Genomic DNA, 288,358 nt, shown 5'->3' with positions numbered 1-288,358 from the left:
CGCTCAATTCACTGTCTTTAGGATCCTCAGCTGCAAGTGAAATACCTGGGTCAGAGTTTAGGGACATTACTCCCTGCCCCCTGTCCCCACGGCGCTTCTCCTGCCGCCTGATGGTGGATGGCGGCAGCTTGCTCCTCACCGGTTCCCTGCCTCCCCCGCCCCTACTGGTCCCTTCACCGGCAAGATTAGTTCCAGCTTTCGCCTGTCCCGCACTCGCCGCTTTCAGGACCGCATTGGCGAAGGAACGCGGACAACGACTGAACGGGTGACCGAGGTCACCACACAAGTTACACCTAATCCTGCGACAGGCAGCAGCAAGATGACCAAGGTCCCCACACAGTGCGCATTTCTGGGTGGTACACTGCGCACTGAAGTGTGTGGGGCTACCGCACCTGTGACAGACCTTAGGCTGCCCCCGGTAGAAAATCAAGATCCTATCCCTCCCCAAAAAGGTTGAGGAGGGGATATGGGTAACAGTGTTTCGCGAAACCTTCAATCTCACCATGAAGGTCCAGGCCCCTGACCAGATACCATGGTCATCCAGATTCTTTTCGGGAATATTGGTGACCTCTCCGTATCTACTCACCCAGGTGGTAATGTCCATACAGGAAAGCGACTCGTTACTAGTCAGAACGGTCACTTTCCTGACTGAATCTTGGCGAGTTATTGCCAGGGGAAAGAGACCATGCCATTCGGGGCGACTCCGAGCCAGCTCATGGCGAGACCAGAAAAGCTCAAGGCCCTCCGGTCTCACGAAGCTGACATCGAAGTAGGAGGTCCCGTAGGGATGGATCAAGGCAAAGATGTCATATGCCGCAAAGCCCATCCCCAGCAGGAGCTCAACCACCTTCGACCTATCAGGACAGGCATCCTTGCTTACCCACTGGAGACGGACCACGTTCCTACGGTTACTCCTCTGCCCCGTTGTCGGCAGAGACCAGACAGTCTCTGCCCCTCTATTTCGGAAGGCTGAAAGACCATGTCTCTCTATCCAGAAAGACAGATTAACCTCCCTCCCCTCTACAGTGATGGAGCTCTCCCCTCTCCTCAGGGCGTCCAGGAGTTGCTGTTGCAAGTCACCATCCCCAGGGCCACCAGACGAGGGCGCACTACTACCCCCAGCACTGACAGCTCCTGAATAGCTTTGGGCTGAAGCCCCCGACAATGCTGGGGGGGCAGCGGGACCAGCGCCTACTTCCCCCCCACCAACACCAGTGCTGCTCCCACCATTCACTCCAGTACTATTCACACCATTCGCAGGACCATTACTCCCATCGTTCACTCCACTACTACTCACACCATTCGCAGGACCATTACTCCCACCATTCATTACACCACTACCCCCAACATTTGCTACACCACAACTCCCACCATTCCCACAACTCCCAGCATTCATTCCACCACTACCCCCAACATTTTCTACACCACTACTCCCAGCATTCATTCCACCACTACCCCCACCATTTGCTGCATCATCATTCACTGTACCACTACTTCCACCATTCCTACTACTCTCACCATCGGCTCCACCATTACTCCCACCATCAGATCCACCATTACTCCCATCATTCACTGCACCACTACTTCCATTCCCTTTACTTGTCACCCCATTACCTCTGCTGTTCTCTGCACCTTCCACAGTCACCTCCATTCCTTCCTCCCTTGTGTCTGGTGTCTCTGCACTCACACCTGCTGGGCCGGGGGAGGGGAGCACTCCCAGAGACTCCTTTCCCTGCAGCACCACACCCGTTTCCCTTTGGTTGCTGCTGGCTTTCTGCAGGTCGTCTGCTGGAGCGCCCTGCCCCCGTACTGCAGCATTTTGGTCCTTGTTCTGGCCAGACTGTTTTCTCGGCACCTCTGCCCGCCCTGCACCCACAGACTTTGGGGTCTTAGTGTCCTTTTTGGGCGCTGGGGCACACTGCCCCCCTGTCGCAGCAGTGTGCCCAGTGTTCTTTGCAGATGTGCTTTTCACATCCTTCCCTGCCCCCCCAGCCCCGGTGATAACCGGCTTAGCCGCAGAGGGCAGGGTGGGAAACTCCACAGAACTTCCTATGTCCGGCGCTGTGAGTACCTCCACAGCCTCGCCCCCTGTACTGTTCCCCGCACAGATGACAGCATCGCCGGACGTCCTTCTCCTCTCCCCACCTTGCCTCTGCCTCGAGCCCACTGCAGAGCCCGTGCCTTTAGGTTTGGTGGGGTTTAAACAGAAGGTGGCAGGCGCAACATCAGTCATTGGTACATACTTGTAACTCACCACCTCCTGCGCGGCTCCTCCGGTCTTCCTCTTCTTCCTCTTGGTCTCCTCCACTGGTTTGTCCTCACCGAAGGAAAACCCCGTCAGGTCCACTGGAGACTCCAGCAGTCGGATCTCCCTCAGCAGTCCTCCTTCCTCCTCCTCCCCCGACACTCCAGCCTCTGCTGTCGGAGTCCTCTGCCTTGCAGGGAGTCCACTTGAGCTCCAGCTCTGCCCCTCACTGGCTCCAGCAACTGAGACTCCAGTCACCTCTTCATCCTCCTCCTCCTCTTCACTAAGGACGCCGGCTGGCAGTTCTCCTGGGGTGTTTAACCCCTTCATTTCTGAGAACCGCCGCTGGTTCTAAAACCTCTCCAGGAAGGGACCTGCGCTTTTCTCAATACCCTCCCGGAGGAGCACTAACCTGACCACCTCGTCTCTGAGGGCTTTAAACCTCTGGGAGGTCGCGGGTCTTTCCTTGTTGGACGCCCGGGTGTTCAGGACCCGGGCCTCCCTCAGCTCCTCTTTCAGCAGGGTTAGTGCTTTGCTGGCGTCCTCGTACTCTCGCAACGTGGCGACCACTCAGGAGGAGAAGGAACTTGTGGACTTGCTGGAGCTCATCTCCCCCCAGGATCTTGCTGGGCTCTTGTTCCTGGGGCCTGGGGTGCCCCGGTCTCCCTCTCTGGGCTGGCGGTGAACAGTCTCGGGGTTGGAGCAGGTGGATGTATTCTTCCTCACCCTTCCCGATCTCCTCACTCCCTCCTGGGCCGGTTGTTGAGGCTCCTTCTCCCCCGCCGGCATAGACCGGGGGATAGGAGGCTGGGAAGCCATGCCGGCCTCCCAGTAAGCCTGCCTCTCCCTGGGGAGAAGAGAGGCAGACGCCGACCCTCCTCCTGGAAGTGCTTGAGCTCAGGAGGCAGGTGCTACTCTCAGCGCCACTCCTCCTGTCCTGTGTGTATACACTGCACAGTACCACTCCTCCTGTCCTGTATATATACACTGCACAGTACCACTCCTCCTGTCCTGTATATATACACTGCACGGTACCCCTCCTCCTGTCCTGTATATATACACTGCACAGTACCACTCCTCCTGTCCTGTATATATACACTGCACAGTACCACTCCTCCTGTCCTGTATATATACACTGCACAGTACCACTCCTCCTGTCCTGTATATATACACTGCACAGTACCACTCCTCCTGTCCTGTATATATACACTGCACAGTACCCCTCCTCCTGTCCTGTATATATACACTGCACAGTACCCCTCCTCCTGTATATATACACTGCACAGTACCACTTCTCCAGTATATATACACTGCACACTACCACTCCTCCTGTCCTGTATATATTGTAGGCTTTTACTCACTCATCTGCGGTTGAGGTAGGCACAGGAACCGTTTAGCATAAGCAAATAAAACAAAACAGCCTTTTCCGGCACAAGTGAAAAACGTAAAATAAATAGTCCATACCGTAGTGCGGGTTCGCTCACTCAGGTGAATGTCCTTTAGCAAACACACTGGAGATCTACAGTCCAAACAATTAGCCTCCATTTTATTTGCCATACCATGATCCCTGACGGGGGTTATGTGAGCAGCCAGTCCCACCCATCTCTTTGAATAGGTGGGACTGGCTGGGACTGGCTGGGACTGGAATTATATACTTATCAAAAAAGTGTGAAACAACTGAAAATATGTCTTATATTCTAGGTTCTTCACAGTAGCCACCTTTTGCTTTGATGACTGCTTTGCACACTCTTGGCATTCTCTTGATGAGCTTCAAGAGGTAGTCACCGGAAATGGTCTTCCAACAATCTTGAAGGAGTTCCCAGAGATGCTTAGCACTTGTTGGCCCTTTTACCTTCACTCTGAGGTCCAGCTCACCCCAAACCATCTCGATTGGGTTCAGGTCTGGTGACTGTGGAGGCCAGGTCATCTGGCGTAGCACCCAATCACTTTCATTCTTGGTCAAATAGCCCTTACACAGCCTGGAGGTGTTTGGGGTCATTGTCCTGTTGAAAAATTATTGATGGTCCAACTAAATGCAAACCGGATGGAATAGCATGCCGCTGCAAGATGCTGTGGTAGCCATGCTGGTTCAGTATGCCTTCAATTTTGAATAAATCCCCAACAGTGTCACCAGCAAAGCCCCCCCACACCATCACACCTCCTCCTCCATGCTTCACGGTGGGAACCAGGCATGTAGAGTCCATCCGTTCACCTTTTCTGCGTCGCACAAAGACACGGTGGTTGGAATCAAATATCTCAAATTTGGACTCATCAGACCAAAGCACAGATTTCCACTGGTCTAATGTCCATTCCTTGTGTTCTTTAGCCCAAACAAGTCTCTTCTGCTTGTTGTCTGTCCTTAGCAGTGGTTTCCTAGCAGCTATTTTACCATGAAGGCCTGCTGCACAAAGTCTCCTCTTAACAGTTGTTGTAGAGATGTGTCTGCTGCTAGAACTCTGTGTGGCATTGACCTGGTCTCTAATATGAGCTGCTGTTAACCTGCGATTTCTGAGGCTGGTGACTCGGATAAACTTATCCTCAGAAGCAGAGGTGACTCTTGGTCTTCCTTTCCTGGGGCGGTCCTCATGTGAGCCAGTTTCTTTGTAGCGCTTGATGGTTTTTGCAACTGCACTTGGGGACACTTTCAAAGTTTGCCCAATTTTTCGCACTGACTGACCTTCATTTTTTAAAGTGATGATGGACACTCGTTTTTCTTTACTTAGCTGCTTTTTTCTTGCCATAATACAAATTCTAACAGTCTATTCAGTAGGACTATCAGCTGTGTATCCACCAGACTTCTGCACAGGCAAGAAATCCCACTTATTAAACCTGACAGGGCACACCTGTGAAGTGAAGACCATTTCCAGTGACTACCTCTTGAAGCTCATCAAGAGAATGCCAAGAGTGTGCAAAGCAGTCATCAAAGCAAAAGGTGGCTACTTTGAAGAACCTAAAATATAAGACATATCCTCAGTTGTTTCACACTTTTTTGTTAAGTATATAATTCCACATGTGGTAATTCATAGTTTTGATGCCTTCAGTGTGAATGTACAATTTTCAAAGTCATGAAAATACAGAAAAATCTTTAAATGAGAAGGTGTGTCCAAACTTTTGGTCTGTACTGTATTTGGGGCTTTATTTTGTCCCTGCCTACAACATAGCCAAAGTATTTAGCTTCCTCCATGCCCATGACACATTTGTTCGGGTTTATGAAAAACTCCGCCTTCCCTAGAGCATCAAGCATCGCCTGGACTTTGCTCAAATTGCTCTCCCCAATCCTGGATGTAGATCACAATGTCATCCAGGTAGGCGGCTGCGTACCTCTTGTGGGGAGCTAGAATCTGGTCCATAGCTCTCTGGAAGGTGGCCGGAGATCCTTGCCACCCAAACGCCATCTTTGTTTACTGAAAACAACCATCTGGCATTCAGAAGGCTGTCTTCACCTTGGCATCTTGGGACATGTGAATTTGCCAATACCCTTTCCTGAGGTCAAGGGTGGTAATGTACCTGGCCGTTCATAGCCTTTCAATCAGTTCATCATCACGGAACATTGGATACATATCGAACTTAGAGACCTCATTCAGCTTTGTATAGTCATTACAAAGCTGCCATTCTCCTTCTGGTTTTGGCACCAAGACTATGGGACTAGACCAGCCACTCTTGGATTCTTCATTGACTCCCAGACTTAGCATCCGCTTCACCACTTTCGAGATCACCTCTCAGCAGGCTTCAGGAATCCAATACAGCTTCAAGTTCAACCGAACATGAGGTTCCGTGAGAACCTCATACTCTATGACTGGAGAACAACCAGTAATTCTGAGAACAGGTCCCTGTTCCGATGTAGCAACTGATTTAATGAGCCATTCGCAGTTTCACTGTACCGTCCGTGTGTACTTACACGTGCATGGCTTAATCTTTGAGACAAGCATATGCTACTGGCAGGATCAACCAGGTACTGCTGCTTTTGGGGATGTGATAGCGGCTCTTCCACCTTGATCTATTTTACATCGGCTTCAAACTTAGCCACCGAACACAGAGTTTTCATGGGCTCCCTGTCTCGCCACCGCTAAATCAGCTTGACATGGTACACTTGGTTGGGTTTCCTTTGACGCGCCCCCTGGGCCATATTCTTTAAGGGAATACCCGGAGCCGGATCAGATGGGGGTTGTAGTCTCCGAGTGGCTGTGACCCGGTCCGTGCCCAGGGTGTCAAGCTCAGTGTGTGGCAGTCCTTACTGATGTTACTAAAGTTCTTTTATGTCGACTACGCCACCCGTTGAATTGCGGTCACTACGGCCGCCGCTGCAGCAGGGTCCGCTGAGGCTGATGGTGTTGGTGCAGCTTAGGTAGTATAACCCCCAACGGGAGGGGTATAGCCTCAGGGGGGTCAGGTGCAGAGGATGGTGGTTGTGGAGGTGCAGGGATGATGGTAATGAGAGTCAGAGTCGGGTTGTGCAGTTCAGGGTTCTTTACTTACTGCAGATGTTCCGGTCACTCCGGCCTTGAGTGACCACCCGAGCCGTGCTGCGTCCACCAGGTCCTGGACTCGGCCAACCCCCAAGTAGTTCTGGAGCGTGGTTCTGAGCTCCCGTTCTGTCCTGTCCTCGTCTCTGGCCTTCCCCACCAGGGATCCACCTATGTCCGGCTCCCTCGGGCCTCTTGTTGGCGAACCCTTTGCCTCTGGGTTCCCTGACCCTATGCGTGGTCTGCCTTCCGGGTGGATATGGTGGGTGGCCGTGGCAGATGCTGCCCACGGCCTCCGGTCTCTGGCTGAGGTATGCTGTAGCCCCCACCAGTTTGGGATCCGGTACCCTGTTGCCAACTCTTCACCCTGTGGTTGTATTTGGGGTCTCAGAGTTCCTTCTTTCTCCCCCTCTGGGTCTTTCTTGCTCTCCTCTCTCACTCTTGGGCTGGGGCTGCTCTGCTCTTCTGCTCTCTTCCACTGCTCTGCAAAGACTTACTTCTCACAGACTGACTGACTGACTGTGGCTGACTGACTGACTGACCCTGATCTTAGATGGTGCCCACCTTATATACTCCCTCTATGTGTGAGCTCAGGTGACCAGCACCCAATGAGCTCCTAGCTTTACCCAGACTGCTCCCCCTATCTGCCCCTACACTACTGGGATATTCCACCCCCCTCCCACTCCAGCCAAGGACAGACTCGGTCGTACCTGCACATTATTAAGTGGGAGTACCATTGGTCCGTCCTCCGGAAATGGGATGTGTGTAGTGTATGCAGCTAACTGAGCTCAGTTCCACACTCCATCCTTACCCGGGAGTGGAATATCACACCTCTGGGTTGAGGTGCAATACCCCTGTAGCAGCCGAATCCTCAGGGTGCTACACCTTCTTCCTGGTTGGTGGACTTTATAGTTGACGTCGCCAATCTTTTCAACTACTTGATAGGGGCCCTGCCACTTGGCCAGAAACTTGCTCTCCACTGTATGTACCAGCACCAGTATCTGATTCCCAGGATTGAAGTGTCTCACCGTCGCCGACCTATTGTACACAGTCGACTGTGCCTCTTGTGCTTTGAGGAGATCTTCTCACAATGGGCATCACCTCAGTAATTTTCTATTGCATCTGGGCCACATATTCGATTACACTCCTGTAGGGTGTAGACTCCGCCTTCCAGGTCTCCTTTTCTACATCTAGGAGTCCACGGGGGTGTTAGCCATATAACAGTTCAAAAGAGGAGAGACCAGTAGAGGCCTGTGGGACTTCTCTGATGGAGAATAAAAGGTATGGCAGTAGACAGTCTTCTTTAACATGGCCTTCAAGATTTTACTAAACCTTTCCACCAAACCGTTCATTTGTGGATAGTAGACTGAGGTCCTGAGTTGTGTGATTTGCAGGGTTTTGCACAACTCTCTCAGTGTCTTTGACATAAATAGAGTCCCTTGATCTGTTAGGATCTCCTTTGGCAACCCCGTTCTTGCAAAGATATGAACAAACTCCCGAGCTATACACTTGGCGGAGGAGTTTTGTAGTGGTACGGCCACCGGATACCGTGTAGCATAGTCCAAGATCGCCAGGATATACTGATGCCCTCAAGAGCACTAGATCCATGGCTATGCGATCAAACGGAACCTCAATGATCGGCAACGGCGCTAAGGGACTACAGAAGTGAGCCACCAGAGAAATCAGCTGGCAAGTGGGACAGGACCTACAATAGTTCAAGATTTCTCGGTGACAACCGGGCCAGTAGAACCTCTGGAGGATCCTTTCCTGGGTTTTCTCTACCCCCAGATGACCACCTAACACGTGAGTATGGGCCATGTCTAAAACCCTACGTCTGTACGGCCCAGGCACCAGTAACTGTTCGATTACCTCCACTCTCTGCTTGGTGACCCGATATAGTAACTCCCCATTTACAGCAAAATACGGATATCGGGTGTCGGCTCCTGGCTCTTGAGCAACACCATTAAGTATAGACACATTATCAAACACCCCTTTTAGAGTTAAGTCCCTGAGTTGAGCGGTTACAAAATTTTCTCCGGACACCTCCAGCTCAGGTATGTTGGCCTCTGGGGATGCTGCCTTATCCTCATCGCCAACAAGAACACAAAAGGGAAACCGGTAATCTACAGCCTTCGACAAGGTTTATTTAGGAGCAACCTGCCTGTCATCCGGACAACCAGGCGTCCTCCCTTTCCCCCACAAGTCCCAAAGCAATACAAAGTCCCGCCCTATTATGACAGGGTGTAATGGGTCTTTGACTATGCCCACCTCATGGGATTCGGTGCCACAGTTTGTGTCTATGACCACTCGGGTCACAGGGTAGTCTTTAGCATCCCCATGGATACAGCAGATGCCCACCATCTTCCCAGGAATAAGCTGATCAGGTATTGTGGCCCTTACTAAGGTTACCAATCTACTCGAGTACAACAGACCAGTTCACTGATACAGGACATGCCTACGGCCCCTGGTTGAGGGACAGTACTGTAGGCAGGATATGCAAAATACGAGCAGCATCATCCTATCCTGCAGTCCTTTGGCTCGGTGGTCATCGGGCAATTGGGACTTTGTGACCTGGGGTGTGATACCAACAAAAAATCATGTTATTAGATGGGCACTTTGGCAACAACTCAGATGCCTCCTGGGCTCTTGGACGCTCCCCAGATGTGGCTCTAGTTCACCTCTTTTGAATGTCAGCTATCCTTTGGGAACCCCAGTACGGAGATGCTAAAACCCCTTGCTTCCCCAAGGAACTGTTGACTGCCTGGTATCTTTTCACCAAGCCCACCTGGTCATCGGCAATCCGGGGCTCTCCCTGGGCAACCCAGAATTGCACCGGTCTCGGAAGGTAGTGTATGAACCTGACCATGACAACTTTCTCCACCATCTGTGCTGGGATTCAGGTTGCAACCACTTTTGGATCAGGTGTAGAAGGTCGAACGTTTGGGACTGGGGATGTTTGTCACTGCAATAGGCCCAGTGGTGCACCCGACTCAAAAACGCGCCAAGATCTTAGTTGTCAACTTCGCGTACTCTTTTGCATACTGGAAACCCAGGTCATAATAGGCCTTCTACGGTTCCCCTGTTAGATATAGCGCCAGAACCTCCGCCCACTCCTCCGGAGGCAATTTCTCCCTTTCCACCAGACTTTCAAAAACCGCCAGGAACACCTCAACATCATCACCTGGGGTCATCTTTTGCAAAGCTCTTCTTACCATCTTCCTCACATGTTAATCATCACCTTAACTTTGGGATAATGCGGTTGTCCTGCCACATATCGCCTTGGCAAGGAGTTCCATTTGCTGCCTGTGCTGATGCTGCATCTGCTTCTGCTATTGCCTCTGCTGCTGTTACTGCTGCCATAACTGTTGCTGCTGGAGATTAGCCGGCATCAGTAGATTTATCAACTCCTCCATGATGTCGGCTTTTGCTCCTGCAGTCGCTCTTACCCAGTACATGCAGTATCTCTGTGGCAGTCACACTGCCCCTTGAGATTCGTGCCCGTATTCTCCACCAATTGTAGGGTTTCTACTCACTCAGATGCGGTTGAGGTAGGCACAGGAAGCGGTTACATCGAAAGGTCCAGGCTGGTTTCTTAAAAAACTTCATAAACCGCTCAGCATAAGCAAATAAAACAAAACAGCCTTTTTGGGCACAGAGTGAAAAACAAAAAATAAATAGTCCATACCATAGTGCGGGTTCACCCTCCAGAAACACACACTGAATGAGACAACTTTTATTTGCCATACCACGCTCCTGGGGTGGGGATATGTGAGCAGCCAGTCCCACTCGTCTCTTTGACTGCTCGTAAAACTAGGCCCTGATACACCCTATCAACACTCTGTCAGCACTACACGTGCTGGAGTATGCTTTACTGGGCTTACATCACCGAGGCTACCAACCTCAATGATACATATCTCCCTTCAAGGACCTGTCTGGCGGTCATTTTACAATATACACTGCACAGTATCTACACAGTCTTGTATATACATTGCACAGTACCACTTCTCCCGTCCTGTATACTGGGTGGGCCATGAATAATGCATGCTCTGGTGATTACAGCGGGTGGGGGGGCTTAGTGTACCAGCTATGACTGAGGCAGGTAACGCACTTAATGACAACTCCCTGATTCATTTTTGATGAACGCTTGTCTTTCTTAAACCTTCAGCTCTGCATCACATCATTTATTGCAATGAACTCCTCTCCGGCGGCTCCGCCATCCCACTCGCGCGGCTCTTTGTTCACCTCCTTTGTCTTTCCGCAGAGTAGCCTCCATTACATTACACGCAGCACATCGCACACGTGGTTCTCCGCTCATCGCCTGAATACATGTCTATAATTTGTAAGCCTTGTTCTGCCCAGGATTGATTCATTAGTGCCGCGGCGGAGTGGACGGCGTCAGCCGGGATAAATAGACGAGGGCTGCTTTGATTTGTGATGGTTAATAGGATTTAATAACACATTACGCCGCACCATCTTCTTATGACTCATCGGCGCATCGCTCCGATGTGGATTGTGCCCTCTGTCGCCGCCATCTCCGTGCGTTCATACATCACAGGGATAATCGCCACTTAGCTTAAAGGCTTTTGACAAGTTGAAAGAAAAGGTGTTTTATGGTAAGGAGTTTTGCTGGAGATAATAAAATGATAAAAATAGAAACGAGACCTCCGAGAACCCAGCGTCAGATACCACTACAAGGTTATGACTGATGCGGGCGGTTGGGGGGGCACAAACTATATTTTCCTGTTTGCATAAATGACGCAGAAGCAGTCAGTCGATCTCGACATAGATACTCGATGAAAACAAAACCCTGCTAAGTTGAAATACCTATACATAGCAGTGAGGGAAGCAGAGCGTGCGCTTCATATGCAAACGTGGCTTTACTGGCGGGCTCAATACAGGTTTATTTGGAGAGGAGGAGAGATTAGTTCAAGGGACTTATTCCCAGAAGCTTTGTTGAGGGAGGGCACCAACGTCCCTTCACGGTTGACCAAGTGAGTGTCAAATTATTATGTTGATTGCACAATCCAACAGAAAACCAAACGGAGGCAGTGCTCTGTATGGGAGGATTCAGAGAATCTCTAACCCCGTTTATTTCTACTGAGCATTTTGTATTGTTTTGAGTGTATCAATGGCCAATCACCTACAGCCATACTACAGGCTTGAACCAATGTTAGTACAATTATTACGGAAATACACATATGGTCATATTATCGTTAGTTTGGTACATGGTGGAAAGTTACAAGGTCGTACATCCCGGTTCAGACTAGCTAGATAACAGGAGCAGTGTGTCTCACAAAATGTTCTTGTAAGAAAAGGTTAGTGTGGGAAAGTTGCATGAGAAAAGAAGGAAAGAATGTATGTTATGCAAGGCGTATAATAACATGATTTTAAAGCAAGCAGACAAAATGGAGTTGCTATACCATGAATATCAAAATGTCCTTTACACTTGGATAGCATGAATATTAATATGTCCTTTACAGCTTCAAATACTAAGACAGGGATCCAGGTCTTACTGGAACCCACTGACCCGAGGTGTATGATGAAAAACAGGAGTCTTCACATCAATGAAACGTGCTGGAACAAATGTACCGATCTGAAGACCAGGCAGTAACATGTGCTGCAAAGATTAAATGGTGGCACCCAGGTCATCCACCTTGGCACTTTGCAAAAGAAGTGGGATTCGAGGATGGTAATTGTAAGAGCATAAGACATATCAGTCATATTTTTCCCAAATACTTTCTGAAGTTTACAGAAATTAGAGATGAAGTCATAAATGAAGCAAAAAGAAGGTCATAGCAAAGTCTCACAGTCTGGGCTCACCTGGCGAGGTGGGTTCTGTAAGCTGTAGGTTAGAGTGAGCAGTGCTGTCCGGAGGTGATGGTGCAGTGGAGTGGGCTCTGATGGTTGGCACATAGATAAGCAAAGATCAGGACAGCAGGAGACAGACAGATAAGTGGACCAGGTAACAGCAGATGAAGCAGAGCCAGGATACGCACAGGAATAGTAGATATCTAGATGATCTGGGACTTGCAGCAAAAAATAGTTAACAGCAGAGGTGTATGCAATTGAGAAATAGCAGCAGGTAAATGATTAATAGCAGAGACATATGCAATAAGGAACTTGCAGCGTGAAAATTTTTAACCAAGATAGCAGTGATGAAAAGACAAACTGGTTACTTGCTTGCAGAGATGATTACACAGATAAATAGTAGTGACGAATAATAAACAGTTACCTAGCCTGCAAATACATTGATGAGAACTGCACTAGTGTTTGCTTAGATGAGTCCATTAACAGATCCTTGTAGTAGCAGAGTTGAGAGTGCAAGAGATCCATGATTCACAGTCATGAGCTAAGAAGTAGTTACAGATTGTTGAGCAGCAGAAGGGAGTTTTCGGAAAAGATGACTCGACAACTCAGTGAAGAGAATGATGAGGCAAACTCATGGTAAGTGAAGATTATCCTTCCTAAGTATTAAGACACTGCCCGAGCTATCCTTAAAAGGCCTTGGGTGATGAGGTCAGGCTTTCTAGACTACCACAGTAACCTGGCGCAGACTAGTACAAAAAGAGACGGCTACAGGGGAAGGAAGCAATGCCTGGCGCCTGAGCTGGGACACGAGAATAGTGCTCAACTGTCAGCCACAATGACCTCAAAACAGTGAGAGCACATTGCCCTTAATGTTATCTGTTAGCAGAACTGTTGCAGAATCTTTGGTGAGTGTCCTATTCATCAGTTTGAGGCTTGCAGAATGACTGTATTCTGGATGGAGACGTGTGCACTATCAGTAAGCTTCGTGCATGTGATGTAAGTTCCAAAAGAAATGTACATGAAATGTACATGTACAGAAATGTACTGACGTACATTTTCCCAGGTGGAACACGGCACTTGAGAGATGCACCAAATTCACCGGAGGCCTCTTAATGAATTTGGTAAGTCTTCCACCAGTGGACACGTCATCCAGCCTCATTGTTTCCTGTAATAGAAGGGATTCACTCTTATTTTAATCTTTAGTGCGATCCGGATAATGTATCCAGGAGAATCCCTCTTTCGCAGCATTTTAGGAGGTCTAATTAATCAATATCCAGCAGGTCAATGAAGCAAGGCTGCACCCTGCACATTTCCCAGCATATCCTCTTGCTGACTGACAGTATCAGCGAGGGGCCAGTAAATGGTATTAATAGACGCGCCTTCTGTGTTTCGCTGGGTTCAGCACGTTTGATTGTTATTTTCCTAGCAGTGTAATCTACCCGTATCTGCTCCCAGTAAACATTATGAGTCCCAGTTTACCCTTTATATTCTGAAATTCGATGTGACGAGCCCTGGTGCCGGCGAGCAGACATCTTGAAAATGGTAAGAAATTAACACACAAAAAAATCAAGACACTGGAGTGAAGTGTGACAAAGAGCCACTGGCCTCTTACATACCTCCAATGTTTTTAAGAATTGAAAGAGGGATAAATTATGCGGTGTGCGTATTGTGCCGGGGCAAATTTTGGCCACACCCCAATCCACACCCATTTACCATTTCTTTCTACCCTGGCAGGAGGAGTTGTCAGATGGGCGGTGGCAGTGAGGAACATTCAGCAGATGCCTGAGACTGCAGGGTGTAGACCCAAATCTGGGACTGTCTGCTGTATTCGGGATGGTTGGGACTAGAAATGAGTGTATCGATTCATGGGACTTCCAGATCAGTGGTACCTGGTGGTTTTAGCTCCTGCCTGCAATTATAGAGGTTGTCGGTTTGAGCCCCAGGGAAACTCACAAAAAAGAAAAAAAATACCTTTTTGTAATTAATTTTCATTATTTTAGTATTATCGTAACAAAAAAATAAGATTTTTTCTTCACTTGTAGAATACAGGCACATAGAAATACACTGCTGTATACAATGTATCTCTATGGACATGTATAATCTACTTCCGAGTTCACTGCCTGCAATACAGCTCAAGATTACCAAATTCTGCTATCGGCATCATTATGGGCTGTGGCTCATCGCTAGAGCTGCTCTCTGTGAACCTGAGATCATCAGTTTGAGTCCCGGGGAGAGTGGATCACAAGACAAGAAGGGAATAGTTTAATTTAATTTATGCACTGAGCAGAGAGATACGGCCCCGCACCCAAGGAGGAGCCACGGAGCAATGAAGATATCGGAGAGAGGTGAATAGAAGCCGGGACAAAGCCCTGCCATGCCGGGATGGCGGGACAGTCCTGCTGAATCCGGGACAGTTGGGAGCTATGCTCTTATACATTTTTGGCATCTTTTACCTGTTCGTGTGCCAGAAAGTTAAATCTACACCCACCACAGGCATAAATGCTGAGTGTAGAGGGCTGGGCCGCTAGCACCAAAGTCAAAGTCAATCTTCAGGAAAGTAGTTGTCTCGCCAAAAGAGAAAAAAGTTGCAATGTTTTTGCAACATTTGCACATTTTATCATCCAGAAAACCGGCACAATCCTTTTTATTAAATTTTCCCCCAAAGAAAATAATAAAGTATAACCTCTCTCCTTTCCTATTTGCAAAACCTAAAATATAACCAATCGGCCCGTGGACAACAACCGATGTCTCCAGGAATTCTGACCCATATTTTAGGGTCTCAATATGGGATAATGTGTAGTAGGAGCCGTTGCTTGCAACATCCCAATGACCTCTCCAAAGTCGTCCTCGTGACCTTCCAGCCCCCCTCGCTGCTTATCTGTGCAGCTCTTTCATTTCAGTCGATACTTTCCAGGGTAGATACATTAAACTTTTATAGGACTTAAGTGAAGGAGACAAATTTAGCCGACATAAAAATAACAGCGTTCTAAAAAAAGCCTTATAAAAATCCCCGACGGACGACACATAATATCGGCATCTCCTCCGGTTAGTCTATTCCCGAGCACTGGGATTTCTCCCTCATTAAGTAGGTAGAAATGCGTCATGACCTTTTCCTGCTGCAAACGCGGATTCTCCTCTGTACAGATATCCCATGTACGTATCATATATCCCCCTGTATATAGAAAGAATCACTTCCAGTAATCGAGCCGTCTAATGGTTGCCGTGTATTGATCCGGAAAGTCTTCTTATTACCTATATCAGTCGGCTGAAAATGCTCCGGGATTGGTTTTCTGCTGCGCTGTTAAGAATAATGACACCTACAAGTGCATGGAAAAAGGGTTTTCTCAAAAATCAAGGTCAAAATATCCATTTACGATTGTTTCTTTTTTTTTTCGTCTTGTGGTATTTGTTGACTTTTTTTTTGCACAAAATTCCTCAAAATGGCGACAAAAAAAAAATAAAAAATGCTCAAGCTGTTTTGCAACTTTTTATTGCAAAAAAAAACAAAACAAAAACGCATATTTCGCTAAAATGTTGCAAAATTTGCTCAAAATTTTACTGTCGTAAATTTGCAACAAACTTCGCAACTTTTTAACGGGAATTTAATCAGACAAAAAATATCTGGAAACACCAAACCCCTGATCACAATGGTGAACTAGAATAAACTGGTGAAAACATTAAAAAAAAAAGACTACAGTGACGCCCAATGAAAAGTCTGTGATAGATCGCTCGCTGCGCCATTGTTCTCGGCACTGGCAGACACAGACAGAACAACATATGGGCCCCTTCCAATCATAATGCAAAATTCCTTCTGTTTTGAAGGTTAAAATGAGCCCCCCTTACCTCTTGGACCCCTGTGCGACAGGTTGCACCAATGATATATCAGCCCCTTGTTCTCGGCAGCGCAGGTGCTGCTTACGCAGGTCAATGTGCCGCCGAGAACAATGCTCTTTCATGCTGAGCAAAAGATCATATTATCGGGTGATCGGCAGCCTGTTTACATGGAAAGATTATGGTGAAGCGAGTGTTCTTAACACATGACTTATTGCTTCCAAGGACCTTGCAAAATACCAGGCGACATGCACTCTGTGTGGAGGAAAGATGATTCCAGCAGCTAAACAGGAAAGGGTTCTTTACAGTCAGAGCAGTCAGACTGTGGAACGATGGCCGACACTATATCAGCATTTATACAGTAGAAGGGATGGTTCAGGATGTCGCGCATATTCGTCTCTTACCAGCAGGTGGCGCTATAATCATATATCCCGTCTCCTTTTTTGCATTGCCCAGTGCAGATGTTAACATGTCTAAGAGCTCCAGCAACGCTGACCCTCCTGTCCTCACCTGCATTATCATTCAGAGACCCCCAGAGGCAGCGATATGTGCACAGGATAGCCATACAGTGGGGTTCCCCAGTTCCCGGAGAATCCTGCACTTATATGGCCATTGCCGGAGAACGACGTCATCAGATCGGAGGAGGTTCATTGTTATAATGTACAGAGAGAGCTTCCCGACTAAATGGAGAGAGCGGTGTTAACCCTTTCACTGCAGCGCAGAACAGGATTCAGGATTGATAATTTAATGACGTAATATCGGCTGCGGCAAATTCTGCTAAATTATGAATAGACTTATTGGGTCACTTCACACAGCAGCAATCACCCTCATTAAAGGGGTCACTCTCATTCACTTCACACAGCAGCAATCACCCTCATCAAAGGGGTTGTCCAGGACTCTGATATTGATGGACTATTAAAGTGAATGATCGGAGCTGCAGTACCTTGGAACGGCCACTGGACAGTGAGTGGCGCTGTCGGGATCACAGGGGAAACAGCTGATCTGCGGGGGGTCGCCGTGTGTTGGGGACCCTCACTGACTCCAGATATTGATGACACAAGCAAAATAGGATGAAATGACTGCATCAATCTGCTTATATTACGTATTACTGATTTTATGGATAGGAGAATAAAAAAGTCAGAGGCGTTAGTGAAGAATTAGAATTAATTAATTAGAATTAATGCAATCATCTGCTTAAATGAATTGCTGCTCTTCCTCCTAATTTTTCTTTTTTTTAGGCATGGATGGTTGTAAAATAATTAGACGGAGGCATAGTCACCTTCCATCCAGCGCCCCCGCGGATCCAGCGCAGGCTGCTCCACAAGCGATGTCTGCTCTGTTCAGAAGTCACGGGACCACTGCAGCCAATCAGGTGACCAGAAGAACAAGTCGACAGAGAACTATCCGATGATGCACTCTGCTGCAGCCAATCAAAGTCTGCAGTGGTCCTGTGACCTCCAATCAGAGCAAACATCGCCTGCGCTGGATTCCGCGGGGGGCCACTGGAAAGTGACTATGCCTCCTTTTATTAAAACCATTCATACCTAAAAAAAATAAATCAATAAATATTTTAACTTTGGACGACCCCTTTAAATCAATGCAAAAAAATGTCAGACAGGACTTAGAAGTTCAGCCCCAAACTGACAAAATATGGTATCAGTCCGAAGCCATCACATAGCACCAGTCCCAATCTCATCCTATAGTAATAGGAGAAGGTGCTTAAAATATTAAGGGGAAGAAGTTTTCAAAAGTGAATTAGTCTTCAAATAGGTCAGAAACATGCAGATTAAGCAGAGACGCTGGGCAGAAACACAGGAGAAAGAGTCTGCGGCACAGATGGCTATTAAGTGGGTGGCAGTTACACATAGTAACAGTCCCAATCTCATCCTATAGTAATAGGAGAAAGTGCTTAAAATATTAAGGGGAAGAAGTTTTCAAAAGTGAATTAGTCTTCAAATAGGTCAGAAACATGCAGATTAAGCCGAGACGTTGGGCAGAAACACACGGGAAAGAGCCTGCGGCACAGATGGCTATTAAGTGGGTGGCAGTTACACATTGTGCACTACCCCAGAGCTTAGGGAGGGGCACACAGGAGCTAAATAGAAGCTTCATCCTGGACCATCGCCATTATAGACTGTCCCCAGGGGCGAAGAGGTGCTGATACCGGTGTATTAAGAATTCTGTAGAGACTGTGCTGGAGGAAACATTCCCAACCAGCTAATATACAGTGTTACAACGGAAAGCCCCCCATTGTGCTGAATGCCAACCGTCTACTTCTGTGGAAGCCACAGCCTCTTGTGAGGTTACTGAAACTGTCAAGTTCACTGCTTTTTGTAAGACTCAAACTACCAAGCGTGTTGCCTCTTTGTAATTAATTATTTCTGTCTTTCCTGTCTGGGAAAACCTCAATGTTAAAATTTGCTCTGCCTTGTCCCAAATACACAGCAGTGCCATACAGAGATTGCACCATTAACCTTATCTCAACCACCTACGGACAAATTTCATAGGTATCGTCTATATGTGTAAGACTATGTGCACACTGCATCTGTACGCCTAGCCTACAGTATACGTCGGGCACTTTTCCCGACATATTCAATAACATTGCAACCTGGCGACCATTCACCAGAAGGAGGCCAGATGTGTGTCCTTTTGTCCTCCATATGGAATACTGCACTTTCCTATACAGAGGGCTACTGAAAAGAAACGTAGCAGTATGTTTTGTTTACAGTGGGTCCAACTGGTGGATGGATGCCTCAGAATACGTCCAGAGTGTATCTAGGTGAAAATAGAGCCGAATTCATGTACTGAAGGAATTTCTGGCACTGCATTCATGTTCTGATGGTGGTTCTTGCTCTGCATTCATGTACTGATGGTGGTTCTGGCACTGCATTCATGTAGTGATGGTGGTTTTGGTATTACATTCATGTACTGACAGTGGTTCTGGCACTACATTAATGTACTAATGGTGGTTCTGGCACTGCATTCATGTACTAATTGTGGTACTGGTGCTGCATTCATGTACTGATGGTGGTTATGGCACTACACTGATGTACTGACCGTGGTTCTGGTACCGCATTCATGTACTAACAGTGGCTCTGGCGCTACATTCATGTACTGATGGTAGTTCTGGTGCTGCATTCATGTACTGATGATGGTTCTGATTCTGCATACACGTACTGATGGTGATTCTGGTTCTGCATTCATGTACTGATAGTGGTTCTGGTGCTGCATTCATGTACTGATGGTGGTTTTGATCTTTTACACATGTACCAATCCATAATGCGCTTTATGTCTATATGAAAACTCAAATCTCTAAGTTTTTAGTATTTTTATGAGGAGGATTTGGCGTGTTCACACTGATTTTTGGAGCTAAGACTGAGCAGAAACTCTCTAAATCTTCCTGAAATACTTAAAACTTGGTTCAGTGATGTATTAATGTACTAATGGAGGTTCTGGTGATGTACTTACTGTATGTACGCACCCCTTTCAATTATTTTGCAACCTTTGGTATTGGTTCAGTATGGCAATGTGGCCCTTGAATCAAAAAATATTGGGCACCCCTGATCTAAACCGAGGACTCCAGTGCTTCAATAAAGCAATGTCATCCCGGAGCTACAGTGTGTTTTTATCCAATAATAATTTGTGCCACAATATGGTAACCTCACACCCCACTGTCATCAGTGTCCAAAGGAACTGGATAAGATTAGGTTACCTCTAAGTCATAATATATTAGTAACAATTGCCTGTGGAAACAGGTTACATGAAACCAAATCCTGAGCTGTGACAAGGATGACTTCTTTAAGAGATAATGATGTGTGATGATCAGTTCACCTTGACTCTATCAGAGAGCGCATAACAATATAAAAAAGAATATAACTACTATAATACTGCTCCTATGTACCAGAATATAACTACTATAATACTGCCCCCTATGTACAAAAATATAACTACTATAATACTGTCCCCTATGTACAAGAATATAACTACTATAATACTGCTCCTATGTACCAGAATATAACTACTATAATACTGCCTCCTATGTACAAGAATATAACTACTATAATACTGCTCCTATGTACAAGAATATAACTACTATAATACTGCTCCCTATGTACCAGAATATTACTACTATAATACTGCCTCCTATGTACAAGAATATAACTACTATAATACTGCCCCCTATGTACAAGAATATAACTACTATAATACTGCCCCCTATGTACAAGAATATAACTACTATAATACTGCTCCTATGTACAACAATATTACTACTATAATACTGCTCCTATGTACAAGAATATAACTACTATAATACTGCTCCCTATGTACCAGAATATAACTACTATAATACTGCCTCCTATGTACAAGAATATAACTACTATAATACTGCCCCCTATGTACAAGAATATAACTACTATAATACTGCCCCCTATGTACAAGAATATAACTACTATAATACTGCTCCTATGTACAAGAATATAACTACTATAATAGTGCCCCCTATGTACAAGAGTATAATTACTATAATACTGCTCCTATATACAAAAATATAACTACTATAATACTGCCCCCTATGTACAAGAATATAACTACTATAATACTGCCCCCTATGTACAAGAATATAACTACTATAATACTGCTCCTATGTACAAAAATATAACTACTATAATACTGCCCCCTATGTACAAGAATATAACTACTATAATACTGCTCCTATGTACAAGAATATAACTACTATAATACTGCCCCTATGTACAAGAATATAACTACTATAATACTGCTCCTATGTACAAGAATATTACTACTATAATACTACTCCTATGTTCAAGAATATAACTACTATAATACTGCTCCTATGTACAAGAATATAACTACTATAATAGTGCCCCCTATGTACAAGAGTATAATTACTATAATACTGCTCCTATATGCAAGAATATAACTACTATAATACTGCCCCCTATGTACAAGAATATAACTACTATAATACTGCCCCCTATGTACAAGAATATAACTACTATAATACTGCTCCTATGTACAAGAATATAACTGCTATAATACTGCTCCTATGTACAAGAATATAACTACTATAATACTGCTCCTATGTACAAGAGTATAACTACTATAATACTGCCCCTATGTACAAAAATATAACTACTATAAGACTGCCCCCATGTACAAGAATATAACTGCTATAATACTGCTCCTATGTACAAAAATATAACTACTATAATACTGCCCCCTATGTACAAGAATATAAGTACTATAATACTGCAACCTATGTACAAGAATATAACTACTATAATACTGCCCCCTATGTACAAGAATATAACTACTATAATACTGCCCCCTATGTACAAGAATATAACAACTATAATACTGCTCCCTATGTACAAGAATATAACTACTATAATACTGCTCCTATGTACAATAATATAACTACTATAATACTGCCACTATGTACAAGAATATAACTACTATAATACTGCTCCTATGTACAAGAATATAACTACTATAATACTGCCCCTATGTACAAGAATATAACTACTATAATACTGCCCCTATTTAAAAGAATATAACTACTATAATACTGCTCCTATGTACAAGAATATAACTACTATAATACTGCCCCTATGTACAAGAATATAACTACTATAATACTGGTCCTATGTACAAGAATATAACTACTATAATACTGCCTCCTATGTACAAGAATATAACTACTATAATACTGCCCCTATGTACAAGAATATTACTACTATAATACTGCTCCTATGTACAAGAATATAACTACTATAATACAGCCCCTATGTACAAGAATATTACTACTATAATACTGCTCCTATGTACAAGAATATAACTACTATAATACTGCTCCTATGTACAAGAATATAACTACTATAATACTGCTCCTTTGTACAAGAATATAACTACTATAATACTGCTCCTATGTACAAGAATATAACTACTATAATACTGCTCCCTATGTACAAGAATATAACTACTATAATACTGCTCCTATGTACAATAATATAACTACTATAATACTGCCCCTATGTACAAGAATATAACTACTATAATACTGCTCCTATGTACAAGAATATAACTACTATAATACTGCCCCCTATTTAAAAGAATATAACTACTATAATACTGCTCCTATGTACAAGAATATAACTACTATAATACTGCCCCTATGTACAAGAATATAACTACTATAATACTGCTCCTATGTACAAGAATATAACTACTATAATACTGCCCCTATATACAAGAATATAACTACTATAATACTGCCCCCTATGTACAAGAATATAACTACTACAATACTGCCCCCTATGTACAAGAATATAACTACTATAATACTGCTCCTATGTACAAGAATATAACTACTATAATACTGCCCCCTATGTACAAGAATATAACTACTATAATACTGCCCCTATGTACAAGAATATTACTACTATAATACTGCTCCTATGTACAAGAATATAACTACTATAATACTGCTCCTATGTACAAAAATATAACTACTATAATACTGCTCCTTTGTACAAGAATATAACTACTATAATACTGCTCCTATGTACAAGAATATAACTACTATAATACTGCCCCTATGTACAAGAATATAACTACTATAATACTGCTCCTATGTACAAGAATATAACTACTATAATACTGCTCCCTATGTACAAGAATATAACTACTATAATACTGCTCCTATGTACAAGAATATTACTACTATAATACTGCTCCTATGTACAAGAATATAACTACTATAATACTGCTCCCTATGTACAAGAATATAACTGATATAATACTGCTCCCTATGTAAAAGAATATAACTACTATAATACTGCTCCTATGTACAAGAATATAACTACTATAATACTGCTCCTATGTACAAGAATATAACTACTATAATACTGCTCCTATGTACAAGAATATTACTACTATAATACTGCTCCTACGTACAAGAATATAACTACTATAATACTGCCCCTATGTACAAGAATATAAATACTATAATACTGCTCCTATGTACAAGAATATAACTACTACAATACTGCTCCTATGTACAAGAATATAACTACTATAATACTGCTCCTATGTACAAGAATATAACTACTATAATACTGCTCCTATGTACAAGAATATAAATACTATAATACTGCTCCTATGTACAAGAATATAACTACTACAATACTGCTCCTATGTACAAGAATATAACTACTATAATACTGCTCCTATGTACAAGAATATAACTACTATAATACTGCTCCTATGTACAAGAATATAACTACTATAATACTGCTCCCTATGTAAAAGAATATAACTACTATAATACTGCTCCTATGTACAAGAATATAACTACTATAATACTGCTCCTATGTACAAGAATATAACTACTATAATACTGCTCCTTTGTACAAGAATATAACTACTATAATACTGCCCCTATGTACAAGAATATAACTATTATAATACTGCTCCTATGTACAAGAATATAACTACTATAATACTGCCCCTATATACAAGAATATAACCACTATAATACTGCTCCTATGTACAAGAATATAACTACTATAATACTGCTCCTATGTACAAGAATATAACTACTATAATACTGCTCCTATGTACAAGAATATAACTACTATAATACTGCCCCTATGTACAAGAATATTACTACTATAATACTGCTCCTATGTACAGGAATATAACTACTATAATAGTGCCCCCTATGTGCAAGAGTATAATTACTATAATACTGCTCCTATATACAAGAATATAACTACTATAATACTGCTCCTATGTACAAGAATATAACTACTATAATACTGCTCCTATGTACAAGAATATAACTACTATAATACTGCCCCCTATGTACAAGAATATATCTACTATAATACTGCCCCCTATGTACAAGAATATAACTACTATAATACTGCTCCTATATACAAGAATATAACTACTATAATACTGCCCCCTATGTACAAGAATATAACTACTATAATACTGCCGCTATGTACAAGAATATAACTACTATAATACTGCTCCTATGTACAAGAATATAAGTACTATAATACTGCCCCCTATGTACAAGAATATAATTACTATAATACTGCCCCTATGTACAAGAATATAACTACTATAATACTGCCCCCTATGTACAAGAATATAACTACTATAATACTGTTCCTATGTACAAGAATATAACTACTATAATACTGCTCCCTATGTACAAGAATATAACTACTATAATACTGCCCCCTATGTACAAGAATATAACTACTATAATACTGCTCCCTATGTACAAGAATATAACTACTATAATACTGCCCCCTATGTACAAGAATATAACTACTATAATACTGCTCCCTATGTACAAGAATATAACTACTATAATACTGCCCCCTATGTACAAGAATATAACTACTATAATACTGCTCCTATGTACAAGAATATAACTACTATAATACTGCCCCCTATGTACAAGAATATAACTGCAATACTGCCCCCTATGTACAAGAATATAACTACCATAATACTGCTCCTATATACAAGAATATAACTACTATAATACTGCCCCCTATGTACAAGAATATAACTACTATAATACTGCTCCTATGTACAAGAATATAACTACTATAATACTGCTCCTATGTACAAGAATATAACTACTATAATACTGCTCCTATGTACAAGAATATAACTACTATAATACTGCCCCCTATGTACAAGAATATAATTACTATAATACTGCCCCTATGTACAAGAATATAACTACTATAATACTGCCCCCTATGTACAAGAATATAACTACTATAATACTGCTCCTATGTACAAGAATATAACTACTATAATACTGCTCCTATGTACAAGAATATAACTACTATAATACTGCCCCCTATGTACAAGAATATAATTACTATAATACTGCCCCTATGTACAAGAATATAACTACTATAATACTGCTCCTATGTACAAGACTATAACTACTATAATACTGCCCCTATGTACAAGAATATAACTACTATAATACTGCCCCTATGTACAAGAATATAACTACTATAATACTGCCCCTATGTACAAGAATATAGCTACTATAATACTGCCCCCTATGTACAAGAATATAACTACTATAATACTGCTCCTATGTACAAGAATATAACTACTATAATACTGCCCCTATGTACAAGAATATAACTACTATAATACTGCCCCCTATGTACAAGAGTTTTACTACTATAATACTGCCCCTATGTACAAGAATATAACTACTATAATACTGCTCCCTATGTACAAGAATATAACTACTATAATACTGCCCCTATGTACAAGAATATAACTACTATAATACTGCTCCCATGTACAAGAATATAACTACTATAATACTGCCCCCTATGTTCAAGAATATAACGACTATAATACTGCCCCCTATGTACAAGAATATAACTCCTATAATACTGCTCCTATGTACAATAATATAACTCCTATAATACTGCCCCTATGTACAAGAATATAACTACTATAATACTGCCCCTATGTACAAGAATATAACTACTATAATACTGCCCCCTATGTGCAAGAATATAACTACTATAATACTGCCCTCTATGTACAAGAATATAACTACTATAATACTGCCCCTATATACAAGAATATAACTACTATAATACTGCCCTCTATGTACAAGAATATAACTACTGTAATACTGCCCCCTATATACAAGAATATAACTACTATAATACTGCCCCCTATGTGCAAGAATATAACTACTATAATACTGCCCCCTATATACAAGAATATAACTACTATAATACTGCCCCCTATGTGCAAGAATATAACTACTATAATACTGCCCCCTATATACAAGAATATAACTACTATAATACTGCCCCCTATGGACAAGAATATAACTACTATAATACTGCCCCCTATGTACAAGAGTATAACTACTATAATACTGCCTCCTATGTACAATAATATAACTACTGTAATACTGCCCCTGTATACAAGAATATAACTACTATAATACTGCTCTTATGTATAAGAATATAACTACTATAATACTGCCCTCTATGTACAAGAATATAACTACTATAATACTGCCTCTATGTACAAGAATATAACTACTATAATACTGCCCCTATGTACAAGAATATAACTACTATAATACTGCCCCTATGTACAAGAATATAACTGCTATAATACTGCCCCCTATGTACAAGAATATAACTACTATAATACTGCCCCTATATACAAGAATATAACTACTATAATACTGCCCCTATGTACAAGAATATAACTACTATAATACTGCTCCCTATGTACAAGAATATAACTACTATAATACTGCCCCTATGTACAAGAATATAACTACTATAATACTGCCCCTATGTACAAGAATATAACTGCTATAATACTGCCCCCTATGTACAAGAATATAACTACTATAATACTGCCCCTATATACAAGAATACAACTACTATAATACTGCAACCTATGTACAAGAATATAACTACTATAATACTGCTCCTATGTACAAGAATATAACTACTATAATACTGCTCCTATGTACAAGAATATAACTACTATAATACTGCTCCCTATGTACAAGAATATAACTACTATAATACTGCCCCTATGTACAAGAATATAACTACTATAATACTGCCCCCATGTACAAGAATATAGCTACTATAATACTGCCCCCTATGTACAAGAATATAACTACTATAATACTGCTCCTATGTACAAGAATATAACTACTATAATACTGCCCCTATGTACAAGAATATAACTACTATAATACTGCCCCCTATGTACAAGAGTTTTACTACTATAATACTGCCCCTATGCACAAGAATATAATTACTGTAATACTGCTCCCTATGTACAAGAATATAACTACTATAATACTGCCCCCTATGTACAAGAATATAACTACTATAATACTGCCCCTATGTACAAGAATATAACTACTATAATACTGCTCCCATGTATAAGAATATAACTACTATAATACTGCCCTCTATGTTCAAGAATATAACTACTATAATACTGCCCCCTATGTACAAGAATATAACTCCTATAATACTGCTCCTATGTACAATAATATAACTCCTATAATACTGCCCCTATGTACAAGAATATAACTACTATAATACTGCCCCTATGTACAAGAATATAACTACTATAATACTGCCCCCTATGTGCAAGAATATAACTACTATAATACTGCCCTCTATGTACAAGAATATAACTACTATAATACTGCCCCTATGTACAAGAATATAACTACTATAATACTGCCCTCTATGTACAAGAATATAACTACTGTAATACTGCCCCCTATATACAAGAATATAACTACTATAATACTGCCCCCTATGTGCAAGAATATAACTACTATAATACTGCCCCCTATATACAAGAATATAACTACTATAATACTGCCCCCTATGTGCAAGAATATAACTACTATAATACTGCCCCCTATATACAAGAATATAACTACTATAATACTGCCCCCTATGGACAAGAATATAACTACTATAATACTGCCCCCTATGGACAAGAATATAACTACTATAATACTGCCCTCTATGTACAAGAATATAACTACTGTAATACTGCCCCCTATATACAAGAATATAACTACTATAATACTGCCCCCTATGTGCAAGAATATAACTACTATAATACTGCCCCCTATATACAAGAATATAACTACTATAATACTGCCTCCTATGTACAATAATATAACTACTATAATACTGCCCCTGTATACAAGAATATAACTACTATAATACTGCCCCTATGTACAAGAATATAACTGCTATAATACTGCCCCCTATGTACAAGAATATAACTACTATAATACTGCCCCTATATACAAGAATACAACTACTATAATACTGCAACCTATGTACAAGAATATAACTACTATAATACTGCTCCTATGTACAAGAATATAACTACTATAATACTGCTCCTATGTACAAGAATATAACTACTATAATACTGCTCCTATGTACAAGAATATAACTACTATAATACTGCCCCTATGTACAAGAATATAACTACTATAATACTGCCCCCATGTACAAGAATATAGCTACTATAATACTGCCCCCTATGTACAAGAATATAACTACTATAATACTGCTCCTATGTACAAGAATATAACTACTATAATACTGCCCCTATGTACAAGAATATAACTACTATAATACTGCCCCCTATGTACAAGAGTTTTACTACTATAATACTGCCCCTATGCACAAGAATATAACTACTATAATAATGCTCCCTATGTACAAGAATATAACTGCTATAATACTGCCCCTATGTACAAGAATATAACTACTATAATACTGCTCCCATGTATAAGAATATAACTACTATAATACTGCCCCCTATGTTCAAGAATATAACTACTATAATACTGCCCCCTATGTACAAGAATATAACTCCTATAATACTGCTCCTATGTACAATAATATAACTCCTATAATACTGCCCCTATGTACAAGAATATAACTACTATAATACTGCCCCTATGTACAAGAATATAACTACTATAATACTGCCACCTATGTGCAAGAATATAACTACTATAATACTGCCCTCTATGTACAAGAATATAACTACTATAATACTGCCCCTATGTACAAGAATATAACTACTATAATACTGCCCTCTATGTACAAGAATATAACTACTGTAATACTGCCCCCTATATACAAGAATATAACTACTATAATACTGCCCCCTATGTGCAAGAATATAACTACTATAATACTGCCCCCTATATACAAGAATATAACTACTATAATACTGCCCCCTATGTGCAAGAATATAACTACTATAATACTGCCCCCTATATACAAGAATATAACTACTATAATACTGCCCCCTATGGACAAGAATATAACTACTATAATACTGCCCCCTATGTACAAGAGTATAACTACTATAATACTGCCTCCTATGTACAATAATATAACTACTATAATACTGCCCCTGTATACAAGAATATAACTACTATAATACTGCTCCTATGTATAAGAATATAACTACTATAATACTGCCCTCTATGTACAAGAATATAACTACTATAATACTGCCCTCTATGTACAAGAATATAACTATTATAATACTGCCCCCTATGTACAAGAATATAACTACTATAATACTGCCCCTATATACAAGAATATAACTACTATAATACTGCTCCTATGTACAAGAATATAACTACTATAATACTGCTCCCTATGTACAAGAATATAACTACTATAATACTGCCCCCTATGTACAAGAATATAACTACTATAATACTGCCCCTATGTACAAGAATATAACTGCTATAATACTGCCCCCTATGTACAAGAATATAACTACTATAATACTGCCCCTATATACAAGAATACAACTACTATAATACTGCAACCTATGTACAAGAATATAACTACTATAATACTGCTCCTATGTACAAGAATATAACTACTATAATACTGCTCCTATGTACAAGAATATAACTACTATAATACTGCTCCTATGTACAAGAATATAACTACTATAATACTGCCCCTATGTACAAGAATATAACTACTATAATACTGCCCCTATGTACAAGAATATAGCTACTATAATACTGCCCCCTATGTACAAGAATATAACTACTATAATACTGCCCCTATGTACAAGAATATAGCTACTATAATACTGCCCCCTATGTACAAGAATATAACTACTATAATACTGCTCCTATGTACAAGAATATAACTACTATAATACTGCCCCTATGTACAAGAATATAACTACTATAATACTGCCCCCTATGTACAAGAGTTTTACTACTATAATACTGCCCCTATGTACAAGAATATAACTACTATAATACTGCTCCCTATGTACAAGAATATAACTACTATAATACTGCCCCTATGTACAAGAATATAACTACTATAATACTGCTCCCATGTATAAGAATATAACTACTATAATACTGCCCCCTATGTTCAAGAATATAACTACTATAATACTGCCCCTATGTACAAGAATATAACTCCTATAATACTGCTCCTATGTACAATAATATAACTCCTATAATACTGCCCCTATGTACAAGAATATAACTACTATAATACTGCCCCTATGTACAAGAATATAACTACTATAATACTGCCCCCTATGTGCAAGAATATAACTACTATAATACTGCCCTCTATGTACAAGAATATAACTACTATAATACTGCCCCTATGTACAAGAATATAACTACTATAATACTGCCCCCTATGTACAAGAGTTTTACTACTATAATACTGCCCCTATGTACAAGAATATAACTACTATAATACTGCTCCCTATGTACAAGAATATAACTACTATAATACTGCCCCTATGTACAAGAATATAACTACTATAATACTGCTCCCATGTACAAGAATATAACTACTATAATACTGCCCCCTATGTTCAAGAATATAACGACTATAATACTGCCCCCTATGTACAAGAATATAACTCCTATAATACTGCTCCTATGTACAATAATATAACTCCTATAATACTGCCCCTATGTACAAGAATATAACTACTATAATACTGCCCCTATGTACAAGAATATAACTACTATAATACTGCCCCCTATGTGCAAGAATATAACTACTATAATACTGCCCTCTATGTACAAGAATATAACTACTATAATACTGCCCCTATATACAAGAATATAACTACTATAATACTGCCCTCTATGTACAAGAATATAACTACTGTAATACTGCCCCCTATATACAAGAATATAACTACTATAATACTGCCCCCTATGTGCAAGAATATAACTACTATAATACTGCCCCCTATATACAAGAATATAACTACTATAATACTGCCCCCTATGTGCAAGAATATAACTACTATAATACTGCCCCCTATATACAAGAATATAACTACTATAATACTGCCCCCTATGGACAAGAATATAACTACTATAATACTGCCCCCTATGTACAAGAGTATAACTACTATAATACTGCCTCCTATGTACAATAATATAACTACTGTAATACTGCCCCTGTATACAAGAATATAACTACTATAATACTGCTCTTATGTATAAGAATATAACTACTATAATACTGCCCTCTATGTACAAGAATATAACTACTATAATACTGCCTCTATGTACAAGAATATAACTACTATAATACTGCCCCTATGTACAAGAATATAACTACTATAATACTGCCCCTATGTACAAGAATATAACTGCTATAATACTGCCCCCTATGTACAAGAATATAACTACTATAATACTGCCCCTATATACAAGAATATAACTACTATAATACTGCCCCTATGTACAAGAATATAACTACTATAATACTGCTCCCTATGTACAAGAATATAACTACTATAATACTGCCCCTATGTACAAGAATATAACTACTATAATACTGCCCCTATGTACAAGAATATAACTGCTATAATACTGCCCCCTATGTACAAGAATATAACTACTATAATACTGCCCCTATATACAAGAATACAACTACTATAATACTGCAACCTATGTACAAGAATATAACTACTATAATACTGCTCCTATGTACAAGAATATAACTACTATAATACTGCTCCTATGTACAAGAATATAACTACTATAATACTGCTCCTATGTACAAGAATATAACTACTATAATACTGCCCCTATGTACAAGAATATAACTACTATAATACTGCCCCCATGTACAAGAATATAGCTACTATAATACTGCCCCCTATGTACAAGAATATAACTACTATAATACTGCTCCTATGTACAAGAATATAACTACTATAATACTGCCCCTATGTACAAGAATATAACTACTATAATACTGCCCCCTATGTACAAGAGTTTTACTACTATAATACTGCCCCTATGCACAAGAATATAATTACTATAATACTGCTCCCTATGTACAAGAATATAACTACTATAATACTGCCCCCTATGTACAAGAATATAACTACTATAATACTGCCCCTATGTACAAGAATATAACTACTATAATACTGCTCCCATGTATAAGAATATAACTACTATAATACTGCCCTCTATGTTCAAGAATATAACTACTATAATACTGCCCCCTATGTACAAGAATATAACTCCTATAATACTGCTCCTATGTACAATAATATAACTCCTATAATACTGCCCCTATGTACAAGAATATAACTACTATAATACTGCCCCTATGTACAAGAATATAACTACTATAATACTGCCCCCTATGTGCAAGAATATAACTACTATAATACTGCCCTCTATGTACAAGAATATAACTACTATAATACTGCCCCTATGTACAAGAATATAACTACTATAATACTGCCCTCTATGTACAAGAATATAACTACTGTAATACTGCCCCCTATATACAAGAATATAACTACTATAATACTGCCCCCTATGTGCAAGAATATAACTACTATAATACTGCCCCCTATATACAAGAATATAACTACTATAATACTGCCTCCTATGTACAATAATATAACTACTATAATACTGCCCCTGTATACAAGAATATAACTACTATAATACTGCCCCTATGTACAAGAATATAACTGCTATAATACTGCCCCCTATGTACAAGAATATAACTACTATAATACTGCCCCTATATACAAGAATACAACTACTATAATACTGCAACCTATGTACAAGAATATAACTACTATAATACTGCTCCTATGTACAAGAATATAACTACTATAATACTGCTCCTATGTACAAGAATATAACTACTATAATACTGCTCCTATGTACAAGAATATAACTACTATAATACTGCCCCTATGTACAAGAATATAACTACTATAATACTGCCCCCATGTACAAGAATATAGCTACTATAATACTGCCCCCTATGTACAAGAATATAACTACTATAATACTGCTCCTATGTACAAGAATATAACTACTATAATACTGCCCCTATGTACAAGAATATAACTACTATAATACTGCCCCCTATGTACAAGAGTTTTACTACTATAATACTGCCCCTATGCACAAGAATATAACTACTATAATAATGCTCCCTATGTACAAGAATATAACTGCTATAATACTGCCCCTATGTACAAGAATATAACTACTATAATACTGCTCCCATGTATAAGAATATAACTACTATAATACTGCCCCCTATGTTCAAGAATATAACTACTATAATACTGCCCCCTATGTACAAGAATATAACTCCTATAATACTGCTCCTATGTACAATAATATAACTCCTATAATACTGCCCCTATGTACAAGAATATAACTACTATAATACTGCCCCTATGTACAAGAATATAACTACTATAATACTGCCACCTATGTGCAAGAATATAACTACTATAATACTGCCCTCTATGTACAAGAATATAACTACTATAATACTGCCCCTATGTACAAGAATATAACTACTATAATACTGCCCTCTATGTACAAGAATATAACTACTGTAATACTGCCCCCTATATACAAGAATATAACTACTATAATACTGCCCCCTATGTGCAAGAATATAACTACTATAATACTGCCCCCTATATACAAGAATATAACTACTATAATACTGCCCCCTATGTGCAAGAATATAACTACTATAATACTGCCCCCTATATACAAGAATATAACTACTATAATACTGCCCCCTATGGACAAGAATATAACTACTATAATACTGCCCCCTATGTACAAGAGTATAACTACTATAATACTGCCTCCTATGTACAATAATATAACTACTATAATACTGCCCCTGTATACAAGAATATAACTACTATAATACTGCTCCTATGTATAAGAATATAACTACTATAATACTGCCCTCTATGTACAAGAATATAACTACTATAATACTGCCCCTATGTACAAGAATATAACTACTATAATACTGCCCCTATGTACAAGAATATAACTGCTATAATACTGCCCCCTATGTACAAGAATATAACTACTATAATACTGCCCCTATATACAAGAATATAACTACTATAATACTGCTCCTATGTACAAGAATATAACTACTATAATACTGCTCCCTATGTACAAGAATATAACTACTATAATACTGCCCCCTATGTACAAGAATATAACTACTATAATACTGCCCCTATGTACAAGAATATAACTGCTATAATACTGCCCCCTATGTACAAGAATATAACTACTATAATACTGCCCCTATATACAAGAATACAACTACTATAATACTGCAACCTATGTACAAGAATATAACTACTATAATACTGCTCCTATGTACAAGAATATAACTACTATAATACTGCTCCTATGTACAAGAATATAACTACTATAATACTGCTCCTATGTACAAGAATATAACTACTATAATACTGCCCCTATGTACAAGAATATAACTACTATAATACTGCCCCTATGTACAAGAATATAGCTACTATAATACTGCCCCCTATGTACAAGAATATAACTACTATAATACTGCCCCTATGTACAAGAATATAGCTACTATAATACTGCCCCCTATGTACAAGAATATAACTACTATAATACTGCTCCTATGTACAAGAATATAACTACTATAATACTGCCCCTATGTACAAGAATATAACTACTATAATACTGCCCCCTATGTACAAGAGTTTTACTACTATAATACTGCCCCTATGTACAAGAATATAACTACTATAATACTGCTCCCTATGTACAAGAATATAACTACTATAATACTGCCCCTATGTACAAGAATATAACTACTATAATACTGCTCCCATGTATAAGAATATAACTACTATAATACTGCCCCCTATGTTCAAGAATATAACTACTATAATACTGCCCCTATGTACAAGAATATAACTCCTATAATACTGCTCCTATGTACAATAATATAACTCCTATAATACTGCCCCTATGTACAAGAATATAACTACTATAATACTGCCCCTATGTACAAGAATATAACTACTATAATACTGCCCCCTATGTGCAAGAATATAACTACTATAATACTGCCCTCTATGTACAAGAATATAACTACTATAATACTGCCCCTATGTACAAGAATATAACTACTATAATACTGCCCTCTATGTACAAGAATATAACTACTGTAATACTGCCCCCTATATACAAGGATATAACTACTATAATACTGCCCCCTATGTGCAAGAATATAACTACTATAATACTGCCCCCTATATACAAGAATATAACTACTATAATACTGCCCCCTATGTGCAAGAATATAACTACTATAATACTGCCCCCTATATACAAGAATATAACTACTATAATACTGCCCCCTATGTACAAGAATATAACTACTATAATACTGCCCCTATATACAAGAATATAACTACTATAATACTGCCCCTATGTACAAGAATATAACTACTATAATACTGCTCCCTATGTACAAGAATATAACTACTATAATACTGCCCCCTATGTACAAGAATATAACTACTATAATACTGCCCCTATGTACAAGAATAAAACTGCTATAATACTGCCCCCTATGTACAAGAATATAACTACTATAATACTGCCCCTATATACAAGAATACAACTACTATAATACTGCAACCTATGTACAAGAATATAACTACTATAATACTGCTCCTATGTACAAGAATATAACTACTATAATACTGCTCCTATGTACAAGAATATAACTACTATAATACTGCCCTTCTGTACAAGAATATAACTACTATAATACTGCCCCCTATGTACAAGAATATAACTACTATAATACTGCTCCTATGTACAAGAATATAACTACTATAATACTGCCCCTATATACAAGAATACAACTACTATAATACTGCTCCCTATGTACAAGAATATAACTACTATAATACTGCCCCTATGTACAAGAATATAGCTACTATAATACTGCCCCCTATGTACAAGAATATAACTACTATAATACTGCTCCTATGTACAAGAATATAACTACTATAATACTGCTCCTATGTACAAGAATATAACTACTATAATACTACCCCTATGTACAGGATATAACTACTATAATACTGCTCCCTATGTACAAGAATATAACTACTATAATACTGCCCCTATGTACAAGAATATAACTACTATAATACTGCTCCCATGTATAAGAATATAACTACTATAATACTGCCCCCTATGTTCAAGAATATAACTACTATAATACTGCCCCCTATGTACAAGAATATAACTCCTATAATACTGCTCCTATGTACAATAATATAACTCCTATAATACTGCCCCTATGTACAAGAATATAACTACTATAATACTGCCCCTATGTACAAGAATATAACTACTATAATACTGCCCTCTATGTGCAAGAATATAACTACTATAATACTGCCCTCTATGTACAAGAATATAACTACTATAATACTGCCCCTATGTACAAGAATATAACTACTATAATACTGCCCTCTATGTACAAGAATATAACTACTGTAATACTGCCCCCTATATACAAGAATATAACTACTATAATACTGCCCCCTATGTGCAAGAATATAACTACTATAATACTGCCCCCTATATACAAGAATATAACTACTATAATACTGCCCCCTATGTGCAAGAATATAACTACTATAATACTGCCCCTTATATACAAGAATATAACTACTATAATACTGCCCCCTATGGACAAGAATATAACTACTATAATACTGCCCCCTATGTACAAGAGTATAACTACTATAATACTGCCTCCTATGGACAATAATATAACTACTATAATACTGCCCCTGTATACAAGAATATAACTACTATAATACTGCTCCTATGTATAAGAATATAACTACTATAATACTGCCCTCTATGTACAAGAATATAACTACTATAATACTGCCCCTATGTACAAGAATATAACTACTATAATACTGCCCCTATGTACAAGAATATAACTGCTATAATACTGCCCCCTATGTACAAGAATATAACTACTATAATACTGCCCCTATATACAAGAATACAACTACTATAATACTGCAACCTATGTACAAGAATATAACTACTATAATACTGCTCCTATGTACAAGAATATAACTACTATAATACTGCTCCTATGTACAAGAATATAACTACTATAATACTGCCCCTCTGTACAAGAATATAACTACTATAATACTGCCCCCTATGTACAAGAATATAACTACTATAATACTGCTCCCTATGTACAAGAATATAACTACTATAATACTGCCCCTATGTACAAGAATATAGCTACTATAATACTGCCCCCTATGTACAAGAATATAACTACTATAATACTGCTCCTATGTACAAGAATATAACTACTATAATACTGCTCCTATGTACAAGAATATAACTACTATAATACTGCTCCCATGTATAAGAATATAACTACTATAATACTGCCCCCTATGTTCAAGAATATAACTACTATAATACTGCCCCCTATGTACAAGAATATAACTCCTATAATACTGCTCCTATGTACAATAATATAACTCCTATAATACTGCCCCTATGTACAAGAATATAACTACTATAATACTGCCCCTATGTACAAGAATATAACTACTATAATACTGCCCTCTATGTGCAAGAATATAACTACTATAATACTGCCCTCTATGTACAAGAATATAACTACTATAATACTGCCCCTATGTACAAGAATATAACTACTATAATACTGCCCTCTATGTACAAGAATATAACTACTGTAATACTGCCCCCTATATACAAGAATATAACTACTATAATACTGCCCCCTATGTGCAAGAATATAACTACTATAATACTGCCCCCTATATACAAGAATATAACTACTATAATACTGCCCCCTATGTGCAAGAATATAACTACTATAATACTGCCCCTTATATACAAGAATATAACTACTATAATACTGCCCCCTATGGACAAGAATATAACTACTATAATACTGCCCCCTATGTACAAGAGTATAACTACTATAATACTGCCTCCTATGGACAATAATATAACTACTATAATACTGCCCCTGTATACAAGAATATAACTACTATAATACTGCTCCTATGTATAAGAATATAACTACTATAATACTGCCCGCTATGTACAAGAATATAACTACTATAATACTGCCCCTATGTACAAGAATATAACTACTATAATACTGCCCCTATGTACAAGAATATAACTGCTATAATACTGCCCCCTATGTACAAGAATATAACTACTATAATACTGCCCCTATATACAAGAATATAACTACTATAATACTGCCCCTATGTACAAGAATATAACTACTATAATACTGCTCCCTATGTACAAGAATATAACTACTATAATACTGCCCCCTATGTACAAGAATATAACTACTATAATACTGCCCCTATGTACAAGATTATAACTGCTATAATACTGCCCCCTATGTACAAGAATATAACTACTATAATACTGCCCCTATATACAAGAATACAACTACTATAATACTGCAACCTATGTACAAGAATATAACTACTATAATACTGCTCCTATGTACAAGAATATAACTACTATAATACTGCCCCCTATGTACAAGAATATAACTACTATAATACTGCTCCTATGTACAAGAATATAACTATTATAATACTGCTCCTATGTACAAGAATACAACTACTATAATACTGCAACCTATGTACAAGAATATAACTACTATAATACTGCTCCTATGTACAAGAATATAACTACTATAATACTGCCCCCTATGTACAAGAATATAACTACTATAATACTGCTCCTATGTACAAGAATATAACTACTATAATACTGCTCCTATGTACAAGAATATAACTACTATAATACTGCTCCTATGTACAAGAATATAATTACTATAATACTGCCCCTATGTACAAGAATATAACTACTATAATACTGCCCCTATGTACAAGAATATAACTACTATAATACTGCCCCTATGTACAAGAATATAATTACTATAATACTGCCCCCTATGTACAAGAATAAAACTACTATAATACTGCCCCTATGTACAAGAATATAACTACTATAATACTGCCCCTATATACAATAGGACACAGAAAAAATGCAATAGATGAGTCAAGCGACGTAAAGCAGAGCTTTGAATTTAGAAGAGGGGGTAAACAGTTGTGGCCGTAAATATTGGAGCAGTTCATAGATAAGGACTGTGAAAGTTTTATTGTTCGATGATTGAGGTCTGGTCGAGTTTTGTGATGACCCCACAGGTCTGAAGTGCACATTCCTGAGTTGATGTAGAATGACATAAATCCATGCGACACATTCATGCCAGCATTGAGTGTGTTAAAGGATGTAATAAGTTTACAGGAAGATCAGTATTTATTTTACCCGGAGAGGTGACGAGGATTGTGTAGAGCGATTTACTGGAATGACGATTATCCAGAAAATAAGAATGATAAGAGCAAGCTCCCGCTATGTTCTGTTCAGATAAACATATTCATTTACATGTATAGATTAATTTATACATTGATTATATTGTGACTTATAACGTAAAGTTGGTTGTGAACAGAGGAACTCGCGACTACACAATATTCTTTCTACACAACAGATCACTATTTCTTGCTGATCGTCTAATCCCATATATTGATGGGTCAGCATAAATATACAGCAAATTCCAAGTAGATGTCAATGGCCGCCCGGCATCTCCACAAGAACTTAGTTTTGTAGTCTGTTAGGATGGCGACATTTAGCGCAGTAGCCGAGTACATAGGATGAGAATAGTTTTTTTAATCGATAAGTTGCTTCATTTTTAATTTTGGATGCATTTGAGACATAAAGTCATGAATCATTATTTCGTCGTGTGCCCGCATTCTCCACCACCTGCTGGGACTTGAACTTGCAGATGGTAATGATCCTGAGCTACAACCTCTGGGGTCCCTGATTCATGGAGCGGTGTTCACACACCCCAGGCACCCTGTGAATTCATGACATTGACATGCTTTGCAGTCAGTGGATGAATCTTCCCGGTGATCACAGTTTGTTTTGGAGACAGAGGCTTGTGGGGTGATACAGTATCACTTCCTGAGCTGCAGCTGTCATGGGGGGGGGGGACGGGGGACACGTCACCGGGGCAGCTGTGGGGATACCGCATCCAACTTATAGGCACTGCCTGGTCACCTTCCATGACTCCCAGCCTCTACATTTGGCTCAGCTGTAACCCAATCCGGGCCAACGTCACTGTCTGTGTTACTGATGGAGTCAAGTTCTCCTCCCTGCGCTACACAGACGAGGCATCAGTAAAGCTCCCTGGTCTAAAAATGTAGTCATTTAATATGTGCATACGGCAAAATCACAAAAGAAGTCATTGTGACTCAAATGACAACTCATTACTGCACCCCCCAATTAATCAAGAACGCAAAAATGTACGACCGGGTGTTACAAAGGGTTAATCTGATTGCAGGTGGTCTGTGCACGAATCCGGACAAATGCATTGTCTTGTGCTCTTCATGCATGGACTATTACATTTATATTATTGCCTTTTAATATGGCAGAATCTGCATGCCAATTTACGGAGGGTAGCAGATGTTCGGGGTCTTGGCACGCCAATCCTCCTGTGCCTCAAGGCTGGACCGGTAACGCTGTAAATGCACGAGAGCCTGAGTAAGCATGGGGGCCGGTGATGTCACACGGTGGACTAATATGGAAGTAGGGAGGGTACAGGGCTCTCATATGCTGGGCTGGCGGTGACGTCATGGAGGCTGCTAGCCCCTCAGGCATACATAAGAGCACAGCTACCAGCATGATCAGCACAGAGGAGCGACTCCTGAGACACAGGCGCAGCTCAGCCCAACCGCTAGGATTACTGCCGGGACTCAGCGCATCCTTGAACCCAGCGCAGAAAGTAAGTAAGCCACTTAGTGCAATATATTTGCCTATCACTTTACATGAAGATAATTTACTGATAAAGTTGTGCAGAACCGTGCACATCCTCTAGAACCGTGCACATCCCCCAGAACCGTGCACATCCCCCAGAACTGAGCACATCTCCCAGAACCGTGTACATCCTCCAGAACTGTGCACATCCACCGAAACCGTGCACATCCCTTGAAACCGTGCACATCCTCCAGAACCGTGCACATCCACCGAAACCGTGCACATTCTCCAGAACCGTGCACATTCTCCAGAACCGTGTATATCCCCCAGAACCGTGCACATCCTCTAGAACCGTGCACATCCCCAGAACCGTGCACATCCCCCAGAACTGAGCACATCTCCCAGAACCGCGTACATCCTCCAGAACCGTGCACAACCTCCAGAACCATGCACATCCCCCAGAACTGAGCACATCTCCCAGAACCGTGTACATTCTCCAGAACCATGCACTTCCCCCAGAACCGTGCACATCCCCCAGAACCGTGCACATCCTCCAGAACCGTGCACATCCTCCAGAACCGTGCACATCCTCCAGAACCGTGCACATCCTCCAGAACCGTGCACATCCCCCAGAACCGTGCACATCTTCCAGAACCGTGCACATCCCCCAGAACCGTGCACATTCTCCAGATGCGTGCACGGTGCTCATAGACGGGCACAATATTAGGGCTTCAAATTAATACAAACCGCTCCCGTTTTGGATATATGCATTTGTTTTGTAGGAGAAGGGTTAATAATGTAACGGCAGGAGACTCGTTCACTTATGATCCTCCACTAGATGATGGGTGAAGGAGGTGGAAGGAAAAGGAGCAGGGTTATATTATAAAATGCATCCATGAAGGGGTTAATACGGAATTATCCGACTGCCCATAACATTCAAAACCGTCTTCTTCTTTCTCTTTAAGACATGACCCTGAACCGCAGCGACCGGATCAAGAGCCTGGAGAAGCGACGAGGGAGCATGCCGTTCGCGGTGCACCAGCAGCTCCACCGGAGGAGCATGCCGGCAGACGATAAGGAGTTACATGGAGGGTCTAGAGCCAGCGAGCTGGCCAAACTGGTGCGCTGCCCCTCCTACAACCCCGGAAATGAGCAACGAGAGAGCTGGACCTCCGATTCCTCGGACTCTGTCATCTCCTCTGGAAGCGACTCTGAAGATCAGCTCTTTAAAGTCATCCTGCTTGGGGAGCACGGGGTGGGAAAGTCCAGCTTGGCTAGGATTTTCGGTGGAGTGGAGGATCTCCAGGACGTAGAGGAGGCAGGTAAGAGATCAAAAACAAGTTCTTACTACAAAACTTCCTAAACTAAAATGTGCAAACAAAAAGTTTCTAAGGGTGCGAGCTTTTGTTCTCTGGGATCATCCTGGTCAATTGTCTATGTGGGGTGAAAAGTCTCTGGGAGCGGGGTCTGATGTAGGTGTCCTTCGCGGTGCCACCTCTGCTGAATCTTGGATGCTCCTTGCTCTCGGGGTGGGGGTCCTATACATAGAGCCCAAGTGTCCTTTCATCCTGTCCGCAGGATTTGGCATTAGATTCGCAATGCCCTCGAAGCTGGACATCTGCCCAGTGTCAGAATACTGGCTGTATCTCGCGCTCGCTGAGTGTTGCAGTGAGCTCCCCGACGTGCATAATATTCATTTAGTAGAATTAGTCCTCCCTTCTTGACGAGATGACACAATCCTTCCTGATTCCGGTTATATTTAGCTACAATTGATCGGAACGTTCAGCTGTTCCGCGCGATAGTTTAACCTCCCGCACTCCAGAAAGAACTACAACCCTCATTATGGACAGATGAATTTTTTTTTTTTTCACGTTTCGCTGATCAAATCAATTCCATTTTTTTTTTCTCTAGGAAACACATATGACCGATCGATTGTGGTAGACGGGGAGGAAGCGAGTCTTTTAGTCTTCGATATTTGGGAGCAGGTATGTTACCTCTATTTGCTTCACATCTCTGGTGACTCCTACAGAATGCACTTAGTAAATTGCATTACAGCACATTATTATACTCCGGAGCTGCACTCACAGTGCTGCAGCTTCAGAGCTGAAATCTTCCAGCATCCCCTGCACAGAGCTTGCATTCTGGAAACACCAAGCGCTGAACCTCCAATGCAAGAACTAAGCTGTTAGGGGGGGGGGGGTTTGCTTTTAATAAAAGCCAGCAGAATTGTAAATTCAGCTCTGGAGTACAATGCAAACTATAGCTGCATTTTATATAGGATATTGATAAGTGCACTTAGGCTTATATTCCTTACTAGTGAATTGCAACATTTTATCATTCCTTTATTCATAACAATGCCCCATTTTTTTCTTATTGTCATTTCTACTTTTGACCACCAGGGGTCACATATTTTTCTTACATAGACATCAATGACACCCTGCAATATAATATCCGTTTAGATCAGATGTTGCTTTAGATGCAAGAAAAAAAAAAAAAAAAGTGACAATGTGCTTGCAAGGCACGCAGCTAATTTGCATAAATAATTACCCCCTAAGTGACTGATGTGTGATAATCGCTGCAGATTTAGCGGCAATTAACCTTTCACATTTGCGCTTCTAGGATGACAACCACTGGCTGCACAATCAGTGCATGAAAATGGGAGACGCTTATGTCATCGTCTACTCGGTGACAGACAAAGCCAGCTTCGAGAAAGCGTCCGAGCTCAGAATCCAGCTGCGCCGAGCTCGGCAGTCCGAGGACATCCCCATCATTCTGGTGGGAAATAAGAGCGACCTGGTGCGGTCGCGGGAGGTCTCTGTAGAAGGTGAGCAGAGATGGCCATTATTATCAATGACTTCTTAGAACCCGTCCAGTTCATACCTAGGACCATAACCCGTCCAGTTCATACCTAGGACCATAACCCGTCCAGTTCATACCTAGGACCATAACCCGTCCAGTTCATACCTAGGACCATAACCCGTCCAGTTCATACCTAGGACCATATCCCGTCCAGTTCATACCTAGGACCATAACCCGTCCAGTTCATACCTAGGACCATAACCCGTCCAGTTCATACCTAGGACCATAACCCGTCCAGTTCATACCTAGGACCATAACCCGTCCAGTTCATACCTAGGACCATAACCCATCCAGTTCATACCTAGGACCATAACCCGTCCAGTTCATACCTAGGACCATATCCCGTCCAGTTCATACCTAGGACCATAACCCGTCCAGTTCATACCTAGGACCATAACCCGTCCAGTTCATACCTAGGACCATAACCCGTCCAGTTCATACCTAGGACCATATCCCGTCCAGTTCATACCTAGGACCATAACCCGTCCAGTTCATACCTAGGACCATAACCCGTCCAGTTCATACCTAGGACCATATCCCGTCCAGTTCATACCTAGGACCATAACCCGTCCAGTTCATACCTAGGACCATAACCCGTCCAGTTCATACCTAGGACCATAACCCGTCCAGTTCATACCTAGTACCATAACCCGTCCAGTTCATACCTAGGACCATAACCCGTCCAGTTCATACCTAGGACCATGGCCGCGTCTTTCCCCATCTTTTACCGTTCTTCTCATTTCCTCCCGCAGAGGGTCGAGCGTGCGCGGTGGTGTTTGACTGCAAGTTTATCGAAACCTCGGCCTCCCTCCACCACAACGTCAAGGACCTTTTCGAGGGCATCGTGCGCCAGATCAGACTCCGCAAAGACAGCAAAGAAGACAACGCGAGGAGACAGGCCAGCAGCAAAAGGAGGGAGAGCATAGGGAAGAAAGCCAAGAGATTGCTGGGGAAGATTGTAGCCAAAAATAACAAGAAGATGGCGTTCAAGCAGAAATCCAAATCCTGCCACGACTTATCCGTCCTCTGAAGAGCTGAGAAGAGCCGGCCCGGACCCCCTGGAGGAAATACTTGACTTTCTATGAAATGGAGACGTAGATTTAAACCGATCTTAGAACTGAGATTTTCATTTCTAATTTATGCCTTAATAAAGCTGGACCGGAACGTGGCATTAGGACACTGGAACGTTTCGCGCAAGGATTTATCGGCAGTCAGCGACTTCGTGCCTCCTCCGTGTCCGATTTGGTTTTTGGAGTTGGAGAGAGAAAAAGTCTCATTATTCTACTTTTTGTGTTAAAACTTGAATTTTTGTACGCGGGCTCGTACACCCCCACAACTGTTTTTACCTTGCAGGTTCATGTGATCACATCGGCACAGAGACCTCCGCAGTGATGATGATGACGCGTAGGCTACGACATTTTATGAACTGTAATTGCACTTCGGATGAATTGTTATCAATTTATTATTATTTGTTTACAGGAAATATTTTATAATAAACTATTTACCGTTATAAACCCCCAGATTCCGGCTTCTTACCCGACGAGACAGAGACGTAAGAGTTAACACTAGGTCTACATCAGCTTGGTAACCTGGTTCGGTGCCGTCATAAGTCCCCTGACATATAGTGGGAGTTGTAGTTTCAATACGGTAGAAGACTCATAGGATACAGAAAATAAATGTATAAAAAGGAGTTCGAAATATGTAAAAGGGGTCGCAATGTACTAAAATGGCCACTGTTCGATGGCAGCCCGTCTTGAGGAGCCGTATCGTGTGCATACATGACGAAAGTACCGGGACAGGTGAAGAAATCTATAAAAATAAAAGGGGCCCGAACATCTTATTAAATTATTATTCATGTGCACATACATAAAATGTGACAGGATACGAAATAAATCTCCTCTATGGCTGAGGCTGGAGAAAAATCTTTTCTGCTCATTCAGCTGAGAAGATTTATTTCATCTCCTGTCATGTTGTCTGTATATTGGTTGTATCGTTTTTGTGCACATGCAAATTAATGTAATGCTACAGGTGGTGTGGCCCCTTTTTTAGTACTTTGTATTGGAGGGGGGTGGCCCGCTCCCGCGCTGTGCCTTGTCATCCACCTATCTTTGCCAGAAAGGCTTTGTTAATTCCTATCTCGTCCCTGTCTGGGCCATGGAGGTATGAGTCACTTGAACTATTGGACCTTTTACGTTTTTTGCTAAAAAAAAAAAATGTTCCCCAAGTATAGCAATTTATGTGTTTGTGCGTTGGCCACCAAGTATTTATCCACCTCCATTTTTATTCAATACTAAAGACGTGCGGACCCTGTTTTAGTTTTTTTTCCTTGTATATTTCTTCTCATGTCCTGTTCTCTCTGGCAGTTCTGGCATGTTTGCTTGCGATACAACTCCTCTGACAGTTGAGACACAGGTGTCTCCAGACTGCAACCTGACCTGACACGTGATTAGAGCGGGCTGTTGTTTGAATAATGTGATGGGATCATTTTATTACAATCTTGAAGAATCCCTTTAAGTCTTAGGTGTGTTCAGACATACTGTAACAGTTGACCTATGCAAGTATGCAGAGTAATTACATTTGGATTCTGATTCATCGGATGACAATACAGAGCTTAAACACCTTGTGCAATACAAATCCCCAGCCCAAACTGTGTGCAGATAATGAACAAGCAGGGGATGTTAGGAGATGTCTTCTCTGGAAGCCTGCAAACCAGTGAATGCAGCTCATAACATGATGTAACTCAGGATCAGTACAGGATCAGAAATGTAATGTATGTACACAGTGACTACACCAGCAGAATAGTGAGTGCAGCTCTGGAGTATAATACAGGATGTAACTCAGGATCAGTAATGTAATATATGTACACAGAGACTGCACCAGCAGAATATTGAGTGCAGCTCTGGAGTATAATACAGGAGGTAACTCAGGATCAGTGATGTAATATATGTACACAGAGACTGCACCAGCAGAATAGTGAGTGCAGCTCTGGAGTATAATACAGGAAGTAACTCAGGATCAGTAATGTAATATATGTACACAGAGACTGCACCAGCAGAATATTGAGTGCAGCTCTGGAGTATAATACAGGAGGTAACTCAGGATCAATAATGTAATGTATGTACACAGTGACTGCACCAGCAGAATAGTGAGTGTAGCTCTGGAGTATAATACAGGATCTAACTCAGGATCAGCAATATAATGTACGTAAACAGTGACTGCACCAGCAGAATAGTGAGTGCAGCTCTGGAGTATAATACCGGATCTAACTCAGGATCAGTAATGTAATGTATGTACACAGTGACTACACCAGCAGAATAGTGAGTGCAGCTCTGGAGTATAATACAGGAAGTAACTCAGGATCAGTAATGTAATATATGTACACAGAGACTGCACCAGCAGAATATTGAGTGCAGCTCTGGAGTATAATACAGGAGGTAACTCAGGATCAATAATGTAATGTATGTACACAGTGACTGCACCAGCAGAATAGTGAGTGTAGCTCTGGAGTATAATACAGGATCTAACTCAGGATCAGCAATATAATGTATGTAAACAGTGACTGCACCAGCAGAATAGTGAGTGCAGCTCTGGAGTATAATACCGGATCTAACTCAGGATCAGTAATGTAATGTATGTACACAGTGACTGCACCAGCAGAATAGTGAGTGTAGCTCTGGAGTATAATACAGGATGTAACTCAGGATCAGTAATGTAATGTATGTACACAGTGATTGCACCAGCAGAATAGTGAGTGCAGCTCTGGAGTATAATACAGGAGGTAACTCAGGATCAATAATGTAATGTATGTACACAGTGACTACACCAGCAGAATAGTGAGTGCAGCTCTGGAGAATAATACAGGATGTAACTCAGGATCACTAATGTAATGTATGTACACAGTGACTGCACCAGCAGAATAGTGAGTGCAGCTCTGGAGTATAATACAGGATGTAACTCAGGATCAGTAATGTAATGTATGTACACAGTGACTGCACCAGCAGAATAGTGAGTGCAGCTCTGGAGTATAATACAGGAGGTAACTCAGGATCAGTAATGTAATGTATGTACACAGTGACTGCACCTGCAGAATAGTGAGTGCAGCTCTGGAGTATAATACAGGAGGTAACTCAGGATCAGTAATGTAATGTATGTGCACAGTGACTGCACCAGCAGAATAGTGAGTCCAGCTCTATAGTATAATACAGGATGTAACTCAGGATCAGTAATGTAATGTATGTACACAGTAACTGCACCAGCAGAATAGTGAGTGCAGCTCTGGAGTATAATACAGGATGTAACTCAGGATCAGTGATGTAATGTATGTACACAGTGACTGCACCAGCAGAATAGTGAGTGCAGCTCTATAGTATAATACAGGAGGTAACTCAGGATCAGTGATGTAATGTATGTACACAGTGACTGCACCAGCAGAATAGTGAGTGCAGCTCTGGAGTATAATACAGGATGTAACTCAGGATCAGTAATGTAATGTATGTACACAGTGACTGCACCAGCAGAATAGTGAGTGCAGCTCTGGAGTATAATACAGGATGTAACTCAGGATCAGTAATGTATGTACACAGTGACTGCACCAGCAGAATAGTGAGTGCAGCTCTGGAGTATAATACAGGATGTAACTCAGGATCAGTAATGTAATGTATGTACACAGTGACTGCACCAGCAGAATAGTGAGTGCAGCTCTGGAGTATAATGCAGGAGGTAACTCAGGATCAGTAATGTAATGTATGTACACAGTGACTGCACCAGCAGAACAGTGAGTGCAGCTCTGCAGTATAATACAGGATGCAACTCAGGATCAGTAATGTAATGTATGTACAGAGTGACTGCACCAGCAGAATAGTGAGTGCAGCTCTGGAGTATAATACCGGATCTAACTCAGGATAAGTAATGTAATGTATGTACACAGTGACTGCACCAGCAGAATAGTGAGTGCAGCTCTGGAGTATAATACAGGATGTAACTCAGGATCAGTAATGTAATGTATGTATGACGCGCCCCCTGGGACATATTCCTTTTTGAGGGGAATACCCGGCACCGGATCAGATGGGGGGTTGTAGTCTCCGAGCGGCTGTGACCCGGTCCCGTGCCCAGGGCGTCAAGCTAAGTGTTATGTGGCAGCTTTACAGATGTTACTAAAGTTCTTTTGTGTCGACTACGCCACCCGTTGTGATGCGGTCACTGTGGCCGCCGCTGCAGCAGGGTCCGCTGAGGCTGATGGTGGGTGTGCAGCTTGGTGAGATAACCCCCAACGGGAGGGGTATAGCCTCAGAGGGGACAGGCGCAGAGGATGGGGGTTGTGGTGGTGCGGTGCAGCCGGCAATGAAGACAGACTCGGGTTGTGCAGTTAAGGGTGTTTACTTACTGCTGATGTTCCGGTCACTCCAGCTGCTAGTGACCACCCGAGCCGTGCTGCGTCCACCAGGTCCTGGATCCAGCCAACCCCCAAACAAGTCCAGAGCGTGGCCCTGAGCTCTCCCTCTGTCCTTTCTTCAGCCGTCCCCACCAGTGATTCACCTAGGTCCAGCTCCCTCGGGCCTTCTTTTGGGACACCCTTGGCCCTGGGTTCCCTGACCCTTCATGTGGTGTGCCTTCGGGGTGAATGTGGTGGGTGACCGTGACAGACACTGCCCACAGCCTCCGGTCTCTGGCTAGGGATGTTTTTGCCCCCACCAGCTTGGGTTCCGGTACCCTCTTGCTGACTCCTCACCCGGTGCTCTAATTTGGGTTCTTGGGTCCCTTCAGTCTTCCCCCTCTGGGTCTTTCTCTGCTCCACTCTCTCTCTCTCCAGGGCTGCTGTTTCCTTCTCTCTCCTCTCCCACTGACTTGTTCTCAGCGTCTGACCCTGATCTAAGTTGGTGCCCTCCTTATATATCCCTCTATGTGTGAGCTCAGGTGACCAGCACCCAATGAGCTCCTATCACTACCCAGACTGCTCCCCCTATCTGCCCCTACACTACATGGGATGTACCACCCCCCTCCCACTCCAGCCAGGAACAGGCTCGGTTGTACCTGCACATTTCTAAGTGGGAGTACCGTCGGTCTGCTCCTCTGGAATGGGATGTATGTAGTGCATGCAGTCTATCTGAGCTCAGTTCCACACTCCTTCCTTACCCGGGAGTGGAATATCACACCTCTGGGTTGAGGTGCAATACCCCTGTAGCAGCCGAATCCTCAGGGTGCTACATTCCCCCCTGGTAAATCACAGCACGTCCTCGGGCTGTAAGACATAAAACACCAAAACATACAAAATTTTTATATGAACATATAAAACATATAAACATTATATATATATAAAACTTTTTATATAAACATTCTCGTAGACTTCTCTTGTCTCTGGTTCCTCCTCCGGACACTGTGCAACGTGTGTCCGGGAAAAGTGCGACAGTCTCTTAGAAAAATCTGGTTTTCTTATAAAACCGGTAGGGGGCGCTTTAGGACGCGCAACTATATACAGGGGAAGTTGGCCGCTCTCAGTCCTCGGCCAGGTAGAGGGTAGGGAATGGCTGCTCACAGTCCTCAGCCTGTAGGATGAAGGGGTTAACGGGTAAACAGTTCCCTGGTCCCAACGGGGACTATTTTAGCAGCAACAGTTTCAGTTTCTATATACCCCGATTGGGTAACTATTTACAGCTCCTGCTCTGCCGCACTCAACGGCGTCTTCCTCCTGCTCTTTCTTGATATGATGTTTCTTCAGACCCGTCCGGGTCCTCTGGCTCCTCCTCTCCGTACCGCAACTCCTCCTCCGTCAAGCGGTGTACGTGGAGGGCGTAAGGTCCTTTGGCACACTTGTGCCGGGTGAAAGTGACCTCGTCTCCGACGTAGAGGTCACGGCCTTTGTGACCTTCCGGCAGGTGGGACTCGACGTCTCTGCGGGTCACAAAAACGTCACCGCGGTTGTTACGGTCCCGAATAAAGCCCCACCCATGCTGCGGGTTGAACTTTATCACTGTCCCGATGGTGCGGGGACAATGCGCTGCACGGGGGTTCCTCCTAGTCCGGCTCTTCTGCTCCGCGCTCTGGATTTGGGCCTGTTGTTCTCTGACCCGCCTCTCCTCCCGTTCTCTCTTAAACTCTGCCAGCTGTTGACGGCAACACTCTGTACGTTCAGCTGCGGCTGCCCGAGTTTCTCCGGTGAACCCCATCAAATCTTCTCCCGTGGGGTCCCACACGAATTGGGCTTCTGCTAGAGGAGGCGAGACCCGAGCCACGGGCTTCGGAGCCGGGATTAGGGGCTCACACAAGGGCCCTAGTCTTTGCTGCCGCTCCAGCTCAGGGTACCCTTCGGGCCAGATGAAGGGTCGCCCGTCCGGCCATGTGAGCTGGCCGAAGAGGTCCTCCCCCAGGTGTGGCACCCTAGGTATTGCGGGCGCGGGCGCGGTGGTGGTGGCGCCCGGGTTGCCCAGGCCTTGCGGCCAGGCCTGGGGCACCTGGAAGGTGAAGGGCACCGTTAGGACGGCGGCGCCCTGGGCTACCTGGCCTTGCGGCCAGGCCGGAGGCTCCGCGGAGGTAGGGGGCGCTGTTGGTGGTGCGGCGCCCGGGGGTACTAGGCCTTGCGACCAGGCTGGTGGTAATTCCTGCTTTGTCACGCTCCGGGTCGGGGCGCGTGACGTCACAGGGGTCGCTGCGGCGGCTTCCGGTCGGGGCCTAGTCCATGGCGGTGACATGGCGGCTACGGGCACAGCAGGGGGACTTTCGGGCTCTGCGACGGGGAGCTGGGGCAGGTAAGCGGTGTCACGGCTTGGGGTATAGGCGTCCCCTTTACCTGCCTCCATGCGCTCGGCTCCCTCCTCGGCGCCGTCTCCGGCCTTGGGTCCTCCTGCGCCATCCTCAGAGGCGGTCTGCTTCCTCTTCCAGGGTAGCGTGCTCCGTTGACTGGTCTCAGCTTGCTGGGTCATCTCCCGGCCCCACTCCGCCAGTATCTCGCGCTGTACCCAGGCCATCCTCCTTGCGAGGCCCTCCAGGGCAGTTTGTGCACACTCCCGGTCTCGGGGGAGCTGCGCTAGGATCTCCGCTAGACCTAGCGGGGTTGTGGACTCTAGCAGGCTCCTGACCATCGGGTCGGTGCTGCTCTGCTCGGCTTCCGGCAGGCTCCTGGCCAGCGGGCCGGTGCTGCTCTGCCCTCCTTCCTCGGTCTCTAGCAGACTCCTGGCCAGCGGGCCGGTGCTGTTCTGCTTTCTTTCCATCTCCGGGTGAGCTCCTCCGCTACTCCTTGTTAGACCTCTTGCCTCCGGGTGCGCTCGCTCCAGACTGCTCCAAGCGACACCCATCTTTTCTCTTCTCTTTCGTCTCCTCCCACTTAGAGGGCGGTCCCGGGGCAACTCGGTGACTGTCAGCTCCAGGGGCAGTTCTTTCACGCTGACAGACACCTCCAGCATCACAGTCTCTGTTGGTGGGGGCGGTTTCCACTTTTGGCGCCATTTTCTGTCCTGGCCCACGATGGGAGGTGGCCTCTTGCCCTCCTTTGGCACGCCCATAATGGCGTCCGCTGCTCTTCCAAGGCGGGAAATCTGCGGTTTTGGCGGGAAGCGTCGCCCAGTGGCGGGAAACTCTGCAGATGGCGGGAACAAGCTGGAAATGGCGGACAATCGGCGGGAAACGACTGGTGATGGAGTCCGATGGTGTGGACCCTCCGGAACCGGCAGGAGTCTTCTTTCTGAGGTAAACTTGCACTTTTCTTCAGGCACGCAGTACCCGGGTGTTGCGGGCACGTAATCCTGCCGACTACGCCAAAGTTGACGCGCCCCCTGGGACATATTCCTTTTTGAGGGGAATACCCGGCACCGGATCAGATGGGGGGTTGTAGTCTCCGAGCGGCTGTGACCCGGTCCCGTGCCCAGGGCGTCAAGCTAAGTGTTATGTGGCAGCTTTACAGATGTTACTAAAGTTCTTTTGTGTCGACTACGCCACCCGTTGTGATGCGGTCACTGTGGCCGCCGCTGCAGCAGGGTCCGCTGAGGCTGATGGTGGGTGTGCAGCTTGGTGAGATAACCCCCAACGGGAGGGGTATAGCCTCAGAGGGGACAGGCGCAGAGGATGGGGGTTGTGGTGGTGCGGTGCAGCCGGCAATGAAGACAGACTCGGGTTGTGCAGTTAAGGGTGTTTACTTACTGCTGATGTTCCGGTCACTCCAGCTGCTAGTGACCACCCGAGCCGTGCTGCGTCCACCAGGTCCTGGATCCAGCCAACCCCCAAACAAGTCCAGAGCGTGGCCCTGAGCTCTCCCTCTGTCCTTTCTTCAGCCGTCCCCACCAGTGATTCACCTAGGTCCAGCTCCCTCGGGCCTTCTTTTGGGACACCCTTGGCCCTGGGTTCCCTGACCCTTCATGTGGTGTGCCTTCGGGGTGAATGTGGTGGGTGACCGTGACAGACACTGCCCACGGTCTCCGGTCTCTGGCTGGGGAATGTCTTTGCCCCCACCAGCTTGGGTTCCGGTACCCTCTTGCTGACTCCTCACCCGGTGCTCTAATTTGGGTTCTTGGGTCCCTTCAGTCTTCCCCCTCTGGGTCTTTCTCTGATCCACTCTCTCTCTCTCCAGGGCTGCTGTTTCCTTCTCTCTCCTCTCCCACTGACTTGTTCTCAGCGTCTGACCCTGATCTAAGTTGGTGCCCTCCTTATATATCCCTCTATGTGTGAGCTCAGGTGACCAGCACCCAATGAGCTCCTATCACTACCCAGACTGCTCCCCCTATCTGCCCCTACACTACATGGGATGTACCACCCCCCTCCCACTCCAGCCAGGAACAGGCTCGGTTGTACCTGCACATTTCTAAGTGGGAGTACCGTCGGCCTGCTCCTCTGGAATGGGATGTATGTAGTGCATGCAGTCTATCTGAGCTCAGTTCCACACTCCTTCCTTACCCGGGAGTGGAATATCACACCTCTGGGTTGAGGTGCAATACCCCTGTAGCAGCCGAATCCTCAGGGTGCTACATGTACACAGTGACTGCACCAGCAGAATAGTGAGTGCAGCTCTGGAGTATAATACAGGAGGTAACTCAGGATCAGTAATGTAATGTATGTACACAGTGACTGCACCAGCAGAATAGTGAGTCCAGCTCTGGAGTATAATACAGGAGGTAACTCAGGATCAGTAATGTAATGTATGTACACAGTGACTGCACCAGCAGAATAGTGAGTGCAGCTCTGGAGTATAATACAGGAGGTAACTCAGGATCAGTAATGTAATGTATGTACACAGTGACTGCACCAGCAGAATAGTGAGTACAGCTCTGGAGTATAATACAGGAGGTAACTCAGGATCAGTACTGTAATGTATGTACACAGTGACTGCACCAGCAGAATAGTGAGTCCAGCTCTGGAGTATAATACAGGAGGTAACTCAGGATCAGTAATGTAATGTATGTACACAGTGACTACACCAGCAGAATAGTGAGTGCAGCTCTGGAGTATAATACAGGAGGTAACTCAGGATCAGTAATGTAATGTATGTACACAGTGACTACACCAGCAGAATAGTGAGTGCAGCTCTGGAGTATAATACAGGAGGTAACTCAGGATCAGTAATGTAATGTATGTACACAGTGACTGCACCAGCAGAATAGTGAGTGCAGCTCTGTAGTATAATACAGGAGGTAACTCAGGATCAGTAATGTAATGTATGTACACAGTGACTACACCAGCAGAATAGTGAGTGCAGCTCTGGAGTATAATACAGGAGGTAACTCAGGATCAGTAATGTAATGTATGTACACAGTGACTGCACCAGCAGAATAGTGAGTGCAGCTCTGTAGTATAATACAGGAGGTAACTCAGGATCAGTAGTGTAATGTATGTACACAGTGACTCCACCAGCAGAATAGTGAGTGTAGCTCTGGAGTATAATACAGGATGTAACTCAGGATCAGTAATGTAATATATATACAAAGTGACTCCACCAGCAGAATAGTGAGTGCAGCTCTGGAGTATAATACAGGATGTAACTCAGGATCAGTAATGTAATGTATGTACACAGTGACTGCACCAGCAGAATAGTGAGTGCAGCTCTGGAGTATAATACAGGATGTAACTCAGGATCAGTAATGTATGTACACAGTGACTGCACCAGTAGAATAGTGAGTGCAGCTCTGGAGTATAATACAGGATGTAACTCAGGATCAGTAATGTAATGTATGTACACAGTGACTGCACCAGCAGAATAGTGAGTGCAGCTCTGGAGTATAATGCAGGAGGTAACTCAGGATCAGTAATGTAATGTATGTACACAGTGACTGCACCAGCAGAATAGTGAGTGCAGCTCTGGAGTATAATACCGGATCTAACTCAGGATCAGTAATGTAATGTATGTACACAGTGACTGCACCAGCAGAATAGTGAGTGCAGCTCTGGAGTATAATACAGGAGGTAACTCAGGATCAGTAGTGTAATGTATGTACACAGTGACTCCACCAGCAGAATAGTGAGTGCAGCTCTGGAGTATAATACAGGAGGTAACTCAGGATCAGTAGTGTAATGTATGTACACAGTGACTGCACCAGCAGAATAGTGAGTGCAGCTCTGTAGTATAATACAGGAGGTAACTCAGGATCAGTAATGTAATGTATGTACACAGTGACTGTACCAGCAGAATAGTGAGTGCAGCTCTGGAGTATAATACCGGATCTAACTCAGGATCAGTAATGTAATGTATGTACACAGTGACTGCACCAGCAGAATAGTGAGTCCAGCTCTGTAGTATAATACAGGAGGTAACTCAGGATCAGTAATGTAATATATGTACACAGTGACTGCACCAGCAGAATAGTGAGTGCAGCTCTGGAGTATAATACAGGAGGTAACTCAGGATCAGTAATGTAATGTATGTACACAGTGACTGCACCAGCAGAATAGTTAGTGCAGCTCTGGAGAATAATACAGGATGTAACTCAGGATCAGTAATGTAATGTATGTACACAGTGACTGCACCAGCAGAATAGTGAGTGCAGCTCTGGAGTATAATACAGGATGTAACTCAGGATCAGTAATGTAATGTATGTACACAGTGACTGCACCAGCAGAATAGTGAGTGCAGCTCTGGAGTATAATACAGGAGGTAACACAGGATCAGTAATGTAATGTATGTATACAGTGACTGCACCAGCAGAATAGTGAGTCCAGCTCTGTAGTATAATACAGGATGTAACTCAGGATCAGTAATGTAATGTATGTACACAGTGACTGCACCAGCAGAATAGTGAGTGCAGCTCTGAAGTATAATACAGGATGTAACTCAGGATCAGTACTGTAATGTATGTACACAGTGACTGCACAAGCAGAATAGTGAGTGCAGCTCTGGAGTATAATACAGGAGGTAACTCAGGATCAGTAATGTAATGTATGTACACAGTGACTGCACCAGCAGAATAGTGAGTGCAGCTCTGGAGTATAATACAGGAGGTAACTCAGGATCAGTAATGTAATGTATGTACACAGTGACTGCACCAGCAGAATAGTGAGTGCAGCTCTGGAGTATAATACAGGATGTAACTCAGGATCAGTAATGTAATGTATGTACACAGCGACTGCACCAGCAGAATACTGAGTGCAGCTCTGGAGTATAATACAGGATGTAACTCCGGATCAGTAATGTATTGTATGTACAGAGTGACTGCACCTGCAGAATAGTGAGTGCAGCTCTGTAGTATAATACAGGAGGTAACTCAGGATCAGTAATGTAATGTATGTATACAGTGACTGCACCAGCAGAATAGTGAGTCCAGCTCTGTAGTATAATACATGATGTAACTCAGGATCAGTAATGTAATGTATGTACACAGTGACTGCACCAGCAGAATAGTGAGTGCAGCTCTGGAGTATAATACAGGATGTAACTCAGGATCAGTAATGTAATGTATGTACACAGTGACTGCACCAGCAGAATAGTGAGTGAAGCTCTGGAGTATAATACAGGATGTAACTCAGGATCAGTAATGTAATGTATCTACGCAGTGACTGCACCAGCAGAATAGTGAGTGCAGCTCTGGGGTATAATACAGGATGTAACACAGGATCAGTAATGCAATGTATGTGCACACTGACTGCACCAGCAGAATAGTGAGTGCAGCTCTGGAGTATAATAAAGGAGGTAACTCAGGATCAGTAATGTAATGTATGTACACAGTGACTGCACCAGCAGAATAATGAGTCCAGCTCTGGAGTATAATACAGGAGGTAACTCAGGATCAGTAATGTAATGTATGTACACAGTGACTGCACCAGCAGAATAGTGAGTGCAGCTCTGGAGTATAATACAGGATGTAACTCAGGATCAGTAATGTAATGTATGTACACAGTGATTGCACAAGCAGAATAGTGAGTGCAGCTCTGGAGTATAATACAGGAGGTAACTCAGGATCAGTAATGTAATGTATGTACACAGTGACTGCACCAGCAGAATAGTGAGTGCAGCTCTGGAGTATAATACAGGATGTAACTCAGGATCAGTAATGTAATGTATGTACACAGCGACTGCACCAGCAAAATAGTGAGTGCAGCTCTGGAGTATAATACAGGAGGTAACTCAGGATCAGTAATGTAATGTATGCACACAGTGACTGCACCAGCAGAATAGTGAGTGCAGCTCTGGAGTATAATACAGGATATAACTCAGGATCAGTAATGTAATGTGTGTACACAGCGACTGCACCAGCAGAATAGTGAGTGCAGCTCTGGAGTATAATACAGGATGTAACTCAGGATCAGTAATGTAATGTACGTACACAGCGACTGCACCAGCAGAATAGTGAGTGCAGCTCTGGAGTATAATACAGGATGTAACTCAGGATCAGTAATGTATGTACACAGTGACTGCATCAGCAGAATAGTGACTGCGGCTCTGGAGTATAATACAGGATGTAACTCAGGATCAGTAATGTAATGTATGTACACAGTGACTGCACCAGCAGAATAGTGAGTGCAGCTCTGGAGTATAATACAGGATGTAACTCAGGATCAGTAATGTAATGTATGTACACAGTGACTGCACCAGCAGAATAGTGAGTGCAGGTCTGGAGTATAATATAGGATGTAACTCAGGAACAGTAATGTAATGTATGTACACAGTGACTGCACCAGCAGAATAGTGAGTGCAGCTCTGGAGTATAATACAGGATGTAACACAGGATCAGTAATGTAATGTATGTACACAGTGACTGCACCAGCAGAATAGTGAGTGCAGCTCTGGAGTATAATACAGGATGTAACTCAGGATAAGTAATGTAATGTATGTACACAGTGACTGCACCAGCAGAATAGTGAGTGGAGCTCTGGAGGATAATACAGGATGTATCTCAGGATCAGTAATGTAATGTATGTACACAGTGACTGCACCAGCAGAATAGTGAGCACAGCTCTGGAGTATAATACAGGATGTAACTCAGGATCAGTAATGTAATGTATGTACACAGTGACTGCAGCAGCAGAATATTGAGTGCGGCTCTGAAGTATAATACAGGAGGTAACTCAGGATCAGTAATGTAATGTATGTACATAGTGACGGCACCAGCAGAACAGTGAGTGCAGCTCTGGAGTATAATACAGGATGTAACTCAGGATCAGTAATGTAATGTATGTACACAGTGACTGCACCAGCAGAATAGTGAGTGCAGCTCTGGAGTATAATACAGGATGTAACTCAGGATCAGTAATGTTATGAATGTACACAGTGACTGCACCAGCAGAATAGTGAGTGCAGCTCTGGAGTATAATACAGGAGGTAACACAGGATCAGTAATGTAATGTATGTACACAGTGACTGCACCAGCAGAATAGTGAGTGCAGCTCTGGAGTATAATACAGGATGTAACTCAGGATCAGTAATGTAATGAATGTACACAGTGACTGCACCAGCAGAATAGTGAGTGCAGCTCTGGAGTATAATACAGGATGTAACTCAGGATCAGTAATGTAATGTATGTACACAGTGACTGCACCAGCAGAAAAGTCTGTGCAGCTCTGGAGTATAATACAGGATGTAACTCAGGATCAGTAATGTAATATATGTACACAGTGACTGCACCAGCAGTATAGTGAGTGCAGCTCTGGGGTATAATACAGGATGTAACTCATGATCAATAATGTAATGTATGTACATAGTGACGGCACCAGCAGAACAGTGAGTGCAGCTCTGGAGTATAATACAGGATGTAACTCAGGATCAGTAATGTAATGTATGTACACAGCGACTGCACCAGCAGAATAGTGAGTGCAGCTCTGGAGTATAATACAGGATGTAACTCAGGATAAGTAATGTAATGTACGTACACAGCGACTGCACCAGCAGAATAGTGAGTGCAGCTCTGGAGCATAATACAGGATGTAACTCAGGATCAGTAATGTATGTACACAGTGACTGCACCAGCAGAATAGTGAGTGCAGCTCTGGAGTATAATACAGGAGGTAACTCAGGATCAGTAATGTATGTACACAGTGACTGCACCAGCAGAATAGTGAGTGCAGCTCTGGAGTATAATACAGGATGTAACTCAGGATCAGTAATGTAATGTATGTACACAGTGACTGCACCAGCAGAATAGTGAGTGCAGCTTTGGAGTATAATACAGGATGTAACTCAGGATCAGTAATGTAATGTATGTACACAGTGACTGCACCAGCAGAATAGTGAGTGCAGCTCTGTAGTATAATACAGGATGTAACTCAGGATCAGTAATGTATGTACACAGTGACTGCACCAGCAGAATAGTGAGTGCAGCTCTGGAGTATAATACAGGATGTAACTCAGGATCAGTAATGTAATGTATGTACACAGTGACTGCACCAGCAGAATAGTGAGTGCAGCTCTGTAGTATAATACAGGATGTAACTCAGGATCAGTAATGTATGTACACAGTGACTGCACCAGCAGAATAGTGAGTGCAGCTCTGGAGTATAATACAGGATGTAACTCAGGATCAGTAATGTAATGTATGTACACAGTGACTGCACCAGCAGAATAGTGAGTGCAGCTCTGGAGTATAATACAGGAGGTAACTCAGGATCAGTAATGTAATGTATGTACACAGTGACTGCACCAGCAGAACAGTGAGTGCAGCTCTGCAGTATAATACAGGATGTAACTCAGGATCAGTAATGTAATGTATGTACAGAGTGACTGCACCAGCAGAATAGTGAGTGCAGCTCTGGAGTATAATACAGGATGTAACTCAGGATCAGTAATGTAATGTATGTACACAGTGACTGCACCAGCAGAATAGTGAGTGCAGCTCTGGAGTATAATACAGGAGGTAACTCAGGATCAGTAATGTAATGTATGTACACAGTGACTGCACCAGCAGAATAGTGAGTCCAGCTCTGTAGTATAATACAGGAGGTAACTCAAGATCAGTAATGTAATGTATGTACACAGTGACTGCACCAGCAGAATAGTGAGTGCAGCTCTGGAGTATAATACAGGATGTAACTCAGGATCAGTAATGTAATGTATGTACACAGTGACTGCACCAGCAGAATAGTGAGTGCAGCTCTGGAGTATAATATAGGAGGTAACTCAGGATCAGTAATGTAATGTATGTACACAGTGACTGCACCAGCAGAATAGTGAGTGCAGCTCTGTAGTATAATACAGGAGGTAACTCAAGATCAGTAATGTAATGTATGTACACAGTGACTGCACCAGCAGAATAGTGAGTGGAGCTCTGGAGGATAATACAGGATGTATCTCAGGATCAGTAATGTAATGTATGTACACAGTGACTGCACCAGCAGAATAGTGAGCACAGCTCTGGAGTATAATACAGGATGTAACTCAGGATCAGTAATGTAATGTATGCACACAGTGACTGCAGCAGCAGAATATTGAGTGCAGCTCTGAAGTATAATACAGGAGGTAACTCAGGATCAGTAATGTAATGTATGTACATAGTGACGGCAACAGCAGAACAGTGAGTGCAGCTCTGGAGTATAATACAGGATGTAACTCAGGATAAGTAATGTAATGTATGTACACAGTGACTGCACCAGCAGAATAGTGAGTGCAGCTCTGGAGGAGAATACAGGATGTAACTCAGGATCAGTAATGTAATGTATGTACACAGTGACTGCACCAGCAGAATAGTGAGTGCAGCTCTGGAGTATAATACAGGATGTAACTCAGGATCAGTAATGTTATGAATGTATACAGTGACTGCACCAGCAGAATAGTGAGTGCAGCTCTGGAGTATAATACAGGAGGTAACACAGGATCAGTAATGTAATGTATGTACACAGTGACTGCACCAGCAGAAAAGTCTGTGCAGTCTGGAGTATAATACAGGAAGTAACTCAGGATCAGTAATGTAATGTATGTACACAGTGACTGCACCAGCAGAATAGTGAGTGCAGCTCTGGAGTATAATACAGGATGTAACTCAGGATCAGTAATGTAATGTATGTACATAGTGACGGCACCAGCAGAACAGTGAGTGCAGCTCTGGAGTATAATACAGGATGTAACTCAGGATCAGTAATGTAATGTATGTACAGAGTGACTGCACCAGCAGAATAGTGAGTGCAGCTCTGGAGTATAATACAGGATGTAACTCAGGATCAGTAATGTAATGTATGTACACAGTGACTGCACCAGCAGAATAGTGAGTGCAGCTCTGGAGTATAATACAGGATGTAACTCAGGATCAGTAATGTAATATATGTACACAGTGACTGCACCAGCAGTATAGTGAGTGCAGCTCTGGGGTATAATACAGGATGTAACTCAGGATCAGTAATGTAATGTATGTACATAGTGACGGCACCAGCAGAACAGTGAGTGCAGCTCTGGAGTATAATACAGGATGTAACTCAGGATCAGTAATGTAATGTATGTACAGAGTGACTGCACCAGCAGAATAGTGAGTGCAGCTCTGGAGTATAATACAGGATGTAACTCAGGATCAGTAATGTAATGTATGTACACAGTGACTGCACCAGCAGAATAGTGAGTGCAGCTCTGGAGTATAATACAGGAGGTAACTCAGGATCAGTAATGTAATGTATGTACACAGTGACTGCACCAGCAGAATAGTGAGTCCAGCTCTGTAGTATAATACAGGAGGTAACTCAAGATCAGTAATGTAATGTATGTACACAGTGACTGCACCAGCAGAATAGTGAGTGCAGCTCTGGAGTATAATACAGGATGTAACTCAGGATCAGTAATGTAATGTATGTACACAGTGACTGCACCAGCAGAATAGTGAGTGCAGCTCTGGAGTATAATATAGGAGGTAACTCAGGATCAGTAATGTAATGTATGTACACAGTGACTGCACCAGCAGAATAGTGAGTGCAGCTCTGTAGTATAATACAGGAGGTAACTCAAGATCAGTAATGTAATGTATGTACACAGTGACTGCACCAGCAGAATAGTGAGTGGAGCTCTGGAGGATAATACAGGATGTATCTCAGGATCAGTAATGTAATGTATGTACACAGTGACTGCACCAGCAGAATAGTGAGCACAGCTCTGGAGTATAATACAGGATGTAACTCAGGATCAGTAATGTAATGTATGTACACAGTGACTGCAGCAGCAGAATATTGAGTGCAGCTCTGAAGTATAATACAGGAGGTAACTCAGGATCAGTAATGTAATGTATGTACATAGTGACGGCACCAGCAGAACAGTGAGTGCAGCTCTGGAGTATAATACAGGATGTAACTCAGGATCAGTAATGTAATGTATGTACACAGTGACTGCACCAGCAGAATAGTGAGTGCAGCTCTGGAGGAGAATACAGGATGTAACTCAGGATCAGTAATGTAATGTATGTACACAGTGACTGCACCAGCAGAATAGTGAGTGCAGCTCTGGAGTATAATACAGGATGTAACTCAGGATCAGTAATGTTATGAATGTACACAGTGACTGCACCAGCAGAATAGTGAGTGCAGCTCTGGAGTATAATACAGGAGGTAACACAGGATCAGTAATGTAATGTATGTACACAGTGACTGCACCAGCAGAATAGTGAGCGCAGCTCTGGAGTATAATACAGGAAGTAACTCAGGATCAGTAATGTAATGTATGTACACAGAGACTGCACCAGCAGAATAGTGAGTGCAGCTCTGGAGTATAATACAGGATGTAACTCAGGATCAGTAATGTAATATATGTACACAGTGACTGCACCAGCAGTATAGTGAGTGCAGCTCTGCGGTATAATACAGGATGTAACTCAGGATCAGTAATGTAATGTATGTACATAGTGACGGCACCAGCAGAACAGTGAGTGCAGCTCTGGAGTATAATACAGGATGTAACTCAGGATCAGTAATGTAATGTATGTACACAGCGACTGCACCAGCAGAATAGTGAGTGCAGCTCTGGAGTATAATACAGGATGTAACTCAGGATAAGTAATGTAATGTACGTACACAGCGACTGCACCAGCAGAATAGTGAGTGCAGCTCTGGAGCATAATACAGGATGTAACTCAGGATCAGTAATGTATGTACACAGTGACTGCACCAGCAGAATAGTGAGTGTGGCTCTGGAGTATAATACAGGATGTAACTCAGGATCAGTAATGTAATGTATGTGCACAGCGACTGCACCAGCAAAATAGTGAGTGCAGCTCTGGAGTATAATACAGGAGGTAACTCAGGATCAGTAATGTAATGTATGCACACAGTGACTGCACCAGCAGAATAGTGAGTGCAGCTCTGGAGTATAATACAGGATATAACTCAGGATCAGTAATGTAATGTGTGTACACAGCGACTGCACCAGCAGAATAGTGAGTGCAGCTCTGGAGTGTAATACAGGATGTAACTCAGGATCAGTAATGTAATGTACGTACACAGCGACTGCACCAGCACAATAGTGAGTGCAGCTCTGGAGTATAATACAGGATGTAACTCAGGATCAGTAATGTATGTACACAGTGACTGCATCAGCAGAATAGTGACTGCGGCTCTGGAGTATAATACAGGAGGTAACTCAGGATCAGTAATGTAATGTATGTACACAGTGACTGCACCAGCAGAATAGTGAGTGCAGCTCTGGAGTATAATACAGGAGGTAACTCAGGATCAGTAATGTAATGTATGTACACAGTGACTGCACCAGCAGAATAGTGAGTGCAGCTCTGGAGTATAATACAGGATGTAACTCAGGATCAGTAATGTAATGTATGTACACAGTGACTGCACCAGCAGAATAGTGAGTGCAGCTCTGGAGTATAATATAGGATGTAACTCAGGAACAGTAATGTAATGTATGTACACAGTGACTGCACCAGCAGAATAGTGAGTGCAGCTCTGGAGTATAATACAGGATGTAACACAGGATCAGTAATGTAATGTATGTACACAGTGACTGCACCAGCAGAATAGTGAGTGCAGCTCTGGAGTATAATACAGGATGTAACTCAGGATAAGTAATGTAATGTATGTACACAGTGACTGCACCAGCAGAATAGTGAGTGGAGCTCTGGAGGATAATACAGGATGTATCTCAGGATCAGTAATGTAATGTATGTACACAGTGACTGCACCAGCAGAATAGTGAGCACAGCTCTGGAGTATAATACAGGATGTAACTCAGGATCAGTAATGTAATGTATGTACACAGTGACTGCAGCAGCAGAATATTGAGTGCGGCTCTGAAGTATAATACAGGAGGTAACTCAGGATCAGTAATGTAATGTATGTACATAGTGACGGCACCAGCAGAACAGTGAGTGCAGCTCTGGAGTATAATACAGGATGTAACTCAGGATCAGTAATGTAATGTATGTACACAGTGACTGCACCAGCAGAATAGTGAGTGCAGCTCTGGAGTATAATACAGGATGTAACTCAGGATCAGTAATGTTATGAATGTACACAGTGACTGCACCAGCAGAATAGTGAGTGCAGCTCTGGAGTATAATACAGGAGGTAACACAGGATCAGTAATGTAATGTATGTACACAGTGACTGCACCAGCAGAATAGTGAGTGCAGCTCTGGAGTATAATACAGGATGTAACTCAGGATCAGTAATGTTATGAATGTACACAGTGACTGCACCAGCAGAATAGTGAGTGCAGCTCTGGAGTATAATACAGGATGTAACTCAGGATCAGTAATGTAATGTATGTACACAGTGACTGCACCAGCAGAAAAGTCTGTGCAGCTCTGGAGTATAATACAGGAAGTAACTCAGGATCAGTAATGTAATATATGTACACAGAGACTGCACCAGCAGAATAGTGAGTGCAGCTCTGGAGTATAATACAGGATGTAACTCAGGATCAGTAATGTAATATATGTACACAGTGACTGCACCAGCAGTATAGTGAGTGCAGCTCTGGGGTATAATACAGGATGTAACTCATGATCAATAATGTAATGTATGTACATAGTGACGGCACCAGCAGAACAGTGAGTGCAGCTCTGGAGTATAATACAGGATGTAACTCAGGATCAGTAATGTAATGTATGTACACAGCGACTGCACCAGCAGAATAGTGAGTGCAGCTCTGGAGTATAATACAGGATGTAACTCAGGATAAGTAATGTAATGTACGTACACAGCGACTGCACCAGCAGAATAGTGAGTGCAGCTCTGGAGCATAATACAGGATGTAACTCAGGATCAGTAATGTATGTACACAGTGACTGCACCAGCAGAATAGTGAGTGCGGCTCTGGAGTATAATACAGGATGTAACTCAGGATCAGTAATGTAATGTATGTACACAGTGACTGCACCAGCAAAATAGTGAGTGCAGCTCTGGAGTATAATACAGGATGTAACTCAGGATCAGTAATGTAATGCACGTTCACAGCGACTGCACCAGCAGAATAGTGAGTGCAGCTCTGGAGTATAATACAGGATGTAACTCAGGATCAGTAATGTATGTACACAGTGACTGCACCAGCAGAATAGTGAGTGCAGCTCTGCAGTATAATACAGGATGTAACTCAGGATCAGTAATGTAATGTATGTACAGAGTGACTGCACCAGCAGAATAGTGAGTGCAGCTCTGGAGTATAATACAGGATGTAACTCAGGATCAGTAATGTAATGTATGTACACAGTGACTGCACCAGCAGAATAGTGAGTGCAGCTCTGGAGTATAATACAGGAGGTAACTCAGGATCAGTAATGTAACGTATGTACACAGTGACTGCACCAGCAGAATAGTGAGTCCAGCTCTGTAGTATAATACAGGAGGTAACTCAAGATCAGTAATGTAATGTATGTACACAGTGACTGCACCAGCAGAATAGTGAGTGCAGCTCTGGAGGATAATACAGGATGTATCTCAGGATCAGTAATGTAATGTATGTACACAGTGACTGCACCAGCAGAATAGTGAGCACAGCTCTGGAGTATAATACAGGATGTAACTCAGGATCAGTAATGTAATGTATGTACACAGTGACTGCAGCAGCAGAATATTGAGTGCAGCTCTGAAGTATAATACAGGAGGTAACTCAGGATCAGTAATGTAATGTATGTACATAGTGACGGCACCAGCAGAACAGTGAGTGCAGCTCTGGAGTATAATACAGGATGTAACTCAGGATCAGTAATGTAATGTATGTACACAGTGACTGCACCAGCAGAATAGTGAGTGCAGCTCTGGAGGAGAATACAGGATGTAACTCAGGATCAGTAATGTAATGTATGTACACAGTGACTGCACCAGCAGAATAGTGAGTGCAGCTCTGGAGTATAATACAGGATGTAACTCAGGATCAGTAATGTTATGAATGCACACAGTGACTGCACCAGCAGAATAGTGAGTGCAGCTCTGGAGTATAATACAGGATGTAACTCAGGATCAGTAATGTAATGTATGTACACAGAGACTGCACCAGCAGAATAGTGAGTGCAGCTCTGGAGTATAATACAGGAGGTAACTCAGGATCAGTAATGTAATATATGTACACAGTGACTGCACCAGCAGTATAGTGAGTGCAGCTCTGGAGTATAATACAGGATGTAACTCAGGATCAGTAATGTAATGTATGTACACAGCGACTGCACCAGCAGAATAGTGAGTGCAGCTCTGGGGTATAATACAGGATGTAACTCATGATCAATAATGTAATGTATGTACATAGTGACGGCACCAGCAGAACAGTGAGTGCAGCTTTGGAGTATAATACAGGATGTAACTCAGGATCAGTAATGTAATGTATGTACACAGCGACTGCACCAGCAGAATAGTGAGTGCAGCTCTGGAGTATAATACAGGATGTAACTCAGGATAAGTAATGTAATGTACGTACACAGCGACTGCACCAGCAGAATAGTGAGTGCAGCTCTGGAGTGTAATACAGGATGTAACTCAGGATCAGTAATGTAATGTACGTACACAGCGACTGCACCAGCACAATAGTGAGTGCAGCTCTGGAGTATAATACAGGATGTAACTCAGGATAAGTAATGTAATGTACGTACACAGCGACTGCACCAGCAGAATAGTGAGTGCAGCTCTGGAGTGTAATACAGGATGTAACTCAGGATCAGTAATGTAATGTACGTACACAGCGACTGCACCAGCACAATAGTGACTGCGGCTCTGGAGTATAATACAGGATGTAACTCAGGATCAGTAATGTAATGTATGTACACAGTGACTGCACCAGCAGAATAGTGAGTGCAGCTCTGGAGTATAATACAGGAGGTAACTCAGGATCAGTAATGTAATGTATGTACACAGTGACTGCACCAGCAGAATAGTGAGTGCAGCTCTGGAGTATAATACAGGATGTAACTCAGGATCAGTAATGTAATGTATGTACACAGTGACTGCACCAGCAGAATAGTGAGTGCAGCTCTGGAGTATAATATAGGATGTAACTCAGGAACAGTAATGTAATGTATGTACACAGTGACTGCACCAGCAGAATAGTGAGTGCAGCTCTGGAGTATAATACAGGATGTAACACAGGATCAGTAATGTAATGTATGTACACAGTGACTGCACCAGCAGAATAGTGAGTGCAGCTCTGGAGTATAATACAGGATGTAACTCAGGATAAGTAATGTAATGTATGTACACAGTGACTGCACCAGCAGAATAGTGAGTGGAGCTCTGGAGGATAATACAGGATGTATCTCAGGATCAGTAATGTAATGTATGTACACAGTGACTGCACCAGCAGAATAGTGAGCACAGCTCTGGAGTATAATACAGGATGTAACTCAGGATCAGTAATGTAATGTATGTACACAGTGACTGCAGCAGCAGAATATTGAGTGCGGCTCTGAAGTATAATACAGGAGGTAACTCAGGATCAGTAATGTAATGTATGTACATAGTGACGGCACCAGCAGAACAGTGAGTGCAGCTCTGGAGTATAATACAGGATGTAACTCAGGATCAGTAATGTAATGTATGTACACAGTGACTGCACCAGCAGAATAGTGAGTGCAGCTCTGGAGTATAATACAGGATGTAACTCAGGATCAGTAATGTTATGAATGTACACAGTGACTGCACCAGCAGAATAGTGAGTGCAGCTCTGGAGTATAATACAGGAGGTAACACAGGATCAGTAATGTAATGTATGTACACAGTGACTGCACCAGCAGAATAGTGAGTGCAGCTCTGGAGTATAATACAGGATGTAACTCAGGATCAGTAATGTTATGAATGTACACAGTGACTGCACCAGCAGAATAGTGAGTGCAGCTCTGGAGTATAATACAGGATGTAACTCAGGATCAGTAATGTAATGTATGTACACAGTGACTGCACCAGCAGAAAAGTCTGTGCAGCTCTGGAGTATAATACAGGAAGTAACTCAGGATCAGTAATGTAATATATGTACACAGAGACTGCACCAGCAGAATAGTGAGTGCAGCTCTGGAGTATAATACAGGATGTAACTCAGGATCAGTAATGTAATATATGTACACAGTGACTGCACCAGCAGTATAGTGAGTGCAGCTCTGGGGTATAATACAGGATGTAACTCATGATCAATAATGTAATGTATGTACATAGTGACGGCACCAGCAGAACAGTGAGTGCAGCTCTGGAGTATAATACAGGATGTAACTCAGGATCAGTAATGTAATGTATGTACACAGCGACTGCACCAGCAGAATAGTGAGTGCAGCTCTGGAGTATAATACAGGATGTAACTCAGGATAAGTAATGTAATGTACGTACACAGCGACTGCACCAGCAGAATAGTGAGTGCAGCTCTGGAGCATAATACAGGATGTAACTCAGGATCAGTAATGTATGTACACAGTGACTGCACCAGCAGAATAGTGAGTGCGGCTCTGGAGTATAATACAGGATGTAACTCAGGATCAGTAATGTAATGTATGTACACAGTGACTGCACCAGCAAAATAGTGAGTGCAGCTCTGGAGTATAATACAGGATGTAACTCAGGATCAGTAATGTAATGCACGTTCACAGCGACTGCACCAGCAGAATAGTGAGTGCAGCTCTGGAGTATAATACAGGATGTAACTCAGGATCAGTAATGTATGTACACAGTGACTGCACCAGCAGAATAGTGAGTGCAGCTCTGGAGTATAATACAGGATGTAACTCAGGATCAGTAATGTAATGTATGTACACAGTGACTCCACCAGCAGAATAGTGAGTGCAGCTCTGGAGTATAATACAGGATGTAACTCAGGATCAGTAATGTAATGTATGTACACAGTGACTGCACCAGCAGAATAGTGAGTGCAGCTTTGGAGTATAATACAGGATGTAACTCAGGATCAGTAATGTAATATATATACAAAGTGACTCCACCAGCAGAATAGTGAGTGCAGCTCTGGAGTATAATACAGGATGTAACTCAGGATCAGTAATGTAATGTATGTACACAGTGACTGCACCAGCAGAATAGTGAGTGCAGCTCTAGAGTATAATACAGGATGTAACTCAGGATCAGTAATGTAATGTATGTACACAGTGACTGCACCAGCAGAATAGTGAGTGCAGCTCTGGAGTATAATACAGGATGTAACTCAGGATCAGTAATGTATGTACACAGTGACTGCACAAGCAGAATAGTGAGTGCAGCTCTGGAGTATAATACAGGATGTAACTCAGGATCAGTAATGTAATGTATGTACACAGTGACTGCACCAGCAGAATAGTGAGTGCAGCTCTGGAGTATAATACAGGAGGTAACTCAGGATCAGTAATGTAATGTATGTACACAGTGACTGCACCAGCAGAACAGTGAGTGCAGCTCTGCAGTATAATACAGGATGTAACTCAGGATCAGTAATGTAATGTATGTACAGAGTGACTGCACCAGCAGAATAGTGAGTGCAGCTCTGGAGTATAATACAGGATGTAACTCAGGATCAGTAATGTAATGTATGTACACAGTGACTGCACCAGCAGAATAGTGAGTGCAGCTCTGGAGTATAATACAGGAGGTAACTCAGGATCAGTAATGTAATGTATGTACACAGTGACTGCACCAGCAGAATAGTGAGTCCAGCTCTGTAGTATAATACAGGAGGTAACTCAAGATCAGTAATGTAATGTATGTACACAGTGACTGCACCAGCAGAATAGTGAGTGCAGCTCTGGAGTATAATACAGGATGTAACTCAGGATCAGTAATGTAATGTATGTACACAGTGACTCCACCAGCAGAATAGTGAGTGCAGGTCTGGAGTATAATACAGGATGTAACTCAGGATCAGTAATGTAATGTATGTACACAGTGACTGCACCAGCAGAATAGTGAGTGCAGCTCTGGAGTATAATACAGGAGGTAACTCAGGATCAGTAATGTAATGTATGTACACAGTGACTGCACCAGCAGAATAGTGAGTCCAGCTCTGTAGTATAATACAGGAGGTAACTCAAGATCAGTAATGTAATGTATGTACACAGTGACTGCACCAGCAGAATAGTGAGTGCAGCTCTGGAGGATAATACAGGATGTATCTCAGGATCAGTAATGTAATGTATGTACACAGTGACTGCACCAGCAGAATAGTGAGCACAGCTCTGGAGTATAATACAGGATGTAACTCAGGATCAGTAATGTAATGTATGTACACAGTGACTGCAGCAGCAGAATATTGAGTGCAGCTCTGAAGTATAATACAGGAGGTAACTCAGGATCAGTAATGTAATGTATGTACATAGTGACGGCACCAGCAGAACAGTGAGTGCAGCTCTGGAGTATAATACAGGATGTAACTCAGGATCAGTAATGTAATGTATGTACACAGTGACTGCACCAGCAGAATAGTGAGTGCAGCTCTGGAGGAGAATACAGGATGTAACTCAGGATCAGTAATGTAATGTATGTACACAGTGACTGCACCAGCAGAATAGTGAGTGCAGCTCTGGAGTATAATACAGGATGTAACTCAGGATCAGTAATGTTATGAATGCACACAGTGACTGCACCAGCAGAATAGTGAGTGCAGCTCTGGAGTATAATACAGGATGTAACTCAGGATCAGTAATGTAATGTATGTACACAGAGACTGCACCAGCAGAATAGTGAGTGCAGCTCTGGAGTATAATACAGGAGGTAACTCAGGATCAGTAATGTAATATATGTACACAGTGACTGCACCAGCAGTATAGTGAGTGCAGCTCTGGAGTATAATACAGGATGTAACTCAGGATCAGTAATGTAATGTATGTACACAGCGACTGCACCAGCAGAATAGTGAGTGCAGCTCTGGGGTATAATACAGGATGTAACTCATGATCAATAATGTAATGTATGTACATAGTGACGGCACCAGCAGAACAGTGAGTGCAGCTCTGGAGTATAATACAGGAGATAACTCAGGATCAGTAATGTAATGTATGTACACAGCGACTGCACCAGCAGAATAGTGAGTGCAGCTCTGGAGTATAATACAGGATGTAACTCAGGATAAGTAATGTAATGTACGTACACAGCGACTGCACCAGCAGAATAGTGAGTGCAGCTCTGGAGCATAATACAGGATGTAACTCAGGATCAGTAATGTAATGTATGTACACAGCGACTGCACCAGCAGAATAGTGAGTGCAGCTCTGGAGTATAATACAGGATGTAACTCAGGATAAGTAATGTAATGTACGTACACAGCGACTGCACCAGCAGAATAGTGAGTGCAGCTCTGGAGCATAATACAGGATGTAACTCAGGATCAGTAATGTATGTACACAGTGACTGCACCAGCAGAATAGTGAGTGCGGCTCTGGAGTATAATACAGGATGTAACTCAGGATCAGTAATGTAATGTATGTACACAGTGACTGCACCAGCAAAATAGTGAGTGCAGCTCTGGAGTATAATACAGGATGTAACTCAGGATCAGTAATGTAATGTACGTTCACAGCGACTGCACCAGCAGAATAGTGAGTGCAGCTCTGGAGTATAATACAGGATGTAACTCAGGATCAGTAATGTATGTACACAGTGACTGCACCAGCAGAATAGTGAGTGCAGCTCTGGAGTATAATACAGGATGTAACTCAGGATCAGTAATGTAATGTATGTACACAGTGACTGCACCAGCAGAATAGTGAGTGCAGCTCTGGAGTATAATACAGGAGGTAACTCAGGATCAGTAATGTAATGTATGTACACAGTGACTGCACCAGCAGAATAGTGAGTGCAGCTCTGGGGTATAATACAGGATGTAACTCAGGATCAGTAATGTAATGTATGTACACAGTGACTGCACCAGCAGAATAGTGAGTGCAGCTCTGGAGTATAATACAGGAGGTAACTCAGGATCAGTAATGTAATGTATGTACACAGTGACTGCACCAGCAGAATAGTGAGTGCAGCTCTGGAGTATAATACAGGAGGTAACTCAGGATCAGTAATGTAATGTATGTACACAGTGACTGCACCAGCAGAATAGTGAGTGCAGCTCTGGAGTATAATACAGGATGTAACTCAGGATCAGTAATGTAATGTATGTACACAGTGACTGCACCAGCAGAATAGTGAGTGCAGCTCTGGAGTATAATACAGGATGTAACTCAGGATCAGTAATGTAATATATGTACACAGTGACTGCACCAGCAGAATAGTGAGTGCGACTCTGGAGTATAATACAGGAGGTAACTCAGGATCAGTAATGTAATATATGTACACAGTGACTGCACCAGCAGAATAGTGAGTGCAGCTCTGGAGTATAATACAGGATGTAACTCAGGATCAGTAATGTAATGTATGTACACAGTGACTGCACCAGCAGAATAGTGAGTGCAGCTCTGGAGTATAATACAGGAGGTAACTCAGGATCAGTAATGTAATGTATGTACACAGTGACTGCACCAGCAGAATAGTGAGTGCAGCTCTGGAGTATAATACAGGATGTAACTCAGGATCAGTAATGTAATGTATGTACACAGTGACTGCACCAGCAGAATAGTGAGTGCAGCTCTGGAGTATAATACAGGATGTAACTCAGGATCAGTAATGTAATGTATGTACACAGTGACTGCACCAGCAGAATAGTGAGTGCAGCTCTGGAGTATAATACAGGATGTAACTCAGGATCAGTAATGTAATGTATGCACACAGTGACTGCACCAGCAGAATAGTGAGTGCGGCTCTGGAGTATAATACAGGATGTAACTCAGGATCAGTAATGTAATGTATGTACACAGTGACTGCACCAGCAGAATAGTGAGTGCAGCTCTGGAGTATAATACAGGAGGTAACTCAGGATCAGTAATGTAATGTATGTACACAGTGACTGCACCAGCAGAATAGTGAGTCCAGCTCTGTAGTATAATACAGGAGGTAACTCAAGATCAGTAATGTAATGTATGTACACAGTGACTGCACCAGCAGAATAGTGAGTGCAGCTCTGGAGTATAATACAGGAGGTAACTCAGGATCAGTAATGTAATGTATGTACACAGTGACTACACCAGAAGAATAGTGAGTGCAGCTCTGGAGTATAATACAGGAGGTAACTCAGGATCAGTAATGTAATGTATGTACACAGTGACTGCACCAGCAGAATAGTGAGTGCAGCTCTGGAGTATAATACAGGAGGTAACTCAGGATCAGTAATGTAATGTATGTACACAGTGACTGCACCAGCAGAATAGTGAGTGGAGCTCTGTAGTATAATACAGGAGGTAACTCAGGATCAGTAATGTAATGTATGTACACAGTGACTACACCAGCAGAATAGTGAGTGCAGCTCTGGAGTATAATACAGGAGGTAACTCAGGATCAGTAATGTAATGTATGTACACAGTGACTGCACCAGCAGAATAGTGAGTGCAGCTCTGTAGTATAATACAGGAGGTAACTCAGGATCAGTAGTGTAATGTATGTACACAGTGACTCCACCAGCAGAATAGTGAGTACAGCTCTGGAGTATAATACAGGAGGTAACTCAGGATCAGTAATGTAATGTGTGTACAAAGTGACTGCACCAGCAGAATAGTGAGTGCAGCTCTGTAGTATAATACAGGAGGTAACTCAGGATCAGTAATGTAATGTATGTACACAGTGACTGTACCAGCAGAATAGTGAGTGCAGCTCTGGAGTATAATACCGGATCTAACTCAGGATCAGTAATGTAATGTATGTACACAGTGACTGCACCAGCAGAATAGTGAGTCCAGCTCTGTAGTATAATACAGGAGGTAACTCAGGATCAGTAATGTAATATATGTACACAGTGACTGCACCAGCAGAATAGTGAGTGCAGCTCTGGAGTATAATACAGGAGGTAACTCAGGATCAGTAATGTAATGTATGTACACAGTGACTGCATCAGCAGAATAGTGAGTGCAGCTCTGGAGTATAATACAGGAGGTAACTCAGGATCAGTAATGTAATATATGTACACAGTGACTGCACCAGCAGAATAGTGAGCGCAGCTCTGAAGTATAATACAGGATGTAACTCAGGATCAGTAATGTAATGTATGTACACAGTGACTGCACCAGCAGAATAGTGAGTGCAGCTCTGGAGTATAATACAGGATGTAACTCAGGATCAGTAATGTATGTACACAGTGACTGCACCGGCAGAATAGTGAGTGCGGCTCTGGAGTATAATACAGGATGTAACTCAGGATCAGTAATGTATGTACACAGTGACTGCACCGGCAGAATAGTGAGTGCGGCTCTGGAGTATAATACAGGATGTAACTCAGGATCAGTAATGTAATGTATGTACACAGTGACTGCACCAGCAAAATAGTGAGTGCAGCTCTGGAGTATAATACAGGATGTAACTCAGGATCAGTAATGTATGTACACAGTGACTGCACCGGCAGAATAGTGAGTGCGGCTCTGGAGTATAATACAGGATGTAACTCAGGATCAGTAATGTAATGTATGTACACAGTGACTGCACCAGCAGAATAGTGAGTGCGGCTCTGGAGTATAATACAGGATGTAACTCAGGATCAGTAATGTAATGTATGTACACAGTGACTGCACCAGCAGAATAGTGAGTGCAGCTCTGGAGTATAATACAGGAGGTAACTCAGGATAAATAATGTAATGTATGTACACAGTGACTGCACCAGCAAAATAGTGAGTGCAGCTCTGGAGTATAATACAGGATGTAACTCAGGATCAGTAATGTAATGCACGTTCACAGCGACTGCACCAGCAGAATAGTGAGTGCAGCTCTGGAGTATAATACAGGATGTAACTCAGGATCAGTAATGTATGTACACAGTGACTGCACCAACAGAATAGTGAGTGCAGCTCTGGAGTATAATACAGGATGTAACTCAGGATCAGTAATGTAATGTATGTACACAGTGACTGCACAAGCAGAATAGTGAGTGCAGCTCTGGAGTATAATACAGGAGGTAACTCAGGATCAATAATGTAATGTATGTACACAGTGACTGCACCAGCAGAATAGTGAGTGCAGCTCTGGAGTATAATACAGGAGGTAACTCAGGATCAGTAATGTAATGTATGTACACAGTGACTGCACCAGCAGAATAGTGAGTGCAGCTCTGGAGTATAATACAGGATGTAACTCAGGATCAGTAATGTAATGTATGTACACAGCGACTGCACCAGCAGAATAGTGAGTGCAGCTCTGGGGTATAATACAGGATGTAACACAGGATCAGTAATGTAATGTATGTACACAGTGACTGCACCAGCAGAATAGTGAGTGCAGCTCTGGAGTATAATACAGGATTTAACTCAGGATCAGCAATGTAATGTATGTACACAGTGACTGCACCAGCAGAATAGTGAGTGCAGCTCTGGAGTATAATACCAGATCTAACTCAGGATCAGTAATGTAATGTATGTACACAGTGACTGCACCAGCAGAATAGTGAGTGTAGCTCTGGAGTATAATACAGGATGTAACTCAGGATCAGTAATGTATGTACACAGTGATTGCACCAGCAGAATAGTGAGTGCAGCTCTGGAGTATAATACAGGAGGTAACTCAGGATCAGTAATGTATGTACACAGTGACTGCACCAGTAGAATAGTGAGTGCAGCTCTGGAGAATAATACAGGATGTAACTGAGGATCAGTAATGTAATGTATGTATACAGTGACTGCACCAGCAGAATAGTGAGTCCAGCTCTGTAGTATAATACATGATGTAACTCAGGATCAGTAATGTAATGTATGTACACAGTGACTGCACCAGCAGAATAGTGAGTGCAGCTCTGGAGTATAATACAGGATGTAACTCCGGATCAGTAATTTATTGTATGTACAGAGTGACTGCACCTGCAGAATAGTGAGTGCAGCTCTGTAGTATAATACAGGAGGTAACTCAGGATCAGTAATGTAGTGTATGTATACAGTGACTGCACCAGCAGAATAGTGAGTCCAGCTCTGTAGTATAATACATGATGTAACTCAGGATCAGTAATGTAATGTATGTACACAGTGACTGCACCAGCAGAATAGTGAGTGCAGCTCTGGAGTATAATACAGGATGTAACTCAGGATCAGTAATGTAATGTATGTACACAGTGACTGCACCAGAAGAATAGTGAGTGCAGCTCTGGAGTATAATACAGGATGTAACTCAGGATCAGTAATGTAATGTATGTACACAGTGACTGCACCAGCAGAATAGTGAGTGCAGCTCTGGGGTATAATACAGGATGTAACACAGGATCAGTAATGCAATGTATGTGCACACTGACTGCACCAGCAGAATAGTGAGTGCAGCTCTGGAGTATAATAAAGGAGGTAACTCAGGATCAGTAATGTAATGTATGTACACAGTGACTGCACCAGCAGAATAGTGAGTCCAGCTCTGGAGTATAATACAGGAGGTAACTCAGGATCAGTAATGTAATGTATGTACACAGTGACTGCACCAGCAGAATAGTGAGTGCAGCTCTGGAGTATAATACAGGATGTAACTCAGGATCAGTAATGTAATGTATGTACACAGTGATTGCACAAGCAGAATAGTGAGTGCAGCTCTGGAGTATAATACAGGAGGTAACTCAGGATCAGTAATGTAATGTATGTACACAGTGACTGCACCAGCAGAATAGTGAGTGCAGCTCTGGAGTATAATACAGGATGTAACTCAGGATCAGTAATGTAATGTATGTACACAGCGACTGCACCAGCAAAATAGTGAGTGCAGCTCTGGAGTATAATACAGGAGGTAACTCAGGATCAGTAATGTAATGTATGCACACAGTGACTGCACCAGCAGAATATTGAGTGCAGCTCTGGAGTATAATACAGGATATAACTCAGGATCAGTAATGTAATGTGTGTACACAGCGACTGCACCAGCAGAATAGTGAGTGCAGCTCTGGAGTATAATACAGGATGTAACTCAGGATCAGTAATGTAATGTACGTACACAGCGACTGCACCAGCAGAATAGTGAGTGCAGCTCTGGAGTATAATACAGGATGTAACTCAGGATCAGTAATGTATGTACACAGTGACTGCATCAGCAGAATAGTGACTGCGGCTCTGGAGTATAATACAGGATGTAACTCAGGATCAGTAATGTAATGTATGTACACAGTGACTGCACCAGCAGAATAGTGAGTGCAGCTCTGGAGTATAATACAGGAGGTAACTCAGGATCAGTAATGTAATGTATGTACACAGTGACTGCACCAGCAGAATAGTGAGTGCAGCTCTGGAGTATAATACAGGATGTAACTCAGGATCAGTAATGTAATGTATGTACACAGTGACTGCACCAGCAGAATAGTGAGTGCAGCTCTGGAGTATAATATAGGATGTAACTCAGGAACAGTAATGTAATGTATGTACACAGTGACTGCACCAGCAGAATAGTGAGTGCAGCTCTGGAGTATAATACAGGATGTAACACAGGATCAGTAATGTAATGTATGTACACAGTGACTGCACCAGCAGAATAGTGAGTGCAGCTCTGGAGTATAATACAGGATGTAACTCAGGATAAGTAATGTAATGTATGTACACAGTGACTGCACCAGCAGAATAGTGAGTGGAGCTCTGGGGGATAATACAGGATGTATCTCAGGATCAGTAATGTAATGTATGTACACAGTGACTGCACCAGCAGAATAGTGAGCACAGCTCTGGAGTATAATACAGGATGTAACTCAGGATCAGTAATGTAATGTATGTACACAGTGACTGCAGCAGCAGAATATTGAGTGCAGCTCTGAAGTATAATACAGGAGGTAACTCAGGATCAGTAATGTAATGTATGTACACAGTGACTGCACCAGCAGAATAGTGAGTGCAGCTCTGGAGTATAATACAGGATGTAACTCAGGATCAGTAATGTTATGAATTTACACAGTGACTGCACCAGCAGAATAGTGAGTGCAGCTCTGGAGTATAATACAGGAGGTAACACAGGATCAGTAATGTAATGTATGTACACAGTGACTGCACCAGCAGAATAGTGAGTGCAGCTCTGGAGTATAATACAGGATGTAACTCAGGATCAGTAATGTAATGTATGTACACAGTGACTGCACCAGCAGAATAGTGAGTGCAGCTCTGGAGTATAATATAGGATGTAACTCAGGAACAGTAATGTAATGTATGTACACAGTGACTGCACCAGCAGAATAGTGAGTGCAGCTCTGGAGTATAATACAGGATGTAACACAGGATCAGTAATGTAATGTATGTACACAGTGACTGCACCAGCAGAATAGTGAGTGCAGCTCTGGAGTATAATACAGGATGTAACTCAGGATCAGTAATGTAATGTATGTACACAGTGACTGCACCAGCAGAATAGTGAGTGCAGCTCTGGAGTATAATACAGGATGTAACTCAGGATAAGTAATGTAATGTATGTACACAGTGACTGCACCAGCAGAATAGTGAGTGGAGCTCTGGAGGATAATACAGGATGTATCTCAGGATCAGTAATGTAATGTATGTACACAGTGACTGCACCAGCAGAATAGTGAGCACAGCTCTGGAGTATAATACAGGATGTAACTCAGGATCAGTAATGTAATGTATGTACACAGTGACTGCAGCAGCAGAATATTGAGTGCAGCTCTGAAGTATAATACAGGAGGTAACTCAGGATCAGTAATGTAATGTATGTACATAGTGACGGCACCAGCAGAACAGTGAGTGCAGCTCTGGAGTATAATACAGGATGTAACTCAGGATCAGTAATGTAATGTATGTACACAGTGACTGCACCAGCAGAATAGTGAGTGCAGCTCTGGAGTATAATACAGGATGTAACTCAGGATCAGTAATGTTATGAATGTACACAGTGACTGCACCAGCACAATAGTGAGTGCAGCTCTGGAGTATAATACAGGAGGTAACACAGGATCAGTAATGTAATGTATGTACACAGTGACTGCACCAGCAGAATAGTGAGTGCAGCTCTGGAGTATAATACAGGATGTAACTCAGGATCAGTAATGTAATGTATGTACACAGTGACTGCACCAGCAGAATAGTGAGTGCAGCTCTGGAGTATAATACAGGAAGTAACTCAGGATCAGTAATGTAATATATGTACACAGAGACTGCACCAGCAGAATATTGAGTGCAGCTCTGGAGTATAATACAGGATGTAACTCAGGATCAGTAATGTAATATATGTACACAGTGACTGCACCAGCAGTATAGTGAGTGCAGCTCTGGGGTATAATACAGGATGTAACTCAGGATCAATAATGTAATGTATGTACATAGTGACGGCACCAGCAGAACAGTGAGTGCAGCTCTGGAGTATAATACAGGATGTAACTCAGGATCAGTAATGTAATGTATGTACACAGCGACTGCACCAGCAGAATAGTGAGTGCAGCTCTGGAGTATAATACAGGATGTAACTCAGGATAAGTAATGTAATGTATGTACACAGCGACTGCACCAGCAGAATAGTGAGTGCAGCTCTGGAGCATAATACAGGATGTAACTCAGGATCAGTAATGTATGTACACAGTGACTGCACCAGCAGAATAGTGAGTGCGGCTCTGGAGTATAATACAGGATGTAACTCAGGATCAGTAATGTAATGTATGTACACAGTGACTGCACCAGCAAAATAGTGAGTGCAGCTCTGGAGTATAATACAGGATGTAACTCAGGATCAGTAATGTAATGTACGTTCACAGCGACTGCACCAGCAGAATAGTGAGTGCAGCTCTGGAGTATAATACAGGATGTAACTCAGGATAAGTAATGTATGTACACAGTGACTGCACCAGCAGAATAGTGAGTGCAGCTCTGGAGTATAATACAGGATGTAACTCAGGATCAGTAATGTATGTACACAGTGACTGCACCAGCAGAATAGTGAGTGCGGCTCTGGAGTATAATACAGGATGTAACTCAGGATCAGTAATGTAATGTATATACACAGTGACTGCACCAGCAGAATAGTGAGTGCAGCTCTGGAGTATAATACAGGATGTAACTCAGGATCATTAATGTAATGTATGTATACAGTGACTGCACCAGCAGAATAGTGAGTGCAGCTCTGGAGTATAATACAGGAGGTAACTCAGGATCAGTAATGTAATGTATGTACACAGTGACTGCACCAGCAGAATAGTGAGTGCAGCTCTGGGGTATAATACAGGATGTAACTCAGGATCAGTAATGTATGTACACAGTGACTGCACCAGCAGAATAGTGAGTGCGGCTCTGGAGTATAATACAGGATGTAACTCAGGATCAGTAATGTAATGTATGTACACAGTGACTGCACCAGCAGAATAGTGAGTGCAGCTCTGGAGTATAATACAGGAGGTAACTCAGGATCAGTAATGTAATGTATGTACACAGTGACTGCACCAGCAGAATAGTGAGTGCAGCTCTGGAGTATAATACAGGATGTAACTCAGGATCAGTAATGTAATGTATGTACACAGTGACTGCAGCAGCAGAATAGTGAGTGCAGCGCTGGAGTATAATACAGGATGTAACTCAGGATCAGTAATGTAATGTATGTACACAGTGACTGCACCAGCAGAATAGTGAGTGCAGCTCTGGAGTATAATACAGGATGTAACTCAGGATCAGTAATGTAATGTATGTACACAGTGACTGCACCAGCAGAATAATGCGTGCAGCTCTGGAGTATAATACAGGATGTAACTCAGGATCAGTAATGTAATGTACGTACACAGTGACTGCACCAGCAGAATAGTCAGTGCAGCTCTGGAGTATAATACAGGATGTAACTCAGGATCAGTAATGTATGTACACAGTGACTGCACCAGCAGAATAGTGAGTGCGGCTCTGGAGTATAATACAGGATGTAACTCAGGATCAGTAATGTAATGTATGTACACAGTGACTGGACCAGCAGAATAGTGAGTGCAGCTCTGGAGTATAATACAGGAGGTAACTCAGGATCAGTAATGCAATGTATGTACACAGTGACTGCACCAGCAGAATAGTGAGTGCAGCTCTGGAGTATAATACAGGATGTAACTCAGGATCAGTAATGTAATGTACGTTCACAGCGACTGCACCAGCAGAATAGTGAGTGCAGCTCTGGAGTATAATACAGGATGTAACTCAGGATCAGTAATGTAATGTACGTTCACAGCGACTGCACCAGCAGAATAGTGAGTGCAGCTCTGGAGTATAATACAGGATGTAACACAGGATCAGTAATGTAATGTATGTACACAGTGACTGCACCAGCAGAATAGTGAGTGCAGCTCTGTGGTATAATACAGGATGTAACTCAGGATCAGTAATGTAATGTATGTACACAGTGACTGCACCAGCAGAATAGTGAGTGCAGCTCTGGAGTATAATACAGGATGTAACTCAGGATAAGTAATGTAATGTATGTAGACAGCGACTGCTCCAGCAGAATAGTGAGTGGAGCTCTGGGGGATAATACAGGATGTAACTCAGGATCAGTAATGTAATGTATGTACACAGTGACTGCACCAGCAGAATAGTGAGTGCAGCTCTGGAGTATAATACAGGATGTAACTCAGGATCAGTAATGTAATGTATGTACACAGTGACTGCACCAGCAGAATAGTGAGTGCAGCTCTGGAGTATAATACAGGAGGTAACTCAGGATCAGTAATGTAATGTATGTACACAGTGACTGCACCAGCAGAAAAGTGAGTGCAGCTCTGGAGTATAATACAGGAAGTAACTCAGGATCAGTAATGTAATATATGTACACAGTGACTGCACCAGCAGAATAGTGAGTGCAGCTCTGGGGTATAATACAGGATGTAACTCAGGATCAGTAATGTAATGTATGTACATAGTGACAGCACCAGCAGAACAGTGAGTGCAGCTCTGGAGTATAATACAGGATGTAACTCAGGATCAGTAATGTATGTGCACAGTGACTCCACCAGCAGCATACTGGGTGCAGCTCTGATCAGCTGTTAGTCAGTGTGCTGATTGCGGGTGTGGTGGCTGCAGATCCTGCTGTGAGCTCCTGATCTGTGAGAGACCAACACCTCTCCACCTGGGGACCTGCTCTCTCTCTTTCCCAGGGAGGGAGCTGGTTTCTGGGATGAGTGAGGGAGCCAAGCCCCAGGCTTCTGCTTCCCGAACCAGGCCGGCGGGGGGCAGAAGAAACCAGCAACCGGCCTGCACATCAGAGGACTTGGGGGTGAGACGCTCGACCACTAGTCGCAGCAATGTGGCTCCTACTCCCCCCGGGACTGTGGAGACCCCTAGAAGCCGCAAGGCTTTCAGCATGGAGGTGAAGCCTGACAGCGGCGTGCAAGATGGCGCTCCTTCCGGAGGAAAGCTGAGTGCTCACGGAGGTGAGGCCGACCTCCCTGAGGGGGGGTAGGCGGTGCAGGGACCCCGGGAGTCTGTGTCCACCTATGCCTCCCGGGTCATGATCCACCTCCGTGAGTATGAAGATGCCAGTAAGCTCATCAGGAGGCTCCGGGAGGAGCTGCGCTGCACAAGCGCAAAAGCTGCGGGGGCCTCCAAACCAAGGAAGGCTAAACTCCAGGCCAAGGTAAAGCGAGATTCACCTGCTGGAACTGAGGAAAGCTGACATCAGGGAGCAGAGTGGTCCATTCAAAGAAAAACTAATAAATGAAGACCGCTACAGAGAAATGGCTGATACCAGAGAGCAAAGGCAGATGGGGCTGCAGACTGAGATCCAGGTGGATGATGAGAGTGATGATGACCAGCAGGAAGCCCCACCTGGCAGCCTGCAATGTCACCCGCAGGCCACGTGCAGCGAGTTCCCTGCAGAACAGGCGACAGTGACATCCGGTCGCAGTTCTGCCGGCTCGGGGGAGGACAGTGACAGCAGCGGCCAGGGAGGGGCGCTAATGGCGGAGATTAAGCTCCTGGAGTCCCCAGTGTGCCTCCAAAACTTCCATCTTGGTGACGATCTACCAGAAGAGGCACCTGGGGGCCACAAAAAGGCAAAGAAGACCAAGCCAAAGCTGCAGGAAGCGGTAAGATACGTATATGCCCCCCTCCCTGTACCCCCTGAGTCGGCGGCAGGCTCAGCTCGCTGTATAAGCCCCGTTGCCCAGCCCGGGTTCTGCTGTGGATCTGGTGCAAAGGCGCGGGGAGATTACAGAGCGCGGTAGTGAGGTGCAGAGCTCCGTCTCTGCTTGTAGTAGCGGGGACGCAGCAGGAGGTGCATCAGCCGAGAGGCTGGACAGTGAGGGCGGCCCGGCGGCGGGCGTTCCATCAGGCCACGATGCTGTGGTGCGCTCCTCAGCGGGAGGGGGGAGCGGCCTGGTGTCGGGGGCAGCTCCGGTAGCCTCGGCGCCTCTGAATGCTGCTGCCGCTGATCACTTAGTTGAGAAGCGGCGGCAGTGTGAGGGGGCTGTCGGGGCTGAGCGTTCCAGTCCTCCCACCAAAGTGCTATTTTGTGTTGGCGTCGCTGGTCCGGAAGATCCTGATGCTAAAGATCAGCGGCGCCTAACTGCAGCTAGAGATCAGCGGCACATTATTCCGAATGCCAAACAGCGGAAATTACCGACCAATGATGTGGAGGGCACACATAAGACCGGGGGTGAGGTCGCCTCCAGTTCTATGGAGGTGACTGAGCCCCTTGTGCCTGATGCGGAGGTCAAAATGTCATCCACCATTGTTACTGGTCCAGCAGGAATGAATGTGGTGGTGGGTGTGAATGAGGCCAATTCATTGTCTAGTGGTGTGGTTGCTGGTTTGGTGGAGGGTGAGATGGAGGTGAGTAATGGTGATGCTGTTGGGGCTGATGTGGTCACTGGTCCGGTTGCCCCCCCGGGGGTGGCAACACCTGTCCAGAGTTATGCCAGTGTCACCTCCGGGGCAAATAGGGCATCCTCCTCGTCTCCGGGCTTTGGGGACGGCATGTTGCAACGGCGCCTTCTGGAGGCTCTAAAGAAGGGGGAGAGATCACTAATAGTAGAGGGTCGAGAGGTTGATCTATCCTTCTGGATAGAGAACATGGCCTCAGGGCCTTCCGAGAGCAAAAGGGGGGGGATACAGTGTGGTCCCTCCCAACAGCCGGGCCAGGCAGTGTGCGTAGGAATGTGGTCCGTCTTCGGTGGAGGGGCAGTGATGCATGTCCTCCAAGGTCTAAAGTTGTGGAGCTCCTGCTGAGGATGGGCTTCAAGGCGATTGATATCTACGCCTTGATACATCCCTATTCCACGCCTGAGTTTGATGTCAGCTTTGTTCGGCCAGAGGGGCTTGAGCTCTTCTGGGCGAATTATGAGTTGGCAAAAAATGAGCCCGGCTGGCGAGACTTTGCCGTTCAGGCAGTGTCTCGGCAAAACCAGATCAAGAAAGTGACCGTGATGACTCGTAACGAGTCGCTTTCTTGCTATGACATCATGACGTGGCTTGGTCGGTATGAAGAGGTGGTGAAGATGCCAAAGAAAAACCGCGACGAGTTTGGTATCTGGTCAGGGGCCTGGACGTTTATGGTAAAACTTAGGCGTTCAGGTGGTACGGTTGCCCACATTCCATCGTCTGCCTTCCTGGGTAGGGATCGTATCCTGGTCTTCTACCAGGGGCAACCGAAGCTCTGTCACAGGTGCGGTGACCCCACACACTTCAGTGCAAACTGCACCGTGCAGAAATGCTCGTTGTGTGGGGGTGTCGGCCATCTTGCCGCCTCTTGTGTGGAGATTAGGTGCCACCTGTGTGGTGAGTTAGGTCACCCATTCAGCCGTTGTCCTCGCTCCTTTGCTAATGCGGTCGAGACCCCGGTGGGAGAAAGCCGTGAGGCCGATTCTGCTGGGGAGGGGACTAGCAGAGGTGGGGGAGCTGAGGGGCCAGGGAAGAAAAGCAATAAAAAGACGCCTGCCCAGCTGAGGGGCAGCCCCTGTCCTGGATGCCAGTCTTGCTGCTGAGGCCCCGAGGGATGATGAGTTGGATGAGGAGGTCAGGAGGATCCACAGGGAGGAAACTGCCTCTGCTTCAGAATCCTCCCATTATGAAAGTATGGATGAGGATAATAAGCGGTGGCTAGAGAACAAGCGTAAGCTCGGCACCAAAAAGAAGAAAAAGAAGGGAGATAAAACATCTTCTCCCGCTCTGACCAAGGTACCTAAGGAAGGTAAAACCGACTCCCCTCTGGTTGGTCTTTCTAACCGGTTCCAAGCCCTTGATAACATCTCTTCCTCTGAGGAGGAGGCTAAGGGTGAGGTTCCGGCTTCAGCGGAGCTTACAGGGGGCGCCGAGTCTCCTTCTCCTGGGGATGCAAGGTCCTTGGGGGGAGGGACTGGCCCAGAGTCCGGAGACGAGGACGAGAAAAGAAGGAAAAATGCTGGAATGGACACCTCTGTGTCATTAAAGAGGGGGAAGGATTCCTCCTCTGAGGCAGAGGATAAGGGGAGTGGGAAGAAGAAAGCCATCTAACTCTGTGGGGGTCGTGATGACATTCCACTCGTCCTCCAGTCACTCCAAATTCAAACTATGAGCATGGGTCAACCATTCAAAGAATGAGTCAGACAACAAGCTGGTTCAAGCTCAGAGCATGCTCAGAAGGCTACTACAGACAACGTCCTCAGCAATGTTCTGAGTTTATTTTTTACATGCACAAATCTAAATACACTACATAATGGGGAGGGGATAGGGGTTGTCCGGGGCGGGGTAAGCCATGAAAGTCCAGTGTCTGGCCACTCCTGATTGGTCCTCATCTCCTTATCTCAGTCTCTGGGCAGATATTGCAGCCGTCAGCTTATAATCTTGTTTCGTTTCTCTGAAATAAGTCTTGGCAACACTGGAACTGTCTTAGTTTAAGTTTCGATTTGAGTATTACGTAGCAAGGAAAGCTTATTGTTATATGACACAAAATGGTGGTTAGTACATTAGCAAAAAAGCGTATAAAAGTTACAAAAGTATAAAAGTTACAAATATATATATTCTCTTTTTCCCCGACATTCCCCCCTAAACACTAAGCTTTCCCTTGCTTCGGGGCCTTTGAGACTGTCCATGTGTGGGGAGAGGGGAGGTGGATTTCTTCACCCAATCATCTTAGAAGCTGCCCCCTTATGGGACGCCCCCAGACAATCGAGCCCTATCCTGAATGACACATGGAGTTCTCCCAACTGATCCTAAACTGAATCTTTCAATTGAACTTTATCATGAGGGGGTCTGGTCAGGCTTGTTCAAAGGAGTATATTTCTCTATATAAGGGGACTATGCAGCACAGGACCACCAGGCCCAATACTAGTAGGCCTCCCATTACTAGACAAACTTGTTGGAGAAATCCCTTGAGCCCTCCCAACCAACTTGAGAAAAAGGAGGTATCTACCCCTGTGTGGTAGCTGTCCACCCTGGGACAGACAGTAAGCATATGGAAAGGATATAGAAGAAGGTAGTCATCTTTTATAGACTCGTTCTGTCTCTCTTGCAGTGGGAGACGTGAATCCAGGTGCTCTTTCCCTCAAGCTTCAGAGCCGTCGGGGTGGTGAGAAGCACAGTGTACGGTCCCTCGAACCGCGGCTGGAGGCAGTCTTTCCGGACAAACTTCTTCACATACACTAGATCGCCTGGGGTGAAATCATGTACTGCATCACCTGTAGATTCTGGGAGAGAAGCAGATACTGGAGAGCGGGTGTTAGTCAATTCTCTAGACAAGGCAATCACAAATTTTACCACTCTATCATGTGTTTCAGACAACTCTTGGGGCCTAATCTCTCCTATCTTGGGTGGGGTCCCAAACAAAATTTTATAGGGAGTCAGCCCATGTTTGGCCTGAGGAGTGTGTGTGATATGATATAATACTATGGGGAGTGGGTCGGGCCAGGGGAGGGGATGATCTTAGGTCATTTTCAAGAGCTGGGTCTTGAGTGTGGAATTCATTCTCTCCACTTTGCCTGAACTGGCAGGATGGTATGGAGTGTGGAGGCCCAAATCTGTTCCCAACATGTTCCAGAGTTCTTCGTAGATATTTGCTGTGAAAGCTGGTCCTTGATCCGATTCTATGACTTGGGGAACTCCAAATCTGCAGGCAATTTCGGTGATCAGTTTCTTGGTTGTGACTTTAGCAGTCATGTTGACAACCGGGTAGGCCTCGGGCCAGGCTGAGAACATATCCACGGCTACCAAAACGTACTCCTATTTTCCTGCTTTAGGCATTTGGATATGGTCGACTTGTATTCTCTGCCAAGGGTAGTCTGGTTTAGCCAGGTGTTGGAGAGGGACCCGTGCCGTACACGTTGGGTTGCAGGTAGCGCAGACAGAGCAGGATTTTGAGTACGCAGTCACAGTGGAAGAGATTCCAGGTGCAAAGTACAGTTTCTTGATACATGCCAAAGCTTGATTCTTTCCTCTGTGTGTAGGCCCGTGAGCCCATGCTGCCACAGCTGAGTACATGCGTCTAGGCAAGCAAGGCTTCCCATCCACTTGGTAAAGAGTCGAGTTGACCTTTGAATCTTTGCGACTTGCCAGCACGGCTCCTGCCGCTTTCCATTGCTTGACTTCTTCAGTGGGGGTCTTCTTTTGTTCCTCACACAATTTTTCTTCAGGCATCCTGACCCCCCTGGATTCCACTCGTGTCTCCGCTGGACTTGTATGATCTTCCGCCGGCTGTTCCTTGGCTCTTGCTCTAGTGAGCGCCACAGCTACGGTTTGCAGAGTCTCTCCCATCTCTTCTTCCTTTTCCTGCCACTTTGATGACACATTCTCCACTGCTGCAGTCTTGGCTGCTTGGTCAGCTAGGTGGTTGCCCCTGGCTTCTCTGGATTCTAGTCTTCCATGAGCCTTGACCTTGATAACAGCAACCTGAATGGGTAGTTCCAGGGCCTTCATTAGGGCCTTAATCCATGAGACATGTTTCACTGGTGTACCTGCAGCTGTGATGAATCCTCTAGACTTCCACAAGAGTCCAGAATCATTGCAAATTCCATGTCCATACCTGGAATCGGTATATACATATTCGCCTTTGTTCCTGCTGCCAGGTGGCAGGCCTCTGTGAGAGCCACAAGTTCAGCCTCTTGTGCAGACATGTATGGTGGTAGAGCTTCAGCCTTGAGGACTGTTAGGTCCGTTGTGACAGCATATCCCGTGTGGAACTTCCCTTGAGGGTCTGCGAGCGGATGTGCCACCATATTCTCTGGAGCAGAAGTCTCTTCCTGCAAAATTTTTATACAATCATGAGGTTCTACCAATGGACCTTCACCCTCTTCACCTTCCCCCCTAGAAGGTGGAAGCAAAGTGGCAGGGTTGATAGTCAGACATCTGGTAAATGTTATATTGGAGGGCAACAATAGGGAACACTGCAGCCGCAGGTGTCTTTGGTTGGTTAGATGTTTTGGAGATGTTTGTTGCAGAACAGCTGAGAGATCATGGCCGGCCTGTATAACTAGATCATGTCCAAGGACGATATCAGCTGACTTGTCAAAGAGGATGTGAACAGCGTGGACCGCCTTAAGGCACGTGGGGGCAGTTCGGGCGACAGGGTCCAGGCGGGCTGAGTAGTAGCCTAAAGGCCGATACTTATGATCATAGCGTTGTGCTAGAACTCCAGAGGCATGACCTTCCGATTCCGAGACAAAAAGGTGAAATGGCTGAGTATAGTCTGGTAAGCCCAAGGCCGGGGCAGAGACAACAGCCTGTTTAAGGCGGTCAAAACATAGTCTGTGTTGATGAAAAACACGTGGATCTTCAGCATGAAGCCAAACTGAGCCTTCATCCTTGAGACAGTCGTACAGAGATTGCATGAGCTTTGAGGCATCAGGGATCCATTGCCTGCAGTAAGTGATGAGGCCAAGGAAAGTCTGCATAGCGGAATAGGTGGTTGGGAAGGTGATATCCATGATGGCTTGTTTCCTTTCTTCAGTCAGATGTCTAGTACCTTGTGATATACAATGTCCGAGGAAAATGACCTTGGGCAGACACCATTGGACTTTGCCTTTCGAGACTTTACAGTTAGCTGAGTGAAGAAACCAGAGAAGGGATGCTGACATCTCTGGCAAATTTTCTTCAGTGCCACAGAGTAAAAGATCATCCACATACTGTAGAAGGGTGACCTGAGGGTTCTCTTGAACCCATGGCTCCAGAATAGACTTCATAGAATGAGTGAATTGGTTAGGAGAGTTCTGGGCTCTTTGCGGAGTCCTGGTCCATGTAAGCTGTGCTCCTTGAAAGGTGAAGGCTGAAAGAAACCACGAATCTTCATGTAAGGGTATACTGAAGAAGGCGTTGGCCAGATCTAACACCGTAAACAAGGTGGCCGTTGGAGGCACCTGAGACAAAAGGGTGTTTGGGTTGGGCACCACTGGAGTTTCTAAAATGGTAGCTGCATTGACGGCTCTGAGATCCTGAACCAACCGGTATCTTAGAGGCTCTCCCGGAGCGGTTTTCTTTTTTACAGGAAAGAGGGGTGTATTGCATGGAGATACACATCTGACAAGGACTCCTGATTCCAGGAGGGAAGCGATTTGGGTACCCAAGCTTTGTTCTTGTGCAGCCTTGAGGGGGTATTGTGGTAACCGTGGGTACCTGTGTCCAGGCTTGAGGTGTACCTGGACCGGGGGAACCTGCAGGAGGCCAACGTCCTCTGGCCCGCTGGACCACAGAGAGTGAGGGAACTGTGAGGTATCAAGAAGAGTGTGAGGTTGTATGGTCATCATCATGAGAGGGAAGGCTTTAAGAACACAGCGGTCTTCAGTCCCTTGTTCGGAATGAGGGTCCCGCAAAAGAAGCTCCATACCATGGTTTCCGAAGGTAATTGTTGCCTTCATCCGCTCTAAGAGATCGGCTCCCAACAGGTTGACAGGGCAAGTTTCAGAGACCAAGAATCTTGTGAGTACTCCGGTGAACGGTCCTGCAGACACAGAGACTGTGAGTGGAGAAGAAATATGTTGGCCTTCTACCCCAACACAGGTGAGGGTATCCGGTGATAGGGATACAGAAGGAGGGAGCTGTGCAGAGGAAATGACAGATGTGGCCGCCCCAGTGTCCACCAGGAACTCCAGTGGTTGATGGTCCACCTGTAAAGTAACAGTCCCACAGGCGGCCGTGAGATGCGTAGCCGGGAAAGTGGACACTGGTTGACCGAGCCGTCATTGGCGTGGATGAGATGGTTCACGGGAAGGTCCCTGGTTGTGTGGACCGTCATGAAATGAGCGGTCATGGTACTGTCTGCGGGTTGGACAGTCTCTGAGAATGTGATTAGGGTTACCACATTCCCAACACAGTATACGTCCTTCAGAATTACGAGATTGTCTCTTGTCTCTAGGTGGCCCCCTGTCATTTCCTCTGTCTTGTCTTCTATATGTGGGAGGAGTATCATCACCTGTGCCTTTAACCATTACCCACTTGATTCCATGTTGGTTGCCAGAGGGTGGATAGTTTTCTTGAGCTTGATATACCATGGCAGGAGCGGTTTTCTTCTTTGGCTTAGTATCCTTTTCCATTTTTAGCATTGATTTTTGGAAAGCCTTAACGATGTCCACCGCGTCGTTGAAAGAAGAAGAACGAATCTCGGGCCGTACTCTCAGGACTTCATCTCTGAGAGCGTCTTGTAGGCCATCTACTAGGGCCTGAACCAACAGGGCGGCCTGCGTCTTGACGTGAGGACTGTATCCGAGATCCTCAAAATACATGCTGAGTCTTGCAGCATATCTTTCCACAGATTCATCAGGGTCTTGTTGAACATCTTGTACAGACCCAGCTTGATCTGAGAAGCGATCCTGAGCCCAGGCCTTTAACTGTTTCATGTATTCTAGGCCGGATTCATACGTACTAAGGGGTCCTGCTTTTGTGGAAACCATGGCCTTTTGAAAGCTCTCCGTTTTCGGCTAAGTGAGCCTGGCATTCTGCAGCCAGAGTAGAACCAGCAGCAAGGGAAATTTTGCGAGCCAATCCTCCAACATGGCTCATACAGGTGTTTGCAGGGTTGACTATGGCCCCCACCCGATGTGTAAGGATGTCACCATAGCCTATTGACAGAGTGACAGGGCGTCCTGATGGGTCTACTAGGTTCCGGGAGCGGCAGAGGTCCCAAACTTCTGAGAGGCTGGGGGGTGGTGTTCTTTCAGCAGTTGCTTGGAGCAAGGGCCGGAGTACGGGTAATGGATGTGGGGTGAAGGATGCCATAGGAGACGTATGGGGTAAAGGAGGGGGGGGGGGGCTGGAGTATCTTGAGCCCATCCCTCATCTGGCTCCGTATCGTCTTGAGTAACAGTATGTTGGCGGAGGGAGAGCAGTCTGGCCTGAAATTCTGGGGAGTTGAGGAGGATATCCCCAGGGTTGTGGGTGACTCCCATAGGAAACAGGGGAAGCGTCTCAGCATCGTGGACTGGAGCAGTGGGTGTCACATTAGTTTCAGATGGGTGCTCTGGGCCTGCGGGCTTTTCCACCTGTGCTGGTGGCTGGTAATATGCACCGGACGGATCTAGTAGTGGATATAGGCCGGATTGGGGCTTTCCGGGCCTCCCACAACAAGTAAGAGGTGTAGCAAGATGGCCGTGGGAGGGAGGAGTTAGAGTGGAAGTGGGATTGTTCTTGGGGGCAGGGAAAGGTGTAGTAAGATGGCCGTTGGAGGGAGGAGGGGGGAGTGGGGGTGGGATTGTTCTTGGAGGCAGGCTGGGCATCGTGCCATGGGTGGCCCCCCCCCCCACAGACACAGCAGAACTTCGGGTTCTGCTGTCAGCACATACGACACATCCATCCTTCCGATGATTTAGCGTCGGCGCCATTATAGGGTGGTGGCTGAGGGCTCGGTGTAGTGACAGGCATCAACGGGGTTACGGCCAATTTAGGGTCACATAACAAATCACATTCTGCAGCTTTCATGTATCCGAACAAAGGCTCGGCATTCTCTGTCCCCCCCTGCACCATCTACTCTAAGATGTGCTTGAGTCTGGTGCAAAAATCCTCACCCAACTTTCCCAACTTCTGTGTAACACATTCTTTCCAAACTGAAGACTAAAGCCTGCCTGTACTGGATAAGCTTATCATATTCTACAAATTCCTAACATTCTTCTTGCCTTCTTGCCTTCCCGTAACTCCACTAATTGGCTTAACTCCCACAGCAGCATTCCACAACTTACGAGATCTTTCAAATTTGAATATACTCAACATTTTCTTATAGAATGCAATGATCTGTCGCGACTCAGATCACTGGTGCAGTCCACAGGTCGCCATTCCTCAGTGTAGAGCACACCTCAATACACTGATGAGATAGAGAGACACCTCAATCTAACTCCTTTCCTAGCCTTGAATGGCGACTTTACAGTGCGACTCACCACGGCACCCTGACTACAGGTCACCACCCGTCAGTGTAGAGACACCTCGATACACTGATGAGATAGAGAGACACCTCAATCTATCTCCTTTCCTACCACGGCACCACCCGACAGTGTAGAGACACCTCAATACACTGTTTCCTAACCTTGACTTTACAGCAGTCTCTGTGTTAGACGAAGAGCACTCCTCAATTCGTCACAGATTCTGACAGCACAACACCTCCTTTACACTACAATTCAGGAATGCTTTGAAACTTCGACTATCAGTTACGGGAGGCAGCTATCTAAGAAAAGTACAGTGACCGGGGGAGGAGGAGGTGGTGTTCACACGAGCACGCGCAGGCATGCGACGTCACTCGTTTTAACACTTGCTGGTTCAGGACGTGGTGCGGGACGCCCAAGGTCTCACCACTTGACCGGTCACCCACCCAGATCCAACCTGACAACCCAACAGGAACCGCTGCGGCTGACACACAGGCAAGTGAGACATATAAAATACATCTCAACTTACCGTGTTCGATGGAGGTTGATCAGGCCTCAAATTCAGCCACCGCGGTCACCACCAGGGAAATCAGCAATATGGGTCCGGGAGGGCGGCGTACCGCTAGCCACGCCCCACGTTGGGCGCCATTTGTGGGGGTCGTGATGACATTCCACTCGTCCTCCAGTCACTCCAAATTCAAACTATGAGCATGGGTCAACCATTCAAAGAATGAGTCAGACAACAAGCTGGTTCAAGCTCAGAGCATGCTCAGAAGGCTACTACAGACAACGTCCTCAGCAATGTTCTGAGTTTATTTTTTACATGCACAAATCTAAATACACTACATAATGGGGAGGGGATAGGGGTTGTCCGGGGCGGGGTAAGCCATGAAAGTCCAGTGTCTGGCCACTCCTGATTGGTCCTCATCTCCTTATCTCAGTCTCTGGGCAGATATTGCAGCCGTCAGCTTATAATCTTGTTTCGTTTCTCTGAAATAAGTCTTGGCAACACTGGAACTGTCTTAGTTTAAGTTTCGATTTGAGTATTACGTAGCAAGGAAAGCTTATTGTTATATGACACAAAATGGTGGTTAGTACATTAGCAAAAAAGCGTATAAAAGTTACAAAAGTATAAAAGTTACAAATATATATATTCTCTTTTTCCCCGACAACTCAATCACCAATGATGGCGGTACCCACTCCGTTGACGCTGGCTTCCATTAATGTCGCCAGCATTAAGTCAAATATGGCTAGATTTGCGGCCTTTGATTTTCTCAGCCGGGTTGAAGCTGACATTTTCTTTTTGCAAGAGACCTGGTTGCCAAATATGGCAGAGGTGTTTATAGCTAAGAGGGAGTGGAGACTCGGGCCCTCCTATTGGTCTCTTGCGGCCGAGCCGTATAGCGGAGTGGCGGTCCTTTTTACCGCACCGGTAGAATGCCGACGGGTTATTGAGTTAGAATTGGGGAGGTGCCTGATATTAGATGTCCTCATGAAGGGACAGGAGCTTCGGCTCATTAACATTTATGGTTCCCAATCTAAGTGGGACCGGAAGTGTCTCTTTACGAGAATCAAGCCCTACCTTTTTACGAGTCGGCAGGTCGTCTTTGGAGGGGACTTCAACACTGTCACGAGGCCCCGGGATAGAGGAGGTTCCATGATAGCGTCGCCCTTAATAGTATAGCTAGTGAGGCTCGCCTGGTGGATGTCCACATCCGGCACACCGCAGGCCACGAGGGGTTCACCTATCATAGAGGTAACTGTAGGTCCAGGATAGACAGGTTTTATTTAAAGGAGGAAGCCGTCTCTTCAGCAGTATCTGTTGTTGAGGTGGAGTTCTCCGATCACTGTATGATTTTGTTTTCCCTGAATGTTACAGAGACCCCCCGGATGGGAAGAGGCTTTTGGAGGCTCAATTCGTCTCTCTTGGAAGAAGCGGAGATAAGACAGTCCTTTGAGGATTTTCTTCAGAGCCAGGTACCCTTACTGGATCTTTGTAGTAGTAAGTCAGAGTGGTGGGAGATGTTCAAGAAAAGGGTGGCGAGATTCTTCCGCCAGCTCTCGAGCCTCAGGAGCCTGGACAGGTATCGCCTGTATCAGGGCCTGAGGAGGAAACTCGAGCATCTTGTCTCAACTGGAGGTAGCCGCGAGGAGCTCTCCAGAGTGAAATCTTTGCTAATGAGGTGTCAGTATGATAGACACGCATCTTTGGTTTTTGAGAGGGATTACGGGAAGTACCGCTCGCCCGACCCTTACAGAAACTGCAAGATGTCAGTGAATAGTAAAGTTGTTACAGGACTGGTTGACACTGCGGGGTCCCTGAAAAGATCCAGATCAGGGATCCTGGAGGTCGTCAGATCCTTCTACTTGCACCTCTTGGGGAAGAGGGATCTGGATTGGGATGAGACGTCGGCTTTTCTGGCTGAAGCCGTCCCCGAACCAGGGGTAGACCCCTCTCTTGGCGTTTTGACAGAGATGATCAGGGAAGAGGAAGTTAAGTTGGCGATTGAAGGGCTTGCCCTAAAGAAATCTCCCGGTCCAGATGGCTTAACATCGGAATTCTATAAGACCTTTAAGGACGCCTTGGTTCCCCTCCTGACTGAGGTATTCAATGAGTGTCTTTCCTCGGGCACTCTGCCAAAGTCAATGAGGAGGTCTGCCCTGATCATCTTGTCAAAGGGTAAGGACCCATCTTGCATTGAGAATTGGCAACCCATAGCGCTTCTCAATGCAGACAGGAAGGTTTTGGCAAAGGTGCTATTTAATCGGCTGGTGAAATTTGCACCCCAGCTCCTTTCGGGGGCCCAGCATTGCTCTGTTCCGGGCTGCAGTACAATTAGTGCTGTACTCTGTGTCCGAGAGGCGGTGGAGCAGGGTAGGGCTGGTCACTGGAAGGGATACATGCTGTCATTGGACCAGGCAAAAGCATTTGATCGGGTTAATCATGAGTACCTCTGGTCTGTCCTTCTGAGGTATGGCCTGCCGGGGGGGGGTTCGTTAATTGGCTTAAGACCTTGTACACTGGGGCAGAGAGTTTCCCGCTTGTGAACGGTTGGATTGGCAGCTCTTTTGAGGTTGGGTGTGGTGTTCGCCAGGGTTGTCCCTTGAGCCCGCTACTGTACGTGTTTGCGATTGACCCACTTCTTAGGAGGGTGGAGCGTGGACCGTTGGCTGGGATCGGGATGGACCGGGCAGCACCGGAAGCCACTCTGAGAGTGGTGGCGTATGCCGATGACGTCACCGTTTTTGTTTCCTCTGATGGGGAGGCAGAATGGCTGATGTCAGAGGTAAATCGCTACTCGGAGGCATCCGGGTCTAAGATCAACCGGGATAAGTGTGAGAGTCTCTGGCTGGGAGGAGGAGATCCTGGTTTTGATCTCCCGGACACCCTTCCAGAACCCAAAGTCTCTGCAAAAGTTCTTGGCATCGAATTTGGCCAGGGGGATTACCCCAAACAAAATTGGGACAGCAGGCTAGAGATCGCCACTCAGAAGGTGAACCAATGGAAGGGTTGGTCTTTGACCCTAAGGGAAAGGGTAAACCTGATCAAAACTTACCTGCTCCCTTTGCTGATCTATCTGGGCAGTGTGTGCATCTTGCCAGAGCCTCTCTGGACTCGGGTCTACAGTTTGTTCTTTAAACTGTTATGGGGGAATAGACTGAACCTGGTCAAGAGGGAGGTTACTTACCGTACGAGGAGACTAGGAGGGTTGGGTATGGTCAACCCTGTGGTATTCCTTCTGAATACCTTCATTAAGATCAATATTGCAAACCTCTGGAAAGAGAGGGCTCCTCCGTGGGTATTCTCCTGTAAGGGATGGTTTCAGCCTTTCTTCCAGGAATGGGAGACAGGAGGGCAAGTGAAGGATCTCCGCACACCGCATGGACATCTCCCGGCTTACGCTACCGTGGTTCTGAAGGTAATTCGCCGGTGGGGTCTGGGAATGTGGGAGGTCAGGACTCTGCCAAGGAAGCTCCTTGACAAAAGGGTTCTGTTGACCCATTTTCAGAGGCCTCTGGCGCTCAGGGATTGCCCAAGTCGGGATCTTGGGGTGGGTCTGCATCTTTTGAATTCTATCAGGATCCCCTCGAAGGTTTGGGACTTGGCTTGGCGCTGCTTTCATGGGAAACTGTGTGTGAGGGACAATCTGAAGTGGAGGAGCTCTGAGGACAGGAACTGTCCTCGGGAGCATTGTGGTACCATGCTAGAAAGCATGGACCACTTCCTGCTTCGTTGTCCCTTTAACACAGAGATGTACAACAGGGTGGGCGCCTCCATTGGCTGGCCCCGGCTGGCCGGTCTCTCTTATGCGGAATGGGCCTATGGAGCATTCGGGGACCTGGGTGGTCGGGTCCGCTGCACCTTATTTCTAGTTAGCGCAGTGGTTAGGTATCACACGTGGAACGCACGGTGCTTAGTATCGACGCAGCGGAAAATCCTCCCAGTGGACGATGTGTTTAGGACCATACTCGGTGACCTGGTGAAGGTGCGTTCTCTGGAGTATGAGAGACTGGGTACACAGAGGGCCGCTCTCCTCTGGAGGGGCTTTTCATTTAGTGTGCCCTAGTCTGGTCATCTCCTCTCCTGGTGGTGGGCTGCTGCTGACACCATAGATTTTTGTTTTATTGATCAGTAGACAGTGATGTAGGGCTGCAGGCGCCGAACTTGGGCTGTCAGTTGTGGTTATTCTATTGTTTGTTTCTGTATATATTGTATATATGGGTTTGGGTGGAGGTGTTAGGTTGGGTGGAGGGAAAAGGGGGGAGGTGGGTTCATCTTGTGGGACACTGGTTATTTGGGTGAAAAACTGGCACTGCCTGATCTGGCCTATGGACGTTGGACTGAGGCATGAGACGCAGGAGCAGCTCTCAGGTCAGTGCCGGGGAGGGACTGGTGGGCTCGAGTGTGGGGGGGTTTTGTTTTGTCTTGTATATATTTGTATAGTTAGCATTTATTTTATTTATATAAAAAAAAAAAAAAAAAAAAAAAAAAAAAAAGAATGTATATAATCGTTTGTATATAATTTGTCGGTTATTGTTTATTATATTGTTATTATTTGTTTGGTAACCGGACCAGATGTCACAGTGTAGATAGTTATTATTCTGTATATATGTATAATATGTGTGTGAGGAGAGAGGGAGCGGCTGGACCAGTTCATTACATTGTTTATTGTCTGGTTATTAATTTTGTTATGTTTTTCATTTTTATAATAAAAGATCTACAGGATGTAACTCAGGATCAGTAATGTAATGTACGTTCACAGCGACTGCACCAGCAGAATAGTGAGTGCAGCTCTGCAGTATAATACAGGATGTAATTCAGGATCAGTAATGTAATGTATGTACACAGTGACTGCACCAGCAGAATAGTGAGTGCAGCTCTGGAGTATAATACAGGATGTAACTCAGGATCAGTAATGTAATGTATGTACACAGTGACTGCACCAGCAGAATAGTGAGTGCAGCTCTGGAGTATAATACAGGATGTAACTCAGGATCAGTAATGTAATGTATGTACACAGTGGCTGCACAAGCAGAATAGTGAGTGCAGCTCTGGAGTATAATACAGGATGTAACTCAGGATCAGTGATGTAATGTATGTACACAGTGACTGCAGCAGCAGAATAGTGAGTGCAGCTCTGGAGTATAATACAGGATGTAACTCAGGATCAGTAATGTAATGTATGTACACAGTGACTGCACCAGCAGAATAGTGAGTGCAGCTCTGGAGTATAATACAGGATGTAACTCAGGATCAGTAATGTAATGTATGTACACAGTGACTGCACCAGCAGAATAGTGAGTGCAGCTCTGGAGTATAATACAGGAGGTAACTCAGGATCAGTAATGTAATGTATGTACACAGTGACTGCACCAGCAGAATAGTGAGTGCAGCTGTGGAGTATAATGCAGGATGTAACTCAGGATCAGTAATGTAATGTATGTACACAGTGACTGCACCAGCAGAATAGTGAGTGCAGCTCTGGAGTATAATACAGGATGTAACTCAGGATCATTAATGTAATGTATGTACACAGTGACTGCACCAGCAGAATAGTGAGTGCAGCTCTGGGGTATAATACAGGATGTAACTCAGGATCAGTAATGTAATGTATGTACACAGTGACTGCACCAGCAGAATAGTGAGTCCAGCTCTGTAGTATAATACAGGAGGTAACTCAGGATCAGTAATGTAATGTATGTGCACAGTGACTGCACAAGCAGAATAGTGAGTCCAGCTCTGTAGTATAATACAGGAGGTAACTCAGGATCAGTAATGTAATGTATGTACACAGTGACTGCACCAGCAGAATAGTGAGTGCAGCTCTGGAGTATAATACAGGATGTAACTCAGGATCAGTAATGTAATGTATGTACACAGTGACTGCACCAGCAGAATAGTGAGTGCAGCTCTGGAGTATAATACAGGATGTAACTCAGGATCAGTAATGTAATGTATGTACACAGTGACTGCACCAGCAGAATAGTGAGTGCAGCTCTGTAGTATAATGCAGGATGTAACTCAGGATCAGTAATGTAATGTATGTACACAGTGACTGCACCAGCAGAATAGTGAGTGCAGCTCTGGAGTATAATACAGGATGTAACTCAGGATCACTAATGTATGTACACAGTGACTGCACCAGCAGAATAGTGAGTGCAGCTCTGGAGGAGAATACAGGATGTAACTCAGGATCAGTAATGTAATGTATGTACACAGTGACTGCACCAGCAGAATAGTGAGTGCAGCTCTGGAGTATAATACAGGATGTAACTCAGGATCAGTAATGTAATGTATGTACACAGTGACTGCACCAGCAGAATAGTGAGTGCAGCTCTGGAGTATAATACAGGAGGTAACTCAGAATCAGTAATGTAATGTATGTACACAGTGACTGCACCAGCAGAATAGTGAGTGCAGCTCTGGAGTATAATACAGGATGTAACTCAGGATCAGTAATGTAATGTATGTACACAGTGACTGCACCAGCAGAATAGTGAGTGCAGCTCGGGAGTATAATACAGGATGTAACTCAGGATCAGTAATGTAATGTATGTACACAGTGACTGCACCAGCAGAATAGTGAGTGCAGCTCTGGAGTATAATACAGGATGTAACTCAGGATCAGTAATGTAATGTATGTACACAGTGACTGCACCAGCAGAATAGTGAGTGCTGCTCTGGAGTATAATACAGGAGGTAACTCAGGATCAGTAATGTAATGTATGTACACAGTGACTGCACCAGCAGAATAGTGAGTGCAGCTCTGGAGTATAATACAGGATGTAACTCAGGATCAGTAATGTAATGTATGTACACAGTGACTGCACCAGCAGAATAGTGAGTGCAGCTCTGTAGTATAATGCAGGATGTAACTCAGGATCAGTAATGTAATGTATGTACACAGTGACTGCACCAGCAGAATAGTGAGTGCAGCTCTGGAGTATAATACAGGATGTAACTCAGGATCAGTAATGTAATGTATGTACACAGTGACTGCACCAGCAGAATAGTGAGTGCAGCTCTGGAGGAGAATACAGGATGTAACTCAGGATCAGTAATGTAATGTATGTACACAGTGACTGCACCAGCAGAATAGTGAGTGCAGCTCTGGAGTATAATGCAGGATGTAACTCAGGATCATTAATGTAATGTATGTACACAGTGACTGCACCAGCAGAATAGTGAGTGCAGCTCTGGGGTATAATACAGGATGTAACTCAGGATTAGTAATGTAATGTATGTACACAGTGACTGCACCAGCAGAATAGTGAGTGCAGCTCTGGAGTATAATACAGGATGTAACTCAGGGTCAGTAATGTAATGTATGTACACAGTGACTGCACAAGCAGAATAGTGAGTGCAGCTCTGGAGTATAATACAGGAGGTAACTCAGGATCAGTAATGTAATGTATGTACACAGTGACTGCACCAGCAGAATAGTGAGTGCAGCTCTGGAGTATAATACAGGATGTAACTCAGGATCAGTAATGTAATGTATGTACACAGTGACTGCACCAGCAGAATAGTGAGTGCAGCTCTGGAGTATAATACAGGATGTAACTCAGGATCAGTAATGTAATGTATGTACACAGTGACTGCACCAGCAGAATAGTGAGTGCAGCTCTGGAGTATAATGCAGGATGTAACTCAGGATCAGTAATGTAATGTATGTACACAGTGACTGCACCAGCAGAATAGTGAGTGCAGCTCTGGAGTATAATACAGGATGTAACTCAGGATCATTAATGTAATGTATGTACACAGTGACTGCACCAGCAGAATAGTGAGTGCAGCTCTGGGGTATAATACAGGATGTAACTCAGGATCAGTAATGTAATGTATGTACACAGTGACTGCACCAGCAGAATAGTGAGTGCAGCTCTGGAGTATAATACAGGATGTAACTCAGGATCAGTAATGTAATGTATGTACACAGTGACTGCACCAGCAGAATAGTGAGTCCAGCTCTGTAGTATAATACAGGAGGTAACTCAGGATCAGTAATGTAATGTATGTGCACAGTGACTGCACAAGCAGAATAGTGAGTCCAGCTCTGTAGTATAATACAGGAGGTAACTCAGGATCAGTAATGTAATGTATGTACACAGTGACTGCACCAGCAGAATAGTGAGTGCAGCTCTGGAGTATAATACAGGATGTAACTCAGGATCAGTAATGTAATGTATGTACACAGTGACTGCACCAGCAGAATAGTGAGTGCAGCTCTGTAGTATAATGCAGGATGTAACTCAGGATCAGTAATGTAATGTATGTACACAGTGACTGCACCAGCAGAATAGTGAGTGCAGCTCTGGAGTATAATACAGGATGTAACTCAGGATCATTAATGTAATGTATGTACGCAGTGACTGCACCAGCAGAATAGTGAGTGCAGCTCTGGGGTATAATACAGGATGTAACTCAGGATCAGTAATGTAATGTATGTACACAGTGACTGCACCAGCAGAATAGTGAGTGCAGCTCTGGAGTATAATACAGGATGTAACTCAGGATCAGTAATGTAATGTATGTACACAGTGACTGCACCAGCAGAATAGTGAGTGCAGCTCTGGAGTATAATACAGGATGTAACTCAGGATCAGTAATGTAATGTATGTACACAGTGACTGCACCAGCAGAATAGTGAGTGCAGCTCTGGAGTATAATACAGGATGTAACTCAGGATCAGTAATGTAATGTATGTACACAGTGACTGCACCAGCAGAATAGTGAGTGGAGCTCTGGGGTATAATACAGGATGTAACTCAGGATCAGTAATGTAATGTATGTACACAGAGACTGCACCTGCAGAATAGTGAGTGCAGCTCTGGAGTATAATACAGGAGGTAACTCAGGATCAGTAATGTATGTACACAGTGACTGCACCAGCAGAATAGTGAGTGCAGCTCTGGGGTATAATACAGGATGTAACTTAGGATTAGTAATGTAATGTATGTACACAGTGACTGCACCAGCAGAATAGTGAGCGCAGCTCTGGGGTATAATATAGGATGTAACTCAGGATCAGTAATGTAATGTATGTACACAGGGGCTGCACAAGCAGAATAGTGAGTGCAGCTCTGGAGTATAATACAGGATGTAACTCAGGATTAGTAATGTAATGTATGTACACAGTGACTGCACCAGCAGAATAGTGAGTGCATCTCTGAAGTATAATACAGGAGGTAACTCAGGTTCAGTAATGTAATGTATGTGCACAGTGCCTGCACCAGCAGAATAGTGAGTGCAGCTCTGGAGTATAATACAGGAGGTAACTCAGGATCAGTAATGTAATGTATGTACACAGTGACTGCACCAGCAGAATAGTGAGTGCAGCTCTGGAGTATAATACAGGAGGTAACTCAGGATCAGTAATGTAATGTATGTACACAGTGACTGCACCAGCAGAATAGTGAGTGCAGCTCTGGAGTATAATACAGGATGTAACTCAGGATCAGTAATGTAATGTATGTACACAGTGGCTGCACAAGCAGAATAGTGAGTGCAGCTCTGGAGTATAAAACAGGATGTAACTCAGGATCAGTAATGTAATGTATGTACACAGTGACTGCACCAGCAGAATAGTGAGTGCAGCTCTGGAGTATAATACAGGATGTAACTCAGGATCAGTAATGTAATGTATGTACACAGTGACTGCACCAGCAGAATAGTGAGTGCAGCTCTGGAGTATAATACAGGATGTAACTCAGGATCATTAATGTAATGTATGTACACAGTGACTGCACCAGCAGAATAGTGAGTGCAGCTCTGGGGTATAATACAGGATGTAACTCAGGATCAGTAATGTAATGTATGTACACAGTGACTGCACCAGCAGAATAGTGAGTCCAGCTCTGTAGTATAATACAGGAGGTAACTCAGGATCAGTAATGTAATGTATGTACACAGTGACTGCACAAGCAGAATAGTGAGTCCAGCTCTGTAGTATAATACAGGAGGTAACTCAGGATCAGTAATGTAATGTATGTACACAGTGACTGCACCAGCAGAATAGTGAGTGCAGCTCTGGAGTATAATACAGGATGTAACTCAGGATCAGTAATGTAATGTATGTACACAGTGACTCCACCAGCAGAATAGTGAGTGCAGCTCTGGAGTATAATACAGGATGTAACTCAGGATCAGTAATGTAATGTATGTACACAGTGACTGCACCAGCAGAATAGTGAGTCCAGCTCTGTAGTATAATACAGGAGGTAACTCAGGATCAGTAATGTAATGTATGTACACAGTGACTGCACCAGCAGAATAGTGAGTGCTGCTCTGGAGTATAATACAGGAGGTAACTCAGGATCAGTAATGTAATGTATGTACACAGTGACTGCACCAGCAGAATAGTGAGTGCAGCTCTGGAGTATAATACAGGATGTAACTCAGGATCAGTAATGTAATGTATGTACACAGTGACTGCACCAGCAGAATAGTGAGTGCAGCTCTGTAGTATAATGCAGGATGTAACTCAGGATCAGTAATGTAATGTATGTACACAGTGACTGCACCAGCAGAATAGTGAGTGCAGCTCTGGAGTATAATACAGGATGTAACTCAGGATCAGTAATGTAATGTATGTACACAGTGACTGCACCAGCAGAATAGTGAGTGCAGCTCTGGAGGAGAATACAGGATGTAACTCAGGATCAGTAATGTAATGTATGTACACAGTGACTGCACCAGCAGAATAGTGAGTGCAGCTCTGGAGTATAATGCAGGATGTAACTCAGGATCATTAATGTAATGTATGTACACAGTGACTGCACCAGCAGAATAGTGAGTGCAGCTCTGGGGTATAATACAGGATGTAACTCAGGATTAGTAATGTAATGTATGTACACAGTGACTGCACCAGCAGAATAGTGAGTGCAGCTCTGGAGTATAATACAGGATGTAACTCAGGGTCAGTAATGTAATGTATGTACACAGTGACTGCACAAGCAGAATAGTGAGTGCAGCTCTGGAGTATAATACAGGAGGTAACTCAGGATCAGTAATGTAATGTATGTACACAGTGACTGCACCAGCAGAATAGTGAGTGCAGCTCTGGAGTATAATACAGGATGTAACTCAGGATCAGTAATGTAATGTATGTACACAGTGACTGCACCAGCAGAATAGTGAGTGCAGCTCTGGAGTATAATACAGGATGTAACTCAGGATCAGTAATGTAATGTATGTACACAGTGACTGCACCAGCAGAATAGTGAGTGCAGCTCTGGAGTATAATGCAGGATGTAACTCAGGATCAGTAATGTAATGTATGTACACAGTGACTGCACCAGCAGAATAGTGAGTGCAGCTCTGGAGTATAATACAGGATGTAACTCAGGATCATTAATGTAATGTATGTACACAGTGACTGCACCAGCAGAATAGTGAGTGCAGCTCTGGGGTATAATACAGGATGTAACTCAGGATCAGTAATGTAATGTATGTACACAGTGACTGCACCAGCAGAATAGTGAGTGCAGCTCTGGAGTATAATACAGGATGTAACTCAGGATCAGTAATGTAATGTATGTACACAGTGACTGCACCAGCAGAATAGTGAGTCCAGCTCTGTAGTATAATACAGGAGGTAACTCAGGATCAGTAATGTAATGTATGTGCACAGTGACTGCACAAGCAGAATAGTGAGTCCAGCTCTGTAGTATAATACAGGAGGTAACTCAGGATCAGTAATGTAATGTATGTACACAGTGACTGCACCAGCAGAATAGTGAGTGCAGCTCTGGAGTATAATACAGGATGTAACTCAGGATCAGTAATGTAATGTATGTACACAGTGACTGCACCAGCAGAATAGTGAGTGCAGCTCTGTAGTATAATGCAGGATGTAACTCAGGATCAGTAATGTAATGTATGTACACAGTGACTGCACCAGCAGAATAGTGAGTGCAGCTCTGGAGTATAATACAGGATGTAACTCAGGATCATTAATGTAATGTATGTACGCAGTGACTGCACCAGCAGAATAGTGAGTGCAGCTCTGGGGTATAATACAGGATGTAACTCAGGATCAGTAATGTAATGTATGTACACAGTGACTGCACCAGCAGAATAGTGAGTGCAGCTCTGGAGTATAATACAGGATGTAACTCAGGATCAGTAATGTAATGTATGTACACAGTGACTGCACCAGCAGAATAGTGAGTGCAGCTCTGGAGTATAATACAGGATGTAACTCAGGATCAGTAATGTAATGTATGTACACAGTGACTGCACCAGCAGAATAGTGAGTGCAGCTCTGGAGTATAATACAGGATGTAACTCAGGATCAGTAATGTAATGTATGTACACAGTGACTGCACCAGCAGAATAGTGAGTGGAGCTCTGGGGTATAATACAGGATGTAACTCAGGATCAGTAATGTAATGTATGTACACAGAGACTGCACCTGCAGAATAGTGAGTGCAGCTCTGGAGTATAATACAGGAGGTAACTCAGGATCAGTAATGTATGTACACAGTGACTGCACCAGCAGAATAGTGAGTGCAGCTCTGGGGTATAATACAGGATGTAACTTAGGATTAGTAATGTAATGTATGTACACAGTGACTGCACCAGCAGAATAGTGAGCGCAGCTCTGGGGTATAATATAGGATGTAACTCAGGATCAGTAATGTAATGTATGTACACAGGGGCTGCACAAGCAGAATAGTGAGTGCAGCTCTGGAGTATAATACAGGATGTAACTCAGGATTAGTAATGTAATGTATGTACACAGTGACTGCACCAGCAGAATAGTGAGTGCATCTCTGAAGTATAATACAGGAGGTAACTCAGGTTCAGTAATGTAATGTATGTGCACAGTGCCTGCACCAGCAGAATAGTGAGTGCAGCTCTGGAGTATAATACAGGAGGTAACTCAGGATCAGTAATGTAATGTATGTACACAGTGACTGCACCAGCAGAATAGTGAGTGCAGCTCTGGAGTATAATACAGGAGGTAACTCAGGATCAGTAATGTAATGTATGTACACAGTGACTGCACCAGCAGAATAGTGAGTGCAGCTCTGGAGTATAATACAGGATGTAACTCAGGATCAGTAATGTAATGTATGTACACAGTGGCTGCACAAGCAGAATAGTGAGTGCAGCTCTGGAGTATAATACAGGATGTAACTCAGGATCAGTAATGTAATGTATGTACACAGTGACTGCACCAGCAGAATAGTGAGTGCAGCTCTGGAGTATAATACAGGATGTAACTCAGGATCAGTAATGTAATGTATGTACACAGTGACTGCACCAGCAGAATAGTGAGTGCAGCTCTGGAGTATAATACAGGATGTAACTCAGGATCATTAATGTAATGTATGTACACAGTGACTGCACCAGCAGAATAGTGAGTGCAGCTCTGGGGTATAATACAGGATGTAACTCAGGATCAGTAATGTAATGTATGTACACAGTGACTGCACCAGCAGAATAGTGAGTCCAGCTCTGTAGTATAATACAGGAGGTAACTCAGGATCAGTAATGTAATGTATGTACACAGTGACTGCACAAGCAGAATAGTGAGTCCAGCTCTGTAGTATAATACAGGAGGTAACTCAGGATCAGTAATGTAATGTATGTACACAGTGACTGCACCAGCAGAATAGTGAGTGCAGCTCTGGAGTATAATACAGGATGTAACTCAGGATCAGTAATGTAATGTATGTACACAGTGACTCCACCAGCAGAATAGTGAGTGCAGCTCTGGAGTATAATACAGGATGTAACTCAGGATCAGTAATGTAATGTATGTACACAGTGACTGCACCAGCAGAATAGTGAGTCCAGCTCTGTAGTATAATACAGGAGGTAACTCAGGATCAGTAATGTAATGTATGTACACAGTGACTGCACAAGCAGAATAGTGAGTCCAGCTCTGTAGTATAATACAGGAGGTAACTCAGGATCAGTAATGTAATGTATGTACACAGTGACTGCACCAGCAGAATAGTGAGTGCAGCTCTGGAGTATAATACAGGATGTAACTCAGGATCAGTAATGTAATGTATGTACACAGTGACTCCACCAGCAGAATAGTGAGTGCAGCTCTGGAGTATAATACAGGATGTAACTCAGGGTCAGTAATGTAATGTATGTACACAGTGACTGCACCAGCAGAATAGTGAGTGCAGCTCTGGGGTATAATACAGGATGTAACTCAGGATCAGTAATGTAATGTATGTACACAGTGACTGCACCAGCAGAATAGTGAGTGCAGCTCTGGAGTATAATACAGGATGTAACTCAGGATCAGTAATGTAATGTATGTACACAGTGACTGCACCAGCAGAATAGTGAGTGCAGCTCTGGGGTATAATACAAGATGTAACTCAGGATCAGTAATGTAATGTGTGTACATAGTGACGGCACCAGCAGAACAGTGAGTGCAGCTCTGGAGTATAATACAGGATGTAACTCAGGATCAGTAATGTAATGTATGTACACAGTGACTGCACCAGCAGAATAGTGAGTGCAGCTCTGGAGTATAATACAGGAGGTAACTCAGGATCAGTAATGTAATGTATGTACACAGTGACTGCACCAGCAGAATAGTGAGTGCAGCTCTGGAGTATAATACAGGATGTAACTCAGGATCAGTAATGTAATGTATGTTCACAGCGACTGCACCAGCAGAATAGTGAGTGCAGCTCTGGAGTATAATACAGGATGTAACTCAGGATCAGTAATGTAATGTATGTACACAGTGACTGCACCAGCAGAATAGTGAGTGCAGCTCTGGAGTATAATACAGGATGTAACTCAGGATCAGTAATGTAATGTATGTACACAGTGACTGCACCAGCAGAATAGTGAGTGGAGCTCTGGGGTATAATACAGGATGTAACTCAGGATCAGTAATGTAATGTACGTTCACAGCGACTGCACCAGCAGAATAGTGAGTGCAGCTCTGGAGTATAATACAGGATGTAACTCAGGATCAGTAATGTAATGTATGTACACAGTGACTGCACCAGCAGAATAGTGAGTGCAGCTCTGGAGTATAATACAGGATGTAACTCAGGATCATTAATGTAATGTATGTACACAGTGACTGCACCAGCAGAATAGTGAGTGCAGCTCTGGGGTATAATACAGGATGTAACTCAGGATCAGTAATGTAATGTATGTACACAGTGACTGCAGCAGCAGAATAGTGAGTGCAGCTCTGGAGTATAATACAGGATGTAACTCAGGATCAGTAATGTAATGTATGTACACAGAGACTGCACCTGCAGAATAGTGAGTGCAGCTCTGGAGTATAATACAGGATGTAACTCAGGATCAGTAATGTAATGTATGTACACAGTGACTGCACCAGCAGAATAGTGAGTGGAGCTCTGGAGTATAATACAGGATGTAACTCAGGATCAGTAATGTAATGTACGTTCACAGCGACTGCACCAGCAGAATAGTGAGTGCAGCTCTGGAGTATAATACAGGATGTAACTCAGGAGCAGTAATGTAATGTATGTACACAGTGACTGCACCAGCAGAATAGTGAGTGCAGCTCTGGAGTATAATACAGGATGTAACTCAGGATCATTAATGTAATGTATGTACACAGTGACTGCACCAGCAGAATAGTGAGTGCAGCTCTGGGGTATAATACACGATGTAACTCAGGATCAGTAATGTAATGTATGTACACAGTGACTGCAGCAGCAGAATAGTGAGTGCAGCTCTGGAGTATAATACAGGATGTAACTCAGGATCAGTAATGTAATGTATGTACACAGTGACTGTACCAGCAGAATAGTGAGTGCAGCTCTGGAGGAGAATACAGGATGTAACTCAGGATCAGTAATGTAATGTATGTACACAGTGACTGCACCAGCAGAATAGTGAGTGCAGCTCTGGAGTATAATGCAGGATGTAACTCAGGATCATTAATGTAATGTATGTACACAGTGACTGCACCAGCAGAATAGTGAGTGCAGCTCTGGAGTATAATACAGGATGTAACTCAGGATTAGTAATGTAATGTATGTACACAGTGACTGCACCAGCAGAATAGTGAGTGCAGCTCTGGAGTATAATACAGGATGTAACTCGGGGTCAGTAATGTAATGTATGTACACAGTGACTGCACAAGCAGAATAGTGAGTGCAGCTCTGGAGTATAATACAGGAGGTAACTCAGGATCAGTAATGTAATGTATGTACACAGTGACTGCACCAGCAGAATAGTGAGTGCAGCTCTGGAGTATAATACAGGATGTAACTCAGGATCAGTAATGTAATGTATGTACACAGTGGCTGCACAAGCAGAATAGTGAGTGCAGCTCTGGAGTATAATACAGGATGTAACTCAGGATCAGTAATGTAATGTATGTACACAGTGACTGCACCAGCAGAATAGTGAGTGCAGCTCTGGAGTATAATACAGGATGTAACTCAGGATCAGTAATGTAATGTATGTACACAGTGACTGCACCAGCAGAATAGTGAGTGCAGCTCTGGAGTATAATACAGGATGTAACTCAGGATCAGTAATGTAATGTATGTACACAGTGACTGCACCAGCAGAATAGTGAGTGCAGCTCTGGAGTATAATGCAGGATGTAACTCAGGATCAGTAATGTAATGTATGTACACAGTGACTGCACCAGCAGAATAGTGAGTGCAGCTCTGGAGTATAATACAGAATGTAACTCAGGATCATTAATGTAATGTATGTACACAGTGACTGCACCAGCAGAATAGTGAGTGCAGCTCTGGGGTATAATACAGGATGTAACTCAGGATCAGTAATGTAATGTATGTACACAGTGACTGCACCAGCAGAATAGTGAGTCCAGCTCTGTAGTATAATACAGGAGGTAACTCAGGATCAGTAATGTAATGTATGTGCACAGTGACTGCACAAGCAGAATAGTGAGTGCAGCTCTGGAGTATAATACAGGATGTAACTCAGGATCAGTAATGTAATGTATGTACACAGTGACTGCACCAGCAGAATAGTGAGTGCAGCTCTGGAGTATAATACAGGATGTAACTCAGGATCAGTAATGTAATGTATGTACACAGTGACTGCACCAGCAGAATAGTGAGTGCAGCTCTGGAGTATAATACAGGATGTAACTCAGGATCAGTAATGTAATGTATGTACACAGTGACTGCACAAGCAGAATAGTGAGTGCAGCTCTGGAGTATAATACAGGAGGTAACTCAGGATCAGTAATGTAATGTATGTACACAGTGACTGCACCAGCAGAATAGTGAGTGCAGCTCTGGAGTATAATACAGGATGTAACTCAGGATCAGTAATGTAATGTATGTACACAGTGACTGCACCAGCAGAATAGTGAGTGCAGCTCTGGAGTATAATACAGGATGTAACTCAGGATCAGTAATGTAATGTATGTACACAGTGACTGCACCAGCAGAATAGTGAGTGCAGCTCTGTAGTATAATGCAGGATGTAACTCAGGATCAGTAATGTAATGTATGTACACAGTGACTGCACCAGCAGAATAGTGAGTGCAGCTCTGGAGTATAATACAGGATGTAACTCAGGATCATTAATGTAATGTATGTACACAGTGACTGCACCAGCAGAATAGTGAGTGCAGCTCTGGGGTATAATACAGGATGTAACTCAGGATCAGTAATGTAATGTATGTACACAGTGACTGCACCAGCAGAATAGTGAGTGCAGCTCTGGAGTATAATACAGGATGTAACTCAGGATCAGTAATGTAATGTATGTACACAGTGACTGCACCAGCAGAATAGTGAGTGCAGCTCTGGAGTATAATACAGGATGTAACTCAGGATCAGTAATGTAATGTATGTACACAGTGACTGCACCAGCAGAATAGTGAGTGCAGCTCTGGAGTATAATACAGGATGTAACTCAGGATCAGTAATGTAATGTATGTACACAGTGACTGCACCAGCAGAATAGTGAGTGCAGCTCTGGAGTATAATACAGGATGTAACTCAGGATCAGTAATGTAATGTATGTACACAGAGACTGCACCTGCAGAATAGTGAGTGCAGCTCTGGAGTATAATACAGGAGGTAACTCAGGATCAGTAATGTATGTACACAGTGACTGCACCAGCAGAATAGTGAGTGCAGCTCTGGGGTATAATACAGGATGTAATTTAGGATTAGTAATGTAATGTATGTACACAGTGACTGCACCAGCAGAATAGTGAGCGCAGCTCTGGGGTATAATATAGGATGTAACTCAGGATCAGTAATGTAATGTATGTACACAGTGGCTGCACAAGCAGAATAGTGAGTGCAGCTCTGGAGTATAATACAGGATGTAACTCAGGATTAGTAATGTAATGTATGTACACAGTGACTGCACCAGCAGAATAGTGAGTGCATCTCTGAAGTATAATACAGGAGGTAACTCAGGTTCAGTAATGTAATGTATGTGCACAGTGCCTGCACCAGCAGAATAGTGAGTGCAGCTCTGGAGTATAATACAGGAGGTAACTCAGGATCAGTAATGTAATGTATGTACACAGTGACTGCACCAGCAGAATAGTGAGTGCAGCTCTGGAGTATAATACAGGAGGTAACTCAGGATCAGAAATGTAATGTATGTACACAGTGACTGCACCAGCAGAATAGTGAGTGCAGCTCTGGAGTATAATACAGGATGTAACTCAGGATCAGTAATGTAATGTATGTACACAGTGACTGCACCAGCAGAATAGTGAGTGCAGCTCTGAAGTATAATACAGGATGTAACTCAGGATCAGTAATGTAATGTATGTACACAGTGACTGCACCAGCAGAATAGTGAGTGCAGCTCTGGAGTATAATGCAGGATGTAACTCAGGATCAGTAATGTAATGTATGTACACAGTGACTGCACCAGCAGAATAGTGAGTGCAGCTCTGGAGTATAATACAGGATGTAACTCAGGATCAGTAATGTAATGTATGTACACAGTGACTGCACCAGCAGAATAGTGAGTGCAGCTCTGGAGTATAATGCAGGATGTAACTCAGGATCAGTAATGTAATGTATGTATACAGTGACTGCACCAGCAGAATAGTGAGTGCAGCTCTGGAGTATAATACAGGATGTAACTCAGGATCATTAATGTAATGTATGTACACAGTGACTGCACCAGCAGAATAGTGAGTGCAGCTCTGGGGTATAATACAGGATGTAACTCAGGATCAGTAATGTAATGTATGTACACAGTGACTGCACCAGCAGAATAGTGAGTCCAGCTCTGTAGTATAATACAGGAGGTAACTCAGGATCAGTAATGTAATGTATGTACACAGTGACTGCACAAGCAGAATAGTGAGTGCAGCTCTGGAGTATAATACAGGATGTAACTCAGGATCAGTAATGTAATGTATGTACACAGTGACTCCACCAGCAGAATAGTGAGTGCAGCTCTGGAGTATAATACAGGATGTAACTCAGGATCAGTAATGTAATGTATGTACACAGTGACTGCACCAGCAGAATAGTGAGTCCAGCTCTGTAGTATAATACAGGAGGTAACTCAGGATCAGTAATGTAATGTATGTACACAGTGACTGCACAAGCAGAATAGTGAGTCCAGCTCTGTAGTATAATACAGGAGGTAACTCAGGATCAGTAATGTAATGTATGTACACAGTGACTGCACCAGCAGAATAGTGAGTGCAGCTCTGGAGTATAATACAGGATGTAACTCAGGATCAGTAATGTAATGTATGTACACAGTGACTCCACCAGCAGAATAGTGAGTGCAGCTCTGGAGTATAATACAGGATGTAACTCAGGGTCAGTAATGTAATGTGTGTACACAGTGACTGCACCAGCAGAATAGTGAGTGCAGCTCTGGGGTATAATACAGGATGTAACTCAGGATCAGTAATGTAATGTATGTACACAGTGACTGCACCAGCAGAATAGTGAGTGCAGCTCTGGAGTATAATACAGGATGTAACTCAGGATCAGTAATGTAATGTATGTACACAGTGACTGCACCAGCAGAATAGTGAGTGCAGCTCTGGGGTATAATACAAGATGTAACTCAGGATCAGTAATGTAATGTGTGTACATAGTGACGGCACCAGCAGAACAGTGAGTGCAGCTCTGGAGTATAATACAGGATGTAACTCAGGATCAGTAATGTAATGTATGTACACAGTGACTGCACCAGCAGAATAGTGAGTGCAGCTCTGGAGTATAATACAGGAGGTAACTCAGGATCAGTAATGTAATGTATGTACACAGTGACTGCACCAGCAGAATAGTGAGTGCAGCTCTGGAGTATAATACAGGATGTAACTCAGGATCAGTAATGTAATGTATGTACACAGTGACTGCACCAGCAGAATAGTGAGTGCAGCTCTGGGGTATAATACAAGATGTAACTCAGGATCAGTAATGTAATGTATGTACATAGTGACGGCACCAGCAGAACAGTGAGTGCAGCTCTGGAGTATAATACAGGATGTAACTCAGGATCAGTAATGTAATGTACGTTCACAGCGACTGCACCAGCAGAATAGTGAGTGCAGCTCTGGAGTATAATACAGGATGTAACTCAGGATCAGTAATGTAATGTATGTACACAGTGACTGCACCAGCAGAATAGTGAGTGCAGCTCTGGAGTATAATACAGGATGTAACTCAGGATCAGTAATGTAATGTATGTACACAGTGACTGAACCAGCAGAATAGTGAGTGGAGCTCTGGAGTATAATACAGGATGTAACTCAGGATCAGTAATGTAATGTACGTTCACAGCGACTGCACCAGCAGAATAGTGAGTGCAGCTCTGGAGTATAATACAGGATGTAACTCAGGATCAGTAATGTAATGTATGTACACAGTGACTGCACCAGCAGAATAGTGAGTGCAGCTCTGGAGTATAATACAGGATGTAACTCAGGATCATTAATGTAGTGTATGTACACAGTGACTGCACCAGCAGAATAGTGAGTGCAGCTCTGGGGTATAATACAGGATGTAACTCAGGATCAGTAATGTAATGTATGTACACAGTGACTGCAGCAGCAGAATAGTGAGTGCAGCTCTGGAGTATAATACAGGATGTAACTCAGGATCAGTAATGTAATGTATGTACACAGAGACTGCACCAGCAGAATAGTGAGTGCAGCTCTGGAGTATAATACAGGAGGTAACTCAGGATCAGTAATGTATGTACACAGTGACTGCACCAGCAGAATAGTGAGTGCAGCTCTGGGGTATAATAAAGGATGTAACTCAGGATTAGTAATGTAATGTATGTACACAGTGACTGCACCAGCAGAATAGTGAGTGCAGCTCTGGGGTATAATACAGGATGTAACTCAGGATTAGTAATGTAATGTATGTACACAGTGACTGCACCAGCAGAATAGTGAGTGCAGCTCTGAAGTATAATACAGGAGGTAACTCAGGTTCAGTAATGTAATGTATGTGCACAGTGCCTGCACCAGCAGAATAGTGAGTGCACCTCTGGAGTATAATACAGGAGGTAACTCCGGATCAGTAATGTAATGTATGTACACAGTGACTGCACCAGCAGAATAGTGAGTGCAGCTCTGGAGTATAATACAGGAGGTAACTCAGGATCAGTAATGTAATGTATGTACACAGTGACTGCACCAGCAGAATAGTGAGTGCAGCTCTGGAGTATAACACAGGATGTAACTCAGGATCAGTAATGTAATGTATGTACACAGTGGCTGCACAAGCAGAATAGTGAGTGCAGCTCTGGAGTATAATACAGGATGTAACTCAGGATCAGTAATGTAATGTATGTACACAGTGACTGCACCAGCAGAATAGTGAGTGCAGCTCTGGAGTATAATACAGGATGTAACTCAGGATCAGTAATGTAATGTATGCACACAGTGACTGCACCAGCAGAATAGTGAGTGCAGCTCTGGAGTATAATACAGGATGTAACTCAGGATCAGTAATGTAATGTATGTACACAGTGACTGCACCAGCAGAATAGTGAGTGCAGCTCTGGAGTATAATGCAGGATGTAACTCAGGATCAGTAATGTAATGTATGTACACAGTGACTGCACCAGCAGAATAGTGAGTGCAGCTCTGGGGTATAATACAGGATGTAACTCAGGATCAGTAATGTAATGTATGTACACAGTGACTGCACCAGCAGAATAGTGAGTCCAGCTCTGTAGTATAATACAGGAGGTAACTCAGGATCAGTAATGTAATGTATGTACACAGTGACTGCACCAGCAGAATAGTGAGTGCAGCTCTGGAGTATAATACAGGATGTAACTCAGGATCAGTAATGTAATGTATGTACACAGTGACTGCACAAGCAGAATAGTGAGTCCAGCTCTGTAGTATAATACAGGAGGTAACACAGGATCAGTAATGTAATGTATGTACACAGTGACTGCACCAGCAGAATAGTGAGTGCAGCTCTGGAGTATAATACAGGATGTAACTCAGGATCAGTAATGTAATGTATGTACACAGTGACTGCACCAGCAGAATAGTGAGTGCAGCTCTGGAGTATAATACAGGATGTAACTCAGGATCAGTAATGTAATGTATGTACACAGTGACTGCACCAGCAGAATAGTGAGTGCAGCTCTGGAGTATAATACAGGATGTAACTCAGGATCAGTAATGTAATGTATGTACACAGTGACTGCACCTGCAGAATAGTGAGTGCAGCTCTGGAGTATAATACAGGATGTAACTCAGGATCAGTAATGTAATGTATGTACACAGTGACTGCACCAGCAGAATAGTGAGTGCAGCTCTGGAGTATAATGCAGGATGTAACTCAGGATCAGTAATGTAATGTATGTACACAGTGACTGCACCAGCAGAATAGTGAGTGCAGCTCTGGAGTATAATACAGGATGTAACTCAGGATCATTAATGTAATGTATGTACACAGTGACTGCACCAGCAGAATAGTGAGTGCAGCTCTGGAGTATAATACAGGATGTAACTCAGGATCAGTAATGTAATGTATGTACACAGTGACTGCACCAGCAGAATAGTGAGTGCAGCTCTGGAGTATAATACAGGATGTATCTCAGGATCAGTAATGTAATGTATGTACACAGCGACTGCACCAGCAGAATAGTGAGTGCAGCTCTGGAGTATAATACAGGATGTAACTCAGGATCAGTAATGTAATGTATGTACACAGTGACTGCACCAGCAGAATAGTGAGTGCAGCTCTGGGGTATAATACAAGATGAAACTCAGGATCAGTAATGTAATGTATGTACATAGTGACGGCACCAGAAGAACAGTGAGTGCAGCTCTGGAGTATAATACAGGATGTAACTCAGGATCAGTATTGTAATGTATGTACACAGTGACTGCACCAGCAGAATAGTGAGTGCAGCTCTGGAGTATAATGCAGGATGTAACTCAGGATCATTAAAGTAATGTATGTACACAGTGACTGCACCAGCAGAATAGTGAGTGCAGCTCTGGGGTATAATACAGGATGTAACTCAGGATTAGTAATGTAATGTATGTACACAGTGACTGCACCAGCAGAATAGTGAGTGCAGCTCTGGAGTATAATACAGGATGTAACTCAGGATCAGTAATGTAATGTATGTACACAGTGACTGCACAAGCAGAAAAGTGAGTGCAGCTCTGGAGTATAATACAGGAGGTAACTCAGGATCAGTAATGTAATGTATGTACACAGTGACTGCACCAGCAGAATAGTGAGTGCAGCTCTGGAGTATAATACAGGATGTAACTCAGGATCATTAATGTAATGTATGAACACAGTGACTGCACCAGCAGAATAGTGAGCGCAGCTCTGGAGTATAATACAGGATGTAACTCAGGATCAGTAATGTAATGTATGTATACAGTCACTGCACCAGCAGAATAGTGAGTGCAGCTCTGGAGTATAATACAGGATATAACTCAGGATCAGTAATGTAATGTATGTACATAGTGGCTGCACAAGCAGAATAGTGAGTGCAGCTCTGGAGTATAATACAGGATGTAACTCAGGATCAGTAATGTAATGTATGTACACAGTGACTGCACCAGCAGAATAGTGAGTGCAGCTCTGGAGTATAATACAGGATGTAACTCAGGATCAGTAATGTAATGTATGTACACAGTGACTGCACCAGCAGAATAGTGAGTGCAGCTCTGGAGTATAATACAGGATGTAACTCAGGATCAGTAATGTAATGTATGTACACAGTGACTGCACCAGCAGAATAGTGAGTGCAGCTCTGGAGTATAATGCACGATGTAACTCAGGATCAGTAATGTAATGTATGTACACAGTGACTGCACCAGCAGAATAGTGAGTGCAGCTCTGGAGTATAATACAGGATGTAACTCAGGATCATTAATGTAATGTATGTACACAGTGACTGCACCAGCAGAATAGTGAGTGCAGCTCTGGAGTATAATACAGGATGTAACTCAGGATCAGTAATGTAATGTATGTACACAGTGACTGCACCAGCAGAATAGTGAGTGCAGCTCTGGAGTATAATACAGGATGTAACTCAGGATCAGTAATGTAATGTATGTACACAGTGACTGCACCAGCAGAATAGTGAGTGCAGCTCTGGAGTATAATACAGGATGTATCTCAGGATCAGTAATGTAATGTATGTACACAGCGACTGCACCAGCAGAATAGTGAGTGCAGCTCTGGAGTATAATACAGGATGTAACTCAGGATCAGTAATGTAATGTATGTACACAGTGACTGCACCAGCAGAATAGTGAGTGCAGCTCTGGGGTATAATACAAGATGTAACTCAGGATCAGTAATGTAATGTATGTACATAGTGACGGCACCAGAAGAACAGTGAGTGCAGCTCTGGAGTATAATACAGGATGTAACTCAGGATCAGTATTGTAATGTATGTACACAGTGACTGCACCAGCAGAATAGTGAGTGCAGCTCTGGAGTATAATGCAGGATGTAACTCAGGATCATTAAAGTAATGTATGTACACAGTGACTGCACCAGCAGAATAGTGAGTGCAGCTCTGGGGTATAATACAGGATGTAACTCAGGATTAGTAATGTAATGTATGTACACAGTGACTGCACCAGCAGAATAGTGAGTGCAGCTCTGGAGTATAATACAGGATGTAACTCAGGATCAGTAATGTAATGTATGTACACAGTGACTGCACAAGCAGAAAAGTGAGTGCAGCTCTGGAGTATAATACAGGAGGTAACTCAGGATCAGTAATGTAATGTATGTACACAGTGACTGCACCAGCAGAATAGTGAGTGCAGCTCTGGAGTATAATACAGGATGTAACTCAGGATCAGTAATGTAATGTATGTACACAGTGACTGCACCAGCAGAAGAGTGAGTGCAGCTCTGGAGTATAATACAGGATGTAACTCAGGATCAGTAATGTAATGTATGTACACAGTGACTGCACCAGCAGAATAGTGAGTGCAGCTCTGGAGTATAATGCAGGATGTAACTCAGGATCAGTAACGTAATGTATGTACACAGTGACTGCACCAACAGAATAGTGAGTGCAGCTCTGGAGTATAATACAGGATGTAACTCAGGATCATTAATGTAATGTATGTACACAGTGACTGCACCAGCAGAATAGTGAGTGCAGCTCTGGGGTATAATACAGGATGTAACTCAGGATCAGTGATGTAATGTATGTACACAGTGACTGCACCAGCAGAATAGTGAGTGCAGCTCTGGAGTATAATACAGGATGTAACTCAGGATCAGTAATGTAATGTATGTACACAGTGACTGCACCAGCAGAATAGTGAGTGCAGCTCTGGAGTATAATACAGGATGTAACTCAGGATCAGTAATGTAATGTATGTACACAGTGACTGCACAAGCAGAATAGTGAGTGCAGCTCTGGAGTATAATACAGGAGGTAACTCAGGATCAGTAATGTAATGTATGTACACAGTGACTGCACCAGCAGAATAGTGAGTGCAGTTCTGGAGTATAATACAGCAGGTAACTCAGGATCAGTAATGCAATGTATGTACACAGTGACTGCACCAGCAGAATAGTGAGTGCAGCTCTGGAGTATAATACAGGAGGTAACTCAGGATCAGTAATGTAATGTATGTACACAGTGACTGCACCAGCAGAATAGTGAGTGCAGCTCTGGAGTATAATACAGGATGTAATTCAGGATCAGTAATGTAATGTATGTACACAGTGACTTCACAAGCAGAACAGTGAGTGCAGCTCTGGAGTATAATACAGGATGTAACTCAGGATCAGTAATGTAATGTATGTACACAATGACTGCACCAGCAGAATAGTGAGTGCAGCTCTGGAGTATAATACAGGATGTAACTCAGGATCAGTAATGTAATGTATGTACACAGTGACTGCACCAGCAGAATAGTGAGCGCAGCTCTGAAGTATAATACAGGATGTAACTCAGGATTAGTAATGTAATGTATGTACACAGTGACTGCACCAGCAGAATAGTGAGCGCAGCTCTGGAGTATAATACAGGATGTAACTCAGGATCAGTAATGTAATGTATGTACACAGTGACTGCACCAGCAGAATAGTGAGTGCAGCTCTGGAGTATAATACAGGATGTAACTCAGGATCAGTAATGTAATGTATGTACACAGTGACTGCACAAGCAGAATAGTGAGTGCAGCTCTGGAGTATAATACAGGAGGTAACTCAGGATCAGTAATGTAATGTATGTACACAGTGACTGCACCAGCAGAATAGTGAGTGCAGCTCTGGAGTATAATACAGGATGTAACTCAGGATCAGTAATGTAATGTATGTACACAGTTACTGCACCAGCAGAATAGTGAGTGCAGCTCTGGAGTATAATACAGGATGTAACTCAGGATCAGTAATGTAATGTATGTACACAGTGACTGCACAAGCAGAATAGTGAGTGCAGCTCTGGAGTATAATACAGGAGGTAACTCAGGATCAGTAATGTAATGTATGTACACAGTGACTGCACAAGCAGAATAGTGAGTGCAGCTCTGGAGTATAATACAGGAGGTAACTCAGGATCAGTAATGTAATGTATGTACACAGTGACTGCACCAGCAGAATAGTGAGTGCAGCTCTGGAGTATAATACAGGATGTAACTCAGGATCAGTAATGTAATGTATGTTCACAGTGACTGCACCAGCAGAATAGTGAGTGCAGCTCTGGAGTATTATACAGGATCTAACTCAGGATCAGTAATGTAATGTATGTACACAGTGACTGCACAAGCGGAATAGTGAGTGCAGCTCTGGAGTATAATACAGGATGTAACTCAGGATCAGTAATGAAATGTATGTACACAGTGACTGCACCAGCAGAATAGTGAGCGCAGCTCTGGAGTATAATACAGGAGGTAACTCAGGATCAGTAATGTAATGTATGTACAAAGTGACTGCACAAGCAGAATAGTGAGGGCAGCTCTGGAGTATAATACAGGATGTAACTCAGGATCAGTAATGAAATGTATGTACACAGTGACTGCACCAGCAGAATAGTGAGTGCAGCTTTGGAGTATAATACAGGATGTAACTCAGGATCAGTAATGTAATGTATGTACACAGTGACTGCACCAGCAGAATAGTGAGTGCAGCTCTGGAGTATAATACAGGGTGTAACTCAGGATCAGTAATGTAATGTATGTACACAGTGACTGCACCAGCAGAATAGTGAGCGCAGCTCTGGAGTATAATACAGGAGGTAACTCAGGATCAGTAATGTAATTTATGTACACAGTGACTGCACCAGCAGAATAGTGAGTGCAGCTTTGGAGTATAATACAGGATGTAACTCAGGATCAGTAATGTAATGTATGTACAAAGTGACTGCACAAGCAGAATAGTGAGGGCAGCTCTGGAGTATAATACAGGATGTAACTCAGGATCAGTAATGTAATGTATGTACACAGTGACTGCACCAGCAGAATAGTGAGTGCAGCTTTGGAGTATAATACAGGATGTAACTCAGGATCAGTAATGTAATGTATGTACAAAGTGACTGCACAAGCAGAATAGTGAGGGCAGCTCTGGAGTATAATACAGGATGTAACTCAGGATCAGTAATGAAATGTATGTACACAGTGACTGCACCAGCAGAATAGTGAGTGCAGCTTTGGAGTATAATACAGGATGTAACTCAGGATCAGTAATGTAATGTATGTACAAAGTGACTGCACAAGCAGAATAGTGAGGGCAGCTCTGGAGTATAATACAGGATGTAACTCAGGATCAGTAATGTAATGTATGTACACAGTGACTGCACCAGCAGAATAGTGAGTGCAGCTCTGGAGTATAATACAGGATGTAACTCAGGATCAGTAATGTAATGTATTTACAAAGTGACTGCACAAGCAGAATAGTTAGTGCAGCTCTGGAGTATAATACAGGATGTAACTCAGGATCAGTAATGTAATGTATGTACACAGTGACTGCACCAGCAGAATAGTGAGTGCAGCTCTGGAGTATAATACAGGATGTAACTCAGGATCAGCAATGTAATGTATGTACATAGTGACTGCACCACCTGAATAGTGAGTGCAGCTCTGGAGTATAATACAGGAGGTAACTCAGGATCAGTAATGTAATGTATGTACACAGTGACTGCACCAGCAGAATAGTGAGTGCAGCTCTGGAGTATAATACAGGAGGTAACTCAGGATCAGTAATGTAATGTATGTACACAGTGACTGCACCAGCAGAATAGTGAGTGCAGCTCTGGAGTATAATACAGGAGGTAACTCAGGATCAGTAATGTAATGTATGTACACAGTGACTGCACCAGCAGAATAGTGAGTGCAGCTCTGGAGTATAATACAGGATGTAACTCAGGATCAGTAATGTAATGTATGTACACAGTGACTTCACAAGCAGAATAGTGAGTGCAGCTCTGGAGTATAATACAGGATGTAACTCAGGATCAGTAATGTAATGTATGTACACAGTGACTGCACCAGCAGAATAGTGAGTGCAGCTCTGGAGTATAATACAGGAGGTAACTCAGGATCAGTAATGTAATGTATGTACACAGTGACTGCACCAGCAGAATAGTGAGTGCAGCTCTGGAGGATAATACAGGATGTAACTCAGGATCAGTAATGTAATGTATGTACACAATGACTGCACCAGCAGAATAGTGAGTGCAGCTCTGGAGTATAATACAGGATGTAACTCATCATCAGTAATGTAATGTATGTACACAGTGACTGCACAAGCAGAATAGTGAGTGCAGCTCTGGAGTATAATACAGGAGGTAACTCAGGATCAGTAATGTAATGTATGTACACAGTGACTGCACCAGCAGAATAGTGAGTGCAGCTCTGGAGTATAATACAGGATGTAACTCAGGATCAGTAATGTAATGTATGTACACAGTGACTGCACCAGCAGAATAGTGAGTGCAGCTCTGGAGTATTATACAGGATCTAACTCAGGATCAGTAATGTAATGTATGTACACAGTGACTGCACAAGCAGAATAGTGAGCGCAGCTCTGGAGTATAATACAGGATGTAACTCAGGATCAGTAATGAAATGTATGTACACAGTGACTGCACCAGCAGAATAGTGAGCGCAGCTCTAGAGTATAATACAGGAGGTAACTCAGGATCAGTAATGTAATGTATGTACACAGTGACTGCACCAGCAGAATAGTGAGTGCAGCTTTGGAGTATAATACAGGATGTAACTCAGGATCAGTAATGTAATGTATGTACACAGTGACTGCACCAGTAGAATAGTGAGTGCAGCTCTGGAGTATAATACAGGATGTAACTCAGGATCAGTAATGTAATGTATGTACAAAGTGACTGCACAAGCAGAATAGTGAGTGCAGCTCTGGAGTATAATACAGGATGTAACTCAGGATCAGTAATGTAATGTATGTACACAGTGACTGCACCAGCAGAATAGTGAGTGCAGCTCTGGAGTATAATACAGGATGTAACTCAGGATCAGCAATGTAATGTATGTACACAGTGACTGCACCAGCTGAATAGTGAGTGCAGCTCTGGAGTATAATACAGGAGGTAACTCAGGATCAGTAATGTATGTACACAGTGACTGCACCAGCAGAAGAGTGAGTGCAGCTCTGGAGTATAATACAGGAGGTAACTCAGGATCAGTAATGTAATGTATGTACACAGTGACTGCACCAGCAGAATAGTGAGTGCAGCTCTGGAGTATAATACAGGATGTAACTCAGGATCAGTAATGTAATGTATGTACACAGTGACTGCACCAGCAGAATAGTGAGTGCAGCTCCGGAGTATAATACAGGAGGTAACTCAGGATCAGTAATGTAATGTATGTACACAGTGTCTGCACCAGCAGAATAGTGAGTGCAGCTCTGGAGGATAATACAGGATGTAACTCAGGATCAGTAATGTAATGTATGTACACAATGACTGCACCAGCAGAATAGTGAGTGCAGCTCTGGAGTATAATACAGGATGTAACTCAGGATCAGTAATGTAATGTATGTACACAGTGACTGCACCAGCAGAATAGTGAGCGCAGCTGTGTAGTATAATACAGGATGTAACTCAGGATTAGTAATGTAATGTATGTACACAGTGACTGCACCAGCAGAATAGTGAGCGCAGCTCTGGAGTATAATACAGGATGTAACTCAGGATCAGTAATGTAATGTATGTACACAGTGACTGCACCAGCAGAATAGTGAGTGCAGCTCTGGAGTATAATACAGGAGGTAACTCAGGATCAGTAATGTAATGTATGTACACAGTGACTGCACCAGCAGAATAGTGAGCGCAGCTCTGGAGTATAATACAGGATGTAACTCAGGATCAGTAATGTAATGTATGTACACAGTGACTGCACCAGCAGAATAGTGAGTGCAGCTCTGGAGTATAATACAGTAGGTAACTCAGGATCAGTAATGTAATGTATGTACACAGTGACTGCACCAGCAGAATAGTGAGTGTAGCTCTGGAGTATAATACAGGATGTAACTCAGGATCAGTAATGTAATGTATGTACACAGTGACTGCACAAGCAGAATAATGAGTGCAGCTCTGGGGTATAATACAGGATGTAACTCAGGATCAGTAATGTAATGTATGTACACAGTGACTGCACCAGCAGAATAGTGAGTGCAGCTCTGGGGTATAATACAAGATGTAACTCAGGATCAGTAATGTAATGTGTGTACATAGTGACGGCACCAGCAGAACAGTGAGTGCAGCTCTGGAGTATAATACAGGATGTAACTCAGGATCAGTAATGTAATGTATGTACACAGTGACTGCACCAGCAGAATAGTGAGTGCAGCTCTGGAGTATAATACAGGAGGTAACTCAGGATCAGTAATGTAATGTATGTACACAGTGACTGCACCAGCAGAATAGTGAGTGCAGCTCTGGAGTATAATACAGGATGTAACTCAGGATCAGTAATGTAATGTATGTACACAGTGACTGCACCAGCAGAATAGTGAGTGCAGCTCTGGGGTATAATACAAGATGTAACTCAGGATCAGTAATGTAATGTATGTACATAGTGACGGCACCAGCAGAACAGTGAGTGCAGCTCTGGAGTATAATACAGGATGTAACTCAGGATCAGTAATGTAATATACGTTCACAGCGACTGCACCAGCAGAATAGTGAGTGCAGCTCTGGAGTATAATACAGGATGTAACTCAGGATCAGTAATGTAATGTATGTACACAGTGACTGCACCAGCAGAATAGTGAGTGCAGCTCTGGAGTATAATACAGGATGTAACTCAGGATCAGTAATGTAATGTATGTACACAGTGACTGCACCAGCAGAATATTGAGTGGAGCTCTGGAGTATAATACAGGATGTAACTCAGGATCAGTAATGTAATGTACGTTCACAGCGACTGCACCAGCAGAATAGTGAGTGCAGCTCTGGAGTATAATACAGGATGTAACTCAGGATCAGTAATGTAATGTATGTACACAGTGACTGCACCAGCAGAATAGTGAGTGCAGCTCTGGAGTATAATACAGGATGTAACTCAGGATCAGTAATGTAATGTATGTACACAGTGACTCCACCAGCAGAATAGTGAGTGCAGCTCTGGAGTATAATACAGGATGTAACTCAGGATCAGTAATGTAATGTATGTACACAGTGACTCCACCAGCAGAATAGTGAGTGCAGCTCTGGAGTATAATACAGGATGTAACTCAGGATCAGTAATGTAATGTATGTACACAGTGACTGCACCAGCAGAATAGTGAGTGCAGCTCTGGAGTATAATACAGGATGTAACTCAGGATCAGTAATGTAATGTATGTACACAGTGACTCCACCAGCAGAATAGTGAGTGCAGCTCTGGAGTATAATACAGGATGTAACTCAGGATCAGTAATGTAATGTATGTACACAGTGACTCCACCAGCAGAATAGTGAGTGCAGCTCTGGAGTATAATACAGGATGTAACTCAGGATCATTAATGTAATGTATGTACACAGTGACTGCACCAGCAGAATAGTGAGTGCAGCTCTGGGGTATAATACAGGATGTAACTCAGGATCAGTAATGTAATGTATGTACACAGTGACTGCAGCAGCAGAATAGTGAGTGCAGCTCTGGAGTATAATACAGGATGTAACTCAGGATCAGTAATGTAATGTATGTACACAGAGACTGCACCTGCAGAATAGTGAGTGCAGCTCTGGAGTATAATACAGGAGGTAACTCAGGATCAGTAATGTATGTACACAGTGACTGCACCAGCAGAATAGTGAGTGCAGCTCTGGGGTATAATACAGGATGTAACTCAGGATTAGTAATGTAATGTATGTACACAGTGACTGCACCAGCAGAATAGTGAGTGCAGCTCTGAAGTATAATACAGGAGGTAACTCAGGTTCAGTAATGTAATGTATGTGCACAGTGCCTGCACCAGCAGAATAGTGAGTGCAGCTCTGGAGTATAACACAGGATGTAACTCAGGATCAGTAATGTAATGTATGTACACAGTGACTGCACCAGCAGAATAGTGAGTGCAGCTCTGGAGTATAATACAGGAGGTAACTCAGGATCAGTAATGTAATGTATGTGCACAGTGCCTGCACCAGCAGAATAGTGAGTGCAGCTCTGGAGTATAACACAGGATGTAACTCAGGATCAGTAATGTAATGTATGTACACAGTGACTGCACCAGCAGAATAGTGAGTGCAGCTCTGGAGTATAACACAGGATGTAACTCAGGATCAGTAATGTAATGTATGTACACAGTGGCTGCACAAGCAGAATAGTGAGTGCAGCTCTCGAGTATAATACAGAATGTAACTCAGGATCAGTAATGTAATGTATGTACACAGTGACTGCACCAGCAGAATAGTGAGTGCAGCTCTGGAGTATAATGCAGGATGTAACTCAGGATCAGTAATGTAATGTATGTACACAGTGACTGCACCAGCAGAATAGTGAGTGCAGCTCTGGAGTATAATACAGGATGTAACTCAGGATCATTAATGTAATGTATGTACACAGTGACTGCACCAGCAGAATAGTGAGTGCAGCTCTGGGGTATAATACAGGATGTAACTCAGGATCAGTAATGTAATGTATGTACACAGTGACTGCACCAGCAGAATAGTGAGTCCAGCTCTGTAGTATAATACAGGAGGTAACTCAGGATCAGTAATGTAATGTATGTACACAGTGACTGCACAAGCAGAATAGTGAGTCCAGCTCTGTAGTATAATACAGGAGGTAACTCAGGATCAGTAATGTAATGTATGTACACAGTGACTGCACCAGCAGAATAGTGAGTGCAGCTCTGGAGTATAATACAGGATGTAACTCAGGATCAGTAATGTAATGTATGTACACAGTGACTGCACCAGCAGAATAGTGAGTGCAGCTCTGGAGTATAATACAGGATGTAACTCAGGATCAGTAATGTAATGTATGTACACAGTGACTGCACAAGCAGAATAGTGAGTGCAGCTCTGGAGTATAATACAGGAGGTAACTCAGGATCAGTAATGTAATGTATGTACACAGTGACTGCACCAGCAGAATAGTGAGTGCAGCTCTGGAGTATAATACAGGATGTAACTCAGGATCAGTAATGTAATGTATGTACACAGTGACTGCACCAGCAGAATAGTGAGTGCAGCTTTGGAGTATAATACAGGATGTAACTCAGGATCAGTAATGTAATGTATGTACACAGTGACTGCACCAGCAGAATAGTGAGTGCAGCTCTGGAGTATAATACAGGAGGTAACTCAGGATCAGTAATGTAATGTATGTACACAGTGACTGCACCAGCAGAATAGTGAGTGCAGCTCTGGAGTATAATACAGGATGTAACTCAGGATCAGTAATGTAATGTATGTACACAGTGACTGCACCAGCAGAATAGTGAGTGCAGCTCTGGGGTATAATACAGGATGTAACTCAGGATCAGTAATGTAATGTATGTACACAGTGACTGCACCAGCAGAATAGTGAGTGCAGCTCTGGGGTATAATACAGGATGTAACTCAGGATCAGTAATGTAATGTATGTACACAGTGACTGCACCAGCAGAATAGTGAGTGCAGCTCTGGAGTATAATACAGGAGGTAACTCAGGATCAGTAATGTAATGTATGTACATAGTGACGGCACCAGAAGAACAGTGAGTGCAGCTCTGGAGTATAATACAGGATGTAACTCAGGATCAGTATTGTAATGTATGTACACAGTGACTGCACCAGCAGAATAGTGAGTGCAGCTCTGGAGTATAATGCAGGATGTAACTCAGGATCATTAAAGTAATGTATGTACACAGTGACTGCACCAGCAGAATAGTGAGTGCAGCTCTGGGGTATAATACAGGATGTAACTCAGGATTAGTAATGTAATGTATGTACACAGTGACTGCACCAGCAGAATAGTGAGTGCAGCTCTGGAGTATAATACAGGATGTAACTCAGGATCAGTAATGTAATGTATGTACACAGTGACTGCACAAGCAGAAAAGTGAGTGCAGCTCTGGAGTATAATACAGGAGGTAACTCAGGATCAGTAATGTAATGTATGTACACAGTGACTGCACCAGCAGAATAGTGAGTGCAGCTCTGGAGTATAATACAGGATGTAACTCAGGATCATTAATGTAATGTATGAACACAGTGACTGCACCAGCAGAATAGTGAGCGCAGCTCTGGAGTATAATACAGGATGTAACTCAGGATCAGTAATGTAATGTATGTATACAGTCACTGCACCAGCAGAATAGTGAGTGCAGCTCTGGAGTATAATACAGGATGTAACTCAGGATCAGTAATGTAATGTATGTACATAGTGGCTGCACAAGCAGAATAGTGAGTGCAGCTCTGGAGTATAATACAGGATGTAACTCAGGATCAGTAATGTAATGTATGTACACAGTGACTGCACCAGCAGAATAGTGAGTGCAGCTCTGGAGTATAATACAGGATGTAACTCAGGATCAGTAATGTAATGTATGTACACAGTGACTGCACCAGCAGAATAGTGAGTGCAGCTCTGGAGTATAATACAGGATGTAACTCAGGATCAGTAATGTAATGTATGTACACAGTGACTGCACCAGCAGAATAGTGAGTGCAGCTCTGGAGTATAATGCAGGATGTAACTCAGGATCAGTAACGTAATGTATGTACACAGTGACTGCACCAACAGAATAGTGAGTGCAGCTCTGGAGTATAATACAGGATGTAACTCAGGATCATTAATGTAATGTATGTACACAGTGACTGCACCAGCAGAATAGTGAGTGCAGCTCTGGGGTATAATACAGGATGTAACTCAGGATCAGTGATGTAATGTATGTACACAGTGACTGCACCAGCAGAATAGTGAGTGCAGCTCTGGAGTATAATACAGGATGTAACTCAGGATCAGTAATGTAATGTATGTACACAGTGACTGCACCAGCAGAATAGTGAGTGCAGCTCTGGAGTATAATACAGGATGTAACTCAGGATCAGTAATGTAATGTATGTACACAGTGACTGCACAAGCAGAATAGTGAGTGCAGCTCTGGAGTATAATACAGGAGGTAACTCAGGATCAGTAATGTAATGTATGTACACAGTGACTGCACCAGCAGAATAGTGAGTGCAGTTCTGGAGTATAATACAGGATGTAACTCAGGATCAGTAATGTAATGTATGTACACAGTGACTGCACCAGCAGAATAGTGAGTGCAGCTCTGGAGTATAATACAGGAGGTAACTCAGGATCAGTAATGTAATGTATGTACACAGTGACTGCACCAGCAGAATAGTGAGTGCAGCTCTGGAGTATAATACAGGATGTAACTCAGGATCAGTAATGTAATGTATGTACACAGTGACTGCACCAGCAGAATAGTGAGTGCAGCTCTGGAGTATAATACAGGATGTAACTCAGGATCAGTAATGTAATGTATGTACACAGTGACTGCACAAGCAGAATAGTGAGTGCAGCTCTGGAGTATAATACAGGAGGTAACTCAGGATCAGTAATGTAATGTATGTACACAGTGACTGCACCAGCAGAATAGTGAGTGCAGCTCTGGAGTATAATACAGGATGTAACTCAGGATCAGTAATGTAATGTATGTACACAGTGACTGCACCAGCAGAATAGTGAGTGCAGCTCTGGAGTATAATACAGGATGTAACTCAGGATCAGTAATGTAATGTATGTACACAGTGACTGCACCAGCAGAATAGTGAGTGCAGCTCTGGAGTATAATGCAGGATGTAACTCAGGATCAGTAATGTAATGTATGTACACAGTGACTGCACCAGCAGAATAGTGAGTGCAGCTCTGGAGTATAATACAGGATGTAACTCAGGATCATTAATGTAATGTATGTACACAGTGACTGCACCAGCAGAATAGTGAGTGCAGCTCTGGGGTATAATACAGGATGTAACTCAGGATCAGTAATGTAATGTATGTACACAGTGACTGCACCAGCAGAATAGTGAGTGCAGCTCTGGAGTATAATACAGGATGTAACTCAGGATCAGTAATGTAATGTATGTACACAGTGACTGCACAAGCAGAATAGTGAGTGCAGCTCTGGAGTATAATACAGGAGGTAACTCAGGATCAGTAATGTAATGTATGTACACAGTGACTGCACCAGCAGAATAGTGAGTGCAGCTCTGGAGTATAATACAGGATGTAACTCAGGATCAGTAATGTAATGTATGTTCACAGTGACTGCACCAGCAGAATAGTGAGTGCAGCTCTGGAGTATTATACAGGATCTAACTCAGGATCAGTAATGTAATGTATGTACACAGTGACTGCACAAGCAGAATAGTGAGTGCAGCTCTGGAGTATAATACAGGATGTAACTCAGGATCAGTAATGTAATGTATGTACAAAGTGACTGCACAAGCAGAATAGTGAGTGCAGCTCTGGAGTATAATACAGGATGTAACTCAGGATCAGTAATGTAATGTATGTACACAGTGACTGCACCAGCAGAATAGTGAGTGCAGCTCTGGAGTATAATACAGGATGTAACTCAGGATCAGTAATGTAATGTATGTACAAAGTGACTGCACAAGCAGAATAGTGAGTGCAGCTCTGGAGTATAATACAGGATGTAACTCAGGATCAGTAATGTAATGTATGTACACAGTGACTGCACCAGCAGAATAGTGAGTGCAGCTCTGGAGTATAATACAGGAGGTAACTCAGGATCAGTAATGTAATGTATGTACACAGTGACTGCACCAGCAGAATAGTGAGTGCAGCTCTGGAGTATAATACAGGATGTAACTCAGGATCAGCAATGTAATGTATGTACATAGTGACTGCACCAGCTGAATAGTGAGTGCAGCTCTGGAGTATAATACAGGAGGTAACTCAGGATCAGTAATGTAATGTATGTACAAAGTGACTGCACAAGCAGAATAGTGAGTGCAGCTCTGGAGTATAATACAGGATGTAACTCAGGATCAGCAATGTAATGTATGTACATAGTGACTGCACCAGCTGAATAGTGAGTGCAGCTCTGGAGTATAATACAGGAGGTAACTCAGGATCAGTAATGTAATGTATGTACACAGTGACTGCACCAGCAGAATAGTGAGTGCAGCTCTGGAGTATAATACAGGAGGTAACTCAGGATCAGTAATGTAATGTATGTACACAGTGACTGCACCAGCAGAATAGTGAGTGCAGCTCTGGAGTATAATACAGGATGTAACTCAGGATCAGTAATGTAATGTATGTACACAGTGACTGCACCAGCAGAATAGTGAGTGCAGCTCTGGGGTATAATACAGGATGTAACTCAGGATCAGTAATGTAATGTATGTACACAGTGACTTCACAAGCAGAATAGTGAGTGCAGCTCTGGAGTATAATACAGGATGTAACTCAGGATCAGTAATGTAATGTATGTACACAGTGACTGCACCAGCAGAATAGTGAGTGCAGCTCTGGAGTATAATACAGGAGGTAACTCAGGATCAGTAATGTAATGTATGTACACAGTGACTGCACCAGCAGAATAGTGAGTGCAGCTCTGGAGGATAATACAGGATGTAACTCAGGATCAGTAATGTAATGTATGTACACAATGACTGCACCAGCAGAATAGTGAGTGCAGCTCTGGAGTATAATACAGGATGTAACTCAGGATCAGTAATGTAATGTATGTACACAGTGACTGCACCAGCAGAATAGTGAGTGCAGCTCTGGAGTATAATACAGGATGTAACTCAGGATCAGTAATGTAATGTATGTACACAGTGACTGCACAAGCAGAATAGTGAGTGCAGCTCTGGAGTATAATACAGGAGGTAACTCAGGATCAGTAATGTAATGTATGTACACAGTGACTGCACCAGCAGAATAGTGAGTGCAGCTCTGGAGTATAATACAGGATGTAACTCAGGATCAGTAATGTAATGTATGTACACAGTGACTGCACCAGCAGAATAGTGAGTGCAGCTCTGGAGTATTATACAGGATCTAACTCAGGATCAGTAATGTAATGTATGTACACAGTGACTGCACCAGCAGAATAGTGAGTGCAGCTCTGGAGTATAATACAGGATGTAACTCAGGATCAGTAATGAAATCTATGTACACAGTGACTGCACCAGTAGAATAGTGAGCGCAGCTCTGGAGTATAATACAGGAGGTAACTCAGGATCAGTAATGTAATGTATGTACACAGTGACTGCACCAGCAGAATAGTGAGTGCAGCTTTGGAGTATAATACAGGATGTAACTCAGGATCAGTAATGTAATGTATGTACACAGTGACTGCACCAGCAGAATAGTGAGTGCAGCTCTGGAGTATAATACAGGATGTAACTCAGGATCAGTAATGTAATGTATGTACAAAGTGACTGCACAAGCAGAATAGTGAGTGCAGCTCTGGAGTATAATACAGGATGTAACTCAGGATCAGTAATGTAATGTATGTACACAGTGACTGCACCAGCAGAATAGTGAGTGCAGCTCTGGAGTATAATACAGGATGTAACTCAGGATCAGCAATGTAATGTATGTACACAGTGACTGCACCAGCTGAATAGTGAGTGCAGCTCTGGAGTATAATACAGGAGGTAACTCAGGATCAGTAATGTAATGTATGTACACAGTGACTGCACCAGCAGAATAGTGAGTGCAGCTCTGGAGTATAATACAGGAGGTAACTCAGGATCAGTAATGTAATGTATGTACACAGTGACTGCACCAGCAGAATAGTGAGTGCAGCTCTGGAGTATAATACAGGATGTAACTCAGGATCAGTAATGTAATGTATGTACACAGTGACTGCACCAGCAGAATAGTGAGTGCAGCTCTGGAGTATAATACAGGATGTAACTCAGGATCAGTAATGTAATGTATGTACACAGTGACTGCACCAGCAGAATAGTGAGTGCAGCTCCGGAGTTTAATACAGGAGGTAACTCAGGATCAGTAATGTAATGTATGTACACAGTGTCTGCACCAGCAGAATAGTGAGTGCAGCTCTGGAGGATAATACAGGATGTAACTCAGGATCAGTAATGTAATGTATGTACACAATGACTGCACCAGCAGAATAGTGAGTGCAGCTCTGGAGTATAATACAGGATGTAACTCAGGATCAGTAATGTAATGTATGTACACAGTGACTGCACCAGCAGAATAGTGAGCGCAGCTCTGGAGTATAATACAGGAGGTAACTCAGGATCATTAATGTAATGTATGTACACAGTGACTGCCCCAGCAGAATAGTGAGTGCAGCTCTGGAGTATAATACAGGAGGTAACTCAGGATCATTAATGTAATGTATGTACACAGTGACTGCCCCAGCAGAATAGTGAGCGCAGCTCTGGAGTATAATACAGGATGTAACTCAGGATCAGTAATGTAATGTATGTACACAGTGACTGCACCATCAGAATAGTGAGTGCAGCTCTGGAGTATAATACAGGAGGTAACTCAGGATCAGTAATGTAATGTATGTACACAGTGACTGCACCAGCAGAATAGTGAGCGCAGCTCTGGAGTATAATACAGGATGTAACTCAGGATCAGTAATGTAATGTATGTACACAGTGACTGCACCAGCAGAATAGTGAGTGCAGCTCTGGAGTATAATACAGGAGGTAACTCAGGATCAGTAATGTAATGTATGTACACAGTGACTGCACCAGCAGAATAGTGAGTGTAGCTCTGGAGTATAATACAGGATGTAACTCATGACCGTGTACGGCCAACCCGGGTTCCACCGTTTAACCTGTTCCTCCCATTTTCCAGCACTCACCTTTTCCCACAAATAAAAACACTGCACCTGTAATTTCTTTGGATAAATTTGGCCACAGCGGCCATTTTATTAACAAACAACATTAACACATTAACAGTGTTATAAATAAATAAGAAGGGAGGGTTCTTGGAGTTAAAAATTAGATCTGGCATAAATTAAACCGAACTGGAACCACCATATTACCCTCAGCCGTCCATCACCAGCTCAAGGGCACCAAAAGCTCCCAGGGTAAAACCCCGTCCAGAGCCCAAAAACCAAATGCCAGATCACCCCGCTCAATTAACCAATTGGCTGTAATTTTAACCAAATTATTCCCACCGACACTTCTGTGCCAACTCCAAGAACCCCACCCCCCGCCACAAACGAACAGCCCTGACCACCTCAGGCTCATGAGTGCCCCAAAAAATCGCCAAAGCCCTCTCATTCCCCTCCTGTATAACCAATGCCCACAAATCGGTACCAATGTAATTCAAATGTACACCATCATTTGCCCAAAAATTTCCAACTCCCGCCTCGAGTTCAAAATGTCGAACGCTTACTCCCCCGTTCCTGGACACAAAGGCTGATATGGCTCTATTTAACCTCACTCTCACCCTATTAATCCCCTTCAAAGATCTAGCCTCCCTCCACCTTTTTTTTTTTTTTTTTTTTTTTTTTGGCACAATGTCAGACCAGACCGTCAACACCACAGGAAAGGATGTCCATAACCTTAAAAATTAAATCGAATGTCCCTTATCAGTTCCCTGACCGGGCGAGCCCCTAAGTCATTCCCCCCCATATGCACCACCAAAATATCCAGCGTCCGAACCAAACGGGCTGCCTTATGAAATTCAGGCAGCACCCTTCTCCATACCATGCCTCTGGAGACGAGCCACCGAACCACAACTTGCTCTCTCCTAAAACCCAACTGCCTACCGTCTGGCCTCCCGTCCGCTCGCAACACCCCCAGTGGACGAAGGAATGTCCCAGAATCCACGCTAACAATGGGACACCATCTGCAACAAACAACCACAATGTATTCAATACTTAACAAGATGAAAAACAAACCTCAGCCCCCTGTACCTAATGCCGCACAAAGGACAAATAACGATCAGAACTCCACCTCCCTATCCGCTTTGTCACATCCTTGCCTAAGCCCAAGCCATTGGCTTCTGACGCCGCGCCAATTCTAAAAGAATGTGACCCGTACACCTCCGGGCGAAAGCCCCAACTCCCAAACTCCTTTCTTAAATACTGCTATTTAAGAAAAGTCCCCATTTTCATGACATAATAAGGAACCCACTCGCCCAGGCCAAAATTGCCAGTCTACTTGGTGCCACCGATTCAGACAATCTCAGCGCACCAAAAAACGCTAACGAAAAGGTTAACCTAAACAATGTAGCTTCACAACTGAACAACAAGTTTCGTCTAACACTAAACCCAAACGTTCCAAGATTTTAAAAGTCACCGGTCTTCTTTTATCCAGCACCTTATCTCCTCTCCTAAAGCCCCTAAGTGCTTGCTACACTAAAAAGGACTTTGTAACATCTCTTATCCCCACTTTTGAAGCAGACCATCCAATCTCCGCTGCCCTACCTACAAGAAAGAACACCGCCGTCTCCCCATCACCGACATTCTCCACCAAACCCCACTGCATTATCCAACATTTCCATACTCGCCACGATGCCTCGTATGAGGACCAGGTCTGCCTCGTAATGGACTCTCGTATTAAACGTCCCCACTCCTCCATAACCAGCTGCCACAAATGCGAAGGGCATTCCTGTCCCACGTCCTCCGCCTCTGGTGCTAGCGCCCGAAAAACGATCCCACTGAAAACGAGACAAGGCATCTGCGAAAGAATTTTTACACCAGCACCTCCTGCAGCATCTGTAAAAAATCTCACAATCACGACTGCTCAAAAACTCGTGCTGAATTAACGACCTGCCATTATAATTTTCCAAAAAACATTTTCCAAACCTTCAAATCCTCCTTGTGATCCTTATTTAAACGAATGAAATGATGGAGGGCGCGCACTCCTGCTGTCGCCCTTGCCAACCCGCGACAAAATATCCTGCCCATTGGCATAATGCTGCATGCGAAATTCAAATGACCTAACAGGGATTGGAGCTCCTTCAGCGTCACCTTACGCAACCTCCTGACTCTATCGACCTCCTGCTTGAGCAAACTCAATTTATCATCAGGTAACCGACACTACATCCTCTCCGTATCAATTAGGATGCCCAAAAAATTAACAAGGTGCAAGGTCCCTCTGTTTTTTTTTTTTTTTTTTTAAATTTCCTGCCAAAGGTATGCCAAAAATGCTCCGCTACCCACACCATAGTTCCTAACAAAGTCCTACACAACAACGATTGCTGAGGGCCTATAAACAAAATGTCATCCAAATAATGAATGACCGACTGAACTGATGCCAGGTCCCTCACCACCCATTCCAAAAAGGTACTAAACGTTTCAAACTGGGAACACGTAATTGCATAGCCCATATGCAAACACCTGTCCACGTAGTATTCCCCTTTCCAAAAACAACCTAACAATGGGAAGCTATCCGGATGTACTGACAGCAATCCAAATGCCGATTCCATATCAGTTTTAGCTAGCAACGATCCTGGCCCATATCTCCACACCCATCCCACCGCCGCATCGAATGCTGAATAATCCACCGAACATAATTCCTGAGCAATGCCATCATTCACCGAAAAAACCCCTTAGGGTATGACAAATGCTGAATCAAATGAAACTTATTAGCCTCTTTTTGGGCACGACCCCCAACGGCAAAACAATCACCCTGCTGCTAGGTAAATCCTGAAACGGACCAGCCATCCTGCCCAATTCCACCTCCTTTGCCAGTTTCAAGCTAACCACTTCCGGATGAAGGGAAGCCGACATCACTTTTTTAAGAGAAAAGGGGACCTCATGATCAGGAGGAGGAATTCTAAAACCTTCCAAAAAAGACCATCTGAAATGGCCTTAGCCTTCAACTGATCTGGATACCTACTTCGAAAGGGGGCCATCTCGTGAACCCTCACCGGAGTCACCCCCTTGACCGGTACCCATTGGCATTTTTCCATTACCCTTCTTAAAGCATTTAGATGCTCCGTGTGAAATACCGTTGCAATGGGAGCACACATGTTTAAATTTGCAGGAGTTCCCGTACTTACACTGGCCATCATTAAATTGCCAGCAAGATCCCGCTTCCTTCTTTGTGCACTCTGACTACTTCCCCCGTGTCCTGCCGATTAGTTCCCACTACCACTGCTCCCGTGAAAGGACTGCCCATACCTCACCGGAGTCACAACTTTCAGCCACAACCCGATGTCCTTTGATCCCATCTAATCTCCGGGCGGACTGCCTTCCTCTGCCGATATTGCTAGTCGTATCGTAACCATGTCTGGCCCCCCTATGTGCGATGAGCCTCCCCTATAGCATCCAGGTAGCAAAATAAGCCTGAGGAATTATCCGGAGCTTTTTTCCCAATGACACTAGCCATTATTGCAAAAGCTTGCAACCAATTAACAAACGTCTGAGGAATGAACCTCCACCTACGCTTTTCTTCCTCCATTTTATTATTATTATTATTTTTTTATTTATTTATTTTTTTTTTTTGCTGTCGTCCTTTTCTCTCTTGTCCAAATTAAACTTTTCAAGAGAAAGTAGGGAAAAAATTTCTACAAATTCATCCCACCCAATTTTTTCTTTAACCTCTTTATTTATTTATTTTTTTAAATGTGCCCAGCTGCCCCTCAAAGCACACGTATACCTCCCCTTTCGCCCTATCATCCAGTTTTACGGCATCCGCTTTATCCTTTTCTGTCTGTACAGAAACCGATACCCCCCTAAAGTCCCCCTCAGTACACACCGCCGCCCTTGCCGATTCACTCCCCACCTGCGACGCCACACGTCGACCGGGTAACCAAGCCCCCATCGGAGATAACCCTGCCTCACTGGCTCCACCAGTGCCTAAACTAGCCAGAATTTGTGACATGTTTGCCAAATTATCCCTGAGCCCCACGACATCTATCCACGCCTCCCCCTAACATTTACACCACAGGGCCCTGCCAACTGCCTATCCCCTACCCCATCCGCTACAGACCCAGTGGGTGACAAAACAAACATAGACGCATACTCACGGAGCTGCGCAGGTGCTGTGTCCCCGCCAGCCGTACGTCCTGAGTCCTGCCGATTCCTTGGGTCGTCCTGATCCTCTCCGTATTCCGATCCTCCCTCTCACTGTTGCTCAAGGCCCGCGCCCCTGGCCTCCTCGTCACCAGGGGGGACCTGAGCACGTGCCGATGCCCCCGCAGCTCGTCCGCTGCACGTTTCTGCACCGATCCTTCCTGCCGTCCGTGATCCAGCAAGACCTCTAGACCTGGGCCCCCCAGCCCAGTCTGTGCTGATCTGTGGGGGGGGGCTGCCAGGCAGCTCCATGCTGCTCCCCGCCGCTCTGCTACCGTGACTCCGGTGACTGGGGCCAGGCAACAGGTCTCCAAACTGCCGCTGCCTGCCCGAAAAACGCCATACTGTCCTCCACTGTCGATTTGACTGGCAGGCACCCCGACTGGTACATCGCCAGGTGTGCCTGCCGCGCTGCTGCTCCTCCTGGCCCTTTTTTTTTTTTTTTTTTATAACGGCCGTCCGCCGCAGTGAACCGCTGCTGGCCCTGTTTACGGGGGCCAGCGTCATCGCTGCCCCACAACTTCCTGTCCGGCCCGGTCACGTGTACAGGAAGTGACCCGGGCCGAACTTCCGGCGAAGCCACGCCCCCGGACTGGTGACGCGGCTCTAGTGCGGGCCTTGCTTCTGGCGCGGCCCGGGTTCTATTACTGCGGCGCGCCGCCGGAGCAGGCCGCACTTCCGGTGGGGCCCTCGGTCCAGACCCTGCTAGCGATCCGCTGACGGAAGCGCCCACAGGCCGGCTGGGCGGATTCCTGCAGCGGCGGGCGCAGCGGCAGGGGGGTTCCGCCGCCGGGCTCACCTGGCTCAGGGTCCCATGAGGGGCTCCGCAGCCTGCGTCTGCAGCACGTGGGAGTCTCTGGCAAAAGCCTCTCGGGGGGCCGCGTTCTCCTTGCCCTTCTTCCTGACCCCGCCGCCGATTCCTCGGATGAGCCATGCAGCAACCCTTAAAGCTTTGCCTCCAGCCACCCTCCACGCCTGGATCGAGCCGCATCCCACAGCGGTGGAGGGGGATCTTACGTCCATTCATGCAGCGGTGGAGGGGGAGCTTTCGTCCATTCATGCAGCGGTGGAGGGGGATCTTACGTTCATTCGTGCAGCGGTGGAGGGGGATCTTACGTCCATTCGTGCAGCGGTGGAGGGGGATCTTACGTCCATTCATGCAGCGGTGGAGGGGGATCTTACGTCCATTCATGCAGCGGTGGAGGGGGATCTTATGTCCATTCATGCAGCGGTGGAGGGGGAGCTTACGTCCATTCGTGCAGCGGTGGAGGGGGAGCTTACGTCCATTCATGCAGCGGTGGAGGGGGATCTTACGTCCATTCATGCAGCGGTGGAGGGGGATCTTACGTCCATTCATGCAGCGGTGGAGGGGGATCTTATGTCCATTCGTGCAGCGGTGGAGGGGGAGCTTACGTCCATTCGTGCAGCGGTGGAGGGGGAGCTTACGTCCATTCATGCAGTGGTGGAGGGGGATCTTACGTCCATTCATGCAGCGGTGGAGGGGGATCTTACGTCCATTCATGCAGCGGTGGAGGGGGATCTTACGTCCATTCATGCAGCGGTGGAGGGGAAGCTTTCGTCCATTCATGCAGCGGTGGAGGGGGAGCTTACGTCCATTCATACAGCGGTGGAGGGGGATCTTACGTTCATTCATGCAACGGTGGAGGGGGAGCTTACGTCCATTCGTGCAGTGGTGGAGGGGGATCTTACGTCCATTCGTGCAGCGGTGGAGGGGGATCTTACGTCCATTCATGCAGCGGTGGAGGGGGATCTTACGTTCATTCATGCAGCGGTGGAGGGGGAGCTTACGTTCATTCGTGCAGTGGTGGAGGGGGATCTTACATCCATTCATGCAGCGGTGGAGGGGGATCTTACGTCCATTCATGCAGCGGTGGAGGGGGAGCTTACGTTCATTCGTGCAGCAGTGGAGGGGGAGCTTACTTCCATTCATGCAGCAGTGGAGGGGGATCTTACGTTCATTCATGCAGCGGTGGAGGGGGAGCTTACGTCCATTCGTGCAGCGGTGGAGGGGGATCTTACGTCCATTCATGCAGCGGTGGAGGGGGAGCTTACGTCCATTCATGCAGTGGTGGAGGGGGATCTTACGTCCATTTATGCAGCAGTGGAGGGGGAGCTTACGTCCATTCATGCAGTGGTGGAGGGGGATCTTACGTCCATTCATGCAGTGGTGGAGGGGGATCTTACGTCCATTCATGCAGTGGTGGAGGGGGATCTTACGTCCATTCGTGCAGCGGTGGAGGGGGATCTTACGTCCATTCATGCAGCGGTGGAGGGGGAGCTTACGTCCATTCATGCAGCGGTGGAGGGGGATCTTACGTCCATTTATGCAGCAGTGGAGGGGGATCCTCTCCCGTCACCACGAGCCGTTTTCCTGCTTTAATAAAATCCGATGTTTGAATAGAAGCGTCGCTGGATCGGGGTCTCGTTATAAAGCGGAATTCAAGGGATTTTCCATCTGCAGCCCTGATCACAGGCTTTATGAAAGAGGGGATTCTAATCTTTACAGGAAACTTTTGGATTTGTCTAATTTCCACTTTAGCAGTAAAACCAAAGACTAAAGCCGCACTTGGTAAGTAGGAGGAGAGCGGGGCACACGAGTCCATGCCAGGCAGATGGCGGCCAATCATTACCTTTCCACTTCTGGTCCTGAGCTGGAGAGCAGTGCCTTGTGAAGATGTATAAAGTGGAGCCTCAGTTAACACGGTGGCTCAGTGGTTAGCACACGATGGCTCAGTGGTTAGCACATGGTTGCTCAGTGGTTAGCACACGGTGGGTCAGTGGTTAGCACATGGTTGCTCAGTGGTTAGCACACGGTGGCTCAGTGGTTAGCACATGGTTGCCGGGTGGTTAGCACACGGTGGCTCAGTGGTTAGCACACGGTGGCTCAGTGGTTAGCACATGGTTGCTCAGTGGTTAGCACACGGTGGCTCAGTGGTTAGCACATGGTGGCTCAGTGGTTAGCACACGGTGGCTCAGTGGTTAGCACATGGTTGCCGGGTGGTTAGCACACGGTGGCTCAGTGGTTAGCACATGGTTGCTCAGTGGTTAGTACACGGTGGCTCAGTGGTTAGCACATGGTTGCTCAGTGGTTAGCACATGGTTGCTCAGTGGTTAGCACACGATGGCTCAGAGGTTAGCACATGGTGGTTCAGTGGTTAGCACATGGTGGCTCAGTGGTTAGCACATGGTGGCTCAGTGGTTAGCACACATTGGATCAGTAGTTAGCACATGGTGGCTCAGTGGTTATCACACATTGGCTCAGTGGTTAGCACACAATGGCTCAGTGGTTAGCACATGGCGGCTCAGTGGTTATCACATGGCTCAGTGGTTAGCACATGGCGGCTCAGTGGTTAGCATGTGGTGGCTCAGTGGTTAGTACATGGTGGCTCAGTAGTTAGCACATGGAGGCTCAGTGGTTAGCACACAGTGGCTCAGCGATTAGTACATGGTGGCTCAGAGATTAGCACATGGTAGCTCAGTGGTTAGCACACAGTGGCTCAGTGGTTAGCACATAGTGGCAGAGTGGTTAGTACATGGTGGCTCAGTGGTTAGCACACAATGGCTCAGTGGTTAGCACATGGCGGCTCAGTGGTTATCACATGGCTCAGTGGTTAGCACATGGCGGCTCAGTGGTTAGCATGTGGTGGCTCAGTGGTTAGTACATGGTGGCTCAGTAGTTAGCACATGGAGGCTCAGTGGTTAGCACACAGTGGCTCAGCGATTAGTACATGGTGGCTCAGAGATTAGCACATGGTAGCTCAGTGGTTAGCACACAGTGGCTCAGTGGTTAGCACATAGTGGCAGAGTGGTTAGTACATGGTGGCTCAGTGGTTAGCACACAGTGGCTCAGCGATTAGTACATGGTGGCTCAGAGATTAGCACATGGTAGCTCAGTGGTTAGCACACAGTGGCTCAGTGGTTAGCACACAGTGGCTCAGTGGTTAGCACATAGTGGCAGAGTGGTTAGTACATGGTGGCTCAGTGGTTAGCACACAGTGACTGAGTGGTTAACACATGTTGGCTCAGTGGTTAGCACATGGTGGCTCAGTGGCTGTTACTTTGCACCACCAGGGTCCTGGGTTCAAATCCCATCTCTTAGGAGTTTGTATGTCCTCCCTGTCTTTGTGTGGGTTTCCTCCAAAGACTGATAGGGAATGTAGATTGTGAGCCCCAATGGGGACAGTGACGATGTCTGTAGAGTAGGTAAAAGGATGAAAAGGAGCTGACTGCACCTGCAGATCATATAAGTCGCTGTGCGGCTGGATGGATGGATGCCGCAGCGCAGCAACATTGTAGCAAAGGAAAGGATTTGACATTTGCATACGATAATTAAAAGTCGGAAAATCCTTTGTTGGTCCATTAAAAACGAGGAAAACAAAGGGAATAAAACACTGGTGCTTCAGTTCTGTTGCTTTCCTTCTTTTAATGAACTAAAGAATAAAGGATTTTCCCACTTTTAATTATCGGATGGAATTGCCGGATTCTTTCCTTTGCTGCAATGTCTGAAGAATATATTTACCCTCCAATGATTGACAACACCCGGCCGCCACGTCAGGAGTGGAGGCGCTCGTAGTCAGAGGCTTGGCGTTCAGGGCGCTGTGCCGTGCCAACAGTGGCCACCATTGGTCTCATCGACTTACAGTAATGGTGGTATCTCACAGAGCCGGGGCCATGATGGATTTTCATGGTTTTCGGGAGATCCCGGGAGCGTCCGACCTGCTGACGTCTTACTGTTTGGGTTTGGAGTGGATCTGGCAATCCTTGTGCGTTTAATCATGACCCATCTTCAATTAATTATTTCCAGAGTTAAACTGATTAACTGGAGATCGGATTCAGGGTTCCTCTAATTCTGTATTAATGTCCGGCGTAGGAAAGTTAACCCTTTCTCAGGCGAGGGCGCTTCAGTGGACCCTCGGTCTGGCTAAGGGCACAGAGCACCATTAAAGGGTTTTTTATATGTGGCACGACCACAGCAGCAGTGGTGTATAGGCAGGGCGTAATGGCTTTGTATTTTGTAAACCCAATTGCAAAAAAATAAGTACATGGCATGCACCACACAGAGAGAAAGAGGGGCTGCAACATGCCCCCAAATTCATGACAGACGTGCAACACTTTAGAATTGGGAGTAGCTGCATTTGTTCGTGCATTTTAGTCAATTTCTTCGGTCTCTCCCAACATCAGGGTCTGACCTCACTGAATAAATGGGCGAAAATTCCCACAGACGCCCCCAAAATGTTATAGAAGAGCGGGAGCCGTTATATCTGCAGAGGGGCGACACCATATTAATAATGTACAGTAATGTGGAGGCGTCCCAAAAATGTGTCCGTAAAGGGTATATAATATGTACACCATCTTGGCTCAATGTAATGGCAGCTCCGGGCTTCGGCCGTCTGAGTCTCCATCTTTCCGGTGATTGGTGCGTTTCTAATTAGAGTCAATTATTAACTTATAAGTGGTTTTATTATATCAAGCTACTAATTTGGATTTTCATCCCTCACGCGTCCGGTCAGGTAAGGAGGAACTTTCCTGCTTTCTGTTGTAAACTTGGTTTTCTTAAATAAAAGTTTCTTCTTTTTCTGCAAATGTCGGTTCAGGTGGATGTGTCGCACCATTAGATGCAGACGTTATTAATATAAGGGGCATCGGGCGGGGGGCTCTGCAGTTATTATAGCTCATCAGCGTCAGCGATGGATATATTAAGACCGATTGCAAGTGGGAGTAACTGGGGGGTCCACAGAGAGCACCATCTCCTGCTCGTCATGGGGGTGTCCCATATACCTTCAGGGTCTTTATGTCTGTCCCAGGCTATAACATATAATATGGCAGCATCCTCTATATACCGACGTCTGAGTGGTTCTGTGACCTCACTGTCCACCCTATTGACTTAACCCCTGCTGTCTTTCCCAGCTAATTAAAAATTTCCAATAAAGCTATGCAACAAGACAATAAATGCAATATATAAAGAATTCTTTATAAATTAAAGGGGTTATCCACTACTTTACAAGTTACACTTAATGGTCCTGGGGTAGTTTTGAGAATAAAAAAACCCAAAAAAACTATGGACTGGCGCCATTCTTCCGCACTCGCTACTGTGTCTCCCCCATCAACATTCGGCGAATGATTGTTATGATACTGGCGTAGTATTGCTGGAAACCAGTGGCCGAAGGAGCACAAGCAGGAATAGCAAGCGGTAGCAGAAGTTCTTAGATATAGCAAGGAGTTGTAGGAAATAATCCGTAGATAAAGTAGAACAGTCTGGGTAAGAATGTTCAGGAGCTGGAGCCTGAAACTAGGCTAACAGCTAGACACAATACTCAAGCAATGATTGAGAGATCCATGTGACTTTAAGTAGACCCAAACAGTAAACAAGATGGATCCCACACAGTAGCGTAGCTACTGGGGGGGCAGAGGGTGCGGTTGCCCCGGGCCTGGTGCTCAGGGGGGGCCCACCACTGGGCGCCCACCCAGAGCTACGCTACTCTTAAATATATCGGAGTGCACAGCGCTCCGATATAATTAAGCCAGGGCTGCACAGCAAGTAGCTCCCTTTTCCCTGTTCTCAGATGTAATCACATCGATTACATCTGAGGAACACCGCAGCGCTGGTGGGAGCCGGGGAGCGCTCATCATCTCCCTGCTCCGATGAGCAGTGGAGTGAAGAGGTCGCGCACTGCTGACCTCATCACTCTGCTGCTGTCAGATCACTGAGCCGCAGAGCGGCAAGGATGTGTCTCAGGGCTTGCACTTTATGAGACAGTGGGGAAAATTATGAGAGGGAGAAGCATGGGGGTAGGTGAAACATATTGAAAAGTGTTGGAACAGTATGGAGAGTAGGGAGCGTGGGGGACCATTTGGAGAGGTGGGGGGCTGTATGGAGAATTGAGAGCATGGGGGGATCATATGGAGAAATGGGTACTCAATATGAAGAAGAAGGTGGACAGTATGGAGAGGTGGGAGTGTATGGGACAATAAGGGGAACAGGATAGAGAATTGGGGGCATCTGAGGACCATATGGAGAAGTGGGGGCATAGTATGGAAAAGTGGGGGATCGTATAGAAAAGTGGTTGGTGGACATTATGGAGAGGTGGGGGACCGTATGGAGAAATGGGACAGTGGGTGGATTGTATGGAGAAGTGGATGTACAATTTTTAGATGTGGGGCAACAGTATAGAGAAGTGGGAGCATAGGGGACAATATGGAGAAATGGGGGTACAGGATGTTGAATTGGGAGTGAGTGGGGACCATATGGAGAAGTGTGAGTGTGAGGGGATTGTATGGAGAAGTGGGGAACAGTATGTAGAGATGGGAGCATGGCAGGACAATATGGAGAGGTGAGGGCACGAGAGACAATATGGAGAAGTGGGGGAACAGTATGTAAAGGTAACAGCATGGCAGAACGGTATGGAGAGATGAGAGCTTTGGGGACAATATGGAGAAGTGGGGGAACAGTATGGAGAAGTTGGATTCATATACTGACAGTGCATCTGGTAATGGATTCATGTTCTGATTGTGCACAAATGTACCAATCCATCACTGATCAGAGGTAGTCACTCGGCTGAGACGGTCACCTTTCTGCCACTGATTCCCTACTGCAGCCGTCGCCCTGCTGTCCCCGTCACCCTGCTGCCAAAGTGGGAAAGGTAAGCGCCTTGTAGAGCCGAAGGTTATAGGTACTTTTATTGTATATGAGGGATGTTAATGTGAAGGCACGTTATCTCGTGAGCAGTAGGCAGAGGAGGAAAAGGGTGGTTGTAGTGCTGTATTCATATACTGACGGTGGTTCTGGCACTGCATTCATTTACCAATAGTGGTTCTGGTGCTGCGTTCATGTACTGATAGTGGTTCTGTGTTTATGGGAGCTGTGGGTCCACCATACTGTGTATAAGGAAGCTGTGGGGTATTATATTGTGTATAGGGGAGCTATGGGCCCATCATACTGTATATAGAGGAGCTGCATATTGGGAACCCAGTAGACATTATTAAATTTTATTGGGCACTTATAATAATAATAATAATAATAATTTTTATTTCTATATCGCCAACATATTCTGCAGCACTTTACATTTTAGTGGGGACTTGTACAGACAATAAAAGACATCACAGAATAATGATAATCACATAAATCAACAGATACCAGGAGGAGAGAGGACCCTGCTCGCAGGCTTACAATCTATGAGGAAATGGGGGAGACACGAACTATTACTTGTATTGTACGGTCAGCCATTAATGTAATAAATAGGGTAATCACATAATGCTAAATGAACCAGTCACAAACCAGTATGTGCACAAGTACAGACACAGTAGTCTTAAGTGATGGGGTGTGTGAACAGAAGATACGAGGGACCTGATTTGGAAGGAAGTTTTGTATGGGGGAAAAAAAAAGGGGTAGTTAGGTAGGTGAGGTGATAGGCCAGTCTAAAGAAATAGGTTTTTAGGGCACGCTTAAAAATGTGGGAATTGGGGATTAATCGAAGAGTCCTGGGTAGCGCGTTCCAAAGAACTGGTGCAGCACGTGAGCAGTTTTCGAGACGGGAGTGGGAGGTTCGGATAATTGAGGATGTTAATCTTAGGTCATTAGCAGAACCGAGCGCACGGGTGTTAGACTGAGACGAGAGAGGAGATGTAGGGCGGTGCTGAAGCATGGAGCGCTTTGTGGGTGAGGGTGATGAGTTTGTATTGAACTCTATATTGGATGGGTAACCAGTGCAACAACTGGCACAGGGAAGAGGCATCGGTGTATCGGTTGGTAAGAAATATGATCCAGGCTGCTGCATTTAGGATGGATTGGAGGGGGAAAGTTTAGTAAGAGGGAGACCGATTAGTAGAGAGTTGCAGTAGTCCAGATGAGAATGAATCAGAGCGACAGTAAGAGTTTTTGCCGAGTCAAAGGTAAGAAAAGGTCGGATTCCAGAAATGTTTTTGAGGTGTAGATGACATGAGCAGGTGAGTGATTGGATCTGGGGAGAGAAGGAAAGATCTGAATCAAGTATGACACAGAGACAGCGGGCTTGTTGCTGGGGAGTAATGGTTGAGCCACAAACGGAAATGGCAATATCGGGCACAGGTAGGTTAGTGGAGGGAGGAAAGACGAGGAGTTCAGTTTTTGGCAGAGGGAGGACATAATGTTAGACACAGCAGAAAGACAATCACTGGTCTTTTGTAGTAATGCAGGGGTGATGTCCGGGGCAGAGGTGTATAATTGGGTGTCATCAGCATAGAGATGGTACTGAAAACCGAATCTGCTGATTGTTTGTCCAATGGGAGCGGTGTATAAGGAGAAAAGAAGGGGGCCTAGGACCGATCCGTGAGGAACCCTGACAGTAAGGGGAAGGAGAGAGGAGGAGGAGCCGGCAAAAGACACAGAGAAGGAGCGGTCAGAGATAGGAGGAGAACCAGGAGAGAGCGGTGTCCTTGAGGCCGATAGAGCGGAGCATAGTGAGGAGGAGCTGGTGATCCACAGTGTCGAATGCTGCAGAGAGATCCAGCAGGGAGCAGTGATCATTAGGTTTAGCTGTTAGTAGATCATTAGAGACTTTAGTGAGGGCAGTTTCAGTGGAGTGTAAAGAGCGGAAACCAGATTGTAAAGGGTCAAGAAGAGCGTTATCTGAGAGATGGCGGATTAGACGGGAGTGGACCAGGCGTTCCAGGAGTTTAGAGATGAAAGGAAGATTAGAGACAGGTCTGTAGCTAGCAGCACAGTTTTGGTCGAGTGATAGTTTTTAAAGTAATGGATGTATGCTGGAATGTTTAAATGAGGACAGAAAGATACCGGATGAGAGAGAGAGATTAAATATTTTAGTTAGGTGAGTGGTGACAGCCGGGGAAAGGGACTGAAGGAGATGTGAGGGAATAGGGTCACTGTTGCAGGTGGTAGGTCAAGAAGATGCAAGAAGTCTGGACACTTCTTCCATGACTGGTTCAAAGACAGAGAGTGCGCTAGATGTAATGGAAGAGGGAGGACCGTGCATGGTATTAGGGGATTGGGAGAAAATTTCCTGTCTGATATGGTCAATTTTTTCTTTGAAATAATTAGCCAGATCGTCAGCGCTGAGGTCGGTAGTTGGGGCTTTCACTCTTTTACCATCTAGAGGGCACAAATGAGGCATTATCACTTTTAAGGGGCACAGTGGTGGCTTTACTATGTGGGGAACTAAGAGGAGCTCTGTTTTTGGACCATACAGCAGGTGCAGTAATATGGACACATACGGCAGCAGCGGCTCAGTATTGGGATATCAGTAGGATGAGGAGTTTGTGCAGGTTGGGGATAGATGGGGACGGGGCTGGAAATGTGAGAAGTCAGATGTGTTTTCGTTGTAATCTCTGCAGACGAGTCCTGGCTGGAGAAGTCGTCATGATGGTCTGGGCCAGATGGAAAGGATGGGAAAATGGACTACTCCACCAGAAAGAACATCAGCTGTAAGTTACTATATATACCTGTACTGTAATTACTTGTATGGTCTGCAGGTCTGGTACTGTATCTACCACTGTTGGTCTTTGTGTAGAGATTTATTTTCAGTAACAGCGCCGTCATGTTCTGAGTTTCCTCTATACCCACGATCAGGGTTCACGACCGTAGTTGTACACACGGTTACTTCGTTAGGGGCCCACTCAGATATTTCGCCCCCCCTGAGCTGAACCCCTAGCTACGCCTCTGATCCCACAGGTTCAGAATCTGCCATCTTAGTAAAGGTCAATTGCAGAACGCAACAGCAGCCTCCAGTGGTAAGGAGTGGGATTGCAGCACAATTATTAAAGTGAACAATAGCAGCCACTAGTGGTCAAACTGTAGAAGGCAACAGAAATCCTGACTGATATCACTTGATCACTGCAGGCAATCAACACTGACTGATTGACTGCAGCCTTCGCATTTCATCCAATAAGAACACTTTCAAAGGTTTCCTGTTTTGGACGAATTGTGAAAACTGCGATATTGATGAGTGTCTGGGCGACAAAGGACCACCCAGAAATAAGAAAGCACCTTGTCCTATTTTACCAGAGGATCTGGGACCCGGCACAATCCAGTCCAATCTTGAAATACATCAAATGCATTAAGTGTAGCGAAAACTAGCTGGCACTCACATCTTCTTAAAATAATTGCTTTATCGATCCAGTAGCATAAAAGGCATAAAAATGGTTGAACACAGCAGCACAAAAATCAAAGAGGCAGAAAAGAAATATCCGCTGTGCTCCCAGGCAACATGTTTGAGACCGGCATGGTCGTAAGGTCATGTAGGTCTGAAACATGTCGCCTGGGATATTTCTTTTCTGCCTTTTTAATTTTTGTGCTGCTGTGTTCAACCATTTTTATGCCTTTTATACTACAGGATCAATAAAGCAATAATTTTAAGAAGATGTGAGTGTCGGCTATCATTCGGATTGTTGCAATTACTGGAGTATTTTGCCGTGCACCCGGACAAGGGACCTGATTGCTCCTTTTTCACATATATCCTGTATACATGGTTTCCATTGGTGGTTACTCTGCATAGGAACCAAGAAAATCCCAACTACTCCTTTGTTCAGAACTGATATTAATGCAATGAGCAATACAGATCTGTGTCGTATCCAGAGGGCTATAAATCAATGCAAACATACCGCGAAGCCTAAATGACCGGCACGATGCCAGGAATGTCGGAAAAGGCGAATACGTGATTAATTTAGCAATAATTAGATAGTCATTTTATACAAAATCACAGAAAATCTGAATTTACTGTCATTGTTGCTTTAAAGGGGAGTTAGGAAGTTTCAACATTCGAAGTTAAAACTTTCTGATTAGTTGGGGTTCTCAGGATCGCAGTCGGACCCCAATGATTGGAAAGTTATGGATTGGGTGATAACTTTGAAAGTTGAGAAGACGTGTTGGGGTCCTAAAGTGACACCCTGCCCCCGTAACACCCCAGATGTGATACTACAAACTATAATTTTCTTACAGAGATGATGCGCGGCTTATATCTCATGACCGTCCTGTCTGCAGCTATCCAGGTAACGTATCTGTATGTGCATGTAGGGGAATAAAGCAACAATACTACTCAGATGCTCCTGAGAGGTATTCCCACACCGAGCACTACAAACTCAGATATGTTATTCTAAGTGCTGTCACCCTACTCATCTCTGCTATTCTAGGGTGCAATCCACACCCTCACATCTGCTGCATCAAGGTACCTGACTGCATACTCGTCTCTGCTGAGTCTAGGTGATTGAGACACATGTTGCATCAAGGAATCTGTCTGCATACTTTTCTCTACTGATCCAAGGTACAGTTCACACTCTCAACTAGTGTTGAGCATTCCGATACTGAAATATCGGGTATCGGCCGATATTCGCGGTATCGGAATTCCGATGCTTAATTCCGATACTTTTGCAATATCGTATACCGGAATCGGAAGTTCCCATAATGCAATGAGCCATTTTCATTTTATTCAGCCAATGAGGATCCTAAGAAGTGTGGGCACATCCTGTTAGGCATGTAGGCATCTTAACTAATGGCATGGCTGTGATTGGCTGCTGAAATGATGTCATGATGCACTATAAAAGCCGCCGCCGCCATTTTGAGCTCACTCTGCTGTGAATTCAGTTAGGGATAGGACGCTGCTGTTCTGAGGGACAGTTTTAGCTACCTATTTGGTCTATTCTGCTTTACCCAAGCTACTTTATAAACCGCTGTGCCTTGCAGCGCTAGTGCACAGTTCCCTGTGCTGTTCACCGCTGTCTGCAAGGTCTGGTGTGTGAGTGCAGCTCACCCTGTAGTGTGTGCTTCAACCCCGTCTGGTTGTAGTGCACTCAGTGTGTGTCACTGCCTCATACATTGTCCTTTATTGCCAATTCATAATTTTTCCTGATTTCTCCTATTAGTGTGGTGGTTCCATCTGTATTCAGCTAAATTGGTTCCAAACACACTATATAGGAGTAGATAGAGGAGCCTTTCTGCAGCATTGGGCCCTGCAGCCCCAGCCAGATTAGTATTAGCCTATTTTTTGCAGCCTCATCTATTGCATTGTAGGTTACCTTCCTACATTGTAATAGCTACAAAAAGTTTGTGATACTATCGTTATTACATCTTTAGGCACATCCAGTGTCTTTTTGTGACAAAAAAACCTAAATAAAGTTCACCAAACACTCCACTTTACAGTTGTGTAGGCCACATTAGCTCATATTAAAGTCTAGTCCACACTTTATAAAATTAGTGTTTCTTATACCTGTTAGCAGCTGTTCAGGAATAAGCACACTAAGCCCTTAGTATTTTTCTGCCTATCTTTATCAGTCTACCAAGATGAAGAAGGCAGGGAGTAAGGCATGTGGTCGTGGTCGTGGGCGTGGAGTTTCTGCAGGGAGAGGACGTGAGGATTCTGTGCCTGCAGGGAGAGGACGTGGGGATTCTGTGCCTGCTGCGGGCACCAGTGACTCAGCATCCCCCAGTTTTACCAGGGAACAGTCCTTTATGCGCAGCTTTGTAGGAGCTAACCGTACCCCACTGCTGCGCGAGGACCAAATTGAAGCCGTTGTCGGATGGATGGCAGCTAACGCATCGACTTCAATTAGTTCCAGATCCTCTCAGGTCCTGAGCACTGAAGAGCACCCATCTGTCTCTTCACCACCTGCCAAATTGCCCAGGCAGTCAGAGAGCCCTGGACAGGAGCCATCTCTACTTCTGTTCTCTGAATCTCTTGGCTTGGAAAGAGGGGGCCAGCCAAGCAGAATTCTAGAATTTGAAGAAGAGGTAGTATGCAGTGATGCGCAACCGTTTTGTCTCTCTGAATCTGAAGAGGCGGGTGGGCCAGTGCCTATGGTCAGCAGCACACCTCAGTACGCATCTGATGATGAGACTCAGGTGCCACTTTCTGGTGCGTACTGTGCTGTCGAGAGTACCCAGGAGAAGCAGTTGTTTGAAGAGGGTGGTGTAGATGATGAAGTCCTTGACCCATCATGGCGTGAGGGACAGGAAGGTGGTGGGAGCAGCTCTGAGGAAGAGATTCCCCGAACGGCCCAAAAAGGAGGGAGAGGGAGGGGGCAGACTTGGTTGCCTGTAGCCTCCACTTCGGCACCCATTAGGAGCATGGCTCTTCCAAAATCCAAAGCGGGCGCTCCCAAGACTTGCAGTGCCTGGTCCTTTTTTGACACAGTTGCAGATGACATTTGCTTTGTCAAATGCAAGCTGTGTAATCAGAAGGTGAAAAGAGGGAAAAGTGTCAGCAACCTCAATACCACAAATATGTGGAAACATGTGCGGACCAAGCACGTGGTGGAGTTACAAAAACACACTGAAGACCTAGGCCAACCTACAGCGCCACCTACCACCTCTTCAGCTCGTGTTGTAGCCTCTTCCTCCAGCTCACACACAGCTGGTTCGGCTTCCTCACAGGATCGCCATGGAAGAATCTCTGGCACTGTTGTACAGAGACACAGTGTAATTCCACCCACAGCACCACTTTCCCAGTCATCCTCACACTCCCAGGCCAGTCTACAGCCATCGTTAGCACAGGCATGGGAGAAAAGGCGCCCATACTCGGCAAACCACCCCCAAGCACAGGCTCTGAATGCTGGCATTGCTAAACTACTGGCCCTTGAAATGCTATCATTCAGGCTGGTGGAGACTGACACATTCCGTAACTTTATGGCATTGGCAGTCCCACAATACAACGTGCCCAGCCGCTTTTATTTCAGCAGGCAAGCCGTCCCTGCCCTGCAACATCATGTGGAGGGAAAAATTAAACATGCGCTATAAAACGCCATCAGTAGCAAGGTCCACCTGACCACCGATGCGTGGACCAGTAAGCATGGACAGGGACGATACCTTTCCCTCACTGCCCATTGGGTAAATATTGTGGAGCCGGGTACAAATCTTGAGAGTGGCGCTGTACGTGTTCTGCCAACTCCAAGGATTGCAGGAATCCAGTCTGTAGACATTGACTCCTCCTCATACTCCAGTTCTTCTGAATCAGCGCTGCAGGAGCCGTCACGGTCTACCTCCACATCGACCCGTGAACGGTTACCTGTTATGATGACCAATATGAGCACAGCCGTGGCCAAACGTCAACAGGCCGTATTAAAATTAATTTCTATGGGGAATCGAAGCCACACAGCGCAGGAGCTCTGGAATGCCATCAAGCAGCAGAGCGACGTGTGGTTTGTGCCAGCGAATCTCCAGCCAGGCATGGTAGTGTGTGACAATGGCCGAAATCTGGTGGCAGCTCTGGGCCTAGGCAACCTCACTCACATCCCATGTCTGGCACATGTGCTCAACTTGGTCGTGCAGAGTTTTTTGAGGGACTATCCGGATCTTGATGCACTGCTTCACAAGGTCCGCATAGAGTGCGCTCACTTGCGGCGTTCCAGCAATGCAAGATCACGCATTGCAGCTCTGCAGCGCCGATTACGTCTTCTGGAACATCGCATCATATGTGACCTACCCACCAGGTGGAATTCAATGTTACATATGTTGGAGAGGTTGTGTGAGCAGCAGGCAGCAGTAATGGAGTACCAGCTGCAGCAGGCGCAAGCAAGTCGCAGTGCACGCCGTTCACACTTCACCACCACTGAGTGGGCCTCTATGAAGGACATTTGCCACGTTTTGCGTGCCTTCGATTATTCCACGCGGATGGCGAGTGCAGATGATGCACTAGTCAGCATGACTATCCACCTTATCTGCCTGCTTGAAAAAACACTGCAAGCACTAAGGGACGAGGTTTTGGAAGAGGTGGAGGATGAGGAGTCACAAATGCCATCTGCTTCTCTACAGTCTGCGCAACGTGGTTCCTCACAAAGGCCTAGGCAGGGGACACTTTGTGAGGAGGATGAGGAGGAGTCAATGGATGAGGAAGACATCTGTCCAGAGGAGGGAGGTACACAATGCTCTAGTAGTCAGTATCTAGAGCGAGGGTGGGGTGATGCAGAGCAGGCAGAGATCACGCCTCAAGCAGGGGACAGCGTTTCTTGGCCAGTTGGCAGTCTGCAGCACATGGTTGATTTCATGCTGCAGTGCCTGAGAAACGACCGCCGCATCGCCCACATTCTCAACACGGTTGATTATTGGGTGTCCACCCTCCTAGATCCTCGCTACCGGGACAACTTACAAAGCCTCATAACACCGTTGAACCGGGAGCGTAAAATGCGGGAGTACCAAGACTTACTGGTGCATTCCATCATGTTCTCCATTCCAACCGAGAGCAGTGCTGCTAGTGCTTTACAAAGCAGCTCAGTGCGTCGAGGCAGTGGAGGAAGCTCTGCACAAAGAGGGAGCAGAAGCAGCGCCTCAGCACAAGGCAAGACCAGTATGGCCGAAATGTGGCAAAGTTTTGTGTCCCCGCCGCCACAAATGTCTACACCATCACAGACGGCTCCAGTCAGCAGGAGGCAACGTTTCCGTCAGATGGTGACAGACTACATGTCTTGCCCTCTTAGTGTACTCCCAGACGGCTCTTCTCCCTTCAAGTTTTGGGTCTGTAAGCTGGATACATGGCCAGAGCTTAGTCAGTATGCATTGGAGGTGCTAGCTTGCCCTGCTGCTAGTGTATTATCGGAACGCGTCTTTAGTGCCGCAGGTGGTGTACTAACAGACCGTCGCATGCGACTATCCTCCGATAACGTTGACTGGCTTACTTTTCTCAAAATGAACAAGGCCTGGATCTCTCATGAATTTGCCAGTCCTCTTCCAGAATAAATAATTGGTTGGCAACAGTGTCCAGGTCTCCTGTTCTGTTCATGTTTCTACCACCTGAACTGTAATCCCTGAGCTCCAACACCGCCAGTTGGCGCTCGGAAGTGCCGTCTGCACAGTCAACACTTGCTGCCGTGTTATTGGGGTTCAGTAACGTCAGCTGTTCCCCTGCTGTGCGGACGGCAATTTCTCCTGCTCTGTCCACATTCTCACTACTACAGATTTGAAAGGTTCTCCAATTACACCTCTGGCTCCTCTGTTTTCAGTATTATCCCTGAGCTCCAACACCGCCAGTTGGCGCTCGGAAGTGCCATCTGCACAGACAACACTTGCTGCCGTGTTATTGGGGTTCAGTAACGTCAGCTGTTCCCCTGCTGTGCGGACGGCAATTTCTCCTGCTCTGTCCACATTCTCACTACTACAGATTTGAAAGGTTCTCCAATTACACCTCTGGCTCCTCTGTTTTCAGTATTATCCCTGAGCTCCAACACCGCCAGTTGGTGCTCAGAAGTGCCGTCTGCACAGTCAACACTTGCTGCCGTGTTATTGGGGTTCAGTAACGTCAGCTGATCCCCAGCTGTGTGTCCGGAAAATTCTCCTGCTTTGTCCACATCCATTGTACTACGGATTTAAAACCTCCTCCAAATACACCTCTGGCTCCTCCGTTTTTAGTATTTACCCTGGGCTCCAATACCGCTAGTTGCTGCTCAGAAGTGCCGTCTGCACAGTCAACGCTTGCTCCAGTATTATTGGGGCTCAGTAACGTCAGCTGATCCCCAGCTGTGTGTCCGGCAAATTCTCCTGCTTTGTCCACATCCACTGTACTACGGATTTAAAACTTGCTCCAATTACACCTCTGGCTCCTCCGTTTTTAGTATTTACCCTGGGTTCCAGCACCGCCTGCTGGTTCTCGGCAGTTCCATTTGCTCTTGTACCTTCTACTACCCATCCGGGTTCCAGTACCGTCAGCTGGTTCTCGGCAGTGCCTTTGGATTAGGTGCCTCCTTCTCGGTATCCAAGTTCCACCAACATCTGCTGGTCCTTGGTAGTGCTTTCTGGCACAGGTACCTCCTGCTTAGTAACTGAGTTCCAGTACCGTCAGCTGGTGTTCGGCAGTTCTATTGGCTCTTGTACCTTCTGCTACCCATCCGGGTTCCAGTACCGTCAGCTGGTCCTCGGTAGTTCCATTGGCTCTTGTACCTTCTGCTACCCATCCGGGTTCCAGTACCGTCAGCTGGTCCTCGGTAGTTCCATTTGCTCTTGTACCTTCTACTACCCATCCGGGTTCCAGTACCATCAGCTGGTTCTCGGCAGTGACTTTGGCACGGGTACTCCCTCCTGCCCAGCCTGGTTCCAGCACGCCAGCTGTTTCCGGGTAGTGTCACCGTCACTTTGCCTCCAATGCGTTGTCCTGTCGTGTTGCGGTCGGGTTAGCCGACTCTATGGTGCCTGCAGTTTAGGTGACTCCTATGTGGGCTGCGGGATCTGGCAATGAAGGCTGGTTCCATAGTGCCAATAGGACAAGCACCCCCTGTAGGACTGTGGGCTTTGGTAACTGCGGCCGGCTCGCGGCCTTGAACTTTTTTTTACATGGGTACCTTCTGCTACCCATCCGGGTTCCAGTACCGTCAGCTGGTTCTCAGCAGTGCCTTTGGATTAGGTGCCTCCTTCTCGGTATCCAAGTTCCACCAACGTCTGCTGGTCCTTGGTAGTGCTTTCTGGCACAGGTACCTCCTACTTAGTAACCGAGTTCCAGTACCGTCAGCTGGTGTTCGGCAGTTCCATTGGCTCTTGTACCTTCTGCTACCCATCCGGGTTCCAGTACCGTCAGCTGGTCCTCGGTAGTTCCATTTGCTCTTGTACCTTCTACTGCCCATCTGGGTTCCAGTACCGTCAGCTGGTTCTCGGCAGTAACTTTGGCACGGGTACTCCCTCCTGCCCAGCCTGGTTCCAGCACGCCAGCTGTTTCCGGGTAGTGTCAACGTCACTTTGCCTCCAATGCGTTGTCCTGTCGTGTTGCGGTTGGGTTAGCCGACTCTATGGTGCCTGCAGTTTAGGTGACTCCTATGTGGGCTGCGGGATCTGGCAATGAAGGCTGGTTCCATAGTGCCAATAGGACAAGCACCCCCTGTAGGACTGTGGGTTTTGGTAACTGCGGCCGGCTCGCGGCCTTGAACTTTTTTTTACATGGGTACCTTCTGCAACCCATCCGGGTTCCAGTACCGTCAGCTGGTTCTCGGCAGTGCCTTTGGATTAGGTGCCTCCTTTTCGGTATCCAAGTTCCACCAACGTCTGCTGGTCCTTGGTAGTGCTTTCTGGCACAGGTACCTCCTGCTTAGTAACCAAGTTCCAGTACCGACAGCTGGTGTTCGGCAGTTCCATTGGCTCTTGTACCTTCTGCTACCCATCCGGGTTCCAGTACCGTCAGCTGGTCCTCGGTAGTTCCATTTGCTCTTGTACCTTCTACTACCCATCCGGGTTCCAGTACCGTCAGCTGGTTCTCGGCAGTGACTTTGGCACGGGTATTCCCTCCTGCCCAGCCTGGTTCCAGCACGCCAGCTGTTTCCGGGTAGTGTCAACGTCACTTTGCCTCCAATGCGTTGTCCTGTCGTGTTGCGGTCGGGTTAGCCGACTCTATGGTGCCTGCAGTTTAGGTGACTCCTATGTGGGCTGCGGGATCTGGCAATGAAGGCTGGTTCCATAGTGCCAATAGGACAAGCACCCCCTGTAGGACTGTGGGTTTTGGTAACTGCGGCCGGCTCACGGCCTTGAACTTTTTTTTACATGGGTATCTTCTGCTACCCATCCGGGTTCCAGTACCGTCAGCTGGTTCTCGGCAGTGCCTTTGGATTAGGTGCCTCCTTCTCGGTATCCAAGTTCCACCAACGTCTGCTGGTCCTTGGTAGTGCTTTCTGGCACAGGTACCTCCTGCTTAGTAACCGAGTTCCAGTACCGTCAGCTGGTCTTCGGCAGTTCCATTGGCTCTTGTACCTTCTGCTACCCATCCGGGTTCCAGTACCGTCAGCTGGTCCTCGGTAGTTCCATTTGCTCTTGTACCTTCTACTACCCATCCGGGTTCCAGTACCGTCAGCTGGTTCTCGGCAGTGCCTTTGGATTAGGTGCCTCCTTCTCGGTATCCAAGTTCCACCAACGTCTGCTGGTCCTTGGTAGTGCTTTCTGGCACAGGTACCTCCTACTTAGTAACCGAGTTCCAGTACCGTCAGCTGGTGTTCGGCAGTTCCATTGGCTCTTGTACCTTCTGCTACCCATCCGGGTTCCAGTACCGTCAGCTGGTCCTCGGTAGTTCCATTTGCTCTTGTACCTTCTATTACCCATCCGGGTTCCAGTACCGTCAGCTGGTTCTTGGCAGTGACTTTGGCACGGGTACTCCCTCCTGCCCAGCCTGGTTCCAGAACGCCAGCTGTTTCCGGGTAGTGTCAACGTCACTTTGCCTCCAATGCGTTGTCCTGTCGTGTTGCGGTTGGGTTAGCCGACTCTATGGTGCCTGCAGTTTAGGTGACTCCTATGTGGGCTGCGGGATCTGGCAATGAAGGCTGGTTCCATAGTGCCAATAGGACAAGCACCCCCTGTAGGACTGTGGGTTTTGGTAACTGCGGCCGGCTCGCGGCCTTGAACTTTTTTTTACATGGGTACCTTCTGCAACCCATCCGGGTTCCAGTACCGTCAGCTGGTTCTCGGCAGTGCCTTTGGATTAGGTGCCTCCTTCTCGGTATCCAAGTTCCACCAACGTCTGCTGGTCCTTGGTAGTGCTTTCTGGCACAGGTACCTCCTGCTTAGTAACCGAGTTCCAGTACCGTCAGCTGGTCTTCGGCAGTTCCATTGGCTCTTGTACCTTCTGCTACCCATCCGGGTTCCAGTACCGTCAGCTGGTCCTCGGTAGTTCCATTTGCTCTTGTACCTTCTACTACCCATCCGGGTTCCAGTACCGTCAGCTGGTTCTCGGCAGTGACTTTGGCACGGGTACTCCCTCCTGCCCAGCCTGGTTCCAGCACGCCAGCTGTTTCCGGGTAGTGTCAACGTCACTTTGCCTCCAATGCGTTGTCCTGTCGTATTGCGGTCGGGTTAGCCGACTCTATGGTGCCTGCAGTTTAGGTGACTCCTATGTGGGCTGCGGGATCTGGCAATGAAGGCTGGTTCCATAGTGCCAATAGGACAAGCACCCCCTGTAGGACTGTGGGTTTTGGTAACTGCGGCCGGCTCGCGGCCTTGAACTTTTTTTTACATGGGTATCTTCTGCTACCCATCCGGGTTCCAGTACCGTCAGCTGGTTCTCGGCAGTGCCTTTGGATTAGGTGCCTCCTTCTCGGTATCCAAGTTCCACCAACGTCTGCTGGTCCTTGGTAGTGCTTTCTGGCACAGGTACCTCTTGCTTAGTAACCGAGTTCCAGTACCGTCAGCTGGTCTTCGGCAGTTCCATTGGCTCTTGTACCTTCTGCTACCCATCCGGGTTCCAGTACCGTCAGCTGGTCCTCGGTAGTACCATTTGCTTTCTTGTACCTTCTGCTACATTTCCAAGTTCAAGCTTTTTGAAATGGTTCTTGGTAATCACTCTAGATCTCCCTGACGAGGACCCTGAAGACGAGGACCCTGAAGACCAACCCTAAGAAGACGAGGACCCCGAAGACGACGACCCTGAAGACGAGGACCCTGAAGACCACCCCGAAGAAGACGAGGACCCTGAAGACCACCCTGAAGAAGACGAGGACCCTGAAGACCACCCCAAAGAAGACGAGGACCCCGAAGACGAGGACCCAGAAGACCAACCCGAAGAAGACGAGGACCCCGAAGACAAGGACCCCCGAAGACGACGACCCTGAAGACCACCCCGAAGAAGACCAAGAAGATGACCCTGAAGAAGTTGACCAAGAGGACAAAGAATAGAAGACAAGCACCAAGATGCAGAAGAACAAGAGACAGAAAACCAAGAAGCAGAAATACAAGAAGCTGCAGAACAAAAAGCGGAAAAACATTAAGCATAAGACTAAAAATCAGAGCAAAAGATAATATCTAAATTATAAGCAGAAGATGACTAAGCAGTGTATGGGGGTGAGTCCGTTCCTCCTCGTGGTGCCCCTGGAAAAGACCTGCTGCTGCAGGCCAAACTGAACGCGGACAAATCCTGTTGTAAATCTTTTGTGACGGGCAGAACGAAAGGTGTAATGTCCAACCTTTTATAGATAACAACTACAGGAATGCCTGTCACAAATAAGAATATGATGAAGAAGAAGAATATGAAGAAGATGAAGAAGTAGAATATGAAGAATGTAAAAAAAAAGAATAATACGAAGAAGGTGAAGAAGAAGAAGATGAAGAAGGTGAAGAAGAAGTGGATGAAAAAGATGCTGAGGATGATGAAGGAGAAAGTGTGGGAGAAGTAAAAAAGAAGGTGAAGAGCATGGAAGTAGTGAAACATAAATATCTGACAAAATATAAAAATACTTAGCATAGTCAATATTTCCGTAACTCAGAACGTCTTAAAAAAAATATTAATTCCTGCTATTCCATTTGATTGGGCTAAACCTCTATGCCTTTAATGTCTCCCCCACCTCCCCCAATACATTCTACATTATTCTTAGTTGTTTTCCTTCATGTAGAATTAACCTACAAGGAAAGAAAGGGTTTATTTTCATTCCGATATTTCTGTCCCATTGACTTGCATTGGTTTCCGGTATCGGAATCAGTGATATCCGATATTTTTTCGGTATCGGTCCGATCCAATCCGATCCGATATTTCCCGATATCGGAAGGTATCGCTCAACACTACTCTCAACTCTTCTGCATTGAGTTACCTGTCCGCATACTCATCTCTGTTGCTTCAATGGGCAGTCCACACACTCAAATCTGCTGCATCAATGTACCTGTCTTCCTAATTGTCTCTCTGATTCTATCTGATGACCACACATGCTACTGTACATCAAGGTACCTGTCTGCATACTCGTCTCTGCTGATTCTAGGTGATGCCCAGACATGCTACATCAAGGAATCTGTCTGCATATTTTTCTCTGCTTATCCAAGGTACAGTTCACACCCTCAACTCTTCTGCATAAAGGTACCTGTCTGCATACTCATCTCTGTTGCTCCATTGTGCAGTCTGTACCCTCAAATCTGCAGCATCAATGTACCTGTCTGCATACTCGTCTCTGCTGAGTCTAGGTGATGTCCACACATGCTACATCAAGAAATCTGTCTGCATACTTTTCTCTGCTCATCCAAGGAACAGTTCACACCCTCAGCTCTTACGTATCAAGGTACCCGTCTGCATACTCATCTCTGTTGCTTCAATGTGCAGGACGCACCCTCAATTCTGCTGCATCTAGCAATAATTGCTCCACTGATCCGTATGCCATTCTGCATATCCAGATTTACAAGTCCGCACCATTCCAAGTGCTGTCAGGCTAGTCAATGCCTCTGATCGTGCTGCTTATCTTGACCCAAGGCTTAGCAAATTCACCTCTCCATAATAGGCTGCAGAAGTCAGACATGTACATCTTGTACATAGGAGCAGTATGATAGTGGTTATATTCTTGTACATAGGAGCAGTAATATAGTAGTTATATTCTTGTACATAGGAGCAGTATTATAGTAGTTATATTCTTGTACATAGGGGTAGTATTATAGTAGTTATATTCTAGTACATAGGAGCAGTATTATAGTAGTTATATTCTTGTACATAGGAGCAGTATGATAGTAGTTATATTCTTGTACATAGGGAGCAGTATTATAGTAGTTATATTCTTGTACATAGGGGGCAGTATTATAGTAGTTATATTCTTGTACATAGGAGCAGTATTATAGTAGTTATATTCTTGTACATAGGGAGCAGTATTATAGTAGTTATATTCTTGTACATAGGGGGCAGTATTATAGTAGTTATATTCTTGTACATAGGAGCAGTATTATAGTAGTTATATTCTTGTACATAGGGGTAGTATTATAGTAGTTATATTCTAGTACATAGGAGCAGTATTATAGTAGTTATATTCTTGTACATAGGAGCAGTATGATAGTAGTTATATTCTTGTACATAGCGGGCAGTGTTATAGTAGTTATATTCTAGTACATAGGAGCAGTATTATAGTAGTTATATTCTTGTACATAGGGAGCAGTATTATAGTAGTTATATTCTTGTACATAGGGGGCAGTATTATAGTAGTTATATTCTAGTACATAGGAGCAGTATTATAGTAGTTATATTCTTGTACATAGGGGGCAGTATTATAGTTGTTATATTCTTGTACATAGGAGCAGTATTATAGTAGTTATATTCTTGTACATAGGAGCAGTATGATAGTGGTTATATTCTAGTACATAGGAGCAGTATTATAGTAGTTATATTCTTGTACATAGGGAGCAGTATTATAGTGGTTATATTCTTGTACATAGGGGGCAGTATTATAGTAGTTATATTCTTGTACATAGGAGCAGTATGATAGTAGTTATATTCTTCTACATAGCGGGCAGTATTATAGTAGTTATATTCTTGTACATAGGGGCAGTATTATAGTAATTATATTCTTGTACATAGGGGGCAGTATTATAGTAGTTATATTCTTGTACATAGGGGCAGTATTATAGTAGTTATATTCTTGTACATAGGGGCAGTATTATAGTAGTTATATTCTTGTACATAGGGGCAGTATTATAGTAGTTATATTCTTGTACATAGGGGGCAGCATTATAGAAGGTATATTCTTGTATATAGGGAGCAGTATTATAGTAGTTATATTCTTGTACATAGGAGCAGTATTATAGTAGTTATTTTCTTGTACATAGGGGGCAGTATTATAGTAGTTATAGTCTTGTACATAGGGGCAGTATTATAGTAGTTATATTCTTGTACATAGGGGGCAGTATTATAGTAGTTATATTCTTGTACATAGGGGGAAGTATTATAGTAGTTATATTCTTGTACATAGGAGCAGTATTATAATAGTTATATTCTTGTACATAGGGGCAGTATTATAGTAGTTATATTCTTGTACATAGGGGGCAGTATTATAGCAGTTATATTCTTATACATAGGGGACAGTATTATAGTAGTTATATTCTTGTACATAGGGGGGCAGTATTATAGTAGTTATATTCTTGTACATAGGGGGCAGTATTATAGTAGTTATATTCTTATACATAGGGGACAGTATTATAGTAGTTATATTCTTGTACATAGGGGGGCAGTATTATAGTAGTTATATTCTTGTACATAGGGGGCAGTATTATAGTAGTTATATTCTTGTACATAGGAGCAGTATTATAATAGTTATATTCTTGTACATAGGGGCAGTATTATAGTAGTTATATTCTTGTACATAGGGGGCAGTATTATAGTAGTTATATTCTTATACATAGGGGACAGTATTATAGTAGTTATATTCTTGTACATAGGAGCAGTATTATAGCAGTTATATTCTTGTACATAGAGGCAGTATTATAGTAGTTATATTCTTGTACATAGGAGCAATATTATAGTAGTTATATGCTTGTACATAGGGGGCAGTATTATAGTAGTTATATTCTTGTACATAGGAGCAGTATTATAGTAGTTATATTCTTGTACATAGGGGCAGTATTATAGTAGTTATATTCTTGTACATAGGAGCAGTATTATAGTAGTTATATTCTTGTACATAGGGGCAGTATTATAGTAGTTATATTCTTGTACGTAGGAGCAGTATTATAGTAGCTATATTCTTGTACATAGGGGCAGTATTATAGTAGTTATATTCTTGTACATAGGGGCAGTATTATAGTAGTTATATTCTTGTACATAGGAGCAGTATTATAGTAGTTATATTCTTGTACATAGAGGCAGTATTATAGTAGTTATATTCTTGTACATAGGGGCAGTATTATAGTAGTTATATTCTTGTACATAGAGGCAGTATTATAGTAGTTATATTCTTGTACATAGGAGCAGTATTATAGTAGTTATATGCTTGTACATAGGGGGCAGTATTATAGCAGTTATATTCTTGTACATAGGAGCAGTATTATAGTAGTTATATTCTTGTACATAGGGGCAGTATTATAGTAGTTATATTCGTGTACATAGGAGCAGTATTATAGTAGTTATATTCTTGTATATAGGGGACAGTATTATAGTATTTATATTCTTGTACATAGGAGCAGTATTATAGTAGTTATATTTTTGTACATAGGGGCAGTATTATAGTAGTTATATTCTTGTACATAGGGGCAGTATTATAGTAGTTATATTCTTGTACATAGGAGCAGTATTATAGCAGTTATATTCTTGTACATAGAGGCAGTATTATAGTAGTTATATTCTTGTACATAGGAGCAATATTATAGTAGTTATATGCTTGTACATAGGGGGCAGTATTATAGTAGTTATATTCTTGTACATAGGAGCAGTATTATAGTAGTTATATTCTTGTACATAGGGGCAGTATTATAGTAGTTATATTCTTGTACATAGGAGCAGTATTATAGTAGTTATATTCTTGTACATAGGGGCAGTATTATAGTAGTTATATTCTTGTACGTAGGAGCAGTATTATAGTAGCTATATTCTTGTACATAGGGGCAGTATTATAGTAGTTATATTCTTGTACATAGGGGCAGTATTATAGTAGTTATATTCTTGTACATAGGAGCAGTATTATAGTAGTTATATTCTTGTACATAGAGGCAGTATTATAGTAGTTATATTCTTGTACATAGGGGCAGTATTATAGTAGTTATATTCTTGTACATAGAGGCAGTATTATAGTAGTTATATTCTTGTACATAGGAGCAGTATTATAGTAGTTATATGCTTGTACATAGGGGGCAGTATTATAGCAGTTATATTCTTGTACATAGGAGCAGTATTATAGTAGTTATATTCTTGTACATAGGGGCAGTATTATAGTAGTTATATTCGTGTACATAGGAGCAGTATTATAGTAGTTATATTCTTGTATATAGGGGACAGTATTATAGTATTTATATTCTTGTACATAGGAGCAGTATTATAGTAGTTATATTTTTGTACATAGGGGCAGTATTATAGTAGTTATATTCTTGTACATAGGGGCAGTATTATAGTAGTTATATTCTTGTACATAGGAGCAGTATTATAGTAGTTATATTCTTGTACATAGGGAGCAGTATTATAGTAGTTATATTCTTGTACATAGGGACAGTATTATAGTAGTTATATTCTTGTACATAGAGGCAGTATTATAGTAGTTATATTCTTGTACATAGGAGCAGTATTATAGTAGTTATATGCTTGTACATAGGGGGCAGTATTATAGCAGTTATATTCTTGTACATAGGAGCAGTATTATAGTAGTTATATTCTTGTACATAGGGGCAGTATTATAGTAGTTATATTCGTGTACATAGGAGCAGTATTATAGTAGTTATATTCTTGTATATAGGGGACAGTATTATAGTATTTATATTCTTGTACATAGGAGCAGTATTATAGTAGTTATATTTTTGTACATAGGGGCAGTATTATAGTAGTTATATTCTTGTACATAGGGGCAGTATTATAGTAGTTATATTCTTGTACATAGGAGCAGTATTATAGTAGTTATATTCTTGTACATAGGGAGCAGTATTATAGTAGTTATATTCTTGTACATAGGGACAGTATTATAGTAGTTATATTCTTGTACATAGGGACAGTATTATAGTAGTTATATTCTTGTACATAGGGGGCAGTATTATAGTAGTTATATTCTTGTACATGGGAGTGTATTATAGTAGTTATATTCTTGTACATAGGGGCAGTATTATAGTAGTTATATTCTTGTACATTGGAGCAGTATTATAGTAGTTATATTCTTGAACATAGGGGCAGTATTATAGTAGTTATATTCTTGTACAGAGCAGCAGTATTATAGTAGTTATATTCCTATACATAGGGGGCAGTATTATAGTAGTTATATTCTTGTACATAGGAGCAGTATTATAGTAGTTATATTCTTGTACATAGAGGCAGTATTATAGTAGTTATATTCTTGTACATAGGGGCAGTATTATATTAGTTATATTCTTGTACATAGAGGCAGTATTATAGTAGTTATATTCTTGTACATAGGAGCAGTATTATAGTAGTTATATGCTTGTACATAGGGGGCAGTATTATAGCAGTTATATTCTTGTACATAGGAGCAGTATTATAGTAGTTATATTCTTGTACATAGGGGCAGTATTATAGTAGTTATATTCGTGTACATAGGAGCAGTATTATAGTAGTTATATTCTTGTATATAGGGGACAGTATTATAGTATTTATATTCTTGTACATAGGAGCAGTATTATAGTAGTTATATTTTTGTACATAGGGGCAGTATTATAGTAGTTATATTCTTGTACATAGGGGCAGTATTATAGTAGTTATATTCTTGTACATAGGAGCAGTATTATAGTAGTTATATTCTTGTACATAGGGAGCAGTATTATAGTAGTTATATTCTTGTACATAGGGACAGTATTATAGTAGTTATATTCTTGTACATAGAGGCAGTATTATAGTAGTTATATTCTTGTACATAGGAGCAGTATTATAGTAGTTATATGCTTGTACATAGGGGGCAGTATTATAGCAGTTATATTCTTGTACATAGGAGCAGTATTATAGTAGTTATATTCTTGTACATAGGGGCAGTATTATAGTAGTTATATTCGTGTACATAGGAGCAGTATTATAGTAGTTATTTTCTTGTATATAGGGGACAGTATTATAGTATTTATATTCTTGTACATAGGAGCAGTATTATAGTAGTTATATTTTTGTACATAGGGGCAGTATTATAGTAGTTATATTCTTGTACATAGGGGCAGTATTATAGTAGTTATATTCTTGTACATAGGAGCAGTATTATAGTAGTTATATTCTTGTACATAGGGAGCAGTATTATAGTAGTTATATTCTTGTACATAGGGACAGTATTATAGTAGTTATATTCTTGTACATAGGGACAGTATTATAGTAGTTATATTCTTGTACATAGGGGGCAGTATTATAGTAGTTATATTCTTGTACATGGGAGCGTATTATAGTAGTTATATTCTTGTACATAGGGGCAGTATTATAGTAGTTATATTCTTGTACATTGGAGCAGTATTATAGTAGTTATATTCTTGAACATAGGGGCAGTATTATAGTAGTTATATTCTTGTACAGAGCAGCAGTATTATAGTAGTTATATTCCTATACATAGGGGGCAGTATTATAGTAGTTATATTCTTGTACATAGGAGCAGTATTATAGTAGTTATATTCTTGTACATAGGGGGCAGTATTATAGTAGTTATATTCTTGTACATAGGGGCAGTATTATAGTAGTTATATTCTTGTACATTGGAGCAGTATTATAGTAGTTATATTCTTGAACATAGGGGCAGTATTATAGTAGTTATATTCTTGTACAGAGCAGCAGTATTATAGTAGTTATATTCCTATACATAGGGGGCAGTATTATAGTAGTTATATTCTTGTACATAGGAGCAGTATTATAGTAGTTATATTCTTGTACATAGGGGGCAGTATTATAGTAGTTATATTCTTGTACATAGGGGCGGTATTATAGTAGTTACATTCCTGTACATAGGGGGCAGTATTATAGTAGTTATATTCTTGTACATAGGGGGCAGTATTATAGTAGTTATATTCTTGTACATAGGGGGCAGTATTATAGGAGTTATATTCTTGTACATAGGGGCAGTATTATAGTAGTTATATTCTTGTACATAGGGGCAGTATTATAGTAGTTATATTCTTGTACATAGCAGCAGTATTATAGTAGTTATATTCCTATACATAGGGGGCAGGATTATTGTAGTTATATTCTTGTACATAGGAGCAGTATTATAGTAGTTATATTCTTGTACATAGGGGGCAGTATTATAGTAGTTATATTCTTGTACATAGGAGCAGTATTATAGTAGTTATATTCCTGTACATAGGGAGCAGTATTATAGTAGTTATATTCTTGTACATAGGAGGCAGTATTATAGTAGTTATATTCTTGTACATAGGGGTCAGTATTATAGTAGTTATATTCTTGTACATAGGGGTCAGTATTATAGTAGTTATATTCTTGTACATAGGGAGCAGTATTATAGTAGTTATATTCCTATACATAGGGGGCAGTATTATAGTAGTTATATTCTTGTACATAGGAGCAGTATTATAGTAGTTATATTCTTGTAAATAGGAGCAGTATTATAGTAGTTATATTCTTGTACATAGGGGGCAGTATTATAGTAGTTATATTCTTGTACATAGGGGGCAGTATTATAGTAGTTATATTCTTGTACATAGGGGGCAGTATTATAGTAGTTATATTCTTGTACATAGGGGGCAGTATTATAGTAGTTATATTCTTCTACATAGGGGGCAGCATTATAGTAGTTATATTCTTCTACATAGGGGGCAGTATTATAGTAGTTATATTCTTGTACATAGCAGCAGCATTATAGTAGTTATATTCCTGTACATAGGGGGCAGTATTATAGTAGTTATATTCTTGTACATAGGGGGCAGTATTATAGTAGTTATATTCTTGTACATAGGGGGCAGTATTATAGGAGTTATATTCTTGTACATAGGGGCAGTATTATAGTAGTTATATTCTTGTACATAGGGGCAGTATTATAGTAGTTATATTCTTGTACATAGGGGGCAGTGTTATAGTAGTTATATTCTTGTACATAGGGGGCAGTATTATAGTAGTTATATTCTTGTACATAGGAGCAGTATTATAGTAGTTATATTCTTGTACATAGCAGCAGTATTATAGTAGTTATATTCCTATACATAGGGGGCAGTATTATAGTAGTTATATTCTTGTACATAGGAGCAGTATTATAGTAGTTATATTCTTGTACATAGGGGGCAGTATTATAGTAGTTATATTCTTGTACATAGGAGCAGTATTATAGTAGTTATATTCCTGTACATAGGGAGCAGTATTATAGTAGTTATATTCTTGTACATAGGGGGCAGTATTATAGTAGTTATATTCTTGTACATAGGGGTCAGTATTATAGTAGTTATATTCTTGTACATAGGGGTCAGTATTATAGTAGTTATATTCTTGTACATAGGGAGCAGTATTATAGTAGTTATATTCCTATGCATAGGGGGCAGTATTATAGTAGTTATATTCTTGTACATAGGAGCAGTATTATAGTAGTTATATTCTTGTACATAGGAGCAGTATTATAGTAGTTATATTCTTGTACATAGGGGGCAGTATTATAGTAGTTATATTCTTGTACATAGGGGGCAGTATTATAGTAGTTATATTCTTGTACATAGGGGGCAGTATTATAGTAGTTATATTCTTGTACATAGGGGGCAGTATTATAGTAGTTATATTCTTGTACATAGGGGGCAGTATTATAGTAGTTATATTCTTGTACATAGGGGGCAGTATTATAGTAGTTATATTCTTGTACATAGGAGCAGTATTATAGTAGTTATATTCTTGTACATAGGAGCAGTATTATAGTAGTTATATTCTTATACATAGGAGCAGTATTATAGTAGTTATATTCTTGTATATAGGGGGCAGTATTATAGTAGTTATATTCTTGTATATATGGGGCAGTATTATAGTAGTTATATTCTTGTACATAGGGGGCAGTATTATAGTAGTTATATTCTTGTACATAGGGGGCAGTATTATAGTAGTTATATTCTTGTACATAGGGGGCAGTATTATAGTAGTTATATTCTTGTACATAGGGGGCAGTATTATAGTAGTTATATTCTTGTACATAGGGGGCAGTATTATAGTAGTTATATTCTTGTACATAGGAGCAGTATTATAGTAGTTATATTCTTCTACATAGGGGGCAGTATTATAGTAGTTATATGAAGCCCTATCCCCTAGCTCTTGGTTTCCTATATCAATTTCTGATGATGGGCAGATTGCTAAAGTATAAATGTATAATGTAATCAGATTGATTTGTTCACCTTGATTGGAAGAATAGTATTGTACAACTTTTTTGTTATTTTGCACGGACCACATCTCCACGTGAGTCATCAGCGTCCACCAAACACCATTGCTAATTAATGTCAGAGAGGTCAGGGCTCGGAAATTCACAAGTTCTTTGAGGCAGACAATTAGCATTGGAGAAAGGCAGAGTGATTCAGCGCAGGACATGTGCCACTGGAGCAACTTGACCTTTTTCAGAACCTTTTAATAAAAAAGCAAAAAGCGGAGCCACGTGCGAGACAACGGCATTCACATAGATGCTGCTGATCTGATAATGGTGATCACAATACAGGAAGCAGTAGTTCCAGAGTTTCACCTTGGAGTCAAGGCTGCCCGCCGTGTGCCCGGCATTGATCGGCATTGCTGGGGTTTACGAACAATAGCTGTAACTTTCCAACTTGCGCACACCGCAGGAGCAAAGTATCTGTTTTATTCGACGAAGCACGTGTGTCCATAACTTAAAGGTGACATAACACCTACAGCTGTATAATCTACTGTCTATAATCCGCCATGTTTTAAAGGCCGGTGCCGCTCCTCCGTACTCTGCACCATATCCTCTGCCAGTCTTTTTGGCTTCCTCTTTTGGCAGAAGTGGGGCATGAGCCGTCTCGGGAGTTTTTTTTTCTTCCCTTTTTCCGCAACTGTAGGGGACCAACCTAGGTTGAACTTGATGGACCTGAGTCTTTTTGAAACCTACAGTGGGTACGGAAAGTATTCAGACCCCTTTACATTTTTCACTCTTTGTTTCATTGCAGCCATTTGGAAAATTCTAAAAAGTTCATTTTTTTCCCTCATTAAAGTACACTCTGCCCCCATCTTGACTGAAAAAAACAGAAATGTAGAAATTTTTGCAAATTTATTAAACAAGAAAAACTGAAATATCACATGGTCATAAGTATTCAGACCCTTTGCTCAGTATTGAGTAGAAGCCCCCTTTTGAGCTAGTACAGCCATGAGTCTTCTTGGGAATGATGCAACAAGTTTTTCACACCTGGATTTGGGGGTCTTCTGCCATTCTTCCTTGCAGATCCTCTCCAGTTCCGTCAGGTTGGATGGTGAACGTTGGTGGACGGCCATTTTCAGGTCTCTCCAGAGATGCTCAATTGGGTTTAGGTCAGGGCTCTGGCTGGGCCAGTCAAGAATGGTCACAGAGTTGTTCTGAAGCCTCTCCTTTGTTATTTTCGCTGTGTGCTTAGGGTCATTGTCTTGTTGGAAGGTGAACCTTCGGCCAAGTCTGAGGTCCAGAGCCCTCTGGAAGAGGTTTTCAGCCAGGATATCTCTGTACTTGGCCGCATTCATGTTTCCTTCAATTGCAACCAGTCATACTGTCCCTGCAGCTGAAAAACACCTCCATAGCATGATGCTGCCACCACCATGTTTCACTGTTGGGATTGTATTGGGCAGGTGATGAGCAGTGCCTGGTTTTCTCCACACATACCGCTTAGAATTATCACCAAAAAGTTCTATCTTCATCTCATCAGACCAGAGAATCTTATTTCTCATAGTCTGGGAGTCCTTCATGTGTTTTTGAGCAAACTCTATGCAGGCTTTCATATGTCTTGCACTGAGGAGAGGCTTCCGTCGGGCCACTCTGCCATAAAGGCCCGACCGGTGGAGGGCTGCAGTGATAGTTGACTTTGTGGAACTTTCTCCCTTCTCCATACTGCATCTCTGGAGCTCAGCCACAGTGATCTTGGGGTTCTTCTTTACCTCTCTCACCAAGGCTCTTCTTCCATGATTGCTCAGTTTGGCTGGATGGCCAGGTCTAGCAAGACTTCTGGTGGTCCCGAACTTCTTCCATTTAAGGATTATGGAGGCTACTGTGCTCTTAGGAACCTTGAGTAATGCAGAAATTCTTTTGTAACCTTGGCCAGATCTGTGCCTGGCCACAATCCTGTCTCTGAGCTCCTTGGGCAGTTCCTTTGTGCTCATGATTCTCATTTGGTCTGACATGCACTGTGAGCTGTGAGGTCTTATATAGACAGGTGTGTGCCTTTCCAAATCAAGTCCTATCAATTTAATTAAACACAGCTGGACTCCAATGAAGGAGTAGAACCATCTCAAGGAGGATCACAAGGACATGGACAGCATGTGACTTAAATATGAGTGTCTGAGCAAAGGGTCTGAATACTTATGACCATGTGATATTTCAGTTTTTCTTTTTTAATAAATTTGCCAAAATTTCTACATTTCTGTTTTTTTTCAGTCAAGATGGGGTGCAGAGTGGACTTTAATGAGAAAAAAATGAACTTTTTAGAATTTACCAAATGGCCGCAATGAAACAAAGAGTGAAAAATTTAAAGGGGTCTGAATACTTTCCGTACCCACTGTATGTAGATATGTAACCTTTCTAAATGATAGCCGGCACTCACATCTTCTTAAAATAATTGCTTTCTTGATCTAGTAGTACAGTCATGGCCAAAAGTATTGAGAATGAGACAAATAGTAATTTTTCCAAAGTTTACTGCTTCATTTTTTGTAATGGCAATTTGCATATACTCCTGAATGTCAAAGAGTGATCAGCTTAACAGCAATTACTGTACTTGCAAAGTCAATATTTGCCCAGAAAATGAACTTTAACCCCCAAAACACATTTCAACATCATTGCAGTCCTGCCTTAAAAGGAGCAGCTTACATCGTTTTAGTGATTGATCCATTAACACAGGTGTGGGTGTTGATGAGGACAGGGCTGGCGATCAATCAGTCATGATTAAGTAAGAATGACATCACTGGACACTTTAAAAGGAGGCTGGTTCTTGGTATCATTGTTTCTCTTCAGTTAACCATGGTTATCTCTAAAGAAACACGTGCAGCCATCATTGCACTGCACAAAAATGGCCTAACAGGGAAGAGTATCGCAGCTACAAAGATTGCACCTCAGTCAACAATCTATCGCATCATCAAGAACTTCAAGGAGAGAGCTTCCATTGTTGTCAAAAAGGCTCCAGGGCGCCCAAGAAAGACCAGCAAGCGCCAGGACCGTATCTTAAAACTGTTTCAGCTGCGGGATGGGACTAGCAGCAGTGCCGAGCTTGCTCAGGAATGGCAGCAGGCTGGTGTGAGTGCTTCTGCACGCACTGTGAGGCGGAGACTCTTTGAGCAAGGGCTGGTTTCAAGGAGGGCAGCAAAGAAGCCACTTCTCTCCAGAAAAAACATCAGGGACCGACTGATATTCTGCAAAAGGTACAGGGAGTGGACGGCTGAGGACTGGGGCAAAGTCATTTTCTCTGATGAATCCCCTTTTCGATTGTTTGGGACATCTGGAAAACAGCTTATTCGGAGAAGAAGAGGTGAGCGCTACCACCAGTCTTGTCTCATGCCAACTGTAAAGCATCCTGAAACCATTCATGTGTGGGGTTGCTTCTCAGCCAAGGGAATCGGCTCACTCACAGTCTTGCCTAAAAACACAGCCATGAATAAAGAATGGTACCAGAATGTCCTCCAAGAGCAACTTCTCCCAACCGTCCAAGAGCAGTTTGGCGCCCAACAATGCCTTTTCCAGCATGATGGAGCACCTTGCCATAAAGCAAAGGTGATAACTAAATGGCTCATGGAACAAAACATAGAGATTTTGGGTCCATGGCCTGGAAACTCCCCAGATCTTAATCCCATTGAGAACTTGTGGTCAATCATCAAGAGACGGGTGGACAAACAAAAACCAACAAATTCTGGCAAAATGCAAGCATTGATTATGCAAGAATGGACTGCTATCAGTCAGGATTTGGTCCAAAAGTTGATTGAGAGCATGCCAGGGAGAATTACAGAGGTCTTGAAGAAGAAGGGGCAACACTGCAAATATTGACTTGCTGCATTAACTCATTCTAACTGTCAATATAACCTATTGGTACTCATAATATGATTGCAATTATATTTCTGTATGTGATAGAAACATCAGACAAACACTAATAAAAACCAGAGGCCAGCAGATCATGGGAAAAGATCATTTTGGTTTCATTCTCAAAACTTTTGGCCATGACTGTATATAAGGCACCAAAAATGGTTGAACAAAACACCACAAAAAAAATTTAAAAGGCAGAAAAGGAATATCCGCTGCGCTCCCAGGCAACATGTTTCAGACCTACATAATCTTTTGTCAAGCCATGTAGATCTGAAACATGTTGCCTGGGAGCGCAGCGGATATTTATTTTCTGCCTATTTCATTTTTGTGCTGGTTTAATCAACTATTTCTTGTGCCTTTTATACTACTGGATCAATAAAGCAATTCTTTTTAGAAGATGTGAGTGCCGACTATCGTTTGGACTGTTGCTATTACTGGAGAATTGTGCCGTGCGCTGATCGCTCTTTTTTCACGTTACGTCACCTTTCAACGTCAGAAATCACAGTTCGGAGATTCTCATGAGACATTTACATCCAACTTTCAACTTGTTATAACATTTTTAATGATTGGTTTTTCTGTATATAAAATCAGATATCATTTATCTAAATGCTCCGATCTATTTTATTGAAATAGTATTTGCCAGTCTGGTCTCTTTCTGATCCAGGGCTTTGCCGGTTGGCTACCGGATTGGCGCTTCTGTTTGCTGCAATTGACAAAGCTTTGCCAAATATTCTGCTCTCCGGAAATCTCATCCAACCGGTCGGTCACAGTTCAGATTTACATTGTGACATTTCCAAATGTTTATTCATAAACCTCATTTTGCGACATCTGATCTGTTCTGTGAGTCGGGCACAGAATCGCCCTCTGATAAGTCAACTTGGAACCATTGTGAAACGACTTAGCATGTGTTAATGCCGCACACCCGGGAACACGTTGTATTCTTACTCGCTGGATGCCGGCTGGTGATCTTGTCTGTTCTTTGCCAAAAATATTCTCTCAATTAACCTTACAGTAAATTCCCTTTTAGATAGAGCTGGGAGCAGATGGCCGGTATATTGCAGAGCTGGCTGGAAACGATGAAGGACTATTGGAGCTGGATCCAGACTCAGGACTTTTATCTGCTCTCAAGCCCTTTGATCGGGAAAATCAAGGACTCGTATACAGTGATGGTAACAAAGCCATGATATACAGGTGCATCTCAGTAAATTAGAATATCATCAAAAAGTTAATTTATTTCAGTTCTTCAATACAAAAGGTGAAACTCGTATATTATATAGAGTCATTACACACAGAGGGATCTATTCCACGTCTTTATTTCTGTTAATGTTGATGATTATGGCTTACAGCCAATTAAAACACAATAGTCATTATCTCAGTAAATTAGAATACTTTAGAACAACAGCTTGAAAAATGTTTTTAAAATCTGAAATGTCCTACTGAAATGTCTGTTCAGTAAATGCCTCAATACTTGGTCGGGCTCCTTGTGCATCAATTACTGCATCAATGCGGCAATGTGGCATGGAGGGATCAGCCTGTGGCATGGAGGCGATCAGCCTGTGGCATGGAGGGATCAGCCTGTGGCATGGAGAGATCAGCCTGTGGCATGGAGGCGATCAGCCTGTGGCATGGAGGGATCAGCCTGTGGCATGGAGGGATCAGCCTGTGGCATGGAGGCGATCAGCCTGTGGCATGGAGGGATCAGCCTGTGGCATGGAGGGATCAGCCTGTGGCATGGAGGGATCAGCCTGTGGCATGGAGGCGATCAGCCTGTGGCCCTGCTGAGGTGTTATGGAAGCCCAGGTGGCTTTGATAGCCGCCTTCAGCTCGTCTGCATTGTTGGGTCTGGGGTCTCTCATCTTCCTCTTGACAATACCCCATAGATTCTCTATAATAGATTCTCTATGGGGTTAAGGTCAGGCGAGTTTGCTGCCAATCAAGCACAGTGATACTGTTGTGTAAACCAGGTATTGGTGCTTTTGGCCATGTGGACAGGGGCCAAGTCCTGCTGGAGAATGACATTTCCATCTCCATAAAGCTTGTCGGCAGAGGGAAGAATGAAGGGCTCTAAAATGTCCTGGTTATTAGGCTCACGCCCGGACTGACTGGTGTGAGCATCGTTAGTGGTCCCACTTGGCCACGAACCGATGAGTGCCTGGAGGGGCGTGACTAGGGGCCTCGTCAGATCCGACCACAGACGCACGGCGGCTTAATCAACTCCGTGGTCCGAGGAGGGACGTGGGAGGTGGCCCAGGTGCTACTCCAGGTCAGACCCCGGTCACAGCTGTTGACCCACACCGGGGAATGCAGGAACGGGCAGGTTTGGCTGGTATACATGACGCGCCCCCTGGGCCAGTGCTGTAGGGGATACCCGGAGCCGGATCTCGATGGGGGTAGTAGTCCTTGTGGCGGTGACCCGGTCCGTGCCCAGGGTGTCAAACTAAGTGGCAGTCTATGGCAACAGATGTTAACTTGATTGTCGACTACGCCACCCATTGAGTGCGGCTTTGAAGCCGCCGCTGCAGAGCAGTCCACTGAGGCCGGTGGTATATGTGCAGCAGTGATGGTATAACCCCCAACGGGAGGGGTATGGCCTCAGGGCAGAAGGTGTAGATGATGGGGGTTGTGAAGATGCAGAAGGGAAGACTCAGAGTCAGGAGATGCAGTTCAGGGCTTTTACTTACTGGTGTTCTTTTGGTCACTCTGGCCTTGAGTGACCACCCGAGCCGTGCTGCGTCCACCAGGTCCTGGACTCGGCCAACCCCCAGGCAATTCTGGAGCGTGGTCCTGAGCTCCTTTCTGACTCTCCCTTCCTCTGGCCGTTCCCACCAGGGATCCACTTTTGGCCGGCTCCCTCGGGTCTCTTGGTGGTCAAGCCTCCTCTGGGCTCCCTGACCCTATGCTCGGTGTGCCTTTCTAGTGGATTTGGTGAGGGTCGTGGCAGATCCTGCCCACAACCTCCGGTTCCTGGTTAAGGTTCGTTTTGGCCTCTGCCAGCTTGGGTTCCGGTACCCTTGTGCGCCAACCCTTCACCCTTCTGTCCTTATTCTGGGATCTTGGGGTTCCTTCTTGTTTCCTCTCTGGGTCCTTCTCACTCCTCTCTCTCTCTCTCAGCAGGCTCTGTTCTGGAGCTGGGCCCAGCCGGAGCCACAGCTCCCTGTCAGCCCTCCTGGCTGAGCTCCTCTGCTCTGCTCCTCAGGCTAAAGACTCTCACTGACTGACCCTGTTCTAAGATGGTGCCCACCTTATATACTCCCTCTATGTGTGAGCTCAGGTGACCAGCACCCAATGAGCTCCTATCTTTACCCAGACTACTCCCCCTATCTGCCCCTACACTACTGGGATGTTCCACCCCCCTCCCACTCCAGCCAGGGACAGACGCTGTCGTACCTGCACATAAACTGGTGGGAGTACCGTAGATCTGTCCCCCGGAAATGGGATGTATGTAGTGCATGCAGCCTACTAGCTCAGTTCCACACTCCATCCTTACCCGGGAGTGGAATACCACACCTCTGGCTTGAGGTGTAATACCCCTGTAGCAGCCGAGTCCTCAGGGTGCTACATTCCCCCCTGGTAAATCACAGCACGTCCTCGGGCTGTAAAAGAATAAAAACATCCACAAACATACAAATTTTCTTTCAAAAACATCATAAACATATAAAACACTATATATATATCATCAGCATAAAACTTTTCATATAAAACTTTTCATAGTAAACATTCTTGTTCCTCCGGCCACGGTGCAACTTGTGACCGGGTAAAGTGCAACAGTCTCTTGTAGTAAAAACAACAGTTTCCTATAAAACCGGTAGGGGGCGCCTTAGAAAGCGCAACTATATACAAGGGAAGGTATGGCCGCTCTCAGTCCTCGGCCAGTGGGATTAGGGATGGCTGCTCACAGTCCTCAGCCTGTGGGGAGATGGGACACACTGGAACAGTTCACTGGTCCCAACGGGGACTATAATGGTAACAGTTATTGTACCTTCACGGGTAACTATTTACAGTGCTCCTACTGTACTTTAGTAGCGACGTCCTCCAGCTCCTTCCTCCGTGTATTCTTCAGACCCGTCCGGGTCCTCTTGCTCCTCCTGACACCTCAGCTCTTTCTCTGTCAGTCGGTGCACATGAAGGGCATAGGGTCCTTTGGCACATTGGTGCCGGGTGAAGGTGACCTCATCACCCAGGTAAAGATCACGACCTCTGTGTCCCTCCGGTAGGTGGGACTCGACATCTGTTCTGGTCACGAAGACGTCGCCGGGGGTGTGATGATCTCGAATGAAGCCCCAACCGTGCTGCAACTGGAATTTAATTACAGTCCCGGTGGCACGGGGACCGTGGGCTGCACGGGGGTTCCTCCTGGTCCGGCTCTTCTGTTCTGCACTTTTTATTTGCAGCCGCTGCTCGCGGACCCGCCTCTCTCTTCTTTCTCGGTCAAAGGCTTCCAACTGCTGGCGGCAGCACTCTGCACGCTCCGCTGCAGCCGCCCGGGTTTCTTGAGTGAACCCGATGAGGTCTCCTCCTGCGGGGTCCCACTCAAACTGCGCCTCCTCTAACGAGAGCGGGGTCATCTTGACGGGCGCCGGAACCGGGATCAGGGGCTCATCCAGAGGTCTTTCTTTCCGGAGTCGGGGATGGTGGAACTCCGGTGGCCACACAAAAGGCTGCCCATCCGGGCATGTGTGCTGGGCAAATAGGTCTTCACCCAGGTGTGGCGCTGTGGACGTTGAGGGCGCTGTTTTGGTGGCGGCGCCCGGGTTCACCAGGCCTTGCGACCAGGCTTGGGGCACCCTGAATGTAAAGGGCACCGTGAAGACGGCGGCGCCCGGGGTTACTTGGCCCAGCGACCAGGCCGGTGGCTCAGTGGAGGTAGAGGGCGCTGTTGGTACTGCGGCGCCCGGGGGCACTCGGCCTTGCGACCAGGCCAGTGGCGTCTCCTGCTTGGCCGCGCTCAGGGTTGAGGCGCGTGACGTCACAGGGGGCGTGGTCGCGGCTCCTGCTTGGGGCCTAGTCTGGAGCGGTAGCGGTGCGGCAACGGGCACGATCAGTGGGACTTCGGGCTCTGCGACGGGGAGCGGGGGTAGGCTTACGGTGGCTGGGCTTGGGGTAGTGACGTCCCCTTTACTTGCCTCCGTCTCTTCAGCTCCCTCTGCGGCGTCGTCTCCGGCCTCCGTCCCTTCTGCATCCTCTTCAGGGGCAGGCGTGCTCCTCGTTGCAGGTGGTGTGCTCCGCTGGCGGGTTCCAGCCTGCTGGGCCATCTCTCTGCTCCATGCGGCCAGTACGTCCCGCTGCACTCGGGCCATCCTCTGAGCCAAGCCCTCCAGTGCGGTCCGTGCATGCTCCCGATCTCTGGGGAGCTGCGCCAGGATCTCCACCAGGCCTTCTGGGGTTGTCGCTTGCAACAGGCTCCTGACCACTGGGTCGGTGCTGCCTGCCTCTCCCTCCATCTCCGGGTACGGCTCCTCCAGACTCCTCCAGGCTGCTCCCATCTTCTCTCTTTTGTTCTGTCTCCGCCCACATTGAGGGCGGTCCTGGGGCAACTTGGTGATTGTCAGTTCCAGGGGCAGACCCCTCACGCTGATGGACATCTCTAACATCACAGTCTCTGCTGGTGGGGGCGGTCTTCGTTTTTGGCGCCATTCTTGGTCCTGGCCCACGATGGGAGGTGGCCTCTTGCCACCCTCCGACACGCCCATAATGGCGTCCGCTCTGCCAGGGCGGGAAATCTTCTGAAATGGCGGGAACCGCTTCCCAGTGGCGGGAAACTCCGTGGATGGCGGGAAAAGACTGCAGATGACGGGCAAATGGCGGGAACCGATCCGAGATGGCGTCCGATGGCGGGGACCCTCCGGAATTGGCGGGAGACTTCTTTTTGAGGTAAATGTGAACTTTTCTTCAGGCACGCAGTACCCGGTGGTTGTGGGCACGAAATCCTGCCGACTACGCCAAAGTTGACGCGCCCCCTGGGCCAGTGCTGTAGGGGATACCCGGAGCCGGATCTCGATGGGGGTAGTAGTCCTTGTGGCGGTGACCCGGTCCGTGCCCAGGGTGTCAAACTAAGTGGCAGTCTATGGCAACAGATGTTAACTTGATTGTCGACTACGCCACCCGTTGAGTGCGGCTTTGAAGCCGCCGCTGCAGAGCAGTCCACTGAGGCCGGTAGTATATGTGCAGCAGTGATGGTATAACCCCCAACGGGAGGGGTATGGCCTCAGGGCAGAAGGTGTAGATGATGGGGGTTGTGAAGATGCAGAAGGGAAGACTCAGAGTCAGGAGATGCAGTTCAGGGCTTTTACTTACTGGTGTTCTTTTGGTCACTCTGGCCTTGAGTGACCACCCGAGCCGTGCTGCGTCCACCAGGTCCTGGACTCGGCCAACCCCCAGGCAATTCTGGAGCGTGGTCCTGAGCTCCTTTCTGACTCTCCCTTCCTCTGGCCGTTCCCACCAGGGATCCACTTTTGGCCGGCTCCCTCGGGTCTCTTGGTGGTCAAGCCTCCTCTGGGCTCCCTGACCCTATGCTCGGTGTGCCTTTCTAGTGGATTTGGTGAGGGTCGTGGCAGATCCTGCCCACAACCTCCGGTTCCTGGTTAAGGTTCGTTTTGGCCTCTGCCAGCTTGGGTTCCGGTACCCTTGTGCGCCAACCCTTCACCCTTCTGTCCTTATTCTGGGATCTTGGGGTTCCTTCTTGTTTCCTCTCTGGGTCCTTCTCACTCCTCTCTCTCAGCAGGCTCTGTTCTGGAGCTGGGCCCAGCCGGAGCCACAGCTCCCTGTCAGCCCTCCTGGCTGAGCTCCTCTGCTCTGCTCCTCAGGCTAAAGACTCTCACTGACTGACCCTGTTCTAAGATGGTGCCCACCTTATATACTCCCTCTATGTGTGAGCTCAGGTGACCAGCACCCAATGAGCTCCTATCTTTACCCAGACTACTCCCCCTATCTGCCCCTACACTACTGGGATGTTCCACCCCCCTCCCACTCCAGCCAGGGACAGACGCTGTCGTACCTGCACATAAACTGGTGGGAGTACCGTAGATCTGTCCCCCGGAAATGGGATGTATGTAGTGCATGCAGCCTACTAGCTCAGTTCCACACTCCATCCTTACCCGGGAGTGGAATACCACACCTCTGGCTTGAGGTGTAATACCCCTGTAGCAGCCGAGTCCTCAGGGTGCTACATACAGACGGGTGGGTACTGGCAGGCACGGCTGGTATGCAGACAGGCGAGTACAGGCAGGTACAGCTGGTATACAGACGGGCGGGTACTAGCAGGTTAGGCTGGTATACAGACAGGCCAGTACTGGCAGGTAGGAAAACAGGCTGGATAGGGACCAGTACAGGGGATACAGGAACAGAGCTGCAGGTGCGAAGGACAAGCGGAGCAGAGCAGAGCAAAGCCGCAGGTGCGGAGGACGAGCAGAAAGCAGAGCCGCAGGTGCAGAGGACAAGCGTAGCAGAGCAGAGCCGCCGGTGCGGAAGACAAGCGGAGCAGAGCAGAGCAAAGCCGCAGGTGCGGAGGACAAGCGGAGCTGCAGGTGCGGAGGGCAAGCAGAGCACAGCCGCAGGAGCGGAGGACAAGCGGAGCAGAGTGGAGCAGAGCCGCAGGTGCGGAGGGCAAGCAGAGCAGAGCCACAGGAGCGGAGGACAAGCGGAGTGGAGCAGAGCCGCAGGTGCGGGCAGACAGGACAGGGCTCTGTTCACATGGAACAGGCTGGGAAACACAGCAAGATAGCTAGAAACACCGGAGGTAGATACGGAGGCAAGGAAACGGGACAAGCAGAACCAGATACACACAAGGTACTTGCAATGAAGTAGCGAGTGGACACAAAACTCATAAACAGAAGTACAGAGACAACAAGTAGGAGTTAGGTACTGGTTCAGAAACTGCAGGAAAAGGAAAGGATCGGACATAGAGACAAACAGGTAACGGGCTAGAACACAGTTCAGACAGGAACTGACACTGGAATGAGATACAGGAACGAGCCTGGGCATACAGCCCCCAGGGAGGCGGAAAAGACTAGAAATCACAAATACAGGTAACGGGCCTGGGTACTCAGCCCCCAGGGTAGCAGAAACAGACAAGATACAGGACAGGACCTGGCAGCTCAGTTGCACAGAAAACACTGAAAGAAAGTGTTGCTCAGGCACCTCCCACTGAGTGGAGGAGGTTTAAGTATCCAGTGACTCACAGCAATAGGCTGGGCATGCATTAGGACTGCGCACACTGTAACTTTAAGAATCAGGAAGTACCAGCGCCGCCGCCCTAAGCCAGCAGACAAGAGACATGCACACAGCAAGTAAAGGAGTATAGTGCACAGCCTGGACTGATAGGTAAGTGGGCGAGATGGTAAGCCATGCCAGCACGCCGCCAGGGATGTTACACTGGTAGATGGCTGCGCTGTGTTTGGTCTTGATAAAACACAGTGGACCTACACCAGAAGATGACATGGCTCCCAAAACCATCACTGATTGTGGAAACTTCACACTAGACCTCCAGCAGCTTGGATTGTGGCCTCTCCACTCTTCCTGCAGACTCTGGGACCTTGTGGAGTGTGTCAATGACTGCCTTCTGGACATCTGTCAAGTCAGCAGTCTTCCCCATGATTGTGGAGCCTACTGAAACAGACTAAGGGATCTTTTTAAACGCATCAGAAGCCTTTGCAGGTGTTTTTTTGTTAATTATTTTAATTTACTGAGATAATGACTTTTGTGTTTTCATTGGCTGTAAGCCATAATCATCAACATTAACAGAAATAAACACTTGAAATAGATCCCTCTGTGTGTAATGACTCTATATAATAGATCGCTCTGTGTGTAATGACTCTATATAATAGATCCCTCTGTGTGTAATGACTCTATATAATAGATCACTCTGTGTGTAATGACTCTATATAATAGATCCCTCTGTGTGTAATGACTCTATATAATAGATGCCTCTGTGTGTAATGACTCTATATAATAGATCACTCTGTGTGTAATGACTCTATATAATAGATCCCTCTGTGTGTAATGACTCTATATAATAGATCACTCTGTGTGTAATGACTCTATATAATAGATCCCTCTGTGTGTAATGACTCTATATAATAGATCCCTCTGTGTGTAATGACTCTATATAATAGATCCCTCTGTGTGTAATGACTATATAATAGATCCCTCTGTGTGTAATGACTCTATATAATAGATCCCTCTGTGTGTAATGACTCTATATAATAGATCCCTCTGTGTGTAATGACTCTATATAATATGAGTTTCACTTTTTGTATTGAAGAACTGAAATATGCACCTGTATATATATCCATCACCAAGCAGCATGTATTACAGAACTCATACACAAGTACACAGCTACTATCTACACTGAGAAACAGAGAGAGACAACATATTGTGATCATTTTCCATGTTCAGGGCAAGAATTAAAGACATGATTGTAGTAGTTATATTCTTGTACATAGGGGGCAGTATTATAGTAGTTATATTCTTGTACATAGGGGGCAGTATTATAGTAATTATATTCTTGTACATAGGGGCATTATTATAGTAGTTATATTCTGTACATAAGGGGCAGTATTATAGTAGTTATATAGGAGAAGCTTTATAGTAGTTATATTCTTGCTCATAGGTGCAGTATTATAGTAGTTATATTCTTGTACATAGGGGCAGTATTATAGTAGTTATATTCTTGTACATAGGGGACAGTATTATAGTAGTTATATTCTTGTATATAGGGAGCAGTATTACAGTAATATTCTTGTACATAGGGGGCAGTATTATAGTAGTTATATTCTTGTACATAGGAGCAGTATTATAGTAGTTATATTCTTGTACATAGGAGCAGTATTATAGTAGTTATATTCTTGTACATAGGGGCAGTATTATAGTAGTTATATTCTTGTACATAGGGGACAGTATTATAGTAGTTATATTCTTGTATATAGGGAGCAGTATTATAGTAGTTATATTCTTGTATATAGGGGCAGTATTATATTAGTTATATTCTTGTACATAGGGAGCAGTATTATAGTAGTTATATTCTTGTACATAGGGGGCAGTATTATAGTAGTTATATTCTTGTACATACGGAGCAGTATTATAGTAGTTATATTCTTGTACATAGGGGCAGTATTATAGTAGTTATATTCTGTACATAAGGGGCAGTATTATAGTAGTTATATAGGAGAAGCTTTATAGTAGTTATATTCTTGCTCATAGGTGCAGTATTATAGTAGTTATATTCTTGTACATAGGGGCAGTATTATAGTAGTTATATTCTTGTACATAGGGGACAGTATTATAGTAGTTATATTCTTGTATATAGGGAGCAGTATTACAGTAATATTCTTGTATATAGGGGGCAGTATTATAGTAGTTATATTCTTGTACATAGGAGCAGTATTATAGTAGTTATATTCTTGTACATAGGAGCAGTATTATAGTAGTTATATTCTTGTACATAGGGGCAGTATTATAGTAGTTATATTCTTGTACATAGGGGACAGTATTATAGTAGTTATATTCTTGTATATAGGGAGCAGTATTATAGTAGTTATATTCTTGTATATAGGGGCAGTATTATATTAGTTATATTCTTGTACATAGGGAGCAGTATTATAGTAGTTATATTCTTGTACATAGGGGGCAGTATTATAGTAGTTATATTCTTGTACATACGGAGCAGTATTATAGTAGTTATATTCTTGTACATAGGGGGCAGTATTATAGTAGTTATATTCCTGTACATAGGAGCAGTATTATAGTAGTTATATTCTTGTACATAGGGGCAGTATTATAGTAGTTATGTTATTGTACATAGGAGCATTATTATAGTAGTTATATTCTTGTACATAGGGGGTAGTATTATAGTAGTTATATTCTTGTGTATAGGAACAGTATTATAGTAGTTATATTCTTGAGCATAGGGGCAGTATTATAGTAGTTATATTATTGTACATAGGAGCAGTATTATAGTAGTTATATTCTTGTACATAGGAGCATTATTATAGAAGTTATATTCTTGTACATAGGAGCAGTATTATAGTAGTTATATTCTTGCACATAGGAGCAGTATTATAGTAGTTATATTCTTGTACATAGGAGAAGCTTTATAGTAGTTATATTCTTGTTCATAGGTGCAGTATTATAGTAGTTATATTCTTGTACATAGGGGCAGTATTATAGTAGTTATATTATTGTACATAGGAGCAGTATTATAGTAGTTATATTCTTGTACATAGGGGCAGCATTATAGTAGTTATATTATTGTACATAGGGGCAGCATTATAGTAGTTATATTATTGTACATAGGAGCAGTATTATAGTAGTTATATTCTTGTACATAGGAGCATTATTATAGTAGTTATATTCTTGTACATAGGGGGCAATATTATAGTAGTTATATTCTTGTGTATAGGAACAGTATTATAGTAGTTATATTCTTGAGCATAGGGGCAGTATTATAGTAGTTATATTCTTGTACATAGTGGGCAGTATTATAGTAGTTATATTCTTGTGTATAGGAGCAGCATTATAGTAGTTATATTCTTGTACATAGGGGCAGTATTATAGTAGCTATATTCTTGTATATAGGAGCAGTATTATCGTGGTTATATTCTTGTACATAGGGGCAGTATTATAGTAGTTATATTCTTGCACATAGGAGCAGTATTATAGTAGTTATATTCTTGTATATAGGAGCAGTATTATAGTAGTTATATTCTTGTACATAGGAGCAGTATTATAGTAGTTATATTCTTCTACATAGGGGAAGTATTATAGTAGTTATATTGTTGTACATAGGAGCAGTATTATAGTAGTTATATTCTTGTATATAGGAGCAGTATTATAGTAGTTATATTCATGTACATAGGGAGCAGTATTATAGTAGTTATATTCTTGTACATAGGGGGCAGTATTATAGTAGTTATATTCTTGTACATAGGAGCAGTATTATAGTAGTTATATTCTTGTACATAGGAGCAGTATTATAGTAGTTATATTCTTGTATATAGGGGCAGTATTATAGTAGTTATATTCTTGTACATATGAGCAGTATTATAGTAGTTATATTCTTGTACATAGGGGCAGTATTATAGCAGTTATATTCTTATACATAGGGGGCAGTATTATAGTAGTTATATTCTTGTACATAGGGGCAGTATTATAGTAGTTCTATTCTTGTACATAGGGGGCAGTATTATAGTAGTTATATTCTTGTATATAGGGAGCAGTATTACAGTAGTTATATTCTTGTACATAGGGGGCAGTATTGTGGTAGTTATATTCTTGTACATAGGAGCAGTATTATATTAGTTATATTCTTGTACATAGGGGCAGTATTATAGCAGTTATATTCTTATACATAGGGGGCAGTATTATAGTAGTTATATTCTTGTACATAGGGGCAGTATTATAGTAGTTCTATTCTTGTACATAGGGGGCAGTATTATAGTAGTTATATTCTTGTACATAGGGGACAGTATTATAGTAGTTATATTCTTGTATATAGGGAGCAGTATTACAGTAGTTATATTCTTGTACATAGGGGGCAGTATTATAGTAGTTATATTCTTGTACATAGGAGCAGTATTATAGTAGTTATATTCTTGTACATAGGGGACAGTATTATAGTAGTTATATTCTTGTATATAGGGAGCAGTATTATAGTAGTTATATTCTTGTATAAAGGGGCAGTATTATATTAGTTATATTCTTGTACATAGGAGCAGTATTATAGTAGTTTTATTCTTGTACATAGGGAGCAGTATTATAGTAGTTATATTCTTGTACACAGGAGCAGTATTATAGTAGTTATATTCTTGTACATAGGGAGCAGTATTATAGTAGTTATATTCTTGTACATAGGGGGCAGTATTATAGTAGTTATATTCTTGTACATAGGGGCAGTATTATAGTAGTTATATTCTTGTACATAGGGGCAGTATTATAGTAGTTATATTCTTGTACATAGGGGGCAGTATTATAGTAGTTATATTCTTGTACATAGGGGGCAGTATTATAGTAGTTATATTCTTGTACATAGGGGACAGTATTATAGTAGTTATATTCTTGTACATAGGGGGCAGTATTATAGTAGTTATATTCTTGTACATAGGGGGCAGTATTATAGTAGTTATATTCTTGCACATAGGGGGCAGTATTATAGTAGTTATATTCTTGTACATAGGGGGCAGTATTATAGTAGTTATATTCTTGTACATAGGGGGCAGTATTATAGTAGTTATATTCTTGTACATAGGGGGCAGTATTATAGTAGTTATATTCTTGTACATAGGGGGCAGTAATATAGTAGTTATATTCTTGTACATAGGGAGCAGTATTATAGTAGTTTTATTCCTGTACATAGGGGCAGTATTATAGTAGTTATATTCTTGTACATAGGGGCAGTATTATAGTAGTTATATTCTTGTACATAGGGGGCAGTATTATAGTAGTTATATTTTTGCACATAGGAGCAGTATTATAGTAGTTATATTCTTGTACATAGGGGGCAGAATTATAGTAGTTATATTCTTGTACATAGGGGGCAGTATTATAGTAGTTATATTCTTGTACATAGGGGGCAGTATTATAATAGTTATATTCTTGTGTATAGTGGCAGTATTATAGTAGTTATATTCTTGTACATAGGTGCAGTATTATAGTAGTTATATTCTTGTACATAGGGGGCAGTATTATAGTAGTTATATTCTTGTACATAGGGGGCAGTATTATAGTAGTTATATCCTTGTACATAGGGGGCAGTATTATAGTAGTTATATTCTTGTATATAGGGGCAGTATTATAGTAGTTATATTCTTGTACATAGGTGCAGCATTATAGTAGTTTTATATTCTTGTACATAGGGGGCAGTATTATAGTAGTTATATTCTTGTACATAGGAGCAGTATTATAGTAGTTATATTCTTGTACATAGGGGGCAGTATTATAGTAGTTATATTCTTGTACATAGGAGCAGTAATATAGTAGTTATATTCTGGCACATAGGAGCAGTATTATAGTAGTTATATTCTTGTACATAGGGGGCAATATTATAGTAGTTATATTCTTGTATATAGGGGGCAGTATTATAGTAGTTATATTCTTGTACATAGGAGCAGTATTATAGTAGTTATATTCTTGTACATAGGGGGCAGTATTATAGTAGTTATATTCTTGTACATAGGGGGCAGTATTATAGTAGTTATATCCTTGTACATAGGGGGCAGTATTATAGTAGTTATATTCTTGTACATAGGGGGCAGTATTATAGTAGTTATATCCTTGTACATAGGAGCAGTATTATAGTAGTTATATTCTTGTACATAGGTGCAGTATTATAGTAGTTATATTCTTGTACATAGGGGGCAGTATTATAGTAGTTATATTCTTGTACATAGGGGGCAGTATTATAGTAGTTATATCCTTGTACATAGGGGGCAGTATTATAGTAGTTATATTCTTGTATATAGGGGCAGTATTATAGTAGTTATATTCTTGTACATAGGTGCAGCATTATAGTAGTTTTATATTCTTGTACATAGGGGGCAGTATTATAGTAGTTATATTCTTGTACATAGGAGCAGTATTATAGTAGTTATATTCTTGTACATAGGGGGCAGTATTATAGTAGTTATATTCTTGTACATAGGAGCAGTAATATAGTAGTTATATTCTGGCACATAGGAGCAGTATTATAGTAGTTATATTCTTGTACATAGGGGGCAATATTATAGTAGTTATATTCTTGTACATAGGGGGCAGTATTATAGTAGTTATATTCTTGTACATAGGAGCAGTATTATAGTAGTTATATTCTTGTACATAGGGGGCAATATTATAGTAGTTATGTTTTGTCCATACAGGTTGCTGGAGATCACAAGGCAGTGACTGTATAGATGGAGGTGACAGATGAATATGACATCGTGCCCATCCTGCTCATTAGCGCTTTGAATGGGTTTGTCAGCAGGTCATATACTGTATATGATGCAGTAGCTTCATGATTTATTTGTATAAACTGTAAACCTATTTTTAAATACTATTTTCATTAATTTACTTGTGAGGACGTGAGTCATATAATGTTTATGGTTCAAGGTCATCGACTTTTAATATTTCACCGAAGATTAAAACGTTTCTGGTAATTTTGTTACGTGAGGTTTTTCCATGGATTTCACCCCTTGTGTCGTGCGCCATGTTCTCCTGTACAGCCATTAGATAGCCTGGATAGTGTGCAGATGTGTGAGGCTCGGGGTGGGATTAGTTGACCCTTTAGAGATGACATTCTGAAGATGGGAACAAAGACTGAAATACAGCGAGCTGGTGACTGATTGTCCCACGTCCTCTCCTGGAAGTGCCGCTGCCGATCTGCTGTTAGATGTCAGTATGAAGCTTCACGCACCCGGCGGTTCGCGACTGAAATGTCAGTCCAGAGAGATAGGACCGTTATAGCCTGCTAATCTCTAAGGCCTGCCCGTATTATCACTGGGTGATAGAGACAGTGTGCGAAAATATCTGCGGACCCCACTAAACGGAACCGTACTGGACCACAGCCGGGTATTTATTACAAAGCGAGGGTGCACTTTATTTTCGCAGTTTGCTTTTATTTATGCAACAAATTGTCGTGTTTTGTTAATACAGTGAATGATGTTGGAACTTAGCGCCCAGCCTACAACATTATAACTGCAAAAACAGCAGAAGGGGGCGCTGGTGCGTCCTGGACGAGAAACAGCCCTGCGTTCCCTAACTACAGCCCAAATGATGGGATTAGTAGTAGTTTATAATATTATAATTTGCAGTTCTATGACTCTTCACCATCATTTGCAGGTGTTGCTTTCGTGCACCTTCAGGCGACAGATGCCGAGGAGAGAATGCACTTTCAACAATGGGAAGTGGGGGAAGGGAGCCCAACAATTAGGGAAAAGGGGAGTGGAGACCCCTAGGCAGATCTAATAGCGTCCCGACTACCCTACCGTCCCTATATAGGTTGCACATCCTTCGCCGAGCAGGATACCTAATCTCTGAATGACCCTAGAGCTTGGCCCTAGCTAGGGAAGGGATGGGGTGAACACTAGTTAGGCCCCACTACAAACTAAAGACAACAAGTTAAAAAACAAAGGGGATACACTTAGCTTGAGCAGACACCAAAGAGATCATGCCAAGAAGAAACTAGCTGACTACAAGTACTCCAGGAGTGTACAGAGGAACATAGAACTATCACCGGCGACTCTCTGGAGACACTGAGAGTATTTAACTACCAAGCAAGGGTGTGTCAATTAGCAGCAGAAGGTGGAGGTCCCTGCTGGGTCCTAAAACAAGAAATATATCACAACACTACAGAAATGAGAGGATCAAGAAGGCTTCTGCAATGCCAATCGCAGTGACCTTCTACAGCCGGATCCGGAGCAACTGTCTGTCACACTTGATACATCGGTGACAAAAATGCTAAAACGGGCAAAGAATGTGGCGGCTTTAAGGCTGCAGCTAGACAGCGATTTTGGACACAACACTTTGCAGCATAATGCAGGTGAACGGAATCATATTGTGACCTCTAGGATAATGTGACCTTGAAAAGCAACTTGCAAAACATTCAACTGGGTCCGACTTTTTGTGATTTGATTGTTGCGGTACCCTAGGGATTGCTATGTGTCCCCATTCACACTGCTTTACAGCAGCATTGTGGTGCAGTAAATTTTGTAGCACCGCGCTTCTCCCTTCGGATAAGTTCCCGTTACTTTAAAAGAAAAAATAGATGTAAAAAGTTGCAAATAGATGCTCCATAATGTGCAACCTTTTTATGGCAGTTTCTGGTGTAAATGCATTAATAAATGTCCCCCCCACTCACATGACACTTCTATATTCCTCCCCTGCAACCAGTATCTAAAAATAATAATCATTTACAGTATTTTAGGTAAATGCTGAAGCAAGTGGAAAACTTGTGGTCTGGTGATAATTGTATACAGAAAGCGGCACAGAACTGATAGATTAATGGGAGCTCATTTTTTTTTTTTTCCGCGTTCTCATTTTGACATGAATAAATTGACTGCTCTTGAAAAAAAAAAAAAGAACAAATCTCAGCATTTTGATCCATTCAGAACACAAGGCTCCATTAATTGCCTTTCACTGCGCCGATGACATGTGATGAATTCATTCTCAGGGCACAATACATTTATTTACCGCAGAGCCGATGTATTCAGGACGCCAAGGACAAGCGTTTCCCGGCAGAGACGAGCGTTCGCTAATGGTCTGATCTTATTGTAACTCGTCAACGTGCTGCAATCTATAGCAATTGTGTAAGATCATTTTATGTCCTGGTCATCCTGAACATCGTCGATGGCCCCCCAAAAAGCGTTGAAAATCTGATTTGATTGGCGTTGATCATTAAGCCTTACTTTGTCTTGTTTCTTCTGTGGCACAAAGAGGGCGATAAATGGCAGAAATCAAAATGAACCCACTCCAATCTCCTCCTTGACTCAGACCCCTCCACCGTTATCACTTACGGTGGTTCTCTACAGAAGAGCAAAATTATTCGCGCTGCCCTGGTCTCCAATCCAGTCCGATCCTCCAGTCTTCTCTCCTCCGCTCGGCATCCTGAGGACCTCTAGAGCAATGTCATAATGGTGCCAGGACATAATAAGTGAAAAGGTGCCGAGAACAAGACCGACTGCCGCAGTTGACCAGACTGGACGCCGAAATACCGCCGTGCAATTTGAATTGCTCTTCTCATTGGAAGATATTGTCACGCAAGGTGTGGGAAAGACTCAGTGCAACACAAAAGGAAGAGGGAAAGGGAGCCCAGACTCTAAGGAAAGGGGGACCTCCTATGTTGATCTAGCGTCACCCTGTCTCCCCTAACGTCCCTGTATTGGCTCTTCACCAATCGCCGCACGCGTGCCTTGCCCTGACTTTCCCTGGAGTATGGCTAAGGCTAGAGAAGGGAGGAGATGAGCACTAGTTGATCTTCACTAAACACTATAAACAACAAGGGAACACAAACAGGGGGAAATTGCTTAGCTTTAGACGACTCCAGACAAATGCAAACACATCCTCAAGTTCCAGAGACAACGAAGTACTTCTCTTGCTAATGCCTTCACAAGTAGTAATGAATATCGCTGGCACCTCCCTCTGAAACACAGCAGGTATTTATACACCCAGGCAGGGTGTTAATTAGCCAGAGGGAGGTAGCCACTGGGTCCCAGAGACAGCCTCTAAGAAGATGTCTGTAATGCCAAACGTAGAGATCTCCTGCAACCAACTGCAGGGCGACTGTCACTTCTGACACACCCATGACAGATATATACAGACCTCTGATGGATACCGGCATACTCCCGTATGCACCCAGGTTAAAAAGCTGTTACAGACATATCCCTGATATCTTGGGCTCCACTCCCTTCTCCTAGGTCCAATGCCCTTTGCTGTGCTCCACTTTGGATCAGCGTAGATCAATGACATCATCTCCCTAGGCCTAGTTCAGGTCCTGTATCTTGGGATTGAGACTCTAGTGTTCCTTGTTCGTTGTGCTCCAGTGTTTCAACTCGCATCTATCCCTGGTTCCTCACCATTTGTCCGTCTGCTCTGAGTTTCCAGATAGTCCTAGTCCCCACAATTCCGCGTGTCCCCTGGAAGCTACACCAATGCCTCATGTCCGTGTGCCCACCCGGACCAAAGGCTTAGCGGATCTACCTCTCCTGGTAAGCCCGTACTGAAATGTTACCCAGCTTTGTAGAATAAGAATTACATTATTATATACAGCAAAACGAAAATAACTAATGTATATCATAAGGCTGGCGTGATCCATCACATACACAGACATACACTACCCGCACCTTACTTCCAAACAGTCGGCTCTTGCAGCCATTCTCATTACTTGTCTCATGGTCGCTGACAGTGTATCGGTTGTAAAGAAAAGGAGACAATAACGGGTATGTGCACACGATGCAGATTTGAATCCGAAATTTCCTGAGTGTTTTTGCCTCTCCCAGGCAGAAAAAAACGAATGCGGATTTACATGCATTTTTGACGCGTTTTTACATGCGGTTTTTTAAGTGTTTTTGAGCATCAATGAATGATTTTTGGAGCAAAATAAAGTTATTTGGTGGGACATTGCTTAAGCCCCTGGATTACCATAGAACTGGGGTGAGTATATTGGTTCATTTAAATGATTAAAGAATGGGTCTGTTGTATTTCAAATAAATTGTTTAAACTATGTCTGTGTGGTTTCTTTACTTTGTTTGGTCATGGAAAGGTCTGATTGACACCTTGACATCACCAAACAAAAGAGCTGGGTGTCAGCTAGTCCCATTCACCCAATCTTCATTAGCATTTCTATTCATGTAATTTATGCGACTGCTGTGAGCTGTTTTTTATAACTTGGGAATGTGCCATTAGGCAAACATTTTCCCTGGCCATAAATAACATCTCCAGCTGGTTTGTTAGCCTCTACATCCCCCAATCAGCACTCAGCAGCGCTTTGGACACAACGTATTTATGTTGCATCCAAAACGTGGTGTTCTAATGCCGCACTTTTGTTGTCGGTACATCCACAGCATATAATGACACTTCAATCGGTCAAAATCTGCAGCGGAGACTAGCGTGTCCGCTACAGAAATTGACATGCTGCAGGTAAGTTTGGGTACGTGGCCATGGTCAGGAGCCACTGCAGGTTTGACGCTGCGTGTATATTCAACGTCAAACCCGCAGCGTCCAGATGTTGAATGCAATGTTTTGGAAAAAATTTGCGTCCAAAGCACTTCTACGTCTGAATTATGGGCACAGAGCTGAACATTTTAAAATAAAATAGCGTGGGCTCCCGCGTCATTTTTATAACCAGCAGAGGGAAAGCTGACCGCTGGGGGCTGATATTAGTAGCCAGGGAAGGGGCCATTGGCCAATAATGTTCCATGGTATTAATATCAGCCCACAACTGTTTGTTTAGCCTTTACTGGCTAGATTACAGGGGGACCCCAGAAAAAATTTGACGTGGGGTGCCCCTATAAAATCTAGCCAGCAAAGGCTAAACTAGACAGCAGCAGGCTGATATTAATAGCCAGGAAAGGAGCCATGAATACTAGCCCCATCCGCAGCTATTAATATCACCCCTCAGCAGTCCCAGAAATGGCGAATCCATAAGATGCGCCAAATCTGGCGCTTAGCCTCGCTCTTCCACACTGCCCTGTATTGGTGGCGAGTGGGGTAATGGGGTTAGGGTTCATGTCAGCCTTGTATTGGCGGCTGACGTGAAGCCCAGGTTAGTAATGGAGGGCATCTATAAGACACCCCCATTACTAACCGCGTGGTTAAATGGTCGCCGATTTTTCAATAAAAGACATGGCCAGAATGTCACAGCTGTAGAATACAGCACTGTATACTGATGGTGGTGTAAAATCACCCCCTGTCAGTATACAGTGCTGCAGCGGGTCACTGGGATTCATCAGCTGAAGAGCCCCGGTGAGCTAGAGAGCGTGGGAACATTCTTGTGAATGTTCCCACGCTCAGCATCAGCTGATCGGTCATGAGACCGATCAGCTGATAACCGGCTTCAGCAATCAGCTGCAGCACTGATCACCTGATGGTCATGCAATCATCAGCTGATCGGTGACGTCACCGCAGGTCCTGCAACAACACTGCGGGGCGCGAGCCCACGCCCTTCATTGTACAGCGAGCCGCCGGACAGACAGCATCACTGGGGAGGACACCAGGGGCCGCCGGAGAGGTGAGTATGAAGGTTTTTTTTTTTTTTTTTAACTTTTTTATTCTTTTTTTAACTGCCGCTGGCACGCAGGCTGGGAGAAGCAGGTTGCTGCACCTCCTATCCACGCTGCTCTCGCTGTTATCAGCCAGAGCAGCGGTTGGTTGAGAGGAGTAGCAGCCTTCTCTCCCGACCTGGGTACCAGCCACGGCGCGATTCTGCCGCGATTTTGCGCCTATTGATTTACATTGAAACGTGCAAATCCGCATCAATAGATATTATACATGCGGGTTTGCTGCGATTCAATGCAAGTCAATGGGCGCGAATTTGCCGCGGAATCGCGCCTGAATTGGTTGTGCTGCAGTCTGTGCCGCAATGATAATCCACTGCGGAAGTTTCCGCATTATGTGCACAGCACATGCGGATTATCATTGGAACACATGGCAGACCTATTACCAAGCGGTTTTAATGCGATTCCGCGGCGGTTATTCTGGAATAACCGCCGCGGAAACACATTAAAACCGCATCGTGTGCACACAGCCTAACACGGTACAAAGATATTTTTCATGTATCAAAACAGGGATACAACAAAATCTTAAGAGAAAGGTGTGACACTCACATTTACCTCTATTGCATCTATATCTCTTTTGAGATTTACATTTTTTCCAAAGCAACACAAAGAACAATTAAAAGAAACAGAAAAGAAAGTTGGTGTAGAAAATCCATATTGTAAGGTCTGCAGGCTCCATACATTTTACACCTGATACCAATATCTGTCTATTGGGGAAGCCGTCTAGATATTTAACGCAATAGGTGCAGACGAGCGTATTTTCACTCACCCGGTCAAATATGCAAAGTCACACTCTAATCAGAGTGTCGGTATACTGTGATACGATTCTCTCGAATGAGGAGAAGATGGAGAAAAAAAAATCCTCCATCTTCTCCATTGTATCAGTCCATGGAAACTGATGCCATCCGAGTGCAATCTGATGTTTTCCACGGACTCGTTGACTTGCATGGCTGAATGCAATCTGAATATTGGATCAAACTTGGGTATGCTGTGATTTTTCCCCCATGTGCACGGCCCCATAGAATAACATTGGTCCGATAATACGGTCCTATGCACGAGCCCTAAGTCCTCTTGCTCCCTTTAATGTTCACTTTATCTGCCTAAAATTTAAATAAAAACTATTGTTTAAAAATAAAAGTTACATTTCCCCGTGAATTGCATATTCTGCAACAGTTACCATCTCCGGAATTGCATATTCTGCAACAGTTACCATCTCCACTTCCCACCGGGACTCACCCAAGATATTCACTCAACAATGGGGTCCCATTACCGTGATGAGCGACTCATGAATTACACATCATTTGCTAAAATAAATGGACAAAGGAGTTTATATATAAACCATTTATTATTTACTATGGCTGGAAATGCAAGAACAAAGTAAAACAATCATTGTCAAACTGGTTACTCCATAGTTTTTAACTTTTTGACTGGTCTCTTTTATTACACAGGGGTCACTTACTTATCACGAGCTGATGACAGCCGCTTCAGGCTCATAATGAAGGAGAAAGACCTGGGTGATGATCTCAAGGGTAACGTAGCATCCAGGAGCCTGGAAACCATCGTAGATGAAAATATTTGGATTAGTCCAAGTCTGGTGTTCATTTCTGAGAATCGGAAGGGAAATTGTCCTCATATGATTTCTCAAGTAAGTCAAGTTTTTAAAAAAGTTACTCAACTTTTTCCGTAGGTCTGTAAACTATAAAATGTTTAACAATGGAGTGTCCTTCAAGAAGGAACTTCAGCAACAAAAAAAGATGGCAAAGCACTTGTTACGATACTGGCGTAGTACTGCTGGAAACCAGTGGCCGAAGGAGCACGAGCAGGAATAGCAAGCTGTAATAAAAGTGCTTGGAGATAGCAAGGAGTTGTAGGAAACAATCCATAGATGAATAGAACAGTCTGGGTAGGAATGTTCAGGAGCTTTGGAGACTGAAACCAGGCTAACAACTAGACACAATACTCAAACAATGAGTGAGAGATCCATGCAGCTTTAAGTAGGCCCAAACAGGACACAAGATGGATTCCATAGATTCAGAATCCACCATCTTGGTAAAGGGCAATTGCAGAACACAACAGCCACCTCCAGTAAGGAGTGAAACTGCTGCACAATATTAAAGTGAACAATAGTGTCCACTAGTGGTCAAACTCTAGAAGGGCAACAGAAATCCTAACAGCCCATGCCAAAAGTCTGTCTTGGCTGCTATATAATATGGGATGTAAATTAATACCGTACCACCATTGCAAGCAGGAGTTTCCATATGAGAAAAAAAAGATTCAGTCGGAGCAGAATAATTCCCAGAAGTTATAATAAACTTTCATTGTATGTTGGGGGAATCCTTCGCACTCTGCGCTAGAAAATAACTTTTCTTTGAAGAAGTAAAAACTTTACTAACCGTCCCATCAGGCACCCCCCCCCCCCCCCCCGGTGCTGTCATATCTCCATTTAATAGGGTAATATATATGAGGGAGAGCAGAGGACGGGCTGGAAAGCCATTAGCAAGAATATAAACATGTGTGGTGCTCCATAGACAGTTTTAGGGGTCCCGAATTCTGATTTATAGAGCAGAGGCCTGGTGTGTCCTTGTTAGGGGCTGCGGTGCAGTGTGGGAGGTGGGCGCTCCATCCTCAGCACTGGATACCGCCGGCCGTCTCTCCGCACGCGTCAGTGTTTGTGTCCATCATTCCTATAGCAACGGTGAATTCTGCTTCGGTTCAGGATTTTCTCATTTACTGGAGACGCCGCTTATCATAATATTCATCTCATGACATTAGCGAGGCGGTGGAAAGAAGGAAAACACGGCGCCTCCTCGCACTATAACTTTCATTTAAATTCGTGACCCAGGTTTATACCGACCCACCGCAGAGCCGCTCGTCCTGGGGGGATACGCTGCAAGCGGACACAACACGGGGGGATAAGATTATAGGGAATATACGTGAGCAGCAGCCGCCTGATGTCAAAGCATCAACGCAAAACAATCCGCGGGATGTATCAGAGAGAACTCAGCCGCCGGCGCAGCAGGGAGGAGACGACACATCAGGGATGTGAGGAGGAAACAGCAGAACAAGCCGTGACTGAAAATAAATAACAAATGTTATAAAGTGAATAAACGCCAAAACAGCATCCTCAGGCACGCAGGTACTATGATGGTGTACGGACGTCTTCATCAGGCATGCAGGTACTCCTCCAATATATGGAGTATGGACGTCTTCATCAGGCATGCAGGTACTCCTCCAATATATGGAGTATGGACGTCTTCATCAGGCATGCAGGTACTATGATGGTGTATGGACGTCTTCATCAGGCATGCAGGTACTCCTCCAATATATGGAGTATGGACGTCTTCATCAGGCATGCAGGTACTCCTCCAATATATGATGGTGTATAGGCGTCTTCATCAGGCATGCAGGTACTCCTCCAATATATGGAGTATGGACGGCTTCATCAGGCATGCAGGTACTCCTCCAATATATGATGTTGTATGGGCGTCTTCATCAGGCATGCAGGTACTCCTCCAATATATCTGTCTTCCCCTCATGTTTCAAACATGCCACAATCACACCCATCCTCAAAAAGCCCTCCCTTAACCCATCCTCTCTGACTAGCTACCGCCCCATATCACTTCTCCCCTTTGTTTCAAAACTACTAGAACAACATGTCCACCTTGAACTGTCCTCCCACCTCTCCTCCTGTTCCCTCTTCGACCGCCTGCAATCTGGCTTCCGACCGCACCATTCTACTGAAACTGCCCTGACCAAAGTCACCAACGACCTACTAAACACCAAATCCAAGCGACACTACTCCATCCTCCTCCTTCTGGACCTGTCCTCCTCCTTCTGGACCTGTCCTCCTCCTTCTGGACCTGTCCTCCTCCTCCTGGACCTGTCCTCCTCCTCCTGGACCTGTCCTCCTCCTTCTGGACCTGTCATCTGCCTTCGACACAGTCGACCATTCCCTCTTTCTACAGATTCTCTCATCTCTTGGCATCACAGACTTAGCCCTATCTTGGATCTCCTCATACTTAACAGACAGGACATTGAGTGTCTCCCACTCACACACCACCTCCTCATCACGTCCCCTATCTGTCGGTGTCCCCCAAGGTTCAGTTCTAGGACCCCTGCTCTTCTCCATCTACACCTTCGGCCTGGGACAGCTCATAGAGTCTCATGGCTTTCAGTATCATCTCTATGCTGATGACACACAGATCTACCTCTCTGGACCCGATATCACCTCCTTACTAACCAGAATCCCACAATGTCTGTCCGCCATCTCATCCTTCTTCTCTGATAGATTTCTAAAACTCAACATGGATACAACAGAATTCATCATCTTTCCACCCTCTCATTCATATCCCCCATCTGACCTATCCATCAACGTCAATGGCTGTTCACTCTCCCCAGACCCTCAAGCTCGCTGCCTTGGGGTAACCCTGGACTCTGATCTTTCCTTCAAACCACATATCCAAGCCCTTTCCACTTCCTGCCGACTCCAACTCAAAAATATCTCCCGGATCTGTGCATTCCTCAGCAAAGACTCTGCAAAAACACTAGTGCATGCCCTCATCATCTCCCGCCTCGACTACTGCAACCTCCTGCTCTGTGGCCTCCCTTCCAACACTCTGGCGCCCCTCCAATCTATCCTAAACTCTGCTGCTCGACTAATCCACCTGTCCCCCTGCTATTCCCCGGCCTCTCCTCTCTGTCAATCCCTTCACTGGCTTCCCATTGCCCAGAGACTCCAGTTCAAAACCCTAACCATGGCATACAAAGCCATCCACAACCTGTCTCCTCCATATATCTGTGACCTAGTCTCCCGGTACTTACCTGCACGCAACCTCCGATCCTCACAAGATCTCCTTCTCTACTCCCCTCTTATCTCCTCTTCCCACAATCGCATACAAGATTTCTCCCGTGCATCCCCCCTAATCTGGAACTCTCTACCCCAACACATCAGACTCTCGCCTACCATGGAAGCCTTCAAAAGAAACCTGAAGACCCACCTCTTCCGACAAGCCTACAACCTGCAGTAACCACCGCTCCACCACATTACTGCATGACCTCCTCTACCCCCACCTACTGTATCCTCACCCATCCCTTGTAGACTGTGAGCCCTCGCGGGCAGGGTCCTCGCTCCACCATACCGCTGCACGACCAGCTCTACCCCCACCTACTGTATCCTCACCCATCCCCTGTAGACTGTGAGCCCTCGCGGGCAGGGTCCTCGCTCCACCATACCGCTGCACGACCAGCTCTACCCTCACCTACTGTATCCTCACCCATCCCTTGTAGACTGTGAGCCCTCGCGGGCAGGGTCCTCGCTCCACCAAACCGCTGCACGACCAGCTGTACCCTCACCTACTGTATCCTCACCCATCCCTTGTAGACTGTGAGCCCTCGCGGGCAGGGTCCTCGCTCCTCCTGTACCAGTCGCTGACTCGTTTTGTTAAGACTATGTAAATGTTTTTGCTATGCATACCCCTATCACATGTGAAGCGCCATGGAATAAATGGCGCTATAATAATAAATAATAATAATAATATATGATGGTGTATGGACGTCTTCATCAGGCATGCAGGTACTCCTCCAATATATGATGGTGTACGGATGTCTTCATCAGGCATGCAGGTACTCCTCCAATATGTGATGGTGTACGGACGTCTTCATCAGGCTTGCAGGTACTCCTCCAATATATGATGGTGTACGGACGTCTTTATCAGGCTTGCAGGTACTCCTCCAATATATGATGGTGTATGGGCATCTTCATCAGGCATGCAGGTACTCCTCCAATATATGGAGTATGGACGTCTTCATCAAGCATGCAGGTACTTCTCCAATATATGATGGTGTGCAGATGTCTTCATCAGGCATGCAGGTACTCCTCCAATATGTGATGGTGTACGGACGTCTTCATCAGGCATGCAGGTACTCCTCCAATATATGATGGTGTACGGATGTCTTCATCAGGCATGCAGGCACTCCTCCAATATATGATGGTGTACGGATGTCTTCATCAGGCATGCAGGTACTCCTCCAATATATGGAGTATGGATGTCTTCATCAGGCATGCAGGTACTCCTCCAATATATGATGGTGTACGGATGTCTTCATCAGGCATGCAGGTACTCCTCCAATATATAATGGTGTACGGATGTCTTCATCAGGCTTGCAGGTACTCCTCCAATATATGATGGTGTATGTGGCGTCTTCATCAGGCATGCAGGTACTCCTCCAATATATGATGGTGTACGGATGTCTTCATCAGGCATGCAGGTACTCCTTCAATGTATGATGGTGTACGGATGTCTTCATCAGGCATGCAGGTACTCCTCCAATATATGATGCTATAGCCGGTTCCTCTTGCTCACCTTCACTATATGCTGACCCCACGGTGCAGAGTTAGGGATTTTGGGACCAAAAGTGGCCATATCTAATAGATGAACATTCACCAAACATGCTGATTTCTCCAGGAGCAGCCGGTGTTTGTTCTGCAGACGGCAAAGTGAGAAAAGATTAAACATGAATTTTAACATAGCCCCTGCTTTATTCTCTTGGGACATAAATCATTTCCAAAGGTGCCGGGCAGCGGCTTATTCCCTTCTCCACTCCGATAACACATGGATGCTTGGCCGAACTGAGCATGCAAGTGCATGAGGAGGCCGGGAGGAAGGTTTGTTAAGCCAACAATTTATGAAACAGAAAGTGGATTATATCTGGATTATTAGATGTCATCACAAATTTGTAGGACCAGAAAACCTTCCAAAATGTGACAAAATCTGAAAGTGAACTTTCACTCCTCCATGCGAGTCCATCTGATGATCTGGCACGGTCCAGTCCATCCGATGCGGGTCTGAAGGAGGTAAGTGGTCCTAACGACCATTCTCCAGCATCTAGAAACCCATACACAGTGCATATCATCATATATGTGGCTGATTTTGACCCTCATCTGAAGTGCTCGTTACTTGCAGACATGTTCAGGGTTTGCATGTAAAGCTGAAGACCCCCTTGTCCATTGGAACATCACGTCCGGTGCACACGTGAATAGATTTTTCGTCATTACATGTCTTACTCTTGGATTTCCACTTTCCATTAGTTGCAGATCCGACAAGCTCTCCTGTAGATTGTTGGCTACTTACGACATCTTCAACAATCGCTCACACATTATAGGAGCATAATGAAGATGAGGTATTGAGCAGAGCAGCGGTGAGAAAGCCTCTCCAGCCACAGCTATTGACCGCGTAATTATGAGATTCGCCAATTAAACCTCCCTCACGTGTCTGTCTGCACTCACTAAGCAGCAGCCCACATCTTCACATCCACGTTCCCGTCACCATCTGCTGCCGAAAAACAAAAGGTCTACTATGAACTGGGGGACCCATTCGTCCGGCACACGCGTCTCCTCAAGAAATGCACCTCACCCCTAGGTGTCTTGTAAACTCAGCTATTAGTTATACATCTATAAGTGCTCATATTTTTTAATAATTTCTATTAATTAAAAGAAATGGGCATTTTCACCTTCAAGCAGCATTGACCAACTCAAACACGCCGCCTATACTTTTGCATTAGTTAAATATGCACTTATGGTTAAATAACTGTGCCAACGAAGAAAAGTGTTCACTCAGATGGAAGCTACAATTGTCCACAATGTCTTGTGCTGAAGATTAAGACTTTCCTTCACTGGAACTAAGGGCCCAATGCTGACCCCTGATAACAAGCCCATAGCATTACCTTCCTCCACCATCTTTACAGCGGCACAATGCAGTCAGGGGGTAATGTCCTCCTGGTATCACCAAAACCAGACTCCTCCATCAGACGCAGATAGAGAAGTGCGATCCATCACTGCACAGAACCTATCTCCTCCAGAGTCCAGTGGTGGCGGGTTTACACCACTCCATCCGAACCTTGGCATTGTGCTTGGTGATCAGGGCCGGCTCCAAGTTTTTGTGGGACCTGGGTGAAAGAGTCTCAGTGGGCCCCTTTAACACATACCACACTTCATGATGCACAGATACAGCAGAGAAATATATATATAGTACAATGCCGAAGATTTCACTTCTTACATTACATGAATGATATCTATTGTAAATTCCACAATAGCTCAGAAACTGGCGAATCGCTCTATGCAGAATACTGGCCCCCATAAAATGCTCCATACAGGATACTGGCCCCCATATAACGCTCCATACAGGATACTGGACCCCATATAACGCTCCGTACAGAATACTGGCCACCTTATAACGCTCCATACAGGATACTGGCCCCCATATAACGCTCCATACAGAATATTGGCCCCCAAAAAATGCTCCATGCAGGCTGTGCCCCCACATAATGCTCCATGCAGGCTGTTCCCCCAACATAATGCCCCATGCAGGCTGTGCCCCCAACATAATGCCCCATGCAGGCGTTTCTCCCCACATAATGCCCCATGCAGGCTACTCCCGCTTATAAATCCCCATGCAGGCTGTTCCCCCTTATAATGCCCCATGCGGGCTGTTCACCCTTATAATGCCCCATGCAGGCTGTTCCCCCCATATAATGCGCCATGCAGGATGTCACCCTCTTATAATGCCCCATGCAGGATGTCACCCCCACACCCTTATAATTCCCCATGCAGGTTGTCACCCCACACCCTTATAATGCCCCGTGCAGAATGTCACTCCCCCCATATAATGCTCCATTCAGGATGTCACTCCCCCCATATAATGCCCCATGCAGGATGTCACTCTCTCCCCATATAATGCCCCATGCAGGATGTCACTCCCCCCCATTATAATGCCTCATGGAGGATGTCACTCCCCCCCATATAATGACCCATGCATGATATCACTTCCCCCCATATAATACCCCATGCATGATGTCACTCCCCCCATATAATGCCCCACGCATGATGTCACTCCTCCATATAATGCCAAATGCAGGATGTCACTTCCCCCATATAATGCCCCATGCAGGATGTCACTTCCCCCCATATAATGTCCCATGCAGGATGTCACCCCCTCTATATAATGCCCCATGCAGGATGTCACTCCCCCCATATAATGCCCCATGCAGGATGTCACTTCCCCCCATATAATGTCCCATGCAGGATGTCACCTCCCCCCATATAATGCCCCATGCAGGATGTCACTTGTTTCCCACCATATAATGCCCCATGGAGGATGTCAACTCTCCCCCCCATATAATGCCCAATGCAGGATGTCACCTCTCCCTCCATATAATGCCCCATGCAGGATACCACTTCCCCCCATATAATGCCCCATGCAGGATGTCACCTCTTCCCATATAATGCCCCATGCAGGATGTCACCTCTACCCCCATATAATGCCCCATGCAGGATGTCACTCCCTCCCATATAATGCCCCATGCAGGATGTCACCTCCCCCCCATATAATGCCCCATGCAGGATGTCACCCCCCATATAATGCCCCATGCAGGATGTCACTCCCACCCATATAATGCCCCATGCATGATGTCACTCCCCCATATAATGCACCATGCATGATGTCACTCCCCCCATATAATGCCCCATGCAGGATGTCACCCACCTCTATATAATGCCCCATGCAGGATGTCACCCCCCTCCCATATAATGCCCCATGCAAGATGTCACCCCCCCCATATAATGCCCCATGCAAGATGTCACCCCCCCTCCCTTATAATGTCCCATGCAGGATGTCACCCCCCTCCTTATAATGCCTCATGCAGGATGTCACCCCCCCTCCTTATAATGCCCCATGCAGGATGTCACTTCCCCCCATATAATGCCCCATGCAGGATGTCACCCCCCCTCATATAATGCCCCATGCAGGATGTCACCCCCCCTCATATAATGCCCCATGCAGGATGTCACCCCCCTCCTTATAATGCCCTATGAAGGATGTCACCCCCCTCCTTAGAATGCCCTATATTGGATCTCACCTCCCCCCTTATAATGCCCCATGCAGGATGTCACCTCCCCCCTTATAATGCCCCATGCAGGATGTCACTCCCCCCCATATAATGCCCCATGCAGGATGTCACCACCCCCTTATAATGCCCAATGCAGGATGTCACCCCCCCATATAATGCCCCATGCAGGATGTCACTCCCCCCATATAATGCCCCATGCAGGATGTCACTTCCCTCCATATAATGCCCCATGTAGGATGTCACTCCCCCCATATAATGCTCCATGCAGGATGTCACTACCCCCATATAAAGCTCCATGCAGGATGTCACTCCCCCCATATAATGCCCCATGCAGGATGTCACCTCTCACCCATATAATGCCCCATGCAGGATGTCACCTCTCCCCATATAATGCCCCATGCAGGATGTCACTTCCCTCCATATAATGCCCCATGTAGGATGTCACTCCCCCCATATAATGCCCCATGCAGGATGTCACTCCCCCATATAATGCCCCATGTAGGATGTCACTCCCCCCATATAATGCTCCATGCAGGATGTCACTCCCCCCATATAATGTTCCATGCAGGATGTCACTCCCCCCATATAATGCTCCATGCAGGATGTCACTTCTCCCATATAATGCCCCATGCAGGATGTCACCCCTCCCCCCATATAATGCCCCATGCAGGATTTCACTTCCCCCCCATATAATTCCCCATGCAGGATGTCACCCCTCCCCCCCATATAATGCCCCATGAAGGATTTCACTTCCCCCCATATAATGCCCCATGCAGGATTTCACTTTCCCCGTATATAATGGCCCATGCAGGATGTCACCCCTCCCCCCAATATAGTGCCCCATGCAGGATGTCACTCCCCCCATATAATGCCCCATGCAGGATGTCACTCCCCCCATATAATGCCCCATGCATGATGTCACTCCCCCCATATAATGCCCCATGCAGGATGTCACTCCCCCCATATAATGCCCCATGCATGATGTCACTCCCCCCATATAATGCCCTATGCAGGATGTCACTCCCCCCCACATAATGCCCCATGCAGGATGTCACCTCTCCCCCCATATAATGCCCCATCAGGATGTCACTCCCCCCATATAATGCCCCATGCAGTATGTCTCTTCCCCCCAATATAATGCCCCATGCAGTATGTCACCTCTTCACCCATATAATGCCCCATCAGGAGGTCACTCCCCCCATATAATGCCCCATGCAGGATGTCTCTTCCCCCCTATAGAATGCCCCATGCAGGATGTCTCTTCCCCCCATATAATGCCTCATGCAGGATGTCTCTTCCCCCATATAATGCCCCATGCAGGATGTCACCTCTCCGCCATATAATGCCCCATGCAGGATGTCACTTCCCCCAATATAATGCCCTATGCAGGATGTCTCTTCCCCCCATATAATGCCCCATGCAGGATGTCACTTCCCCCTATATAATGCCCCATGCAGTATGTCTCTTCCCCCATATAATGCTACATGCAGGATGTCACCTCTCCGCCATATAATGCCCCATGCAGGATGTCACTTCCCCACATATAATGCCCCATGCAGGATGTCTCTTCCCCCCATATAATGCCCCATGCAGGATGTCACATCCCCCCATATAATGCCCCATGCAGGAGGTCTCTTCCCCCCATATAATGCCCCATGCAGGATGTCACTTCCCCCCATATAATGCCCCATGCAGGATGTCAGTCCCCCCCATATAATGCCCCATGCAGGATTTCACTCTCTCCCCATATAATGCCCCATGCAGGATGTCACTCCCCCCCATATAATGCCCCAAGCAGGAAGTCACTCTCCCTCCATATAATGCCCCATGCAGGATGTCTCTTCCCCCAATATAATGCCCCTTGCAGGGTGTCACTTCCCCCCATATAATGCCCTATGCAGGATGTCACTCTCTCCCCATATAATGCCCCATGCCGGATGTAACCTTTTCCCCCATATAATGCCCCATGCAGGATGTCACTTCCCCCCATATAATGCCCCATGCAGGATGTCACCCCCCCATATAATGCCCCATGCAGGATGTCACTCTATCCCCATATAATGCCCCATGCAGGATGTCACCTCTCCCTCCATATAATGCCCCATGGAGGATGGCACCTCTCCCCCCATATAATGCCCCATGCAGGATGTCACCCCTCTCCCTTATAATGCCCCATGCAGGATGTCACCTCTCCCCCCATATAATGCCCCATGCAGGATGTCACTCCCCCCATATAATGCCCCATGCAGGATGTCACCTCTCCCCCCATATAATACCCCATGCAGGATGTCACCCCCCCTCCTTATAATGCCCCATGCAGGATGTCACACCCCCCCATATAATGCCCCATGCAGGATGTCACCCCCCCTCCTTATAATGCCCCATGCAGGATATCACCTCTTTCCGTTATTTTGCCCCATGCAGGATGACGCCTCCCCCCATATAATGCCCCATGCAGGATGTCACCTCCCCCCATATAATGCCCCGTGCAGGATGTCACCCCCCTCCTTATAATGCCCCACGCAGGATGTCACCCCTCCTCCTTAGAATGCCCCATGCAGGATGTCACCCACCTCTATATAATGCCCCATGCAGGATGTCACCCCCCTCCCATATAATGCCCCATGCAAGATGTCACCCCCCTCCCTTATAATGCCCCATGCAGGATGTCACCCCCCTCCTTATAATGCCTCATGCAGGATGTCACCCCCCTCCTTATAATGCCCCTTGCAGGATGTCACTTCCCCCCATATAATGCCCCATGCAGGATGTCACCCCCCCTCATATAATGCCCCATGCAGGATGTCACCCCCCTCATATAATGCCCCATGCAGGATCTCACCTCCCCCCCTTATAATGGCCCATGCAGGATGTCACCTCCCCCCTTATAATGCCCCATGCAGGATGTCACTCCCCCCATATAATGCCCCATGCAGGATGTCACCACCCCCTTATAATGCCCAATGCAAGATGTCACCCCCCCATATAAAGCCCCATGCAGGATGTCACTCCCCCCATATAATGCCCCATGCAGGATGTCACTTCCCTCCATATAATGCCCCATGTAGGATGTCACTCCCCCCATATAATGCTCCATGCAGGATGTCACTACCCCCATTAAAAGCTCCATGCAGGATGTCACTCCCCCCATATAATGCCCCATGCAGGATGTCACCTCTCACCCATATAATGCCCCATGCAGGATGTCACCTCTCCCCATATAATGCCCCATGCAGGATGTCACTTCCCTCCATATAATGCCCCATGAAGGATGTCACTCCCCCCCATATAATGCCCCATGCAGGATGTCACTCCCCCCATAAAATGCTCCATTCAGGATGTCACTTCCCCCCATATAATGCCCCATGCAGGATGTCACCCCTCCCCCCATATAATGCCCCATGCAGGATTTCACTTCCCCCCCATATAATGCCCCATGCAGGATGTCACCCTCCCCCCCATATAATGCCCCATGAAGGATTTCATTTCCCCCCATTTTAATGCCCCATGCAGGATTTCACTTTCCCTGTATATAATGGCCCATGCAGGATGTCACCCCTCCCCCCAATATAGTGCCCCATGCAGGATGTCACTCCCCCATATAATGCCCCATGCAGGATGTCACTCCCCCATATAATGCCCCATGCATGATGTCACTCCCCCCATATAATGCCCCATGCAGGATGTCACTCCCCCCATATAATGCCCCATCACAGGATGTCACTCCCCCCCACATAATGCCCCATGCGGGATGTCACCTCTCCCCCCATATAATGCCCCATCAGGATGTCACTCCCCCCATATAACGCCCCATGCAGTATGTCTCTTCCCCCCCATATAATGCCCCATGCAGGATGTCACCTCTTCCCCCATATAATGCCCCATCAGGATGTCACTCCCCCCATATAATGCCCCATGCAGGATGTCTCTTCCCCCCTATATAATGCCCCATGCAGGATGTTTCTTCCCCCCATATAATGCCTCATGCAAGATGTCTCTTCCCCCATATAATGCCCCATGCAGGATGTCACCTCTCCGCAATATAATGCCCCATGCAGGATGTCACTTCCCCCAATATAATGCCCCATGCAGGATGTCTCTTCCCCCCATATAATGCCCCATGCAGGATGTCACTTCCCCCTATATAATGCCCCATGCAGGATGTCTCTTCCCCCATATAATGCTACATGCAGGATGTCACCTCTCCCCATATAATGCCTCATGCAGGATGTCACCCCTCCCCATATAATGCCCCATGCAGGATGTCTCTTCCCCCTATATAATGCCCCATGCAGGATGTCTCTTCCCCCCATATAATGCCTGATGCAGGATGTCACCTCTCCGCCATATAATGCCCCATGCAGGATGTCACTTCCCCACATATAATGCCCCATGCAGGATGTCTCTTCCCCCCATATAATGCCCCATGCAGGATGTCACATCCCCCCATATAATGCCCCATGCAGGATGTCTCTTCCCCCCATATAATGCCCCATGCAGGATGCCACTTCCCCCCATATAATGCCCCATGCAGGATGTCAGTCCCCCCCATATAATGCCCCATGCAGGATTTCACTCTCTCCCCATATAATGCCCCATGCAGGATGTCACTCCCCCCCATATAATGCCCCAAGCAGGAAGTCACTCTCCCTCCATATGTCGGGGTAAAAGAGAATATATATATTTGTAACTTTTATACTTTTGTAACTTTTATACGCTTTTTTGCTAATGTACTAACCACCATTTTGTGTCTTATAACAATAAGCTTTCCTTGCTACGTAATACTCAAATCGAAACTTAAACTAAGACAGTTCCAGTGTTGCCAAGACTTATTTCAGAGAAACGAAACAAGATTATAAGCTGACGGCTGCAATATCTGCCCAGAGACTGAGATAAGGAGATGTGGACCAATCAGGAGTGGCCAGACACTGGACTTTCATGGCTTACCCCGCCCCGGACAACCCCTTTCCCCTCCCCATTATGTAGTGTATTTAGTTTTGTGTATGTAGGAATAAACACAGAACATTGCTGAGAACGTTGTCTGTAGTAGTCTTTTGAGCGTGCTCTGAGTTTGAACCAGCTTGTTGTCTGACTCATTCTTTGAATGGTTGACCCATGCTCATAGCCTTAATTTGGAGTGACTGGAGGACGAGTGGAATGTCATCACGACCCTCACAAATGGCGCCCAACGTGGGGCGTGGCTAGCGGTACGCCGCCCTCCCGGACCCATATCGCTGATTTCCCTGGTGGTGACCGCGGTGGCTGAATTTGAGGCCTGATCAACCTCCATCGAACACGGTAAGTTGAGATGTATTTTATATGTCTCACTTGCCTGTGTATCAGCCGCAGCGGTTCCTGTTGGGTTGTCAGGTTGGATCTGGGTGGGTGACCGGTCGAGTGGTGAGACCTCAGGCGTCCCGCACCACGTCCTGAACCAGCAAGTGTTAAAACAAGTGACGTCGCATGCCTGCGCGTGCTCGTGTGCACACCACCTCCTCCTCCCCCGGTCACTGTACTTTTCTTAGATAGCTGCCTCCCGTAACTGATAGTCGAGGTTTCAAAGCATTCCTGAATTGTAATGTAAGGGAGAAAGACTCTGTGACGAATTGAGGAGTGCTCTTCGTCTAACACAGAGACTGCTGTAAAGTCAAGGTTAGGAAACAGTGTATTGAGGTGTCTCTACACTGTCGGGTGGTGCTGTGGTAGGAAAGGAGATAGATTGAGGTGTCTCTCTATCTCATCAGTGTATTGAGGTGTCTCTACACTGTCGGGTGGTGCCGTGGTAGGAAAGGAGTTAGATTGAGGTGTCTCTCTATCTCATCAGTGTATTGAGGTGTGCTCTACACTGAGGAATGGCGACCTGTGGACTGCACCAGTGATCTGAGTCGCGACAGATCATTGCATTCTATAAGAAAATGTTGCGTATATTTAAATTTGAAAGATCTCGTAAGTTGCGGAATGCTGCTGTGGGAGTTAAGCCAATTAGTGGAGTTACGGGAAGGCAAGAAGGCAAGAAGAATGTTAGGAATTTGTATAACATGATAAGCTTATCCAGTACAGGCAGGCTTTAGTTTTCAGTGTAGAAAGAATGTGTTACACAGAAATTGGGAAAGCTGGGTGAGGACTTCTGCACCAGGCTCAGGCACATCTTAGAGTAGATGGTGCAGGGGGGAACAGAGAATGCCGAGCCTTTGTTCGGATACATGAAAGCTGCAGAATGTGATTTGTTATGTGACCCTAAATTGGCCGTAACCCCGTTGATGCCTGTCACTACACCTTTCCCTGCCCCCAAGAACAATCCCACCCCCACTTCCCCCTCCTTCCTCCAACGGCCATCTTACTACACCTTTCCCTGCCCCCAAGAACAATCCCACTTCCACTCTAACTCCTCCCTCCCACGGCCATCTTGCTACACCTCTTACTTGTTGTGGGAGGCCCGGAAAGCCCCAATCCGGCCTATATCCACTACTAGATCCGTCCGGTGCATATTACCAGCCACCAGCACAGGTGGAAAAGCCCGCAGTCCCAGAGCACCCATCTGAAACTAATGTGACACCCTCTGCTCCAGTCCACGATGCTGAGACGCTTCCCCTGTTTCCTATGGGAGTCACTCACAACCCTGGGGATATCCTCCTCAACTCCCCAGAATTTCAGGCCAGACTGCTCTCCCTCCGCCAACATACTGTTACTCAAGACGATACGGAGCCAGATGAGGGATGGGCTCAAGATACTCCAGCCCCCCCCTCCTTTACCCCATACGTCTCCTATGGCATCCTTCACCCCACATCCATTACCCGTACTCCGGCCCTTGCTCCAAGCAACTGCTGAAAGAACACCACCCCCCAGCCTCTCAGAAGTTTGGGACCCCTGCCGCTCCCGTAATCTAGTAGACCCATCAGGACGCCCTGTCACTCTGTCAATAGGCTATGGTGACATCCTTACACATCGGGTGGGGGCCATAGTCAACCCTGCAAACACCTGTATGAGCCATGTTGGAGGATTGGCTCGCAAAATTTCCCTTGCTGCTGGTTCTACTCTGGCTGCAGAATGCCAGGCTCACTTAGCCGAAAACGGAGAGCTTTCAGAAGGCCATGGATTCCACAAAAGCAGGATCTCTTAGTACGTATGAATCCGGCCTAGAATACATGAAACAGTTAAAAGCCTGGGCTCAGAATCGCTTGTCAGATCAAGCTGGATCTGTACAAGATGTTCAACAAGACCCTGATGAATCTGTGGAAAGATATGCTGCAAGACTCAGCATGCATTTTGAGGATCTCGGATACAGTCCTCACGTCAAGACGCAGGCCGCCCTGTTGGTTCAGGCCCTAGTAGATGGCCTACAAGACGCTCTCAGAGATGAAGTCCTGAGAGTACGGCCCGAGATTCGTTCTTCTTCTTTCAACGACGCGGTGGACATCGTTAAAGCTTTCCAAAAATCAATGCTAAAAATGGAAAAGGATACTAAGCCAAAGAAGAAAACCGCTCCTGCCATGGTATATCAAGCTCAAGAAAGCTACCCACCCCCTGGCAACCAACATGGAATCAAGTGGGTAATGGTTAAAGGCACAGGTGATGATACTCCTCCCACATATAGAAAACAAGACAGAAGAGATGACAAGGGACCATCTAGAAACAGAAGACAATCTCGTGATTCTGAAGGACGAATGTTGTGTTGGAAGTGTGGTAGCCTTGACCACATCCTCAGAGACTGTCCAACCCGCAGACAGTACCATGACCGGTCGTTCCGTGACGGTCCATACAACCATGGACCTTCCCGTGAACCATCTCATCCACGCCAATGACGGCCCGGTCAACCAGTGTCCACTTTCCCGGCTACGTACCCCACGGCCGCCTGTGGGACTGTCACTTTACAGGTGGACCATCAACCACTGGAGTTCCTGGTGGACACTGGGGCGGCCACATCTGTCATTTCCTCTGCACAGCTCCCTCCTTCTGTGTCCCTATCACCGGATACCCTCACCTGTGTTGGGGTGGAAGGCCAACATACTTCCTCTCCACTCACAGTCCCTGTGTCTGCAGGACCGTTCACCGGAGTACTCACAAGATTCTTGGTCTCTGAAACTTGCCCTGTCAATCTGTTGGGAGCCGATCTCTTAGAGCGGATGAAGGCAACAATTACCTTCGGAAACCATGGTATGGAGCTTCTTTTGCGGGACCCTCATTCCGAACAAGGGACTGAAGACCGCTGTGTTCTTAAAGCCTTCCCTCTCATGATGATGACCATACAACCTCACTCTCTGTGGTCCAGTGGGCCAGAGGACGTCGGCCTCCTGCAGGTTCCCCCGGTCCGAGTACACCTCAAGCCTGGACACAGGTACCCACGGTTGCCACAATACCCCCTCAAGGCTGCACAAGAACAAAGCTTGGGTACCCAAATCGCTTCCCTCCTGGAATCAGGAGTCCTTGTCAGATGTGTATCTCCATGCAATACACCCCTCTTTCCTGTAAAAAAGAAAACCGTTCCGGGAGAGCCTCCAAGATACCGGTTGGTTCAGGATCTCAGAGCCGTCAATGCAGCTACCATTTTAGAAACTCCAGTGGTACCCAACCCAAACACCCTCTTGTCTCAGGTGCCTCCAACGGCCACCTTGTTTACGGTGTTAGATCTGGCCAACGCCTTCTTCAGTATACCCTTACATGAAGATTCGTGGTTTCTTTTTGCCTTCACCTTTCAAGGAGCACAGCTTACATGGACCAGGACTCCACAAGGAGCCCAGAACTCTCCTAACCAATTCACTCATTCTATGAAGTCTATTCTGGAGCCATTGGTTCAAGAGAACCCTCAGGTCACCCTTCTACAGTATGTGGATGATCTTTTACTCTGCGGCACTGAAGAAAATTTGCCAGAGATGTCAGCATCCCTATTCTGGTTTCTTCACTCAGCTAACTGTAAAGTCTCGAAAGGCGAAGTCCAATGGTGTCTGCCCAAGGTCATTTTCCTCGGACATTGTATATCACAAGGTGCTAGACATCTGACTGAAGAAAGAAAACAAGCCATCATGGATATCACCTTCCCAACCACCTATTCCGCTATGCAGACTTTCCTTGGCCTCATCACTTACTGCAGGCAATGGATCCCTGATGCCTCAAAGCTCATGCAACCTCTGTACGACTGTCTCAAGAATGAAGGCTCAGTTTGGCTTCATGCTGAAGATCCACGTGTTTCTCATCAACACAGACTATGTTTTGACCGCCTTAAACAGGCTGTTGTCTCTGCCCCGGCCTTGGGCTTACCAGACTATACTCAGCCATTTCACCTTTTTGTCTCGGAATCGGAAGGTCATGCCTCTGGAGTTCTAGCACAACGCTATGATCATAAGTATCGGCCTTTGGGCTACTACTCAGCCCGCTTGGACCCTGTCGCCCGAACTGCCCCCACGTGCCTTAAGGCGGTCCACGCTGCTCACATCCTCCTTGACAAGTCAGCTGATATCGTCCTTGGACATGATCTAGTTATACAGGCCGGCCATGATCTCTCAGCTGTTTTGCAACAAACATCTCGGGAACATCTAACCAACCAAAGACACCTGCGGCTCTAGTGTTCCCTATTGTTGCCCTCCAATATAACATTTACCAGATATCTGACTATCAATCCTGCCACTTTGCTTCCACCTTCTAGGGGGGAAGGTGAAGAGGGTGAAGGTCGATTGGTGGAACCTCATGATTGTATAAAAATTTTGCAGGAAGAGACTTCTGCTCCAGAGAATATGGTGGCACATCCGCTCGCAGACCCTCAAGGGAAGTTCCACACGGGATATGCTGTCACAACGGACCTAACAGTCCTCAAGGCTGAAGCTCTACCACCATACATGTCTGCACAAGAAGCTGAACTTGTGGCTCTCACAGAGGCCTGCCACCTGGCAGCAGGAACAAAGGCGAATATGTATATACCGATTCCAGGTATGGACATGGAATTTGCAATGATTCTGGACTCTTGTGGAAGTCTAGAGGATTCATCACAGCTGCAGGTACACCAGTGAAACATGTCTCATGAATTAAGGCCCTAATGAAGGCCCTGGAACTACCCATTCAGGTTGCTGTTATCAAGGTCAAGGCTCATGGAAGACTAGATTCCAGGGAAGCCAGGGGCAACCACCTGGCTGACCAAGCAGCCAAGACTGCAGCAGTGGAGAATGTGTCATCAAAGTGGCAGGAAAAGGAAGAAGGGATGGGGGAAACCCTGCAAACCGTAGCTGTGGCGCTCACTAGAGCAAAGAGCCAAAGAACAGCCGGCGGAAGACCATACAAGTCCAGCGGAGACACGAGTGGAATCCAGTGGGGTCAGGATGCCTGAAGAAAAATTGTGTGAGGAACAAAGGAAGACCCCCCACTGAAGAAGTCAAGCAATGGAAAGCGGCAGGAGCCGTGCTGGCAAGTCGCAAAGATTCAAAGGTCAACTCGACTCTTTACCAAGTGGATGGGAAGCCTTGCTTGCCTAGACGCATGTACTCAGCTGTGGCAGCATGGGCTCACGGGCCTACACACAGAGGAAAGAATCAAGCTTTGGCATGTATCAAGAAACTGTACTTTGCACCCGGAATCTCTTCCACTGTGACTGCATACTTAAAATCCTGCTCTGTCTGCGCTACCTGCAACCCAACGTGTACGGCACGGGTCCCTCTCCAACACCTGGCTAAACCAGACTACCCTTGGCAGAGAATACAAGTCGACCATATCCAAATGCCTAAAGCAGGAAAATAGGAGTACGTTTTGGTAGCCGTGGATATGTTCTCAGCCTGGCCCGAGGCCTACCCGGTTGTCAACATGACTGCTAAAGTCAAAGCCAAGAAACTGATCACCGAAATTGCCTGCAGATTTGGAGTTCCCCAAGTCATAGAATCGGACCAAGGACCAGCTTTCACAGCAAATATCTACGAAGAACTCTGGAACATGTTGGGAACAAATTTGGGCCTCCACACTCCATACCATCCTGCCAGTTCAGGCAAAGTGGAGAGAATGAATTCCACACTCAAGACCCAGCTCTTGAAAATGACCTAAGATCATCCCCTCCCCTGGCCCGACCTACTCCCCATAGTATTGTATCATTTCACACACACACTTTTCAGGCCAAACATGGGCTGACTCCCTATAAAATTTTGTTTGGGACCCCACCCAAGATAGGAGAGATTAGGCCCCAAGAGTTGTCTGAAACACATGATAGAGTGGTAAAATTTGTGATTGCCATGTCTAGAGAATTGACTAACACCCGCTCTCCAGTATCTGCTTCTCTCCCAGAATCTACAGGTGATGCAGTACATGATTTCATCCCAGGCGATCTAGTGTATGTGAAGAAGTTTGTCCGGAAAGACTGCCTCCAGCCGCGGTTCGAGGGACCGTACACTGTGCTTCTCACCACCCTGACGGCTCTGAAGCTTGAGGGCAAGAGCACCTGGATTCACGCCTCCCACTGCAAGAGAGACAAAGCGAGTCTATAAAAGATGACTACCTTCTTCTATATCCTTTCCATATGCTTACTGTCTGTCCCAGGGTGGACAGCTACCACACAGGGGTAGATACCTCCTTCTTCTCAGGTTTGTTGGGAGGGCTCAAGGGATTCCTCCAACAAGTTTGTCTAGTAATGGGAGGTCTACTAGTATTGGGCCTGGTGGTCCTGTGCTGCATAGTCCCCTTATACAGGAAAGCTATAACCAATGCTGTCCCAACCTCCGGGACCTTTCTGAATCAAGAGAAGATATGGAGAAATACACTCCTTTGAACAAGCCTGACCAGCCCCCCCATGACAAAGTCCAATTGAGAGATTTAGTTTAGGGACAGTTGGGAGAACTCCATGTGTCACCCAGGATAGGGCTCGATTGTCTGGGGGCGTCCCATAAGGGGGCAGCTTCTAAGATGATTGGGTGAAGAAATCCACCTCCCCTCTCCCCACACATGGACAGTCTCATAGGCCCCGAAGCAAAGGAAAGCTTAGTGTTTAGGGGGGAATGTCGGGGTAAAAGAGAATATATATATTTGTAACTTTTATACTTTTGTAACTTTTATACGCTTTTTTGCTAATGTACTAACCACCATTTTGTGTCTTATAACAATAAGCTTTCCTTGCTACGTAATACTCAAATCGAAACTTAAACTAAGACAGTTCCAGTGTTGCCAAGACTTATTTCAGAGAAACGAAACAAGATTATAAGCTGACGGCTGCAATATCTGCCCAGAGACTGAGATAAGGAGATGTGGACCAATCAGGAGTGGCCAGACACTGGACTTTCATGGCTTACCCCGCCCCGGAAAACCCCTTTCCCCTCCCCATTATGTAGTGTATTTAGTTTTGTGTATGTAGGAATAAACACAGAACATTGCTGAGAACGTTGTCTGTAGTAGTCTTTTGAGCGTGCTCTGAGTTTGAACCAGCTTGTTGTCTAACTCATTCTTTGAATGGTTGACCCATGCTCATAGCCTTAATTTGGAGTGACTGGAGGACGAGTGGAATGTCATCACGACCCTCACACATATAATGCCCCATGCAGGATGTCTCTTCCCCCAATATAATGCCCCTTGCAGGATGTCACTTCCCCCCATATAATGCCCTATGCAGGATGTCACTCTCTCCCCATATAATGCCCCATGCCGGATGTAACCTTTCCCCCCATATAATGCCCCATGCAGGATGTCACTTCCCCCCATATAATGCCCCATGCAGGATGTCACCTCTCCCTCCATATAATGCCCCATGGAGGATGGCACCTCTCCCCCCATATAATGTCCCATGCAGGATGTCACCCCTCTCCCTTATAATGCCCCATTCAGGATGTCACCTCTCCCCCCATATAATGCCCCATGCAGGATGTCACTCCCCCCCATATAATGCCCCATGCAGGATGTCACCTCTCCCCTCCATATAATTCCCCATGCAGGATGTCACCCCCCCTCCTTATAATGCCCCATGCAGGATGTCACTCCCCCCCATATAATGCCCCATGCAGGATGTCACCCCCCTCCTTATAATGCCCCATGCAGGATATCACCTCTTTCCGTTATTTTGCCCCATGCAGGATGACACCTCCCCCCCATATAATGCCCCATGCAGGATGTCACCTCCCCCCCATATAATGCCCTGTGCAGGATGTCACCCCCCTCCTTATAATGCCCCACGCAGGATGTCACCACTCCTCCTTAGAATGCCCATGCAGGATGTCACCCCCCCTCCTTATAATGCCCCATGCAGGATGTCACCCCCCCTCCTTATAATGCCCCATGCAGGATGTCACCCCCCCTCATATAATGCCCCATGCAGGTGTGGCGCCCTGCTGTGCATTGGTGCCACAGAACCCAGAAGGGTGCATGGATGGACTTCTCCACAAAACGCCCTCACACATTCACACATCTCCACCCTACCACCTCAGACCACCAGAGGGAGCCCTGATAGGGATATATATAGGGAGGGTACAGCTAGGCAGCTCAGTTTAGTTGGAGTTAGTCTCTCAGACACAGAGTAGAGACAGAGCTCAGAGTGAGCTGAGAGCGTGCTAACGCTCAGAGAGCAGTGAAGAGGCAGCACGCTGGCTGCCGTGCTTAGGTGAGCCAAGGCCTACAACACAAGTGAAAGCCTAGTGAGGGCCCTGAGCGTGGCTGAAGGCGAGAGGAGAAGGAAGAAGTAGCAAGGGGGCAGAGGAGCATACCAGGCTCACCCCGAGATATATATACCGGACACCGAGTCCGCGCCTACAGGGACCCTTTACACCCAGTAGGAACCACCGGAACCCCTGGAGGACTACAGGTCCCAGATTCACCTAACACTGACTACCGTACCAGGGATAGGAGTCAAGGAGGCCCCAGCATCCAGGGAGAGTGATCTCTAAGGCTGTGTGCCCACGTTGCGTATTACAAGCGTATATGCTGCGGAATTTCCGCAGCGTAAACGCTTGTAAAATGCATGTATATCCGCACCCCATGGTCCCCAATGGCATTCCGCAATGTCAATGCCCATGCTGCGGATTTTTCCGCAGCGTATATGCTGCGGTCAAAAATCCGCAACATGTTCATTAATTTTGCGTTTCCGCATGCGGATGGTACCCAAGTCTGGAGGAGAGGAGACTCTCCTCCAGACCTGGGTACCAAAGAACCTGTAAAAAAAAGAATAAAATAAAGTTTATACTTATCTTCTGATGTCTTCCCGGTGTTTTCCCACCGTCGCGAGGTGTGTGAAGGACCTGCCACGTCATTGAGTCATGTGACCCATCACATGACTCAATGACGTCACCGAAGGTCCTGCACACAACAGCGTGAGCCGCTCAAGACTCCGGACGGGGCACAGAATGCATCGGAAGGTGAGTATAAACTTTATTTTTTTATTTTTTACCATTCTGATTCTTTTTTTTTAACTATTACTTGGTCACACTATATAAATCCATGCCGGTTGCATGGATTTATATAGTGTGAACAAGTTGTCAAGCACTTTTCCAAGTGATACTTAAATCACTTGGAGAAGTGCTTGATAACCCGCATGCGGAAATGCATGCAAAGACGCTGCAAAGACGCCTCACATACGCTTCTACCTGGCGGGAAAACCGCATGTAAAATCCGCATGCGATTTTCCCGCCAGGGAGAAGAATAAAAAATATGCTTCATTTCCGCAACGTGGGCACATAGCCTTAGAGAAGGCCCTACCACCAGGTCAGCAGGTGCAGAGAGATACAGTAACCAAGCTAAGCCTAGTTCCAGGCAGGCCAGAAGCTTAGCGAGTAAAGCAATGGATCAGGAGGCCCTATACCCGCTCACTGGGGAGAGTCCAAAAGTGTACCCTTCGCCCGGAGTACCCTGGACCGTGCCTGCACCATCACCAGTAAAGGTACTGAAGCTTACCCCCGTGTGAGTGTCCGTCTTTCCTCCGAGACCGTCCTGCCGTCTCTCCCCTGCACCACCATCCATTACACCCCACGCTGCCCTGGAGCTAGCTCTACCTATGGAGAGCCACACCATCCCTGCTGCCGTAACACCAGCTCCAGAGGACTGCTCCGCAGCGGCGGCTCCCTCTAGCCACAATCCACAGGTGGCGTCATGAAAACTTGCCCAAATCCCCTATAAATCTCCCCCTTTTTACTGACCGCCCTGGGTCACCGACCTGGCCAGCTACTGTGATATCCCCCAGCAACCAGAGGCCCGGCTGTCGAGTACCCCACGGCCCAGGGGGCGCGTCACAGGATGTCACCCCCCCTCCTTATAGTGCCCCATGCAGGATGTCACACCCCCCTCCCTTATAATCCCCCATGCAGGATGTCACCCCCCCTCCTTATAATGCCCCATGCAGGATGTCACCCCCCCTCCATATAATGCCCCATACAGGATATCACCCCCCCTCCTTAAAATGCCCCATGCAGGATGTCACCCCCCTCCTTATAATGCCCCATGCCTCCATACAATAAAAAAAAATCAAATACTCACCACACTCCTCACCTGCTGTCGCTGCTCTGTTCCGGACTCCTCTGCGTAGCCGGCTTCTTCCCGCTCTGAACTGCCTGTGACGGCTCAGGAGAAGGCGCAGTGGAAAGACGTCACCGCGCCCTCTGACCTGAGACGTCACAGTGCAGCAACCGCGGAGGAAGCAGGACCTGCTGTGGAGGCACGGGGAGAGGTAAGTATTGTGCCGGCTGCCGATGCCCTGAGCAAGCGGGAGGGAGCGGGCTCTGACACCACTCTCCTCCTCTCACGGGTCCCATAGCGCGGCGGGATGCCCCACGGCGAGTGGGCCCCCCCGCCTGCTCAGGGCCCCGGCACTTGCCTGGGTGTGCCAGGTGTTGGCGCCGGGCCTGTTGGTGATGTACGGCTACATGCAGCTGCTCGGCCATGAAGCTCCTGGCAGGGGCGCAATGTTTGTGATGATACCAGAGAAGGTCTCGACACTACAGTTGGGGGTCAGCAGAGCGGTGGTGACTTTTCTGCCCTCTGCTCCTCAGCACTCGGCCCCCCGCTCTGTAACATTCCAGGGTCTCCACTTTTTGGCTGAGTTACTTCAGTTCCTCCACTTCTCAATAATATCACTCATAGGCGATGGGGGAAGATTCAGGAGGAAAAAATGTCATGGACGGACTTGTTACCCCGGTGGCTCCTATTACAGGACCAGCCTCAGATCACTGAGCTCTTCACCACCGGCAGTTCGGTCACATATTAGTACAGGCAGACGGCATGGCGGGGGGGGCGGAGGTTATACACTGGGGGGCGAGGATCCGGATGTTATACACCGGGAGTGAGGAGCCGGATATTATACACTGATGGGCCGGATGTTATATACCAGGTGTGAGGGGCTGGATGTTATATATCGAGGGGATGAGGTTCCAGATGTTAAACACCGGGGGTGAGGAGCCGGATGTAATACACTGAGGGTCCAGATGTTATACACCGGGGGTGAGGAGCCGGATGTAATACACTGAGGGTCCAGATGTTATACACCGGGGATGAGGAGCCGGATGTAATACACTGAGGGTCCAGATGTTATACACCGGGGATGAGGAGCCGGATGTAATACACTGAGGGTTCAGATGTTATACACCGGGGATGAGGAGCCGGATGTAATACACTGAGGGTCCAGATGTTATACACCGGGGGTGAGGAGCCGGATGTAATACACTGAGGGTCCAGATGTTATACACCGGGGGTGAGGAGCCGGATGTAATACACTGAGGGTCCAGATGTTATACACCGGGGATGAGGAGCCGGATGTAATACACTGAGGGTTCAGATGTTATACACCGGGGGTGAGGAGCCGGATGTAATACACTGAGGGTCCAGATGTTATACACCGGGGATGAGGAGCCGGATGTAATACACTGAGGGTTCAGATGTTATACACCGGGGGTGAGGGGGTGGATGTTATACTCAGGGGGTGGTGAGGGGCCAGATGCTATACATCAGGGGGGTGAGGGGCAGTATGTTATACATATATATATCTGGTTTAGGGCTCGGCCCCTGGTTTCGGATCTTGTATGTAAATTTTCACACTTCCGCTCGCCGTGCTGCCAGTACAACGCTAGGTACTTAAATTCAGGAACAAGATGTAACAGGGACACATCAGACAGGAGACGCGGCTCATAACAGGGGACATGTGCGACTCAGATTGCTTTTATTGATTTCTGCCAGAGAGGATTTATTGCGTGTTACCCTCCTCCACCCCCGGACGCACTTTCTTAATCACTTCATAAATACTTATCTTGTTATAGACCATGATCAGCGGCGATTCCCTCCCCCCACCAATAACTCTTACCAGTACATGATAAGTCTTATTGTTCTGTATGCAGTATGATTGGGCTCTGTTCACACCACATTGTGGAAGCATACATCGAGAGTGTCAGCATACAGTGGGGAAAAAAAGTATTTCGTCAGCCACCAATTGTGCAAGTTCTCCCACTTAAAAAGATGAGGTCGGCCTGTGATTGACATCATAGGTCGACCTCAACTATGAGAGACAAAATGAGAAAACAAATCCTGAAAATCACATTGTCTGATTTGGAAAGAATTTTTTTTTCACATTTTTGTGGAAAATAAGTATTTGGTCAATTACAAACAAGCATGATTTTTGGCTCTCACAGACCTGTAACTTCTTCTTTACGAGGCACCTCTGTCCTCCACTCATTACCTGTAGTACTGGCTCCTCTGTCCTCCACTCATTACCTGTAGTACTGGCACCTCTGTCCTCCACTCATTACCTGTAGTACTGGCACCTCTGTCCTCCACTCATTACCTGTAGTACTGGCTCCTCTGTCCTCCACTCATTACCTGTAGTACTGGCTCCTCTGTCCTCCACTCATTACCTGTAGTACTGGCTCCTCTGTCCTCCACTCATTACCTGTAGTACTGGCTCCTCTGTCCTCCACTCATTACCTGTAGTACTGGCACCTCTGTCCTCCACTCATTACCTGTACTACTGGCTCCTCTGTCCTCCACTCATTACCTGTAGTGCTGGCTCCTCTGTCCTCCACTCATTACCTGTAGTGCTGGCTCCTCTGTCCTCCACTCATTACCTGTAGTACTGGCTCCTCTGTCCTCCACTCATTACCTGTAGTACTGGCTCCTCTGTCCTCCACTCATTACCTGTAGTACTGGCACCTCTGTCCTCCACTCATTACCTGTAGTACTGGCTCCTCTGTCCTCCACTCATTACCTGTAGTGCTGGCTCCTCTGTCCTCCACTCATTACCTGTAGTGCTGGCTCCTCTGTCCTCCACTCATTACCTGTACTACTGGCTCCTCTGTCCTCCACTCATTACCTGTACTACTGGCTCCTCTGTCCTCCACTCATTACCTGTACTACTGGCTCCTCTGTCCTCCACTCATTACCTGTACTACTGGCTCCTCTGTCCTCCACTCATTACCTGTACTACTGGCTCCTCTGTCCTCCACTCATTACCTGTACTACTGGCTCCTCTGTCCTCCACTCATTACCTGTACTACTGGCTCCTCTGTCCTCCACTCATTACCTGTACTACTGGCTCCTCTGTCCTCCACTCATTACCTGTAGTACTGGCTCCTCTGTCCTCCACTCATTACCTGTACTACTGGCTCCTCTGTCCTCCACTCATTACCTGTAGTACTGGCTCCTCTGTCCTCCACTCATTACCTGTAGTACTGGCTCCTCTGTCCTCCACTCATTACCTGTAGTACTGGCTCCTCTGTCCTCCACTCATTACCTGTAGTACTGGCTCCTCTGTCCTCCACTCATTACCTGTAGTACTGGCTCCTCTGTCCTCCACTCATTACCTGTAGTACTGGCTCCTCTGTCCTCCACTCATTACCTGTAGTACTGGCTCCTCTGTCCTCCACTCATTACCTGTAGTACTGGCACCTCTGTCCTCCACTCATTACCTGTAGTACTGGCACCTCTGTCCTCCACTCATTACCTGTAGTACTGGCTCCTCTGTCCTCCACTCATTACCTGTAGTACTGGCACCTCTGTCCTCCACTCATTACCTGTAGTACTGGCACCTCTGTCCTCCACTCATTACCTGTAGTACTGGCTCCTCTGTCCTCCACTCATTACCTGTAGTACTGGCTCCTCTGTCCTCCACTCATTACCTGTAGTACTGGCTCCTCTGTCCTCCACTCATTACCTGTAGTACTGGCTCCTCTGTCCTCCACTCATTACCTGTAGTACTGGCTCCTCTGTCCTCCACTCATTACCTGTAGTACTGGCTCCTCTGTCCTCCACTCATTACCTGTAGTACTGGCTCCTCTGTCCTCCACTCATTACCTGTAGCACTGGCTCCTCTGTCCTCCACTCATTACCTGTAGTACTGGCTCCTCTGTCCTCCACTCATTACCTGTAGTACTGGCTCCTCTGTCCTCCACTCATTACCTGTAGTACTGGCACCTCTGTCCTCCACTCATTACCTGTAGTACCGGCTCCTCTGTCCTCCACTCATTACCTGTAGTACCGGCTCCTCTGTCCTCCACTCATTACCTGTAGTACCGGCTCCTCTGTCCTCCACTCATTACCTGTAGTGCCGGCTCCTCTGTCCTCCACTCATTACCTGTAGTGCCGGCTCCTCTGTCCTCCACTCATTACCTGTAGCGCTGGCTCCTCCGTCCTCCACTCATTACCTGTAGCGCTGGCTCCTCTGTCCTCCACTCATTACCTGTAGCGCTGGCTCCTCTGTCCTCCACTCATTACCTGTAGTGCTGGCTCCTCTGTCCTCCACTCATTACCTGTAGTACTGGCTCCTCTGTCCTCCACTCATTACCTGTAGTACTGGCTCCTCTGTCCTCCACTCATTACCTGTACTACTGGCTCCTCTGTCCTCCACTCATTACCTGTAGTACTGGCTCCTCTGTCCTCCACTCATTATCTGTAGTACTGGCTCCTCTGTCCTCCACTCATTACCTGTAGTACTGGCTCCTCTGTCCTCCACTCATTACCTGTAGCACTGGCTCCTCTGTCCTCCACTCATTACCTGTAGTACTGGCTCCTCTGTCCTCCACTCATTACCTGTAGTGCTGGCTCCTCTGTCCTCCACTCATTACCTGTAGTACTGGCTCCTCTGTCCTCCGCTCATTACCTGTAGTACTGGCTCCTCTGTCCTCCACTCATTACCTGTAGTACTGGCTCCTCTGTCCTCCACTCATTACCTGTAGTACTGGCTCCTGTTTGAACTTGTTATCAGTATAAAAGACACCTGTCCGCAACCTCAAACAGTCACACTCCAAACTCCACTATGGTAAAGACCAAAGAGCTGTCGAAGGACACCTGAAACAAAATTGTAGCCCTGCACCAGGCTGGGAAGACTGAATCTGCAATAGGCAAGCAGCTTGGTGTGAAGAAATCAACTGTGGGAGCAATAATTAGAAAATGGAATACATACAACACCACTGATAATCTCCCTAGATCTGGGGCTCCACACAAGATCTCACACCGTGGGGTCAAAATGATCTCAAGAACGGTGAGCAAAAATCCCAGAACCACACGGGGGGACCTAGTGAATGACCTGCAGAGAGCTGGGACCAACGTTACCCAGGCTACCATCAGTAACACACTACGCCGCCAGGTACTCAGATCCTGCAGTGTCAGACGTGTCCCCCTGCTTAAGTCATTACATGTCCGGGCCCGTCTGAAGTTTGCTATAGAGCATTTGGATGATCCAGAAGAGTATTGGGAGAATATCATATGGTCAGATGAAACCAAAGTAGAACTGTTTGGTAGAAACACAACTCGTTGTGTTTGTAGGAGAAAGCATGCTGAGTTGCATCGAAAGAACACCATACCTACTGTGAAGCATGGGGGTGGCAACATCATGCTTTGGGGCTGTTTCTCTGCCAAGGGACCAGGACGACTGATCGGTATACATGAAAGAATAAATGGGGCCATGTATCGTGAGATTTTGAGTGCAAATCTCCTTCCATCAGCAAGGGCATTGAAGATGAAATGTGGCTGGGTCTTTCAATGATTCCAAGCACACCGCCAGGGCAATGAAGGAGTCGCTTCGTAAGAAGCATTTCAAGGTCCTGGAGTGGCCTAGCCAGTCTCCAGATCTAAACCCTATAGAAAACCTTTGGAGGGAGTTGAAAGTCCGTGTTGCCCAAAACATCACTGCTCTAGAGGAGATCTGCATGGAGGAATGGGCCAACATACCAGCAACAGTGTGTGCCAACCTTGTGAAGACTTACAGAAAACGTTTCACCTCTGTCATTGCCAACAAAGGATATATAACAAAGTATCGAGATGAACGTTTGTAATTGACCAAATACTTACTTTCCACCAAAATTTGAAAAAAAATTCTTTCTAAATCAGACAAGGTGATTTTCAGGATTGTTTACGACCGGTTCACGCTGCCTTTATTTGGCATCTCCTTGTTGTACCGCAATTACAAATCAGATAGTATCTCAAAAATGATTAAGAGAAATGGATGGATTAGAATTGTAATTCAGGTCCCCGGTCCCTGGAAGACACCTTCAGATCACAACATTTAGTTGAAAGGGTCGTCTTTATTTCTACTTAAATCCATGTATTTAGGGTTAAATAATCTTTTTCGGAAAATTAAATAAATATTTTGCATTGTTTGGCTTTTACAGGCTTATTGTTCGCCTGCACATTCAACCTTGATGTAGTCTGTGCCCATAAGGGTGCTTTCACATTGCGCTCTGGACGCATGCGCCGACGGGGCCAATAGACTAATGGTGACGGCAGAGCGAACGTTTTTTTCTGGAGTGTGTAAGCGTGTGTTCGATGCAATTCATGCTCTTCGTCCCTACCTAATGGAACAGGTGTGCTTTTTTTGTTTGTATATATTTTATAAGGTATTATGACTATTAATGCTGTGAATGATTCAAGTACTGCATATTTTATTGACATTGATGTGTTGCACTGTAGTTCAGGAAGAAGCAAGGTAGGGGTTAACAGTTATAGAGGAACTCCCAATTAGGTGGGGGGGGGGAGCTAGACTATATTAAGAGGGGGAGTTTCCTGGTGGGACAGGAGAGTGAGGGGAATGATAAAGAAAGTTAGGGCCAGTTCGGGTCAGGGGACCAAGGATCATTCTGGGGACCGGACAATCTGAAGAAAGAAGTAGTGGTAACTGAAAGCAGTATGAGGATGGCAGCGATAAGAGTCCGGGGAACATCCCTTAAAGTCTGCGGCCTACGGCCGGACCAAGGTATGGAGGCGCCTACCTTGCTTTCGTCTCCAGAGGGGAGAACAGATAGGGAGCTGCAGGGATGAGTTGGGACAGGGTCCCAGGAAGTTGCAGTGCCGGGCGAGACATCCCTTAGGCAGGAAGTGTCATTAGAGGGATAACGCAGATGACCAAAACTGTCCATGCTGTGTTACAAAGTGCTGTACCAGTGAATTATTCTGAACTGAGCCTATGGAGTAAAGTTGACCTGTTGAAAATGAGCAAAGAGTCTGGTGTGAACTATGTGATCGAGCCCGGTTATGGGTCCGTGGAGCAGATGCAGCCTCACCGAACAAAAGTGAGTGTTGTTCATTACACCGAAACCACACAACAGACAGGACACCATATTTTATTTGTGGGGAGCCAGGGTGTGGAAGAACAGCAGCCCCTCGCCCACGACTATCACCCTGTGCCCTCTAAAAGTGTACACCTACAGGAGGCGGGCACTCAGAGGTAGTAGACTACGTCTGAGTGTCCACCTCCTGTAGGCGTACACTTCTGAAGAAAGTGCACAGCAGAGCGTACGTGCGCTCTGCCATCACCATTGCAGTCTATCGCCCCTGTTGGTGCATGTGTCTGAACCCCATTTTGAGGGGGATTTCAGACATATGCCCCGAAGAGGACACAGAACACGATGTGAAAGCACCCTAACTTTCCACAATTCCCAGGATGCAGCTCTGAAGAGCTCTGTGTAAATGGAGCTGAGGTCGAGCATGACACCTGCAATCCACTTATTCTCTGTAAGAACCGCAGGAGATAGAGAAGCCCTGGAATCCACTTTTTCTGGATAGTGGATAATTTTAAAACTTGGTACAATCCTTTAAGACGGTGTTTAATGTAATCAGACGAACCATTATGGCCACTGGTGTAGCATCTGGTATTCTCCTCCATGCAGCCAGGACTGGTATCAGCAGGGGCAACATAGGACTCTTCACAGACCCAACTACGGAGATTGCACAGCGAGATAGATGGGATAACCTGATGACATGATTTTGCATATGTATATAGAATCATACATAGCAATTAAACCTTAAGTAAGGTGGGTGCATGCAGACCCTTTTATTGCTACTCCACTTGGCAGTCTCTTCATCTAGCATCGCTTTCTTCCCAGTTTCCACCATTTGTTGTGCCGGAGGACATGGAGGTTGGTGCACAACCCTCACTGCCACCGATCGGGATGAGGACCAGGAGAATAATCTCAAAGACTTTTCTATATTGTCTAGGAATGAAGACCAAACCTTTGGCCTGAAAGCTGATCAGAGCGCGGTGTCCATCATCCTGGAGAAGGTATGTCCACGTCTCTGCCATTAGCTTTAACTCAGCCAAGCGAAACAAAAGACCTCTAAAAATGTGATCAAAAGTAAAGTTTTAAAAAAAAGCAGTTTGCTTGTAATATGTCCAGAGCAAATGATTACAGATACCATCATGTGAGCACTCCACCATCATGTGAGCACACCACGATCATGTGAGCACACCACCATCATGTCGGCACACCAGCATCATGTCGGCACACCAGCATCATGTCGGCACACCACCATCATGTGAGCACACCACCATCATGTCAGCACACCATCATCATGTCGGCACACCACCATCATGTCAGCACACCACCATCATGTCGGCACACCACCATCATGTCGGCACACCACCATCATGTGAGCACTCCACCATCATGTGAGCACACCACCATCATGTCAGCACACCACCATCATGTCGGCACACCACCATCAGGTGATCACACCACCATCATGTGAGCACACCACCATCATGTGAGCACACCACCATCATGTCGGCACACCACCATCATGTGAGCACACCACCATCATGTCGGCACACCACCATCATGTCGGCACACCACCATCATGTCAGCACACCACCATTTGTTGTGCCGGAGGACATGGAGGTTGGTGCAGTGATCACAACCCTCACTGCCACCGAAACGGAGGCATGAAAGTCATCCAACGTGCCAATAATCTACATATTCACTGTTTGTTTGCGTCAGTCTCATTGCTCACACAAGGCTGATATATCTTTTGTGTTTGCTACGAGTATATGAGCGCTGCTTTCTCTTATGGCCATGACCTTTCCGTCTTTGCTTTTCTTCTCCAGCCTCCCCCTTCATTAGCTTTGTTCCACAACCTACTTAGACGTTGTTTGGCTCAATGCTTAAAGCTGCCGTCACGTAAAAGGTGAATACATTAAATAGCACAGACATTTCTCACATTTGGCACCGATTTTATTTTTTGCTTTTGCTTCAAAAATTCCCAAAATTTTGTCAAAATTTTATGTGCAAAAATTTACAACACTTTGCTCGATCATTCCCCGGTACAGATGTGTTGTTTGCTGGTGCGAATAGGATCTATACAGTGTGTTTAATTGTAAAATTTTTGTGCAATTAAATCAGTACAATTAGATATGTCCTAAAAACTCCATGTGCTCAGGTTCTTCTAATATTCGAAAACGAATTGGTTTCTTGAGGCCCATGGACATAGTCTAGTTCCTTCTGATACAGTCATTGCAGAATATGTCCCAAACCATTATTTCCTCTAAAGCTTTGAAAGTCTCAGGAAATATTTGCTAAACTGAACCTGAAGCTATGCTTTTATACTCAGATAGAATAGTTGTACTCTGGAGTGGTCCGCCGGTCACTTGGCCACATGGCGTCACCATTCCTTGAATCTTCTCTTCTGGAACATCTGACACCACTAATAAGACAGACTAAGGTCTTGTCCTGAGCTGCGTTCCTCATGATATTGTGCTCGTCTCGGTGTGAACTGGGGCTTCAGCTGCACCTTAATGAAAATATACGTTTTCTCTTCGTCTTCCCGAGAAATGGCTGCAAATTGATCACGGCAGGGAATAAGGTCTCTCGCTAGCCACGTCGCAGTGAGTCAGCCCGGTCACGGGAAGCTTCCTACAAACGTCATCAGGTATGACGAGTGTCCCCCAGACATCTTAATAAACTTTCCTCTGGGGATATGGACATTGCATGTCTCGGCGTTAGTATATAATGAAAAGATTTATCTAACGTAATCAAATCGAAGCTTCACTGAACATGTGAAAGAAGGAAATACGGAAGCAACGTGACCGGTGATAATCCATAGTGGCTGTATCGATGTCTTTAGGATACATCTACATGCCACTAATTTTCTGTGCATTTTCCAAATCTGCAGCTTCAAAAACTGCACAAAAAAGAAAAATTTTTGCACTTTTTGCGCAATAGTTTTTCTGAACAGTTCTTTTATAAGTTTTTGCTGTTTATCCACAGCGCAGACCACCCGAAGTCTGAGCTGCAACATGCAAAAAAAAACTAGTCTAAGACCTCGAAGTTGCTGTCTTCATGAGTAGACGAAAGAACAGACTTTGGGCGGTCTGTGCTGTTAGTAAATAGCAAAAAAAAGCCTCGAAATAATTATTTAGCATAACGATTATACTGTAAAGTCCTCAACTAGAATAACTTTTTCTTTTAAAAGTAGAGTGATGCTTTAATGCCCTTCTTCTGTAACTTTGTCACCAAAAGAATTGTTAAGGAATACAAGGAAATACATTTGAAGATTAAATAAAAATGTATTGACACCATGAAGACGTTGTCTTGGTTTGGAGCCAAAAGTAATGGTCATAGCAAGAGAGGCAAGAAATAGTGCCCATGTAAATGTATCTGCCAGTCCTGCACCAGTGCACCCCCTCCAATGGCGTAAATAGAGTCCGATGGGTCTCAGTGCAAAATTTGGACCTGGACCCCCACCTACATGTTGGTCAGATGTATTAGCCCTTGTAGCATTCTAAATTCTATAAAGACATATGTGTGCCCCCCCATAATGTAATAATGTCCCCCATCCTGTACTAATGCACTACAAGATCCTGGACCCCTTCCAGTAATGTCTCCCATCCTGTGCCCTTTCCAGAAATAATGTCTAACATCCTGTGCTCCTTCTTGGAATAATATCCCCCATCCTGGCCCCTTTCCTGCTATAATATCCCTCATCCTGAGCCCCTTAATGGTATAATTTCCCCCATCCTTGGTTCTTTCTTGTAATAATGTCTCCCATCCTGTGCCCTATCCATAAATAATGTTCCCCATCCTGTGCCCTATCCATAAATAATGTCCCCCATCCTGTGCCCTATCCATACATAATGTCCCGCATCCTGTGCCCTATCCATAAATAATGTCCCCCATCCTGTGCCCTATCCATAAATAATGTCCCGCATCCTGTGCCCTATCCATAAATAATGTCCCGCATCCTGTGCCCTATCCATAAATAATGTCCCCCATCCTGTGCCCTATCCATAAATAATGTCCCCCATCCTGTGCCCTATCCATAAATAATGTCCCGCATCCTGTGCCCTATCCATAAATAATGTCCCGCATCCTGTGCCCTATTCATAAATAATGTCCCCCATCCTTGGTTCTTTCTCGTAATAATGTCCCCCATCCTGTGCCCTTATCCATAAAAAATGTCCCCAATCCTTGCAGCTTCCTGGTATAATGTCCCCCATCCTGTGCTCCTTCCTGGTATAATGTCCCCCTTCCTTGGTCCCTTCCTGTAATAATGTCCCCCATTCTGTTGTATTGTCCTCATCCTGGCCCCTTCTAGTAGTATATGTTACCCATCCTGGCTCCTTCCAGTAATATATGTCCCTCATTCTGGTGTAATGTCCCAGCTCTTGGGCACATCCTGTAATAATGTTCCCCGTTCTGCTGTTGGTCTATAACACATGTAAAAAAAAAAAACAGAACAATTCTTCTCACCTTCCTCTGCGTCCTCTTCTGTAGCTGGCACAGAGGATTGCATTTGATTTTGGTGTGCATGCTACAGGCAACGCATGACGTCACTGCTATCCGCTGCCTGTGACTAGCACGCCGATGTCAGCTTCAGACCTTTGATTGGTTGGTGATGTGTGTTGCGGCATTGGGACCCCGCGAGTCTCTGCGATGCATTACAATTCAGCTGAATTGCATCCTCGGACGTACACCCAGCTAAAATAGTCGCTGCCGTCAGCGTGCTCCCCCCTCGCACGGGCCCAGTTGCAGTCGCACCCTCTGCAACTGTGATCGTTGCGCCCCTGACACTCACTGACTCTGCAAGAGATATGGCCTCAAACATAGAACAATGTCAGGTGACAAACACATTAAAGAGGACCTGTCACCAGATCAAAAGTGTTCAGTTTTTGCACTTATTTTTTTCCCACTGCTCCCAACTACATCTTTTTTTTATCCACCATATGGTTCCAGAGAAATAAACCTTTTCGTTTAGTGCCAAGTTTTATGGTACTTTCCTAAAGTATGTGACTCACAAGATCCTCTAGGGCGTATCTTTAGGCTCCTCTGCAGCATTACTCTGTAAGTAAAGCCCCCTTAGTAAAGTCCTTAAAAATTAGCATAAAATACAAAGGCCCATATCTCTTGGACTGTATGGCAGAGAAGTGGCTTCTTTGCTGTCCTACTTGACACCAGACAACCTCCGAAATCCTTTGCCTCACTGTACATACAGATGCACTGACCCCTGCCTGCTGCAATTCCAGAGCAAGCTCTGCACTGGTGCTGATCCGATCCTGTAGCCAAATCCTCTTTAGGACACAGTCCTGTTATTTGTCTTGGACGCTCTTTGCTTTCTTGACAGCAATTGACTCTCTCTGTGAAATTCTTGATGATCCGATAAATCGCTAATATACATTTACAATTCATTTGCTCAATCTTCATAACAATCTAGAATTACTGCAAATGGAGGCATCAAACTTTCTGAAAACATGAAGTTTTGACAGTCTCAAAACTTTTGCCCATAACTGTATGTAAAAAAGCTCGGCTCTAAGTATTTTATGTCCTTCTCTGCCCAGAAACTTCCCAACAAAACATGGAAAATTAAATAAATAGTTTCAAATAGAATAAATCGAGGAGACAAGACACCGTATCCCGGCCAAGAACATGTCACAAAGGCTTTCAGCCGCACTTGTTGCAGAAGATCCGAATTCATCAGCTTACCCAAATTTAATAAAAAAAAACCTCTGGTATCAATGAACCAATTATAGTTCAATTCCATACTGATATTAACCCAATAGAGGCAGAAAAGATTCACAATTTGTCCGGGAAAGACACTGTGTAAACATATACTATGCTTCCTATAGACAAAAGTATATTTAACTAGATAATGACCAAACCTCGGTCCAAGGCTTTGACCCAACATGATTGCATATCATGGGTTAAAACTCATGATGGTGGTAATTTTGCAGGACTGATAACAGCTCGGGAGCTGACAGAGGTGGGGAGCTAACTGCTGTATAGAAATTTATGGGCTAAGGAGAGGTGGTGACTGGAGTTAACGCCTCAGCTGGGAACGTAGCTATTGCTCAAATGATCAGGCTCTGGAGGCCGATCTCTTTGGCAACAAGCTATACACTATGTGCGATAAAAGTTCTCACAGCAGAATAAAAGCAGATTTGATTTATCAGATTTTTTCATAGGCAAAAAAAAAAAAGAAAAAATTCCAAACTTCAACTAAACAGTAAAAAATGCGTAGTCCGACTTAGAAGCTTAGTCTAATAGAATATTAGTTTGCACTGATATTACGTCCCACATGCATAGGAAACACATCCAGTAGATGAAGGTGAAGCCTGCAACCTCACAGCAAAAATGTTATCTTGACACATTTACAAAGAGTAAATCCACAGGGTACATAATTACTAAGCTAGTTTAGCCATAAATGCATTTAAAAGCAAATAGCAGCTTCACAACAGTACACAAATGACCAGCAAAATAAGCACAAAAAAAGCAAAATGACCAGCCCCCTGAGGAAGCAACACAGTAAATACGTGATAAGCGCATTGGGGATTTTTCTTCATGTAGTGACCTCGCAATTTGCACTAATGTTATGGGTAGGAGCCTTTTTTGTGCTGTTTACCTAATGTATTTGTGTGTCTGCTTATACATTTATTACCACTGTGTCTGCTATATGTATACTCTAATATGTTTATGCATTCATACCTTCATTTTGCACTTTTGTGCTTATTTTGCTGGTCACTTATGTACTGGTTTTTTTTCTACCCTTAACTAATTTTCATGTCTTTTTTATGATATTTGATACTAATAAAATAAGAATATTTTATATAGCTGAAAAACTCAGTTTCTTTCTCCTATGTGCTATCTTGACACCTTGCAGGACTGATAACAGATCAGGAGCTGAGAGAGAGAGAGAGAGAGGTGAGGAGCTAACTGCTGTACAGAAATGTATGGGCTAAGGAGAGGTTGTGACTGGAGTTAAAGAGCTTGTCCACTACTTTTTCATTGATGACCTATTCTTGGTATAGGTCATGAATGTCTAATCGGCCGGAGTCTTACATCTGGTAACCCCGGCGATCAGCAGTCATTGGTGCAAACTAATATTGTATTAGCCTAAGCTTCTCAGCCAGACTTCCCATCTTTTACTGTTTAATAGAAACTTGGAATGTTTTTTTTTTTACCTACGAAAAAATCTGATAAACAAATCTGCTTTCATTCTGCTGTGAGCTTTTATCTTACATAGTGTATAGCTTGTTGCCAAAAAGATTGGCCACCAGAGCCTGACCATATGAGCAGTAGCTACGTTCCAGGCTGAGGAGTTAAAGAGGTTGACCACTACTTTAGCATTGATGACCTATCCAATGTTTGACCGGCCGGGGTTTGACACCTGGCACCTCTGCCAATCAGCTGTTATCGGTGGTGGCGGCGAAAGACACCAGCGAGAAATACTCACTTACCGAGATGGCTGTCTTCTGATAGTGACCAAGGCTGGTTACTGCACATCCGCTTCCTATCCAAATCAATAGGAGGTGGCTGTGCAGTACCCTGCGACAGCCACTATCAGAAGACGGCCAGCTCTGCAAGTGAGTATTTCCAGCTGCGGGCTGTCGCCGCCACCGATAACAGCTGATCGGCTGAGGTGCCCCCCGGCCGATCAGACATTGATGACCTATCCTAAGGATGGGTCATCAATGCTAAACTAGTGGACAGCCTCTAACTCCTCAGCCTGGAACATAGCTGCTGCTCATATGGTCATGCTCTGGTGGCCAATCTCTTTGGCAACAAGCTATACACTATGTAAGATAAAAGCAATCACAGCAGAATAAAAGAATATTTGTTTTATCAGATTTTTTTCATAGGCAAAAAAACCCACTAAAAACTGTAAAAGATGGGCAGTGTCTGAGAAGCTTAGTCTAATACAATATTAGTTTGCACTGGTTTCTACATCTCATATCCTTAGATGATGGTGAAGCCTGCATACCCGTGACATGTAATCTTGTTGAGGTTCGTCATTACATTGCTCTAGTTCTACAAATCCATAAGATTTAAAAAAAAAAAAAAAAAAAAATTTGGTTTAAATGTTTTTTTTTGAGGAATTACCTATAACTGCTGGTAAATGACTGTTATTATGTTCCTTTCCAAGGCCGCTTACACTATTCCTTTCTTTTCCTTCCACCTTTTTTTCAACTCAAGATCCTAGAAACCTTTATGCGAGCACTTTAAGCTCCCCGTTCCCTGCCGGTTTTATGAAAGTGCCATTTCTTTTGATTTTTTTTGTAATTCTTTTATCCATTTAGGGCTCCTGTCAGTTCAGCTTCCCCGCTGCCCTAAATTGGCACTTTGGAGTGGCGAGGGGGTGGATGGATCAAGCCTCTGGGTAACGAGGGGGCGTTTTAGGGAAAGTGCTGTACTTAGTGAGATTTACTGCATGTGACGAGGGTCTGTCATACAGACTTATTGAACGCCGGCCCGGAGTCATGTACCTGTAGGATTGGAAGGAGCCGCTTCATCGTTCCGTCTCACGGGGGGTTAAAGCTCCGGTCTCCATCTTTTCACAGTCAGAAAGAGATTGAAATTCTGACATTTTTCCCACGCAATGGAGCGAAAGCGGAGAGGCGACATTTCTACCCTGCAGACTTTTTAACTAGTTGTTGTTATACCAGCGACTCCTCAGTGTTCACATTGTATTGTTCATGGAAAATACTATTCTATATACTGTAAAAAGGAGTTATTTATCATTGTAGAGGAGGAGGAGGAGGTGAGCTGTGACATCACCTATTGTGAATGGTGGATCCTGTGATATCTACTGTATATAGAGGTGTTATCAGTCATTGTACAGGAGGTAGAGGTGAGCTGTGACATCACCTATTGTGAATGGTGGATCCTGTGTTATCTGCTGTATATAGAGGTGTTATCAGTCATTGTACAGGAGGAGGAGGTGAGCTGTGACATCACCTATTGTGAATGGTGGATCCTGTGTTATCTACTGTATATAGAGATGTTATCAGTCGTTGTACAGGAGGATGAGGAGGTGAGCTGTGACATCACCTATTGTGAATGGTGGATCCTGTGTTATCTGCTGTATACAGAGGTGTTATCAGTCATTGTACAGGAGGAGGTGAGCTGTGACATCACCTATTGTGAATGGTGGATCCTGTGTTATCTACTGTATATAGAGGTGTTATCAGTCATTGTACAGGAGGAGGAGGAGGTGAGCTGTGACATCACCTATTGTGAATGTTGGATCGACTGTATATATTGGTGTATAGACAAAAGTGCTGGTAAGTTTGTGAGCAAATCTATATTAACAGGATAAAATGGCCAACCCTTTTTTATAGGATGTCAGTAAATAAAGAGTGAAACCAAGTAACCCACCAGTCAGAAAAAGATTGTCAGATACGTGGTGTTGTCTCAGCTGGCGAGGAGGATCCTTGGTCGGGGTGAGCAGTTCTGCAGTTCTTATGTAGAACAAACAGGGGACTTTGGTGAAACGAGGCGATGTGGGAACAAAGGGGGCGGAAGAAACAATTTTTGGATTGTCCGGGGGTCTACTGACCCGAACTCAACAGCCTCATCATAGGCATATAGGAGGCTGCTGAGTTCAGGTAAGACTAAGGCCACGGCCCGACTATCAGTGCTCGGTCAGTATTCGGTCAGTATTTTTTCTCAGGGGTGGGAGCCAAAACCAGGTGAGGAACAATCAGAGAAAAGGTCGAATAGAAACAAGTCACCAATTCTGCATTTATCACCCACTCCTGGTTTTGGCTCCCACTCCTGAGAAAAAATACTGACCGAATACTGACCGAACACTGATAGTCGGGCCGTGGCCTAAGGGTCAGCCTGGTGCATACTCTAACCATGGCATATGCATGTCCGAGTTTGGCCTTATCCAGCATCGTGGAACAGAGGAGCTGGGCTTGACAGGAGGTTCAGTAACTTTATAAGTCCATGGTAGTGGTGTTCACACCATCTACCTCTAAACTCGGGGGTTGTCTTGCACATTAATCTGGCTTTATGACCTGGGAAAATGACTAAACTGAGGTTTATTGGTTTGTCTGGGCATCCGGTGTGCAGAGGAACAGAGGGACCCAGCGACGCAGCACCCATTACACAATTTTTTGGGAAAATGGACCTCAAGTAAGAATTTGGAGATTAAGTCACTGTACTCCCTAAAAACATTCAAGAAAGTAGAAACGTATAAATTATTAGGTACCTAGATAGTAGAGACGGGTTTGTAGATATGTAACTTGGCAAGTGAGTCGAGAGTATGGTCAGGAGAAGCAGTGAAGGTAATTAGACACTTGGATGGAGAAGAGTCAAGATGGGATAAACTCCTGGAAAAACTCGCAGTAATAGGATGCTCTACTTCCTGAATACTCAGGCGGCACAAAGCCACCTAAGCTGGCCCTGAAAGGCCATAGCAACCTGGCATACACTAAAAAAAGAGGGAAACGAAGTGAAGACCGGCGCTGGAGCCAGGACAGTTAAGTAAGAACTATCAATAATTTGACGGCTTTGCACTCCTTATAGATGTGTCACGCAAGGCAAGGGAAAGACTAAGTGCACAACAACAGGAAGAAGGGGAGGAAGCCCAAACACTAGGGAAAGGGGGAGTGGAGACCCCAGGCAGATCTGACAACACCCTGTCTCCCCTAACGTCCCTAAATAGGTTCCGCACCTATTGCAGAGCAGGAAACCTTATCCCTTACTGCCCCAAGCAATAGGCCCTAGATAGGGAGGGGCAGAGTGAGTACTAGTCAGCCCCCACTGCTACTAAAGTCAAACAGGTAGAAAGACAGGGGAATACACTTAGCTTGGGAAGACACCACCAAATATCCTCCAAGGGAACTCCAAGAAGCCACTAGCCAACTACTAGTACTTCAAGCCTGGACAGAGGAAAATAGAGCTATCACCAGCGACTCTCTGGAGAGACTGAGGGTATTTAAAAATCCAGCAAGGGTGTGTCAATTAGCAGCAGAAGTTGAAGGTAACTGCTAGGTCCTATAAACAGCAGGATATCACTGCATTGCAGAGATTAAAGATCAGGAAGGTGCCTGCAGAGCCAAGCACAATGACCTTCTACAGCCGGATCCAGAACGACTGTCACACCTGACACATTTATGACAAGATGTCCATTACTGGAATGTATTTATCCCTTACAGGATCTTGATTATGAGGAAGTTAATAAATACATCCTAATGATTGAGGCCAGGAACAGGGTTGAACTTTCAGGAGCAGAGTACGGGAGTAGCTCTACCGGAACAGCAAAACGTTCAGCCCAACCTTGCGGTGGTCATAATTCAGCTGAGAGGAGCTCAGAAGAAGAGAGGTAAGGGTCAAACTCTCCTGCAAGAACGGCCTCACTAACAACCCGAAATAGTGTAAAACAGAAGCTATAGGACGGAAATGGTGCAAACTTTTTAATGAAATCCATTTGCATTTCTCCAACCCGCAGCCGTCAAAGTCTCAATATCCCCATTTTGCAGATTGCAGGAGAGCGGTTTTAGACACTACATTGATATTTGGAATCAATCAGGATATTTTTATACAAATTCATTGACAACATTTCAGTTTCTTGCCCTCAATGTATAAAAAAAAAACCCCTTCCATACTGCAGATGTCAGCCCCTTCACGATGTCTTAATAGTTGCTTGGCCCATGGCCAAGGAGCGGCCATGAAAAAGAACACCGATCAATAACGATATCAGGAGGGCAACCTGTCTGCAAGATGGAAAAATCAATGTATTATCTTATCCTGGTTCAGATAAGGCCTGGGGATAATTAAAGTCTTATTTACTGTCTGGCTCTGCTCTATTGGTGTTACTATAACCGTGGAGGCGGTTGATCCCATTATTTGTACAAAGATTAGTTACAGGTATTAATCACTGATTAAACTATCAGAATGCACCCGAGTGGTAATAATTACAGTCTGTAGTCATCGAAAAGCCAAGTCCAGACTACTCCATAATGATAAAGAAAGTTATATATAGCAGAGACGGCCTGGAGGGAGAAGCAAGAACACAGTGTACTGTTATCCGTAATATCGTCTCAACAGTATTTCTTAAATAATGAAAGGGAGTATGTAAGAGGTACGCAGCAGATTGGGGCCTGTATGGATAGAAATGCCCATTTATAATTGAGGTCAGTCCCACTGATCCTGTGGTTTTACAAAAAAACTACTGTAATACTACCAACTATGAACAACAATATAACTATTATAATACTGCCCCCTATGTACAAGAATATAACTACTATAATACTGCTCCTATGTATAAGAATATAACTACTATAATACTGCCCCCTATGTACAAGAATATAACTACTATAATACTGCCCCCTATGTACAAGAATATAACTACTATAATACTGCCCCCTATGTACAAGAATATAACTACTATAATACTGCTCCTATGTACAAGAATATAACTACTATAATACTGCTCCTATGTACAAGAATATAACTACTATAATACTGCTCCTATGTACAAGAATATAACTACTATAATACTGCCCCTATGTACAAGAATATAACTACTATAATACTGCCCCTATCTACAAGAATATAACTACTATAATACTGCTCCTATGTACAAGAATATAACTACTATAATACTGCTCCTATGTACAAGAATATAACTGCTCCTATGTACAAGAATATAACTACTATAATACTGCTCCTATGTACAAGAATATAACTACTATAATACTGCTCCTATGTACAAGAATATAACTACTATAATACTGCTCCTATGTACAAGAATATAACTACTATAATACTGCCCTCTATGTACAAGAATATAACTACTATAATACTGCCCCCTAGGTACAAGAATATAACTACTATAATACTGCTCCTATGTACAAGAATATAACTACTATAATACTGCCCCCTATGGACAAGAATATAACTACTATAATACTGCTCCTACATACAAGAATATAACTATTATAGTACTGCTCCTATGTACAAGAATATAACTACTATAATACTGCTCCTATGTACAAAAATATAACTACTATAATACTGCCCACTATGTACAAGAATATAACTACTATAATACTGTCCCCTATGTACAAGAATATAACTACTATAATACAGCCCGCTATGTACAAGAATATAACTACTATAATACTGTCCCCTATGGACAAGAATATAACTACTATAATACTGCTCCTATGTACAAGAATATAACTACTATAATATTGCCCCCTATGTACAAGATTATAACTACTATAATACTGCCCCTATGTACAAGGATATAACTACTATAATACTGCCCCTATGTACAAGAATATAACTACTATAATACTGCTCTCTATGTACAAGAATATAACTACTATAATACTGCCCCTATGTACAAGAATATAACTACTATAATACTGCCCCCTATGTACAAGAATATAACTACTATAATACTGCTCCTATGTACAAGAATATAACTACTATAATACTGCCCCCTATGCACAAGAATATAACTACTATAATATTGCCCCCTATGTACAAGAATATAACTACTATAATACTGCTCCTATGTACAAGAATATAACTACTATAATACTGCCCCTATGTACAAGAATATAACTACTATAATACTGCTCCTATATACAAGAATATAACTACTATAATACTGCTCCCTATGTACAAGAATATAACTACTATAATACTGCCCCTATGTACAAGAATATAACTACTCTAATACTGCTCCTATGTACAAGAATATAACTAATATAATACTGCCCCCTATGTACAAGAATATAATTATTATAATACTGCTCCCTATGTACAAGAATATAACTGCTATAATACTGCTCCTATGTACAAGAATATAACTACTATAATACTGCCCCCTATGTACAAGAATATAATTATTATAATACTGCCCCCTATGTACAAGAATATAACTACTATAATACTGCCCCCTATGTACAAGAATATAACTACTATAATACTGCTCCTATGTACAAGAATATAACTACTATAATACTGCTCCTATGTACAAGAATATAACTACTATAATACTGCTCCTATGTACAAGAATATAACTACTATAATACTGCCCCCTATGTACAAGAATATAACTACTATAATACTGCCCCCTATGTACAAGAATATAACTACTATAATACTGCCCCCTATGTACAAGAATATAACTACTATAATACTGCTCCTATGTACAAGAATATAACTACTATAATACTGCCCCTATGTACAAGAATATAACTACTATAATACTGCCCCCTATGTACAAGAATATAACTACTATAATACTGCCCCCTATGTACAAGAATATAACTACTATAATACTGCTCCTATGTACAAGAATATAACTACTATAATACTGCCCCTATGTACAAGAATATAACTACTATAATACTGCTCCTATGTACAAGAATATAACTACTATAATACTGCTCCTATGTACAAGAATATAACTACTATAATACTGCTCCTATGTATAAGAATATAACTACTATAATACTGCCCCTTATGTACAAGAATATAACTACTATAATACTGCTCCTATGTACAAGAATATAACTACTATAATACTGCTCCTATGTACAAGAATATAACTACTATAATACTGCTCCTATGTACAAGAATATAACTACTATAATACTGCTCCTATGTACAAGAATATAACTACTATAATACTGCCCTCTATGTACAAGAATATAACTACTATAATACTGCCCCCTAGGTACAAGAATATAACTACTATAATACTGCTCCTATGTACAAGAATATAACTACTATAATACTGCCCCCTATGGACAAGAATATAACTACTATAATACTGCTCCTACATACAAGAATATAACTATTATAGTACTGCTCCTATGTACAAGAATATAACTACTATAATACTGCTCCTATGTACAAAAATATAACTACTATAATACTGCCCACTATGTACAAGAATATAACTACTATAATACTGTCCCCTATGTACAAGAATATAACTACTATAATACAGCCCGCTATGTACAAGAATATAACTACTATAATACTGTCCCCTATGGACAAGAATATAACTACTATAATACTGCTCCTATGTACAAGAATATAACTACTATAATATTGCCCCCTATGTACAAGATTATAACTACTATAATACTGCCCCTATGTACAAGGATATAACTACTATAATACTGCCCCTATGTACAAGAATATAACTACTATAATACTGCTCTCTATGTACAAGAATATAACTACTATAATACTGCCCCTATGTACAAGAATATAACTACTATAATACTGCCCCCTATGTACAAGAATATAACTACTATAATACTGCTCCTATGTACAAGAATATAACTACTATAATACTGCCCCCTATGCACAAGAATATAACTACTATAATATTGCCCCCTATGTACAAGAATATAACTACTATAATACTGCTCCTATGTACAAGAATATAACTACTATAATACTGCCCCCTATGTACAAGAATATAACTACTATAATACTGCCCCTATGTACAAGAATATAACTACTCTAATACTGCTCCTATGTACAAGAATATAAGTACTATAATACTGCTCCCTATGTACAAGAATATAACTACTATAATACTGCTCCCTATATACAAGAATATAACTACTATAATACTGCTCCCTATGTACAAGAATATAACTGCTATAATACTGCCCCCTATGTACAAGAATATAAGTACTATAATACTGCTCCCTATGTACAAGAATATAACTACTATAATACTGCCCCTATGAACAAGAATATAACTGCTATAATACTGCTCCCTATGTACAAGAATATAACTACTATAATACTGCCCCTATGTACAAGAATATAACTGCTATAATACTGCCCCCTATGTACAAGAATATAACTGCTATAATACTGCCCCCTATGTACAAGAATATAACTACTATAATACTGCTCCTATGTACAAGAATATAAGTACTATAATACTGATCCTATGTACAAGAATATAACCACTATAATACTTGGACCGGGACTCTACGATCCTGAAAATTTGCAGAATAGGATCTGAATGGCCTCATATACATGCAGACTGTAATTCCATTTCTCTATACAATTGATGTAGGACAGAGGAAAACTTTTAAACTTGGTACAAACCCCTTAAAGTCTCTGTGACTAGATGCTGAATTGCCATTTTGTATCCTTTTTCCATTGTTTGGATTATCTTCAGTCTTATTTGTTGGTTGACGGGATGTGTTTGTTTTACAGCTACAGCACCATAAATGATTCCAGAAAATGGTTTTCCATCAAAAAGGATTGTGGGGAGATTCAGCTTCTCCGTTCATTGGACAGAAAGTGGTTTGGAGACACTTAGTGCAGGTTATAGCGCGGGACAGAGGCGAGAACGGCTGGGGACATGTCCGGCTTTTGGTTTCATTTGATTTCCAGAATTCATGACATCTGAATGAGCATCATGGACTCCACCTGGGGTCTCCTTACTGGGGGTCTCTGACCAGTGATTAGTTCTTTGCATGTTTCTTCTCCTTATACATGGCCATGTAGCCACTTGATTGGTTTTCCTCTTCCATTTCTGCTTTTCACGCTGTGTCACCATTTTATATAATAGAGTGAGGACATCGGCATTGTATCGTCAGTATTGTTTCAATAATACACAGTGTACGATTGTATAACAATATATTTTTGGGGGCTGACTCACTGCTCGACCTAAACCACCTTGCAAATAAGCATCTTCCATTTAACTTTTCACAGACAGAGCAGGAGCGGGGGTGTCGGTGTCCATCTGTGTCCTTGCCTGGTAATGCAGGGGTTAAGGGGGCCTGCTGGACTGGTGACAGAAGGGGATGATGGTGATGATGTTTTTTTCCCCTGAAGACAGTGATTCACATCTCGCTGATGTCACTTACTTAGAAATAAAAGTTTTGCTTCTGGTAATGATATCGTTCCCATGTTATCACGACTAAGTGCACAACGACGGGAAGAGGCGGAGGAAGCCCAAACACTAGAGAAAAGGGGAGTGGAGACCCCTAGGCAGATCTGATCACACCCTGCCTACCCTAAATAGGTTCCGCACCTATCGCGGAGCAGAAAATCTAATCCCTGACTGCCCCTAGCGATAGGTCCTAGCTAGGGAGGGGACGAGGTGAGCACTAGTCAGCTCCCACGGCAAACAAAGACAAACAGGTAAACAGACAAGGGAAACACTCAGCTTGAGGAGACACCAGAGAGATCACACCAACTATCTGACACGGGTGTATCAAGTGTGACAGACAGTCGCTTTGGATCCGGCTGTAGAAGGTCATTGTGCTTGGCATTGCAGGCGCCTTCTTGATCCTCTCATCTCTGTAGTGTAGTGACATCTTTCCCCATTTAGGACCGAGCAGCGACCTCCACCTTCTGCTGCTAACTGACACACCATTGCTTGGTAGTTAAATACTCTCAGTGTCTCCAGAGAGTCACCAGTGATAGTTCTATGTTTCTCTGTCCATGCCTGCAGTACTAGTAGTTGGCTAGTTTCTTCTTGGACTTCCCTTGGAGGACTGTTGGTGTTATCTCTCTGATGTCTTCTCAAGCTAAGTGTATCCCCTTTGTTTTTTTACCTTGTTGTCTTTAGTTACAGTGGGGCCTGACTAGTGTTCACCCCATCCCCTCCCTACCTAGTGCCTAGCTCTAGGGGCATTCAGCAATTAGGTTTCCTGCTCGGCGATAGGTGCAGAACCTATATAGGGATGATAAGGTAGGCAGGGTGATATTAGATCTGCCTAGGGGTCTCCACTCCCCCTTTCCCTAGTTGTTGGGCTAACTTCCCCCTCTTCCCGTTGTTGTTCCTTCCCTCACCTTGCGTGACACTATCCTCCAAGGGAAATCCCAAGAAGACACTAGCCGACTACTAGTAATTCGAGCCTGGACAGAGGAAAATAGAGCTATCACCGGCAACTCTCTGGAGAGACTGAAGGTATTTAAACATCCAGCAAGGGTTTGTCAATTAGCAGCAGAAGGTTGAGGTCACTGCTAGGCCCTAGAAGGAGAAGGATATCACTACACTACAGAGATGAAAAGATCAAGAAGGTGCCTGCAGAACCAAGCGCAATGACCTTCTACAGCTGGATCCAGAACGACTGTCTGTCACACCTGACACATTCGTGACACATATACTATGAAGTCTCCGGATAAATAGGGCGATTTTGGAGGGGTCTTTCTATATTTTGCATGTTGGGTTCAGTGTTTTATTGGTAAAAGTCTAATTGTAAAAAAAAAACTTTTATACTCTTGCACATGTAGCCATTTTTGTTTCACCTTTCAAGATCTGCAACTTTTTTATTTTTCCGTATGAGTCATTGGAATAAATCTTATACCAGGAAATATTATAAATTACTTTAACCCTATTGAGTGATTTTTCTGGAAATTAATAATTAAAGGCAGGTTTACCTTAGTTTTCTGAACTAGAACTTCTCCGCTGCCCTGACGTGATGTTGTAACCATTGTTGTATTCACTATAAAATACTAAGTTATATTTTTTCTTATAACTTGGGCCGATCCTCTGATATTCCTCCTAGAAATTGACTAATAAATTGGCAACTGGGCGGCACCATTACCCTTGTAAGGCCGAAGTCACACCCAAGAGGATCGGGTCGATTATGCAAATTACACTCTGATCAGAGTTTGATCATAGTGTGCTCCGATTTTCTCGGATGTGGAAAAAAAGTTTTTCCATCTTCTCCATTCTGTTACTCTGTAAATATCAGACTGCACTCAGAGGTCATCTGAGTGCAGTCCGATTTTTGTAGACTCATCCATTGACTTCCATGGCTGAGGACGATCTGATAATTCGGAACCAACTCATGCATGCTGTGATTTTTTTTTCCTTAAAAGGGCTCGGTTCAAGGATAAAAAAATCGGACATGTGCACGGCCCTATAGCATAACATTGGTCCGAGTGCGATCTGTTGTTTTGTTAGATCGCACTTGGATCGAAAACACAGCCATGTGCACGAGCCCTTACATGGCAAGCCTCCTCTAACGCCGACACTATCTAGAACGGTATAACACCGCATTTACCAAAACAGACAAATCTGGATCAGTACAGATTATCATCCTGGTTGAAGCAAATTAATAGGTCCCTCCCACTTAATGAGACTCCTCCCCATTGTCTATGCTCAGTAAATACTTGATAATTTTTAAAGGGAACCCGTCCGATGTTTCAAGGTGCAGCTACATATTTCAGGTGGCAGAAGCTCCAGCCAGGCTTCATGGTTGTGAAACAAAATCGTGTGGCAACTGGCCATTGCCATCGGTGGAGTTCCGGCCCCACGTGGCCTCACCCTAAGGATTACCAAACTAATAGTACTGATGGGTAGTGTAGAAAGAGACAGGTTAATTTATACCGATTTCTAATTGCCGAGGAAATCAACATTGAATCCTTCCATTGAATTCAATTCTCCCCGGCTCCTCGGCGTGAGCGGTCAGAGGATAATAGCGGGGGACATCTCCGGACAGGTGAGTATAAGGATTTTATTATGTTAGTCTTATTTTTACACATGGACACTGCGGGAGCAGACTCCCACTCCCAACATTGTCCTTTGCTCGTGCTGATCACAGCATGCGCAAGGGACAATGATGAGGGCAGCGTTCAGCACCCGGCGCTTGGGAACAGCGCTAACTGTACCGCTGATTCCCAAACGCCGGTACGTGTGCTCCTGATGCGTCACACGGTTGCCACACAGGTGCACACGGACACACGGCACAGATATCTCCGGTACGGGTTTTTTTGATACGAGAAATATCCGGACGTGTGAAACCACCCTTAAAGAGGTTTCCCACCACTTTAACTTGAATAAAGACAGCTAGAACACATGCAGTGGTTAGCAGTCAGTGGCTCAGTGGTTAGCACTGTAGCTTTGCAGCGTTTTGGGTCCTGGATTCAAATTCAACCAAGGACAACATCTGTAAGTATGAGGGTGCTATATAAGCAATGCATAATAATAATAATAATAATAATAATAATAACACTCTAGCATTAGTGACCTCAATGAACAGGTCAGTAATGAACCAAGATGCACCAGTTTGCACAGTCATATCACCCAAATTGGACTTGCATACACCCCCATTACCATCCCTTATTTTTAGGGGATAAGAAATGCTAATAATTAAGTCCATTTTTAGTAATGTCAGACAGTGAGTGGTATTCAGTACAATTTTTATCCCATTTACTATTTTGCCGCTGTCTGAAGTGGACGGGATGGGACCACCTGCTCCTCCCTATTGACCCTACAGAGATGTCAGATGATAAAACGGGAATGCAGGCTGTCATACTTGCTCTATGCAGTCTTTTCTCATCTCCCCCTCCATTAGTTTACAGGCAGCTGGATATAAAAGCCGGGCGCTGTAATAATCCATGATTGCTCTATTGTTCTGTTCTGAATGGAAATGAAAATTGCATGAAACGGAGTATTAAATAGACGATGTCAATTGGAGGGTTCACAGGGGATTAGTGCAAACTGCTCCTGTAAAACAGCAGATCTGATATCTCATCCTACAGCGCATCGCTGCGGAAACATTGCTGCTACTTCCATTCTAACCAGCCTGGATCAGGATCATTACAGGGGGCGTCGGGTTCATGCAGAGGGTATTATAAGGAGGTCCTAGCACATGTAGAAGGTACATAGAGTGCCTATTCATTATAAAACCTTTGTGATGTTTCTTGCATCCAGACAAGCCATTTAAACATGAAGTCAGGGGGTCAAAGATATCATTAAAGGGGTTGCCTCAACTTCTTTAAATGTGTAAAATTGCAATTGCATGCAGAAACAAGCTACTTTGCAATTTACCTCTTATTAAAAATCCTGTGTGTTCTCAAGAATGGAGGGGTTTTTCATGCTTGCCTAGGTTACCGGCCATCCTGCGGCCAGTTACTTAGGGGGGAATCAGGTAAAACAAGTACAGAGCTGCAATAAAAAAACATCTCTTGCTCCGGGGGACCTGGCGTATACCACCCTCACCGATCCCCTGCTGCTTCTCAGGTCCCAGCTGTATTTTACTGCCAGGTCCCTTTCATAACACTGGAAATGAATGCTCAGCCAATCACAGGCTGCGGTGCTGACATGCCTCAACCAATGAGTGTCTGCAGCAGTCGCATGCCCCTGTGTCCAGCCAATCAAAGGCTGCAGAGCTGACACGCCTCACCAATGAGAATCTGCAGCAGTCACATGCCCATGTCCAGCCAATCACAGGCTGCAATGCTGACACACCTCTATCAATTAGAGTCTGCAGCAGTCACATGCTCCTGTGTTCAGCCAATCACAGGCTGCAATACTGGCACACCTCAACCAATGAGAGTCTGCAGCAGTCACATGCTCCTGTGTCCAGCCAATGACAGGCTGCAATGCTGACACGCCTCAACCAATGAACGTATGCACCAGTCACAAGCTCCTGTGTCCAGCCAATCACAGGCTCCAATACTGGCACACCTCAACCAATGAACGTCTGCAGCAGTCACATGCCCCTGTGTCTGGAAGTGCTCGCTGTGGTACGTAGTTATTGTCAAAATGGACAGCCCCTTTAAGAAGTGTTTTTACTCTCAGTAATCAGAACAAGAGTGGTTTAGGAGGGTCCTACAGACCCTATTCTGACATAAGTGGAGAGCAAATCAAACAGTTAATCCTTTCTGGAACCTTCTTCTACCTACAAGACAATAATAAATTGCCTATTGAAATATACAATTTATTTTTTTCCGCAAGATCTGCACGCTGAGAAAGCTTTGTCTGCTTTCATTATAGGGACAGAGCTGAGTAAAGGATTTTTTCATCCTTACATCATGCCGAATAAGTGATGAATGGGGTCATCAGAAAATAATGCAATGGGGGGGAGTGGTGGGCAAGCGATACCCGGACATAATTTATCTACTGTCACTGCATATCCCAAAGAGGAAGACATTACAATGGGGGTCTGTGATGAACCTGTAGCCGCCATCTTGGTAATGATAAATCATATCCAGGGATGGCCACACTTCAGCAGCCCCCACCCTTGGGACCTTCTGTTAAAACGTCAACTAGATAGTTTCCCCCCATCCAGGCTCCTGTAAGATAAGAAGCCTACTTAACACTTGAATGCTAGGAGCTTCAAAGACTTCGAGAGGAAACACAGCCAGCAGGGGGGGGTGCTTCGTCCATCTGTAACTGACCATTTGTCCCATAGGACTAGTTTCTTTGTCTGTCACAAGCATGGAGGCATAAGATATAGAAACATGAAAAGTACACGCATGTTGCGTGGGATGGGCCAATAAAAAAATATCACGGCGTCCCGGAGCCATTGCGCACACAAGCCTCCGCGGTAGACGTTTGTACGTGCTCTGGAAGCCAAGATATAGCGCGGAGCCATTTCTGAGGACCGTATGGTATCGTAATTGATATCAAAAGGTCGGTTACGGCGGCCCGAATCCGTGGGAACCCCTGGGGGTATCCTGAGACCATCCCAGAAGAAGTTATTGGGTTCCTTAGAATTTGGGCTTCTGATCGAAGTTAGACCTGAGGGTGGAGACTGAGCCAGCTGACCTCACCAGCAGTGGGCGGGACGGGGCAGGTAAGATAGCAGGACAGACAAGAGACAAGTCAGTCTTGACCCAAGAGTGGTGTGCTGAACATCTGAGCACCAGCTGAGGCCACCAAGGGGAGGAGCAGTTTGACCATGCGGTGGTAGGCCTCAGCCTGTAACAAAGAACCGTGCCTGCGACCGCAGAATCCTCTCCCTGCGTCACAAGAAAATCAAGAAACCGGTAACTGATATGCTGTGGTGATTCTGTGTGTTGTATTCCATTGTTGTATAGTTTAGCCTGACCTTATACCTGTGTATATTTAGTTGTATATCGTGTATCTAGTGTATTATTATAATCAATTACCTCAAGTAATTGTGGGCCTGCCTTTTATTCTGCATAACGAACGCACGTCCGTGTGAGCTCGGCTCAAGCCAAAAACGCTACCCAGGGTTGGTTCCTGACCCGATATAGGCCCATTCACGGACTGGGCGTATATCTAAAATAGGGACTGGTGGCAGCATACCAACTGGGGATTGGGGAAGGCTGGTAGTGACGGTCGGAGGTTCAGATATATATATTCCTGGCGCGGCCAAGGAAGATATATATACCGCCCTCACTACAGAGGGCCCCGATACCCAGTAGGTTACAGGACAGTCTCCCTGGCGACCGCTTATCCTAGGTGCAGTTCCTTGACTGACCTGAGGCTAAGAGGGCGCTAGCGAGTTGTGCTGTGTAGTGACGTTACGGTTTAGTGACGTTGAAGGGATAACACACTACCGTGTTCCCTGCGCTGGTTGCAGCTTCCTGGCACTACTTTCTCTAGGTGCAGTACCTTGACTGACCTGAGAGGTAAGGGGGCGCCAGAGAGCTGCACCCACCGGCCGGCTTTCATCACATTGGTGGCAGAGCGGTGGGATTGCAGAATAATAGTGTTGTGGGACCCCTACTCCCAGGCACTAAAGACTGCCAGTGGTAACTTCCACTGCTGGAGTCTTAAGGTCAGCCCAACGTTAGACGGTCAGGCTAAAAGTATAACAAGGTGTGTGCAAACTCAGGGTTGCAGCGGTGTCGGTTACCAAGATGGCAGACGGCACCAGGAGCAAGACCCTGCAGGAGTCTAATGCTACGGTCCGTGTGGCAGGAGGGGAGGACATTGTTACTCATGGCGAGGAGGAGTCCAGCCCGGGCACCTCAGGGAGCCAGTCCCCAGTATACGGTCCCGCAGTGGGCTGCCCACCACCTACCCAGCCCAGCCTGTCCAGATCACAAGCCCTTTTACAAGCGGCTATGGCAAGTCTCCAGTCTCATGGCGATGCCGTCTACAAAACCCTCCTGGCAGCATCAGAGAAGGCAGCGGAGGAGGAGCGTGCAGAGCGGGCTGCGGAGCGGGCTGCGGAGCGGGCTGCGGAGCGTGAAGCTGCAGAGCGCCGGGAGGCTGCGGAGCGTGAAGCTGCAGAGCGCCGGGAGGCTGCGGAGCGTGAAGCTGCAGAGCGCCGGGAGGTTGCGGAGCGTGCAGAGCGAGCTGCGGAGCGCCAGCACCAACTGGACCTGGCCCAGCGGGGGCTTCCGCTAGAGCAACCAACCCATCAGGAGACCAAGTCGTCCAAAGTCCGAGCTGAGGACTTCCCTCTACTGGAGAAGGATGGGGACCTGGACTCCTTTCTGGTGGCATTTGAACGGACCTGTCTTCAGCACCATCTGGCCCGGGATCAGTGGGCCAGATACCTGACCCCCCGTTTGAGGGGTAAGTCCCTGGATGCCTTGGGGGACTTACCTGCCGGGGAGGTACAGAACTACGACTGCATCAAGCGGGCCCTGATCCGGCAGTACAACCTCACTCCCGAGTCGTACCGCCAGAAGTTCCGGAGCCTGCTGCGTGGCCCCAAGGACACCTGGACCGATCATATGCGGGCGCTGTTGAGAGCCGCAGAGCACTGGACCTCGGGTCTAGCGCTTACTACCCGCCAGGAGGTCCAGGAACTGTTCGTCACGGAGCAGTTCTTGTGGAACTGCCCAGAGGACCTCCGACAGTTCCTCCGTGACCGAAAACCAACAGGGGCTTCTGCTACAGCCGCCCTGGCAGACGAGTATGCCAATAACAGGGCGCCTGAGCTGAAGAAGTCTGCCAGCAGCACCTGGAGAGGGGGTAAGCCCAGTCATGCCCCTGTTTCCCCGGCCCCTAGAACACAAGGGGTGTATCCCCCTGTTGCCCTCTCCAGGCAAGGACCAGACGTAAGACGTTGTCATCTATGCAACAAACCAGGACACTTTAGGGCTGAGTGTCCCCAGCGCCAAAAGACCCCATCCCAGTCCCAGAGAGCGCCCAATGTTTTGTGTGTGGGAGGGGGTGGTGGTAGGTCCCTGGACAACATCCAACCCGTCACCATAGGCCGTTCTGCGGTCATGGGACTGCGGGACACGGGCGCTGAACGAACACTGGTACGGCCTGAGGTGGTGTCCCCCCAGGACTTGGTACCAGGAAAGACTCTTTCCGTCTCCGGGGTTGGAGGCGTGGAGCCGGCACTTCCCGTTGCCATGGTGTATTTGGACTGGGGTGCCGGAAGGGGGATGCGGGAGGTGGGAGTAACGCCAAATATTCCCGCAAATGTTTTATTAGGGACCGACTTGGGGCGTCTAGTATCGCAGTATGTACCCTCTGAACCCCCAAGTTCGGCCCCCCAAGAGTGTATTGATTTGTCTGCTGCTAATGCCAACCATGTTGTATGTAGTGTGCGTCCTGCTGAGGAGGAGGGAGTGAAACCTGAGGGTAACACCTGCACAGACACAACACAAACAGGGTTAGTGAAAGCAGGTGGGGAGTGTGGGGATGCCCGCAGAGGTGCTCAGCCGGCGTGCCGTGACCTCTTGTCCTCCGGTGAGGGAGGGGGCGGGCAGGATTCTGTAGAGGGAAGCTCAGGGATGGAGAGGGGGGCAGCTACCGGCAGTGTAGGGCTCCCAGGGGTATCCAGGCTGCTGAGTATAGGCCCACTGCAGGGGGAGGAACAGGCCATGGGGGGTGGGGGTGTCCCAAGAGAGGAGCCGCCAGGTAAGACCCCAGGGCAGGAGTTCCCCACATCCGAGATGTCCAAAGGCCTAGGAAGCCTGCCTGATCGGGCGGCTTGGTCAGAAACAGAGGGGAAGCAGGCACTACCCACGGTCACAGCGGTCATAGCCGCTGTCACCAGGAGTGGGAGCGCCGGAGCCCAAGGAGCCTTGCAGAGGTCCGACGGCTTCCCCACTTCTGACCAAGTGTCTGCCGGGTCAGACGGCGGCCAGGTGACATGCCCGGAGGGGCTGACGGAGGATGTGGCAGTTTCGTCGATTCTGGCCACATCAAGTCAGGAATTTCAGGCTGCGTTGGAAGCAGACGACAGCCTGAAAGCTCTCAAGGAACAGGCGGCACAGCCTCCCATGGAGTCAGACTGCGAGCGTGTGGTCTGGGACCAGGGACGGCTGTACCGGGTAACGGTCCAGCAGGGTTCACCGGAGGCGTGGCCCAGGGACCGACAGTTAGTGGTACCCTATCCGTTCAGGGCGGAATTGTTGCGGATCGCACACGAGATTCCGATGGCCGGACACCTAGGGATCGCTAAAACCAAGGCCAGGATAGCTCAGCATTTCTACTGGCCTGGGATGGGAGCCGCGGTGGGTGCCTACTGCCGTTCGTGTGACACCTGTCAGAGGGTGGGGAAGGCGGGGCCGCGCCCCAAAGCCCCACTGGTAACTCTGCCAATCATCGAAGAGCCTTTCTCGAGGGTCGCTGTGGATCTTATTGGACCTCTGTCCACTCCCAGCCACTCCGGGAAATGCTTCATACTCACGGTAGTGGACTATGCCACCCGGTACCCGGAAGCGGTAGCTTTGTCGTCCATTCGGGCCGACAAGGTGGCTACCGCCTTACTGGAGATCTTCTCCAGAGTGGGTTTCCCCCAAGAAATGCTCACCGACCGAGGGACCCAGTTCATGTCGCGGCTGATGGAGTCCCTCTGTAAGCAAATGCAGGTGCAACATCTGGTGGCCAGCCCGTATCACCCACAGACTAATGGCCTGTGTGAGCGGTTCAATGGCACCTTAAAGCAGATGCTTAAGATGTTGGTCGACTCCCACGGGAGAGACTGGGAGCGTTACCTCCCACACCTCCTAATTGCTTACCGGGAGGTTCCGCAGGCCTCAACGGGGTTCTCCCCCTTTGAGCTCCTGTACGGGCGACGGGTACGGGGCCCCCTGGCTCTGGTGAAGGAAGCATGGGAAGGGGATTTGGCCACCCCCGAGGTGTCGGTCATCGAGTATGTCGTGCGCCACCGGGACAGGATGATGGCCTTGGCAAAGCTGGTGCAGGACAATATGGCCCAGGCCCAGGCCGACCAGAAGCGGTGGTACGACCAGAATGCTGTGAGAGGACCTACCAGGTGGGTCAAAAGGTGTGGGTACTGGTCCCCGTACCACAGAACAAGCTTCAGGCAGCCTGGGAAGGTCCCTACTTCGTGCACCAGAAACTCAATGCCGTCACCTATCTGGTCACCCTGGATCACGCCCGTGGAAGGAGGAAGGCCTTCCACGTGAACATGATGAAGGCTCATCATGAGCGGGAAGCGACTGCCCACCCAGTGTGCAACCTTCCCGAGGAAGGAGAGGTAGAAACCCTCCTGGATCTGCTCACCCAAGCCAAGGCGGGTGGGTCCATCGAGGATGTGGGGGTTGGCCACCAGCTCACGGAGGACCAACGGTCCCAGCTGGGGACCACCCTGCACCCCTTCCGGGGGCTGTTCAGCAGCCTGCCCGGAAGGACTGAGATGGCTGTCCACGACGTGGACACTGGCGATCACCCGCCGATCCGGCGTTCAGCATATCGGGTCTCTTTCGAGGTGCAGGGAAACATGCGCCAAGAGATAGACGAGATGCTGAAGCTGGGGGTGATCCAGGCATCCAGCAGCGCGTGGGCCTCGCCTGTAGTCCTCGTACCAAAGAAGGACCGAACTACACGGTTCTGCGTGGACTACCGGGGGCTCAACGCTGTAACGGCCACCGATGCGTTCCCCATACCACGCATCGATGACCTGCTCGATCGGATGGCCGGGGCTAAGTACCTGACCATCATGGATCTGAGCCGGGGGTACTGGCAGATTCCTCTGACCCCCGCGGCAAGGGAACGCTCTGCCTTTATCACCCCTTTTGGACTGTACGAGTCCACAGTGATGCCATTCGGCATGAAGAATGCCCCTGCCACTTTTCAGCGGATGGTCAATACGCTGCTTGAGGGACTTGAAGGGTACGCGGCTGCGTACTTGGACGATATTGCAGTCTTCAGTCCCACTTGGGAGGATCACCTAGAGCACCTGCGGCAGGTGCTCGGTCGGATCCACCGGGCAGGCTTGACCATCAAGCCGGAAAAGTGCCAGCTGGGCATGAGTGAGGTCCTCTACCTGGGTCACCGGGTAGGCGGGGGGGTTCTGAAGCCAGAACCGGGGAAAGTGGATGCCATCGCATCCTGGCCCACTCCTAGGACCAAAAAGCAGGTGATGTCCTTCTTGGGGACCGCCGGGTACTATAGGAGGTTCGTCCCACACTATAGCACCCTGGCCAAGCCCCTGACGGACCTCACCAAGAAGAAGCTGCCCGTCGCAGTCGACTGGACAGTCGCCTGCGAGACAGCTTTCGGGGCACTCAAGGCCGCCCTAAGTAGCTCCCCTGTACTGCAAGCTGCCGACTTCGACCGGCCGTTTGTGGTACAGACCGACGCCAGTGACTTTGGCCTCGGTGCTGTGCTAAGTCAGGTCAACACGACAGGCCAGGAACATCCTGTCTTGTACCTGAGCAGGAAGCTACTGCCCCGGGAGGTGGCTTACTCCACGGTGGAAAAAGAATGCCTGGCAATTGTATGGGCCCTGCAGCGTCTGCAGCCCTACTTGTACGGGAGCCATTTCACCGTGGAGACGGACCACAACCCCCTCAGCTGGTTACACACGGTCTCTGGGTCGAATGGCAGGTTGCTACGCTGGAGCCTCGCTCTCCAGCAGTACCACTTCTCCATTCGCCACAGAAGAGGCCGTGACCACGGTAACGCTGACGGGTTATCCCGGCAAGGGGAGGGTGCAGAAGGACGCACGGGGGAACACAGGAATGTGCTACCCCCTCGCGCCCTCGTATAGGGGGAGGTGTGATGAACCTGTAGCCGCCATCTTGGTAATGATAAATCATATCCAGGGATGGCCACACTTCAGCAGCCCCCACCCTTGGGACCTTCTGTTAAAACGTCAACTAGATAGTTTCCCCCCATCCAGGCTCCTGTAAGATAAGAAGCCTACTTAACACTTGAATGCTAGGAGCTTCAAAGACTTCGAGAGGAAACACAGCCAGCAGGGGGGGGTGCTTCGTCCATCTGTAACTGACCATTTGTCCCATAGGACTAGTTTCTTTGTCTGTCACAAGCATGGAGGCATAAGATATAGAAACATGAAAAGTACACGCATGTTGCGTGGGATGGGCCAATAAAAAAATATCACGGCGTCCCGGAGCCATTGCGCACACAAGCCTCCGCGGTAGACGTTTGTACGTGCTCTGGAAGCCAAGATATAGCGCGGAGCCATTTCTGAGGACCGTATGGTATCGTAATTGATATCAAAAGGTCGGTTACGGCGGCCCGAATCCGTGGGAACCCCTGGGGGTATCCTGAGACCATCCCAGAAGAAGTTATTGGGTTCCTTAGAATTTGGGCTTCTGATCGAAGTTAGACCTGAGGGTGGAGACTGAGCCAGCTGACCTCACCAGCAGTGGGCGGGACGGGGCAGGTAAGATAGCAGGACAGACAAGAGACAAGTCAGTCTTGACCCAAGAGTGGTGTGCTGAACATCTGAGCACCAGCTGAGGCCACCAAGGGGAGGAGCAGTTTGACCATGCGGTGGTAGGCCTCAGCCTGTAACAAAGAACCGTGCCTGCGACCGCAGAATCCTCTCCCTGCGTCACAAGAAAATCAAGAAACCGGTAACTGATATGCTGTGGTGATTCTGTGTGTTGTATTCCATTGTTGTATAGTTTAGCCTGACCTTATACCTGTGTATATTTAGTTGTATATCGTGTATCTAGTGTATTATTATAATCAATTACCTCAAGTAATTGTGGGCCTGCCTTTTATTCTGCATAACGAACGCACGTCCGTGTGAGCTCGGCTCAAGCCAAAAACGCTACCCAGGGTTGGTTCCTGACCCGATATAGGCCCATTCACGGACTGGGCGTATATCTAAAATAGGGACTGGTGGCAGCATACCAACTGGGGATTGGGGAAGGCTGGTAGTGACGGTCGGAGGTTCAGATATATATATTCCTGGCGCGGCCAAGGAAGATATATATACCGCCCTCACTACAGAGGGCCCCGATACCCAGTAGGTTACAGGACAGTCTCCCTGGCGACCGCTTATCCTAGGTGCAGTTCCTTGACTGACCTGAGGCTAAGAGGGCGCTAGCGAGTTGTGCTGTGTAGTGACGTTACGGTTTAGTGACGTTGAAGGGATAACACACTACCGTGTTCCCTGCGCTGGTTGCAGCTTCCTGGCACTACTTTCTCTAGGTGCAGTACCTTGACTGACCTGAGAGGTAAGGGGGCGCCAGAGAGCTGCACCCACCGGCCGGCTTTCATCACAGGGTCCGTGTAGGAATAAGTGCACGTTACCCCCCACAGTTACTCATCCCTCCCTCCTTTCATATTAGGAATAATTGTGATAATTGGCATGCAGATTAAATGTAGATGATTGCACAATTAATCTCGCCACGAAACGCCTACTTCCCCAACAGGAGAGGCGCACAGTCACCGGGCCGAGAACATCTGCTTGGCACAAAACAACGGCACAAAGCCAAGAGCTGGCGGCAGTGGAGGTAGGAGAGGAGGGCGAGCGCCATAGGGCGCCACGTACGTCCTAAGAGGCAAATGGGGAAAAGAGCTAAACTGCTTGGAAGTGATCAGGTAATTGCTACAGTATGTGAGAAGACACAGATTTCTATATACTTCCTCATCTGAATCTGCAACAAAGTAACAACTTCCATAACAACTCCCATAAGTGTTACATAGTTGCAAGTTCAACTTTATCGGGAATAAGACTGCAGATTCCAAGTTAGGGAAGGAAATGCACCTCTCCTCCTTGCATAGGAAGGTAATGGAAATGCAACATCTACTGACATTTTTCAGACGATGGCGGTCTATCAGTTACGGCAGATGTGACGATTCGGTTACTGCAGGCTGACGACGTTAAAGGGTGTTTTCCCGCCAACAAAAGTTGATTTTTATCATTAGATCTTGGAATAATAATAACTTTCACAATTGGATGTGTTTAAATAAAATGTTCCTGTGCTGAGATAATCTTATAAATGTGCCCCTGCTGTGTACTGTGTAATGGCCGTGTGTGACCGTGCAGTAACATAGTCTGATCTTACCACATCTCCTGGGCAGGGGAGGAAGAAAAAGAATATACAGACATTACAGCGTGGGATAGCAAATAATTCTTTCTTTGAAGTAAAACATAGTTTCAAAACAGGCAGAGAAATGTTTTAACGCACAAAAAGAATAATTTGTGATCCCCTGCTGTCCTGTCTGTATACTCTCTTTTTCTTCCTCCCCTGCCCAGGAGATGTGGTAAGATCAGACCATGTTCCTGCACGGTCACACACAGCCATTACACAGTACACAGCAGGGGCACATTTATAAGATTATCTCAGCACAGGAACATTTTATTTATACACATCCAATTATGAAAATTATTATTACTCCAAGATCTATTGATTAAAATGAACTTTCGTTAGTGGGAAAACCCTTTTAATATTCCATGCAACAACGGTCCTGAAGGCAACAAAAATGCGCATTTCTGCACCCCGAAATTAGAAAAGCAAAGACTTCTCATCAGGGCTTGTGATAGAGGATCAGCAGGACACAGCGCCCCCTTCGCATTCAGGCTTCCTGATGATGCTGCACTTCGTCCACAGTGGAGGTATTGGAGTCCACAATAGCGGAGAAGTGGCTCCAGGTGAGTAAAATGTTGCACGGTTTTATAAACCATTTTGCACTTATTATATCCCGAGTAGTGATGAGCGAGCATGCTCGCCACTCGGGTGACATCGGGGAGCGCCATGCTTGAGTCACCCCCTCGCATGTTTCACGCCTGGATTGCCAGCCATACACGGTAATACTGTAGCCATGTTGACTACAGCATTACTGTGCATGGCGGGTAAACCCCAGGGATTTGAGCATGGCGCTCAAGCACCCTCGATACTCAATGCGTACCTGAGCACCCCTGTGGCACTCGAGTGCCGAGCACGCTAGCTCATCACTAATCCGGAGTTCTATCGTGGTATTTTTGGTCTGAATGCGATCCGACTAAATATCAGATCGCACTTGGAATAATGTTATTTTATGTGGCCGTGCACATGTCCGATTTTTTTCCTTGGATAAAGTCCGTCCGAAGAAGAAAAAAAAGCAGCATACACGATTTGCATCCGATATTCGGATTGTGCTTGGCCATGCAAGTCAATGAGTGAGTGGGAAAAAAAAAAAAATCGGACTGCAGTCAGATGACATCTGAGTGCAGTCCGATTTTCACAGACTTCCGGAATAGGGAAGATGGAGATATTTTTTCTTCCATCTCCTACTCATCCATGAAAATCGGATCACACTCTGATCAGAATGTGATCTGATTTTCTCGGATAAGGAGAAAATGGAAGAAATAATTTCTCCATACCGTCAGTTTGTGAAAATAATTGGCCCAATTCTCTCGAATGACAGAAATACTGTTTTGTCACCCCGGCCTAATAGTGTATCATATATGAATTGAGCCTCTTGTTTTGCTATTATTCCGCAGGTACCCATGCCTATCTCTCCAGGCCGGGGCATTATATACAAGCAACCGTTCACCACGTGCTGATCCTCATTACTGATAATGGGACTGATCACCAAAGTCAGCAAGTGCAACTGAGAGGTAAAATCATTGAAAAATAATTCAATCGTTAACAAATAAGAAAATGTCACCGCGGCGTCCAAAATTCGGAAAAAAAAAACTGTGAGAACGTCGTCAATGTACAGGCCGCAGTGAAGATCGAGACATTTGCTTTAGTGGCTTTCTTGGTCTAGCTACATGTGAAGACGCAACGTTTTGGATTACCGAATATTTACCCTGAAGTCTGTATACGTGATGTGTTGGCTAAAGTGTGCTTTGTCACATTGAAAAAATGGTTCTCCAGCCCAATAAACATTGCTTTTGGCAAGGAAGGATTTCTGTTAGTGATGAGTGGTGCTGCCTGAGCCTCGGGGCAGACACCTCGCTCTATTTTAAGTGTGTTTTGAGTACTCGCTCACATACATCTTCTGGTGAACTACGGCAGGATGGTGCTGAGTGCTAGACACAAACCCAGCCGCTCGTCTCGTGGGACCCGGGAGGTGAAGACACGCAGGGATAATTTTAGCTGTGCTGTGGGCTTCTGGAGACTGAAGGCAGCGGAGAACATTTACCAATCTTATCTCACATCATATCGCTTTACAGATAGGTTTTCTTTGAAATTTTCGGACTTCTTGGAAAGTTCCGACAGTTTCTAGAACTTCACAATAAGTTTCAGACTTTGAGTCCATCCTATGTACTGATTTTCCACTTCGGATTTTCTCATTGGCAGATTTGTTGCAGATTCTGATGCAGAATTTTTGCAGATTTCACCCGATGCATGGTGAAAATCTATACCATAAACTGAAACGTTTGAGATTTAAAAGCCGCACCGTGAGTCAATTGCCACTGCGGATTATTGTCTCATATGTACACGGCAGACCAAAAAAACAAAGTATCTGCCATGTACAAACATACATTTTTCTGATGGCTAATCCTTGAGGTTTCTGTAAGACCTCATTCAGACATCCATGATTTTTTTCTCGTATTTATAAACCTCGACCGTTGTTCATTAGCGATTTATATCTGAGTTTTATCAGGTCGGTGTCAGTTTTTACCATCAGTTTTGTCAATGATTTTCACTGATGAAAAAAATAATAAAAAATTGCAAAACTTCTCTTACCCGTTGCAACGTTAATCACAGACCGCACACCACTGCCATCCGGCCATGTCTTTGAACACCTTCTACTTCTGTGTCTTGCTCAGTGGTGGTCGGGCTCAGCCTCCTCACCTCGGCCGTGTCTCTGAGCACCTTGTACTTCTGTGTCTTGCTCAGTGGTGGTCGGGCTCAGCCTCTTCTGTGTCTTGCTCAGTAGTGGTCGGGCTCAGCCTCTTCTGTGTCTTGCTCAGTAGTGGTCGGGCTCAGCCTCTTCTGTGTCTCGCTCAGTAGTGGTCGGGCTCAGCCTCTTCTGTGTCTTGCTCAGTAGTGGTCGGGCTCAGCCTCTTCTGTCTCTTGCTCAGTGGTGGTCGGGCTCAGCCTCTTCTGTGTCTCGCTCAGTAGTGGTCGGGCTCAGCCTCTTCTGTCTCTTGCTCAGTGGTGGTCGGGCTCAGCCTCTTCTGTCTCTTGCTCAGTGGTGGTCGGGCTCAGCCTCTTCTGTCTCTTGCTCAGTGGTGGTCGGGCTCAGCCTCTTCTGTCTCTTGCTCAGTGGTGGTCGGGCTCAGCCTCTTCTGTCTCTTACTCAGTGGTGGTCGGGCTGAGCCTCTTCTATCTCTTGCTCAGTAGTGGTCGGGCTCAGCCTCTTCTGTGTTTTGCTCATTAGTGGTCGGGCTCAGCCTCTTCTGTGTCTTGCTCAGTGGTGGTCGGGCTCAGCCTCTTCTGTCTCTTGCTCAGAGGTGGTTGGGCTCAGCCTCTTCTGTGTCTTGCTCAGTAGTGGTCGGGCTGAGCCTCTTCTATCTCTTGCTCAGTAGTGGTCGGGCTCAGCCTCTTCTGTGTTTTGCTCAGTGGTGGTCGGGCTCAGCCTCTTCTGTCTCTTGCTCAGTGGTGGTCGGGCTCAGTATCTTCTGTCTCTTGCTCAGTGGTGGTCGGGCTCAGCCTCTTCTGTCTCTTGCTCAGTGGTGGTCGGGCTCAGCCTCTTCTGTCTCTTACTCAGTGGTGGTGGGGCTCAACCTCTTCTGTCTCTTGCTCAGTGGTGGTCGGGCTCAGCCTCTTCTGTCTCTTGCTCAGTGGTGGTCGGGCTCAGCCTCTTCTGTCTCTTGCTCAGTGGTGGTCGGGCTCAGCCTCTTCTGTCTCTTGCTCAGTAGTGGTCGGGCTCGGCCTCTTCTATCTCTTGCTCTGTGGTGGTCGGGCTCAGCCTCTTCTATCTCTTGCTCAGTAGTGGTCGGGCTCAGCCTCTTCTGTCTCTTGCTCAGTAGTGGTCGGGCTCAGCCTCTTCTGTCTCTTGCTCAGTGGTGGTCGGGCTCACCCTCTTCTGTCTCTTGCTCAGTAGTGGTCGGGCTCAGCCTCTTCTGTCTCTTGCTCAGTGGTGGTCTTGCTCAGCCTCTTCTGTGTCTTGCTCAGTAGTGGTCGGGCTCAGCCTCTTCTGTGTTTTGCTCATTAGTGGTCGGGCTCAGCCTCTTCTGTCTCTTGCTCAGTGGTGGTCGGGCTCAGCCTCTTCTGTCTCTTGCTCAGTGGTGGTCGGGCTCAGCCTCTTCTGTCTCTTGCTCAGTAGTGGTCGGGCTCAGCCTCTTCTGTCTCTTGCTCAGTAGTGGTCGGGCTCAGCCTCTTCTGTGTTTTGCTCATTAGTGGTCGGGCTCAGCCTCTTCTGTCTCTTGCTCAGTGGTGGTCGGGCTCAGCCTCTTCTGTCTCTTGCTCAGTGGTGGTCGGGCTCAGCCTCTTCTGTCTCTTGCTCAGTGGTGGTCGGGCTCAGCCTCTTCTGTGTCTTGCTCAGTGGTGGTCGGGCTCAGCCTCTTCTGTCTCTTGCTCAGAGGTGGTTGGGCTCAGCCTCTTCTGTGTCTTGCTCAGTAGTGGTCGGGCTGAGCCTCTTCTATCTCTTGCTCAGTAGTGGTCGGGCTCAGCCTCTTCTGTGTTTTGCTCAGTGGTGGTCGGGCTCAGCCTCTTCTGTCTCTTGCTCAGTGGTGGTCGGGCTCAGTATCTTCTGTCTCTTGCTCAGTGGTGGTCGGGCTCAGCCTCTTCTGTCTCTTGCTCAGTGGTGGTCGGGCTCAGCCTCTTCTGTCTCTTACTCAGTGGTGGTGGGGCTCAACCTCTTCTGTCTCTTGCTCAGTGGTGGTCGGGCTCAGCCTCTTCTGTCTCTTGCTTAGTGGTGGTCGGGCTCAGCCTCTTCTGTCTCTTGCTCAGTGGTGGTCGGGCTCAGCCTCTTCTGTCTCTTGCTCAGTAGTGGTCGGGCTCGGCCTCTTCTATCTCTTGCTCTGTGGTGGTCGGGCTCAGCCTCTTCTATCTCTTGCTCAGTAGTGGTCGGGCTCAGCCTCTTCTGTCTCTTGCTCAGTAGTGGTCGGGCTCACCCTCTTCTGTCTCTTGCTCAGTAGTGGTCGGGCTCGGCCTCTTCTGTCTCTTGCTCAGTGGTGGTCGGGCTCAGCCTCTTCTGTCTCTTGCTCAGTGGTGGTCGGGCTCAGCCTCTTCTGTCTCTTGCTCAGTAGTGGTCGGGCTCGGCCTCTTCTATCTCTTGCTCAGTGGTGGTCGGGCTCAGCCTCTTCTGTCTCTTGCTCAGTGGTGGTCGGGCTCACCCTCTTCTGTCTCTTGCTCAGTAGTGGTCGGGCTCACCCTCTTCTGTCTCTTGCTCAGTAGTGGTCGGGCTCAGCCTCTTCTGTCTCTTGCTCAGTGGTGGTCTTGCTCAGCCTCTTCTGTGTCTTGCTCAGTAGTGGTCGGGCTCAGCCTCTTCTGTGTTTTGCTCATTAGTGGTCGGGCTCAGCCTCTTCTGTCTCTTGCTCAGTGGTGGTCGGGCTCAGCCTCTTCTGTCTCTTGCTCAGTGGTGGTCGGGCTCAGCCTCTTCTGTCTCTTGCTCAGTAGTGGTCGGGCTCAGCCTCTTCTGTCTCTTGCTCAGTAGTGGTCGGGCTCAGCCTCTTCTGTGTTTTGCTCATTAGTGGTCGGGCTCAGCCTCTTCTGTCTCTTGCTCAGTGGTGGTCGGGCTCAGCCTCTTCTGTCTCTTGCTCAGTGGTGGTCGGGCTCAGCCTCTTCTGTCTCTTGCTCAGTGGTGGTCGGGCTCAGCCTCTTCTGTCTTTTGCTCAGTGGTGGTCGGGCTCGGCCCCCTCACCTCGGCCGTGTCTCTGAGCACTGATCTAGAACCGATGGTCCCATCTTTCTTTCTTCTGGTAGAGCTCATGCTTTTTGCAGATTAACACACAGTAAACCCCCCTGGATGGAAAGTGATTATTATTCCCCATTTAAAGCGCAAGTGTAATTACATAATAAGTGCGTTCTCCTCGGTGATGCGCTTTCATTATTCTAACGTCCACAGTTAATTTTGTGTAATTCCCTGACATTTCGCGCTGCCTGGCCCGGGGTATGTTATAATGCTTGTCAAGCAGAAAAAAAATCACCATAACAATCCATTCATCTCTTCCTTGGCAGCAGCGGTAATCCTCCTGGCAGATGAGTGATGGTGTTTTCGCAACTTGTAAAATGAAGTCAGCCCTGCAGAGTCCCAGGCTGCACCTGATCTACGTGGGGTCTGCTATAGACTGCCCCCTGCAGGCTCGTCCCATATTACCCGGCTGTCTCTCTGCCTTCTTTGTACATGCCGTGGTCACAGTAAAATCTTATAAGCAGCCAAAAACCTTTCAAGTCAACTTCACATTATCTGCTTTTCTAAATCCGGCTGAGTAAAGTATCAGATTATTAATGCGTATGATGGAGATTATTATATTTGTCAGCGGAGATGAGAACAAGTAACATGCAAAGATGTGAACAAAAATGGCTGCATAAAGTATACAGGTGTGGAGGATGTCTGTCATTATCCCGTACCCCTTCCTATAATAATGTCCTCCATCCTGGGCAACTTCCAGTAATAATGTTAATTGTCCTGGTATAATGTCCTCCATCCTGGGCCCCTTCCTAGTATAAAGTTCACCATCCTGGGTCCCTTCCTAGCATAATGCACCCACCCTGGGCCCCTTTCTGGTAAAATGTCCCCCATCCTGGAACAATGTCCCCCATTCAAGGCCTCTTCCTTGTATAATGTCCCCCATCTTGGTGCAGTGCCCTCCCATTTTAGGCCCCTTCCTGGTATAATGTTCCCTATCCTGGGCACCTTCCTGGTATAATATCCCTCATCCTGGGCACCTTTCTGGTATAATGCCCCCCATCCTGGTATAATGCACCCATCCTGGGCTCCTTTCTAGTAGAGTGTCCCAAATCCTCACTGCTACCACCACATGTGATGAATCCGCACCTCGCCACCCCACCTGATGTCAAAATTACGTCAGCGGAATCACATGGTAAGGTCTCCCCACTTGTACCAATGTTTCGCACCTCTTGGGGACATGTAAGGTCAGCTTGGTCAGCTTTACACATATACCCCCTGTCCACATGGGCCCAGGAAAACACGGAGTGAGAAGAGGTGGCCCACGCATGGCACTACACTCACTTACACCCCTGACAAGCTGAGAGGCCCCTTTCACTAGCCTCAGTGAAACAGAACCTTGTCAGCCCAATAGAACTGCCACCAGTTCCTGTTCGATTTACACCCGGTCCATTAACGGGATTATAGCGGGCCAGAAACCAGCCCCGGTAGCATGGAAAGTTAAACCGAGAAACAGACATGTGGATTTGTGGATCGAGATAAAAGAGCAGCCCAAGGTTAAATTATATATATATTTATATTTAATTGCCTTAAGGGCACACTAGACAATACACTATATACACAAGGGTTATACATATATAATGGTCAGATATGCAAGTACAATAGTGGTAGGACAAAAGATATAAGCAGATTTATAAGACAGTTACCAGTCAGATGGAAGGCCTGCTTGTGGGGGAGGGGCTGCTACATGGGAAGCTTGCGTACCCCTTCCTTGGTGTCACTTCCCTCCTGCTCCCTAGGCTGGACTTAAGCCCCCACCCCTTGGCTTTAGCAGCTAAAGACTCCAAAACTCAAGATGGATCATAACTTCTTAATGGAGGGTCCTAGAGTGGCGGTTCTGGTGCCATCTAATCGAGCTGGTTCCCTGCTACCCATTAAAACCAACCACAGCTTGGCTATCTGGTTTCTACTAGCTGTTCTATGCATTTCCATACCCCTATGTGCTAGAATGGGTCGAGATCCAGGCGGGCGCTCACCATGTCTTGGGGATCTCGGAAATATACACAATGTACGACTAGGATGTATAGTATTTGCATACCTCCTTATGAAATCATACCTGTTTGAACAAAGGACTAAGGTCACATGGCTTGGTACAATTTCCCCCATTCTTGGCCCCTTCCTGGTATAATGCTCTCCATCCTGGGCCCGTTCCTGGTATAATGCCTCCCATCCTATGCTCCTTCTGTTCTTCTCCAGCATATTTTAAAAAGAAAAACTATTTTTCTTACCTTCTCCCACGATATGCAGCATCCTCCTCTATATAGCACAGAAGCTGGCAGCTGAATTCGGTGTGCTGGTGTGGCACCCCAGGGGTCTGGTTGCCACAGTAATAGAAATATTACGTCTGAGAGCAAGTGGGAGGTTTCTCTGGTCAGGAGCCCTTAAGCATGCAACACTTCCTGCCCAGACCTGGGAGGGGAGGAATCTGCCCTTATAAACTGGGTCTGGGGCGGGATTAGTGAGTTGAGTCAGAGCCTGGAGACAGTTCCAGACACAGGGAGAGTTACAGCAGGAGCTCTGTAGGAGCAGTAGCTGAAGACCAGGGGCTGGAGCTGAGCAGAGCTCGCCCTGGCAGAAGAATCTGATAACCGGACACCGGAGTCCGAGGCTGTGGGGACTCATATCCACCCAGCAGCAGAAACCAGCCTGCAGAGGATTCCAGGTCCTCTGGCCATAGAAGCCTGGAGGCTCAGTCACAAGGAAGGGACCAGCGCCGCCATCCAGGAGCGGAGGCTAACAGAAGGCCCCAAGTCACCAGCCATACGGGTGAGCACCACACGGTATACTCAGGGACGTGGGCTACTTCTACCCGCTTACAGCAAAGTAGCCAGAAAGAGTGCAGATAGACGGGGAGGCCTACAACTCCATCTGGCCAGGGAAACTCCTGCTTGCTTGCAGACTGACCAGGCCCCTTATGCTAGCCAGTACTCCCGGAAGGGTCTGCCTTAATATCACCAGTAAAGACCCTGAACTGCACTGCAAAGACTCTGAGTCGTTCCTGCTTCATCGCCGGACCAGCACTACTAGTGCTGGGACGCCCGCGCACCATCACTCCCATCATCCACATTCCCTGCCCTGAGGCTATACTCCTCCCGTGGGGAGTTATCCCATCTTTTGCTGCACACACCACACCAGCCTCTGCGGACTGCCTCGCAGCGGCGGTACACCCTGACCGCAATCCACGGGTGGCGTAGTCGGACAATTAACCTAAAACCCCCACAAAATACCGCCATCGGCCTGACCACCCTGAGCCACGGATTCTACAACCCCCAGAGACCCGGCTCCGGGTATCCCACACACGTCCACACTAGGCCCAGGGGGCGAGTCACTGGCATGGGCAAGCCATGATGTCACTGCCACGTGCCACCCGTCATGGACAAGCTGACATCTGCTGATGGCCTCTGATTGGCCGGCAGCATGTATTGCAGTGCAGGGAGATGGTGGGTCTCTGCACCGCAATACATTTCAGCTGAATATGCATCCGAGGACGCAAATCCAGGTGAAATTAGCGCTGACTTCAATGGTGCCCCCTCATACACGAGCCCGGTGGAGGTTGCACCCTATGCGATTACTAAGTGCAGTGTCATGATCCGATACGTTATCCCGTACCCCAAATCCCAACATCATTATCCTGTACCCCGAGTGTCAGTGTCATTACCCCATGACCCATGTGTTAGCGTCATTACCCTCTACCCCGATTATCAGTACCCTGACCTCCAGCGTATCATAGTACAGTGACCGCTTCTTGTATGTACAGCAGATATAACATACTTTTAGCATCTTTTAGGACATTTTCCGGTCTTTGTCATGGTGTCCCCTCCCCTCAGCAATGTTATACTGGGTCTTTATATGAGAACACATGTATCTAAGAGCTAATGTCTCAGAGGAACAGAGTAGCAGCCGGTGGTCCCGCCGCACTCACTGGGGGATTCCAGCCTGGTTCTTTCATTCAAGCCCCTCGACTGTCTCGATTGAGTTCGATTTGGAAATAATTTTAAGAAACACTGAAAGTCGTGTGAATGTGGATGATGGAGCGATCGTTAGCTCCTGTGTGACTCCGCTCGTCTGCCCGGCTCTTTGTAACATACTGTAATTGCCATGAGCAATTATTAGGCTGAAGCGCAGCTTCTCCTTCCTTCACGTGGGTTTAAGAGACCCGCAGAACCTATTACAGCTGACACAAGGTGTGAAGACGTTGGAGGACTAGCGACCTCTCTGCACAAGTTACAGACGTTATTGTGTAAAAAAATAAGTTACGATTTCCAGTTTAGAGGGATTTTCCATCCACATTTATAATAAAACCCCTGAGATGACGATGATGTGACTGCAGTCTGGTGACAATGAGGGTTTAGCTGAATATTCACCAACTATGGATTCAGTAACTTTTTAAGCACCCCAGATTTTTTCGGGACGCCGCTATACATACCTGAACATTCTCCTTGTATCCCCTCAAAGTCTGTCACTGTAGCTCCAGGGGTCACTGCAAGGTGGACGTGGACAGGATGGAGGGCATGCCCACAGTCGCGTCAGCCTTGGGCATCATCTTGGGTACATTGGGAGCTATAGGTAAGTAGTCATATAAGGCCTCATCATTCCAATAATAAATCCTATACATCTCAGGTGTCCAAAACTGCGATATTAATGTGGGACGTAGGGGGGACAGACTCCTGTAACCCCCATGGTTAGCGGTTATCGGCTCCCTCTGTGGCCATATGTACCAATGTACAGAGCCGAGCAGCACAGCCCTGTAAACTGTGTAGTGGACGTTCCCAGGTACTGCAGAGCTGAGCTGTATCACCTGACAGCGTCCACTACACAGAGTATACAGACGTGCTGCTCAGCTCTGTACGACGTGTAAATTTATCCCCAGCCGGATTGTCCCCCATCCAATCTGATATGAATTACCTATCTTAAAGATCACCATGCTGGAGAACCCCTTTAAGGCCAAGGTTACACGGCGACAAGTTCTACGATCAAAAGCATTTGTGCGACTTCTCTGTAAATGACTGTTGTGAAATTATTTCAGCTTTGCCAAATTGCAGAGAAGTTGCAAATTGAAATTCACTTGGAGACAAAGTCATGTGTGATTTGGCATCAAAATTCAAGGTCGCTGTAGACCGCAGTCGTTAGTGCCGCACCCTGATCTTCATGTCGTCGGATAGTCCTAGTCACTACATGGTGTCCATATAATGACCAAACATCATTTTCTAATAAGTTATTGCTGTATGCATTTCTTTCTTTCACGTCTTATCCTCATTATTGTCTTCTGTCGCTTGGCGCGTTCACAGCCGGCTAAGACCAGAGACACTCCGGACGCCATTCCGCTGCGGAGCACCGCCAGAACGAGCGGCTGTCAGTCAGCATTCTCTAGCCAACGGAGACACATTTTCTTTCATTCCTGTACACGACGCTGCTCTCACTATTTCTGGATCTCACAAAGTCTGTCCACCTCATACTTAACTTTACTGTAGTTCGATCCTAAAAAGTGTTGCAAAAGTTTCCAGATTTTTATTCCGTGGATGAAAGTAAGACCGTCCGTAAATCACATATGCGTTTTATTCATGATAAATGTACATGGTGCAATTTACATAGTCTTGTTTTTTTTTCTGTGTCTGCAAAAAATCACAGAGACGTGTCATTTTTTTTGTTCAGAATTTAAAAGCAAAACTACCCATACAAGTTTATGGGACGACACAGAGAAGCTGCGCATGTGCAGTTCATTTTTTACCATTGTAGTGGATAGGAGAAGCTTTGCAATTTTTTTTTTTTCTTAAGCAAATGAGAAAGTCACTGATAAAACACTAATAGTAAAAACGGACACATTGACTGATGAAACTCCCTCTGTTATTTTCTTGTTTGTGAAAAAAAATGAATGTTTGAATGAGGTTTAAATGATATTCCAAAATGTCTGTAAGAAAAATTAGTGACCTGCGGAGGCCTATAGAGGGGACACAGCCCTCCTGCAGTCATTATCACACAGGATCAGGCATCTCTGCTTTCTGTCTTTAGTAATAAACAATTAAATATTCTTCTGCTGTTTTTTAAAAAAATAAGAATTGGCGTCTAAATGGACACTATGTTACCGCCTGTGGATTAGAAACTGAAGAGGACCGGTCACCAGGTCACAAGTGGCCAGCGCTAGCTCTTGTTTTATACCCACTGCTGCCCTTTGTAAAGATCATAAAAATTAGCAGTAAATAAAAAGGCCCATGTCTCTGGAACCGTATGGCGATTTATACAAAAAAAACCTGATACTCGGCAGCCGCGGGAAGTCGCTATAGAGGAAGAGCAAGGAGTCAGTCCTTATTGCTCCTTTGTCCCCGCACATTTTCCTACTGGGTCGTCACAACCTGTGCCACAGTCCAGAGAAGCTACATTTTTTGCCAAAACTGATGGTGGAGACTCAGGGGTGGATTCATAGTAGCAAGGGCCCCGGGCAGTTTAGAAGGCACGCCCCCCCCCACACCTGATGTATCACATGTCACATGATCCCCTGTGATAGATCATGTGATAGTTCACGTGAAATTAATTTGCCACAATATTAATTATAATAATTTTTTTTAGGCTGTGTGCCCACTATGCGTTTTTTAAGCAATTCCGCTGCAGAAACACTTAAAAAACGCTTGGTAGAAGGTCTGCCATGTTCCCCCAATGATAATCCACATGTGCTGTGCACATGCTGCGGAAATTTCCCCTGCGGATTATCATTGCGGAAAAATCCGCAGCATTACCAATTATTTTGCGGAAGCGCGGCGCTTTCACCGCCATTGACTTGCATTGGAACGCATGGAATCCGCATCACTGCATCTGTACATGCAGAATCCATGCGTTTCAATGTGCGGATGGTACCCGGGTTTGGAGAAGAGGAGACTTTCCTCCGGACCCAGGTACCATAGAACCTGTACAAAAAGACTAAAATAAAAAATAAATATTATACTTACCTTCTGATGGCCCCGGTGTCTTTATCCGATGCGTCCTGGCTCCCTGGCAGCTCGCGATGGTCTGAAAAGGACCTGCCGTGACGTCATTTAGTCATGTGACGGGTCACGTGACCGCTGATGTAGGCAGGCCATCAAAAGGTAAGTATTTATTTTTTACCATTCTTTTACGGTCACACTATATATGCCGGTTGCATGGATTTATATAGTGTGACCAAGTTGTCAAGCACTTTCCAAGTGATGCTAAAATCACTTGTCAACCTGCATGCGGAAATGCATGTGAAGAACGCTTCACATCCGCATGTCCCTGGCAGGAAATCCGCATGTACAATCCGCATGTACAATCCGCATGTACAATCCGCATGTACAATCCGCATGCGTTTTTTCTGCCAGAGACATGCAGAAACGCTCAAAAAAAATCCGGAGCATTTCTGCATCGTGGGCACATAGCCTTACATTAATTGTATGACTCAATATTGAGCACACGTAGCCATCTAAACACGGTGGGAGGCCGCACGTAGCCATCTATACACAGCAGGAGGCCGCACGTAGCCATCTATACACAGCGGGAGGCCGCACGTAGCCATGTATACACAGCAGGAGGCCGCACGTAGCCATCTATACACAGCAGGAGGCCGCACGTAGCCATCTATACACAGCAGGAGGCCGCACGTAGCCATCTATACACAGCAGGAGGCCGCACGTAGCCATCTATACACAGCGGGAGGCCGCACGGTGCCATCTATACACAGCGGGAGGCCGCACGGTGCCATCTATACACAGCGGAAGGCCACACGGCACCATCTATACACAGCGGGAGGCCGCACGTAGCCATCTATACACAGCAGGGGGCCGCACGTAGCCAACTATACACAGCAGGAGGCCGCACGGTACCATCTATACACAGCAGGAGGCCGCACGGTGCCATCTATACACAGCAGGTGGCCGCACGGTGCCATCTATACACAGCAGGGGGCCGCACGGTGCCATCTATGCACAGCAGGGGGCCGCACGGTGCCATCTATACACAGCAGGGGGCCGCACGGTGCCATCTATACACAGCAGGGGGTCGCACGGTGCCATCTATACACAGCGGGAGGCCTCACGGTGCCATCTATACACAGCGGGGGGCCGTACGGCGCCATCTATACACAGCAGGGGGCCGCACGGCGCCATCTATACACATTGGGAGGCCGCACGTAGCCATCTATACACAGCGGGAGGCCGCACGTAGCCATCTATGCACAGCGGGAGGCCGCACGGCGCCATCTATACACAATGGGAGGCCGCACGGTGCCCCCCCCAGAGACAGCAGGAGGCCGCACGGCGCCATCTATACTCAGCAGGAGGCTGCACGCAGTCACGCACACACACAAACATATGCAGTCATATACATACATGCATAAACACATTTGAAACACAAAAATACATATAAACAGACCTCACACAATTATGTCTGCCTGCACACATACACACACACTCACTCAATCACACACACTCACTCTCACTCACTTTCACACACTCTCCCACACTCAACATCTCCCGGCTCGGCTCCAGTCCTCCTGCTCCTCTCCGCTCCAGTCCTCATGCTCCTCTCCGATGCAGGCTGCAGCAGTGCAGGCCGGGTGCGCACTGCGTGACGTCACAGCTAGGAAACACAGCCGCGCACAGGGCCGTGTCTCCTAGCTGTGACGTCACGCAGTGCGCGCCCGGCCTGCACTGCTGCAGCCTGCATCGGAGAGGAGCAGGACTAGAGCCGAGCCGGGAAGTTAACTGCTGCAGTGCTGGCCCGGCCGAAGAAGAAGTAGCGGCCGTGCGCCGTTGCTGGGGGAGCGGTCCGGGGGCCCCCCCGCCACTGTCTGCCTGTATGCCGCGCCCCTGTGTATGCTGGGCCTTGCCTGACGTCATGTGGCAGGGCGGTCCCAGCATCATTCAAACTGCCCGCCCCGGTGCATCTGCAGCTGGCCGGATGGGAGCGGCTGCGTGATGCAGCGTGTCTGTGAGTGGCTGCTTTGACCTTTGGGACCGCCCTGCTTGACGTCATGTGGCAGGGCGGTCCCAAAGTTCAAAGCAGCCACTCACACACGCACTGGCTGCATCACGCAGCCCTGTATATGCATTAGCGCCGGCGGGAAATTTAAATGATGTTGGGACCGCCCTGCCACATGACGTCAGGCAGGGCGGTACCAACAGCATTTAAACTGCACGCCCGTGCTAGTGAATATACAGCCGCGGCGGCCAGATGGGAGCGTCATGTGGCACTGGCAGGGCGGGGCGACACAGTATGATTCAAATCGCCTACAGCTGCGGGCCCGCAGCGGTGATCATCTAAACCTTTGCCCAGCGGGGCGGTGACCGAAAAAAATGCGCATTATAATGGGAGCAATTCATGGGCCCCCTGGAGCCTCAGGGCCCCAGGCGGTAGCCCATGTTGCCCTCATTATAATCCACCTATGTGGAAACTGGCCCAATGGTCAAGAATGGATATGGAGGTCGAAACAAAGTCCAAGTCCTCCGGTCCATGCTATGGGTCCTCTCTCTAATGCACACAGTCTGCATCGATGACAGTCAAGGCCAAAATTTTAATTGTTGCAGAAAATGAAGCATTTCTCCCAGAAAATTATTACAATTACACATGTTTTTATTATACACATGTTTATTTCCTTTGTGCGTAATGGAACACAAAAAAAACTGGAAAAAAAAGACAAATTGGACCTAATTTCACACAAAACCCCAAAAATGGACAGGACAAAATTGTTGGCAGCTTTCCAAAAGAGTGGGTAAACAACTTTGTTTCCAGCATGTGATGCTCGTTCACACTCACCTGTGACAAGTAACAGGTGTGGGCAATAAGAAAATCACACCTGAAACCAGATAAAAAGGGGAGAAGTTGCCTCAATCTTTGCAGTGTGTGCCTGTTTGTGCCACACTAAGCATGGAGAACAGAAAGAGGAGAAGAGAACTGTCTGAGGAATTGAGAACCAAAATTGTTGTAAAATATCAGCAATCTAAGTTACAACCCATGGCCCTGTAACTAATCTCCCTGGACATGGACAGCAGATAAAAATTGATGAAAGGTTGCCACACAGGATAGTCCGGATGGTGGATAAACAGCCCCAATCAAGTTCCAAAGAAATTCAAGGTGTCCTGCAGGCTCAGGGTGCATCAGTGTCAGCGCAAAGTATTCGTCCATATGTGAATAAGATGAAACGCTATGGCAGGAGACCCAGGAGGACCTCACTGCTGACACACTGACATAAAAAAGATAGACTGTAGTTTGCCAAAATGTACGTGAGTAAGCCAAAATCCTTTTGGGAACGTGTCTTGTGGACAGATGAGACCAAGATAGAGGTTTTTGGTAAAGCACAACATTCTACTGTTTACTGAAAGCGGAATGAGGCCTACAAAGAAAAGACCACAATACCTACAGTCAGATATGGTGGAGGTTCAAAGATGTTTTGGGTTTGTTTTGATGCCTCTGGCACTGGGTGCCGTGACTGTGTGCAAGGCATCATGAAATATGAAGATTACCAAAGGATTGTGGGTAGCAATGTAGTGGCCAGGGTCAGAAAGCTGGATTTGTGTCCTAGGTCATGGGTCTTCCAGCAGGACAATGACCTCAAACATACTTCAAGAAGCCCCCCAGAAATGAATGGAAACAAAGCGCTGGAGAGTCCTAAAGTGGCAGCGATGAATCTGGATCTAAATCCCATTGATCACCTGTGGAGAGATCTTAAAATTGCTGTTGGGAGAAGACAAAGAAGTGAAAGAAGATTTTTGATGGTTATAGGAAGCGACTGATTGCAGGTATTTATTCCAAAGGGCATACAACTAAATATTAAGTTGAGGGTGCCAACAATTTTGTCCAGACTATATTTGGGGTTTTGTGTGAAATTCAGTCCAATTTGCCTTTTTTTTGTGTTGTTCCAATACACACAAAGGAAATAAACCTGCGTATAACAAAACATGTGGAATTGTGATAATGCTCTGGGAGAAATGTTTCATTTTCCGGAACAATTTGAAGGGCGCCAACAGCTTTGGCCATGACCATCTGTGAGAGTAGTTTTTCCTTTATATCATTGATGTTACATTGTAAGAAATGCCCTGGAGACGGTTTGTTTGAAATCCTGGAAATTCTAGTCCTTACAAAGAAGGACCATTGTCATATACGACCATAGACTCCAGTAGTGATCGGCCCCCCGAGGGTATCGGGTCATCAGCTTCGCCGTCTGACATAATTAGTTTTAAAAGATCTATTCCTAGGCTTCTATCTTCTGAAACACAAGAAACTCATTTGCTACATTAAAATGAGGGAAATCTCATCTGCGGCCTCCAGTCCGCGGCGTCTGACAACCGATCAAACAAACCACAGATTTTTCCATTTTGCTTTTAAAGAAGTTTCCACTTCTTCAATGCTCCGACAGCGCGATGCTTTACAGAAACATTTGCTGCGGTTAAATCACTCCAGAAAACTCTGTTTATCCCAAGTCACCAGCGCGCCCCCGATAAGTGGATAACGAACAGCGTCCTATTGTAGGAACAGTCACAGGACACTCATCCCCCCCCCCGAGAGCTGCAGAGAGTGACTCAGAAAGGGGCTTTATACAGATCTACTCATTGTATAACACTGGCATATAGGCGGTATAACCTGGGAATCGCCTATATATTATTATATACAGTACAGACCAAAAGTTTGGACACACCTCATTTAAAGATTTTTCTGTATTTTCATGACTATGAAAATTGTACATTCACACTGAAAGCATCAAAACTATGAATTAGCACATGTGGAATTATATACTTAACAAAAAAGTGTGAAACAACTGAAAATATGTCTTATATTCTAGGTTCTTCAAAGTAGCCACCTTTTGCTTTGATGACTGCTTTGCACACTCTTGGCATTCTCTTGATGAGCTTCAAGAGGTAGTCACCGGAAATGGTCTTCACTTCACAGGTGTGCCCTGTCAGGGTTAATAAGTGGGATTTCTTGCCTTATAAATAGGGTTGGGACCATCAGTTGTGTTGTGCAGATGTCTGGTGGATACACAGCTGATAGTCCTACTGAATAGACTGTTAGAATTTGTATTATGGCAAGAAAAAAGCAGCTAAGTAAAGAAAAAGGAGTGGCCATCATTACTTTAAGAAATGAAGGTCAGTCAGTGTGAAAAATTGGGCAAACTTTGAAAGTGTCCCCAAGTGCAGTTGCAAAACCATCAAGCGCTACAAAGAAACTGGCTCACATGAGGACCGCCCCAGGAAAGGAAGACCAAGAGTCACCTCTGCTTCTGAGGATAAGTTTATCCGAGTCACCAGCCTCAGAAATCGCAGGTTAACAGCAGCTCAGATTAGAGACCAGGTCAATGCCACACAGAGTACTAGCAGCAGACACATCTCTACAACAACTGTTAAGAGGAGACTTTGTGCAGCCGGCCTTCATGGTAAAATAGCTGCTAGGAAACCACTGCTAAGGACAGGCAACAAGCAGAAGAGACTTGTTTGGGCTAAAGAACACAAGGAATGGACATTAGACCAGTGGAAATCTGTGCTTTGGTCTGATGAGTCCAAATTTGAGATCTTTGGTTCCAACCACCGTGTCTTTGTGCGACAGAGGAAAGGTGAACGGATGGTCTCTACATGCCTGGTTCCCACCGTGAAGCATGGAGGAGGAGGTGTGATGGTGTGGGGGGGCTTTGCTGGTGACACTGTTGGGGATTTATTCAATATTGAAGGCATACTGAACCAGCATGGCTACCACAGCATCTTGCAGCGGCATGCTATTCCATCCGGTTTGCGTTTAGTTGGACCATCATTTATTTTTCAACAGGACAATGACCCCAAACACACCTCCAGGCTGTGTAAGGGCTATTTGACCAAGAAGGAGAGTGATGGGGGGCTACGCCAGATGACCTGGCCTCCACAGTCACTAGACCTGGACCCAATCGAGATGGTTTGGGGTGAGCTGGACCGCAGAGTGAAGGAAAAAGGGCCAACAAGTGCTAAGCATCTCTGGGAACTCCTTCAAGATTGTTGGAAGACCATTTCCGGTGACTACCTCTTGAAGCTCATCAAGAGAATGCCAAGAGTGTGCAAAGCAGTCATCAAAGCAAAAGGTGGCTACTGTGAAGACCCTAGAATATAAGACATATTTTCAGTTGTTTCACACTTTTTTGTTAAGTATATAATTCCACATGTGGTAATTCATAGTTTTGATGCCTTCAGTGTGAATGTACAATTTTCATAGTCATGAAAATACAGAAAAATCTTTAAATGAGAAGGTGTGTCCAAACTTTTGGTCTGTACTGTATGTACAGCTGGTGTAACCTGGGCATCTCCTGTACATAATGATATATGTACAGCCGGTATAACCTGGGCATCTCCTGTACATAATGATATATCTACAGCGGGAAAAACCTGGGCATCTCCTGTATATAATGATATATGTACAACCGGTATAACCTGGGCATCTCCTGTATATAATGATATATGTACAGCCGGTATAACCTGGGCATCTCCTGTATATAATGATATATGTACAGCTGGTGTAACCTGGGCATCTCCTGTATATAATGATATATGTACAGCCGGTATAACCTGGGCATCTCTTGTATGTAATTATATATGTACAGCCGGTATAACCTGGGCATCTCCTGTATATAATTATATATGTCCAGCTGGTATAACCTGGGCATCTCCTGTATATAATTATATATGTCCAGCTGGTATAACCTGGGCATCTCCTGTATATAAATATATATGTACAGCTGGTATAACCTGGGCATCTCTTGTGTATAACTATGTATGTACAGCTGGTATAACCTGGGCATCTCCTATATATTATTATATATGTACAGCCGGTATAACCTGGGCATCTCCTGTATATAATGATATATGTACAACCGGTATAACCCGGGCATCTCCTGTATATAATGATATATGTACAGCCGGTATAACCTGGGCATCTCCTGTATATAATGATATATGTACAGCCGGTATAACCTGGGCATCTCTTGTATGTAATTATATATGTACAGCCAGTATAACCTGGGCATCTCCTGTATATAATGATATATGTACAGCCGGTATAACCTGGGCATCTCCTGTATATAATTATATATGTCCAGTCAGTATAACCTGGGCATCTCCTATATATTATTATATATGTACAGCCGGTAAAACCTGGGCATCTCCTGTATATAATTATATATGTGCAGTGGGAAAAACCTGGGCATCTCCTGTATATAATGATATATGTACAGCCGGTATAACCTGGGCATCTCCTGTATATAATGATATATGTACAGCCGGTATAACCTGGGCATCTCTTGTATGTAATTATATATGTACAGCTGGTATAACCTGGGCATCTCCTGTATATAATGATATATGTACAGCCGGTATAACCTGGACATCTCCTGTATATAATTATATATGTCCAGTCAGTATAACCTGGGCATCTCCTATATATTATTATATATGTACAGCGGGAAAAACCTGGGCATCTCCTGTATATAATGATATATGTACAGCCGGTATAACCTGGGCATCTCCTGTATATAATGATATATGTACAGCCGGTATAACCTGGGCATCTCCTGTATATAATTATATATGTCCAGTCAGTATAACCTGGGCATCTCCTGTATATAATTATATATGTACAGCGGGAAAAACCTGGGCATCTCCTGTATATAATGATATATGTACAGCCGGTATAACCTGGGCATCTCCTGTATATAATGATATATGTACAGCCGGTATAACCTGGGCATCTCCTGTATATAATGATATATGTACAGCCGGTATAACCTGGGCATCTCTTGTATGTAATTATATATGTACAGCCAGTATAACCTGGGCATCTCCTGTATATAATGATATATGTACAGCCGGTATAACCTGGGCATCTCCTGTATATAATGATATATGTACAGCTGGTATAACCTGGGCATCTCCTGTATATAATTATATATGTACAGCTGGTATAACCTGGGCATCTCCTGTATATAATGATATATGTACAGACGGTATAACCTGGGCATCTCTTGTATGTAATTATATATGTACAGCCGGTATAACCTGGGCGTCTCCTGTATACAATGATATATGTACAGCCGGTATAACCTGGGCATCTCCTGTATATAATGATATATGTACAGCCGGTATAACCTGGGCATCTCCTGTATATTATGATATATGTACAGCCGGTATAACCTGGGCATCTCTTGTATGTAATTATATATGTACAGCTGGTATAACCTGGGCATCTCCTGTATATAATGATATATGTACAGCTGGTATAACCTGGGCATCTCCTGTATATAATGATATATGTACAGCCGGCATAACCTGGGCATCTCCTGTATATAATGATATATGTACAGCCGGTATAACCTGGGCATCTCCTGTATATAATTATATATGTACAGCTGGTATAACCTGGGCATCATCTGTACATAATGATATATGTACAGCCGGTATAACCTGGGCATCTCCTGTATATAATGATATATGTACAGCCGGTATAACCTGGACATCTCCTGTATATAATGATATATGTACAGCTGGTATAACCTGGGCATCTCCTGTATGTAATGATATATGTACAGCCGGTATAACCTGGGCATCTCTTGTATGTAATTATATATGTACAGCCGGTATAACCTGGGCGTCTCCTGTATATAATGATATATGTACAACTGGTATAACCTGGGCATCTCCTGTATATAATGATATATGTACAGCCGGTATAACCTGGGCATCTCCTGTATATAATTATATATGTACAGCCGGTATAACCTGGGCATCTCCTGTATATAATGATATATGTACAGCCGGTATAACCTGGGCATCTCCTGTATATAATGATATATGTACAGTTGGTATACCCTGGGCATCTCCTGTATATAATGATATATGTACAGCCGGTATAACCTGGGCATCTCCTGTATGTAATTATATATGTACAGCCGGTATAACCTGGGCATCTCCTGTATATAATTATATATGTACAGCTGGTATAACCTGGGCATCTCCTGTATATAATTATATATGTACAGCTGGTATAACCTGGGCATCTCCTGTATATAATTATATATGTACAGCTGGTATAACCTGGGTATCTCCTGTATATAATTATATATGTACAGCTGGTATTACCTGGGCATCTCCTGTATATAATTATATATGTACAGCTGGTATAACCTGGGCATCTCCTGTATATAATGATATATGTACAGCTGGTATAACCTGGGCATCTCCTATATATAATTAGATATGTACAGCTGGTATAACCTGGGCATCTCCTATATATAATGATATATGTACAGCCGGTATAACCTGGGCATCTCCTGTATATAATGATATATGTACAGCTGGTATAACCTGGGCATCTCCTATATATAATGATATATGTACAGCTGGTATAACCTGGTTATCTCCTCTATATAATTATATATGTACAGCCGGTATAACCCGGATATCTCCTGTATATAATTATATATGTACAGCCGGTATAACCTGGGCATCTCCTCTATATAATGATATATGTACAGCTGGTATAACCTGGGCATCTCCTCTATATAATGATATATGTACAGCTGGTAAAACCTGGGCATCTCCTATATATAATTAAATATGTACAGCTTGTATAACCTGGGCATCTCCTCTATATAATTATATATGTACAGCCGGTATAACCTGGGCATCTCCTCTATGTAATGATATATGTACAGCTGGTATAACCTGGGCATCTCCTATATATAATTATATATGTACAGCTGGTATAACCTGGGCATCTCCTGTATATAATGATATATGTACAGCCGGTATAACCTGGGCATCTCTTGTATGTAATTATATATGTACAGCCGGTATAACCTGGGCGTCTCCTGTATATAATGATATATGTACAACTGGTATAACCTGGACATCTCCTGTATATAATGATATATGTACAGCCGGTATAACCTGGGCATCTCCTGTATATAATTATATATGTACAGCCGGTATAACCTGGGCATCTCCTGTATATAATGATATATGTACAGCCGGTATAACCTGGGCATCTCCTGTATATAATGATATATGTACAGTCGGTATAACCTGGGCATCTCCTGTATATAATGATATATGTACAGCCGGCATAACCTGGGCGTCTCCTGTATGTAATTATATATGTACAGCCGGTATAACCTGGGCATCTCCTGTATATAATGATATATGTACAGCTGGTATAACCTGGGCATCTCCTGTATATAATTATATATGTACAGCTGGTATAACCTGGGCATCTCCTGTATATAATTATATATGTACAGCTGGTATAACCTGGGCATCTCCTGTATATAATTATATATGTACAGCTGGTATTACCTGGGCATCTCCCGTATATAATTATATATGTACAGCTGGTATAACCTGGGCATCTCCTGTATATAATGATATATGTACAGCTGGTATAACCTGGGCATCTCCTATATATAATTAGATATGTACCGCTGGTATAACCTGGGCATCTCCTATATATAATGATATATGTACAGCCGGTATAACCTGGGCATCTCCTGTATATAATGATATATGTACAGCTGGTATAACCTGGGCATCTCCTATATATAATGATATATGTACAGCTGGTATAACCTGGTTATCTCCTCTATATAATTATATATGTACAGCCGGTATAACCCGGATATCTCCTGTATATAATTATATATGTACAGCCGGTATAACCTGGGCATCTCCTCTATATAATGATATATGTACAGCTGGTATAACCTGGGCATCTCCTATATATAATGATATATGTACAGCTGGTATAACCTGGGCATCTCCTCTATATAATGATATATGTACAGCTGGTATAACCTGGGCATCTCCTATATATAATTAAATATGTACAGCTTGTATAACCTGGGCATCTCCTCTATATAATTATATATGTACAGCCGGTATAACCTGGGCATCTCCTCTATATAATGATATATGTACAGCTGGTATAACCTGGGCATCTCCTATATATAATTATATATGTACAGCCGGTATAACCTGGGCATCTCCTCTATATAATGATATATGTACAGCCGGTATAACCTGGGCATCTCCTCTATATAATGATATATGTACAGCTGGTATAACCTGGGCATCTCCTATATATAATTATATATGTACAGCCGGTATAACCTGGGCATCTCCTCTATATAATTATATATGTACAGCCGGTATAACCTGGGCATCTCCTCTATATAATGATATATGTACAGCCGGTATAACCTGGGCATCTCCTGTATATAATGATATATGTACAGCTGGTATAACCTGGGCACCTCCTCTATATAATTATATATGTACAGCTGGTATAACCTGGGCATCTCCTGTATATAATGATATATGTACAGCTGGTATAACCTGGGCATCTCCTGTATATAATGATATATGTACAGCTGGTAGTGTTATGTCTTCTTGTGTAGATTGATACGGATTGTGCTGATATAACCTGGGCGTTTTATAAATTTCTAACACATGGATACAGATCAGCAGCAGTAAAACTAAGTGACTGAGGCATAAAACTTTGTAAACCTGCTGCAGCTCATGCAGACCCCGTACTGATGAGGCTTCAGAGTGACCCCGGTGACGTGACTCCTTCCTGACTGATTTCCAAAGCTTTTCTACAATCTAGGCGTTGTGTTAGGATTGTGACAAGTTCGGCAGCAGGAATACTGGTCCATCCTATGAATCTCTGCACACCGTCCACGCTCAGCAGTATTGATAATGCCCCCCACCATGGAGCACAGAGACTTATGAGAATGAACAAGATTTTCCATTCTTTGTTCCACTGTGTTTTATTACTACAAAATATATCTCAAGTCAAGAGATGATAAATCTGCCCTCTCCACGTAATAATCTGCGGCGGGCGGACGGGTGACTGAATCAGATAAGAGCCCTCACTTATTGCTGCACCAATTCTCATCACTTGTTGATATTAGACGCCAAAAAGTAACTGCAGAACAGGACTTAAAAGGAGCAAATGGAATATCTGTCTACCTTTATAGCCCCAAGAGGCAACAATATAAAATTAAAAGGGGCAAATTACATCGGAATGTAAAAAAAACTCTAAAGACGGGAAACTTTCTGACCGCAGAAATTATCAGGCATACTAGCTCCTCGATTACCTTCTCTCAAGTCTAATTCTTTAAGGACTTGCCTACTGAATAGATTTTGTTCTTTTTAATTTTGTTTTCACTTTTTTCCAAATAACTAATATTTTAGCAATTGACTCCATGACTGGGCATCTAAAAAAAAAGTTCACAAATGGATGATGCACCAAATTAATTAAAAGGGTTTTCCAGGAGTGAGATATTGAGGAGCTATCCTTAGGTATAAGTTATCAATATCAGATTGATGGGGGGGCCCGACACCCCCACCAATTTGCTGTTTGTACCTCTGGCAGCAGTCAGATGTGCAGACACCAGCTCCGTACACTGTGTAATGGCTGTTTTGGGGGTTTTGGCTTTTTTTTAACGGCCTTCGGTTCGATCTTGAGCCATGGTGACTCGATGGATGAATGTTCTGTAGGAAGATCGATCTTGTACAAGCGTAGATAGGTCCACCAGGTTCTTCTCCCCTGATATTATGACAGTATCGAGCCATCGAGTTACTGGTCTTCCTCTTTGCCTTGTTCCTTCTATTCTTCCCACCATTGATGTCCTTCTCCAGTTTTGGCTCTCTTCGTATGATGTGTCCAAAGTAGTTTTTGCTCTCTTCGTATGATGTGTCCAAAGTAGGCAAGTCGTAGCTTGGTGGTCCTTCCTTTGAGTGACTTGTCTGGCTTGATTTGTTCCAAAATTGATTTGTTTGTTCTTCTTGCCATCCATGGAGTTGATAATATCCTTCTCCAGCACCACATTTCGAAGGCGTCAAATCTTCTGTCTTGAAAAAGACCAGACTATGTACGAGCCGTGTCTTGGTCACCAGTGAAATGTTCCTCGATTTGAAGACCTTATCCAGTGACTTCATTGTTGATTAGCTTAGATCACATGATACCAGATAATGGCCACCATGCTGCATATGGAGTTGTGAAGCTTTGCCTCTATACACTAGCTAGCGACTATGGACACTTGGGGTGTTGGAAGCCCAATTTTTAAGAAAAGCCGTATAAACGACACATTGCACAATAAAATTGGGGCTTTTATAAAGCAGAAATGTGGTGGAAAATCCTTCATGAATTTCCCCTTTTTGTGTTTCTGTGCGTTTTTTTAAAAAAAAGTTTCCTCGCTGTACTTAATAATTAATGACAATATTTGCTTGCTAAAGGTTAACGGTTCAACTAATACGACAGTAGTAAATCACTTTTTTATAGAATTCTTCACAAGTTTATTATTAATAGTGGGATAGAAATTTAGGGGGGAAAAAAATGAGGGAAAAGTTCAGCCGTGAAATCTGCAAAACTGTGCAGGGACGGCAAATATTCAGTAAAAGGACACCACGCGTTCTGCGCACAAAGTGGTCAAAACGCACGGAAAACAAATATCACTCTCCGGTAATTGAAGGGTTTGTCCGGTAAGAGAACATATTATTGATGGGCGAAAAAAAAAAAAAGTAAAATGTGGACAAAACCTCAGCTCACGAGAAGATCCCCGTTGTATCTGGAGAATAGTGACATGATAAAGGGTCTTCTCAGGTGGGTTCATCAATCCGACATTTGTGATTAACTATTAATTGTTTGATGAACGGGCACAAAAGTTGAAGATGAATGTTTGCAGGTATATCATCTTCCGGAATGAATTGCTCTTAAAAAAAGGGGTCTTTCCATTTACAAGTTAATCGGCAAACGATGGTCCGTCATGTAATTGCACAGTTCTCCTCTACCTTGCCGCCTTCTGAATCTTCTTGTAATAGTTTACCATCTGGCATTGAGCTCAGACATGGGATTGGAATGGATTATATTTCAGACAGATTACACATACTTGCCACCATTACCAGCATCAAAGCCTTTTTTTTTGCAATGATTGACAACCTTAAGATAATTAAACTCAACATCTGCAGGCAATCTGATTGCAATACGTCCAACAGTGCCGTCCGTGACCAAAAGTAGGTCAGTAATGCCAAGGTCTGCCTCTATTGACCGGCTTTCCTTTATCACAATGTCCTCTCCTCTAATTTAAAGAAATCAATATAAATTAGACCCAGTTGTGACCATGATTGTATCACGCACCTAACATCCGAGGAGAATTTATAGGTATTGAAGCTTAATCACTGGGTTCAAAAATATGGAATTTTTGTTAATCTCTTAATTTTTCATCATTTTTTTAAATATCTGTTTGCTGTCAACAATTTTACATAACGAGGTGGAAAAATCCATATAGGACTAATATCTCTGCTGAGAGTTTGCTACAATTGTACACTACCTGGACAATCCTCTGTGTAGTATATATATTAGCCTCAGAAGAATGGCCTTAAGCAGGGGTGGGCAATTAATTTTCCAGAGGGACCACGTGAGAGACTTTGTTGTGACGGGCCGAATCAATAGATGAAGCTTAATTCTGATTATTATTATTAATAATAATAATACAATTTTATTAATGAATTATTACTTTTATATAAATACTATTCTTACTATTTTGTTATTCATTTTGAATATTGTCTTATATTAATATTAATTGCATCTCTTAATAGCCCCTCTGACACAGCTTCTCTAGCTGCACTTTCGTACGGCGGATTCCACCTCTCCTACACAACCCGCCCCAGCAGCAAGCATGGTGGAGGAGTAGGCTTTCTCCTGTCAGATAACTGCTCCTTCTCACATATCCCATTGCCACCCTGCGTTACCCTCCCCTCTTTTGAAGTGCACTGTGTGCGCATCCACTCCCCCTCCAACCTCCAACTGGCTGTCATTTACCGTCCCCCCGGGCCAGCCACCACCTTCTTAGACCACTTCACCACCTGGCTACTCCATTTCCTTTCCACTGACATCCCCACTATCATCATGGGTGACTTCAACATCCCCATTGGCACTTCCCACTCATCTGTCTCTAAGTTTCTATCTCTCACTTCCTCATTCGACCTTGCCCAATGGTCTTCCGCAGCCACTCACAAAGATGGCCACACACTGGACCTCATGTTCACCCACCTCTGTTCCCTGTCTAACCTCTCCCACTCACCTCTCCCTCTTTCTGACCACAACGTACTCACATTTTCTTACCTCTCCTCTACAGGTCCACAATCCCCCATCCAGAAACTTTCACACCCTCGCAGAAATCTCAAACAACTTGATCTACACTCACTCTCTGAATCCTTTCTCCCTCTAACAGACATAAATTCCTTAAGCAATGCATATGCTGCTTTATATAACACTACAACAGCTGCAGCTCTCAATTTGGTCAACCCCACCTCACACAATCAACAGGCAACCCTGGCACACCAGCCTGACTAAAGATCTGAGACGGGCTTCCAGAGTTGCTGAACGGAGATGGAAAAGGTCCCACTCCAACGAGCACTTCATCGCATTCAAACAGTCCCTCACTTCTTTCAAGTCCACATTCACAGCAGCAAAACAAACATACTTCTCATCACTCATATCCTCCCTTTCTCACAACCCTAAACAGCTATTCAGTACTTTCAATTCTCTCCTCTGTCCCCCAGTCCCCCCTCCCTCCCCACTTATTTCAGCTGAAGACTTTGCCTCATTCTTCAAGCAGAAGATTGACAACATAAGGCAAAGCTTTGGCCATAAGTCCCCACAGCCCTTTCTCATAACTACTCGACTCTCCGCCTTCAAAACCAGCTTCTCTGCCATCATGCAAGATCAACTTTCCTCTTTACTCTCCAAGTCACATCTAATCACCTTTGAACTTGACCCAATCCCGTCCCACCTCATACCAACCCTAACCTACCTCTTCAACCTGTCATTAACAACTGGTGTCTTCCCCTCATGCTTCAAACATGCCTCGATCACACCCATTCTAAAAAAGCCCTCCCTTGACCAATCCCTCTGTCTAGCTATTGCCCCCTCTCACTTCTCCCCTATGCCTCAAAACTAACAACACGTCCATTTTGAACTGTCCTCCCACCTCTCCTCCTACTCCCTCTTTGACCGCTTACAATCAGGCTTCCGATCAGATCAGTCCACTGAAACTGCCCTGACTAAAGTCACCAATGACCTACTGACCGCCAAATCCAAGCGACACTACTCTGTCATCCTCCTCCTGGACCTGTCCTTTGCTTTTGGCACAGTGGACCATTCCCTCTTATTATAGACTCTCATCTATCAGTATCACAGACTTGGCACTATCTTGCATCTCCTCATACCTAACAGACCGGACATTCAGTGTCTCCCACTCACACACCACCTCCTCATCTCGCCCCCTATCTGTCGGTGTCCCCCTAGGCTCAATTCTAAGACCCCTGCTCTTCTCCATCTACACCTTTGGCCTGGGACAGCTCATAGAGTCTCACCTCTATGCTGATGATACTCAGATCTTCCTCTCTGGACCTGATAACACCTCCTTACTAACCATAATCCCACAATGTCTGTCCGCTATTTCATCTTTCTTCTCTGCTATATTCCTAAAACTTAATATAGATCTCACTCAACCCCCCCACCGGACCTATCTATCAAAGTCAATGGTTGTCCACTCTCCCCAGTCCTGCAAGCTTGCTGCCTCAGGGTAACCCTTGACTCTGATCTCTCCTTCAAACCTTATATCCAAGCCCTTTCCACTTCATGCCGACTCCAACTCAAAAATATTTCCCGGATCCGCACATTCCTCAACCATGAATCCGCAAAAACCTTAGTGCACGCCCTCATCATCTCCCGCCTCGACTACTGCAACCTCCTGCTCTGTGGCCTCCCTTCTACCATTCTCGCACCCCTGCAATATATCCTAAACTCTGCGGCCCGACTAATCCACCTGTCCCCCCGCTATTCCCCGGCCTCTCCCCTCTGTCAATCCCTTCACTGGCTCCCCATTGCCCAGAGACTCAAGTTGAAGACCCTAACCTTGGCATACAAAGCCATCCACAAACTGTCTCCTCCATTCATCTGTGATCTATTCTCCGATCCTCACAAGATATCCTGCTCTACTCCCCTCATCTCCTCTTCCCACAATTGCATGCAAGATTTCTTCCATGCATCCCCCCTACTCTGGAACTCTCTACCCCAACACATCGGACTCTCGCCTACCGTGGAAATCTTCAAAAAGAACCTGAAGACCCACCTCTTCCAACAAGCCTACAACCTGCAGTAACCACCGCTCCACCATACCGCTGCACGACCAGCCCTACCCCCACCTACTGTATCCTCACCCATCCCCTTTTAGATTGTGATCCCTCGTGGGCAGGGTCTTCTCTCCTCCTGTACCAGTCGGCGACTTGTTTTAGTTCAAACTATTGTACTTGTTGTTTGCTATGTATAACCCTTTTTCACATGTAAAGCGCCATGAAATTAATGGCGCTATAATAATAAATAATAATAATAATTGAGCAGAATTAAGTAGGTTAAAGGGGTTGTCCGGCGCTAGGCTACAAGTCTGCAGTCACTCTATGGGACTGGAGACTTGTGAATCCTCACACCGCGCGCACTGCACGTGGTGCCAGCACCGGGAGGGGAGCAGGTGGGTGTGTGACCGCAACTATGTGATTTGCATACTTCCTGTTCTGATAGTATAGAAACTCACTCGGGAAAATAGGTAACACACTAAAACGGCAACTGACCCTGCTGGTTCCTGTACAGACTAGAGATCCTGACCTCACAGTCCCTACTGGTTCCTGCG

The 288,358-nt window shown here is 44.9% G+C and overlaps 1 protein-coding gene and 1 pseudogene across 1 annotated transcript; both read left to right on the top strand.

Moving 5' to 3' along the window:
• Nucleotides 1-41,088: 41,088 nt before the first annotated feature.
• Nucleotides 41,089-45,582, top strand: RRAD (RRAD, Ras related glycolysis inhibitor and calcium channel regulator). Its single transcript, XM_073659934.1, has 5 exons — nt 41,089-41,237; nt 42,175-42,531; nt 43,121-43,194; nt 43,829-44,033; nt 44,821-45,582. The coding sequence occupies exons 2-5, from the start codon at nt 42,177-42,179 to the stop codon at nt 45,096-45,098; spliced, it is 912 nt and encodes a 303-aa protein (XP_073516035.1). The 5' UTR covers nt 41,089-41,237; nt 42,175-42,176; the 3' UTR covers nt 45,099-45,582.
• Nucleotides 45,583-149,694: 104,112 nt separating this feature from the next.
• On the top strand, nt 149,695-275,107 carry LOC141175703 (cadherin-16-like; annotated as a pseudogene).
• The last annotated feature ends 13,251 nt before the right edge of the window (nt 275,108-288,358 follow it).

Source organism: Phyllobates terribilis, unplaced genomic scaffold (genome assembly GCF_046119375.1).
Source record: "Phyllobates terribilis strain yellow unplaced genomic scaffold, ASM4611937v1 Scaffold_14__1_contigs__length_39327217, whole genome shotgun sequence".
Taxonomy (NCBI): domain Eukaryota; kingdom Metazoa; phylum Chordata; class Amphibia; order Anura; family Dendrobatidae; genus Phyllobates; species Phyllobates terribilis.
This window is presented reverse-complemented; position numbering and strand designations above follow the sequence as displayed.

Coding starts and splice junctions, on each gene's coding strand:
- RRAD (XM_073659934.1), top strand. CDS start 42,177: ATGACCCTGAACCGCAGCGACCGGATCAAGAGCCTGGAGAAGCGACGA. Junction 42,532..43,120: donor CCAGGACGTAGAGGAGGCAG/GTAAGAGATCAA, acceptor TTTTTTCTCTAG/GAAACACATATGACCGATCG. Junction 43,195..43,828: donor TCTTCGATATTTGGGAGCAG/GTATGTTACCTC, acceptor TTGCGCTTCTAG/GATGACAACCACTGGCTGCA.